The 287,267-nt window shown below is 43.2% G+C and overlaps 7 protein-coding genes, 1 long non-coding RNA gene and 1 pseudogene across 12 annotated transcripts; 6 read left to right on the top strand and 3 right to left on the bottom strand.

Annotated features, from left to right (window-relative positions):
• Positions 1 to 29,152: 29,152 nt before the first annotated feature.
• Positions 29,153 to 51,467, top strand: THEG (theg spermatid protein). Its single transcript, XM_031948256.1, has 8 exons — positions 29,153 to 29,424; positions 35,590 to 35,772; positions 35,994 to 36,055; positions 36,705 to 36,774; positions 38,209 to 38,326; positions 38,835 to 38,897; positions 44,192 to 44,351; positions 51,047 to 51,467. Exons 1-8 carry the CDS (start codon positions 29,294 to 29,296, stop codon positions 51,283 to 51,285), a joined length of 1,026 nt encoding a protein of 341 aa, XP_031804116.1. The 5' UTR covers positions 29,153 to 29,293; the 3' UTR covers positions 51,286 to 51,467.
• A 4,446-nt stretch (positions 51,468 to 55,913) lies between these two features.
• On the top strand, positions 55,914 to 56,230 carry LOC111719244 (annotated as a pseudogene).
• Positions 56,231 to 95,913: 39,683 nt separating this feature from the next.
• MIER2 (MIER family member 2) lies at positions 95,914 to 144,105 on the top strand. Of its 4 annotated transcripts, none has more exons than XM_031948251.1 (14): positions 95,966 to 96,045; positions 103,007 to 103,094; positions 104,270 to 104,415; positions 105,972 to 106,097; positions 106,633 to 106,756; positions 107,384 to 107,475; positions 107,938 to 108,007; positions 133,503 to 133,654; positions 134,756 to 134,837; positions 134,919 to 135,013; positions 140,661 to 140,764; positions 141,029 to 141,165; positions 141,810 to 142,248; positions 142,498 to 144,105. In XM_031948251.1, exons 1-14 carry the CDS (start codon positions 96,037 to 96,039, stop codon positions 142,517 to 142,519), a joined length of 1,686 nt encoding a protein of 561 aa, XP_031804111.1. In that variant the 5' UTR covers positions 95,966 to 96,036; the 3' UTR covers positions 142,520 to 144,105. The 4 variants fall into 4 exon arrangements, with proteins under 4 accessions (XP_031804112.1, XP_031804111.1, XP_031804110.1 ...); XM_031948250.1 differs by having other exon boundaries at positions 140,661 to 140,785; XM_031948253.1 differs by lacking the exon at positions 95,966 to 96,045 and adding an exon at positions 96,792 to 97,040 and having other exon boundaries at positions 140,661 to 140,785.
• Positions 125,264 to 126,270, bottom strand: LOC100918610 (MOB-like protein phocein). The gene is given in 2 exon segments (XM_012542348.3): positions 125,264 to 125,772; positions 125,774 to 126,270. Coding segments are annotated over 2 exon segments (678 nt in total). The 5' UTR covers positions 126,218 to 126,270; the 3' UTR covers positions 125,264 to 125,538.
• A 2,196-nt stretch (positions 144,106 to 146,301) lies between the features above and the next one.
• Positions 146,302 to 152,439, top strand: PLPP2 (phospholipid phosphatase 2). Its single transcript, XM_031948254.1, has 6 exons — positions 146,302 to 146,592; positions 148,607 to 148,758; positions 148,935 to 149,212; positions 149,439 to 149,496; positions 149,611 to 149,787; positions 149,916 to 152,439. The coding sequence occupies exons 1-6, from the start codon at positions 146,541 to 146,543 to the stop codon at positions 150,057 to 150,059; spliced, it is 861 nt and encodes a 286-aa protein (XP_031804114.1). The 5' UTR covers positions 146,302 to 146,540; the 3' UTR covers positions 150,060 to 152,439.
• Positions 152,440 to 180,417: 27,978 nt separating this feature from the next.
• Positions 180,418 to 191,964, top strand: LOC100919391 (transducin-like enhancer protein 1). The gene is made up of 17 exons (XM_031948318.1): positions 180,418 to 180,675; positions 181,554 to 181,739; positions 182,291 to 182,445; positions 183,009 to 183,072; positions 183,191 to 183,235; positions 185,737 to 185,799; positions 185,906 to 186,007; positions 187,325 to 187,336; positions 187,782 to 187,935; positions 188,130 to 188,320; positions 188,524 to 188,600; positions 188,873 to 189,122; positions 189,307 to 189,554; positions 190,080 to 190,227; positions 190,445 to 190,595; positions 191,436 to 191,512; positions 191,660 to 191,964. The coding sequence occupies exons 2-17, from the start codon at positions 181,713 to 181,715 to the stop codon at positions 191,765 to 191,767; spliced, it is 1,872 nt and encodes a 623-aa protein (XP_031804178.1). The 5' UTR covers positions 180,418 to 180,675; positions 181,554 to 181,712; the 3' UTR covers positions 191,768 to 191,964.
• Positions 191,965 to 192,309: 345 nt separating this feature from the next.
• Positions 192,310 to 207,931, bottom strand: LOC100919656 (transducin-like enhancer protein 2). Its single transcript, XM_031948308.1, has 18 exons — positions 207,430 to 207,931; positions 207,184 to 207,269; positions 206,541 to 206,604; positions 205,308 to 205,352; positions 203,997 to 204,059; positions 203,122 to 203,196; positions 202,697 to 202,880; positions 202,047 to 202,069; positions 200,621 to 200,716; positions 200,147 to 200,191; positions 199,419 to 199,556; positions 197,978 to 198,104; positions 196,503 to 196,678; positions 195,437 to 195,696; positions 194,247 to 194,394; positions 193,330 to 193,480; positions 192,999 to 193,075; positions 192,310 to 192,663 (listed from the first exon to the last, which is right to left on the bottom strand). Exons 1-18 carry the CDS (start codon positions 207,451 to 207,453, stop codon positions 192,556 to 192,558), a joined length of 1,890 nt encoding a protein of 629 aa, XP_031804168.1. The 5' UTR covers positions 207,454 to 207,931; the 3' UTR covers positions 192,310 to 192,555.
• A 6,252-nt stretch (positions 207,932 to 214,183) lies between these two features.
• Positions 214,184 to 216,698, top strand: LOC116420802. The gene is made up of 2 exons (XR_004231254.1): positions 214,184 to 214,402; positions 216,640 to 216,698. It is a non-coding gene; the product is annotated as an uncharacterized LOC116420802 (long non-coding RNA).
• Positions 216,699 to 239,874: 23,176 nt separating this feature from the next.
• On the bottom strand, positions 239,875 to 250,819 carry TLE5 (TLE family member 5, transcriptional modulator). 2 transcript variants are annotated; one of them, XM_031948248.1, is made up of 7 exons: positions 250,708 to 250,819; positions 249,895 to 249,992; positions 248,020 to 248,083; positions 247,039 to 247,083; positions 244,356 to 244,418; positions 242,648 to 242,722; positions 239,875 to 240,919 (listed from the first exon to the last, which is right to left on the bottom strand). In XM_031948248.1, the coding sequence occupies exons 1-7, from the start codon at positions 250,732 to 250,734 to the stop codon at positions 240,698 to 240,700; spliced, it is 594 nt and encodes a 197-aa protein (XP_031804108.1). In that variant the 5' UTR covers positions 250,735 to 250,819; the 3' UTR covers positions 239,875 to 240,697. The 2 variants fall into 2 exon arrangements, with proteins under 2 accessions (XP_031804108.1, XP_031804109.1); XM_031948249.1 differs by having other exon boundaries at positions 239,875 to 240,916.
• Positions 250,820 to 287,267: the final 36,448 nt, after the last annotated feature.

Genomic DNA, 287,267 nt, shown 5'->3' with positions numbered 1-287,267 from the left:
CCTCTGGCTGCTTCTCTCTTTTCCATTATTCCTCTTCCCACCTCCCCCCACTCTATCCCAACTCTTTCCTTTACTTGGCCAATTCTGTAGGCAGGCTCCATCCAACCCTCCCAGCACTGAGTCTGGTGACACATCCCTCCCCTCTGTGAATAGACACACATCTGGCCCTTCTAGACTAGTGTGTTCCCCTCTCTGTTGCACAGGAACCAGCTTGGGCCCCATGGGTTGAGCTGAGCAGAAGAATAGAGGCGTCATTATCTGGAGACAAAAAAAATATGCTGGATTTGGATTCGGGAGACCTGGATTCAAACCCCAGGTAGCTCTGCTACTTTCTCCATTTATAATCTTGGCAAGGTTCCCTCCCTTTGCAGAGCCCAAGTTTCCCCAGCAGCAAAATGGAGATGGTGATAATAATAATGATGCTATAGCAATATAAGATCATCTGTGGGCTTTTAAAGCCCTTTCCATCTGCCCCTTTCTACCTTTCCAGTCTTCTTATACTTCATAGTAATCATAGCCAGCATTTACATAACACTTAAAGGTTTGCAAAGTGCTTTATAAATATTATCTCATTTTCCCCTCACAACCACCCTAATTTACTTGCTGATTTATCACTTATCTCATTTGATGTTCACAACAATTTGGGGAGGTAGATACTTTTATTATCCCTAATTTGCAGATGAGGAAACTGAGGTAAACAGGTTAAGTGATTTGCTTAAGATAACAGTGTCTGAGGTCACATTTGAATTTAGGTCTTTCTGATTCTAAGCCCGGTGTTCTGTCCACTGAAATTGGATGCATGGAAATTTATTTTTAGGAGACTGTTTGTTGCAGTAGGTAACTGGTGCTATCATCTCCATTTTACATATGAGGAAACTGAGGCAGACAGAATGAGTCAGTGTATTCAGATTTTAATTCAGGTCTTCCTGAATCTAGGTCCAGTACCCTATCCACTGTCTCCTAACTGCCCTACTTAGATTTTCTCTGAGTCTTTTATGACCCTACAACATATCTGCCTTCTTATGGTTGACCAGTACCTATGCATTTTCACTGGCTGGTCCCTTTACCTGGAAGTTTCTTCTTCCTGGCTTTCTTCAAGACTCAGCTCAAATTCTCTTATGCAAAAAGCATTTTCTAGTCTTTCCTACTCTTAGTGACTTCACTCTAAGAGCATCTCCCATTATCCTGCATACATCTTGTGAGGGCACAGTTATTTGCATTTTGTCGATACTTTACTTTAGAAAAGGAAATTTTTTTGTCTTTCTTTGTATCCCCAGGACTTAGCACACTACCCGACACACAGCGATATCTTAATATATACTTATCAGCTGACTTATTGACTTTGATGTTTTCAAAATGCTTTCCATTTGACCTCCAGCTGCCTGATCCACATTTTGTAAATGCAAACTGAGGCTCTAAGAGATTAAATGATATGCCCAACATCACAAGAGGGAGAGAAATGAAGGAGTCAGAGGCAGGTGGTCCCAAACAGGGCTTCAAATGTTCAGTATTGCAGGCCAGGTTTGAATAAATCCCTTGTCCAACATTCCAGCCAACACAATATTAGGAAAAGAGGGCTAGGATGGAATCGGTAGGCTTGGATTTGAACCCTGCTTTTCATCCTGCCTTTCAGCCTCAGCTATTAGACAGGGAATTGGATTAAGTGATTTCTAATGTCACTTCCTGCTCTCAGTTCTAGGATCCTCAGAGACAGGTGGGTGGGCAAGTGTCCTGAGCGGTGTCCAAGTGGTCATGTCTTTTTGAGCCTGATTGCCTTGAATCTCCTTGGCAACTGAGCTTATCAGAGAGGTCCTGATGTCCAGGGCTGACCACCCATCCAGCCCCTATCTGAAAGGGAGAAAGGGAGAGAAAAAGGGAAAGTGGAACACACACACACACACACACACACACACACATTATAAAAACAGTCCACCAACTCACATACCATTGTTTAATTGGCTATAAGTCCTTTTGTAGCCATTTTCCAGATACCCCTGGGAGAGAAGATAAACAAGGAATATTCCTTTCTTTTTTTTACAGAAAGGGAAAAATAAGGACAGGGGGCACCAGGATATGCCAGCTTGATTGGCTCCTAGCTACCCAGAATTCCAGAATTTTAGAGTTGGACTTCAGATGCTATGTAGTCTAATCTCTATCCAACAAGAAATCCCCATTACAATATACCCATCAGGTAATCATCTAGCCTGTGCTTTAAAACTTCTAATGAGGGACAATTCCTGTGACAGAATGAGCCACTTCTAGACAGCTCTAATTATTAAGAAATTCTTTCTACCCAAGTCTATCTGTGCCCTTTTGCAACTTCTACTTATTTATCCTGATTCTGGCCTTTGGGTCCAAAAAAATCAAGTCTAATCTCTTATGATCCATGGTTTAGAGCCAACACTCCCTCCTCCAAAGCTCTAGATTGACAAGGATTAGGTCCAATCTTATATCATTTTCTCTTTGGACCTCATAGCTTCCTATAGAATTTACTCTGAGAAAATCTCCCAATATAGTTTAGCTTCTATACAAATATTGAGAAATGCTATTTTTCCAAACCAAATTTTTTGACTGTGGGAAGAACAAAAGCTAGAAACTTTCTTTGAAATGGAGTAAAAATGATAACCAAACTTAAATCTTGCCTAGAGCCTTGCCTTCCCACTCACCTGAAGTAATTGGTGCCATCACCTACCTGGGGATTGTACCTTCTCTTTCAAAATTCAAGCAATCAGTTCTTGATTACAAAAAGGAACTGTTAAGAAGTAGTCCAGGAAGGAACTGCATGATTATTCTTCTAGATTATTAATATAAACTTTAAAAAACATATTATGATCTTTTTGTTATTTAATATTCCTATAAATGTTGCTTTAAATCTTACTGGGGCAGAGTCATGTCAGAAGATGTGGAAGACCATACCAGTTTGGCCATCTCATTCTTTCTTCAAGCTAAAAGTAGTTTGGATATAGTTTATTTATATATTCAAAAGTACTGTTTCTGACAGAATAGCATAGATCACAACATACATTATCTGTCAATATATTTTTTTCTTTAACACAAAGTTTCCAGGTGTGTTATAGGAGCACTGGAGGTAACAAATATATTATCAGCTATAGGATAGCTTTTATTTTATCCCACAGAAAACACAGAAGCTGCAAAGGATACACCAGAACTCCTGAATGACACAAAAATACACAAAACATTCCCAATAGTTATCTTTAGAAGGAACTCAACTCATAGCTGCCAGGGGTTATCATACCATGACATATCTGTGAATCCCTACCTCTTTTATAGAGTCCTACATAGTCCCTTCTAGACTACTAGTGACTCCTGTTTTTAAACTCTCTCAAGAAAGTAAATATATTTTGGAGCTAGTAGGAGGGCAATTCCTTTCTCATCAGATCTTTGCTTTCCAAATAATTCATTATAATAACAGGAGGTGATAAATCCACTGACTTCCAGTCACACAATAGAGAATATTATGCAAATTACTTTCTCCTTCCTTCACATATTATGCCTCTGCTCTCTATTCAGAGGAATCACATAGGGAATAATAATGCTCAGGAAATCTTTTCAAAAGATAGGAACTCCAATTCTTGAACTTCTAGTAAATCTCAAGGCAATCTCTACAGTTAGAGCTGCCCAAGATATCTCTCTTCTCTACCAGAAGACTATAGTCTGAGATCATGCTGTCTAGAAAATTGACATTTTCCCTCCTGTAGGGATTTGGATTTCAGATGCTATTTAGTCTCACCTCTAACCAAAAAGGATTCAGAAACTGTGTCCATGAATTCTCTCATGCAACAAAGAAAGGCAACATCTAAGGGTCGTGTTTTGCTTCAGGAAGTCCATCATTGCCTCAGATGCTGAACTTTCTTAGGCTAGAAAACTCTACAGTTTTCCAAGTAGAGCCAAAGGGCATTTTAAACTACCTATTATATACCAAAACCTTAAAGTAGTTGAGAAAGCTGTGGGAAAGTCCATGGGAAGTCTCATTTTCTCCCAAAATAGCTATTTTTAGTGGGGTGAAGGATGGAAAGAAGATATATAAGCTTCTCTTCTCTTACTGTTCCCGCACCCACCCACTTCAGAATACAGGTACATTCTGCTGTGGGTTGATCAAGAAAAAAGCGAAAAGGAAAAAAAGACAAAAGCAGTTTATTGAGTCTATTTTATAGACTAGTTCCTCTGACCAGAGTTCATCTTCCTGAGTCCCAGTCAACTAATAAACTTGGGGCCATTGCTGGTCACTGAAACTCAATAAAGAGCCCTTCTCTGCAACCTCAACAAAGTACCAAGAGTTACATCCATATTCTTCATGGAAAAATATACTCATCAGTTCAATGACGCAAGCAGACAATCAACAAATGTTTATTAAGTATGCATGATGTGCCAGACATTTTTGTTGTTTGTCCTTCCTTCTCAAAGAGGACCATGACATCAGGGAGATGATACCATGACTTGCAAATGAATTGGATTTGAGTGAGGGAGGGCTGTGCAAAATCACCAATTTCACTTTTTCCTTCAGAACCATCTGGTTCCAGTGGCTAGAAATGGCCCTGAATACCATGGGAAACCTTGGTCTTTTTAAGCTAAAGTCTTTTTTTTACAGGTCTCAGTTTGACTTAGCAACCGTCCATTCAATGATTAAGGCTAGGTAAAAAAGAAATGAAACAAAGCACAGTCTTTTTTATGAAGTTTAAAAAAAAAAAAAGAAATCAATCTGGGAGGAAAAGACCCCCACATAGTTTCTGGTTAAAACAGCAACAACTGCTATTTATATTCACCGAGACAATCAACACCAAAACAAAGACCAAGTGGGTTTGGACTGGCTAATCAATGAGAGCCAGAGTGATTGGGTTTAAGACATTTTCTTAAGAAAGCAAAATCTAGCAAAGGAAGGGAGGGAGGGAGGCAAGGAGGAACGGAGAGAGGGAGGAAGGGAGAAAGGGAAGAAGGGAGGGAGAGAGGTGATGAGGTTCAGCGCAGGGGAGAGAGTTGTGGGAACCTCCCCCCCCTCTGGTCAGTGCAGGTCCTTCGTAAATGAATTTACAAACCCAAAATGTTAGATCGGCAAAAAGAAATTTATTGACACTGAGAAGTCAGCTTTTGCTAGGAGACTGATTTCCTTAGTGGCAAGGTCCCGACAGAGAAGTAAAGGTCTAGCAGAGGCGTCCTGGCAAAGAGAAATAAAGTTCCTAGCAGAGAAATCCAGACAGAGAGGTAAGGAGGGGTGTGGTCCTGTTAGGGAAATAGGTGAGATAAAGAGAGTTAACGCTGAAAAGAGAATGCCTTCTCACCAGGCAAAGGGTCCTCAAAGGCAGCTATGCCAAGGAGAGATAGAAGCTCCTTGGCATGGCACATCCTGCTTTTGGCCCTCTGCAAGGAATGAACCCCAAGTTGCCCCTTTTAATAATTTGAAACTTTAGCTATGGCCTGGGGCAGTTTTGAGTTGAAATCAGACCGAAATCTTCTCAAATTAAACAGAAATTTTCCAATTGAATGAGTGTCCCTGGACTAATTTCCAACTCAACAGAGGTTGATAGAAATCTGGATCTCCAACTGGGCTAAATAGGAGTGGTCCTTGGACTCAACTAGTTCCACAAAGATAACAGAATGAAACCACTTATCTTGATTCCCTAAGGTGGGTCTTTCTCAGGGGAGAACTCAAGGAGTTTCTCAAGTGTTTACCTCATGGTCCCCCCCAAGTCAGAACAGTATTGAGGTTCCCTACATCAGAGGGAAGGAAGGAAGGAGAGAGGGAGGCCTTTAGTGGGGCAACTGCCACTCAACAAATGCTGTGTTTATCTTTTATTCTTGAAGACTACTATGACTTTGCTAAGTCCTGGGATATAATAGCAACAAAAAGCATAAATAGCCCTTGATTTTGAGAGGAGCATGAGGGCAGCTGGGTAGCAGGGCCCATAGAGCACTGGCCTTGGGAATCTGGAAGATTCATCTTTAATGACTTGCCAAAGGTTCCACAATGAGGTAGTCAGCCAACAAGTTCTTTTTAAACTAATATAGCGGCTGTATGAGGTGCTAGGGATGTGATACCAAAGGTAGTAGCAGATAGGTGGTGAAGTGAATAGAGCATTGAACTTGGGCATCAGGAAGACTCATCTTTGTTCAAATCTGACCTCTTACTAGTTGCATGACTCTGGGCAAGTTACTTAATCCTGTTTGCCTCAGTTTCCTCCTCTGTAAAATAAGATGGAGAAGGAAACAGCAAACCACTCCAGTATCTTTGCCAAGAAAACTGCACGTGGAATCACAGTCAGATGTGATTGAACTGAATCAACAGCAACAAGGAGATTACATTCATATCCAATATATACAGAGTAGAATAAAAGGTAGACTTAAGGAAGCAGGAACGAGCAGCTACAATAATAGGAAAGACCTGCAAGAGATGGCATGTAAACTGAATCTTTAAAAAAATAGAAATATAATATTTTGTTTCCTCCCTCAATTACACATTAAACAAAAATTTTAAGTTTTTTTTTTACAAGTTTTGAGTTTCAAATTCTGTCCCTCCCCCTCCCAAATGGTAAGTAATCAGATATAACTTATATGTGTGCAATCATGTAAAACATTTCTTAGTTATTTTGTACAAGAAGACTCAAATAAAAGGAAAAGAATAAAAGAAAAGAAAGTGAAAATTTCATGCTTTAGTCTGTATTCAAACATTATCAGTTGTTTCTCAGGACATAGTATGTTTTATCATTTTGGAATTGACTTGGATCATTGTATTGCTGAGAATAGCTAAGTTTTTCACAGTTGATCATCATACAATGTTACTATTACTATATAGAGTGTCATCCTGGTTCTGTTCACTTCATTTTGCATCTGTTCGTATATGTCTTTCCAGATTAAACTGAATTTTAAAGGAAGGTAGGGATTCTAAAAAAGCAGAAGTTGAGGGAGAGAGATGGGGGGAAGGGAAACATTCCAGACAAAGGTAAGGAGATAAAGAGCATAGGAATAAGTAGGATAAAATACCTTTCCTATAAGAGCTCAGAGAACTCCCTGGAAGGTGTTTCTAATACTTGAAGAGAGCTTTCATGTTCCCTGAATTTTCTCTCCTCTAGTTCCTTCAAGTCATCTTCATACATCAGTATCTGGAGGACCTTGACCAACCTGGCTGTTTTCCTTGGAGGGATTTCCAGCTTATGAATGTCCTTTCTAACTGTGATTCCCCAGAACCAAACATAATGCTCTAAATGTGGTCTGAGCCGGGCAGACTACAGCAGTCGCCTCCTTATTCCTGGAAGCTGTGCTTCTCTTAATGAAGCCCAAAATCAAATTAACTTTTTGGCTGCATTGTACAGCTTCAATCATTCACTAACTGTATGACCTTAAAGAAATCACTTAATTTCTATTTACCTCAGTTTCCTCAACTATAAAATTAGAATAACAATAGCACCTACTTTCCAAAGTTGTTGTAAAGGTTAAATGAAATATTTTTAAAATGCTTAACACAGGACTTGACACATAGTAGGTGCTATGCAATGCTAGCTATTACTACTGTTGTGAGGATCAAATGAAATATTCGTAAAAAGGCAGTGCCCTAGCACAGTACCTGGTACAGAGAAGGATCGAAATAACCTCTTAGATAATAAGTAAGATAATAAAAATAAGTGGAAAAGAAATTAATCAAACATTCTTATACAGAGTCATCTTTTCCAGCTATCCATTAAAGCACTTCTCAGCATCTCTCACATCTTTGGGTTTGGGGAACCCTGACCAGAGACATTCAGGTCATTTTTGCATCTCCTTATTGAAAGTTAATAGCTCATTCTCAGCAGTACAATGATCCATGACTACTCTGAAAGCCTTATGATGAAAAATCCTAAGCATACTCAGAGAAGGAACTGATTGTGTCTGAATACAGTTTGAAGCATTCTCTTTCTCCCTCTCCCTCTTCTTCTCCTTTTCCCTTTCTCTTTCCCTTTCCCTTCTTCTCCCTTCTTCTTCCCTCCTCTCTGCCTCTGTCTCTGTCTGTCTGTCTGTCTTTGTCTCTGTCTCTCTTCTTTTTAACTTTATTTTTCTTGGGGAGGTTTCCATTAGAGTGGGAGATGTATGTTTTCTTTCACAACATGACTTTTATGGAAATGTTTTGCTGTGGTTTCTAAACCTTCACATGTGGTTTCTAAAACAAATATTAAAAAATTGTTTTAAATGTAACTGGGGGAAAATATCAAATAAAATGTTTTTAAATGCTATTTTAAAAAAAAGTTCATAGCTCTCAGCAGGTGCTTTATTGCATTTGATCCTCACAACAATCCTGTTAGGTACTTATTCTCCCCATTTTACAGATGACTAGACTGAGATGCAGAAATCTTCAGCTTCTTGCTCTAGAGGTGACCTGACTAGTAAACATTTGAGGCAAGATTTGGACTCATGTGTTTTTCCTGACTCCATGCTCAGCAAATTGTGCCCTATGCCCCAGCTTCCCCTCAGTTTCCCCAGAACTCTTTGTTTTCTGCCTCTGCTTCTCAGACACGGAATTTGGACCTTAGAGACCAGAGGTCAGAGGATCTCTCAGAGATCAGGAGGGACTTGTCCAATATCACAGATATTCTAAATAGCAGAGACTAGATTACAACTCAGGCCTTCTGATTCCAAAACCAAACCAATAATAGTAATAATAGTTATTATTAGAATTAGCAGTTTTATGCTACTTTAAGGTTTCCAAAGCACATTTGAATCTCCCTCTGATTCGAAGTGTGGGAAGCCCACAAAAGCTCCTTTCCAATTCAGACTCTTCCAGAGCAGGAGACCTTTCAACCTCAAGCCACACAAAGACCTCTCTCACCTCTGTACGGATACCTGGAGCACCAGGGAGCTTTTTCTGGAGGCAATCAGCTCTTGTTCTCAGGACAGCAAATGACTGAAATCAAACAAACATTTATTAAGTTCTCATCATGTGCCAAATACCATGCTAAGCTTTGGGGAATACAAATTCAAAGGCAGAAGCATCCTGCACTCAAGAAACAAATACGAATGGGAGGAGACAATAAATGTCTGAAAGATTCTGGTCTAGAAAATGACAGCGTTACTGGAACCACAGAACAGGAAATTGGCTTACGTTTCAAGTTAAACCAACACACATTTATTAAGTGCTTGCTGTGTGCCAGGCCCTATACTAGGCATTTTTGTCTAGTATCAGTGTCAGTATCGATTTGAGTTTTGTTACAAAACTGAAAGGGGAGGAAGGTGCTTTGGCTGAGGGTATGCTTGGGGCGGATGAAAACTAATGAAAAAATAGCCAGAAAGTGAAGGAAGCATCCCTGGGCTATCCAGAAGTACCAGGCCCCGGGAGGCCCTCATCAATCACAGCAGCATAAGCCTGAGGGCAGACATACTTGAAAGGGTTAAGCCTGCAGGGCATCAAGGTCTTGTGAGACTGAAGCAGCAGGGAGGCTGCTCAGAGAATAAGAAAAGTCTTTTATTTTGAGTAAAAATCTAGGCAGCAGAGCTTAGAGAGTAAAAAAGGATGGACTTTTAGGAAAACCTGGATTTAAATTTTGTCTCTGTAAGTTAGTCCTGAGGCCTTATATCTGTCTATTACATTAATCAGGACTGAATTTAAGTATTGCCAGTCCTGACTAAGCCCTGCAGATTTTGGTGCTGAGAGACAGAGCGACAGAGAGATAGAGAGACAAAGAAAGAAAGAGATAGAGAGACAGAGAGAGGAGACAAAGATGTAGAGAGACAGAGAGAGGAGACAAAGATGTAGAGAGCCAGAGATAGACTGTCTGTCTGTGACAGAGGCAGACAGATTTAGAAAAAGCAAAGAAACCGAGGGAGAGACAGAGACAGAGAGACAGACAGAAAAACAGGGAGAGAAAAAGGGGAAAAGGAGGAAAGATAAAAAGAAAAAAGTGAAGAAGAGGGAGAAGAGAGAAAGAACAAGACAAAGAGAGGAAGAGAAAGGAGGGGGAGAGAGAGGCAGGAGAAGGAGAAAGAATTACAGAGTAAGAAGAAAGAGAGAAGAAAGGGAGAGAGAAAGGGAGAGACACAGAGAGAATAGAAGAGGGAGGAAAAACAGGGAGTGTTTGAGCAAGGATGCAAAGGCAAAGACAGTATGCTTATCAAATTTGAGATGACATTATAAGTGGGAGTGATAGCCAACATGTTGGAAGATAGTCAGGATCCAAAAAAAGCTCAACAGACTAGAACACTGGGCTGAGTTTAATAAAAGGCAATTTAATAAGGACAAACATATCTTGTCTTACCCTTGGATTCAAAAACTCAGTGGCAAAAGTATGGGGTGGCAAAGGCACGCCTGGCAAGGACAGTGTCCATGGAATAACTATCTGAGGACCCTAGAATTATGGATTTAAGAATGAAAGGGAGATATTCAGGGACCTTCTGGGCCAACCTAGCTCTGAACAAGAATCTCCTCAACAGCAAGTAATGATCCAGATTTTGCTTGAAGACCTTCTGAGGATCCGCCTCTGACCTCTGGAAGGAGTCTGTCCCACTCTGGAATATCTCTAGTAGTCAGTAGTAGCTCTTTCTTACCTCAAACTTAAATTAGCATCTTTGCAGCTTTCACTTATTACTCTGAGCTCTACACTAATGGCCAATGCAATCGAGTTCATTCACTCTTCCACAGGACAGCCCTTCAAACATCCAACATGGAACATCTGTCTTCCTTGAATTTTCTTCTTAATGGGACAAAATTTCTTAGTTTCTACAACTTATCCTTCTGGTAGCTTGATGCAGAGATTTTTATCATCCTGATTATCTTTCTCTGGGCACTCTCCAGAGTACTGATGTATAGCCAAAGGCATGGCTCCTAGAATTGATCACAATTGGGCCTCCAGATGTGATCTGACTAGGGGGCACAGTAAATGGAATTGTCATATATTTATCCCTTAGTGGAATGTGTCTCTTAATGTAACCTAAGTTTAATATTGTATTAACTCTCTCGGCTGTCATATTGATGACTTAGTGGATAGGATATTGAAGCTGGAGTCAGCCTCGGACACTTAATAGCTAGGTGACCCTGGGCAAGCCATTTCACAAATTTCTGATTGTCTCAGTTTCTTCAACTGTAAAAATGGAGATAATAATCACATCTACCTCCCAGAATACATTGATAATATTTGTAAAGCACTTAGCACAGTGCCTGGCACATAATAAGTACTTAATAAATGCTTTTCTTTTTTAAAAAAAATCATAAAATTGACTCATATTAGCTTGCAATCCACTAAAACTTTCAAATCTTTTTCAAAGTATTTTTCAAAAGTGTCTATATTTGTGAATTTAATGTTTGAATACATGTGTAAGATTTAACATTTGTCTTTATCCATATGTGGCTCTGAAACATGATGTGAGCAGAGGCCTTTATCCAAATCATTGATAAAAAATACTAAACCAAGCAGAGGTTTCTGAAGCAATCCATTGGTTTCCTCTTGCCAAGTTACTATCAAATCATAATGACAACTCTATGGGAATGTTTTTGAATCCGGCTAATTCTTTCTCATCTAACACACATATCTCCTCCTTTTCTACAAGAATAGGAAGAATGATTTTTTTCAAATACTTTGCCAAAATTAAGGTAAACTATATGTGAAACCTGATACATTGTCTCTTCCTTTACCTGGGGCCCTTCCCTAAGTCTATGGCAAAGCAGTATGTAACTGCTGGAGTTATCCAGCAAGGGAGTAAAATATCTGAATCATCCACTAGGTGGCACTACTTGAAGCTGATGAACAAGGTATCTTTGTCAGTTCCTTATTGGAGTTGACTTCCTAAAAGGCAGCATCCCTGCTGACCATCAAATGGTACTCAACCTGTTTCTTTTCCCATTCTTTCATACTTTTTGTGTGTGACTCTAAGCAATATGGTCTAATTCCCACTGCTTGGGTCCATGAAATGATAAATTAATTTAGAAGATGAATCAAAATATTAAGATATAACATCTGCTTTCTGTAATCACTCTTGAATCCTATCTTCCTTAACTTCATTTTTTTTTTCTTTTCATGGTCCACTGAATTCAGGAATTCAGAGACATTGAGTACATTTTGATTACATAGTTTATTGCATTTGAAATAAAGTGGAAATAAGTCAAGAATTCCTGTATGGAGGCACTTGTCTCTAACCATATGTTAAAACTCCTCTCTGTTGTCCTTCCAGTTCTTTGGGTTCTGACTACACATAGATTTGTCTTCTAAATAATCCACATCGAATCTTATGATCCCAGATAAGAAACAAAAGAAAAAAGGAAAGTATGAAAGATCAGTCTCCTTGAGCCCCACCCCCAATTCATAAGGGGAATTTATGGTAGTTGGCAATCTTGACACTCAAGGTCTATTCTCCTCCGGTTCTGTTTCACTGATCTCTAGTCAGCTTGTTCTCACAGCACAGAAACTAAAGTACAGCTCTGGTAGAACTCTCCGTTCTTTCCCCATGGGGTCTCGTGGTGGTAGCAATAGATGCCCTAGCTCCAAATGATCTACTCCAAACTCCCTCATGGAAGCCCAGATGTTCTTTTTTTTTTAATCTTCCCTTCCCCTTTATTTCTTTTTTTTAAGCTTTTTATTTTCAAAACATATGCACAGATAATTTGACAGCATTGACCATTGCATAGCTTTGTGTTTCAGATTTTCTCCTCCTTCCCCCCACCCTCTCCCCAGAGAGCAAGCAATTCAATATATATTATACATGTTAAAATACATGTTAAATCCAATATGCATAAACATATTTATACAATTCTCTTGCTGCACAAGAGAAATCAGATTTAAAAAAAAAGAAAGTAAATGAGTAGGAAAACAAAATGCAAATGAACAACAACAAAAAGAGTGAGAATGTTATGTTGTTATCCACATTCAGTTCCCACAGTTCTCTCTCTGGGTATAAATGACTCTCTTCATCACAAGATCATTGGAACTGGTATGGATCATCTCATTATTGAAAAAACACACATTCATCAGAATTGATTGTCATATATTGATGTTGTCGTGTACAATGACCTCCTGGTTCTGCTCCCTTCATTCAATATCAGTTCCTGTAAGTCTCTCCAGGCCTCTCTGAAATCATCCTGTTGCTCGTTTCTGACAGAAAACAATATTCCATTACATTCATATACTATAACTTATTCAGCCATTCTCCAATTGATGGACATCCATTCAGTTTCCAGTTTCTTGCCACTACAAAAAGAAGTCCAGATGTTCTTAAGGAGAAAAGAGAGATCCCTGATGAAGAGGAAGGGTAATCAATTTCTCATGTGCCAAGATGTCTACTCTGCCAATTTCCCTCTATCTAAACAATTACCCTGAGCCAAAAGAAAAAGAATAATTCAAAAAAATGAGAGTGCAAGGCAGGGGTACAGCTTTATATACCAATATTAATAGTTAATATGGCATAGCTTCAAGGCAGGAAATCTGGTCAGTTAATAAGCATTTCTTAGGTACCTATTGTGCCAGGCACTATACTAATCCCTGGGAACATAAAGAAAATCAAATGACAGCCCCTATCCTCAAGGAGCATCCAATTTAACTGGAGAGGCAACATGCATCCTGTCTGGACACAGCCTCCCAAGACTCTTTTTACTCACTCTTTCCTAACTATTAGGAGACAACTTGTTTTCCAGAACTAAGGTCCAGCAAAGGTCCCTGAGCTTAGCATAACAACAATCCTTTGCACTCATCCTCTGAATGAATTCTGTTGCATCTAAATCAGAAAACTGGCTCAAACCAACCTTAGATAGTCTCTGAGCTCATACAAGCATTTGCAGGAACCATGTTCTGGTCACGAAGCGCTGCTATAAATACTTTTTTCCACAAGACAAACTTACCACTACCATGGCCATTCCTCATTTCTTGGTTCTTTGTTTAGTCACAACTATATGTACAAAGGCATAACCTTGCTGCCTTGGGTCTCCTTGTAGAGGCAACCCTAGCACATGTGTCTACTTTCCCCACTCCAAAGGCATAAAAAAGGTTTTTTGCTTCTAACCTCTGTGAGCTCTTTCACTTTATTTTATTTTTCAGAATTAACAGTTGGTATGAAATCTCTGTAATTCTTTGGTCATAATTGACAATTGTAATAACCTCTTTGATTCTTTTTTTTTCCAGAATTAACAGTTGGTATATAACCTCTGTGGCTCTTTAATCATTTATTTTCAGATTTTGACAACACAACTATGTGTATGCATGATAAATAGGAAATAATCAACAGAAGAAAGGCACCAGAATTAAGAGACTGAGAAACACTTCCTGCTGAACATAGGATTTAAGCTGGGACTTGAAGGAAGTCACAAAAGTCAGAAAGTGGGGAAAAAAAGTATTCTAGACATGGGAGACAGTCTTGACTAGATTAAGAGATGGCGTATCTTTTTTTTTAATAATAGCTTTTTATTTTTCAAAATACATGCAAAGATAGTTTTCAACATTCACCCTTTTTTGTCAAAAGCTTTTTCTGCATTTATTGAGATTATCATATTATTTCTGTTGGTTTTGTTGTTGATGTGGTCAATTATGGCAATAGTTTTCCTGATATTGAACCAACCTTACATTCTTGGTATAAATTCCACTTGGTTATAGTGTATTATGCTGCTGATAAGTTGTTGTCATCTCTTTGCTAATATATATATTTTTTAATTTTTGCATTGATTTTCATTAGGGAGAATGGTAATTTTCTTTCTCTGTTTTGGCTCCTCCTGGTTTAAGTATCAGTACCATATTTGTGTCATAGAAGGAGTTTGGCAGGATTCCTTCTTTACATATTTTTCCAAATAGTTTACATAGTATTGGAATTAATTGTTCTTTAAATGTTTGGTAGAATTCATTTGTAAAACCATCTGGCCCTGGAGATTTTTTCTCAGGAAGTTCATTGATGGCTTGTTCAATTTCTTTTTCTAAAATGGGACTATTTAAGTAATTTATTTCCTTTTCCATCAATCTGGGAAATTTATATTTCTGTAAATATTCATCTATTTCGGTTATATTGTCAAGCTTAGTGGCATATGTTGGGCAAAATAGCTCCGAATTATTGCTTTAATTTCTTTTTCATTGATGGTAAATTCACCCTTTTCAGTTTTGATGCTGGTAATTTGTTTTTTTCTTTCCTTTTTCTAATTAAATCAATCACCATTGCCAGCTTCCCTCCGGAGATAACCCAAGAACCTGAATCCAAAGTCTTAGGAATAGTTGTGCCCTCTTGCTTTCGTCCTAGAACTGTAGCCATCATTGAGGGGAATACACTATAGAAAAGGGGATCCATCTTCCCCATTTAACTGTTCAGGTGATTTGAGTTGGTTGGCACCTGAAGGTGACAGCACTTTCCAGACCATCTGTCCTTCATCCCAAGAAACAATTCCCAATTTGAGATGTCTGGAAATTATTTCTGTAAGTGCTACAGAAAGTCCAGGAAGTTTTTGCTGTCAAAGTCCTTGACTCAGTCAAATGGTATATTAACAGAAATAAACATCCTTTTATCAGTAGAAATCACATTAGAGAAAATGCTTTGCTGCTGCACCCTTAGCACATGTCCTAGCACAGGACTTTTCCATTAGACTTCCCCCTGAAAGATATTCTCACCCCTGATTAGAATGTATCCCTAATACACTCAGTGCTTTGTACATAGTATATTTTTAATAGATGGGTTTTTTGATCATTTGCTGATACATTCATTAGTAACCTGTACTTGATGAAACCGTGATTGCTGATTTTAATCACTGCCTCCTTTTCTAGTGTCCACTAATCATTCCTCTGATATTTTGCCAGAAATTGACATTTATCTGCCTAAGCTCATCCGACTCCATTCTCTTCCTCTTTTGAAAATTGGAATATTTGCCTTTTTCCAGTCATCTATCACGGTAGTTCTCAAACTTTTGTTTTCAGTATCTTTACAGCACTAAAAAATATTCATTGTTAAATTAAAAATAAAATTGCTAATTATCAAATAAATTTAAAATTATTAAGGATCTGTTCGAAGACTCTTTGTTTATGCGGGTTACATTTATCATGTAAGAAATAAAAACTAAATGTGGAAATATGTACAGAAGAATAGCACATGTTTAACATTTATTGAATTACTTGCTGTTTAGGGAGGGGGATGGAGAAAAATTTGTAATTATATTCCAAGGTTCTGCAAGAGTGAATGTTGAAAACTATCTTTGTATGTATTTAAAAAATAAAAAGTTATTATTAAAAAAAGAAATAAAAATTAATTTTGAATTGGTAGACTCTCTGAAAGGGTTTCAAAGACCTCCTGGATTCCTGGGACCACACTTGGGACACATCACCACTGCTCTATTCCCTCTCTCATTCTGCATGATCTTTCAACTCATGCCTGCCTGTGGCTCAGAAATCACACCTGCCTGTCCTTTCATTATCCTGGGATGTGGTTTGTTTCAGCTCTTGGATTCAACAGGGCAACCAGGTGATTTCTTACAATCTCCTTATTGACCTTGGATTTCAATTCCTTATATTAGCCTTTGGCTGCCTGTGGCTCAGAAATCACACCTGCCTGTCCTTTCATTGTCCTAGGATGTAGTTTGTTTCAGCTCTTGGATTCAACAAGACAACTGGGTGATTTCTTACACTCTCCTTATTTATCTTGGATCTCAACTCCCTATATTTGCCTATTTTGGTTGGCCCTTTTCCATCCATTTGTCATTCTCCTGAGTGGAAAACCCCCCAGCAAAACCCAAAATCCAGTTGGTTACTATCACACTCATCCTGAAAAGCAATTCTATCCCTTCTTTGATACTCCTCTTTTCCCCAGTATAGCTACTTGACAGGCACAGGAGAAATTATTCTTAACCTTTCTTGATAGTCAACTCATTCTAAGATTTAATATTTAGGACTCGTGTCATGCTTTTTATATCTATCATCCATGACCTTCTCTTGCTTCTATATTCCATAAATTTCTTAGTTGATCAATCTTAGTTTCTTTTTTTAAAAATCAGTCTTAGTTTCTTAGTGAATTCTCCAGTATGTTCATCTCTTCAAGCAACTCCCTCTTTTCAACATCACCAGATCTGTTTCTATTTGCATCTTCACAATTTCCTTCTTGAGAGCTGTCTATCCCTTTTCAGTCAAGTCAACAGGTTAACAAGCATTTAAGTGCTTATTCTGTCACAGACACTATACCGGGGATACAGAAGAAGACAAAAGCAGGGTCCTTATCCTCCCAGAGCTTACATTCCGATGGAGAAATAGCATGTTAATAACTATACACAGATAATATTTTGATGGTTGTAGTGGCGGTGGTAAATAGGTGCAGTATTTATAATAAGGTTGCAAAGTAACCATATGAGAAAGGCACTAGCAGTTAGGGAGACCAGGAAAACTCGGTCAAAAGGTGGCTCTTCTGTCAAATCTTAAGCCTGGGATTAGGAGAGGGAGAGTATTTCAAACAAATGAGACAGCTAATGCTAAGGAACAGAAGTGGGAGATGATGGATTCATGTGTAAGTAATAGCTAGGAGGCAATATGACTGGAACATAGACTGCTTGGAAGGTAAGTGTATAATAAGTCTGGAAAGGAGGTTGGGGTCAGGCTGTAAGAAGGGCTTTAAATGACAAATAGAGGATTTGTATTTGATCCTAGCAGATTTAGGGAGGTTTAAATAATAAACCTAGAGGTTTATTGAAGGGTGGGGTAAGGTCGGGTGTCTGACTCAATCAAACCTACCCTTCAGGAAAATTGTTTTGGTGGCTTGTGGAGGGTAAACTGGAAGGGAGAGACCTAAAGCAGGGAGACCAGCAGGGAGACACTCCAGGTAAGAAAAGGTTATTGAAGGCTTGACTTAGGGGTGTGGTCATTTGAGCAGCGAGACAGTATCTCATGTGAGAGATGCAGAAATAGAAATGATAAGCTTCAGTAAAGCAATGGATATATATGGGGGAGAGGAAATGATGGGGATACTGAAGTTTTGAACCACCCTCAATAGAAACAGGAAGGTTCTGGAGAGGGATTAGTTTGGGAGGAAGAGGGAGAAAATGGTCCAAAACAGAATGGGATTTCCAATTCTAAATGACCCCTCTCCTTTCTTGAACTCCTTTAAGAGGTACTCTTCCAAAATCTGAAGTATGTCAGCTTCTGTCCAGCCTTCTTCCTTTTCTGTGTAATAAATTCTAAGATAAGTGGTCATTCTCTTTAGCAGAAAAAAATGAAGCAAAATGAGAATTGAGTCCATTATGTTTATTTCCATAATTTTCCCTCTTGAAATCCATTTCTACCTTTTAGGGAGAATTACGTCCAGAATAGAATTTCCCCTTTTGGTCCCTCTACCTTTTGAAGGATAAAATTCTCATTAAGTCAAATCAAGAAATTATTAGTAACTCTGCTTTTGGCAGAGAGCTTGCTCAAACAGATGTTTGGATATTTGAAATGCCAGGCATGGGAATTATTTCTTGGACTCCTCCTGTGGTTTTTCTTTCTGCAGAGAGCAACTAGGAAGGGGGTAATAAGGGTTTTACCCAGGCCACTTGATTCTAAGGGCACAGTTCCTTCCATCTGCTACTCCCAAACTGACACTATCCCTCTCATTCACAGTCTGACTACCTCTCTTCCTTCATTTGTTTCTCAAGTGCCACTCCAGTGGTCCTGTCACTGGAGAGAGACCTAGGAGTTGGACCTCTCCTACAGATGTGTACTGCCAGTATCCCTGGGTCAAGGGAGGTGATCACCTCTGGGTTCTGATCCACCATGTTACCCTTTGCTTTCCATCCCCTCTTTCAGCCTATTCCTTGGGGTTTAGACTCAGGGAATATTAATGAGACAAAAGGAATTGTATCTGACCTTCCCCCATCCACTGAATCAATGGCAGGTTTTGAAACCTTTTCAAGAAAGGCTTGTTTTTACCTAAGTAAATCTGAGTTCCTAGCTGGTTTTTTTTTTTTTTTTTTTTTTTTTTTTTTTTTTTGCTACTTTTGTGTTTCTTCCTTGAACACATACTTTTGACCAGTAACCAGCAAGGCTTAGAAATGGACATTTCCAGCCTGGATGGCTACTTCATCTCTGTGAGGGTTCCTGGGGTCTGGGTATGGAGTCTGTGTCAGCTGTTCAGTAGGAGGTACTTTCTGAAACAATGCTGCTTTTTGGAGAATATAACCACCCACAGGAGCATCTGAACCTGAAAGAACTAAGCAGATATGACTGGCTGGCCAGAAGAACTGGATCTTAGCAGTTGTCCTGATCTAATGATGAACAGGAAATATCTGTCCAGCAGTTACACAAAGCGTCTTTATCTTTATGGGAGGCTATAATAGATATGATGCATTATTGTTTGATGTTTCAAGTATTTGTAAATGTGTGCTTATAAGCCTTTTGTATTTTAAGCATTTCTTTTGTAGTTGAAATAAATTCTTATAGAGTTGGATACATTTTATGCCTTTTCTAGAAAAGACCCCACTATTTATAAATGCATTTTATTGATATCTTTGTTTTTATAATATTTAAAATTTCCCCTTGTATTCTCCTTCCCTTCTCAGAGGATTATATCTTACTTATTTTTGTTGTATCTTTATAATAGTTTTTAAGGAAAAATGTTTCTAAACAAAATCAATCAATACATTTAAAAAAATCTGCTATATGTAATGTTCTATATGTGTGCTCCTCCATCCACCCACATCCCTTTCAAAATATATGGAGAAAGAGGTTTTCTCTTATTGAAGAAACCCTATTAATCCCATGAGAAGATCAAGCCATACCCAAGCTTTGGGATGGGATAAAATGAAATGGAGAAAAAAGTGAAAGAAGCATGACAGTTCTTTGGGGACCTGGCTGTCTCAGGATGAATCCTGGCACTGGGTGAGTTCAGAGAAGAGCCTTTGGGGAAGGGGATCTCCTGGGTCATACAAATAAAACTCAAGGTTTCATGGAAGAATCTGGGTCCATAGTACCCAGATACAGGAAAACTGCGCTTGGGGAGGTTTTCCTTCAGGGGATAGAGCAGACAAGATGGAGAAAAACTCACCTGGGGGACAGGGAGGAATAGCTGCTCCTTGACTCTGTAGTCAATAATTTTTGAAGTAACATTTATGTGATGGTATCAGTAGTCTCTGTATCCTATATGATCTTTAGTCAGAAGCCAGAGCCTGTGATCCCCAGAAAGGTACCAATTCATATTACATATGCTTTTCCAACTATCTACTGGATTATTTCAAATCAGATATCCCATCAGCCACTAGGTAATTCAGTGGCTAGAGTGCCAGGCCTGAAGTCTGGAGGATTCATCTTCCTGAATTCAAATCTGACCTCAGATCTTTACTAGTTACTAATTTACTAAGTGGCCAAGTCATTTAACCCTATTTGCCTCAGTTTCCTCATCTGCCAAATTAGCTGGATAAGAAAATGGCAAACCTGTCAAGTGTCTTTTGTCAAGAAAATTCCAAATGGAGTCATGAAGAGTCATACATGACCAAAATGACTGAACAACAAGAAAAAAATCCCATCAGCAACAGAGAACATTATCTTTCCCCCAAATTCACCTTACTTTCAAATTTCTCTATTCTTCTCGTATGGCTAGTGGTGCATTGAATAGAGCACTGAGCTGAGCTCAAACCCCACCTGAAAAACTTACTAGTTATATGACTGTGGACAAGTCACCCTCTTTCTGTCTCAGTTTCTCTAACGGTACAATTGAAATAATAATAGCACCTTCCTCTTAGGATTGTTCTGAGAATCAAATAAGATATTGGTAAAAGGCACAAAGTAGGCACTATATAAATGCTTATTCTCTCCTACCTTCTTTCCAGCCACCCAGTTTTTGAACCTCATATCATCCTCTCCTCACTCTTCCTCATCTCATATACCCCAAAAGTTGCCAAATCTGGTTTTCTTACTTAAACAACATTCTGTAATTTATTCTCTTCTCTCTGTTCACACCAGTATCACCCTTCAGAACCTCATCACTCCCCACCAGCCTTTTTCAATAGTCTCCTAAACATCTCCCTAGCTCCAACTCATACTCCACACAACTGCCAAAGAGATTTTTCTCAAGCACAAATCTAATAGTTTCACTCCCCTACTGCTTTAGAGGCAGCTCAGTGGTATAGGGAGGAGTGGAGTTCAAATCCATCTCAGACACTAGTTGTGTGATCTTAGGCAGGCAAGTTTATTCAATTGTAACATGGGGATAATGTAAATCCTTCCTTGAAAGGTTCTGGTGAGGATCAAATGAGATAACATTGGTAAAAGTTTAATATAGTATCTGGCATACAGTAAGTGCTTAATAAATGTTTTTTCTTTCCCTCCTATAAATTGTATTTGCCTTGAGGATCAAATATAAATTCTTTCTGGTATTGAAAGCCCTTTACAATGTGGCTCCAACTTTTTCAGTCTTGTTATGTTTATGTATCATTTCCTTTCCTGAACTCTACAATTCAACCAGTCTAGCTTTCTCAAACACAACACTTCATCCCATCCCTCCTGCGTTTGCACTGGCTTTTCCATATACTGGAAGGCCCTCCCTTTTCTCTTCTATTTCTGAGAATCCCCTATTCTCTTCAAAACTCAGTTCAAATACTGTCTTCAACATGAAGTATTTTTATGCCCCTATTTAGAGGGGATTGCTGTCCCCTCCCCCCTTAAAAATAACTTCGACTTTATCTTGTATATGTTCATTTATGCATATTTTGTCCTCCTTGAATATAATATCATTGAAGGCAGGGGCTATTTCATTATTTTCTTTGTTTCTCAGCCCCTAGCACAGAGCCTAGCACTGGAGTGGCTACATTCTGAGGAGGTCTCCCACCTCCCTGATCTTGCCCCAGGTACCGCATTCACTGTCTCTGGTGCTGAATTTCTGTCTAGGGTCCAAGGAGGTGGGAAGCTCTCCATGAATTTCCTTCACAGGGCAGCCACAAGAGACAAAAGTTGTTGCTACCTAAAAGAAGACTTCTTTGGTAAACCCATCCATCATTCCTGAGCCATCTTTTATAAAGCTATATTGAAGGAGAGAGGGCCAGGATCATTGCTTGAAATAAATGGGATGATGATGACTGATATCAAAGAGTGATATCAAGATGCCTATTTCTTATTTTGAGTCTGTTTTCTTTACCAGCAAGTGGAAAGGGCAGAATTGAGAATTTTAACAGGAGGGGATATCCAAGATAAATAGAGCAAAGGTTGAAGAACACTGAGATGCCCTTGATAGCTATCATTTATTATGTGCTAAGCATGGTATGAAGTATTTTACCAAAATTATCTCGTTTGATCCTCACAACAACCCTGGAAGGTAGGTTTTATTGTTATCCCTATTTTACAGTTGGGGAAACCGAAGTAGAAGGTGGTTAAGTAGCTTGACTAAGATCATAGAGCTAGGACCTGTTGGACACTGGATTTGCTCGGTGTTTTAGCCACTGTGCTGCCTAGATGCCTCCTAGGGAGTTTAAACTACCTGGTCCAAATGAACTGCATCCCAGAGTACTGAGCGGTCAGATATGATTGCTGAGTCATTGTTATTGATTTTTGAAATGCAGTGAAAAACAAGAGAGGTACTGCAGAATAGCAGAGACTTGCTAATGTCATCCTAATTTTCAAAAAGGAAAGAAAGCAGAGTTTATGAAATTCTAAGTATGAAATCCTGACTTTAATTATGGAAGAAATCATTAAAGTGATGACTAGTGAGCCATCTAGCAAGGGAACTGGTGATCACAAATGAAGAGGGAGCATGAATTCATTAAGGCAGGGCATTCCAGAAGAGCCTTCTGTCCTTTCGTGAGTTGAGTTACTCAACTATTGAATCAGGGGAGTGCTACAGAGGCAATTTGCCTTGATGCAAACAGAGCACTTGCCTAACAGCTCATAATAATCTCATGGAAAAAGTGGAGAGATGTGAACTAGGTAAATCTGATGAATATAGAGCTTGCTAAATGACTGATTCAAAAAGTAAACATTAAGGGGCAGTTAGGTGACTCAGTGGATAGAGCACCAGCCCTGAAGTCAGGAGGACCTGAGTTCAAATATGGTCTCAGACACTTAACACTTCCTGGCTGTGGGACCCTGGGCAAGTCACTTAATCCCAATTGCCTCAGGGAAAAAAAAAAGTAAACATTAAGACTTCAATATCAGAGAGACAGGAGTTATTTAGTGGAGTTAGTAGTCAGGGAGTGAGATCTGTGCCTTTCTCTGTTTAACATTTTTCACTAGTTACATAGATAAAGGTTCACATGATGGACTCATTAGATTTATAGAGGACCTCAGCATTTTAGCCCAGTGTCTGACATATAGTAGGAACTTAAGCAATGTTTATTGCTTGATCAAGCTGGTCAGAAAACCTAACACATTCTGTGACAATCGGATTCAAAAAATTCTTGAATTGTGCATATCCTTTGATCCACAGTACCACTGCTAATCTGTAATCCCAAAGAGATTTAAAAGGTGGGGGAAGGACCTACTTGTATAAAAAATATTTATAGCTGCTCTTTTTGTGGTGGCAAAGACTTGGAAATCAAGGGAATATCCATTAACTGAGGAATGGCTGAAGAAGTTGTAGCATATAATTGTGATTGATGGGATACTTATGCTATAAGAAATGTGGAGGAGGAGGATTTTTAGAAAAACCTGGAAAGACTTGCATGAATTGATACAAAGTAAAATGAGCAGAATCTGGAGAACATTGTAATAGCAATATTATATGATCAAAGAACTGTGAATGATTTAGCTATTCTCAGCAATATAATAATCCAAGACAATCCCAAAGTACTAATGATGAAAAATGCTATTCGCCTCCAGAGAAAGAACTGATAACAGTTTCTGAAAACAGGCTGAAGCATAATGTTTTTTCTTCCTTCCTCCCTCCTTTTCTCCCTCCCTTCTTTTCTTCTAGTCTTCTTGCACAAAATGACTAATTTGGAAATGCATATGTATATGTATAACCTATATCAAATTGCTTACTGTCTTAGAGAGGGGGGAGAAATGGAATTTGGAACTCAAAACTTAAAACCAATATTTAAAATTGTTGTCATATGTAATTGGGGGGAAATGAAATGTTATTTTTCTAAACTAAAATCTTTTTTTACAGATTTCTTGGGCAAGTGAATATCATGGGCTGAATCTAACAAGATTAAATTCAGTAAGGTTAAATGTCAAGCCTTATATATCGACTCAAGAAATCAGTGTCCCAGTGGGAAAGCACGCTTAGCTAATGGTTTTTCTGGAAAAAAATCTGGAATTTTAAAAACACTCTAGGCTCACCATATGATAGCCCAAAGAGTTGGTGTGAATGCAAATTAAGAGGGTCATCTCTAGAAATGAGGAGGTTATAATCCCTCTGTATTCTGAAGTATTCGATTCAATTCTTGACACCACAGTAGAAGAAGGACATTGGTAATTTGGCAAGCATCCAAAGGAAAACAACCAGGAAAGTGAATGACCTTGAGTCCATGTCATGTCACAATTGATGAACAGAACAACAGAAAAAAGGATACAAGGGGGACTTGATACTTGCATTCAATTTTGTAAAGGGTTATTGTATAGAAAATGATTTAGATTTATTCTGTTTGGCTCCAGAGGGTAGAACCTAGAAGCAATGGGGAGAAGTAGTAAGAAGACAATTTAAATTTGATATCAAGAAAATTTGCACGTAACTATACCTGTCCAAAGTAGAAGGTCTGGTTACAAGAGCCAGGGGTTCCCCTTTTTGGAGGTTTTCAATCAAAGGCTGGATAACTACTTATCACTTATGTCACAATGGGGTTTCCCTTTACAAAAGGGTTGGTTTGGGGGCCCTCCTGAGCTCCCATTCAGCTCTCATATTCTATGATTCTGTAATAAGAAGAGATTTTCTAGTAATCAGAGCTGTCCAAATGGGCTACTTTGGAGGTAATGATGATAATAATAAATAATATATGAGGCACTTTACATATACTCTCTCATTCGGTTCTTACCACAACCCTACAAGCCAGGTAATATAAGTATTAATATCTCCATTTTATAGATGAGGAAACAGTCTCAGAGGGTTTAAAATGCCTATTGGCACAAACTAGCCAGATGGAATACTAGCCAAGTCCAGAGCTATTTCATCTGTATCACCATATCTCTCTAGTGGATTTCTCCTTCAGTGGGGGTTTGCAGCCAGAGGGCAGAGGACCACTTGTGGATGTCACAAATAGAACTATTGCTCAGATGCTGCTTAGGGGAAATGTTCTCTAAGGTTCCTTCCAACCCTGAGATTCTGCAACCCTCTGAAGGGCAGGAAGCTAGCGAAGCCACTGACAGACAAAGCAACAAGACTGAGATGGCCTCTTTCCTTTATTCCTTCCTCCCCTCCTCAGCCTCCCTGGTTCCCTTGAGACTTTGAACTTGGAAAAGCCAGACTTGTCTCCATGGATACCAGCTGAGCAAAGTTTCTCTTGCCTTCAAGCCTGGGAGAGGAGGGGCTAAGAGCAAGGGTGGGGACAAATGGAGGGGTACTAGTCCTGTTCCTAGATCCAGCCCCCTCTCTCCCAAAGGCACACTGCCCCCCCCCCCCAGATTAAGGGGATTCCCAGAGGTAGCTTGCTTGCAAGGAGCAGAGGCCCAGAGCTGGAGTACAGACGGGGTGTCTGATCCCAGCACTTTCTGCAATATGCTCTGTAGGCTTGGGGCACATTTTTTCCCTCTCTAGGTCTCAGTTTCCTCACTATAAAATTAGGGTAGTAAATTAGATGCTCCCCGAAGTCCCTTCCAGTTATGAAATTCTAGGACTTTGAGACTGAAGCAGAATATTCCACCTTTATCTTCACCCTCTCATGGTGAGTCCTCAATCTACAGACTCCATGGGGAGGTCCGTCAGCTGGATGACCTAAGTAGCCATTTAATAAACATCTATGAAGCACCAACTGTGTACTGGGCCCTGGTCTGCACTGGGTCATCCTGAAGTGGAGGTAGACATATATAAGATCCATGGAGTCTAGAAGATTTGACCCAGGTACACAAAAGTACAATTCTAGACAGGATGCCCCAGGAGAAGGACAAACAAAAGGTTGGGGGCACTATAAAGGGGAGAGAGAGACATAAAGAGATGAAACAGAAAGAGAGGCAGATTTCTGGGGAGGGTGGAAGAGAAGCAAATCAAGAAGGCTTCTTGGGGAAAAAAAAAAGCTTTTCCTAGAATGCTCAATTGGATTTCAACAGGAGGAGATAGAAGTGGGTATGGGGAAGGTATGTTAGAACCTCTTCTAGCCCCCAGTAACTGCATGATGGCCTATCATATAGAAGGAAGAAACCCTAATATAGAAAATACTGAACAAATGGCTCTAAGTGGATGTCTTCCTGTTTATTTGCACCCTTTGTTTCCAGGTACTGACCAGCAGTGGATGGAGTGCTAGACTTAAACTCAGGGACCCGAGTTCAGATTTTACTTCAGACACTTAATATTTGTGTAGTCTTGAGCAAATCATTTAATTTTGATTCAATTTCCTCAATTGTAAAATGAAAATAATAGCACTTACTTCCCAGAATTGTTGTGAGGATTAAATGAGATAATAGTTGTAAAAAGTCTTTAGTACAGTATATATAGCAGTCATCCTATAAAGGAAGTCATACAAGGCACTAGAGCATGAAATGACCAACACTGGATTATGGTAAGATGTCTCTAGTGATTTTGCAGGAAGAATTAAAAGGGAAAAAATGGATGTTTTGAAGTATTTCAATAGTCAACAAATAGCAGAGGGAATCCTGGGAGAAGAAAAGAAGGACTAGGGAAAGGAGATGGTGGGAGAGAGAAAGAAGACAGGAAGAAGAGGAAGAAAGAAGGGGAGAAGAGATGGCTAGAAATAGAAAAAAAAGTGGTGGGGTAATAATGGGAGAGAGAAGAGAAGTGAAAAGAAGAGAGAAAAAGAAGAGGAGGTGGAGAAAATGAAAGGAGAAAAGAGAAGAGAATTGAGAGGATAGGAGAAAAGGAAAAAGAAAGAGGAGAAAGGAGGGAGAAAGGAAAAGGGGAGAGGAGATCTAAGGAGAAAGAGGGAGAAAGGATGGAGATGTGGGAGAGGGAAAAAAGACATGGGAAAAGGAAAGGGGAAGAGGGGAGAAAAAGAGAGAAGAGAGGAGTGGAGGAAAGGGGAAAAATAGAATTGAAGGGAGTGAGAAGAAAGGAGAGAGATGAGGACAAAAGTGGAGGAAGAAGTCGGAATAGGAGCTGGGACAGAGGGAGAGGAAAAAAGTGAAAGAGGAGATAGAAGAGAACAAAAATAAAGTGGAAAAATGAAATGAAATGAGAGGGAAAAAGAGAAGGGACAAAGAAAGAAGATGAGAAACAAGGACAGGAAAAGAGAAAGAAGGAGGATTGGAGACAAGAGTGGGAAAAGATACTGGTGGAGGAAAGAAGGGAGCAGAATAAAAGGAGAGCTCTTCTTTGAGAGGAAAAGAAGGGAGGGAGAAAAATAGGAGGGAGACAGGAAACACAGGACAAAACTAGAAGGGAAAAGGGCTAGAATTTCCTTCCTGGAGCCAGAAACACAGAATTATACATATACTGCTGATTGGAACTACCTATTTAATTATCTCCAATATATCCTGTAGACATCTCATTTGCACATTGTATCTCCCATTATATCTTTTTGCCTGTCTTTGTGTTCCCAGTACTTAGCAGAATACCAAGCACTTTATAGGTGCTTAATTAATGTTTGTTGACTTTTTCGAGGAAGTGGCTGTCCAATAGTAAATGATTAAGCCAGAGTCAAGATTTGAATCCAACTCCTGATTATCAGTGCACCCCGTTGTCTACAATGTCACAATATGATGGGGTGTTGGGGGATTGGAAAGGGAAGGGATGCTCATAAGACAAACTTTAGCTCTAGGAAGGAAGCTGCCCCACATTCCATTCCACCATGGATTATAGGAACTTAGAATACTGTAGCTTTAATAAAAAAAAAAAAAAAGAAAAAAAAAAAAAAAGGTGATTTTCAAAAATCACCTTGTCCACTCTGTCTCTCCACCCGTTGATATTTTACAGCTAAAGAAATTAGACCCAGAGGAGAAGATAAAGGAAAAAGCCTGGCTAGATTTGTCCAGAGTCTGTGATCCCAGTGGGTAAGGAGTATTTCAAAAGCTTTGGGAACCAAATCTTTCCTCAGTTTCCCCTATCTTTTCCCAAGTCCTGTTTTTTCCTCCCCCTCTTCCTTCCTTCCTCTTCCTCTTTTTTTCCTTCTCCCTTCCTTTCCTCTCCCCACCCCTTTCCTCTTCTTCCTCCTCCCTCCTTCTTCCATGTCATTGTGCTGGGCGACATCTTGTGGGAAGATTTTGCCACTGCCCTGCCCTTTCCAGGCTGGAAGGATGATGAAGCTGAGAATATGGGGAGGAGCCAAACTGTAATGGGGTCTTGAAAGCCAATTGCAAAATTTTTAGCGTGAGTATTTACACTTCTGAAATCGGCAAATGCTACAAATCAGGGCTGCATTGATTATTTTATTGATTGATTAGACCTTAGAAAGTGATGGAGAAAATATGAATGACGCAGATTTAAGTGAAATGCGTCCCTCTTTGCAGAAAGCCAGCTGTTAACCATTTACCAGCATAATTGTGGTTGTGGGGGAGACTGGTTCAGATATAGGCTGGACTAATTGGCATCTGAGGTTCCTTTCCACTCAAATGCTGTGATTTTGCAACTGTCCTCCTTCCTCCCCTTCCAGGGATAGGAAGAGGAAAGCCCTGGAGAAATGGGAGGAGGGAGGAGAAGGATGATTACTGATATGGTTCATTAGAGAAAAGTCCAAGAATAAAATAAATCCTGTTTCAGGAAAAGCATTTACTGGAAGCAGTGATTGTGACTCGGAATTAACTGCAGTAGTCCAAGCAGGAGTCCATCAAGAGCTACAATATAAGGGAGAAACTATTACGGGCTACTGGCTGCTGAACTGGAGTGGGTGACCACCTTACTGATTGAAAAAAGTGTTAGTTGGAGCTCAGAACAATAGAAGGAAGACTGGATTTTAGAGACCTCAGTTTTCCTCTTTGTAAAAGTGAATGGGTCAGACTCAATGATCTCTTAAGTTCCTTCCAACTAAATTCATTGGTTGGGGGGAAGGCAAGGAACTGAGAAGTAAATTATTTGAAACCTAAACCATTTTTAAACGATTTACCCTAAATTCCTCTTGAGCCTACTCTAACCCATTCTGGCTCCCAACCTCTTACTCTTGTCCATAGAAGATGAGACAGCTACCAGGGTTTCCATGGTAACCAGTTTAGTGTTCCTTGTTTCCACGGTGACCAAATGCTTCCACTGGGGCCTTAGGACTTGTGGCCAGTGCCTAAGGGGGGGGTGGGTAGGGAAAGACGGAAGAAAAAGAGGAAGGAGTGATTAAAAAAAAGAGGTTCTTTAAAGAAGAGAATAAGCACTTCAGGGAGAGAAAATGGAAGGGATCCATCAAGATAATTTGTCCAACCTCCCATGCCATGGGTCCTTAGTAGGGGATATTGAGCTGGAAGACTATCCTTTGGAAGACAGGCTCCCCTTGGAGGATATGATAAATGACGCAGAAAGGTATGGATGGGGAAGGGTGAAAGGAAGATGAATGAACAACCTCATCCCTTCCCTTTCCAATAAGGGATAAGGGAGGAGAAAAGAGATGTAGACTTCATCTTCATCCACATTGTCTTAAATATCTGGATAAAAATGAAAAGAATGGGGAGGGGAGGATGAAAGAGGATAAAAAAATATTCAGCTTTAAAATCCAAATATTTGGATGATCCAAATGGCCCTATCCCTGATCATAAATTTGAGGAAGTGTCTGCTTCCTTCTTTTCATCCAGCTTTTAGGATGAAGCCCCATTAGTGGAATAATAGGAGGCAACTTGGTATAATGGAAATAACATTAATCTTAAGTCAAGAAGTCATAGGTTCAAATCCTGGCTCAGCCACTTATCTACTATATATATGACCTTGTGCAAACCATTTCATATTTCTGGGTCTCTGTAAAATGGAGTCATTGAACCAGATAATTTCTAAAAACTGTCAGCTTTAAAGCAATGACTCTAATCCTATCATCTGGATTTGAACTCCAGTTCTGATACAGATTGGTTTCAAACTAGAAAGGAGTTTGCGTCTACCCATCAAGGCAGATATCACAGAGAATAACTACAATGTAGAATGAAGAATCATTCTTAAAACACCCAAAGGTCCACAGGAAACAAAATCCAGGAAAACACAGCAATAACACTCATGGTTTCAAATCTCTGCAGACAAATATGTGGATAAACAAGATGCAAAATTAATTAGATATCCTTATGTAAGGAGGCAAATTTGATCTCACAGGCATCGGTGAGACTTGGTGGGATGAGACCCATGACTGCAGTATGACTCTGGATAATCTCTCATAGCTCCAGTCCATTCTATACACACAAGCTACATGATTTTGTGCAGATCTGACTGTATCACTTACCTATGCAATCATTTCCAGTAACTCTCTATTACCTCTCAGATAAAATACAATCTCTTCTGTTTGACTTTTAAGGCCTTTTATAGACTTTTAAGGCTCTGATAGATATATCATATTCAAAGAAACAAGACTAATAAAAGGCAAGGTGGGATTTGCATTTTATATTGAGAATATGAGAAAATACAGGAATTTAGAGTGGTGAAACATAGTGGAAGAGAATTGGATAGAGAGACAAAGGTTTTGGGGCACCGAATTATACTATAGATCCCTTGAGCAGAAAGAAGCAATCATAAATTTGGGAAGGGCACAGCTGAGTAATGAAGAGGAATGACGAGGGGCTTTTATTGTCTGGACATTTGCTATTACTGTCCTTTTACCCAAATGCAGAGAAGCTACAAGTGTCTTGATTTGACTTAATGCTCATTTTGTCAAGGAAAGCTTCATTTCTGGATGTGATCTTCACTGGTAGGGAGGAACTGGTTACTAGGGTGATAATGACAGAATCTTTGGAGCAATGTGAATTTGTCATAGGGAAAGAGCAAAAAGAAGGGCAGGCTTCCATGCAACCCAGATTTGAGAAGAACAGTTTCCAAAGAGTTCAGAGACAAAATAGGCAGGATCGAAAGGATTTATGTTCTACAGAGGTAGTCAATCTGCTCAAAAGAATTCTGTAAGATAGAGAAGCATGTTACAGCAATGCATCACAGCTGACACATAGTAGGTGTTTAATAAATATTTCTTAATTATGATTATTAAGGCATCTGCTAAAATTTTTTCCACTAAAAGCAAAGTAGCTAATAACTTCTTGACTTTTTTGAATGATAATTTAATCATGAAGCTATTCTCTCCAAAATCATCAATGATTCTTAAGTGGCAGATCTGATGGTCTTTGTTTAGTCTTCATCCTTCCTGATCTCTCTATAGCCTCTGACACTATTGCCCACTTTTTTTTTAACTCAGAGCTTTTGTGACACTGCTCTCTGTCTGGCTTCTCCTCCCAATCTTTCTCAAAAACTCCAATCCTAACTAACTTACCGATTAGACATTTCATTGTATATTTTCTATGGTATATACCCTGTAAGCATCTTAAATTCAAAGTGCCCAAAATAGAACTCAATATTTTCCTCCCCAAACTCTCCTGGATTCCAAACTTCTCTATTACTGTAGAGGTCATCTCCTGTCCCATTTCCCCAGGTTTGAAGCCTCAGGGTACTTCCTGACTCATTGTTCTCTCCATCTTACTTTCCCAATCAGTTGTCAAATCTTATTTCTACTTTTGGGAGATGGAAACAAGATCTCTTCTATTATACCAGTCTCTCCACTCACAGTCACCTGCTAGAGAAGACTTTCATCATCTCTTCAGGACAGCGCCTGAGTGTCCCCAATCTTCCTCTAAGTTACCTTTCTTTTATTCTGTATTTTGTATATACCTATTTGTTTATATGCTATCTCTCTCATTAGAAAGTCTAAACATTTATATAACACCTAGTATATGCCAAATACTTTACAAATATCATCTCATTTGAGCTTTGTAACAACTCCTCAGAGTATATATATTATATATATGTATATATGTGTGTGTATATATATGCATATTTTATTTATATGTGTATGTATATGTCATATCCTCACTTTACAGTTGAAGAAACTGAGGTAAGTAAAGTGAAGTGACTTTCCCAGGCTCACAGAGATGGTAAATGTCTGAGGCTGGATTTGAATTCAGGCCATCCTGACTTCAGAACCAACCCTCTTAACCACTGTGACATTTGGCAAGCTATTAGTATGTAAGGTCCTTGAGAATAAAGATGATCACTCTGATGGACATGACTCTTTTCAACAATGAACTGATTTAGGCCAGTTCCAATGTTCTTGTGATGGAGACAAACATCTGCATCCAGAGAGAGGGTTATGGGGACTGAATATAGATCACAACATAGAATTTTCACCTTTTTGTTGTTGTGGGGTTTTTTTGCTGTTTTTTCTTTCTCATTTTTTCTTTTTTGATCTGATTTTTCTTGTCCAGCATGATAAATATGGAAATAGAGTAGAAGAATTGCATAAGTTTAACACATAAGATATTACTTGCTATCTATGAGGGGTGGGGGTAGGGAAGGAGAAAAATATGGAACACAAGGTTTTTCAAGGGTAAATGTTGAAAACCATCTTTGCATATATTTTGAAAATAAAAATATATTATTTAAAACTTTTTTATTTAAAAATTTAAAAACAGAATGAAAAAAGAAAACCCCCAAAAGGAGGTCATAAAAGAAAACATAAAGGAAAAAAAGAGAATTAGGATGATCTTATTATTATTTTAGTGTGATTGTATCCTCAGCTCAGCGAAGTGCCTGACACATACTAAGCCCTTAATATTTTATCTATTTATCGATTTATCTATCTACCTACTTCTCCATTCTCATCAGCTCCCATGGATTCAGTTATCATCTCTGTACAAATGAATCCCATATCTATTTATTTAGCTTTACTCTCTTTTAAGCCCTGTATTCTTAACTATCTATTGGATAGTTTGAACCAGATGTGCATTAAACATCAACATGTCCAAAACAGAACTCATCATTTCCCCAAAACTCACTCCTCTTCCATACTTCCCTGTTTCTCTCAAAGGCATCAACATTTTTCCAGTATCCCAAATGTATAAATCTGAGGATTTATGTTTATCCCTTCACTCCATATACCCAACTGTTTGTCATATTTTTTCATTTCTACCTTTATAACATATTTTACATCTGACCCCTTCTCTATTCACACAGACAATCACCTTAATTAAGACTATCATCACCTCTTGCCTGATGAACAATAATAACTTCAACCAGTTCTTGCCTACATTTTTGCAGCAGCTTCCTGAAGGATCATTCTGCCTCAAGGCTCTCATACCTCCAGTCCACTGTGTACATCAAGCTACCAATGTAATTACATGCAGATCTGACTGTGTCACCTACTCAATCACCTCCAAATGCTCCCTATTACCTCTGGGATAAAATACAATCTTTTAGCTCTTAAGGCTCTTTACAAACTGAGCCCAACTAATCTTTCTAGCCTCACTATGAATTATTCCCCCTCCCCAATCCAAAATTCAGCCAAACTGACCTTTTTTCTGTTCCTCACACAAAAGTCCATCTCCCAACTCTCTGTCTTCCTTCTTTTTTTGAGGAAAATCCAGCCTGCTTTTTGAAATGCACTTATTGCTCATCAGCTTGGAATTGATGCATGGTATGATAAGTAGGGGCAGTGAGATGACACAGTGGATAGAGCACTGAGCTCAGAGTTGGGAAGACTCATTTTCCTGAGTTCAAACCTTGTTGTGTGACTCTGGGTCACTCACTTCACTCTGTTTGCCTTAGTTTACTCATGTGGAAAATGATTTGGGGAAGGAAATGTCAGACCACTTCAGTGTCTTCATCAAGAAAATCCCATGCGAGTTCATGAGGAATTGGACACGACTGAATAACAAAGAGTAGGGCCACTTTTGAATGTGGCTAAGATGGGGTGGGGGAGTAGGTTCAGGGAAATAAGAAATAGGTTAGAACGTTTGAGAGAGTATCAATATGTATGTTGAAATTCCCAAGTATGAGAGTAGGAGTTAAGGAAGAAATTCTGTGTTCGAGGAAGAAGAGTATCCAGTAGGTAGATAACAGCTACAGAATTTTGATTGGGTAGTTGTTATTGTTTGTTCTTCTTTCTCTAAAAAGGACCAATGACATTCAAGGGTAGTGATCTGAAGAAGAAGGGAAAGAATAGGAGAGGCTGATAAGAGAGAAGAAAAGAGAAGGAAGTAGATGTGGAAGAAGAAAGAGGAAGGTAGAGAAGAAAAAGAGGAAGAAGAGAAGGCAGAAGAGAAGAAGAGAGAGGAGAAGGTGGTAGTAGAAAAGGGGGAGAGAAAGGGGGAAGAAGAGGAAGGTAAACTGTAAAAGTAGGGACAATTGTATCCCTATCACCTAGCACGGTGCCTGGCACATGATTGTTTAATAGATGTTTTGAGAGGAGAAGGTGGAGAAAGTAGGAGACAGATTTTGGTGGGGATACATTCTGAAGGTTATAGTTGAAAGACAAAGGCCCTCAAGTGAGAAGATGTACAGAAAAGCAAAGGAAGCAGTTAGGTGGCTCAGTGGATAAGAGCACTAGTCCTAAGACCAGGAAGACCTGAGTTCAATGACCTAAGCTAAATGATTTTGGGCAAGTTACTTAATCTGTTTGCCTCAGTTTCCTCATCTGTAAAGTGTGCTGAGGAAGGAAATGGCAAGCCATGCCAGTATCTTTGCCAAAAAAAAAAAAACCAAACCAACAAATAAACAATATGATCCATGGGGTCATCAAGAGTTGAAAACTACTGAACAACAGCACAGATAGGTGTAAAGGCTATCAATCATTATTGATTTTGATATTAATTGATCAATTAATTACATATTATGTAATCATATGTAATTATAACTATATTAATTATTATATTGTAATTATAATTAATATAAAATTAATAATTAATAATATTGATAATTATTGTTGATTAATGTTAATGATCTTAAGTAATATGTATATTATATAACTTATATAATCAGTTATAATTAATTATAACTATGTGTAGTTAATCAATTTAATTTAATTAATCAATTAATAATATTAATACTTATTGATTAATGTTAATGATCTTTATTATTAATAAAATGGAAAATATTAATTAATAGATTCATTGATTATTATTCATAGAAACTTTCCCTGAAACTTTGCCCTGGAGCAAACTAGGACAGCTCAATCCATGTTGGGCATTTTACAGCTTCATAGAGTAGCAAAGGCTATTAGAATAGCATTAAAGCACGAAGGGCATCTGAGTACAAAGCAGGAACTTTAGCCCACAGAATGTCAGAAGCTAGAAAGAGACCTTTGTCCACAGAACCCAAAAAAATCCTAGAATCTCAGAGATGGTTGAGATCTCAGAATCCATACTCTATAACTCTGAAGGTTTTACAAACTGAATAAAACTCAGACTATGTGACTCCAAAGGATCCTTAGAGACCATCTAGTTCAATACCTTCACCTTAAAATGGAGTGCCCCCCCCCATGGGAATTGAGTCCCAAAGGAAAAGTTCAAGGTCACAAAAGGTAACAAAATGGCAGCATTGGGTTTTGAGCCCAAGGTTCTCAGACTCCAAATTTAGGGACCTTTCCATGACTCCCCCTTCTGGGTTTGTGTCCCTAATTTTGCACCCTCTACAGCCTTCTTCTGCCCTCAATCCTAATACCAAGTTCTTCCCAAGGGAGCTCCTCTCACATCCTTCCCTACAAGATGATGAAATGCCAGACGTCATCGTCACTGAGCTTCAGACATGGAAGAAGAGTAATCATCATTCTCACCATGGCTCTCGACAGCGCAGAATATGCCATCACAGGATCAATGAACTGGCCAAGCCCAAAGTCAACCATCAGATCGTAGTAGACAGGTATGGACTTGACCAGGAGTGTCACTGAGGAATAGGGAGAAGGATGGAAAGATCTCAGCCTCTAGTCACTTAATTTCTTCCATCTGTAAAATGGGGACAGTTCAGGCTTCTGGGTCTTGGTTTCCTCATATATAAAATAGGAAGGAATGGGCTAGATTAGATCTGAGGTTGTTTTCAGCTATAGATCCTTTAAATCCATGAAATCCCTTGATTTCTTCCAGGCCTTCAGTATATTGGACAGATAAGATACAACCAGATACTACTCTCAGTGTGACTTCTCCTAGTAAGTCGAGTCTATGTTCTGTGCCCCACTTCTTTACCCATTATCTCCTCCGATACCCATTTTTCTTCTTCCATCTGTGCACTTGGTCTCTTTTCTCCCCTGCCCACTGGACAGCCATGTGGACCCAGGAAAAGCCCAGTGACCACAATGGGTTACAGAAGTAAATGTATCCCAGGACATAATGTCAAACTACTTTATGGGCTGAATGTCCTCTTCCCTTTCCCACCCATAAAATGAAGTGTTTGGCTTTGGTGATTTATGTCTAAGATTCCTTATCTGGGTTCTAATGTCTGTCCATGTTCTGACTCTTGTGTCCCATGTTCTAAAGTCCCTCTCAGACCTGATAGTCTGTTTTAAGGACCTACCTATGTGTTCTGAGGCATTCTGTGCTAGGGTCCCTCCTTTCTCTGACATTCTATATCCTAGGGTCTAAGTTCTGACGTTCTGTAGTCTTTATTTAGAGGTCCCTCCCATTCCATGATTCCACATTTCCTGCCTATGTTTTGAATTGGATTTGATTTAAAGGCAGCTTTTTCAGGAAGGTGCCTCTTGTGCAAGACAAGGGGCCATTTAAGAGCTGTCACTTCCTACTTGTCAGATGGATGTAGGATTAATTCATGAACTGTTTGTTTTTTAATTTTATTTGTAGTTGTGACGCCAAGACTTGAAGAGCTCTCTAGACCCAAACGGTTCTATTCAACCTACTACAATGAAAGCAGGTAAGAGGGCTGAAAAGGGGCAGTATCGACGACGACAGAAGATAAAGGCAGACTGCCCACCCCTCCACTCTCCCCCCCTCCCCCCAGCACTGCTCCTCCCGGCTTCATCTGGAATCCTAGGCAAAGCTGGAAAAAATCTGAAGGGACAAAAAGACGGCTTCTGAGGTCCCTCTCAGCTCTGACATTCTCAGTGCTACAGACTAGTCTCATAGAGTATTAGAAATAGAAAGCACCTTATAGAATATTTGGTATAATCCCCCTAATTTTAGAGATGAGAAGTCGTAAGGACCAATGTCCCAGGTCCTCCCAATTATCCCATTCTGTGTTCTAAGATCCTTCCCACCTCTGACACTCTGGATTCTAAGGCCCTCCTAACTCTAACATCCTGTGTTCCAAAGCCCCTATCAACTTTGATTTCTGCTGTGACACTCTGTTTTAAAATCCCTCCCATCTCTAACATTCTGTGTTCTAGGGCCTTCCCAGCCCTGAAATGCTGGGTTCTAAGGGCCCTGCCAGCACTGACCTCCTGGATTCTAAGATCCTTCCCAGCCTTGACATTTCAAGTTCTTTGGACCCTCACAATTCTGATGATATCCTGGGTTCCAAAGGCCCTTCCAACCCTAATATCCCATGTTCTAAGGACCTTCCACCCCTGACATTCTATGTTCTAAGGGCCCTCCCAGCTCTAACCTCTTACGTTCTAAGGACCTCCCAGCCCTGACATCCCCTGTTCTAAGGGCCCTCCCAGCCCTGACCTCCTGGGTTCTAAGGGCCCTCCCAGCCTTGACACTCTTTATTCTAAGCCCCACTCCTGCTCCAGCACTGACCATCCTTGTAGTATGATTCTAGCCAGCATCTAAATTCTAGTCTGGGAGCCCTGTGATTGTTGATGTGCTCAGGCCCTTGAAAGGAAGCACTCAAGACTCAGCCTCTTCCGGCCGGTAATTAATTGAGGATAACTGGAGCCAGGGCTTTCCTTAGAGTCCAGTCAACATATCAGAAGGGGGAGGGTGAAGCTGGAGATCCCACTGCTTCCTCTTGGAGCCTTTCTAAGATAACCTTTTGGAGATGTCCTTAGCCACCCAGAGCCTATCACCTGCTCTTACCCATAAGCACCAGAAAAGGACTGACACTTCATCATTTCCCAAACTTAAAGTTATTTGCCCCGAAAGTGGGAGATGCCGCACTGGCCTCAGCCCCGAGCCCCCTCCCAGCTCCACCCTACAGTGTGTGTATGGAGTATGGCGGTCTGTGCCCCGGCACACCTCCAAGAGAAATGCCTGGTCCATGTCCCAAACTGAGAATGGACAGCTGACCCTGCTGGGGAGGAGGGAAGGGAGGCAGATCTCAGCCAGGCAGATGCACCCAGGAGCACTGAGAGGAGGAAGGCTCTCTGTTGTGATGTTCCCTGGGGGCTGATCCTCCCTGTCTCAGGTCCACACCCATTTGGCCCATTTCTCGAGCATCCCTGGAGGCCAAAGCTTCTCCTCGTCTGAAAGTGCTTGCGTATCCAAAGATTCGGAACAACATCTGGGTTGTGGATTCTTCTGAGGTACATGTCTCCTCACTGCCCTCTCCCTGCCGGGCCCTTCTGGGATGGTCACCATCTCCTTCCATTCCCGATCATCACACCATGGGAGGGAGGATGCCAGAGGATATTACAAGCTCCTAGTACCCAGGTTCTATTCCTGGAGTTATACTGAATGATGGCAGAGCCTCATTCTATGTAATTACCCATTATGTATTGGATCCCCAATGACTGGGGAGGGAAGAAACAAAATTTGGATAAGACTCGGTCCCTTCCCTCATGGAGCTCCCAGTTTACTAGGACAATAAGACACGAATACAGAAAACTGTTAATAATATGGAATGTTTCAGAGGAGCTTGTTAGAGATATACAACCCATTATGTGAGTCCTGAGGATATAAGGTCATTACTGAGTGGAGAGTTCTCTAGGGGAACTACTTCTAAGAACAATAAGGGACAGACTTTCTCATTTCCAGAAAGTATGAAGAGCAGATATCTGTGTAGAGTGTGAAATATTTGTATTTCTGTTACAGACAGGGGATTGGTATCCAAACCCAAACCCAAAAGGAAAGGAGATGCCCCTACCTGAAGAGAAGGTAAATGAGCCAGGAAAATAAATGCCTCTGATATTTTCTTAATTACAAAAAAGAATAAAGTTTTCCTTTTTTAAGTGTGTGTAGATACATATTTGTGAATACATATAAATATACATAAGCACATATATGGAAAGAGAAAGGGGAAGAGAAAAAGGAAGAGAGGGAAGGAGAGGAGAAGATGAGAAACAGAAAGACAGAGGCTGAGAAAGACAGACAGAGACAAAAAGGCAGAGAGAGAGAGAGAGAGAGAGAGAGAGAGAGAGAGAGAGAGAGAGAGAGAAGGACAACAGAGACAGAGATGAGAAAAGGAGAAAGATGAAGGATAGAGATGAGAGAAGCAAAAAGAGGAGAGAAAGAAGAGAGGAAAAGAAAGAAGAGAGAAGAGAAAAGAGAGGAAAGGAAAAGAAAAAAGGAGAGAAGAAGAGGAGAAACAGAAAGTCCCAAAATTCTTAGGGCAGTTATAACACTATATAGGAACAGCTTTGCTGTGATAGCCAACAAGAAGTTGTTAGGTCATGAAAGTAATAGGAGTAAAGAAAGAAGGAGGATTGCTGTACATTTATGTTTAAAACACAGATAAGAAACTCTTCCTGAAGAAAAAGAACTGCACCCTCTGGGGAGGAAGCAACTTTTTCACCTTCAAGCAGTGATGATTGGGTTTGAAATGCTTCCAGGAAAGAGCTCACCCAATATAAGTCGGAAGAAGAGAAGAGGAGAGGTACTTGTACAGACCTGAAAATGATTCACATCTTGATTTAAAAAGAAAAAAAAAGGAAAAGAACAGAACAGACACTGCAAACAATATGTCAGTGAGCTAGACTTCAGTTCTTGGTGAAATCTGAGAATGTATCTCTAAAATGTGTTTCCATAGAAGATATGTGTGGCACTTAACACCGTATACCAAGATAAGATCAAAATGGGTCCATGATTTAGACATAAAGAACGAGATTATAAACAAATTGGAGGAACATAGGATAGTTTATCTCTCAGACTTGTGGAAGAGGAAGAAATTTGTGACTAAAGACGAACTGGAGACCATTATTGATCACAAAATAGAAAATTTTGATTACATCAAATTAAAAAGCTTCTATACAAACAAAACTAATGTAAACAAGATTAGAAGGGAAGCAACAAACTGGGAAAACATCTTCACAGTTAAAGGTTCTGATAAAGGCCTCATTTCCAAAATATATAGAGAACTGACTCTAATTTATAAGAAACCAAGCCATTCTCCAATTGACAAATGGTCAAAGGATATGAACAGACAATTTTCAGATGATGAAATTGAAATTATTACCACTCATATGAAAGAGTGTTCCAAATCATTATTAATCAGAGAAATGCAAATTAAGACAACTCTGAGATACTTACACACACCTGTCAGATTGGCTAAGATGACAGGAAAAAATAATGATGATTGTTGGAGGGGATGCGGAAAACTGGGACATTGGTACATTGTTGGTGGAGCTGTGAACGAATCCAACCATTCTGGAGAGCAATCTGGAATTATGCCCAAAAAGTTATCAAACTGTGCATACCCTTTGATCCAGCAGTGTTTCTACTGGGCTTATACCCCAAAGAGATACTAAAGAAGGGAAAGGGACCTGTATGTGCATGAATGTTTGTGGCAGCCCTGTTTGTAGTGGCTAGAAGCTGGAAACTGAGTGGATGCCCATCAATTGGAGAATGGTTGGGTAAATTGTGGTATATGAATGTTATGGAATATTATTGTTCTGTAAGAAATGACCAGCAGGATGAATACAGAGAGGCTTGGAGAGAATTACATGAACTGATGCTAAGTGAAATGAGCAGAACCAAAAGATCATTATATACGTCAACAACGATACTGTATGAAGATGTAATCTGATGGAAGTGGATTTCTTTGACAAAGAGACCTCATTCAGTTTCAATTGATCAATGATGGACAGAAGCAGCTACACCCAAAGAAAACACTGGAAATGAATGTAAACTGTTTGCATTTTTGTTTTTCTTCCCGGTTATTTCTACCTTCTGAATCCAATTCTCCTGTGCAACAAGAAAACTGTTTGATCTGACACATACATTGTATCTAGGATATACTAGGACATATTCAATATATATAGGACTGCTTGCCATCTAGGGGAGGGGGTGGAGGGTGGGAGGGAAAAATCGGAACAGAAGTGAATGCAAGGGATAATGTTGTAAAAAAATTACCCTGGCATGGATTCTGTCAATAAAAAGTTACTATAATAATAATAAAAAAAAGAAGATATGTGTGGGTTACCTAGCTTGTCTATCCACATGGGTTAACAAAATGTGGCTCATGGGAAGCAGAAGATGAACTCTGAACCACTTCTGAAGAAAGGAGGAGAGCCAGCATGACAGCTGGTAATGGAAGGGCAGGCAAGCCCCTAGAGTGCCGACAGGCTGGACATTCTCATTTTGTCTCCAAGAGGGACCAGACCAACCATATTTATCTATCCTTTCTAAATATTGTTTGTCTAGAAGTACAAAAGTTCAAAAAAAATTTGTTTCCCTTAACAGTTGCCCTTGAAGAGGGAGAGTTACAAAAACTTATGTCAGCGCTTAATTCTTCCAACCAAGATTTAGATTAAAAAAAAAAAAAGCAAACCTGTCCCAAATAGTGAAGAACAAGTAAATTCATTTCTCCAAGAAACAGCAAACAAAAACTGAAGTTGTACCAATGAGAACGTATCAGAAAATATCCAAGAATGAATGAGTTGTTTAGATGGAAATGAGATGAAATGTCATCTCAACCAAGAGAAATCCACTACTCACTCAATCAGGGAGAAATTTTCCCTTAGTCTTTAGCTGGAAATCAGAGACTCATTGAGGAAGCAGCTACCTCTGTATGTCTAAAACTTTCAAAGACTGACTTTCAGCTATGTATGTAGTCAGTGCCAAAGAGATGCTAGAGGTCCAGATGATTCCTTTCTCAAAGAAGAATTTCTGTCTTTTACGAAGCTCTCGCAAACACTCAGCCTTCATGCAAACGTTCCACCAATCCAGAATTTCTTCCTGTATATTTAGCAGTATGCAAAATGCCCCATGCTATATTAAAAAGATGATTAATGAATAGCATAGAGCCCTAGAACTGGAGTCAGGCTGACTCCATCTGAATCGGGCCGATTTCATCTTCCTGAGTTCGAATCTAGCCTCAGACACACACTAGTTGTGTGACTCTGGACAAGTCACTTAATTCTGCCTCAATTTCCTCATCTGTAAAATGAACTGGAGAAGGAAATGGCAAACTATTCCAGTATCTTTGTCAAGAAAACCCCAAATGGGATCATGACGAATCAGACAACATAAGAAAAGGAAATCAAAATCCAAATTCCATCAAAATTAGTTTAGACTTGTAGATCATAAGAATAGTATAGATATATTTTAGGAAAGTTTTTGACAAAGTCACATATTTATGTAGGAGAAAAGATAGTTGTAGAACTGCAGAACTATTTGATGGCTAGGCCCATTGTTGTTATTAATGATGCAAAGGCATTTCAGAGGGAGGGATACGATGCCTCATTAGCTGGTTTTTGGTCCTGTGTTAACATTTTCATCAAGGATTGAATGAAAGCTTATCAAATATACAAATGACATCGAGCTTATAAGCAAGATCTAAACAGAGAGACAGAGCAGCAAAGTAGCCCTATAGTGCACAGAAGGCTGAGTCTGGATTCAGGAAGATCAGAGTTCAAATTTGGCCTTATGAATTTACTAGCTGTGTGACTCTGGGCAAGTCACTTAACTGTTTGCCTCAATTTACTCAACTGTAAAATAGCAATAATGCTAGCACCTGCTTCCCAGTGCTTGTGAGAAACAGATGAGGCAATAACTGCAAAATGTTTAACCACATGCCTGGTATATAATGTTACATAAATGTTAGTTATTAGTATTATTAGAGTCAAAAGGAACTTTAGAAATCATCTAATCCAACCTCCCTCAGACAATGGGGATTCAGAATATAAATAGCTCTGGACAAGCAAGAATGCATTGGGTTGAATCCAATAAAATGAAATTTAATAGTCATAAATAGAAAGTCACATAATTGAATTAAAAAACATTTAACTTAATGTGATCAAGAGGGAAGGGAAAAGCATGGGTAGACAGGAGTTATTGAGAAAAAGAGTGGGCTTTTTTGAGGGGGAGGTAATTCCCCAGTCAGCACAATACCTGGAACATAGTAGATATTAAATGTTTGTTGATTTGACCTGACTTGATTTACTTTTGCTGACAAAAGACGCAGGACATAAGAACAACAAAAATCAACACGATGTAATAGCCAAAAAGAGCTAATGAAATCTTGGGCTAATCTCCAAAAATGAGAAGGTCACTGTTTTCTTTTTCTCTGCCCCAGTCATAACATCTGAAATAGGCTATCCCATTCTGGCTGAACATTTTAGCTAGGACATAGACAAACTGGATAATTTCCAATGTAGTTATGTAGGATGATAATAAAGGATTTTGTCCCATGATGATTAGCTGAAATTAGCTTGGAAAACAATGATTTAGGAGTAACAGAATAGTCATCTTCAAGTATTGGGAGGGCTGTCATATGGAAAACATTTCTCCTCTTAGTTTTGGGATTTTTTTCCTGACTTGTTCAGCTTGGTCACAGAGGGCAGAAACAGGAACAATGATGGAGATGGATTTAGACGTCAGGAAAAATATGTCCCAATAGTTAGATCTGTCTAAAAGTAACAGGTGGAAGCCTGGCACTTAAGTGACTTATTTGAGGTAACATGGGCAGGATGTGGCAAAGCCAGGTTCAGTTTATATCTGGGATCTCCAAGTTCAAATGGGCCAGAAAGAGATTGTATCCATCTCTGGATCTGCAGACAAGCTCCCTCCTTAAATAATCCTAGTTATTTCTTATCTAATTCTAACTGGGAAAACCCTTCCCCCTTACCTTGTGGCTTCCCCAGCTTCCTTCAGGTCTCAGCTCAAGAGCCACCTTCTGCAAGAAGTCTTTCCTAGTCCTCAATTTTAGTGACTGCCTCTGAGACTAAGCCCAATATATCCCATAACTATCTGGTTTGCACAGCGGTTTGTATGGTGACTCCCCTATGAGGAGAGCTCCTTGAGGGGAGGGGACTGGTTTTTGCCTTTCTTTGTAACCCAGGCATCTGTTAAGAATAACTGCTGTAAGTGTATGATGTTTATTGCCTGAATGATGTTCTAGATCTGCGCGTTAAAGTGAGCAGACGGGAGGGAGAGAGAGGGATGGAACGAGTCAGCCCCTTCCCCACATCACATATTTGCTTTCCTCCTCCTTCCTTCCTTCCCTTCCCTAGATCCAGGTATCAAAGGCAACACAGGTACCCCAAGCCAAATCTCGGACCCTGGAGCTGGCAACCCCCAAAAGCAAAAGCCTGTCGAATACTGATTGGTTCCTTGATCCAAAGGCTGCTAATAAGCGTTCTCCAGACTTCAACCGGATCTACAACTTGGCTAGTAGGTTGCCTACATTGGAAATGTTTCCAGTTACTAGCAACTCTGTTTCACTTCCCCTCTAATTCTAGGGGAGAGAAGAAGCTGAGACTTGGGAGGGAAAAAATGGAGAAAGCTTATATTGTCCACCAGCCTTTCTAGTAGGAACTAACCTTCTTCCTCATGTCACCCCTTTCCACTGACCTTACTTAGTGCCTCAGACTCCACCATCAGGAATTAATTCTTTCCTTCACAATAGTATTTTGTTGTTGTTGTCTTATATCATGCTTTATAACCCCATTTGTGGTTTTCTTTGCAAAGATGCTAGAGTGGTTTTCCATTTCATTTCCTAGCTCATTTTGCCAGTGGGGAAACTGAGGCAAACAGAGTCCACCCTGCCCAAATCACACAGCTAGTAAGTGTCTGAAGCCACGTTTGAATTCAGGTTTTCCCAACTCCAGACCTAGCATTCTATCCACTGTGCTACCTAGCAGCCCCGAATAATATGATATATTATTATATAATATTTCATAAACACATAGAAATGTAAGTTATTATTGTCATTTCTGTTCTTCTTATAAATAGGCCCAGAAAGTTCAATTCTAAAGCTTTATCATGTCAAAGAGGTGACCTGGATTCTTAAAGGATATGCTAGCCAAATGTAATTTTTGACAGATTCTACCATCATAGGAAGGGTCTGTTTTTCCTCCTACCTTATATTATTTTGTTTTATAATTAACACACATTTATTTTCTCTCCCTGTCACTTCCCCTAATTTAAAAAGGGGTAAAGGAACAGATATACATAGTCACATAAAATAAATTCTCACATTGTCTATGTCCAGAAGCATTATCTTTTTCTGCACCTTGAGTTTAGCATTCCTCTATCAAAAGGTGGGCAGCATATTTCATCAAAAGTTCTCTGGAATTGTGATTGATAATTGTAGTGAACAGAGTTCTTAGTCCTTCAGAGTTGTTTGTCTTTACAATGTTGTGATTACTATATAAATTGTTCTTCTGGTTCTACTCAATTCACTCTGCATCAATTCATACAAATCTTCCCAGGTTTCTCTGAACCTATCTTGTACCTCATCTCTTATGACACAATCTCATTCCACTATATTTATACAAAATAAATTTAACCAGCCATTACCCAATTGATGGGCATCCCCTTAATAGCCAAAAAGGTTTTGATTATGGTTCCCATAATAGACCCTATCTGTTTTCCAAAGACCAGCCTACTTTTGTACAAAATAGACTATTACCACTACTCTGGACATTTGGTAATAAACGTAATATAACCCATGAAAAAAAGAAAAATACAAAACAGCTTCTATTTGTGCATCCCCCTTCCACTTCGGCAATGTTGAGAAAAGGAGGCAGCAGACACTTAAGAATCACATAAGTTTTGGACAATCTATAAACATTAACAGCTGTTGAGACTCTGAATAAGAGCTCTTTATCCAGTGATGGAGTGACTAAACCATGGAGAGACTGAATCATATCAGTGTTGACATTCTTGCTATAAATGAAAACAGAAGACAGAAAAAAGTTGCCACTAAATGGAAGGATGGTTCGCAAATTCTCTTTGAAAAGATGAACGATGAGAACACCAAAAAAAGTTGGAAAATTACCTCAGCCAGCAAACATTTGATCGACTTACCAAGTTGAGAGATGTGGATGTCAAAGAAACATTGGTTTAAAATAAAAGCTCAGAAGCAGTATGAAAACTTTATAGGGAATATGGAGAGAGACTAAGCCAAATCATTCTGGAAGCATTTAAGGATAAAATTGGAAGGAGAACAACAGACCCTGTAAAATGGAAAAGAGTGGTAAAAAGAAAAAAATTAGAATTATTTTTAAAGGACAGAGGCTTTTTACTTCAAAGAAGGACCTCACCAGAGATTGAAGCAAAGAAAGAGAAAATGGGGGAGATCTTGTCAAGTGTTTCTTAGGTATGGAACTGGGAACTAAGAGTCTTTGAGCTGAGATTTGAAGGAAGTCAGGAAAATCAGGAATGAGAGGTGAGAAGGGAGAGCATTCCAGGTATGAGGGATAGGCAGGGCAAATGCCTGGAGTCTGGAGATGGAGTGTACTGTGAGGAAAACAGTAAGAAAATCAGTGCATGGCAGAAAATAGGAGAGGATACTGGGTGTGGACAGGGCAGGTAGAGTTTGAATAAGGTGTAAGAACATTTTAAAGATGGAGAGGGACAGGCTGTGAAGAGCATTAAGAGTCAAATAGAATGGCCTGGAGTCAAGAAGACCTGAGTTCACATCTCAGTGTCAGAAATTAACCTCTGCTTGCCTCAGTTTCATCAGCTATAAAATGGAATAATAGCATCTCTCTCTCAGGATTTTTGTGAGGACCAAATGAAATAATAGTTGCGAAGTGCACAGTGCCTGACACATAGTAAGTGCTGTATAAATGTTAGCTATTGTTACTGTTGTTTGTGGTGGTGATACTGGAAGCAATAAAAAACCATTGGAGTTTAGAGTAGTGAAGTGAGATGCTCAAACTTACACACAAGGTTAGATCACTTTAGCAGCAGAGTGAAGGATGGAGTAAAAAAAAGATTTAAGGCAGGAAGACTCAGCAGAATATTCCAAGAGGGAGGTGATGAGGGCTTGCACCAATCACTGAATTAGTGAGCATTTATACAGTGCCTTCTGTGTGCTGGGCCAAGCACTGGATAGATAAAGAAAGGCAAAAGATACCTTGGGGAGGTAACAATCTAATGGGGAGACAACAAGCAAACACACACACACACAAATAGAACAAATAGGAGATAACAAGAGAGGAAAGTCAGTGAATTTAAGGAGGATTAAAAAAGGCTTTTTGTACACAGAAAGTGGGATTTTAGTTCAGACTTGTAGGAAACCAGGGAAGCCAGGAGGGGGAGATGAGGAGGAAGAGAATTCTAAGCGTGGGAGACAGCCAAAGAAAATGTCTGGAGCTAAAAGATGCAATCTTAATGGAAGGATTAGTGAGATGATATTTTTGCTGAATTAAAGAACACCTGTAGGAGAGTAAGCTGTAAAAAGACTGGAAAGGTGAGAGATGGGGGAAGGTTATTAAAGTCTTTGAATGGAAATAGAAGATTTTATATAATCTTGAAGCTGTTTGGAAGCCATCGGAATTGGTTGAGTACAGAAGACAAATGGTCAGATCTGAACTTTTTAGGAAACTCAGGTTGGCATTTGAATGAAGATCGAATTGGAATGGAGAGAGATTTGTGGGAGAATAGTTTTGCCCTCAACAGTAACAGAAGAGTTTAGAAGGGGGAGGATTTGGGTGTAAAAATAAAAATTCAATTTTTACTCATGTTGGGTTGAAGATGTCTAGAGGTTATCTATTTTGAGATCTTTATAATGTGAAATTGTAAGTTAGTAGAAAGCTTAGAGCTAGATAGATTTGAGAATCATAACCATAGAGATGATAATTGAATCCATCGGAGCTAATCACCAAGTGAACAAGTATAAAGGAGAAAAGAATAAGACATGGAAAAGAACTCTGTGGGATATCCATGGTTGGCAGTCATAACTTGGATGAGTATCCAGCAAAAGAAACTAAGAAGGGATGGTCAGACTAGTAGGAGGAGAATTAAGAGATCCATTTCTCAAAAACCTAGAAGAAAGCATCAAGAAGGAGATGGTGGTCAGCAGTGTCAAATACTGCACAAAGGAAAGTGAGAATGAGGACAGAGAAAAGGCCATTGGATCTGGCAATTAAGGCATCATAGGTAATTTTGAAGAAAGTGGTATTGGTGGAATAATAAAATCAGAAACCAGATTGTAAGGGGTTAACACAGAAGAGGGAAAGTTCTGGCCTCATAGGGATTAGCCACCAAAGGGAAGAGAGATAAGGGATGTTAGCTATGAGGAATGGAAAAATCAAGGGAGTGTTTTCTGAGGATGAGGGAGATATGGACATTTTGGGTTTGTTTTTAAATTTCTTAATAGTATTTTTTCTAATTATACATAAAAATAGTTTTCAATGCTAATTTTTATTAGATTTTTTTTGAGTTCTAAATTTTTCTTCTTCCTTTCTGTCTCTCCCCCCTCCCCAAGACAGCAAGTGAACTGATAAAAATTATACATATACAAATATATTTAAAATATATTAGTCATGTGGTAAAAGAAAAATCAAAAAAGGGGAAAATCACGAGAAAGGGAAAAAAGTAAAAATAGTATGATTTGATCTGCATTTAGACTCCACTGTTTTTTCTCTGGATGTGGATGGTATTTTCCATCACAAGTCTATTGGAATTGTCTTAGATCACTGCACTGCTGAGAAGAGAGAAATCTATCATAACTGATCATAACACAATGTTGTGGTTATTGTGAACAATTTTCTTCAGGTTCTGCTCACTTCATTTGATATGGACATTTTTGTAGGTAGTAGGGAAGCAGCTATTAGGGAGAAATTGAGGATGAAAAGAATAGTGGATGTGATAGAGATGGCAATTTCTTGGAAGAGACGGCATGAAATAGAATCATTTGAGCATTTGGAGGGATTAGCCCTGCTAAAGAGAAGGGCTTCCTGTGAGATAAGCATTGAGACTGAGAGGGTGGCAGAAAACATCTGGGTGATGTGAGATGAGGAGGGGGAGAAGAGGGAGCTATGGCAAATAGCCTTATTTTTTTCTTTAGTAAAATGTGAGGCAAAGTTCTTACCTGAAAGGGTCAGGAAAGGGGAGCCAGGGAAGATTTCATGAAAAATGAAAAAGATTTGGAAGAACCACTATAGAATGTGAGATAGTGAATTAGGAGAGTGTAGCCGGATTGCCCAGCAGCAGGGAGGGCCCAATTGAGGTTATGTGCAATCTAAATTTATAGAAGACCCACTCACAAAAGTTTTATGATTTTTTCCATGTCTATTTAGCAGCATATGTGGAGAAATGAAAACAATGGATGGTGGGAGTTATCCAAGGCATGTCATAATGGGTAATATGAATAGGGGGTCAAAGACTGGGAGAAGAGGACATGTAAAGTTTATTTAGTTCACGAAGGATTCAAAATGGGGATAAGAGGAGAGAGTGGTTAGTGAAGGGTTGATGGCCTGGGAGAAAACTAAGAATCTGGGGGATTGGATCCTTGTATGAACGTAGAGCAAGGGAGATGAAAAGGTAGAAAGCGAATAGACTGTGATCTAATAAGGGAACTTTCACTACCAGAGTGGTGACTGAATGAATGGACATAAGGGGATAGATGTGAGATAGACATATTGTGAAGACAGAAATAAAACAAGACTTGGCATGAGAGTGGATATGTGGGATGAGTGTGAGTTTTTGAGCCTAACTAACATGAAAGACGATGGTGCCCTCTACTATTAAAGGAAATAAGGAAAGAAATCAGGGTCTGGTGGGGGAAGAGTGAAGAGAAAGTTCATGATGGATGATCTCTCTTTTCTTGTTAAAATAGGACAAGATCCTCTGCTGAAAAGGAGGGGGAAGGGGGTGACATAAATGATTTGTGAAGAAAAGAATATTTAGAATAGTCTCAGAAGGGAAAAAAAACAGGGTTGGTCAGGAAGAGTAGGAGAATGCCTAACAGCAAGAAAGGCCCAATGGATTTTAGATAATAAACTTGTGGTGGATCCATTAATGGAATTGTGCAACTTCTTACATCTGTCAAGGATACCAGCAGCCCCTCACCCAGATTCAAAACTGCAGCGTCATCCCTGATATCTCACTCCCACTCACCCTATTGGTTCCGTTACCAAATCTTGTTGTTTCTGCTTCCCCTCCCTGACGTCTTCTCACATGTATCCCTCCTCTTCACTCATATGGGCACCTTGGTAGTTCAGGCCCTTACTATGACTACCTGCACCATGGCAATCACCGTCCAATTGATATCCTTGCCTCAAGTCCATCCCTTTTGGAATACATCCCAAGTGGTTTTTGCTAAAGTTTAAGTCTAAGGCAGGTAAGTGCACAGTGGATAGAGTGCTGTTTTATAATCAGGAAGACTCTTCCTTGAATTCAAATCCAGCCTCAGACATTTACTACTAGGGTAATTCTGGGCAGTCTGTTATCACCAACTCAAGAAAGTCTAATAACTTCCTTTTATCTTCTTGATAGAGTTGATAAACTCTTCTGCTTAGCTTCTAATCTACCTTTCTAATTTCATCATGATTTTTTTTTGGCAAGACAATTGGGGTTAAGTGATTTATCCAGGGACACACAGCTAGGAAGTGTTATGTCTAAGACCAGATTTGAACTCAGGTCCTCCTGACTCCAGGGCCAGTGCTTTATCCACTGCACCATACAGTTGCCCCACACTTACCTTCTTGCTGTTCCTCACACTGCATGATACTCCATCACTTGTCTCCCTATTGTTGCACTAGCTATTCCTCATTTTTTAAACACTCTCCTTCCTCACCTTCATTTCCTCCAGTCTTAAGTCAGACAATCTGGGTCGGAGTTGCTGCTTTGCTTATTACTCATTTGACCTTAGAAAATCAAATCATGTAGTTCAACCCCTCCATTTTACAGATGAAGAAACTGAGACCTTGGTCAATCCCTCAACTCCTCCCCCCATCAATTTCTCCATCTGAAAAATGAAAGAGTTGGACAAATCAAGTATCAAAGTCCCTCCCAACTGATTCAACAATATAGCTCGAAATTCTACATTCCAAAATGCACACTTCCTTAAATCTTCCTCCTTTAGTCTACCCAGTTATGCCCCAAACTAACCCAATTCTTGTCTGCTTTTGCAGTGCCCAAGATACTTGCCAATAACTACACCTATGACAAGCCTTGCTCCTGGGTGATCTCACATGGAACCAAGAATGCTGTGGCCAGTAAGCGGATTCTGTATTTGGCCAAGCCTAAAGAGAGGAAAGATTACAACGAAGGCCATGATCCCTACTATATCTCAATGGCTGCTATGAGGGCAGAGCCATCTCCCCGAATCTATGAGCTTGCCGCCCCCAAAAGGGTAGCCAAAAAAATCTAAGAGCCTCATGAACTTCATCATCTCACCCCTCTCATACTCCTGAATGGCAGCAACCCAACCTCTTCTTCCAAGGAAACAACTCTACTATAATTTCCCTGTGCAATCTATTTAGAATGAGGAGGAGCAAATGGGGGGAAGGTGCATAATGATAATACTATTAATTATAAGTGCTATAACAGTTACTATTTTTGTACAGTGTTTGTTTTACAGCCATTTTATGCTTCTTTCAGGGAAGGGAAATAGCACAGAGATTTTGATCTCTACTTTACAGAGCCAAAGAGAAAGGAAAGAAATTTGCTTGAAGTTTCACCAGAAAGTAAGGGTTAGAGTTAGAATTAGAATTAGAATCCGGGTCTTCCAGCCCAGGCCTTTTTTCATTAGTGGATCTTACTGGGCCATGAGGTTGGGAAGAGAATCCAGACTGACTACTCTGAACGCAGTCCCTGGCACGAGAGCCAAACATGAGGATAGCCCTGAATTAATAGATGATGAGCAGCAATTGACTTCATGCTCACAAATGGGGCTCCAAAAAAATGAAACCAGGTTCTCATCATTTAAGTAGGTCTGCTCCTCCTTCAGACAGAAGGGTGAAGCAAATGGCCTCCATTCGCCCTCTAGTGGCAGCATCCTGCTTGTTCTCTGCCGGTGCACACTCTTTGATGAGTTCCTGCTCAGTTTTTGCACCTGCCAGGGTCCCAGGTCTGAAGAGCTCGTGCTCACATACTCTTTCAGGTGGGAGTGACAGACCCCAGCTGGACGCGTGTTTCTGTAATTAGGCATTTGACTCAACTTTGTGATTAGAACTTTTTATCCTGCTGTGACTCTTATTTGAACCTCTCTGCTGGCTCTTCCCCAAATTGTATTCATGTGTTTTCCCCTCTGGAAGAAAATAAACAAGCATTTATTTAGCATAGGCTCTAAACACTGTGTAAAACACTGTTAAAATATTGTCTCATTTGATCTTCCCAATACCCAGAGGAAGTAGGTGCTTTTATGATGTATATATTATCATTGAGGAAACTCAGGCAGAAGGATGCTACAGAGTCACACGGTTAGTGTCTAAGGTTGGATTTGAATTCAGGTTTTCCTGAACTCAGGTCTAATATTCTAATCACTAAGTTATCTCTAGAAGAAAAACTAAGGCATGTTTTTAGAAATTCCATTCATTTGCCCCCATAATAATAATAACCAACACTTATGTAACACTTTAAAAATATTTCATTTGATCCCTGCAACAACACTGGAAGGTGAGATTTATAGATGAAAAACTGAGACAGAGAATATTTAATCACATGCCTAAAGTCACACAGCTAGTGAGTTCATCAGGCCAGATTTGAACTCGGACTCAACAATCACACTCTGCTGTCCCAACTCTATGCTCATTATCAAATAGAATTGATTAGATTTTTTTAAAGGTATTTACTAATGTAAGACATTACAATCAAGACATTCCCCAGAAAGCTTTAGTATATTCTCCTCCTGCCAAAAAAATCAAGCCCAAGTAATCTCAAACTGAGAGAACATAGGTAGTGAGACTCATGAGTCTCAGAGAACACAGGTAACATATCATGACATCTGGTTACTATGAGCCTTTTGCTCTTAAAGTTCTCATGAATTTCCCCTTATGTATTTGTTGATCTCTGCTGGGCTCTGAGAGTTGCTGTCTTTATAAAGTCCATATAAGACCTTTCTCTTTGCCTTTTGGAGTCAGACCCCTCAAAGCTTCCTTTCCTTAGCATATCTAATTTGTTCTTGGAATGTCAGGACCCAAAAGAGTTGATTGAAAAAGTTAACTTGTTTCAATGAAATTGAAGATTATTAAATAAATACATATAAATCAATATTTATATTGACCAATCAAATCAAACAGGAAGAGAGAAAGAAATTTCATTATATATGTGTATGAATGTATGTATGCATTATGTATGTAAAACATGAGATAGACTTAAGGAGCTGTAGAAATATTAAAGATAGACCAAGCCAATATAGTTAAAAAAAAAAAAAAAAGACTGAAATAGAAGTTTAATAAAAACTTGTTTTCTTCCTTCTTTCCTAATACTATCTAAATTATTTTACTTTCAATGTCATACCAATCAAACTACCCAATTTCCAAAGGATTATTTTCTTATACTAGAAAAAAAAAAAGAATTGTGAAATCTGCAGGACCAAAAGGTAAAAAAAAAAAAAAAAAAAAAAAAAAAAAAAAAAAAAAAAACAAAAAAACAAAAAAAAAAAACTCAAGAAAAATCATGAGAATAAAAGAGACCTAGCAGTGAAAAATCTCAAATTATACAACATACAGTAAAAATCAAAGCAGTTTGGTACCAATTAAAAAAAAATACATGACTCACTGGAATAAATTAGGTGTATAACACATAAAAGCAAACACAGTATCGTAATGTTAAGTCAGAGACCCAAGTAAAGACTATTTGGAAGGAATGCAGAAAATTGGAGAAAAACTTTCATAGACAATTTCTCAGAATGTGATAGGATTGGAATGTTGCTATGTGTAGGAAATGATTAGATAATTGATTTAGAAAAACATGGAAAAATGTAGACCTAGGAAGGAAGATGCTATCCACTTCAGAGAAATAGAAAATAGGTGGAAATAAACATTATGCGGTCTTGCAGACATGTATGAATGTGTATGTTTATGAACATCTATTTATATATATACATATATATATCCACACTTAATCATAAGTTTTCTTTAGGATAGGGGGAGAAGAAAAGAGTGCAGAAAAGAGTACACAGAGGAAAACCAATAAGGCAGCAAAGAAAAGGTGGGCAGCTTTGAAAACTCTGTAATATTTATTATGTAGGCTTTCTTGAAATGAAAATTTATTTGATATTGAATTCTCTCTTATGATCTGATGTGTACATGGCAATTTTTTCCCTTTTCTTAATTTGTATTTAACTTTAAATTTTTTAAATTACCCAAAAAAAAAAAAAAAGACTAATATTCTCTTTAAAATGTAATGTTCTCTGTCGAGGTTTTCTTGGGGTCTCTGGGAGCAGCCTTCGTTTCAGTTCAGTATTCACCATAAGTACAGCCAGGGGTTAAAGTCCAAATCCTTTATTGTCTCCTTCAAAGTCTTATCTCCTTCACTTAGGGCTTGGCTAGTTTTTCTGGGTGCCTATCTCTCTCCTTGGTTCCGAGAACTTGAGCTCCCGCCTGCCTTTTCTGGCTTCTGAATTTCCCCGACTTCCAAGGGTTTGTGCTTGAGCCTCCAGCCACCACAAAGGTGGATGATGGAAAGAATCTGTCTCAGCCTCTGAGAGCTTCTAGTGCACTTGTCCTCTCTGGCCCTGAGAGCTTCTCCCTTATGTACCCTACACTGAGTACAAACCAATCATTATATCACTAGGAAACCATTATTTGTTGTAGGATTAAATCAGTGCTAAACTAGATTTAACCACTGTCTCCTCAATTCCATTTAGTACCTTGTTTCAAGTTCTGGCCCATAACATCTCCTTGTAGGATTAAATCAATCATACTAAACCATGCTAAATTAGATAACTATTGTCTCTATCAATTCCACTGACTTAGTACCTTGTAAGAATCCTTTGTTTCAAGTTCAGAGTTCTGGCCCATAACAAAAGACTATGGAAAACATATTTTATGAAAACTAGAAAGAAAGCTGGCAGACATCTTCCACCATATAATATAATCTCTAAATGGATGATGACTTAGATTAAGAAAAGTAACATCATCAACAAATTAGAAAAGAAAGGAAGAAAATACCCTTCACAACTATGGGCAAGGAAAAAGTTCATGACCAAACAAAAGCTAGCGAAGATTAAAGAAAATAAAAAATGAACAATTTTGATTTCACAAAATTAGGATTATTTTTATGCAAAATCAAAGCAGTTGAAATTAGAAGGCAAAGAGTGGGGAAAAAAAATCCATGTAGCAAGTTGCTCTGATAAAGGTCCCATATTAAAGATATATAAGGAACTGATTCAAATTTGTGAGAACAAAAAAACAAAAAGTTACTAAATACATAATTGGGGAAAGGATACCAGAAGGCAGTTTTCAAAGGAAGAAATACAAACTATTGACCATATGGAGGAGGGAGGAAGTCCCAAATCACTAATAACTAGGGAACTGAAAATTAAGCAATTATTTCCATGTCACATCCAACATATTGGCAAAGATGAGCAAAAAAGTGAAAATATTCATTGTCAGAGGAGCTATGGGAAAACATGCACATGAATGTATTATTGGAGAAACTGTAAATTGGTTCAGCAATTCTAGAAAGCTATGTCCCCCCAAGGGCAGTAAAGTGCTCAAGACCTTTAATCCAACAATACCACTGTCAGGCTTATGCCCCCAGAGAGATCAAAGAAAGAGGAAAAGGACTAATATGTACATATATAAATAGACATAAATAGTTTAACACTACACAAAATGTGTGTGTGTATATATGTGTGTGTGTGTGTGTGTGTGTGTGCACATATACCCATATATTTCAGCTTTTTTGTAGTGGCAGAATACTAAGGAAGTATATATCATTTGAGGAATGAATGAAAAAATGAGAGCATACAATCTCAGTGGAAGCCTCTCAAACAACATAGTGGAGTATTTTTTCTTTTCTGTTCTTCTTGGTCTCAGTAGATGGAGGAAGATGATGAAGGGAACATCTTCATTTGGTAACTACTGAAATAACATACACTTTGTGCTATAAATGTGGTTCTAAGGCATATCATCTTCAGATGTTAACATGTGGCAAATGTGGATATCCTGCTAAACACAAAAGAAAGAGTAATTGGAGTGCAAAAGCTAAGCAATGCGACACAACTGGTACTGGTCAAATGAGGCACCTAAAAATTATCTATTGTGGATTCAGGAATGGATTCTATGAAGTAGTAACACCTAAATTCAAGAGAGTAGCTGTTGCAGCATCTAGTTCATCTTAAGTATTCAACTGTGTTGAAATAAATGTCCTGAACCAAAAAAGTAAAAAAAAAAAAAAAAAAATTATAGCATATAAATATAATGGAATAGTATTGTGTGTTGAAAATGATGAAAGATAATAAATAATCAATTTAATAATCAATAATCAAGTTAATAATCAATAAATTGGTGATCAGGGTTTCAGTTTCTCTCAGTATTCAGACTTCTAATTAAGATACTGAATGCATTAACTACTTTTGTAAAAGGGAATGTCCCTGATAAGTGAAAATTAATCTTGATTAGTGGACCTTTAATGAGGTGAGCTGGAAGTCTTCAATTCCTCCTGCTGAGAATGTGAATTGAATATGAGATTCAGCCACCTCTAGCAATATAGACAGAGAAATCCATTTCCTTCTAGACCACACTGATTGGTTTTCTGTTTTATGAGTATGACAAGGAAGCCTTAGAATCATAACTGGAATAAATATCATACTCTGGGTCCCTCTTTACCTTCAGATCAAATTTTTCAGTTTACCCTCAATTTCTTCCAAATTTCTCTTCCTTCAGATTTAATCTTTGAATTTCATAATTTGAAATCCTTCAAAATAATGTTTATAAATTTTTCCTACACTGTCAGTTGAAGACCCTTTCTTCTTTCTTGAGCTTTCTCCTACCACATTTTGTGGTAGGAGAATTTGGAAATAGAATGGGGAAGTTTAGAGTTTAGAGAAGAACTATCTTATTGAAACTTTTCTCATTGATTGTTCTTTTTTCTTTGTTTGCTTTGTATTCAAACAATTTATTGGGGCTTTTAGGATTTTTACTGAGCTTTTAAAATTCTGATCTTAATACCAAATAAATGAACAGTTTCATACAAAAAGTTAGAACAGAAAATAAGGATTGTATACAAAGCTGTGAATATGTGTTATGAGCAATTTACCTTTGTTTGTAATGAATTCAACATACTCTTTTCAAAGCTGTCCAGTATCTGAGTTTTCTACTGTCCTTCATTGTCTTCTCTGATATACATTAGTAGATGCTTCAATGATATCTTTTCTTACTTTCCTTTTCCCTTACTTTCTTTTTAAAATTTTGATCATTCCATTTCTAACTTTCATACTCTCCTTCCCCCAAAGAAACTGAATGTTAGAAAAATGAAATTCTTATTTCAGATATGAATAGTCAAAAAAAACACAACTTTTTAACTAGCTATTACTGAAAATGTATGTCTCTTTAAAATTGGGTTAAACGAATCCAACCATTTTGGAGAGTAGTTTGGAACTATGCTCAAAAAGTTATCAAACTGTGCATACCCTTTGATCCAGCAGTGTTACTACTGGGATTATATCCCAAAGATAAAGAAGGGAAAGGGACCTGTATGTGCACGAATGTTTGTGGCAGCCCTTTTTGTAGTGGCTAGAAACTGGAAACTGAATGGATGTCCATCAGTTGGAGAATGGCTGAATAAATTGTGGTATATGAAAATTATGGAATATTACTGTTCTGTAAGAAATGACCAACAGGATGATTTCAGAAAGGCCTGGAGAGACTTACACGAACTGATGCTGAGTGAAATGAGCAGGACCAGGAGATCATTATATACTTCAACAACAATACTAGATGATGACCAGTTCTGATGGATCAGGCCATCCTCAGCAACGAGATCAACCAAATCATTTCTAATGGAGCAGTAATGAACTGAACTAGCTATGCCCAGAAAAGAACTCTGGGAGATGACTAAAACCATTACATTAAATTCCTAATCCCTATATTTATGCACACATGCATTTTTGATTTCCTTCACAAGCTAATTGTACAATAATTCAGAGCCTGATTCTTTTTGTACAGCAAAATAATGTTTTGGTCATGTATACTTATTGTGTATCTAAGTTATATTTTAATATATTTAACATCTACTGGTCATCCTGCCATTTAGGGAGGTGGGGGTAAGAGGTGAAAAATTGGAACAAGAGGTTTGGCAATTGTTAATGCTGTAAAGTTACCCATGTATATATCCTGTAAATAAAAGGCTATTAAAAAAAAAAAGAAAAAAAAAAAAGAAATGACCAACAGGATAATTTCAGAAAGGCCTGGAGAGACTTACACGAACTGATGCTGAGTGAAATGAGCAGGACCAGGAGATCATTATATACTTCAACAACAATACTATATGATGACCAGTTCTGATGGACCAGGCCATCCTCAGCAACGAGATCAACCAAATCATTTCCAAAGGAGCAGTAATGAACTGAACCAGCTATGCCCAGAAAAAGAACTCTGGGAGATGACTAAAACCATTACATTGAATTCTAATCCCTATATTTTTGCCCACCTGCATTTTTGATTTCCTTCACAAGCTAATTGTACAATATTTCAGAGTCTGATTCTTTTTGTACAGCAAAATAACATTTTGGTCATGTATACTTATTGTGTATCTAATTTATATTTTAATATATTTAACATCTACTGGTCATCCTGCCATCTAGGGGAGGGGGTAGGGGGGTAAGAGGTGAAAAATTGGAACAAGAGGTTTGGCAATTGTTAATGCTGTAAAGTTACCCATGCATATATCCTGTAAACAAAAGGCTATTAAAAAAAATAAAAAATAAAAAATAAAAAATAAAAAAAATAAAATTGGGTTAAAAAGGGAATGACATATATGTTTAGTAAAGTAAAAAAATCTTCTTAATTTACAGAGAAATAAAAGGATAGGATAGGATAAAGTAGAGATTCTTGGAAGAGTGTATGGATTAAGAAATAGGAGGGCAGTAGATGCTCATTAATTAATGGGCTGAACAAGTTGTGGTATATGAAGATAATGGTATATTATTGTTCTATAAAAAAATATGAACAAGCCAATTTTAGAAAGACCTGGAAAGATTTACATAACTGATGCTGAGTGAAATAAGCAGAATCAGGAATACATTGTACACAATAATAGCAAGATTCTGTGATGATCAACTACAAAAAAGACTTGGTTCTTCTCAGTGGTTCAGTGATCCAAAGCAATTCCAATATACTTTGGAAAGAAAATGCCATCTGCAAACAGAAAAAGAATTGAGACTGAATGTAAATCAACACATGCTATGTTCACTTCATTTTTCTCTTGGGTTTTTTTTTTCTCTCCCATGGTTTTTTTTCCTTTTTGCTCTGATTTTTCTCTCCCAACTTGATTCATAAAGTAATGTGTATTAAAAATAAATAAATTTACTAGAAAAAAAAAGAAACAGGAGGACAAAGGGTTAGAGTAAGGGGTGTAGTGGTCAGAAGTAAATCAGATTTCTGAAGAGGATTAAGGTAAAAAAAAAAAGAGAAAGAGAAGGAGAAACAATGAGAAAAAATAGATGGAGTGAAATAAGATAACTAGTAATTATAACATGTGAACGGGATGAATTCACCCATAAAGCAGAAATGCATAGCAGAATAGATCAAAAACAAGAAGCTGGGGGAAGCAAAGTGGTACTGTGGATAGAGCACTAGTGCTGAAGTCAGGAGGACCTGATTTCAAATCTGTCTTCAGACATTTAACACATCCTAGCTCTGTTACCCTAAGCAAGTCTCTTGACCCCAATTGCCTCAGTGAAAAACAAACAACCAAACACATCCAAGAAGCTGACAATATGTTGTTTACAAGAATCACATTTTAAAATGAGAGACACACATAGAGTAAAAAATAAAGAACTACAATAGAATTTATTGTGCTTTAGCTAATATTAAAAAAAAAAAAAAGCAGGGATAGCAACTATGATCTTAGAAAAAGTTAAAGCTAAAATAGATTTAATCAAAAGAGATAAGCAGGGAAATGATATTATGTTAAAAGCTACCATAGATGATGAAGTAATATCAATACTAAACATATATGTACTAAATGTTATTGCATTTAAATTTTTATAGAAAAAGATAAATGAATTACAAGTGGAGATAGCAAAACTATAATAGTCAAGGATTTCAACCTACTCCTCTCAGAACTAGAAAAATATAACCAGAAAACAAATAATGAAGTCAAGAAGTATAAAGGGCTGAAAGAGGTGCACTTGAATCAGACAACCAAGCACTTAAAGCTAATTACCTATTTGAAATAAGACAATGACTCTATTAGTATATGTTTGGGAAAATGGCCTTTCTCACCACTGATGCTGGCTCAATGTTTGGTATAAAGATAATCGTAGGCAAGGATTAGAGGGTGGGGTGACAGAGACCAGAATTCACTTGGCACAGGATGAGGAGGAGAAAGGTAGAGATTCTGGACACAAGAATTGAGGAGAGGTCCTTGCCAAAACTCCTAGCAGTTTGGTCCATCTCATTCATTTCTCCCTGTAAAGACCAAGGACTTTTGCCTATCCTGACTCTGGCTGATCATGAGGTTGGCACCCAACATGGACTAAGGACCCTAATTTCATTGAAGAAGTCCCTGGTGACCAGGAAATAGGGTGAGTATTTTAATAGACAAACAGGCAACTTACTTTGTTAAAAGCTAAACTAGTAATTCACATTTCCTAGCTGAAATGGGGCAGATATTAGGAAAAGATTCTCCCTTACCCCAATCCCCAAACTCAACCCCAACCCCACCCTGAGGGAGATCTACAGGAAGCATACTCAGACTGATAAAGAGACAGGGTTTGATTGTAGCTTGGGAGCAGATTGATGGACTCATGGATACATTAGAATGCATATCCCCTTGGTTCTTCAAGGAAGATGAAATAGAGGCAGATAATTGGAAACTAGTAGGAGATCAACTCTGTGAATATTACAATGATAATGGCCTTGATTCAATATCCAAAGAAACATTCTATATGTACAATTTAATACAGTTGGCCTTAAAGAATCCTGCAAGTTATAGGAAAAAGAAAAGTTTTAAGAAAAGCCAGATGAGGAAGTGTGAGGAAAAAGAGGACGAAACTGGAGAGGGAAATAAATATATCGCCAAAGGATATGTGGAACTTAACCAATGTGATTCTCACTCTCACAGCCCAGCTTCAACTCTACCTACACCTGAGCAGGTCCTTGACCCTCCCCCATCAACTTCACCTTCCCGAGTGAAGGGAGAAGGAGTGGGAGGGGCAGTGATATCACCAGCACCTCCCTTCCAGCAGTCACCCCCTCCTATGATTAGATTGCAAAAGGCACTACTTAAAGCCAAAGAGAAAGGGCAGAATACAGCTGATTTGAGAATAGAAATGTATCCTGTGATTGAACAGCTTGACTGGTCAAAAAAGTAGAAGATATACTCCTTTTGATCTAGAAATCATCAAAGACCTGAAAAAGGCTTGCACTCTTTATGGGACTACATCATCTTATGTTAAGATGTTATTAGAGAATTTGGCTTATGAAATTTTAACCCCTAGTGACTGGAAATCTATAGCAAGAACATGCTTAGAACCTGAACAAAACTTGTTGTGGCTTTCTGAATATAGTGTACTCTGTAGGATACAAGCCCAACAAAATAGTCTAAGTGGAGTTAATACTCCAATCATCTGTGACATTTCAGGACAGATTAATTTCCTCATAGCAGCATATGAACAAATTGCTGCTGCTGCTATCAAAGCATGGGATTTATCCCAGGTAAACAGGACAGAGGAGTGACCTTCACAAAAATAGAACAAGTACCAAATGAACCCTTTGCTGATTTTGTGGAATGTCTACAGACAGTTGTCATATGAACTATTGGTGAAAATGCAGCAACAGAAATTATGATAAGGCAATTTGCTAAAGAAAATGCTAATGAGGTTTGTAAAAGAATTATACTAGGACTACACAAGGATGCTCCTTTAGAGGAGATCATAAGACACTGTGCCACAGTGGGCACAAATACCTTTTATAGCCAGGCTATGATGCAGACTTCCCAAGATCTGAACATGAGAAGAAGACAGGATCCCTTTTGGCAAGGGACTTCCAGAGAGACTTGTTAATGCCTTCAATGTGGTAAAAAGTAGGGCATCTGAAAGCTCAATGTTGGCATAGAGACAGAGTGAAAAACAAGGTGGGAGAACAAGACCCAATACCCCATGTCCAAAATGCAACAGAGGCTTCCATTGGGCATCAGAATGTAGACCTCATTCAGGGAAATGGGATGAGGGATCCAGCCCCAGGGCCCCAAACAAAAAATACTTGGGGCATAATGATAGCTGATGCTACACCCAGAGAGCCTTTAGAAATTCAATATCCAGACATGACCAATCATCCAGGAAGCCATCTGATGGGAGAAAAGGATTACAATTGGGGAGAATAGAGTTGTATGCAGCTGGAATACTGAGATAGCCCCTGAAGAGGTGAAATCTGTTCCTCTCCAATCTATGGATCTCTTGCCTCCAGGCACAGTAGGCTTGAGCATTTCACCTCCTGAGAGCACTTACAAAACAGTGTTCATCCATACACTGATGGGTGAAACTGGGGAATATGTAGATAATATCCCAGTCACTACTACAGGTAGACAATGAATGACTTATCAGCCAGGAAAAGTAGTAGCATCAGGTTTACTGATACAGACTCCTAATAAGCAATCTGGTAGTAGTCACCCAGATTCTGACTCCAAGCAACTAAATCCAGGAATATACTGGACAGTATCTGTGACAGCTGACCGACCTATGGTCACTATCTATATAAATGGCATACTATTAGAAGGATTGGTAGACACAGGTGCAGATCATATAGTCATTAGAGGTGCCAACTGGCTCAGTCACTGGCCAAAGATTAAGCCAGACACCTACATGTCTGGAGTAGGAGGATCAATAGCAGCTGAAATTAGCGCTACCCCTTTGAGATAGACTTTTGAAGGCAAAACAGTTTTTGCTCCTTATATAGTTGAAAAAATCCCCATTAATCTGTGGGGAAGAGACATTTTACAACAATTAGGATTACAATGAATACTTTGGTTTTTTAGGCAGAGCTGCTGTTGAAGGTCTGCCAAAACTCTCACCAGTTCCTATTCAGTGGAAAACTGATACACCAGTGTGCATAGAACAGTGGCCCTTAGGTAGTGATAAAATTCAGGCCTTATTAGATATTGTACAGGAGCAACTTGACCAAGGACACTTACAATCTTCTCTAAGTTCTTGGAATTCTCCAGTATTTGTTGTAAGAAAGAAATCTGGAAAATAGAGGATGTTGACTGATTTAAGAAAGGTAAATGAACAGATGGAAACTATGGGAACTCTTCAGCCTGGACTTCCATCTCCTACTCATTTGCCTAAAGAATGGCCTCTTTGGGGTATAGACATTAAGGATTGTTTCTATTCTATCCCTCTAGATAAGGAGGATATGAAAAGATTTTCCTTTTCAGTGCCCAGCATTAAGTTAGCTGAGCCTTATAAAAGATATGAATGGACAGTTTTGCCACAGGGAATGAAAAATAGCCCTACTATGTGCCAAATGTATGTTGCTGCTGCTCTTAACTCCAGTAAAAAAAAGCATTTCCAAAAGTTATGTTATTACATTACATGGATGCTATATTGGGATGTGTACCTGAGGAACAAATGTTAGAAGCATGTCTACAAAAGACCATAGAAACACTGAGGAACTACAAATTGCATATAGCTCCAGAAAAAATTCAAAGACATGCTCCATTTCAATATTTAGGATATGAAGTATACCCTAAGGTGCTTATAGTACAAAAACTTTCCTTAAGAACAGAGAAGCTAAACACCTTAAATGACTTTCAGGAATTGATAGGAGATATCCAATGGATGCGTCCAGTGTTAGGCTTGACTACCTATCAATTGCAACCTCTATATGACATTTTAAGGGCGACCATGCTTTAGACTCACCACGCCAGCTTACAAAAGAAGCTCAAAAGGCTTTGAGAGAAGTTGAACGGGCTTTATCTGTGAAGACCGTGTATTTTTAAATCAGCAGGAGTCAGGAATTCAGGTTAGGGGAAAATCGTCAGTCTTTATTCTCAGTGAAGAAGGATCGGAGGTGGAAGAGAATTGGCGATAGCAATGTGTGCAGCTGAGTCAAGAAGCTAGCTCGATCAGCAGCCACACGACCAGCAGCTAGGAGAAAGGAACCCAGGCCCAATCTCTCCCAGGGTCTCTTCCTGTTCCCCTCTCTGCCTCCACCCACCAAAATCGTCATTTCCTCTATAACACATCAGGACTTGCATGGAGAGTGGGCAGGGACCATTCTTTATCCAATCATGTATATTAATAGAGTATAGCCCAATTACTATTTAGCCTCACGTACTTGAGACCTCAGTGCATCAACTCAAACTTCAGCCCATTACATTTATCCAATGTGGTTGAAAGAGTCACTCAAAAAACCCTTGGAAATATCAGCTTTTGCCACAGCAGTCCTTCATCAAGGAGACAGTGTGATAGAGTGAGTGAACCTCCCAGCACAACCAGAACAAAGCCTTACTTCTTACCCAATGCTTGTGGCTAGAATTTTATTAAAGGCCATTAAGTGAGCAGTACAATTATCTGGGACAAGACTTGACAAGATATACACCTTTTATACTAATACACAAATTAATGTGTGCTGTGAAACCATCCCAGAGCGGCAAATTTTATTAGCCATGGCTCCAAATTTTACACACGGGTCTCCATTAAAGATAACCAGACTATTACATAATTGGCAATGGATTCTTGAACAAAAGGTTTCTAGAATTCCTCTTAAAGGATCAACTATCTTTACAGATGCATCCAAACATAATATTTGCACTGTATACTCTCGTGACTTGACTATAAAGAGAATAGTCAGAACTCCTTTTCAATCCACACAGCAGAATGAATTGTATGCAATCATTCTAGCTCTTACTTATTTTCCAGGAGATATAAATATAATATGTGATTCAGCCTATTCAGTAGGTGTGGTACAAAGAATTGCCACCACCCAAATAAAATTTGTAGCCTCTAATATATATCAGCTCTTTAAGGAACTTCAAGAGCAAGTGAGAAAGCATCCAGATAAGATTTATATCTTACATGTCCACTCTCATAGTGAACTTCCAGGTCCTATTTTTGATGGTATTTCAAAGGCAGATAGCCTTCTAACTATGTTAGCCAATATTCCTTTATTTCAAAAAGCCCAAGAATCTCATTCTAAATATCATCAGGATGCTCGAGCTTTACATTTGCAATTTGGGATAACAAAAGAGGAAGCTAGGAGCATAGTAAAAGTCTATACAGCTTGCCTTCCTTTCCACACTCCTATGCTCCCTCCAGAGAAGAACTTATGGTTTCAGACTCAATGAAATCTGGCAAATGGATGTGACCCATTATAAATCTTTTGGTCATCTATCTTTTAACCATGTTGTAGTAGACACCTTTTCAGGATTCACTTTTGCAACACCAGCAGCAAAAGAGACAACTTGAGTTGTCATTGAATTCCTTATACAAGTTTTTGCAATTATGGGTGTGCCACAAGCAATAAAAACAGATAATGGACCTGCATATACTTCTAAACATTTTGCACACTTTTGTGCACAGTATTAGATTTTACACACCACTGGCATACCCTTTAATCCTCAAGGACAGGCAATAGTAGAGAGGAGAAACAGAGACATTAAGACACTCCTCCAAAAACAAAAGAAAGGGGGAGCCATGACCTAGAGAACTTCTAAATCTAGCCCTTTATACTATTACCTTCTTGATTTTTGACAAAGATGCACTGGCTCCGGCAGACAGGTTTTATAACTGACTAGAAGAGTAGTGTTCAGTGTGAGCAGCTCCACTATCTTTAGATAATCACCAGGTGATGTGGAGAGGTCCAGAAAGTGGTGAATGGAAGGGACCAGATAGGTTAACTGCTTGGGGAAGAGGGTTTGCTTGTATCTCTACAGACAGAGAAGAAATCAGATGGGTGCCAATGAGCAACATTCACCTTGTCCATTAAAGAGAGATGGAGCAGACCCTTGAAATGAAGGATAAGACCCAAGAAAGATTGGGTGGTTCCATTGCTGACTGTGCCCACCACTGAAAGAACATGCATGGCAATTATGGCAATTAACTCATGGACATCAAAAATTGTTAATGAGACTGATGCAGGATTTGAAAACTCTCAGGAATCATTGGATTCTCTGAGACATGATAAGACTGCTGTAGGATTTGAAAACCCTCAAAAATCATTGGCTTCTCTGAGACATGATAAGACTGTTGGAGGACTTGAAAACTCTCAGGAATCATTGAATTCTCTGAGACATGATAAGACTGTTGCAAGACTTCAAAATTTGCAGGAATCATTGGATTCTCTAACCCATAAAAAGACTGTTGCAGGACTTCACAAACTTGCAGGGATCATTGGATTCCCTGACACATGAAGTAATGGACAATAGATTGGTTTTGGATTATCTCTTGGCTGCTGAAGGAGGCGTATATGTGATTGTTATTTACATACTATCCTTTTAGGACTTCTGGAAATCTTTTACAATACCATGTTGATTCATATTGTTTGTTATATCTTTACTTGCATGTACAATTCATGTTTGTTACATCACATTGAGCCAGCACCATGGGGAGAGTCATCACTGCTACTCTGTGCTTTATTACTATGTGCTTGTGTGATATTTCCCATGCTTATGGGTTTGTGCATAACTGTTTCTAGTAAGACCCTTCAGCCCAGAAACCCACTAACAATATCTGGCTTGACTCCCCACTTTCCTTTGGTGTTTTTCATCTCTCTTCCTGAGAAGTCAGGGAGGGCGTGATCACCTCCTTTTTAGTGTTTTCACCTCCTTTCCTGAGAAGTCAGAGATGGCGTGACCACCTGTGTTCTAAAACAAAAGAAAGCAGGAGATGTAAAGGGCTGAAACTTTGAATAAGTGCACTTGAATTGGACAACCGAGCACTTAAGGCTAATTATCTATTTGAACTAAGACAGTGACTCTATTAGCATATGTTTGGGGAAATGGCCTTTCTCACCATCAATGCTCACTCAATATTTGGTGTAAAGATAATCATAGGCAAGGATTAGAGGGTGAAATGACAGAGGCCAGAACTCACTTGGCTGCAGGACAAGGAGGAGAAAGGTGGAGATTCTGGACTCAAGAATCAAGGAGAGATCCTTGGCAAAACTCCTAGCAGTTTTGTCTGTCTCCTTCTCTTCTCCCCCTAAAGACCAAGGCCTTTTGCCTATCCTGACTCTGGCTGATTGAGAGGCCTCCAGGAAGCTAGCCCAGACTTTACAAGGATCAACAAAATCTGAGATAAGCTAAATATGATAGACATGAAGAGAATTTAATGGAAATAAAAAGGAATATGCCTTTTTCTCAGAAATATATGGCACTATTCTGGAGAGCAATTTGGAACTATGCCCAAAAAGTTATCAAACTGTGCATACCCTTTGATCCAGCAGTGTCTCTATTGGGCCTATACCCCAAAGAGATACTAAAAAAAGGGAAAGGGACCTGTATGTGCCAAAATGTTTGTGGCAGCCCTGTTTGTAGTGGCCAGAAGCTGGAAAATGAATGGATGCCCATCAATTGGAGAATGGTTGAGTAAATTGTGGTATATGAATGTTATGGAATATTATTGTTCTGTAAGAAATGACCAGCAGGACGAATACAGAGAGGATTGGCGAGACCTACATGAACTGATGCTGAGCGAAATGAGCAGAACCAGGAAATCATTATATACCTCAACAACAATACTGTATGAGGATGTATTCTGATGGAAGTGGATTTCTTCAACAAAGACAAGATCTAACTTAGTTTCAATTGATCAAGGATGGACAGAAGCAGCTACACCCAAAGAAAGAACACTAGGAAATGAATGTAAACTGCTTGCATTTTTGTTATTCCTCCCAGGTTATTTATACCTTCTAAATCCAATCCTCCCTGAGCAACAAGAAAACTGTTCAGTTCTGCACACATATATTGTATCCAAGATCTACTGTAATCTATTTAACATGTATAGGACTGCTTGCCATCTTGGGGAGAGGGTGGAGGGAGGGAGGGGAAAAATAGGAACAGAAGTGAGTGTAAGGGATAATGTTGTAAAAAATTACCCTTGCATGGGTTCTGTCAATAAAAAGTTATTTAATAAAAATAATAATAATAAAAATAATAATAAAGAAATATATGGCACTTTTACAAAAACTGATCATATATTAGGCCCTAAAACATTGCAGAAAAGTAGAAGTATCAAAAGCATCCTTTTCAGATCACAATCCTATAAAATTATAAGTTAAAAATTAGTTGGAGACTAAGTAATCTTAAAGAATGACTAGGTTAAAGAACAAGTTATAGAAACAATAAAAAATTCTGTAAAAGAGAATGTTAAAAATGAGAAAACATATCAAAATTTAGGGGTTTCAGCAAAAGCAATACTTAAGAAAATTTATATTTCTAAATGCTTACATCAGTAAAATAGAGAAAGAGCAGATCAATGAATTGGGTATGCAATTAAAAACCAGAAAAGGAATAAATTAAAAGCCTCAATTAAACACCAAATTAAAAATCCTGAAAATTAAAGATTATCTTAATAAAGTTGAATGTAAGAAAACAATTGAATTAATAAATAAAACGAGGAGTTTGTTTTTAAGAAAAACAACTAATAAAATAGATAAACCATTAGTAAATATGATTTTAAAAGAGAAGAAAACTAAATCACCAATCTCCAAAAAAAAGGGTGAATATACCACTAATGAAAATAAAATTAAAGCAATTGTTGGGTATTATTTTGCTTAATTACATACTAATAAATTTAATAATTTAAATAAAATGGAAGAATACTTACAAAAACATAAATTGCCCAGATAAACAGAAGAGTTAATAAAATATCTAAACAAACCTATCTGATTTTATTTTATTTATTTTTTGCTGAGGCAATTAGGGTTAAGTGACTTGACCAGGGTCACATAGAAGTGTTAAGTGTCTGAGGCCAGATTTGAACTCAGGTACTCCTGACTTCAGGACTGGTATTCTATCCATACACCAACTAGCTGCCCCTAAACAAACCTTAGAAATATTAGAAATTAGAACCTTAGAAACCTTAGAAAAATTAGAAATATTAGAAAAATAATATGAACAAGCCATAAATGGACTTCCTAAGAAAAAAATATTGAGATCATACGGCTTTACAAATGAATTGTACCAAACATTTAAAGATCAAATAATCTCAATATTAAACAAATTATTTGTAATAATAGGAAAAGGAGTCCTATTATCCTGCTTTTATGAAATAAATATGCTACTGATACATAAACCATGAAAAGGAAAACAGAGAAAGAAAATTATAGATCAGTTCCACTAATGAATATTAATGCAAAATTCCTAAATAAAATACTAGGTAGGAGACTATAATATTATATCACAAATAATATACAATATGACCAAGTGAGATCTATTCCAAAAATGTAGGGGTCATTCAATATAAGGAAAATTATTAGCATAATTCACTATATCAATAACAAACATCACATGATTATATCAATAGATGCAGAAAAGGCTTCTGACAAAAAATGAAATCCATTCCTACTAAAAACACTTGAAAGCATAGTTATAAATGATAAGTAACATTTATCTAAAATCATTAGCAAATATTGTCTGTAAGGGGATAAGAAATCTTCCCAATAAAATCAGGAATCAAATAAGAATGCCTATTATCACCAATATTATTCAATATTGTACTGAAAATACTTTTAATAGCAATAAGAAAAACATCAAAATGGGCAATAAAATAACACAACTATCCTTTGTCCAGATGCTATGATGGCATTCTTGGAAAATCTTAGAAATTTAAATAAGGACTTCCGGCCAAAATGGCGGAGATGACACACACATCTATTTAAGCTCCATCTTTGCTCTCAGAATACTTTATTTCATGACAAAGCCTTGGAATTAGTGCTTGACTGAAAAAAAAAAACACAAATAATTACCAACAGAAGATATCCTTGAAATTTGCCAGAAAAGTTTTGCTTGTGGGTGGGGACAGTTAGATTGGGTGCAGACTGAAGGCAGGAAGCAGCAATACAGCAGACAGAGTACAGAGCTGACTGAGGGGGGAGGAGTGTGATCTCAACCATTTCTATGGAAAGAACTTTACCACAGTGTGGCTACTTTGCCCTGGCAGCAAACCAGTAGATCAGCAGAGAAGCTAAAAACACAGGGGTAAAGACTATAACCTTGAAAAGCTAGGGTCTCTCAGGACCTAGCCACACCCACACAGAGTGTCTCAGCATGCTCTCAGAGTCTCAGAGAACAGATCCAGGGCAGCCATTGCTATCCCGCTAGTGCCTCACTGCTGCCTCCCACAGTCTGTAGAGGAAGCTTGGTAATATCCAGTCAAAAAAAAAAAAAAAAAAAAAAAGCAGATTGCTATTTTTTTTTTGTTAGTTTGTTTTCTTTTATTCTTCTTTGACAAAATGAGCAAAAAATTTAAACAGGCTCTAACTATTGATAACTTCTATATGGATAGAGAGCAGACTTAAACCCTGAGGAGATTATAAACAGAGTATCTCTAGATGAATCCCCAAAGGGGGATATGATCTGGTCCTCAACACACAAGACTCTCATAGAAGAAATTTAAAAGGCTCTCACAAGAGAGCTAGAAGAAAAATGGGAAAAGGAAAGGGAAGCTTGGCAAGAGAGTCTGGATAAGTCATGCTACTCATTTAAAGATAGAGTGGATAAAGAAATCAAATCCTTGAAAAACAGAATTAGTGAATTGGAAAAGGTAAACAACTCCAAGGAAAACAGAATTAGTGAATTGAAAAAAGAAAATAGCTCTCTAAAAGATAAAATTGGCGAAATGGAAAAAAATTCCATAGAAGAAAACAACTCACTTAAAAATTCAATTGGACAATTAGAAAAGGATATTTTAAAAAGTGAGTGAAGAAAATAATTCATTAAGAATCAGAATCAAATAAATGGAATTGAATGACTCAAGGACACGCCAAGAATCTGTCAAGCAAAACTACAAAAATGAAACAATGGAAAAAATCTCAAATACGTTCTTGGGAAAACAACAGACCTGGAAAATAGATATAGGAGAGATCTGAAAATTATTGCACTTCCTGAAAAATATGATGAAAAAAAGAGCCTGGACATGATTTTCCAGGAAATTATCAAAGAGAACTGCCTAGAGGTTATAGAAACAGAAAGTAAAAAATTTCATTCCTCATTGAAAGAATTCATTGATCACCTACCCTAAAATCAAAACTCCAAGAAATATTGTGGCTAAATTCCAGAACTATCAGACCAAGGAAAAAATACTACAAGCTGCTAGAAAAAAAATCAATTCAAATATAGAGGAGCCACAATAAGGATTACTCAGGATCTAGCACCATCCACATTAAAGGATCGAAGGGCCTGAAATCTGATATTGCTAAAGGCTAAGGAACTTGGTGCAGCCAAAAATAACTTACCAAGCATTTTTTTTCCAGGGAAGAAGGTGGACATTCAATAAAATAGGTGAATTTCATCTATTTCTGATGAAAAAAACAGAACTAACCAAAAAGTTTGATCTCCAAAAATAGGACTCAAGAGAAACCTAAAAAGGTAAAAAGAAATCTTGGGAACTATATTTCTGTTATAAAGATATATAAAGAACACATGTATAATTTGTTCTAGAAACTGGAGGTGGAAAGGAAATTGTACCAGAAAAAGGGTAAAGTGGGGATACTACATCTCATGGAGAGGCAAAGGAAACCTATTATATCTGAGAGAAAGAGTGGAGGGAGATGAACAGAGAGTGTATCTTACTCTCTCTCCCACCTCATTGAAAACTGGAAAGGGAAAAGGGAAGGATTAAGCTAAGTGGAAGGGAATACAGAAATTGTGAGGAAAAGGGGTAAAATTGGGGAAGGAACTCTAAGGTGGGGAGAGGGATACTAAAAAGGGAGGACTGTGAGAAGCAAGTGGTGTTCACAAGTTTAATACTGGGGAGGAAGGTAAGGAGGAAGGAAAGGAGAAAAGCATAAGCAGTGGTTAACAAGATGGCAAGTAATACAGAATTAGTCATTTTAACCATAAATGTGAATGGGGTAAACTCCTGAATAAAGAGGAAGCAGTTAGCAGACTGCCTGCCATCGAGGGGAGGGGAGGAAGAGAGGGAAGGGAAAAGTCGGAACAGAAGTGAGTGCAAGGGATAATGTTGTAAAAAATTACCCATGCATATGATTTGTCAATAAAAAGTTATAATAATAAAAATATATACCCATTGGAAAAAAAGAAATTTAACTAAAAAAGCTAGTGATAGAAAAAATTAATAATTTTAGCAAAATAGCAGCATATAAAGTAAGTTCATATAAATTATTAGAATTTCTTTATATCAGCAACAAAGCCCTGCAAGAAGAGATAGTAAGAAACAATTCATTTAATACAACTATAGATAATGTAAAATACCTGAGCATACCTGCCAAGACAAGCCCAGAAATTATATGAACATAATTATAAAGCACTTTTTATACAAATAAAGCCAGATTTAAATAATTGGAGAAATTGTACATGGGTAGACTGAGCAATATAAGAAAAATGACAATTCTACCTAAATTAATATACTTATTCAGTGCCATCCTAATTAAATTAACCAAAAATATCTATTAAGATAGAAAAAATAATAACAAAATTAATTTGGAAGAACAAAAGAACTAAGGAAAAAGAAGGAGGTCTAGTAGTACTAGATATGAAACTTTATTATATGGCCATAATTATCAAAAACTGTCTGGTACTGGCTAAGAAATAGAATGGTGGATCAGTGGAATAGAGTAAATACACAGTCATAAATAATTATGGTAATTTTGTGTTTGATAGATGTATGGATTTAAGTTCTCAGAATAAGAATTCACTATTTTGTAAAAAAAAAAAAAAAATTTTGGGGGAAACTTGAAAGCAGTATAGTAGAAATTAAATATAGAACAATTTCTTATGCCATTTACCAAAATAAGATCGACTTGCCTGAGGCTACACAGCTAGTAAGTAAGGCCAGATTTGAACTCAAGAAGACAAAATCTTCCTGACTTCAGGATTGGCACTATGTACACTATATCACCTAGCTGCCTTCATTACTGATAAGAAAAATGCAAATTAAAACAATTTTGAGATACCATCTTAACACCTACCAGATTGGCTTAAATGATAGAAGAGGAAAACAACAAATATTTGAGGTGATATGGAAAAACTAGGACACTGACTGGTGGAACTGTGAACTGATTCAACCATTTTGGAAAACAATCTGGAATTATGCCCAAAGAGTTATAAAATTGTGTGTGTTCTTTAACCCATCAATACCACTATAAGGTCTGTTTCCCAAGATGATCAAGGAAAAAGGAAAATAATTTATATGTTCTAAAATATTTATAGCAGCTCTCTTTGTGTTTAGCAAAGAACTGGAAAATGAAGTGACATCCATTAATTGGAGGATGGATGGATAACTTATGTTTGAGATGGAATACTGCTATATTATAACAAATGATAAGCAGATTGATCTTAAGAAAACATGGAAAGACTTGCATGAAATAATGGAGAATGAAATGAACAGAACCAAGAGAACATTGTATAAAGTATCAGTAATATTGTTTGATGAATAAATATGAATGATTAAACTATTCTGAGTTATATGAATATTCAAATCAACTACAAAGGACCTGTGAAAGAAAATGCTATCTACCTCCAGAGAAAGAATTGACATATGGAACTGTGTGTTATATAGTTTCTCTCTCACACATACATATAAACACATGCACACATACTAGCCTTCTCTGGTGCAAAGCTTCTTAAAACTGTAGGATTTCATATAGAGTCATGTAACTGAATGTGGAGATCACAAAATTATGATTTTATTAGTAAATTTATATTTATATACTTATATACCCCAGGGTCATATAAAAATTTCCTGGGCAAAAAGGATGATAAGCAGGAAAAGTTTAAGTAGCTCTGCTCTAGTGCAGGTTTGGGGAAAAGGGAGAGAAACAGCTTGGAACTCAAATGCAATAATAAATAAATAAATAAATGATTTTTTAAAAAAAGAAAGAAAATATATGTTTTATTTTGTTTCTTGAGTCTATCACTTCTGTGTCCAAGAGGTGTGTAGCATATCTAGTCACTGGTCCTTTAAAGTTGAGGTGTGATGTTGAGGTTGACATTGAGCATGAGTCAAAGTTATTTTTCCTTACAATGTTGTTGCTTACTCTCAGGGTTGTTGATATCTTTATTTTTTTCTAATAGATTTCCCAGTAAGCCCTTCACTCATCCCCTTCACACAGAGCATTCCTTATAATAAAGAATAAAAATGAGAGAAAAAAAATGTTCACTAAATTAACTTTTTGTTCAAATCCATTATTATCAGCAATGTTCCATGTTCCTAGTAACCCATCTCTGCAAAAATAAAAAGAAGGTGCACTTTTAGAGTTTTTAATAATAGGGAGCAAACTGCAGCAGAGAAAAAAGACCACAGAGTCAGAGCAAGAAACAAAGAAGAGGCCCCCATGTTGTCTGCTGACATTTCCAGGAAACATAAGGGTTCATGCTTCAGGTGTCATGAACAGGGCCATTGGACCCAAAACTGTCCTCAGAAACTCCCCAGTCCTTGCCCTGAGTGCAACCAGGAGGTGCATTGGAGGAGAGACTGCCTACAAAGGACAAGCTGCCCCCCCCCAATACCCTGCCCTCCAGCAGGAGTTTAGGGTTTGGTCAAGCTCCCCCTTACTCCAAGTTTTATCATTATAATTTCATTGCATCCAGTTTTAATTGTTTGGTCATGTCCATTTATATTGCATATATTATTTTTCTAAGTTCTATGTACTACATCTGACAGATTCAAATAATACTCTCCAAACTTCTCTGTACAATACAAAAATATTTTCCTATATTATGAATGTTCACCCTGCTCCCCACCACTGAAAGAGAAGCCCCAGAAAAACAAAGATGCTTTAATATATTTTTCTTGGGACTTCTCTTCCTATTAGCCCTTGTAGTAGCAACAACTGCAGAAATCCTCTGCTTTTATAATGTAAATAACTTCATACTAAAATAACCATAAACTCTGTCTTCCTCTGGACTCTCAGAAAAGCTGTCAGAAATTTTTCTGATACTGGGCTCAAAACAAGAAGGTACAAGGATATGTGTGTATCAAATTGTGTTTAGGCAAATGCATCAAAGAAAATTAGTTAAAATAGCAAACTTATAAATGAAGCCATTTTCTAATTGATAAATGGTCAAAAGATATGAACAGACAATTCTCAGACGAAGAAATTGAAACTATTTCTAGCCATATGAAAAGGTGCTCCTAGTCATTATTAATCATACCACTATATACCTGTCAGATTGGCTAGAATGACAGAGAAAGATAATGCAGAATGCTGGAGGGGAGGTGGGAAAACTGGGACACTGATACATTGTTGGTAGAATTGTGAATACATCCAGCCATTCTGGAGAGCAATTTGGAACTATGCTCAAAAAGCTATCAAACTATACATAACCTTTGATCCAGCAGTGTTATTACTGGGCTTATACCCCAAAGAGCTCTTAAAGGAGGGAAAGGGACCCACATGTGCAAGAATGTTTGTGGCAGCCCTCTTTGTAGTGGCCAGAAACTGGACACTGAGTAGATGCTCATTAATTGGAGAATGGCTGAATAAATTGTAGTGTATGAATATTATAGAATATTATTGTTCTGTAAGAAATGACCAACAGCATGATTTCAGAAAGGCCTGGAGAGATTCACATGAACTGATGCTGAGTGAGATGAGCAGGACCAGGAGATCATTATATACTTAAACAACAATACTATATGATGATCAGTTCTGATGGATGTGTCTCTCTTCAGCAATGAGATGAACCAAATCAGTTCCAAGGGAGTAGTAATGAACTGAACCAGCTAAAGAACTCTGGGAGATGACTATGAACCATACATAGAATTCCCAGTCCCTCTATTTTTGTCTGCCTGCATTTTTGATTTCCCTCACAGGCTAATTTTACAATATTTCAAAGTCTGATTCTTTTTGTACAGCAAAATAACTATGTGGACATATACATATGTGGTGTTCTCTTCTTTAAAATATAATGGTTCTCTCTGAGAGCAAGTTTCTCAGGGAGGTTTTCTGGATGCAGCCTTAGTTTCAGTTAAAAGTAATAATCACCTGATCAGTTCTGATGGACCTGGCCATCCTCAGCAACGAGATCAACCAAATCATTTTCAATGGAGCAGTAATGAACTGAACCAGCTACGCCCAGAGAAAGAACTCTGGGTGATGACTAAAAACCACTACATTCAATTCCCAATCCCTATATTTATGCACACCTGCATTTTTGATTTCCTTCACAAACTAATTGTACAATATTTCAGAGTCTGATTCTTTTTGTACAGCAAAATAACGGTTTGGTCATGTATACTTATTTTGTATCTAATTTATATTTTAATATATTTAACATCTACTGGTCATCCTGCCATCTAGGGGAGGGGGTGGGGGGGTAAGAGGTGAAAAATTGGAACAAGAGGTTTGGCAATTGTTAATGCTGTAAAGTTACCCATGCATATAACCTGTAAATAAAAGGCTATTAAATTAAAAAAAAAAAAAAAAAGTAATAATCACCTCAAAATGCAGCCAGGTGCTAAAAGTTCAAATCTTTAATTGTGTCCTTCAATATAGCCCAGTTAGTTTTCTCTGAGGCCTCTCTCCCTTTTTGGTTCCAAGAGCTCTTGCCACTAATCTTTTGCCTCTGCCAGCTTCAGCTTCTCTTCTTCCAAATATCTCCAGCCAGCACCAAGGTAAAAGTTGGAATGGATGTGACTTCACCTCCGAGAGTGAGCTTGGGGGTTCCTCCCAGAGTGCTCTGTGTCTGTCCCAGAGTGCTCTCTGGCCCTGAGAGCTTCTTGCTTATATGAGGTCTCTAAAGGTGTGAACACAAGCATTGTTTCTATCAGTTGTACTTAGTACCTTGTTTCAAGTTCTGGCCCATAACATCTCCTTGTAGGATCAGATCAATCATACTGAACCATGCTAATTAGATTATTATTGTCTCTATCAACTCTAATGAGTTAACACTTTGTAAGGATTCCAACATACATATATTGTATTTAACTTATACTTTAACATATTTAACATGTATTGGTCAAACTGCCATCTAGGGGAGGGGGTGGGGGAAAGGAGGGGGAAAGTAGGAACAAAAGGTTTTGCAATTGTCAATGCTAAAAAATTACCCATGCATATATCTTGTAAATAAAAAGCTATAATAAAAAATTAGCAACTTATTATCTTTTACTGTCTCGTCTCCCCATCCTCCCAGCCCTTAACGTCAGGCTTAAACTGAAGAAAATGTTTTTTGTCTTTTTTAAGATTGAATCCCCCCTTTTCATTCTCAGACCTCAAAGTCATAAATCACAATAAATGAAACCAGTTTTAAGTAATAAAAATTAGCAGCTTTGAATAACAGAAAATCAAATCAGAATCTAAAAGGAACAAGCTTTCAAATAAAGGCTGTCATATTTCAGCTCAGGGAGAGTACTAAGTCTTAACTTGGGATTCATGAGCTTGTTTTGTTTTATTAAATATTTTCAGACTATACTCCTTCGGGTCATCCTGCCACTGGCATTCTGCCTCATGGTGTCTATCCCCTTCCCCTTCCCCCATGACATGTTGTTTCTCTCCTAGCCCCATAATGCTTCTCAACCCCACTTCTCCACTTCATAGCTAACTCACTATTTTAGGGTGTTAAAAACCTTTCAAGATTTAGCCTGTTAAGTTAAGAATTCCTGCCTGTAAGTCTACCTTCAATACAATGCTTATTTTTGCCCTTCAATTCTCAGTTATCTCTGGTGTGACCCTGATCTTCACTCACTGTCACTTTCTCATCTCTTCCCCTCACCTTGGGCCTCAAAATCCTCTCTTCATGGATATTCAGCAAGAGATGGCATTCCATCACTTGCCTGTCCCATCCTCAGTCAGACAATATGGTAGTGTTGTGCCACAATTTCCTTTTATTGTTCTGCCTTAGTTTTCCTAAATTGGTCTGCCTCAGTTTCTTGAATTGTTCTGCCTCAATCCCCCTAGTTGCAAACCCCCTTCCTGACCATTAGGACTGAGATAATTAAGGCTGGGAGCCCTCACCATTAGCATTCCATAGGCAGATAAGTTACTTTGAGATAGGCTTACATATCTCTTGTTTCAGACGTTCTGTCTCTAGTCACTATCCCCTTCACTCCCAATGTATTAGAATTTACGCTCCTACCCTCAAGCTGTCAGAACTGAATTGATGGTCCAGTGTTCGCATTCCACCCCTTGCCTTTGTCTTCCCTGATCTCTAGAGCCATATAAAAATCACTGGAATCTTATGTTTGATTCTGAATTCTTTGAAGAGCCCTGATTTGCCCTCCAGAAAATCTCTCCTTCTCAGAAACTCAAATAAAATATTTAAAACTTTCTAACCTCTATCTTGCCTTAGTTTCTCCGGCATTGCAGGGTCTAGCCAGATTCAGCCACAGCTCTCCTTTGGAAAGTGGTCATTGGCCCAAGCCACTGAGAATCCAAAGAATATATAGCCTATAGCACTTGTATCCTTCAGTCTTTTATAGCTTTCACACCTCACATTCTCATTGTTCTCAACAGAGAAATGGTACATGCATTCATCTACCAAATCAAGTCAGCTAGCTATTGTTAAGGGCCTACTATGTGTAAGGTACTGAATTAAGGGCTAGAGTAATACAAATAAAAGAGAAGAAAACCTCTCTGTTCCCCAGCTTGCAGTATAATGGAGGAGACAACATGCAAATGACATATAAATGATATGGGTAGGATAAAATGGAGATAAACTCAGAGGGAAGACCTTAATATTAAGATGAACTGGGGAAGGACAGAGGTTTAACCTGAAACTAGAAGGAAGTCAAAGATGAGAGAGGCAGAGACAGAAAAAGAGAGAGAAAAAGGCAGAGAAAGAAAAAGAGACAGAAAAAGGAAGAGAAAAAGAAAGAAGAGAAAGAGACAGAAAGAGAGACAGAGGAAGAGAGATAGACAGAAAGAGGCAGAAAGAGAAGAAGAAGAGAGAGAGGGAGAGAGAGAGATATTTTAGGTAATAGGCACAAGAGTTGATTGAATAGGGAAGGCTTGCACTTTGGAAAGATTACACAGTTAAGTGTAGGATGAATTGGAGTGTTAATTAGTTTAGCTCTGTTCTTCAGGTTTTGGAGGCTAGGAGACCAATCAAGAGACTACAACAGTCTAAGGGCAAGATGATTAGGACCTGTACAAGAATGGTGGCAGTGGCAGAAGAGAGAAAGGGACATATAGGAAGGATATCATGAAAATAGAAAAAAGACAGGATCTGCAAAGAAGCAAGAACATTTTGATGCGCCTCAAAGATTCATTATTCTTCCAATTCTTATTTGTGCACATTTCTTTCCTTTTTCCTTAAAAAAATTTTTTTTATCCTGAACCAAAACACCAAAAAAGACATTTTCCATAAACACAGTAGATCACAAAAAGAGAATTCTATATGAAAGTGTAAATCTCCATTCCTCATGCCTTGCTTTAATATATATGCACATAGAAATATAAATTGTATGTATTACTTTACAAACTGTTGTGCTTGTCTGTTTCCTTCTGAACTTCCTTCTGTTCTCCTCTGAGCACTTAAAAAAGGTTTTAATGGCTCTCTCTGTATCTATCCGTCTCTCTCTCTCTCACACACTGATTAACTCTTGCTCTTCCCCATTCCATCCCCCATTAAGCCAGAGAAAGAGGGAAAAATCCTTTGTTAAAAATAAACTTAGTCAAGCAAAACACTAGCACATAATGAATTTGTCCAAAAATGTATGTCTCTGTACCTTATGTTCATCCTTCATCTTTCAGCATAAGTCTTCTGGAAACATGGCTGATCAGTGCTTTGGTCAGAGATTTTAAGTCTTTCACAGTTAGTTTTTCTTATCTTAAGTTGGATTTATTATTATTTTTTTTAATACTATGGTTGTCTCTGTTTAAATTGTTCTCCTGGTTCTGCTCATTTCATTCTGTGACAATTCACATGGTCCACCATTCTGTGAAATTGACTGTCATTTCTTACTGAGTAATAATATTCCATTATGTTCATATACAATTTGTTCAGCCATTCCCCATTGTTAAAGAGGTGAGCTAAAACACTCTCTTAGATGCTAGTTATTTTACTCTGCCCTCCTCCACCTCTTTTTTATCCTCCCTTGATTTTCATGGAACTATTCCCTTCTAGATATTTTTCTCCCTCCCATTCCCTCTTATTTTTCTATTTAGATATTATTTTTATATCAAATTGTTTGCATATGTATTTAATCCTTTGTCCTTTTCAGATAAAAGTGAGGTTCAGTTGATGCTCCCTTTTTCCATATCTTCCTCCATGTCTGTATGCTCTCTTTGTCAAGCACTCCAATAATGAGAAATGGCAAGCTCTATTTTGGTGTTCCTTCTTTCCTCCTTTTCCCTTTCTTCCCTTTTAAAACCTTCAGAATGGAACCAATTCTTCCCCTCCTCAACTAATAATTGGGTATGAGGATCAGAAGCACTGAAGCCCCCAAATATATTGGGTTTCAGGCTTGTCAATGCAAGCTGTCTCAAAAGAATCTGTAGGCTCAGACCATCTCCAAATCAAGAGGCAAAGATTTCATTATTATGTCATTGACTAGTGGGCTAAATTCCAAAGGGGAATTTATCACTTAACAAGGGGAAAGACATGGGCTAAATTCCCTAGTAGAACTAGAACCTAGTGCCAGGGGCTAAATTTCTAATGAATCAGCTATTGTGTTATTTTTTAAGGGTTAAATTTCTAATGGGAGTTAGCTACTGTGATGCTAAGTAAGCAGGCTAACCCTAAAGGGAGTTAGCATAGAAGTGGGGTACAAGTAGGTTCTTTTATGGGAGAAAAACAACCTCAAGGGTTGACAATTGTAATTTGCCCTTCTGATTAGATACAATAACTGTGGGGTCATGATAATTTTGTCACTGCAAGGAAATCACAAGAAATTCAACAGGAGCCCATTGCAACAAAAGCCCACTTAAGCACAACAAAAGGGCCACTTAAGGACAAGATACTCAATGCCCCTCCCTGCTTGCCTCAGGGAGTAGCTCAACAAAGGCCTACTATAACAAAGGCCCATTTAAGTTAAACAAAAGCTTTCCCCAGTCAATTCCCTTCTCCCCCTCCCCCCTACCTAGTTACCTTATTCACCCCATCACTAAGACTTCTGCTGTCCTGTTTGTTTTTTAGATTCCACAATATCCTTTGAAGACATTAAAACTCTGAAGAAACATTTATTTGTCTTTTTAGAATGTTAGTTCTACATTATCACACAGCATCTCTTTTAATTGTTGAAAGAAATTTACCATTCTGGTTTTCTTTTGTTTGTATTTCAACATTCTTATTCAGTTTTTATATTTTCATCAGAAATGCTTCAAAGTAATTTATTCTGTTAAAAATCTATTTTCCCTTTATGATTATATTCAGCTTTTAGTGTAGGTTATTCTCCATTGTAAACTTTTGACTTTTGAAATATTATATTCCAGGATCACCTTTGGTTTTATATGATTCTGACTCTAGTACCTCAAAACTGATGTAAATTGTGAAGGAAGGGAGGTACTGGGTCTCAGACCCTCACGGTTTCTGGGAGGGGCCCCATCCTCCTGTTCATAGAGGGAACTCCCAGATAGTAATCTCCTCCTATTCAATTGGAGATCTTGGCCTAGGGCATTATCACTACCCTCTATTGGTTTGAAAATTAGTCCCTCAAATTGCTCCCTAGTTTGGGACAACAAAAAAACCCAATAACCAAAAACTGTGTCCCCAAATCTTTGCAAAAAGTCCTAACAGGATTTTGCCCGCTGAAAAAATTATTTTCTCAGTGTAATAAAGACTTTTTTTTTTTTTTTTTTTTTTTGCTAAAACCTCCTACCTGTATTCATTCGGGAATGTGAATTCTTTTGCAAAGCCTGCCACTGGCCAGGGGATTTCTCAACCCTCATTACTCACACTTCAACATTTGGTGGCCTATTATGGGGGTCCCTGGAATTCTGGCCAAGGTAAGCCTTCTCTTGCTGCTATTTTATAGCTGGGACACCCAAACACCCAGGAAGGTTTGGGCTGTTGGGAGTGCTCCAGCAGAATTCTTTGACTGAGGACAACCAGACTGGGAATTCCTGCGTTTTTGACAAGAGTCCCCTTAATCAGGGAACTTCTGTCACCTCTCTCCCTCTTCAGGTATGCCTGGGAGAACAGGGCGCTGTAGAATCTGGGAAATCTAAGACTTGTGGCAAAAAAAAAAAAAAAAGACAATCTACCTCTGTCTCTATTCCTAAGGATTCTCCCTTAGGCCTGAACGAGATGAGGTGAGATCTTTCAAGACAGTTGTGAAAATTGAGTAAGGCTTCATCTATTTCAGAGTTGGAGTAGGCCTGAAGGACTTTAAGCATCAAGTTAAGAGAATACTTAAGTCCCCTCCCTGCCATCCCCTAAGGGCATACTTAAGTCCCCTTGTTATCCTCTTATGATATCAGTATCTTTCTGTTTAGGTCAAATATGGGCAACTATGTACTTATTGGTCAAGTTCAATTTCTTGGGTAGTTCCCGAGTTTAGAATGTAAGATCATCAGCCAATAAGGATGAGGGTCAGTGGTGGGAGGGGGTATTTGCGTTAGGGATAAAAAGTGTTGACCCTGCCCCCTACCGCGCCTCCTCCCTTCGATTGTTTGCTCGATGGGTGGGACGCCCAATTCTGGAGAATGTATAATAAACTTTGCTTTGCTTCTAGAGATCTCTCCAGCTTTTTTTTTATTAAATGCTGTCTGACCCACACAGGCTGTTTCTTAAACAGAGACAAATTTGGTTTAAAAGAGCTCAAAACTAAAAAGCATAAATTTAAATAGCACTGCAGGATGCTGCTTAAATTTGCTGGAGGGAAATCAAAATTAGATACTAATCTTTTAAATAACCTCCTCCTTCCTACTCCTCTAAGAGCCACAGGATCCCTCCTCTGCACCTCTAAGGAGTCCTTATCAGGATCCCTCTGAATCCCTTCTAGAACAACCTCTTTACCAAAGACAGGACCTTATGTCCGACAATATTTCCTTAACTCTATCCCCTTTACCTCCTGAACCAGATCTTGAGACTTCCCAATCCCTCCTTCTCAATCCCTCTAATACAAGGAGTGGGACTTCTTTTTCTCCTCCTCAGGATACTGATTTAGCCACCCCTTCTAATCTCTGCCCCCTAAGAGGAGCAGCAGACTCTCAGGGAGAGACACTCAGAGCAGAAGTCCCTCTTTCAATGTCAAATTTCTCCCAGACTAAGGAAAAACTTGGCCATTTCTCTGAGGACCCCACCCAGTTTTTTGAGGAATCCAAGGCCAATGCCCTCTAATTTGATCTATGTTGGGGAGATGTTGATATTAGATATTAAACAATTTGCCCCACATATACAGAGAAAGCTGCAGAAGCCAGCTTTGGGCCCTCAAACTTCTCCAACTCGGCTGTTAGAAACAGCTTTTAGAGTTTTTAATAATAGGGAGCAAACTGCAGCAGAGAAAAAAGACCACAGAGTCAGAGCAAGAAACAAAGAAGAGGCCCACATTTTGTCTGCTGACATTTCCAGGAAACATAAGGGTTCATGCTTCAGGTGTCATGAACAGGGCCATTGGACCCAAAACTGTCCTCAGAAACTCCCCAGTCCTTGCCCTGAGTGCAACCAGGAGGTGCATTGGAGGAGAGACTGCCTACAAAGGACAAGCTGCCCCCCCCCCCCAATACCCTGCCCTCCAGCAGGAGTTTAGGGTTTGGTCAAGCTCCCCCTTACTCCACCATAACAGCCCAACACCCATATATGGCTGATAAAACCATTGAATTTCTTTTTGATATGGGGACTTTCCTTTTCCTCTTGCTCTGGCACTCTGATCTCATTTACCCCTCCTTCTGTAGAATGGGGATTGAAGAAACACTTACGAATTGTTTAAAGACTTTCCCTTTGTCTTTCTAGTTTGGTGACCTAATACTCATTTCTTATGATTCCCTCCTATCCTGCTCCCTTATTGGGACGTGATTTAATGGTGAAATTGGGGACCCAATTTTCTCTTCTCAGACCTCCAGGTGATCTTTTTGTGCTGCTTTCAAAGCCCTCCTATATTCCCTCTGAAATCTGGGAGAAAATAGATTCCTCTTTCTGGGATCAAGGAATCTCTGGGTGAGCCACTCCAGCCTTAGTCAGGATTGAGATATTTCTTAAGCACAAACTTTTAGCATTGGCAAAAGAGTTAAGAGATTTGGAGCCACTTAACTGCAGTCTTATCTTGATCTACAGTCCCACCCTTTCCTAGATGCAGCCATAAAACCCCTTAATTTTACCCTAAAAGTGAAACTGACTTTTGCCCCTGCCCTGACTCTAATTTAGAAAAGCCTTTCACTCTGTATGTAGATGAAAGGTGGGACCAGGCCCTGGGGGGGTCTTGGACCTGATGCCAGACAGGTTGCCTATTTTTCAAAGGAACTGGAAACAGTTTCCCTAGAATGGCTTTCTTAACATTAGAATAGTAGCTACTACAGCCTTAATTGAAGAAGACTCAAAACTTATCCTAGGGCACCAGAGCATCTTAAAAGCCAAAGGGCATCAATAGCTTACTAGTGGGAGGCTTACCCTCAATAGCAGGTAAGCCACTGCTCCTTGGGACTTCTGCCTAGAAAATTGAACTTATTGCCCTAACCAGAGCTTTGGAACTGGGGAAGGGAATGAGAATAAACATCTATATACTGACTCCAAATATGCTTTTCATATTTTGCATACTCATGGAGCTATATGGAAAAAAGGGGGACTTTTGATAGCAAAGACTTTTCCTATTAAATATGGAAAAATTTTACAACTACTACAAGCTGTCCACAAACCCAGAGAGGTTTAGGTCATATTTTGTAAAGGACACCAGAAAGGAGATTTACTTCAAGCCAAGGGGAATAGGGTTGCAGATTTAGCTGCTAAAGCTGCTGCCCATTCACCCCTGACTATAGCATCTTTAATCCCCCAGCTCCCTGATTCTTATATTCCCAGGGGAGGGTTTGAGACCCAGCACTACCCTTCCCCCACAGTTTATATCAAAACTAAAAGCCCTTTTTTGATACTTGTAGTATTTTTTCTTTTTCTTTTTTTTTTTTTTATTAATTTAAAGCTTATTTTTTCAGTTCTGAATTCTCAGATGTTAATCATTCCCCATACCTCCCACTAAAAAAGGAAGAAAAGAAAATATGTTTCAATCTGTACTCTGAGTCTATAAGCTTTTTATTTGGAGGTGGATAGCATGTTTGCATCACTGAATTCTTTGGAATTATGGTTGATCATTATGGGTTTTTTTTTTTTTTTTAACAATATTGTTGCTATATATATCCTTCTCTAAATTTTGTTCATTTTGCATCAATTCATATATGTCTTCCTAGATTTTTTGAAGCCATCCCTTTCATAATTTCTTACAGCACAATTAAATTCCATCACTTTCATTTACTATAACTTATTTAGGCATTTTCCATTTAATGGATATCTCTTAGTTTTCAAATCTTTGACTCCACAAAAAGATAATGTTATAAAAAAAAAGGAGAGAGAGAGAGAGAGATGCTATAAACATTTTAAGGGAGGATTCTACGAAGATGACAGAGTAGGTCAGAAAATTTCTACTCCAGATGTCCCCACAAACAAAATAAAATTTCTCTGGGTTCAGAGGTAGCCTCAGCCCAAACCATGGGAACTTAATACCTTCTCCACAGTGTGGAGAATCATGAATCCAAATCAAGGAAGATTGAGGGAAAAACTGCTGGTAAGGATTTTCAGATCGATATATACTGCTAAAACCTGGGCAAGAAGGAACCAGCATTCCAGGTGAGTGCAGAAGCAGTGTAGCAAGGGAAATGCTAGCTGCAGGCTCTTATAGGAGGGTGGAGTTTTTGGTTTTGGGTTCTAGGCCAGAGGGGAAAATTGAAGGGGAGCCAGAGGCACTGACCCCCAGCCCCAGAACTGGAGGTGATTTCAGTAATAAGTTCTTATTTTTTAAAAATGAGCAGGCAAAGAAGAAATAATTCAACCATAGAAAGTTATTATGGGAATAGGGAAGATCAACATCAGAGAAGAAGACTTAAGCAAAAAAAAAAAAAAAAATCCTCTCCTAGCCCAAACAGTAATGTTTATTGGTTACCTGCCCAGAAAGGATTTATAGAAGAGTTCAAAAGAGACTTTAAAAACAAAATAATAGAGATTGAGGAAAAATTTAAAAAGGAAAAACCCATCCAAAAAAAATGATATTATGAAAAGAAAGTCAACACTAAAAAAGGAGATCCAGAATCTTAAAGAAGAAAATGATTCTTTGAAAACTAGAATTGGGCAAGGGGAAGCCAGTGAAATTATAAAAGACCAAGAAATAACAAAACAAAATATAAGGAATGAAAAAAAATAGAATAAATTTTAACATAATTAAAATATATATATATATATATATATATATATATATATATATAAAATCTGGAGAACAGATGAAGAAGAAAAACATAAAAATAATTGGCTATGACCAAAAAAAGAATCTTAACACAACAATACAAGAATTAAAGAAAATTGTCCTGAAGTGATACAAGAAAGGAAATTAGAAATAGAAAAAAAAAAAAATCCACCAATCATCACCTTGAAGAGATCCTACAAGGAAAACATATAGGAATATCACTGCTAAATTTCAAAAACCCCAGATCAAAGAGAAAAATTTGCAAGCAGCAATATCAAAATGAAACAAAAAAACAATTCACATATGCTGGAGCTACAATTAGAATTTTATAGGACTTATCAGCAACTACAATGAAAGACACGTAAATCCCAGAACACTATATACTGACATTCAAAAGAACTAAGGTTTCCGGCAAAAATATATCTAGCAAAATTAAGTATATTTTTAGGATTTTGTCGCAAACAAACGGGAACTTTATAGAAAATTTAACATATAAGAGCCAACATCAAAGACTAATTTCAAGGGACACATTAAGGACAACTGTTTATATTTTGTATGTGGAAATGTAAACCTTATGTCTAAGATTGACAGTAGTAATTGGGTAGGACAAAAGATAAATTGGAATAGAGTTGAGTATGCTATGACTCCAAAAAGCACAACCATTTAGGAAAAGATGAAAATAGTAATTATACTATACAGATGAAATTCAAGAGCAAGAACCAACATAGAAGAAGGGGAGGAGGTCTTGGTAGTTCTGAAAACCTATTCATATTGGGAATTGGTTAAAGAAGGAAAAACAAATATATATACCAAGAAGGGCATAGCACCCTCCAAAATTTAAAAAAAGAAATAAAGGGGGAAGGAATTAGACGAGATGGGATATAGAAGGGTGTGTGAATTAATGGGAGTGGGATAATGAGGGGAAGAAAGGTGGGAAGAGAATATAACGGGGTGTGGGGGTGAGAAGTTAAGTAATAGTAAGGCTAGTTAAGGAGTAGAACTAAAGTAGAAGAATTAGTAGGGATGGAAAATAAAAGGCACATACACTATAACAATGATCAGGGGTAAAATTTATTTTAAAAAAGGAAGTAATAGTAATTATTGATTATCAAACAAAGTCAAATTTAAAGATTCTATGAGGAGAGAAATTTAAATTATATGTCAGCCATATTAAAACTGTTTTAAGATGTGTTTTTATATATATATGTATATTTATGTGTGTATATGTTGTATGTGTATATGTATGTATATAGATGTGTATATAGATATATGTACATGTGTATATGTGCATGTGTGTGCATATAAAAATATATACACAGAGATACATGTATATGCATATGTATGTGTATACATAAATATATCCATGCTTAACTATAGGTTGCTTGAGTGGGTGGAAGGGAGGAAAGGGGGAAAAAGGAATAAAGTAAAAAGTGCACAGCAGAAAACAAAAGAAAAACTACAAGGAAGCCTTAAAGAAAAAAGATGGACAGTCTTGAATATGATGTCTTCTATTATTATATATGCTTTCTTAAAATGGGAATTTATTACTACATATTTTATCAAATTAGCCAATCTGATAGCTGTGAGGTGATACCTCAGAGTTGTTTTAATTTGCATTTTTTAATCAATAGTGATTTAGAACTTTTTTTATATGACTTAAGATACTTTTAATTTCTTTATCTGAAAATTGCCTGTTCATATCCTTTGATCATTTATCAATTGAGGAATGGATGTCATTATGTCTAAATCATGTACCCGTTGGGGACTTATCTTGGTATATAGTATATTAGACTATACCTAGTTCCTATCAGATTATGTTCCAGTTTTATCAACAATTTTTGTTGATTAGTGAGTTCTTGCCTCAGTAGCTAAAATCTTTGTATTTATCAATACAGTTCTATGATTATTTGCTTTGTATATGTTGTACCTAATCTATTCTACTGATCAATGTTTCTATTTCTTACTCAGTGCTTAGTGGTATAGTTTGATATATGACACTTCTAGGCTCTATTCCTTTACTTTTTTTTTTTTTTTTTTTTTTTTTACTGATTCCTTTGAGCTTCTTGATTTTTTTGTTCATCCAAATGAATTTTTTTTTCCCTGAGTCAATTGGGGTTAAGTGACTTGCCCAGGGTCACAGAGCTAGGGAGTGTTGTGTCTGAGACCAGATTTGAACTCAGGTCATCCTGACTTCAGGGCTAGTACTCTATCCACTACACCACCTATCTGCCCCCTATTATTTTTTGCTAAATCTATTAAAAAATCTTTTGGTAGTTTGATTGATATGGCATTGGATAAATAAGTTAATGTAGGTAGTATTGTCATTTTTATTATATGTGCTTAGTCACCCTACAAGTAATTAATATTTCTCCACTTATATAGATCTGTCTTTATTTGTGTGATATTTTATAATTGTGTCCATATAGTTTCTGTACATGTTTTGGTAAGCAGATTCCCAAGTATTTTATACCATCTGCAGTTATATAAAATGGAATCTTTCTGTTTTTGCTGGATTTTGTTGGTAACATACAGAAATGTTAATGATTTCTGTAGATTTATTTTATATCCTGCAACTTTGCTGAAGTTGATATTTGGGTTTTTTTTTTTTAGTTGACTCTCTAGAGTTCTCTAAATGAACCATCACATCTGCAAAAAATTATAGCTTTGTTTCCTCATTGCACATATTCCTCTAATTTCTTTTTCTTGTCTTTTTGCTATAACTAGAATATCTAATTCAATATTGAATAATAATAGTGGCTGTCAAAAAACCTTTTTTGTGGAAAGATTTTTTTGCATCTAGTGAAATAATTGTGATTTTTGCTGTTTTTGTTATTAATATGGTCAATTACATTTTCCTAACATTAAACCATTTCTGCATTTTAAATTCAGAATGGCCATAGTATATTATCTTTTTGATACATTGCATTAAGTTCCTTTCTAATACTGTATTTAAACATTTTGCATTGATATTCATTAGGGAAATTGATCTATCATTTTCTTTGTTTTGATTCCCGCCATTTAATTATCAAGGTCATATTTGTGTCCTAGAAAGAATTTGACAAGACCTCTTCTCTATGTTTATCCTGAGAGCCATCCCAAATAACAGTATTTTAAAAGATTTTTTAAAAAGAAGAAAACCTCAACATAAATGATAATACATAGAAAAAGTCTTTTTGCAATGTTGTCATGTAGACTTCCCTCTGCAAAGGGATGTAGATGGATATGTTTTATTTTGCAACGTTCACTTTTTGTGTGGTTCTTTCCATTTACATTGCAGTTACTGTGTATCTTGTTTTCTTGGCTCTCTTACTTCACTCTGTATCAGTTATTGTAGATGTTTCTCTATATTCACCACATTCAGCACTTCCAGCATAATGGAATAGTTCTATTCATGTACCAGAATTTGTTTAGACATTCTTCAATCAATGGACATTTATTTTATTTTCAATTCTTTCTTATCACGACACAACTTTTTGATAACACAAATAGTGTGGCTACAAATATTTTATTGTATAAAGTTATAGACATTTTAGTTACTTTGTTTTCATAATTTAAAATTGCCTTCCAAAATGGTTATACAAATTTACTGCTCTATCAATGATTTCTATCTTCCAACCACCCCTCAATATTGACTATAATTATCTTTTTTCGGTTTTCAGAAAATAAGATGAAACCAGAAGATTGTTTTGATTTGCATTTCTCATTGCTTGTGACTTGGAATATTCTTTTATATAGTTAATAGTTTGTAATTCTTCCTTTGAGAATTATTTGTGCATATCTTTTGAACACTTATCTACTGGAGAATAGCTTTTGGTCATATATATGTATATATCTACACATATGTGTTGATCCATTCATAAAGAGAACCATCATTACAGCAAATGAAGACATTCAGGATGATGTGGATAAGTTCCACAGTATAATTTCCAGGGATGTATACATAAATGTAGTTGACACATGCATTGCCAGAGCTAGCTCAGTGTCTGGGAGACTCCAAAGGAAAGCGTGAAAGACTACCAAAGCAAAGGTCTACAGAGATGTTGTGCTAATCTCACTGTGGTATGAAACCTGGACAGTCTACTCACATCCACACCAGGAAATTGAACCATTTCCATTTGAATCGTCTTAGGAAAATTCTGAAGATAAACTGGGAAGATAAGATGCCAGACCCTGAAGTTCTTTCTCTAGCTGAACTGCAAAGCATTTAAACTTTACTTCAGAGAGCACAACACCAATGAGCTGGCCACTGTGTTCAAATACCTAAAGTACACTTGCCTTAAAAACTATTTTATGGAGAATCCACTCAAATCGAGTATTCAGATGGAAGTCAGAGAAGCATTACAAGGACACTCTCAAGGTCTCTCTGAAGTTCAGAATTGTGACTGTCCATCATAGTGTATCTACATCAAAGGCCTATTCTCTACGAGCAAAGGAAAATTGCAGTAGCTCAAAAGAAACATGAGCTATGCAAACTTAGAAACATCTTCATTCCAAATGTTCATGTGAACTATTTGTGCCTATCTGTGATAGTTTTCTAAACTCAAGCTCATATTGGTCTGATCAGCCACAATTAGATACACTGTACCTTGACCCTGACATAAGTGATATCATTTTAGTCTTCCAAAAGGACAACCACTACCAACCACCACATATAATAGACACTAGAGTCTTATCAGAGATTTTTGATATTTCTCTACCCCATTTTACTACTTCCTTTCTTATTCTTGGTGCACTAATTTTGTTTGTGCAGAAGATTTTAAATTTTATGTAATAAAATGATCTACTTTATCTTTTGGAAATGCCTCTATTCTTTGTTTGCATAAAAATTCATCTTCCATTCAACTCTCTGAGGCATATGATTTACTCTTCTAATTTTATTTTATTGTATGATCTTTAACATGAAGGTCATGTATCCATTAAGAATATAAGGTGGAATATCATATAATGTGTTGGTCTAAACATAATTTCTGCTGATCTGCTTCCCCGTTTTTCCAGTAGTTTTTAATTCAAATAGGGAATTCTTTCCTAAGTAATTTATGCTTTTCAGTTTATTAAATATTACTTCATTGTGTTCCATTGTTTCTGAATTTCCTTTGTCTATCCATAGATTTATCAAACTATTTTATTACTTTATAGTATATTTTGAGGTCTAGAAGAGCCTACTTCTATTTTATCTCTTTTCATAATTTCTGTTGGCATCTTGATATTTTATGTCCCTAAAATAATTTTGTCATTTTATTGAATTCTATGAAGTAACTTTTTTGATTATTCGATTTTTATAGCAACAATATTGTAAAGTAACTTTGGTCACACTATCATTTAAAATACATTAGCCTAGCCAAGGCATTAGCAATAAATATTCCTCCAGCTATTTTTTCCTTTTCTTTTTTGGTGAAGTAATTAGAGTTAAGTGACTTGCCCAGGATCATAAAGCTAAGTGTTAAGTATCTGAGGGCTGATTTGAACTCAGGACCTCCTGACTTCAGGGTCAGTGCTCTATCCACTGCACCATCTAGCTGCCTGTTATTCTTTATTATTTTTTGCTGAGTCAATTGGGGTTAAGTGACTTGCCCAGGGTCACACAACTAGGCAGTGTTAAGTGTCTTAAGGCCAGATTTGAATTTAGGTCCTCCTAACTTCAGGGCTGGTACTCTATCAACTGTACCAATTAGCTACCACTATTCTTTATTTCTTTATAGATTATGTAATAGGATCTAAACAAGCATTTTGCATCTTTTGATAGGATGATCCTCAGATATTTTTGCAATTTATAGTTACTTGGAATGGGGTTTTCCTATTGATAAGAAATGCTATCGATTTTTGAAGATTTATATTTCACTCTGCAACTTTGCTGAACTGTTGTTTCAATTGCTATCTTTGGTAATTCCCTAGGACTTTCTAAGTAAACCATCATATCATCAGAAAATAGGGTTATCCCTCTTTTCTTACACCTTTATTTCTCATATCTTATTGCTAATGCTAGCATTTTCAGAACTAAATCAAATAACAGAAAAAATAGACAATCTTGCTTTATCCTTATATTTATTGGAAAAGATTCTATTATGTCCCATTGCATGAAATGTTTGTTTTTGCTTTTACTTTTTTTATGATTTTTAAAGGGTTCTCTAGACTTATCCTTTGTAGAGTTTTAGCATAAATGAGCATTATATTTTGTCAGAGATTTTTTTCTGCATCTGTTGATATAAGTATGTGGTTTTGGTTGGTTTTTGTATAATGATTACACTGATTATATTTTCCTAATGTTGAACTATCCTTGCATCTCTGTTGTAAATTCAAGTTGACCATGAGGAATTATATTTTGAATTACTGGTCTCTTTTATTGAAAAATTAATCTACATCATTGATAACTGGACTATAGCTCTGTGCTTATTATTTTTTTTTTCTGTGTTTAGGTGTTAAGGCTATGTTTATCTCATAAAAGGAATATAATGGGGTTACTTTTACAATTTTGATAATTGTGTAGTATTGATCCTAAGTGTTTGATAGAATTCTTCTATGACTCTTTAACAGGACCAGGGATTGTTTTTCTTTTACAGTTAGCTCTCTTTCTTTTAAGATTGGATCATTTAAAATCTCTATTTGGTCTTCTCTTAATTTGAATTTTTGAAGGTATTCTGTTCTTTTGTATACTGTTTGGTTTTCATAAAGCTGTGAACAGATTCTGACATTTTTATTTCTTCTGATTTTGTTGTGATTTCTCTTTATTAATTTGCTTTTTTGTTGACTTGATCTCCTGACTTCTTATTTTTAAACAGCTTGGCTAAAAGCTTTCAATCTTACTTGTCTTTTAAAAAAAAAAGTTCAAATCCATCCCTAGACACTTAATACTTCCTAGTTGTGTGACCAAGGGCAAGTCAACTCCAATTGCCTCAGCAAAAAAAAAAAAAAAATATATATATATATATATATATATATACACACACACACACATATATGTATATGTATGTGTGTATTGTTTTGCATTAACTTCACATGTGGTTTCTTAATGGTAGGTGCAGATAAGGAAGAGAAGCTAGAACTCAATCTTAAAAACAAATATTTTTTAAATTGTTTTGAATATAACAGGGAAAATATTAATTTAATAATTTCTATTTTATTATCAGTCCAATTTTCCTCTAATTTTAAATATCTCTTCTTTTGTGCTTACTTTAGGCTTATTTGTTGTCCCTATTCTGTCAGGGGACTGGATCTCTTGATTCACTGATATTATTGGGGAATCTTGAGGGAAAAGAGAGATATTTCCTAGAAATTAGGAGTAACTGATCTTTTGAGGAAAATGGATCTATTTCATAAAATCATACCCACAAAGGGGGGGGGGGGCAATGCTTTTTCCCAGATCTCAATTACTTAACTTTTTATGAAGTGCCTATTATGTAGCAGGCACTGGGTTAAATACTCTGGGAATACACAGAAAGGCAAAATCAGTACCTCTCTCAAGGAGCTTAAAATCTACTGGGGAAAAGACAAAGGCAAACAACTATGTACACACCAGATACATAAAGTTGATAAACTGGGGTTAATCAAGAGAGAGAAGACACCAGAATTTAAAAATATAATGGTTTCTGGTAGAAATGAGATTTTTGCTGGGACGCCTTCTTCTCCTCAGACTTTGATGGATTTTCATCTGGGTCATATCCACTGACCATATTCTTCTACAGTGATCTATCTCCTAGGTGTTTGTCTTTTTTTTCCTGCCACACTATTTTATTTGGTGATACCATCAGCTCCCATGGATTTGATTTTTATCTCTTTGTTGATAATTCTTAAATCTACTTATCTACCCCTAACCCCTCTGCTGACCTCCAGTATCATATTTCTACCATTGTCCCCAAAGCCTCCCTTTTCCTATCTTCCCTGTTACTGAGTGTACCACCATCTTCCCAATCATCCAGGTTCCCAGCCTAAGGGTCATCCTCAACTCCTTCCTCACCATCTCATATCTAATCTGTTGCCAAAGTTTTGATTTGACTTTGGAATATTTCTCCTCAACACTTATACTCACACCTGCACTATTACAATAGGCTACAGATTGTTTTCCCTGCCACAACTTTCCAATCCATCTGCCACACAATTGCCAAATTGATTTTCCTAAAGCACAGATCTGGCCATGTCACTGTCCTCAATAGTCTACAGTGACTCCCTTTCACCTCCATGATGAAATATAAAATGTTCTTTGGTGTTCAAAGCTCTTCATAACCTCCCCTGCCTTTCAAGGTCCTGTGATCCAGGAATCAGGAATTTGTTTAGGATCAGTCTAAACAAAACCCTTCACCTCTTGGCTCTGAGTATTTTCACGGTTGTCCTCTACACTTGGAATGGTCCTCCTTTTCATCTTCCCCTCCTGGCTTCTTTCAAGTCTCAGGTAAATTCTCACCTTTCACAAGAATTCTTTCCTGATCCCCTCTTACTCCTAATGTCTTTTCTGTTGATTATTTCCCATTCATTCTCTGTATAATTAGTTCTAAGTATTTGTTTGCATGTTATTTCTCCTATTAAGACTTTGAGTTCCTGGAGAGCAGGGGATGTTTTTCCCTTTCCTTTGTATTCCTATGCTTAGTACAGTGGTTGACAGTGAGCATTTAATAAATATCAATAGACTTACCCCATTGAGATATAAGGTTCAAATAAAATAATATAAAAACGAGAAATAAAGTCTTTTGCACACTTAAAAGTTAGACAATTTGTGGATCATTAAAAAAAATGATAAACCAATAAAGTACTGCCTGGTGGACACTAGTTTGGGAATACGGAAGACCAATGAGGGTAAGCAGTTTCCCCAGATTCAACCAAGCAATAAGTAAAAGCAGGGATTTGAACTCAGGTCTTCTAGACTCCAAGCTCTATGCCCTCTTCATTCTATCAAGCTATCAACCTTTCTCATCAGGTGTACCACAGGTTTTTGTAGCAGAGAATTCAACCTTCTCGGTGTATTAAAAAAAAAAAAATAAACAGACCAAGAAAGAGAAGAACTGGTCCAAAGTCATTTGGTGAATTAGGTACAGTCCAGTTATTTGGGCACTACATAATACGTCTCAAGAAAGGACCCCCACTAGATTTTTAGCCCTCTCTCTAATCTAACTCCAAAGACTCCGCCCCTTTCCCTGTTCGGCCACGCCCTCTTTCTAGCCCCTCCCACTTCCCTTTCTGGCTCTTAGAGTTCTCTTTCTCTGTCCCTAAACTACATTACTTTCTCCCATACTCTTTTTGGCCTCCAAGCCTCTTCTTTCTCTCTCTTCTTGGACAATCCCATCTTATTTTTTTACCCCCACCTCTTCTCCTTGTCCCTCCTCCCTCTTCTCCCAAACACATCTCCTCGGGGCCCCTCCCCTTTTCCTAGCCCCTCCCCCTCTCGCTCCTCCCCCACCCCTCCCTCCTAGTCCCCGCAGCCTCCCCCTGCCTCCAGATGGAGGCGGCGGCAGCCAATGAGAGGGCGGCTTCACATCCGGGGCTCCCGGCGCGGCCGTCGCCTCCCGCTCACACACGGCCATGGCGGAGGTGAGTGAACCGGGGTTGGCCGAGGACCGCCCGCCGCCGCTGCTGTATTCCCCTAGACCTCCATCTCCCGGGGGCCATGGCCCCTCCTGGCCCACACCTGACGAGACACAGATGGGGACAGGAGCGGGACAGGGGAGGTTTATAGCGGGCGCGAGGACCCGAGCCGGGCCGCCTCCTGCCCGGGGCCGCGCAGCTTTCTCTCCCCAACGCCAACCGCCCCCGGCTGCCACATAGCGAGCCTCGGGCCGAGCTCCGCGGCGGCGCAATAGTGAGCCGCGGGCCGGGGTGCGCATGTGCGGCGTCTGGCCTCGACTCTGCTGGACTGGGGGCGGAGGAGCGGGGCGGCTGCGGGCGGCCGAGTGGAGGGGGTGGGGGGTGGAGCGGAGTTGGGGCTGGGAATGGGAGAGGGGCGGGCCGCGCGCTGCGCTACGGAAACTGGAGGGGAAGAGGGGGCGGCATGCACCTCCCCGACGCTTGCAAACTTTGCGGAGCTCGCTAAGGGTACTCTAAGGCTCAGCGTCCCGGTGGAAGAGGAGCTGGTGGGGGGGGCGGGAATCGGAGATCTTCCTCCGCTCTCCGCCCCCCACCTCTCCAGTTCTTGCTCCGCGGCTTTCCAAGAGCCGCTCCATCCATCTTCGCGTCGCGGCGCGTTTGCAAACTTTGCCGAGCGCTCCCCGCGTAGTTTGCGCCGGAGAGGGAGCGCCTGCCCTGGGTCCTGCTAGGCGGTCCATTGGCCGGGTGCGGCGGGGTGGGCGGGGCTCTCCCAGGGTTTTGGGAAGGAGTTGCTCGGGCGGGGAGGGGAGCGGAGGGGAGGGAGGAGAAGGGAATGTTTGCGGCGCTGCGTTGCTCTTTCTGCGCGTTGCGCGAACGCGGCTGCCTGACAGACCTGGGAGCTTTGAGTTTTGCTGCAGCGGAGCGACCTGGGTTCCCCCCCAATCCTCCGGGGGGGCTGAGAAACTTTTGCATAGGCAGTTACGCTTGAACCTGGGACCTAGGTAAGGCGCGGGGGGAGGGAAGAAAGAGGGCTTTGGGATTTGAGATCCCCAAAAAAGATAGCTCTGGACAAAACCTTAAAGGAGGGAGACGATTGCATAAGTTCCCACTGTGAGCCAGAGGCCGAGACCAACACTCGAAGTCAAATCTGCTTATTCCTCTCCTCCCTTTCCCCCCGGTCCTGGACTCTTTCCACTTCGCCTTATTGCTTCTCTCACGCTAGAAAAGTGGGTTTTCTGGGGACCCTGGGGAATGACTGATCAGCAATACAGGTAGCAGTATGATTCGTAAAAACTCGGTGGTTAATATGCTGTGTTGTACGAAAGCAGTCTGGGTAAGGTCCCGCTCACCTTGGCAAGGTAGCATTTAAATATTTCTCATGGCCTGGGTTGCTTTCTTGGTAAAACCTAGAGGATAGATGTCCTTCTGTTGAACGTTTGGTGCTGATTGAAGTCATTAACTTCAGTAGAGGAGAATGTTGGGGCAGGTATTTTGTTGTACCAGAGCCATTGAGGCAATCCTTGACAATTTCTGGTAGCTGCCTGCTCTGCTCCATTATCCCCCACCACATGAATTCATTCAAGTTTCCGTTCATTCAGCAAGCATTAAGCATCTACTATATGCCAGTCACTGGGGATACAAAGTAGCTTCAACACAGCCTTGTCTTGCTCTGTAGAAACTGAAAATGTTATAGACATCACGTTGTTAGTAGACAAAACGGAGTGAAATGGCTACTAAAAAGAGCCAGGTAGATGTGAGAAATTTGAGGAGGGAAAGATTACTTTGAGGGTAGAGAGGATTTCTGAAAAGACAAGCTTTCATCTGAGAGATGATATCTGAAAGAAGGTAAAAGACTAAAGCAGAATGAGATAGGGAGGAGAGGTGAGAAAGTGAAGACCAGGACATAGGATTAAGAATAATTCTGTTTTATTGGAATTCATAGTATGAAGAAGGAAGAATTTGTGTGAGAGAAGCAGGCCTGATCTAGCTTATGGAAGGTCTTGAATATTAACAGGCTTAAAACCAAGCACTCATTACTACTAAAAGTCCTGAGAGAAGGCAGAGTGAAGTAGCCAAAAGAACTCTAGGCTTAGAGTAAAAGCACTTGAGTCTTAGTTCTGACTTGAGCATTGAGAAACTCAGGCTCAGTAGATAAAACATGGCCTAAAATCAAGAAAGCAAGTTCAAATTCAGCTTCAGACACTTACTAGTGGTGTAGCACTGGACAAGTCACTTAACTGCTATCTGCTTCAGTTTCCTCATCTGCAAAAGGGGAATAATAATTAGCATCCTCCCAGAGTTGTTGTGAAGATCAAATAAGGTAAAACACTTTGGAAACCTTAAAGTGCTAAATAAATGCTAGCAGATATTACTGTTATCTTTAACTTCAACCTGAATCTGAGTTTCCTCAACTTTATGATGGGACCCTTCCAAGATCATTATGCAGAAATGGCTAAATAAATTAAAAATATTCAAATGGATTTGTGATCTCATTGATTTAGATGTCCCCTTCAGAGATGCAGATTGCAGCACTTCTATGTTTGTTCATCTCGTTCTTATCCGTGTTCTTCTCTAAGGTTTTTGTCATGCAGGAACTCTTAAACCTTAAGGGGATAGAGACTAGACCTGTGATTTGTTTGATGGAGGGAGTTCCCTCTATTAATAGAAGTTGCACTTTTCCCTCCACTTGAAGTCTTAGAAAGTTACCTAGAGTAACTAGATGGGTTAGATGATGTGCCCAGATTCACACAATCGGTATGTAGCCAAGGCTGAATATTGGCTTTTATTATTGATAGTGTGTTACAAAGTACTGTGGGGATTTAGAGATGGCAAGTTTTCCACTTGGTATACTCAGAGAGGACTTTAAAGAGGAAGTTTCATTTGAGTTGGGCCTTGAAGAATAAATGGTGAGGCTTTTGGCAGGTGATTTAGTGGCCCAGGGAAGACCTTCCAAAAAGAAGAAAGTGTGATAAAAAATAGAGACAAGAAATTAAGGGACATGCCTGGGTACAACGACTAGTACATTGTGCTCCAGCCAAACTGGGACATGAAAGAGAGGAACAAGATAAGCCTAGGAAGGTAGGGTACATTCAGATTGAAGATGGCCATTTGAAGAGTTTAGATTTATTGGTCAGTGGAAAGTACTTGAGGATATTGAATGCTTTTTTTTTCTTTCTCTTCCTACCTATTATACTTGTTCTTCAGTTGAAACTTGGAGCTAAAAGTGCCTAAGTCTTGGCTTAATGGAATGGACCAGCTAGTATAAATCAGTTTCTGAAGAAATTATAACTATACTTTTATCATATCTTGATTTTACTTTATTTTTTAAAAAAAGTGATCAGGTAAGCCCTGATTTTGGCCCAGGGTTACCACTTGATATGTGCATAAAAGAATCTATCAAGAATATTGTCATTTAGTTCCTACAAAGGTTCCTTTTGGATTGTATGTGGGCTTTCTGAAAGTCTAGTTGGCATTTAGATGAAGAGGAATGATCTTTTCAGTAAAGGATTGCTTTACCTAATAGAAGCACAGGAGCGGGGTTGATTCCTAGTCAAAGTTCTGTGAAAGATAGTTTCCACCAGACCCTTCTGCCCAGCATGTCAGAGCAGGTCTTTCTGCCAATGATTCTTTCAGAGTTCAGTTTTTCTAAGAGGGGATCAAGACATTGAGCACCACCAATGTCAAGCATGCATTCCCTGGCTTTCAAGTCCCAAAAATGGGCCATAAATCCATCTATTATTGGTAGCATCTTCATCAGTTTTACTAGCTGGGCAGGGCAGTACTGTCAGCTTCATGGGAAAATTAAAGTGATTTACATCAGAGACTATTCCACCAGGAGCAACAGTTTTGCCCTGTTATTAAAGCATGGTTGAATCGGGGAATGTTCAACCATTTTGAAGTCGAGAATCTTTGTTCTCTGCCAACATTTTGTACCTCTTTACCTTCCTTCCACATTTTTCAGTCAATAAGTGTTTGGGTTCTTTCTTCATTCTGACTTGACTTTACTAAGTCAGTCTTTGGGAAAGCTGGGAAGGACATAGGGATGCAAGACATGACTCCTACTTGTGAATGAACTAAGTCTAATTGGGGAGACAAGCTATGATTAAGATACATAATATAATATGAGATCTGACTTCCCAAGTGCTGTGAATATTTTTGTTTTGTTTTGTTTTTGCTGAGGTAGTTGGGGTTAAGTGACTTGCCCAGGATCACACAGCTAAGAAGTGTGAAGTGTCTGAGACTTCAGGGTGTGAATGGCTTTTAAAACAACTATAGCAAGACTTTTCAGTGTCTTAATTATGTCCAAGTGGTAACTTTTGGAGGCTACATGTGGTCCCCTGGTGTTCCTGAAATGCAAGTTAGTTATAGAGGAATTTATCATTACTATGAGCTCTACTTTCATAAGGTTTGCTACTATATGGATATCCCAGACAGCCTGACTCTTTTACTATTGAGTCACACTAGGTGTTAACATAATATTCATAACAGTGGCTTGTTTAAAAAGCCTGAGTTTACAAAGAGAACAACTTGACTCCAGCCACTGAAAAGAGAAACAGAGGCATTAAAGGGATAGGCCTGCCCTTGGAAAATGAACTGTGGCAGCTACTGCAGAAAGCACAGGATTGCTTAGTAACCCTGTAAGGAAAATCTTGATAAGGTGAGATGGCTCAGAGAAAGAAGGTGCATCCTGAAAGCAGGCTTTGGTTAAACTCTACCAGTATTTAGTGTTTGCTGGGCACATTGAAAAGCTAAATAAATGCCTGTAGAAGGCATTTTATTTTAAGTTGGATTTTTTTTCTTCATTATTTTCATAAAGTCAACCTCCAGGCTGTGGGGACCCTTGGGTTCACAAAGGCAGTTTGTTGTTTCCCAAAGTATGTAGAGATTTCCCATAGATTCAGAATCAAGTAAGAATATTGTTCCCCAGAGATGAGTTGGGCTTTTAGGATCACTGGTACCTTCACATAAGTTATCTTCCGTTACTTAAATCATATCTGGAACAGTTTTCACAGCTAGACTAGAAGCTCCAGGACAATCAGTCTTATGACTCTTATCTAAGATATCAGTTCATCAGCAAGCATTTATTAGGCCCCTTCAGTTTGCTAGGTATTAGCATGCAGAGACAAAAATGAATTCATTCTCAAAGGGCTTGTATATTATAGATAAAAAGAAACATGTGAAGAATAAATTAAATATAAAATTAATGGAGGGGGGGGGGTGTATGTAGAGGAGAACTATTGAGGGCTTTGGGAAAACTTCAAGTAGGAGAAAGCATTGAGCTGAGCTTTTATGAAAATTAGAGATTCTAAGATTATTATAAAGGATCCTGAAATTATTCCTCAAATATTTTATTTTAATGAGGAATGGGAAGGACATGAGGTCTTTATTAATTCCCAGAAACCTAAATGCTTTCATTCTCCTTTTAAATTTTTACAATATTCACCTACTATTTATATTTTACTTTATACAGATAGGTTAAATGATGTGGCCTATAGGTTAAATGATGTGGCCTATAGAGCAAGTCAGTGGTGAAGCTGAGAAGGTCATCTGACTTGTACTTGTCTCTTTTATGGCTTGCCTCCAAGAGAAATATTTTAGAGTAATAATACGGTTCTGGAGTCTGGAAGACCCCATTCATATCTTACTAGTACTGTGAACATGGACAAGCCACTTAACTTTTAAGAACCTTCCAGCTCTTAAATCTATAGCCTTATTTATTTTTATATAATACACATATATTCTTAGCTCTTTCCACTTGTTGTCTAGATTTAGTTCCAAGTGATATTTTTCTAACATTCCTGTCTGGTTACAAAACAAATATTTGCTAGCATTGAAGATGTTCAGAAAACAAAATAGTAGTCCTTGAAAATAGCTCCCAAAGGCAAGTTTTGAGCAATAGCAACATTATGGGAATTAGTTACAAGGTTTTAAAAGATTCTAATTGGGGGCCACTCAGGGAAAGAGTTGGCATGTGTGGAGCCAGGACCACTGCTTTTAAAGCAGAGATTATATAGAAAAAGTTAAGAAGATTAAGTTATCTGATGTTTTGAGATGGGGAGAAAGAAGAGACACCCATGTTCTCTGTGGATAGTGGATGTGACTAATGTTATTTTTCATGCTAGGAGATCAGGTCCTATAGAGGCAGCTAGATGGTACAGTAGATAGGGCACTGAACCTGGAGTTAGGAAAGCCTGAATTAAAATCCATTCTTCAAGGCTTAGTTATGTAATCTATAGCAACTTACTTTTTATTCCATGTGTCTCAGTTTCCTCATCTGTAAAATGGGATAATAATATCTACATCTCAAGTATGTCTGAAAATCAAATGTAGATGATAATTATAAAGTGCTTAGCACTGTTTAGCTCAGTATCTGGTACATAGTAGGTGCTTAATAAATCTTTTCTTCTTTCCTTCTTCCCTTCTTCCCTGTTGGAAGTTGGCTATATAGAAGGGAGTTAAGGCCCAAAAAGTCTTTCCTTTGTTTTACATAGTTTAGCATCTCTTGCCCTTTCTATAGTATGACTTTGGGATAAAAGACAGATTCCATCCTAGGTCCAGTTAGGATAATTTAGTTTCTGATAAACCAAAAAATCTGCATACTAAGGATTAATAGGAGTCATCTCTCCAGTATGATCCCATGGCTAGGGGGAGGTCTTTGTGTTGTAGCTGGGCTGCTAATACATTTGTGGAAATGCATTTTCTTACTTTTGTCCCTTCAATAGCAGAATGACCATTGCAGTTATGTTCCTAAACTTTCACTGACCAAGTCACTGAAGCTGTTAGTTCATTTAGACGTCACAATCCTGCAACAATTTTCCCATAATCCAAAGTAAATGGTGAAAGGGGAAACGAGGGAGGTGGAGTATGACTATCAAGAAGTCTCTGGGCAGGAATGGGACTTGAAGAAATAGGGAACAATTTCTGGCAGACCATCATGTGATCCATTGGTGTCTGTTTCCTTCCATAGGCCTCGGCGGGGAGGCAGAGCCCGCGGGTGGTCTCCTACCCAGCTCACAGCCTATGCCCCGAGGAGCCCGGCCTGCAGACAGCAGCAGGTATTTGCCCTCAAGTTTTCATGGCTTCTCTCTCTGCTTCCAGCCACGGGCTTGGGCACCGGGCACTTGACTGCCAAGGCTGAGGCCAGTCCCTTCCTCCATCTGGCGGCTAGGTTTCTAAGTTCAGTGTTATTTGTTTGATTTGGGACAAGCTGGTGAGTGGAGACTGCCCAGGGCTTAGGCAGGACCCACCCATTCCTTGCTTCTCCCTGCTAGGCCATTGGGAACCCAGGACAGAGAAGAATACTGGGTTCTGTTCCAGATTCTCTGCTCCTTCCTAGCAAACAGCTGTCTTTGGCCTCATGGTTTGCTTGAACAAACAAGGGGATTAAGGGGGGGAGCCTGGTAATGAGGTGTTTTCAACTCGTTAGGAAACATGACGGCAAAAGCAATTGTAGCGCAGTTGACAGCCCTTTATAAGAGTGGTGTCAAGGGAGAAGACTCAAACCTCTTTTATGGGTTAGATCCAGCCCTTAAATGATTGATTTGATTTGTGGTTTATACAAATCTGTGCAGTAGCAAGTGGTATTATAGAGCTTGACTTCAAGATTTCTCCAGCTAAAGTAAGACATTGTGGGCAGGACTGGGGCCTAGATTGGACTTTCTGGAGAGTGCTGTCAGTCAAGGAAGAGGCTGGTGGACAGTCTATCCAAAATGAAATTATTTATAAAAAGTAACTTTTGTGTTATTTTAACAGATTTCTAAGACTCTTTCCCAATTGCCTTAATGGTTTCAATTTTCATCTTTCTCAGTACCTAAACTAGAAAAGCTAGGTATATTTTCTTGGAGTCATTCATATTGTTGATATACTACAGTTGAACACAACAGATATAAATATATATTAAGGACCTCTTATGTGGCTCTAGGAGAACATACCAAAATGAGTAAGACATAGTCCCTTGCTTTAGGGAACTTCATTTTAATAGGACAGATACTAGACATTATTCAGATTAGAACAAGTACATGAGGAGAGTATAAATCACTGTGAAATCGAGTGAAGAAAGAATCACTTCCAACTGAGGGAACAGGGTCTGCTTTATGAAGGGAGTTTGGCCTTTTAAAGATAGGTAGGATGGTAAAAGGCAATGTTGGGGTCAGGGGGAGCAGGAACTTTATTCCATTGAACAGCTGTCCTACAAAGCAGGAGAACTTACTCAGATTGGTGTCCCCCACAGTTGTGTCCATGGGCTCTGATGACCACCGTTTCAACCTATCAGAGATCTTGTCCCAAAACTACGGTATCCGAGAAGAACAGGAAGGTGAAACTCAGGACAAAGAAAAATCATTAGAAGAACTGGAGAAAAGCTTCAACACATCTCAGGTACAGTGAGATCAATCAGACCAGGCAAGGAAAAACTTTTTGGGCACCTTTTTAATACATCCCAAGAACTTCACCACCTCACTGGTGGGGTTGAAAACAGCAAAATCTGATGTGGAATTCCTAGGCTTGTTTTTAGCACCCGGAAATAAGAGTGGAAACTTTCAATAATTGAAATCCTCTATTGGTTCTTGGGGAGACCGGGGGGGGGGGGGGGGGGGGAAGAGGACAACAATGGTTAAGATGTTCTCCTGTGAAAAGAGTTCTGGGGGAGTGAACAGATTTCTAGTATTCTGTCCTAAAGATAAAAGGTTCCTTTCACCCTACCAAAATGTCTTGCTGCAAATAGGCCAATTGATTAGAATCTTAAATCTCTCCAGAGCTGCTTTCTTTTTATGTCTTAATGGACCTTTCTGGAAAGATAGCCTTCTGAGTTGTTGTGGGTGGGGTAGGGGATTGCTCAGGAAGCTGACCCCCTATCCCCTTTCCACAAAGGATGCTAGAATCCATCCCTTGCAGAGATCATGGAACCCAGTTCTGAAATCTTGGAAGTTGACATTATGGGCAATAATCTATGCCTTTCTCCAAACCAACACTTACTGTTATTTTTAAGATCAGCTGCTGGGCTAATAGAGCAATGGAAATGAGCCAAGAGGTTGTATATCCTTTCTCTCCACACCCCAAGGTTTCTTTAAGTTGAGTTCAACAAAACCTTTTTCATTCAGCCTTTCATAACCATTTTGACTTTTTATTCCCCATCCCTCTTATTTTTCTAATCATTTCCAAGGAGGAAACAAGGCCCATGGAAATGTATAAAAAACTGAAGAACTCCATCCCATCATCTCCTGTCACAATGAGCAGTAAAAACACTAGTTTATGTAATATATGTTACAGCTTGTATTTGTGCTCCATTTTACTGTTTTGAAGTGCTCCATTATTTTTCTGCATTTCTGGAGTAAGTAGGATGGAGATTGTTATTCCTATCTGATATATGAGGAAATTAAGCACAGAGCAGTTAAATACTTTGCCCAAATTCATACTATTCATAAGTGACAGAGCAGGATAGAAGCCTAAAGTGGAGGACTTCTGGTCTATTATATCCCTTAACTCAGCCTTATCAAGATGTGGCACTTCCAAGATAGGAAGTACTCGGGAGTGAGAGGGAAAGAAAAATTCAAAAGGTGTTTCTTGAAGGCACAGGAGGTGTCCACTATAGTTTATTGCAGGTTCACTTTCTTAAGGATTTTGGTCTATTTTAAGAGAGAAAGAATATGCTGTAAAACAGCATAACAAAGAACTGAATTATGTGTTATACATAGTACCAATCATTGAGGTTTGCTGTTTTAAGGAATGTTCCCAAAGGAGATGTCCCCTGAAGAATAGGGAAGGTTGAGACAAATATGCTTGATTGTCTGCATGTGTGCAGCTCACCCTAGTAGATTTCTTAATCCTGAGTTTTTCTCTTAATCCCGACTAATGAGTAAGGGTTAAAGTATTCTAAAGGGGTTGCTCTTGAGTCCATGAGTCTTTTGGTGATGTTTTCTCTTCTTCTTTCTTAGAGCAGCGACATGCCGTTTGAAGAGCTGCTTGCACTCTATGGCTATGAAGCGTCAGATCCAATTTCAGAGCAGGAGAGTGAGGGAAATGACATTGCCCCCAACCTCCCAGATATGACCCTGGATAAGGTAAAAGAGAACTGCACAACAGAGGCAGATCATATGAAAAAATTGCAAACTGGTGTGGAAACTAGGTTGACCTTATCCTTCATATCATGGCAGTTTTATGTTTGACTTGACCTTGTAAATCCTGTTCAAAATGTAACAACTTTGTAAAATTAACAAAGTCTGTCTCTTGCCAATATTCTCATCATTGGTTTAGACTGATTAATTGATAAAAAAAAATTTTTCCCTGGTCCTGAGGATGTTAGCTTATTCTAGATAAGAAGTGAGGACAGAAAGAAGATTGGTTAAGGAAGAGGAACACAGAGATTTCTGTAGAACATCATGACCTGTGGATTTCAGGCATTTGGATCTGCCTAGGAATTCAGAGGAAATTTGCTAGGAGGCTCTTTTGTAGGACTGTCTTGAAGGGAATTCCTTGGGGGAGTTAATGAGGTTGGGGGTGGGGTTCTAAGCCTTCTAGTACCTGGGGAAAATTTGCTTCATTCTGAACCTCAAGTTTTAAAACAAAAAAAAATGTTTTTCACTTTCTTGTTAAAAGGAACAAATAGCGAAGGATTTGCTTTCAGGGGAAGAAGAGGAGGAGACACAGTCATCAGCTGATGACCTAACCCCATCTGTCACTTCCCATGATGCATCGGACCTGTTCCCCAACCAGGCCAGCTGTAGGTTTTACTACTAATGTTTGAGAGTTTTGATAGTTGAACTTAAATTTAGTCCCTCTGCCCACTAGATTGAGGCTCTCTTTGTGTAGGGGGCAGTTGGAGAGGACCTCCCTACCCCCCAGAAGAGTCTCTCTGGTCCTCTCTAAGGGATGTTGCTTACATCTCCTGGTTTCCTTTTTCCCCAGGTCCAAATCACATATTTAGAATACGATACAGCCCTTTGTGTAGTGTCTCTATATCTTTTTTTCTCTTCTTTTCCTCTTCCCCTCCTCCCCTTTCCCTTTCTCTACTCCTCTTTCTCCTGCTCTCTCCCTTTGATATAGAGGTTTAGGGTAGAATGGAAAGAGTCTTAGCCACAGAGATTCAGGTCTTCTGAGTCTCCCATTTAGCTTTGTGGTCTTAGGCAAATAATTTGCCATTTCTAAACCTTAGTTCTTGTGAACAACATAAAGAAAAGAATCCTTGTACTTTAAAATTCATAGTGTAGAAAAATATGAATAGTTATTTGTCTCCAGAGGTGTGAGCTGTCATTTTTATTATTCATGGCCCCATCCATAGCATAAAATAAAGCAGTTCTACAAGCCAAGTTTTAACTGCCCCTGTGTTACTGTTTTGCTTTTCCCAAAGCACATTTCCTTGCTGATGAAGACAAAGAGCCTTGTTTTTCTTCCTCATCTGACTCAGAAGAAGACTCTCTGCCCTCCAACGAGTGTAAGAAAGTGAGTGATCTATGGAGGCGCTTTGAGAATAGACACTGAGGTGGGATGGGAACCTAAGAGAACCCCAGGCCTCAACATTTCTGAGAATCACTTTATAGGAGAACATGGGGCTCAGCATAAGGAAAAAAGGATTCTTTCACCTCAGGAAGTCATTTCATTCAACTTCTTTAAAGTCTGTTTTTTCCTCTGTGAAATGGTACAGTGATAGTTGATAGAACATCAAATGTTCTGTTTCCTCTTCCCAAGCTATTTGGGTAGGGTTGGGTGGTAACTAGGGCAGGAACCAATAAAAGTTCCCACCTGGGAGGACACACCAAGGGAACTGACCAGCATGTACTTGTAGAAACAGCAAGCAGGATGCTTGGAAAATAGCTACCCAAACCATCTGCATTCTGGGAGCCCTATGAAGTCCTCATGTGCCTTATTATTGTGAGTAATTCTTCTGGCACATTGGCTTTTCAGGAGATCATGATTGGACCTCAGTACCAGGCTGTGATTCCCACCCTTCACTTAAACAGACACAGTGAAAAAGGTAAGTAGTGAGTGTTTGAGACCTTGGAGCCAGAGCATGTGGGGAGATGGGAAGGGTGGGGCAGAAAGAAGAAATGGTCCCTTGTCTGCTCCATCTGAGGGTGACAGATGTCTCCTAAGTCAGCAAATCCTTCTATTCAACAAATATTTCTAAAGCATGTGTGCTGGCAGTCCCATGATCCTGTCTTTGGGGCTTCCCCAATGTTTAGGGTGCACTCTGAACCCTATCAATGCCTAATGTTTGAAGGAATGCCTTCGGATGCAGACAATCAGATCTTAAAGTGACCCTGAGCAGGTTACTTTCTCTCTGTGAGTGAGCAAGCAGGAAAGTAAGAGGAACAGAACTATGGGTCCCCCCAGGCCAATCTTAGCACAAATATTGGCCAGATTTTTAAGAGTTCCATTTTGTTTTATTGCTCTGTACAGACTCAAGGTAAAATGGGTCATAAAAATGCTGCACAATCTCTCAGACCTTAAAATTTCCCTTACTATTTGTTGTAGGTAATGGGTAACTGTCACTACTAGTAGAAAGAGATACCTTATCCAGTGTAAATTCTTTAAAACACTTCATAATAGCTTCAAGGAAAAGATTCCATTCACAAACTAGCAAACAATTACAAATACTTAATTCAGTGAGCAACCAAGTATCATTAGAAAAACCAGTCTGTAAATTTACATTTCAAATTTGGCCTCAAATACTTACTGGCTGGACAACTTACCTAGCCCTGTTTGCCTTAGTTTTCTCATTGATAAAGTGATGCGTACCAGAAAAGGAAAGGGCAAACCCTTCTACCAAGTAAACCCAATTAAGGTCTAACAAATTTAGACACAACTGAACAAAAAATATGTGCAAGTTTTATGTTTTAGAAGACTTAGGTTTTTTAATTTACTTCACAAGGTAACCTGAATAGCAATACTATTGGGCTTAGAAATTAATGTCCTGAGTGACACAATAGAGAAAGCAGCTGCTCTTGAAGTCAGAAAGATCTGGATTCAAATATGGCCTCAGGACTTAATTAGCAGTTTTACCTTGGACATTTAACACTGCCTCAATTTCCTCACTTGTAAAATGGGGATAATAATAATACCCACCTTTTAAATATGTAATGAGGATGCAGTAAGGTAATATTTGAAAGTGCTTAGTACAGTGACATATAGTAGGTATTATATAAATGCTGGTTTTCATTCTGATTGTACCCTTCTTCCTAGTGCCCTTCCCCCTTTCTACCCTAAAGTATGATGTGTGTCCTTTTTTTTTTTTATGAAAGTTTTTGTTATTTTTATTTTATAGAAGAAATACCTTCAAAGAATACAAGTGACAAAACAGAGGACCTTTAAAATACAGTTTTAAAGTTCAAAGTATAGTTTTGAGGGAAGCATTGGGTAAAGGTACCCTTAAATTGAGACAATTTCTTGGACTGAATCACACTAGTTGATGATCTCTGGTTCACCAGCTATTTTATTTTACTAGCCTTCGTACTCCATCACTTGAATGCTTAAGGAGATCACTTCAGCTCTGGTATGGGCATCATCTGGGAACTGGCTGAAAGCTACTCAGTATGGACTTAGGGAGGCAGTGACCTTGAGACATCTATGCTGAAAGATGGGGATAGTGGTATGTTATAGCATTAGACTTGTACAATTAGAGTCCAAATTGAGGTGTGATGTATAATCTATAGGGTAGGACTCCCTTACCTGTTTTACCCAAGGATTATAATCTGGGAATAATTTTGAACAATCAGTTCATAACTTGATATTGTTAGCAAATAATAGCCAAGGTTATAGTCAAACAGGCAGGAGATTTTATCATTTGAAATGGATGGACAGAAGTGGGAAGATGAGTCAGGGTGTTCTTGGAGCTTGAAAGCTCCTTTGCTATATACTGTTTATTCAAACGTCCCAGCAGCATATATCCATAAGTATTGTTTTAACATAAAATTGTGAAGGTCTAAGTGACAGCTGGCATTTTTCCAAAACTTTACTGATATATGCTGATGTGTCAGCATAAACATTTTAACCTGGATCAACTTGAGATCATAATAAATAAGTCAAATCTGTAGTCCCCAGAGATTCTACCTAACACAATAAGTTCTTCTGCTGATGATTTAGAGCAGGATTTAGTTGGCATTAATAATACAAGACATTTGGATCTATCTCGTCGTCTTGCCTGACTCTCCTTCCCTTCGATTGAGAACTAAAGAAAAACAAAACCTTTTAAAAACATCTATAGACAATCAAAGTAAATCTCTACATTGGCCACATTACACCTCAGTTTGGGGCTTATAAGTTTTTGGTGTTTCCAGAGGGCTGTGATCTGAGGAGAGGTCTGTTCACTGTCCTTGTCAAAGCTCTGTAAGAAAATCTGCTTTATTTTGTGTGTTCTGGGGTTCAGTATATTGCTACTGGACCCAGTCACTATTAGTCTATTGGGAAGGTCTGCAGATTCAGGCACCTGAATTAAACTTGCTCTACTTGGGTCTTCATTTCCTGCTCTGGTTATTCTGTTGTGGGTTTGTATTAAAACTGAGTCTTCACTTTGCTTTAGGGTTTTGAGCTGCACACCCACGTTTTTAGAACTTGTTCCTTGCTATTACACAGATAGAGTCCCTGTAACCTCAACTGTTCCTTTAGTCCCAGAAAACTGTGACCCAGACCTGTGTAGTAGGCAACAGGTTTGCTAGATGGCAGCCATATCTGTTCTCTGTGCAAGAACATAAATTCTCTGGGTCCTTTTTTGACCAGATGTTGATCCCAGACTGTTCATGAGCACTGAGCTGCTCCATGCCACTTCTTCTGCCTTGCTGCTGTACTGCTAAGCCAGCCTCCATCAGTGTTCATAGATCCCTTTGTATCTTCCTAAACTGCCCTGCACTGGAAGAACAACTCCCTCTGACTTGTTTTGGCTTTCCTAATGAGGTTTTGATCTAATCTGCTTTCTAGTTCATTGTGGACTAATTAAAAATGTTACATCCCCCTTGACTATATTACCCCACCTGCCTAAATGTCTCTTATTCTACATTTTGTGTTCTTTATCTCTTCATCAACAGATGGATAGTATGTTTCATCATTAGTCCTCCTGGAATTATGGCTGGTCATTACCCAAATCAGAATTCCCAATTCTATTGAAGTTGTTGTTTGTATTAACTTAATATTAATGTCAGTATAAAAATTATACCTATTTCTGCTCACTTCACTCTGCATCATACAAGTCTTCCCAGGTTTCTCTAGTTTCATTCTCTACCTCATTTCTGACAATATCGTAAATATCATTATTAATATCATAACCTTTCTATACAAGTTGCTTAGCCATTCTACAATTGATGGACACCCTCTAAATTCCTGTTCTTTGCTACTTCAAAAAGGTATATTTTTGTGCATCCTCAGTTTGTTTTGCTTAGGACTAATTCCTCCCTTAATCTATTATCCCTCTAATTACCCTTTCCTTCCTATTTTCCCATTAAGTGAAATGTATTTCTGTACCCAAATATTATATGCATGTGTGTATATTAATATGCATGTGTGTATATTGTTCTTTCTTTTCTTTTTAAACTTGGAGTGTCAGTTACTCCCCTTAGCCCTTTCTCCTGGTTTCTCTAGATGTCTACTTGAACATCATGATTATGTGAGATAACTTTTCTCTATAACCTTCTTTTCCCTTCCTTCCTCCCTCTCCCCAATTATTTTTGTTCATTTGTATCTTTGTTTTCATTCTTAAGATTATCCAGAATATAATAGAACTTGTCTAATAGGATTCCTTTTATAATTCTTGATGAACAATTTATCTTTCTTGAGTTCCTTATCATTGTTCATTCCTATTTACCTTAACTACCTCCTGTATTTGAATTTGAAATTTCCTACCAGCTCTGGTCTCTTCATCAGGAATTCTTAGAAGTCCTTTATCTTATAGAAAGTCAGTCCTTTTCTCTCCTCCCTTCCCCTCCTTAAGACACTTGAGTTTCTTAGGTTTGTTCAGTTTTGCTGAGCAAATTAGTATTTTTAAATAATATTTAATTTAATTTTCCCAAGTACATGTAAAGATAGTTTTCTTATTTTTTTAAATTTATTTTCAAAATATAGGCATAGATAATTTTTAACATTCACTCTTGCAAAACCTTGTGTTCCAAATTTTTTCCCACCCCTTTCCTTAGATGGCAAATAATCGAATATAGGTTAAACATTTGCATTTCTTTTATATATATTTACACAATTATCATGCACAAGAAAAAGGGAAAAAATGAGAAAAAAACAAAATGCAAGCAAACAACAAAAAGAGTGACCGTACTGTGTTGTGATCCACACTCAGTTCCTACAGTCCTCTCTGGATGCAGATTGTTGTTTTTATCACATTGGACCATTGGAACAGGCCTGAATATATCTCATTCTTAAAAAGAGCTACATCCATCAGAATTGATCATCATATAATATTGCTGCTGTGTACAGTGTTCTGGGTCTACTTACTTCACTTAGCATCAGTTCCTATAAGTCTCTCCAGGCCTCTCTGAAATCATCCTGCTGATCATTTCTTTTAGAACAATAATATACCATAACATTCATATACCATAACTTATTCAGCCATTTTCCAGCTGATGGACATCCACTCAGTTTCTAGTTTCTTGCCATTACAAAAAGGGCTGCCACAAACATTCTTGCACATGTGGGTCCTTTTACTTTTTTTTTATGATCTCTTTGGGATACAGACCCAGTAGAGGCATTGCTGGGTCAAAGGGTATGTACAGTTTTATACCCTTTGGGCATAGCTTCATATTGCTTTCCAGAATGGTTGAATTAGTTCACCAACAATGTATTAGTCTCTCAGTTTTCCTACTTTTCCTCCAGCATTCATCATTATTTGTTCTTGTCATCTTAGCCAATCTGAGAGGTATGTGGTGTAGTACTTTTTCATATGACTAGAAATGGTTTCAATTTCTTCATGTGAAAATTGTCTTCATATCCTTTGACCATTTATCAATTGGAGAATGGCTTGAATTCTTATGAATCTGAATCAATTTCTCTATATATTTTAGAAATTAGGTCTTTTTCAAAACGCTTAAATGTAAAAAATTTTTCCCAGTTTGTTGCTTCCCTTCTAATCTTGTCTGCATTGATTTTGTTTATACAAAAGCTTCCTAACTTAATATAACCAAATTCTCCATTTTGCATAAAATAATGTACTCTAGTTCTTTTTTGGCTACAAATTCCTTCCTTCTCCACAGATCTGAGAGCTAAACTATCCTTTGTTCTTCTAATTTGCTTATAATATCACTCTTTATATCTAAATCATGAACCCATTTTGACTTTATCTTAGTATAGGGTGTTAGGTAAGGGTCAATGCCTAGTTTCTGCCATACTAATTTCCAATTTTTCCAGCAATTTTTGTCATATAGTGAGTTCTTATCCCAGAAGCTGGGGTCTTTGGGTTTACACTAGATTACTATAGTCATTGACTATTGTGTCTTATAAACCTAACCTATTCCACTGATCGACTATTCTGTTTCTTAGCCAATATCAAATGGTTTTGAAGACTGCTGCTTTTAATATAGTTTTATATTGGTATAGGCTAGGCCACCTTCAGCATAAATAGTTTTCAACATTCACCTGTGCAAAACCTTGTGTTCCAAATTTTTCTTCCTCCATAAGACAGCAAACATTTCAGTAGAGGTTAAGTTGTAAACATGACCAATTCTTTTAAACATATTTCCATATTTATCATGCTGCGCAACAAAAACAAAAATCAGAACAAAAGGAGAAAATACTATTTTTGATCCACATTTATTCTCCATAGTTCTCTCTCTGGATGCTCTTTCCATCACAAGTCTATTAGAATTGCTTTGAATCACCTCATTGTTGAAAATAGCTGAGTCCATTACTGTTGATCATCACACAATCCTGTTACATGAACTGTCAGTTCATGTAAGTCTTTCCAGGCTTTTTTGAAATCAGTCAGCTCATCATTTCTTGTAGAACAATAATATATTCATATATCATAACTTACTCAGCCATTCCCCAACTGATGAACATCCATCCAATTTTTAGTTCTTTGCCATCACAAAAATTTTTGCATATATGGGTCCTTTTCCTTCTTTTATGACTTCTTTGGGATACAGACCCTATAGAGACATTGTTGGGTAAAAAGGTATGCATGGTTTGATGGCCCTTTGGGCATAGTTCCAAATTGTTCTCCAGAATGGTTGGTTCATTTCACAATTCCACCAGCAATGCATTAGTGTCTCAGTTTCCCGACATTCCCTTCCTACATTTATCATTCTCTTTTCCTGTCATTTTAGTCAATCAAAGAGGTGAGAAGTGATACCTCAGAGTTGTCTTAATTTTCATTTCTCTAAGAGTGATTTAGAACATTTTTTCATATGTTTAGAAATGGCTTTAATTTCTTGATCTGAGAATTATCTGTTCATATCCTTTGACCATTTCTTGAATAGAGAATGGCTTGTATTCTTATAAATTTGAGTTCTCTATATATTTTAGAAATGAACCTTGATCAGAAATCCTGGATGTAAAAATTTTTCCCCAACTTTCTGCTTCCCTTTTAGGCTGCATTTGTTTTGTTTGTGCAAAAACATGATTTTATGTAATGAGAAATATCCATTTTGCATTTCATAATGTTCTCTAGTTCTGATCCCTCCCTTTTCCACAGATCTGAGAGCTAGACTACCCTTTGTATCCTTTGCTTAGTGTCACCATTTATATCTAAATCAATGAACCCATTTTGACCTTATTTTGGTATAGGGTGTTAGATGTTAGTCAGTTTCTGCCATTATTTTCTGGTTTTCCCAGCAGTTTTTGTCAGGTATTGAGTACTTATCCCAGAAGCCAGAGTTGGATTTATCAAACATAATTATAATTATTATTATAATTAATAAATTATAATTATTGACTATTGTGTCTTGTGAACCTAATCTGTTGTGTTCCACTATCTACTACTCTATTTCTTAGCTAGTACCAAATAGTTTTGATGATCACAACTTTATAATGTAGTTTTAGGTCTGCTATAGTCAAGCCACTTTCCTTTGCATTTTTTTTCATTAACTCCCTTGAAATTCTTGGATAAATTATTCTTAGTTTATTATAAACCCCTATATTTTACCTTCTGTAATATCTTTTTTTCAAACTCTTATATTGGTGGCTGCTAAATCATGTGTGATTTTGATTAACTCTGTGTGTGCTACTTGATTTCTTTCTTTATGGTTACTTGCAGTATTTTTTTCCTTTGAAGTCTAGATTTTGGTTATGACATTACTGGGAATTTTTGTTTTGGTATTTATTTCAGGAAGTGACCTATGAATTCTTTCTATTCCTGTTTTGTCCTCTGTTTCTAAGAATTTCCCTGTCTCAATTGACCTCTGCTTTCTTGCTGCCCCTATTATTAGACAAAACTAGAAGCCTTTGTCACTGCATTCAAAAGTAAAGATACATTTGTTGAGTCAGACAATTTTAGAATTATAAAAGTCCTTAATGCATTATACTCTCTTCCAATTAGTATTTTACATTTGAGGAAGTTAAAACACAGTAAAGGGGAGGACAATTTTCTAGGTTTATGTCTTGACCACCTACCCTAACACCATAATATCTCTTTATAATGGGATTTATTTTTTTGTTTATTCATACTTTTAATCTTCTCTCAGAGTTTGGACTCAGTATTAGGTCTATAGCACTTCTGGAGGGAAGGTCTAGTCTGGTTCTGTTGTTCTGTTCTTTAGGTGTTGAGTGTTGTGCTATTCCAGAATCTCTGGGATAGAAAGGGGGCCTACAAGCTTTTATTGCTTCCAGAGTGGTGTGATCAAGAATAAAGTCCAATTGCTACCCCCAATCTGCATGTTCCTAACTTGCATTTGAGTCTGAGCAACAGAATATGCTGCTGGCCTCAGCCACTGCCAACCAACTGAAAAATTCTGTTGATTCTGTGATAGAATTGTAGGTTTTCTTTTGGGCTGGAATGCCTTCCCTACTTATTCCTTTGCAGGCGGGGCTAGAGATTCTGCTGTCCTAGCTGTCGAGTTCTCTGCTATAGCTTACTTCTCAACTTTCTCATTTTCAATAGATAGCACAAGGCCGCCTTTCCTGGGTATGCAACTCCTCAGTCCTCCACATTAGATCTGTACCTAGAACAGGAGAGTAAGTGACCTGCCAGTTGCCAGCTGTACCCATTATGATGCCCTGTGTGATTCTGAGACTTAGTCAGCCATTTCCTTGGGTACTTTGTCCCATACTTTGGCTAGATACCATTCCCAGTGTCAGCAGATCTGTGCCTATTGCTGATCTCGGTGGGATTAATGACTTGCTGGCTTTTTTCTGAATTTCTCCACCAAATTTGGTCTGGTGCATTTTTTAATGTCTTTTTATGTCTGGGAGTTTTGCACTGCTTTCTACTCTGCCATCATCTTGACTTCCCCCTTTCCTCTACTTCGTGTTGTTTTCCACATATAGCACAGTATATGAATAATACAATATCCCATTTATAATATGCTTTGAAACAAACATTGATGATAAATCCAAAAATGAAATAACAATGAAATTTTTAAACAGGAATGATATGGCTTGCTTACAACCGAAAGGCACTTGTTAAGATTAGCAAACAGTGATTCTGAAATTGTAGAGGTCTGCATTGTTTTATATCAGGAGGGAAGAGGTTACCAGAATAATCAATGTGTTCCTCTTTTGTTTTAATATCGATCTTTAGAGAAACAAGGGTGCTTTAAAGTGGGAATCTTATCAAACTGAGGTTGAAGACCTAGATGAACAACAGTGTTGGTAGATGGTTTGCCCAATGAGGTCTTTTTTTCCCAAGTGATCTCTTGCTTCTTAAGAGGCATGGAATAGAGATTCTAAGCCCTGTGGGTGAAAGTCTTTAACACATATTGTTAGGATGTCATAGTAAGTTGAAAACATAGCAGTCATAAAGGTAAGCTGCTGTTTTGTTCTTTTGATCTATTATATGATGAATGGATCAGTCCAGGATTGATAGTGTTGTTGAATTAATTAGTGGAATTGTCTCAGTTCAGTTAAAATGATACCTATTTTCCTGTATATTATGCATAGCATTATAGCAGTGCTATTCATAATACAGAAAAAAACAGCATTTTTAATTTTGCAAAATGCTTTACAATCCCTTGAGGTAAACATTATTGTTATCAATCCCATTTTACAGATGAAGAAACTGATCCTCTTGCTAAATGACTTGCCTAGAATCACACAGCTACAGAGGGGCTGAGGCAAATTTAAATCCAATTGTTTCTAATTCCAAGACCAGTGCTATATTACATCACACTGGCAGTAGGATGAAAAAGGAAGTTGGTAAGAAAATAATTTGAGAGTTTAGTAAGGAAAGGGAAAGAAAGTTAAATATGGCTGGGTAGATTCTTAGTAAGAGATTGATGGATCAGGAGATAAAGCCTTCTACAAACAATTTACCACAGCTTTTTGCCAGGACAATTTCCTTCAAGAATTTTTCAGTGACCAGAGTATTTGTCTTTCTTCCATGACCAGGTAATTGTTAACTACTCAAAGTTAACTGGTCTCCCTCATGGAAGATAAAAGAGAAGGTAAAGAAATTTACTAGGTACTTTAAAACAGAGAAGATTATCAGTGTGGAAATAAAGAACAAAAAAGATATAAGGTGTTGGGGGGAAAATCCCTACCTGTGTTGAGCAGAAGGACCATTAGACACTTTGAGCTAAGGAATGGATTTAATCCTTCAGTCTCAAGGGGAAAGAACTGGAACCTCTTATGAGGAAGTATATGAAATCTGTCCTCCAATGAAGGCATTCTTGTCCATCTAGAGGCACCATGTAGTAAAAGATATAAGTTCTGGGGCAAGTTGGGAGTCTGTGCTGAAAAATAAAAGCAGATCTTTGGTGACCAGATAATGATAGAGAGGTCTGTCTTGTGTCTTTCTAGAGCATGTAACCAGGATGTGATTAAAAACCATACAAGAATGCCAGAGTGATTACCACCATTTTATGGTGATGACCTGGACTTGATTCTCACCAAAAAAGAACTGAGATAGAGATGATGGGAACCTTGCAGTGTACTGACCACTCCAGTCTTAGAATGTGTAGTGGGCAAGACAAAAGTTGGGCACAATCTGATAAGTACTTTAGAGTTTGAAAGAGGATTCAGAGAAGGAATTAAATTTAATTTTGAGAATTTCACCCAGGAGGGAAGAATTATGGAAGAATGAAATTCCAAACAGGCAAAGAGAAACAGTTCTAAGTGAGGGAGAAAGGAAGCTCTAAAGAGAAGCTAGTGAGTGCCCAAGAAATTCTACCAACTTGGAATTTTTTTGTTTGTTTGTTTTTTAATTGTTTTTTTTTTCAGTTCCAAATTATTTCTCCTTTCACTTTCTCTCCAACCATGGAGAAGGCAAGAAATCTAATATCCATTATACATACGAAGTCATGCAAAATATATTTCCACATTAGTGGTGTGGGGAAAAAAAGGTAAGAAAAATAAAGATAGGAGAAAAAAATAGGCTTCTCTATCCAGAGGTACATAGCATAAGTTGTGGTGAATCACCTTATTGGTCAAAGTTACTAAAGTCTTTCACAGTTGCTTATCTTTATAATGTTGTTACTGTATTGATTGTTCTTCTGGCTCTGCTTTCTTCACTTTATGTCAACTCATATAGGGCTAACCAGGGTTTTTCTGAAACCTTTCCATCAGTCATTTACCACTTTGTTCAGCTATTCCCTATTTGATGGACATCCTCTTCAGTTTCCAAATCTTTGCCATCACAAAAAGAATTACTATAATTATTTTTATACATACAAGTGCCCTTCCTTTTTCTTTGGTCTCCTTGGAGTATACATCTTCTATTGGTATTGCTAGACCAAAGGGTATGTGCATAGTTTTCTAACTTTTGGGGGCATACAATGCATTAATATACCTATTTTCTCACATCTCCATCAATATTTATTTTCTTTTTCTGTTATATAATAACTGATGAATATGAGGTGATGCCCCAAAATTGTTTTAATTTGCATTTCTCTAATTAATGGTGATTTTGAACATTTTTTTAATATGATGATAGTTTTGATTTCTTCCTCTGAAAACTGCATGTTTATATCCTTTGACCATTTGTCCATTTGGTGCATAGCTCCTATTTTTATAAATTTGGACTAATTCTCTATATATTTGAAAGTGCTTCTAATTTTGGCTGTGTGCGGTTTTGTTTGTATAAAACCTTTGTAACTTGTAATCAGAATTAGCCATTCTACTTCCCATTAACCTCTCTATTTCTTCTTTGATTATGAACTCTTCCCTTATCCATAGATCTGATAGATAATTTTTTCCATGATTCCCTAATTTACTCATGAAAATCACTCTTTATGTTTAAATTGTGTGGTCATTTTGAGCTTATGTTAGTATGTACAGTGAGATGTTGGTCTGTGCCTGATCCTCCCCCCTGCCCCAGGCAATTGGGGTTAAGTGACTTGCCCAGGATCATAAAGCTAGTCTGTGGTCAGATTTGAACTCAGGTCCTCTGGACTTCAGGGTTGGTGCTCTATCCACTGCACCACCTAGCTCCCCAATGCCTAGGGGAGTTTTTTTTAGCAATTTTTGCCAGATAGTGAGTTTTTGCCCCAATATTTGGGTAGGTTTATTAAATTTGCCTCTGTATTTCATTTACACTATTGATCAACTTCTCTCTTTCCTATATAGCATCAGATGCCTTCCTAATTATTGCTTCAAAATATATTTTGAGATTTAGTACTGTTTTGCAACCTCCTTTCACAGTTTTTTTCACTGATTTCCTTGATTGTCTTGTTCTTGTAGATAAATATTGTTGGAATATTTTTCTAGTTCTATAAACTGAATGAGTAAATTCAAGCAATATTGCCATTTTTATCTTTTTCTTGGGTTTTGTTGATAATGTATAGAGCTACTGATGATTTATGCGGGTTTATATCCTATAACTTTGCTAAAATTGTTCATTTGTTTCAACAAGTTTTTTTAGTTGATTTTGTAGGTTCTAAGTGTATCATGTTATTTGTAAAGAATGATAGTTTTGTTCTTTATTAAACTTATGCTTATTCCTTCAGTTTCTTTTTCTTGTATTTTTGTTATAGCTAGCATTTCTAGTACAGTATTAAGTAATAATGGTAGTAACAGACATCCTTTACCTCTCTTTTTATTGGAAAGATTTTTAGTTTGTCTTCATTACAGATAATATTGCTCTTGGTTTTAAATAGGTGATACTTATTTTAAGAAAAGCTTCATTTATTCCTCTATTGTTTTTAATGGAAATGTGTATTGTATTTTCTTAAGAGCCTTTTCTGCTTCTATTTATATAATTATATGACTGTTATTTTTGTTACTGATATGATTAATTATTCTTATTTTTGTTACTGATATGATTAATTATTCTTATAGTTTTTCTAATAATGAACCATTCCCACATTTCTGGTATAAATACAGTCTATCATAGTGTATAATCTTTGATATCTTCCTATAATCTTGTTAACATTTTATTTAAAATTTTTACATCAGACTCGTTAGGAAAATTAAGCTATAATTTTCTTTCTCTGTCTCTCCTTGTTAGAGGTATCAAAACTATTTTTATGTCATAGAAGGAATTTGGTGTAGGACGCCTTTTAATCTGTTTTTTCAAACTGTTTATACAATAGTAGAATTGATCTTTACATGTTTGATAGAATTCACTTGGAAATCCATGTAATTCTTGGGTTTATGTTTTTTTTGGTTTTTTTTTTTGGGAGGAGGAGCTCATTTGTGACTTTCAATTTTTCTAAAATACGGTTAAGTTTTCTATTTGTTATTTTGTAAATCTGGACAATTGATATTTTTGTAAACTTTCATCCATTTCATTAGGATTGCCTGTTCTGTGTACATATAGTTAAACAAAATAACTCCCAGTAATTGTTTTAATTTCATCTTCATTTTCATTTTTTGATACTGGTGATTTTTTTAAAAAATCAAATTAGCCAATTATTTATTTGTTTGGTTTTGGGTTTGTTTTGTTTTTTTTTTAAGCTCAATTCAGGGAAGATGGCAGAGTAGGTTGGTAAATTTCAAGCTCTTCCAATTTCCCCACAAATAGAACAGATTTGCACTTCAGGGCCAACATAGACTGATGAAAAACCAAGAAGAACTGGGGCAGAACTGGGGGTCTCTGCATAATATTTGACAAGATCTGAAGACTGACTCCAGGCCAGAATTAGCCTGCCTGAAGTACAAACACCTCCAGGCAAGCTCCACAGAAACATCGTGTGGAGATCCCTTGGGCTAGCTGGGTGTGGCTGGAGCCTCAGCAGGAACCATGGACAATTTCACCTCCCAGATTGTTGATCGAATGGGGTTTGAGTACTGGAAGACAGAGTGAGCCTCACCTGATTGGAAAGCCAGGCCCAGCTGTACTGCTGAGATGCAGCCCTGGGCCAGAAGGAATCAGCGCCTGGTGAGTGCAGAAGCAGTGGGACAGGGGCACTTGCAGAAGGGGGGAGCTCTTGGTTTGGGATTCCTGGTAAAAGGGGAGAGCTGAAGGGAAGCTTGAGGCATCATTCTGCCTCATACCCCACAATTAGAGGTACATATACTAACACCTCTTATTTAAAAAAAAAAAAATTAACTGGTAAAGAAGAAAGAACCATTGAAATATATTATGGGAACCAAGAAGACCAGGATTCATCTTCAGAGGAGAACACTTTAGTTTAAAAAAAAAAAAAAGCTTCTGCCCCAAAGAGTAACATAAAATGGCTCCCTGCCCAGAGAGAATTTATAAAAGAATTCAAAAATCAAATAAGAGACATTGAGGAAAAACTAAAGAAAAAATTAAAACCATCTAAGAAAAACAAGAAGATTATGAAAAAAAAGTTAACCAATTAGAAAAGGAGGTGCAATCTCAAAAATGAAAATAGCTTTGAAATTAGAATCAGGCAAGGGGAAGCCAATGACACAATGAGAAACCAAGAAATAACAAAACAGGTTATAAAGAATGAAAAAAAAGAATGTGGAACAACACATCTGAAAAACAGATCAAGAAGAGAAAATATAAGAATAATTGTACTGCCAAAAATTTGTGAGCAAAAAGAGAACTTGGACACAATCATATAGGAAATAATCCTAGAAAATTGTCCTGGAGTGATGGAACATGAGGGGAAAGTAGGAATAGGGGAAGAAAAATTCCCACCAATCACTACCTCAAAGAGATCCTTTGTGTGGAAAACACATAGAAACATTATTACCAATTTTCCAGACCCCCAGATTAAAGTGAAAATTTTGCAAAAAAACAATTCAGATACACTGGAACTACAATTAGAATTGTACAAGACTTATCAGCAACTATAAGATCTCAGGTCTTGGAATCATATCTACAGACAAGCAAAAGAACGTAGGCCTGTGGCCAAAAATATCATAGCCAGCAAAATTATCCATAATTTTCAATGAGAATAAAACAGACGTTCAACAAATTTGCAGATTTTTAGCTATCAACCAAACCCGAACTTAACAGAAAATTTAACAAATAAGACCCAATATCAAAGAGCAGTAAGGAACTTAACATGTTCAGACTGTTGAAACATGGACAGATTGGTTTTTTTAACATGGGAAATGTATACTTTATGTTTAAAATTTACATCAACATTAGGGTAAGCTCAAAAGAAATATTGGCAGGCATGGTGGATAGAGCAATGGCCCTGAAGTCAGGAGGACCTGAGTTCAAATCTTGTCACAGACGTAACACTTACTAGCTGTGTGACCCTGGGCAAGTCACTTAACCACAATTGCCTCATCAAAAAACAGAAATACTGGCAGAGTAAAAGTAAAAATAGTAATTATGTTATACAAATGACATACAAAGGAAGAGTAAACAGAAGGCATTAGATGAGGAGGAGGGCTCCTACTTCTGAAAACCTACTCACATTGGGAATAGGTTCTAGGTTCAATAGGTAACATGATAATATATACCATGAAGGATATAGCACCCTCCACAATTTATAAAGGAATAAGAGTGAATGGGGAAGCAAAAGGTGTGAGGGAAGGAAGGTTGAGTAATAGTAAGACAAGTTATGGAGCAGAATTTAATGAAAGAGTCAGCAGGGATAGGAAAGACATATGTAAGTGTGTGTATGTATATATCCACATATGTATACATAAATATATCTTAACTATAGCTTACTTAGGGTTAGGAGGGATGAAAGGGAAATGTGTGTGTGTGTGTGTGTGTATGTATTTACATAAGTATATGTAAATATATGCTTTCTTTACTATAACCTGCTTGGGGGTAGTGGGAGTAATGAAAGGGGGAAAAGAGAATAAAATAAATAAGGTGCACAGCAGAGAACAAATTTACAAGGAAGTAAAGAAAAGATGGATAATATTCATGAATGTAATTTCTTCTGCTAATATATAAACTTTTGCTATTTGTTGTCAGATAATTTGAATCCTCCCTGATGTTCTGCTAGGCATATACTAATGTTCTCTTTTGTTTTGTATTGCTTTTGTGTTTTTCTTTTTGCTTATTCTGTTTTTTCAAATAAAATAAATTTGGGGGGCTGGGGGATTTAAAAATAAAATAAAATAAACTCAGTTCTAGTTTTACTAGTTCAATATTTTTGGTTTGGTGTTTTGGGTTTTTTTAAGCTTTCAGTTTTACTAATCACTCCTTTGATTTTCAGGATTTTTACTTAATTGGAATTTTTTTTTTTTTTTAATTTGCATGCACACTTCATTGACTTGTTCTTTCTCTCTTTAATTGAGTAAGCATTTAGAGATGTAAAGTTTTCCTTAAGTACTGCTTTGGCTGTGTCCTTCAAATTTTGTTATGTTGTCTCATTGTTATGATCTTTAATGAAATACTGTTTCAATTGTTCTTTGATCTACTCATTCTTCAGAATTAGCAAGAATGTAATTTTTATAACACTATTGTACAAAAAAAATATATTTAGTATTTTTGCTTTTCTACATTTGTGTGATTTTATGCCCTAATACATGGCCAGTTTTTGTGAAAATACTATGTATGGCTGATTTAAATGAAAAAAAAAAAAAAAAAAGGCCTATGCCTATTCCCATTTAATTTTCTCTAGAGGTTTATCATATCTAATTTTTCTAAAATCTTTTTCATCTCCTTCACTTCTTTCTTATTTGTTTTATAGTTACATTTATCTAGGTCTGAGAGAGGTAATTGAGGTTCTCCCTCACTAATCTAGATACTATTTTCTCCTGTAATTCATTACATGTTACTTCAAAAATCTGTATGCTGTATCATTAGGTGCATAGAAGTTCAATGTTGATATTAATTTTTTTTTTATTAAAAAAAAGGAAAATGATATATGTACCAAAAATATTCATAGCAGCTCTTTTCTCAGAGGGAAAAAAAAAGAAATTAAGGGAATGCCCATCAATTGGGGAATTTTTCAATAAGCTATGGTATGTGTTTATGATGGAATATCATTATTCTATGGGAAATGATGAACAGAATGCTCTCAGGGGAAAAAAAAATCTGGAAAGACCTCCATGAACTCAAGCGCAGTAAAATACACTGTATAGAAAGTAATAGCAGTGTTCTGAGATGACCAACTGTAAATGACTTTGCTATTCTCAGTAGTAGAGTCATCTGTGACTATTCTGAAAGACTTATATTGAAAAATCCTATCCTTAACCACAGAAGGAATTGATTGAATACAGTTTGAAGCATTCTCTTTCTCTATCTCTCTTTTTGACTTAATTTTTCTTGAGGGTTTTTATTTTCATTATGGTGAGAGATCCATATTTTCATTCACAACTTGACTTTTATGGAAATGTTTCTTCAACTGTGGTTTCTTTTTTTTTTTTTTTTTTTTTTCATTGGGAGAAACATTTATTTGCCTTAGCATCATTACCATGATGTATGCAAAACTTATAATCCACTATTACAGAAAGGTAAATCTAGAAAAACATACAGCTTTCAAGTATGTTGGCCCAGAATATACTTTGTGTAGCAGAGTAAGGTTAATATTATAGCATTAATAACACTGCACTTGCTTTTACATTTGGATATACACATAATCTTCATAGATGTATGTCAAAATTCATAAGGAGACCATGGAAACAGCTTTTTTAAAAACAGCTACAGTTTAGTCTGAACTGTATTATGTAGAATTTCTTAGAGTATTCTAAATTTAGGACACAAAAACTAAGGGGAAATGTTGCTATTTCATTAGTAAATGGCTTATGTGAAACCTAAAGCTCACTCATCTTTTTCTGATAGATTTGTTTGATGAGGATTGTGATTCAACGATTGTTTAGCAGCAATTTTACAGAATTGTAAATTCTTTTTATTAACAGGCATTATAAACAGATAATACTAATCTTATTTAAAAACCATGAGTGCCACACTGGTGAATATACAGCTCATGAATAACTTAAAGTCTTTCCCATTTTAAAAGGCAACACACAGCATACAAAACTATACTAAACAAAGAAGCTATAATATGAATACATGATTGAAGTGTCTAAAATGATATATACAGTACATAATTAATGTTAATTATGTGTTCAGTACATTTTTATGTATGATTCCCATCATGCTTCACTCTCCCCAGACACTGAATTCTGCACTTCCTCTTCCAAAATTGGTACAATCAGGTTATCCTTAGACATCAAATTATATTTCATCACAAATTTAGTAAATCGATGACACAAAAATGTTTCATTCTCATATTCATCAAATATTTGCCGATGATGAAAATAAGCATGTGAAAATATTCTGTAAATTCTACGGCATACTGATCCTAGTTTGGCTACAGATGACTCCTTATATGCTAACTCTGCTAGGGAAATATTTATTGCTATTCAGAAGACATGCTGCACCATCAAGTGTGTGCCTAGTGTAGTCTATAGCAGGACACTCTTTTGGAGTTTTATGAGCTGCACAAAGAAAAATCCATTGTTCAGTTGCCGTCATCTGAGTACATGTATCTGGATGGCACTCACTCTGAAGTTTGACAGCAAGTCCATTTAGCTCTAGGCAGAATTGCCTTAAATGTTCATATTTCCATACACCTTCATCTTGGCCTTCAGGTGGTTCAAGAATTTTGTCAATATTGGAGCAGTCTGCCCTTATGTTCTGTTGAATATACTGTTGAACAGCTAATGTGCTGTCCATTTCATCAAAGGATTCATCAGGCCAATTATAGAAATCCTGAGCTTTGGTGCCGGGCCTGTTTCTCCTCAGCACTGCCGTCCCCTCCGCCATGACCATAGTGCCAGAATCTGGGCGGCTAGAGCCGGTACCCGGATGTTGGGGGACCCAACTGTGGTTTCTTAATTATGGATAGGGATAAGGGAGAGAACCTAGAACTCAAAAATTTAAAAAAAACAAATGTAGAAACTTTTTTTTTATTTTGAATGTAACTGGGGAAAATATTAAATAAATACAAATAAATGTTAAATTGTTTTGTTCATAATACCTTTAAGCCAGGAAGTAATTTCTCTGATTATCTCTTTTAATTAAGTGCTTTTGCTCTTGCTTTATCTGAGATCATGATTGTAACTCCTGCCTTTTTAATTTCCACTCTAAGCTCTTATTTTTATTAACTGTGTGTATATATTTCAAGTGTGACTCTTGTAAACAGCATATTGTAAGAGTCTGCTTTCTATTCCATTCTGCTATCATCATCCATTTTATGGGCGAAGTTATCCCATTTACATTCACAGTTATGATTGTATCTTATTCTCTTCTATTTATTCTATTTTTATTATTGTCTTCAAAAATCTAACCTTCCTCTTTATCACTGCTTTTCCCCTTCATCCTCTTCTTTTAGACCTTTCCCCTTCAACTTCTCTGTTGGGTAGGATGCATTTCTATATCTGTTTGTATTTTTCTGGTATCTTTATCTTTTTCCCCTCCTTGACCAGTTCAGATGAAAAGCAGGTTCAAATGTTGCCCATACTCCTCTCCTCCACTTACTACCCCCCTCCCCTTATAGAAACTTTTCCTTTCACACTTTTTTTATGTGAGATAATTTCCCCTTCTTTCCTCTCTAAATAGATTCCTCCTAATATCCTAATGATGCTAAAGGAATCACAAGGTATCATCTCCCCATATAGGAATATAAACAACTTAAAATTATTAATTCCCTTATAATTTCTATTCCGCTCTGGTGTTTAAATCAGGAATGCTTGAAAGTTCTCTATGTCATGGAATGTCCACTTTTTCTCTTTTAAAACTTAGTTTTGCTGGGTAATTATTCTTAGTGGTAATCCTAACTCTTTTGCCTTCCAGAATGTAATATCCCATGCCCTGTGCTCCTTTCTAGTGCTAGTTTTTAAATCTTATGTTATCCTTACTGTGGTATTTGAATGGTTTCCTTTCTTGGTGCTTGTAGTATTTTCTCCTTGACCTTTAAGCCATGAAATTTGGCTATATTCCTAGCTATATTATTTGGGAGTTCTTTCAGGAAATTATCAAGTAGGTTCTTTTAATTTCTACTTTATTCTCTGGTTATTAGATATGTAAACAATTTTACATTCTAATCATTTGAAATAGGTCATGGCTTTGATCATGGTTTTCAGATATTCTAATAATTTTTAAACTGTCTCTTTTTGATCTATATTTCAGGTCAGTTATTTTTCTCTGAAATATTTCATGTTTTCTTTTTCTCCCCCCAGTCCTTTGACCTTGTTTTGTTATTTCTTGATGTTTCATATAGTCATTCTCTCCTATTTCATCAATTCTAATTTTTAGGAAATTTAGTTTAATATGGTTTTGTACCTCCTTTGTCATTTGGCCAATTTTGCTTTTTAAGGAGTTATTTTCTTCAGTATTTTTAAATATCTCTTTTATCAAACTATTAATTCTCTTTTCATAATTTTCTGTCATCATTCTCATTAATATTCCCAATTTTTCCTCTACCATGCTTATTTAATTTTTTAATTCCCCCTTTTATCGCTTTCTATACCACTCTAGGAATTTTTGTTGGATTTAGGTTTAGTCTGCAAAGTTTGGGGTTTTTTTGTTTTGTTTTTTTTTTTGAAGCTTTATTTGTAAATACTTTTATATATCATCGTATTTGGAATTTGTGTCTTGAGCTTTCCTGTAACCATAAAAGTTCTTTTTGATCAAGTTCTTTTGTTGTTTGCTGAATTTCTATTTCTTGAAATAATAATAATATATTGTTGGGTTATGTTCACCTCTTAGAAGGGAATGGCTGACAGGTCCAAACTTTTGTCTTATGTAATTCTGCTTTCTTAACTCAGTAAGGGCTTTTTAAACTTTTTGGTGCTTCTTAAAGTGGGGTGAACTGGATACAATCAATGACTCCCTGATCTGGGTTCTGATCTTAATCAGATAGGGCCCCTACTCCTCACCTCTAGGTGTGTGTTGGGTCTCCTCACTGTCCAAAGTGCATTTGGTGTATTCTTGGCCACGCCCCCATCCTAAACTGTCCTGGGCTGGGAAAATGATTTAGAGTGTCTTTTTTTTTTTTTATTGTTTTCTTGCTCAGAAGTTTTTGTTATTTTCTTTGGACATTTTCTGGAAGATTTAGCAGCTGTGACTTTTCACTCTGTCCTCTTTACTTTGGCTCTTCCCTACTTTGGCTTTTAAGAAGCATGTACAGAAGATGCAGGTAAGAGCAGGTAATGGAGAGTGAATCCAAAAACATGGCATAGTTTAATAAGAATAAGTTGAAGTTAGTTGAAAAAGCTAATCCATTAAAATTGTTTTTAAAGCTATTTGTAGGGAAAGAGGGGGATCATAAGAAAAAATAAAAAACTGTTGCTCAGGGTGGATGGGATAAGAGCAGTTGTAGTTGAAGTGAAGAATCTTTCAACTATGGGCATTTTATGCCCATATGTTTTATGCTCTATAATTTTAGAGGCAAGTTAACTTAATTTCTTACTTCCACTCAGACTAAGTAGCAGAGTAGTTATTTCTCTATGTTGAATTACATGGATGACATCACAGGTCCAAAGCAAAAAGAAAGACTGGAGAGGTAGCCTTCATGGGCCAGAGGATGGGGTGTGCATTTTGGTCCTCACCTTCAGTATCGTAGCAACTCTGAGATTCTGAAGTTTTGCAAGATGCTACTCAGCTCCCATCCTTTGATGAACTCACAAATCTAAACTTCCTTTCCTTGGCTCCCTACACTGAAATTCAGAAATTTGCCTTTGTCAGACTCTGGCTTATAATATATACAGATACCTTACCCATCGTGGTGCTCATGAGCACACACATGCTAGACTAGGCCTCTTAAACTTTCTCCACTCAAGACTTTTCAACTTCAGCCCTTAGTAAAATTCTGCAGTTTAATAAAGGGATGTTCAATGAACCTTTACAAAAGAAAGCATTGATCAACATAGTTTAATCAAGAGCAAACCTAAATTTGGATACGAATGTATTGTTGGTGAAATTATGAAGTGGTCCAATCTTTCTTGAAAGCAATTTGGAATTATCCCCAAAGGGCTATGAATATCCTTTAACTCATCAATACTACTCCCAGATCTGTGTCCCAAAGACATCAGAAGAGCAAAGGAAAAAGAAAAGGGCTTCTACATGCAAAAATTTATAGCAGCTATTTTTGTGGTGGTAAAGAATTAGAAATTGGGGGAAATGCCCATCAATTGGGGAATGATTGAGCAAATTGTGATGAATAAATGTGATAGAATCTCATTGTGGTGTAAGAAATGATGAGCAGGAAGACTTCAGAAAAACCTGGAAAGGTACATAAACTGTTGTAAAGTGATCAGAACCAGGAGAATGGCCTACCCAGTAACAATAGTTTAAATATAACAGCTGGAAAAGATTAACTTTTCTGTTCAATACAAAGATCCAAGAGAGTTCTGGAGGACTTGGGAAAAATCATATCCACCTCCAGAGAAAGAACTGATGGACTCTGAATGCAAATTGAAGCATAGTTTTGTTAGTCTGTCAGCAAGTACTTACTAATCTTTTACTATGGGCCAGAAACTACCAAGCACTGGGGATGCAAAGAAAGTCAAAAACACAATCTGGGAACTCATATTCTAATGGAGGAGACAGCCCACAAACAACTCTGCAGCTACAAGATCTATGCAGAGAAATGGGTGATCATCGCAGTAGGAAGGAAAGCATGAGGACAGGCCTGTTGCAGAAGGTGGGATTCACTCAGTCTTGAAGAAAGAAAGCACGTGGAAGTGAGGAGGGAGAGCCTTCCAGGCATGGGGGATAGCTGGTGCAAAGTCCCAGAGCCATTGTAGGGAGGAGTGGACATCACCAAGGTCCATGGACAAGTGTACGGTACATGAAGGGGAATTGGGTGTAAAAGACTGCCCATGAATGTCTGGGAGAGTCTTTACTAGAATCCCTCAGAATGTGTGCTGGGCCCTGTTTTTATCAGTTTATTTGGATGAAGACATAGATAGCATGCTTAGCAAATTTCTTAGTTGACATCGTCAATGACATAAAACACGCTAGAGCTCAGCAGGCACATCTCATAGAATGAAATATAACAAGTGTTATTGAGAGGCAGCATTGGCTAGAAGCTGCAAAGCTGGTGGAGGAATCAGAAAGCCCTGGGTTTGAGTCCCATCTCTGGCAAATGCTAGCTCTATGATTTTAGAGGCAAGTTAACTTAATTTCTTACTTCCACTCAGACTAAGTAGCAGAGTAGTTGTTTCTCTATGTTGAATTACATGGATGACATCACAGGTCCAAAGCAAAAAGAAAGACTGGAGAGGTGGCCTTCATGGGCCAGAGGATGGTATGCATTTTGGTCCTCACCTTCAGTATCGTAGCAACTCTGAGATTCTGAAGTTTTACAAGATGCTACTCAGCTCCCATCCTTTGATGAACTCACAAATCTAAACTTCCTTCCCTTGGCTCCCTATACTGAAATTCAGAAATTTGCCTTTGTCAGACTCTGGCTTAATATATACAGATACCTTACCCATCGTGGTGCTCATGAGCACACACATGCTAGACTAGGCCTCTTAAACTTTCTCCACTCAAGACTTTTTTTTTTTTAGGTGACCCTAGGAATATAAATATATAAAATCAAACATCTAATGATAACAAACCATAAAGAAATTTATTTTATAATAATCTTTGACATGTAATTTTACCACTTGTTAAAGGTGAAAACAAATTTGCATATGAATGAGATGGTGGTTGTTTACTTCTGTATAAAGTATTAAATCTTGGTGGAATATTTGATACCTTTTACTGTTGCCAAATTTTTCGTGACTCCTCACATTGTTATGTGACCTTATCTGAGGTGGAAACCCACAGTTTAAGAAACTTAGCATTATACTGGAATAATGAGAGTAGTGTGAGGGATCCTGGGCCATTTCACAGACATCATGAAAAGCTTCCTGTGCTGGACAGAGAAAAAAGAAGACCCTTCTCACTTTCCCCATGAGATCACATCCAGGACATTTCTGGTTCTAGTTTTCTTCTAGGCACCACACTGAGGAAGGGCCTTACTTAGCTGAAGAGGATTGACTGACTTTAGGCATTTATTAGGCACTGACTGAGTTCCTGCCATGACTCAAGGTTACAAAGACAAAATGAACTATTCCTTTGCCCTCAGACTATTTATATTTTATTGGAGGAAACTACACATAGAACATATAAGTAAATATACAATATAGTCATTCTGGGGGGTGTTATGAAGGGCTACTGGTTGACAACAGAACAGCAGTTCTAAGGGGGTACAATGGAACAATGAAAGGGTGGGGAAGAGTGGGCTAGGGGCCAACTTGCTTGAGTATCTTGGAGCTGGGAGTGGTAATCAGGGAACTTCAGTCTGATCAATCTACAATTCAGAAACACTGATACAGAATGGAGTCCTTGGGCAGCTGGTTGTCACACTCTGTTAGTCGGACTGAAGGTAATGTGGATTTGGTTATCTGGAAGTAATGGGTGGAGATATGTGCTCACCAGCAGAGCCAACTTTCAGTCTCTGGACTGTCTGACTGTAGAGATGGGGCCCATTTATTCCTTGGACCTTGTCCTTAGGGGCATGCTTGAGGCATGTTTGAATTGCTGATACTCTCCTCCCTCTCCTCCCCCCCTGCCAGTTCAACTTAATTCTCTAGTATCAAGGATTATTTCTCTGAAGAAGGATCCAGAAGGTGTGGCATATGAAAATTGATTAGGGATTTTTCACCAGGAAAAGATAAGCTATAGGGGCTACACCATAAGTATGTAAAGTATTGTTTTGTGGAAGGAGTGAATAGACTTATTTTATTTAACTCCAAAGGTATGAACTAGGAGTGGTAGGTGGAAATTATGAAGAGGCAAATTTAAATTTGATGTCCAGAAAGACTTCTTAACAGATCTAAAACTAGACATCCCTGCTCCTGCTCAAGTTAGTGCATTTCCCTCCACTGGCAGTCTTTAAACATAAAGATTGGATGACGACCAGGCTCATTTCTGAGAGGAAAAGAAAGTTCTGAGATAGCCTTCAGTATTCCTTCCTGGGTCAATACCTCTATCATGTCTTTTTTCTGTTTTGGCTTGAACTCACCTTGTAGACTTGGCGTCTGAAAGCCTCACTCTCCTTCTGGGGACCCTTATATTTTGGGTCTAACAGTCACAAAGGAATATGACCTTCCTATTGAAGTTAGGGTTCAAGAGATTTGAAAATAGATTCTCTCCCAGAGTCATTTCTCACACCAAATTGGGTCTGGTCAGATCTTCCTAGAGACTGTGACAATTCTGATTTGCTCTGCAAGCAGCAACATGTCTTATATGGGGAATAGGGTCATCCATCTGCCTACCAACATGAAACTGCAGACGATCAGTAGGGACCATCTCTTTCCAAAACCAACAGTTGGCTGGTGGGATGTGGGTTCCTGAACTCACTTCTTCCCCATTCTGGTGGAGCCTGGCGGAGCCTGAGCAACCAGGCTCTTAAACTGAGACACAGCAGAATGTGGTACTGGGTTCTGATCTGGTTTGCTAACTTTCCTGAGCTGTCAGTTTACCTATCCTCTTTTTCACCAGGTCCCTCATCCCCAATTCTCTGGATCTCTTCAGAAAAGTACATCTTAATATCCTGTAGCATTCAGCTCTCCTTACCTCCTATTTCCTATCTTGTTCCTGTTGAATAAAGTATAAGACCCTTCCAGATCTTTTCTCTTGGATGAGAAGTTGTTCTAAGCAAAGGGAACAACAAGAACAAAATAATGAGGGTAATTAAATTCAGGGTGTGTTTAGCAGGCTTAGTAGATGGCACAACATTTAAATTGCCTGGAGTGTAGTACACCTGAGGCTGAGAAGGGAGGGACATAGCAGGCTGATGGTGGCTTGAGTGTCAGGACGAAAAGTGTAATAAGCCATGGCAAAGTTTTTGGCGTAGCCTAGTAAAATGAAATGTCAAAAAGATTCCTGCTAAATAATGCTAGAAACACCCAGAAGTGATGCTAATCATTAGTAGGCATCTGATTCTTTCTAGCTCAATGCCCTTAGAGACTTAAGTTCTTGTTATGCATTTCGACCCATGGACCCCTGCCTTGTTTGGGGCCGATTGTCAATATGTCCCTTTCCTCTCTTCTCTCCTCAGTCTATGAGAAAGAAGACCAGCTGCTGTGGGATCCTAATGTCCTTCCTGAAGGGGAAGTAGAAGAATTTCTGTACCGGGCAGTGAACAGGCAGTGGGACGAGATGACCACCTCTCAGATCCCTGTTGGGGTAACCGTGAAAGACAATGAACAGGTGAGAGTGAGTGCAAGGGACAGTGCTCCCGCTTCTGGACTGGGTCACCTGATCCTGGTTTAGAACAAGGCATTGTATGTTTAGATATGAGAACCTGGCTTTGGATACTCACTTTTTTACATAGGTGATCTCAGAAAATTCATAGTTTCTTTTTGGACTTTAATTTCTCTAACTTTAAAATGAAGGTGTTGCACTAGATCCCACTTGGCTCTAAAACCTATGATCTTAAGAATTAAGTCTCAACTGTCTTAATTTACTTAGTTGGTAATAAATGAGTAGAGAACTGATTTCTGCCACAAAATTAGAATAGCCTGTAAATGTGAATCAACTCACAAAAGGCTCAATGACTTTCTGGATATGTGACATGTGGTGAGATATAGGAAGGTTGGCATGTGTCCTTCAGTGTCACAAAAGACAGCCAGAGCTTTCTACAAACCAGCATGGCAGCCTGGCATGTGCACAAAGCCCTGACTCTGGTCCATTGCTACAGCCATGTGCTCTTGTCGTTCTAAGCGTCTGAGTCTGGGCCAAGTGAGAGAGGCGTCGGTGGTACTTGAAGCAGAGTATATGCAGCTCTGTCTCTGTAACAAGTCAAAGGAAGATAGTCAAGATTCTCTTTTGACCTATAGCCTAATTGTATAGATAGATTTTCTTCTAGACCTTCGACTTTGGTTTCCTTTTGTGTAGAAGGAAGCAAGAAAGGGGTATTCTAGCTGGTTTGTGGGGTCCCTCCAAGTGTTTGATTCTATAATTCTTCTTGTACCTACCTGGAGGTACTTTATAATACCTGGGGCCCAACCATATAGCTGTACCTGTCAATACTAATAATGAAGTGAGGTACTAGAGTGGAATCCAGGTGCTGGCCAATTAATATTAGTAGGTCATCTCTGCAGTTTGTACCTCCTGGGATTTTCTCCCTGACCATCAAAGGTGAGTTAGGAGGCAGAGGGCAGGCCCCTGAAACACCTCAGTCTACTCCCAGGCCCCTTGTGGCCATAACTCCAGGGATTTATTATTGAGGGTGACGATTTGGTTATTAGCTTGGGGCTCCAGAGGTGTGGGATGTGGGGGACTCAGCCATGGCCTCTCTGCTGTCTCCAGGCCCTGTATGAGCTGGTGAAATGCAACTTCAATGTGGAAGAGGCACTTCGGAGGCTGCGGTTCAATGTGAAAGTGATCCGAGGTGAGAGGGCCTGCCTGTGGCTGCCTGACCTGCTCAGCTCCTTGGAGCCCCACCCCATAGCCTACTCTCTTTTCTTATTAGATGAACTTTGTGCATGGAGTGATGAAGAATGCAGGAATTTTGAACACGGCTTCAGGGTCCATGGGAAAAATTTCCACCTGATACAAGCGAACAAGGTATGGATCCCATAGGTTGGAATTTCACTAATATTTCTTAAGCGCTTGCCTTTTGTTAGGCACTGAGTTGAAAAATAACACAAGCCGAGCCCTAAGAGGGACTTACAGACTAGTGAGGAGAAAAAAGCAACATATGCACAGTTTTGGCCTGAATTGAGAATTCCTCAAATCGGATATTGGGGGGGGGGGGTAATATATTGTGGGTTAGGGCACTGTAGCACAGAAAATGGAGGTGGCAAGGTGAATTCAGGGAATAATCGGTTGGAATTATAGAATACATGAAGGTGCTTAATGCAAAATAAGGCTAGAAAGCTAGATTGGAACCTTGAATGCTGGGGGAAAGAATTTGTGTTTTATAGGTAATGAGGAACAACCACAGTATTTTGAACAGGAAAATGATGAGACCTTTGCCTTAAGATCGTTTTGACAGCTGTGTGTAAAATGGCTTGAACTGAAGACAAGTGGGAGGTAGGGGACACAAAAGGGCAGAAACTGAGATCTCTGAATCAAGTAGGAGGTGTTATAGCAATCCAAACTAAAAGTTACTAGATGTAAGCCTGGGCTTGGTTGGGAGAAATATCAGTAAAGAGGAGGGATATGTTTAGAGAGAAAAATTAGGTCCTCTTTGGGATATGTTGAATATAAAGAGGATATCCAGATAGAGATATCTAGCAGATAATTGGAGAAAGGGGGCTGAAGTTAATTGAGAGATTAGGAAGAAATATCTAGATCTAGGAACTTAAATGTAAAAGTAATAATTGAATTACTAGCATCGGATGAAGTTTCAAAAAGAGAGAAGGTGCAAATAGACGAAGTCATAGAAGATAGACTAGGAGACACACATTCTTAGTGGGGAAAGCAGAAAGCATTGAGCCTCAAAGGAAATAGAAATAGTGAAATAGGTAAGAGAATCAAGAGAGCAGCTTTCCAGAAGAAAAAGCTAGGGGGTCTGGACTGGGGACAGTCTGATGGAAGGAGTGCCTAGGTGAGAGGGGGAAATGAGGGATTTAGTAATTCTGAGATCATTGATGAGCTGGGAGAAAAGAATGGATAAAGCAATTGAGGTCAGGAGTGCTGGCTGATAAGGGATGGGAAGGAGTGAGGAGCAGGTGAGAAAGTAGAGATAACCAGAGTTGAAGCCTCAATCTGGGCTCTTAGGCAAAAGAAAGAGAATGAATGTCTGGATTGTAGCTGGAGCAAATGGCAGGAAAATAAGATTTAAATATGTAGATTAGGTGAGGTCAAAAATAAGCATCTGGGTGTATTATCTAAGTTTCTGGTGACAAGGGTTTGAGGTATTTAGGGGGAGATAAGAGGATCTTGGTAAGTAAAGGGGGAAGTTTCTGTGAAGGATGATACGAAGTCAAGAAAGGGAAGAAATGTTGGGCTCTCAGTCTAAATTGAATAAAAGAATTGTAGTGGGATAAAGACAAGAAAATGTGAATTTATATCAGATTTAATTCACATGGTTCTGTGACTCCCTTAACACAGTTCAGATTCTCCAAAAAAGACAAGGATGATTTAGGTTTGAGGAATTGAGAAATACCAGAGGGCAAGGAATTCAAGGATAGAGGCATTTCTGTGCTGAACTGAGTAGCTTAAAATGTCAAGGCCAGGAAGAGGTGATGACCTGAAAGAACTGGGAGGCTTTGAGGGGCCGGAGGTTATAGCCAGATGGTGGGAGTTCTAAGGCCAGGGAATTACAACCAGAGACCTGGAGAGTTCATAGTCTTGGATTGAAACTAAGTCAGGTGGTGGTGAGGCCTACCAGGTTAAGGGATCCTCAGCACAGGGATGGGAAACAGCGCCCTCTAGTTTGGGTGGTGGAAGTGGAAGAAGAAACTTCAAAGGAAAGGGCTATTGTGTGATGGGGACACCAGGTTTGAGGCTGGCAGGGAGGGATGGGCAAGGAATACTGCCCAGCACTTCCAGGTTACGTGTTTTGGTATCGGAGAAGCAGCGTGCATGGGTGGAAGAAAAGGACATGCTGTCTTCAAGAGAGAGCCGGCGTTGGATGAAAAGACGAAGTGAAGATAATTGGAAAATTGAGAATTTCCTAAGACACAGTGGATGGGGAAGGTGAAGGAGAATAGGGCTTGGAAATGAACCAGCTAAAATGCTAAATGGAATTGTGTAGAGAGCTGGGATTAGAAAGATGAAAGAAACTGATTCTTCCTGAAAGCCTAAGGAGGCTCTTTGGGAGGCAGGCATTTGCTACCTTCATGTAGGTAGAACAAGGACTGAGCTGGTTTTTTCCCTACATGCTGAAAAGACAGAAATGGTTACAGTTTGTCAGTAAGCAGAGCACCCTCTCTGTTACTGTAACATTTTCATCAGCGATTCTAATGATAATCAAAAGTGAGCCTTGGTGTGTTGGAAATAAGAATAGCTAATATTGAGTTATGCAAAGTATAGGGCCCTTCTGAAGCCCTGGGAGTGCTGTTTATATTCCTATTTGGCAGATGACCTAGAAAGAGAGGTGACAACCTTGATGATATCATCAAGCCCTATGTTCAGAACACCACCCAAGAGCAACTTAGGTGACCAGGATGGAGAAGCTAGGAGCTTAGGCTCCATGTCAAAGGAAAAGAAAGGGGGAGAGAGAGAGCTCAAGATATTAGTCCTTTAGCTCCTTTAGCTATTGTGTGAAAGAGATTTGGATTGGATATACTTAGTCTCAGAGGACAAATTTAAAGAGCTGTCCTATGTGCAATGACCTACCTAAGGAAGGTCCCACTTACCGGCTTCAGATACACTGGGTCCACACTTGTGGGGACATTAGAGAGAGACCATCTTTTCAGGTATGGGTTCAGTCAGCCCTCTGGATTCTGAGCTCCTTTCCAAACCTACAATTAAACAGAAAGTTTGGTCTGGGAAAGACCCTAGAAATAGAGTAGCATCAGTTTGGCCTTTCATTAAATGACTGGGTAGAAAATTGAAAGACTTTTTTTTTTAAGTATTTAGTATTTTATTTTTCCCCAGTTATGTAAAAACAATTTTTAACATTAATTTTCAAAACTTATAAGTTCCAGATCTTCCTTTCTCCCTTCCTCCTTTGGAGAATTCAAGCAATATGCTAAAGGCTATACATGTGTAGTCATGTCCATATTTGTAGAAAAGTATAAACAAAATTTTTTTATTTATTTCTTGTTTTTAAAAGACAGCTATTGCATTATAGCTAGAGAATTAGCCTCAAAACAAGGAATATCTTGCCTCATCCTGGCTGTGAGACTTGGGACAAGTTTTGCTGACTCTCAGGGCTCTGGGCAGCTCTGAGACAAGGGTTCTTTACCTTCTGTTTGGTCTGAATCCTTTTAGCAGTGAGTCTGCTAAAAACTATGGGTCCTTACTCAGGAAAATTTTAAATACATAAAATGCAAAGGATGACAAAAGAAACTGAAATAATTATCCAAAAAATATTTTTTGACAGAGTTCAGGTTAAGAACTGCTGCTTCTAAGCTTGAGCTTCAGGAGGAAGCCAGCCCCAGCCAGCTGGAGAGGTTACCTCAGTCTGGACTTCTCAGATTCCCATTCCAATACTGTTCCCAACTTTGGTCTTTATGTCACTTGTTATTCATACTACTTTCCTTCCCACCCCCTGAAATAAAGAATTTTTTTTTACTTTTTTAAAAGGGAGGGGGAAAAAGGCTCAGTAAAACTAATCAGCATGTTGAAAAGGCTATAGTGACATACGGTGGAAGCTGAAAGTGGCAGGGTACAAGGAAAACTATCCTTATATTTCTTTTGTCATTCTAATTTTGTAGTATACAGTTTTGATTTTTATTATTCTCATTCTGCTTACATTTGTCTTTTTTCCTAGTTCTGCTTACTTTATTTTTTTACATCTTTTCCATATTTCTTGGCATTTGTGATATTCTGCATTTCTCACAGTATAATAATATTCTGTTCCACTAATATATCATAATTTGTATAGACTGTCGTGGGCGTCTATCAGTGGACACCCACTTTGTTTCTCATTCTTGTCACCATGAAAGATACTGCTGTTGATATTTTGGCCCTTTCTCTTTTGTTATTGCCTTAGGGCCCACAGTGGAACCCTTGGGCCATCCTTTTCTTTGGATAGTTCCAAGTTGCTTTTCATGGGACATTTTAAGTTCAGATTGACTTAGAATTTTCCAAAAATCCTAGTCAGGCTCTTCCTTCTCTCATAGTGAAGTTAGCTATGCATGATCACATGCTCCTCTTATTCCCTTAAGAACTGGAGATGCTGAACTTTGAGATGTTGTAAAATTATCTCATTAATCTAATAATCCATCTACTTCATAGTTCATAGAGGTACTTGAAGCTATAGAGATGACATGCAAGCTTATCTTCATTTTTGATCTATTCCTTCACCAGAAAAACTAGGAAAGCAAGACAACTCTTGTGACGTTTTTTTCTCTATTCTTTCTGCTAAGTCAGAGGAAGAGGAATCTTTCCTTTTTCAGGCCTCTCTCATTTCTTCCTTTCCCCACTCTCAGAACCAGAGGTTAGACAAGCCTAGGAGAGATATACAGGTCTTAGAGGTTGGAGAACCTGCAACCATTAACTTTCTCTATATGTACCTTCCAGGGACCTATCAAATTGAAAGGGAGAAAAGTAGCAAACTTTAATTATAAATAAGTCTTTGTCTTTGGCTTCATCAGCACGTAATGATAGATTGGAGTGGGCAATCAGTTGTCATGATAAATAACATAGATGAGTCATAGGGTGGATGTAGAAACAGACAGGGTAAGTAAATGCATAAGAAGCCAAGGGCAGAGTCCTAGCTGCCTAGTCAAACCTAAGGAAAGAGACAAGGGATAGAGTCCAAGTTAAAGGAAGGGAGGAGGAAGGAAAACAAGTCTGAATATGTAAGCACGTACTTGCAGTGTTAGTTGGGGCAAGGAGATGAGGCGGAGACTATGGCATTAATAAGCTGAAATACTTCTAGAGAACAAATTGGAACTATGCCCAAAGGGTTCTCAAACGGCATACCCTTTGATCCAGCAGTGCCATGGGTCAGTATCCCAAAGAGATTACAAAAGAGGAAAAGGACCCGTGTGTGCAAAACTATTTGTAGCAGCTCTTTTTGTGTGGTGGCAAGGAGTTAGAAATTCAATGGATGCTCATTAATTGAGGAATGGCTGAATAAGCTGTAACAATATTATTGTTCTATAAGGAATGATGAACAGGCTGATTTCAGAAAGGCCTGGAAATATTTACTTGAACTGACTTTGAGTGAAGCAAGCAGAACCAGGAAAGCATATGTGTTAAAAGCCATTATATACATATACATATATATATATATATATATATATATATGTATATATATGAAAAGAGCTGTCAGGTAAAAGAGATTTAGACTTGTTCTCCTTGCTTCCCAAACCCCAATTGGGCACTTGGAAATTGCAGGGGCAGATTTAGGCTTCATGTGAGAAAATATTTCCTAACCATTGGAGCTGTCTTTAAGTGAAATCACGTGTGTCTTGGAAGGGAGATGGTTAGAGTCTCCTAACTGAAGGTTTTTAATCAGGGGTTGGATGATCTGCCTTGGAGGGTGGGAGGGAGGCAGTTGCCAGAGGCAGAAATGTAGCTTGATTGCTCGCTCAGGTGCGGGTTAGACTGAAGGATCGTCAAGCTCTTGGATGCTGTGATTTCTCCCCAGGTGCGCACACGGTCAGTGGGTGAGTGCGTGGAATACTACTATATGTGGAAGAAGTCTGATCGTTACGATTACTTCACCCAGCAAACCCGCTTCGGCCGGAAGAAGTACGTCCAGCCCGGAGCCACGTGCGTGAAAAGCTTCTCACGATACCACCAGTAACGTCATGAAGGCCCCAGGGAATCACTGGTGCTGGCTCCTGAGTGGAGGCTTCCCAGCCCATCAGGGGAAGGCCAGAGCTTCCCACGGGCAGCCCCCCCAGTGTGTGCCATTGCTGGGAGGGGCTCTCTAGGGAGAAGTGAGGGAGGAGGAAGGGAAAGGCTGCTCAGCTTGCCTTCAGGTTAGGTCATGGTGCCCTCTTTGCTCCGCAGGGACTTTGCGGACAACGACTTGGACAATGGGGAGGTAGAAGGCTCTGGCCGCTCGCGGAGCTCTCCGCCCGTCCCCTCTGCCACAGACTGCCTGGACTCCACATTCCCCCAGGACCACTTGGCAATGGAGAGCACAGGTAGCTCCCAAGGGGAAGTGGAGGCGCAGTGGAGTGGAAGGAGCTTTGCACTGGGAGACAGAGGACCTGGGTTCTAGTCCCAGCTCTGCTGCTTACAAGCCACTGGGTCAGGTGCCCTGAGGTGGCAGGGAGTGAAGCTGACCTCACAGCCGTGCGCCCCAACCCCGGGAAAGGAAGCAAGCAGCTCCCTGCTGCTGCTCTCCTTCCCTGCCCACCGTTTACACCTCACTGGCTAATCTCTCCTCTCACATTCTTCTCTTTCACCTTTCCTCAGTCGGCATTACTGTGGGTACATTTGAAAAGGCAATACTTGATTCACTGCCTCCTATCGGAGGCCTCCTGGTCAGTGGCAGAGGCGGAACTAGAACCTAGGTGTCCCTACTTCTAGCCCTGGGCTCTTTCCTGTCCGCAATGCTGCTGCTCTGGAAATGTGCCAGGGAGAGAAAAAATAGAATGGGCTGCCTCGAGAGGTAGTGAGCACTCCATCACACAAAGTGTTCAAGCCTGGTTGCACCTGGGAATCATTGCCTCAGTGTTGGGGCTGAAGTCTTAGGGGAGGGAGAGTGTCAGGGAGGTCCTGAGCAGCGTATATGGGGAATTTCTCCCCCTTCATCCAATCCCTGTTTCCCCCTCCCTTCCCCCAGAACCTCTCAGTGTGGAGAGTGCAGCCTGCAGCCTGGGCAGCCTGAGCGAGTCCGGCCAATGCAGCACACCCTCAGAGGCCAACTGCTCCTTGGACCCAGCTGAGGAGCCCTCGGGCATCCCTCTGCCCCAACGGTCCCTTACCCCAGCTAACGTAGGCTTCTATCCGCTGCCAGCAGTAGACAAGGCAGAGCTGGAGCCAGCCCCTGCTGGACGGCTGGCAGTGGACTTGGCTTTGCCTGCAGCGCTCCCTGGAGAGGAGCTGCCTCTCATCTCCAGCCATGTGGATTTGGACAGAGACGCGGAAGAAGCTGTGGCCCCTGCCCAGGTGGCTCTGTCGGTCACAGATTTTGGACTTCTTGGCATCGGGGATGTCAATCCTTTCCTGGCCGCCCACCCCGCCTGCCCAGCCCCCGTGCTGCACCCTGAGCCCTTGTCACAGTAAGCATCCTCCAAACAAGGCTCGCTCCTTCCCCGGCCCCTCCATTCTCCAGGACCTAGTGCGCGGAAAGGGGAGGTGTGTGGGCCCTGCTAGAAGCTCAGAGAGACCCACGCCCCGAGAGGAAGGAGGGCTGGCCCTAGTACCCGGGGCCCCACAAATGGGAGGAGAGTCAGCATCTCTCTTGGCAGGTGGGAGGGGGTGGTTCCTGTTAAAATGAAAATAATTCTCTTTCTCTTCTCTTCTGACAGCTGTAACGTGATGACCTGTTGATTTGTTAATCTGGGGGCAGGTGTGTGCACCGAGACTCCTCTCTGTTAACGCGTCACTGTTTTCAGACTATAGGGCTCTGGCTGACTTCTCTTCCCCCTTCTGCCCATGCCAGGCCTGTCCTGCTATCGCCTCTGTCAGAGCCCTCCCACCCCCACTTCCATCCTGCTCCTCCCAGGCCTTGGTCAGCTCCTCCATTCTGGAAGGTGGATCTAAGGGGACGAGGAGCTCTGGGCCTGCCGGGACCTTGATGACTGACCTTTCTAAACACAGCCACATCCCGGGGTTGGGGCAGAGAAAGTTCCCTGAAACAGTGCTCGGTAGGGTCCCAAGCCCAAGCCCCTCAGCTCAACTTGAAACCTGGTAGCGATTCCCAGGGCAGAGTAGAGTGGGTGCGAGGGGTCAGCTGTAGGGGGTGGAAGGAGGAGGGCCTAGGCCTCTCAGCCCCTCCCTGGACTTCCGTTGCTGGCAGCGGACATGACGGCCTGTGGGACAACTCCAGCATTGTAAGGATGAGCCCTCTGGGAAGGGTCTGCTGAGACTGCCAGCCTTGCCCGGAAAAGGGGCCCCCAGCACCTTTACAAAGGTTGGAGCCACTCCCCCAATGGGGGGAGGCGGGCTTTGGGGGACGTGGCAGCTGGCCCAGCCCCTTCCACCAGCAATCTCCCCCAGCCTGATGGCAGCTCCTGACTTCGTCAGCATCAAGGCTTGGGCACAGGGAAAGACATTCCCTTCTGGAGAAGGACCTCCCTCGGGGCATGTGGAGAGAGGACAGCAGGATGGCCAGCTGCTGCTCATGGTGCCAAATAACGTGGGGGGCAAGGGTGGGGCAGGGCCCGGACTCGGAGCCATATACCGCCTGACTGTGTTTGGGCCCTTGGTGACTCCTGTCAGCTCCCCTCCACTTCAGGTCAAGCAGCACTTTACACTCACTCCTTGCTCCTCCCACCATCCCTGTGTCACAGTGGCCACAGGCCCTGGTCAAATGACCTCACTTCCCAGGCCTCCTCTGCTCCCGAGGGCCCAAGGGCCCAGAGATCCCAGTTCTCCACTCTGTGAAACAGAGGGAGAGAGGGCCCTCTTCTGGCTTGGCCCTGGCCGAGCCGCAGGGGTGGAGGCCATATGGGAGTGTGCAGCCTCTTGGCTTGCATAAAGCAAGCAGCAGCCACAGCTTGATTTCAGAATTGCTGAGGGCTCTTGGGAAGGAGGCAACCTCCTCCCCCTGGCAATATAGAGAGGGCACTTGTCCATGCCCATGTTTCCTCCAAGCCTTGATTTTGTTTTCTGCAGAATGGCTGGAGGGCTTTGTTCTTTTTTTTTTTCTCTTCTCTTTCCCCCACCCCTCCTTTCCCATTTATTTATATTTCTGTTGTTTACAAATCAGTGGGCTCCTGAAGGTTAGGCAGGGGCCATGGCTTCTTCTGCCCCCCCCCTCCCCCAAGGTCCATATGTCATGAAGCACATTTGTTTTTCCCCCTGAGCTGTTCCTGAGGGCCAGACTCAAACCCTCCCCTAAGGACCACACTGTGAAGTGAAAACTGCCTTCAATAGCCCTCGCCGTTATTTATTAAATTTGATTTGAAGTCAAAGATGTGTCCTTGTCGTAGCGGAAATTGGGAAACCTTGCTGCCTTACCAAGACACTGACAGCCCGTGCTTCAGCTGTGGTCCAGTTGGGAAATGACTGCATACATTTGAGCATAAATGAGGACCTGTGAGCTCGGCACTTGGTCCCATGACTAGATAGACCTAGGTTGGGATCTAACAAGCCTAGGACTTGACTTTGCCAACATGGTTAAGTCATTGATTATCTTTGGAGAAGTTAGTATGTGGATAGAGTTTTGTTTTGGTGAGAACCACAGACGAAGTTTGTAATCTGGGTCCAGAAGAAGTATTTTCCTATAGTAGCCCTTTGCCATCTGTGAGGATAAGCAGCCACCAAATCCTTTTGCAAGTTACTCCCATTAAAAATTAGAAAAAAGCCAAGAAGGGTGGACGTGGCTGAGAACAGGGTCAATTAGACAAGCATTTGTGACCAGTTGATAGTTTTCTGCTTGCTGGGAATGGCAAAGGGAGCAGGAGACCCAATTGGGACAGTTCTGGTCTATTTCAGGGACCTGATCCTGGCCCAGAGTAGAAAGGTCTTTACAACTCTGAAGTTTAGTGCTTCCAAGGTTCTTGAGAGCTTGCAGATCCTGCCAGGCAGCTGCTGTTGTATAGGCAGCCTGGAATGCCTCAGGGAGGGAGACCATCCAGGGCTGAAATTTAGCATCAACTCTCTTAAGCCATTACCTTCTTGGACTCTTGTCACTATAATGGAATCTTGACTCAGAATAGGCACATTCCACATTTCGAATCTTGGGACGTTCATTTACACAAGTTTTTTCCTGTAGGCCTATAAAACTCTGGGGGGGTCTGTGGATATAAAACCTATCCTGACCTCCCTCCCTCCTTATTTTAGACTTGTACTGGACTAACTCTTATGTGGTCTGGTGAAAACTAAATGGGTCTTTTATCTTCTCTTGTGTGACAGATCCCCACCCTAGATTCTCAAGGATGAGACCAGGTTAAAATTTAATTGTAAATTGAAGGTTTAATTGGCTAATTGGTTATCTAACCATGAATGAAGAAAATAGTCGCCTGTCATAACTACTTCCCGTATTCCAAAGAAAAGTCCCTTCTTGAGGGCAGAGGAAGTTGACTGAAGGAATTAATATTTTCCTTGATGAGTTTGAGCCTTCCCTATTTGAAAGAAGTTTTTCTTCTTGGGATCTATGACTTCATCTTGCTCATTTTTAAATGGGGGTGGAAAAGTTGAAGTTTCTACCCAAAAAGGCAGTGGTTTACAAAAAAAGAAGAAACCATTTAACCCAGGTACCTAGAAGAAAGAGCATGTGGGTGCAAGACAGACCATTTAGGGAAATCTTTGTAAAGAGGTAACACCTAAAGTGTCTGAAGGTTATAGTGGGATGGGTATGAGAGGCTGATGAAGTTTGAGAACCAGAGAGGCCTGTGGGCATTGTTTGCCCAACTAAGAAACATATCCCTTTTCTCCCACTTGTCCTATTACTCCACCCCACTGCCCAATCTGGTCCAAACCCAGTATTTTATAGATGAGAAAATTGAGGCTTAGGGGGATTAGGGGCACAGCTCAGGCCACGGGGCAGTAGGTATTAGAACCAAGAGTGGAATCCTTGACTTCAGGTTCAGGCCTCTTCCACGAGGCGAGGGTGGGCTTCCTGACTCCGGGCCCAGAGTCGGGACCACTTCGTCGCCCAACTTTTACCTCTGATTTAAGGATGAGTCAAAACCGAACTCCACGTTTCCTCCACGAACAAAGGGAAGTCGAGTGAGAGGGGAAGAAAGTCAGACGGGGGGTGGGGGGGGGTGTACTTGGGCTATGAGAGAATACGACCTCTTTAATTTATAAGACTTTGAGGGGGAGGGAAAACACTTGCCCCGAAAATCGGCTCAAACGACCTTAACAAGAAGCCATGGGCCTTAAAAACGCGGACTTTGTCGGGAAACGCGGATCCTTAGTCCCGGCTGTTCCCCGAGGTTTTGGGAATCTCAGGAGTGTCGGTTTCCCCATCTCCAAAATGAGGGGAAAGGAAGCATCGAGGGGGCGAGCCGCCCGACCGAACTCGGTCTCTGACGGAAGACAACTGGACGGGGCGGACCTCCCCGCGCCGAGGTGGGCTCTCCGAGAAGCTGCCGCTTCCTCCTCGCCTCTTTCTTCCTCCTCCGGGGGCGGGACGGGGCCAGAGTCCAGCCTCCCCGCCTGCTCCACGCCTCTCGGGCGCCCGCCCCAGCTCCGCCGCCATGTGACCCTGCTCCCTTTCCCTCTCCTCCCCTTGGCCCAGCCTGCCTGGCCTCCCTCCCTCCCTCCCTCCGCGCCGCTCCGGCCCCCGGCGAAGGACCCGGAGCCCCCGCGGCCCGTCCGCGTCCACCTCCCGAGGCAGCGGAGCCGGGCCTGAGCCGCGTTCCGAGTCAGCCGTCCGGGGCCGGGCTGGGACGGGCCAGGCATGGAGAGGAACAGGGTGTTCGTGGTGCTCGACGTGGTGTGCCTTGTGGTCGGTAAGCCGGGCGTTCCAGCCCCAGCCCTTCCTCCTCTTGCCGGACCCCTCCCCCCCAGTTGTGCCCCCCTCCATCTCCAGATGTGCAGGACCCCGCCATCTGGGGCAGTGGAAGAAAGGGCCTTCCTACTTGGACGTCGGCCTCTAAGAAGGTGCTTCAAGGGCCCAGACCTGGAAAGCCTGGAGCTGGGGAGCTTAAAGCAACGCCCCCCAGGAATGGATCTGAGGAAGGATCCCCTTAAGAAGAGGCCTCTTTGGTGGGGGTGGGGTGAGGGAAAGGAAAACGACCTCGGAAGCACACTACATTCTCCCCTCAGCTTTTCTTCCGAGTTGGGCGTTTAATTAACCCTTTTTTCTTTCTCTGAGCCTCAGTTTCCCCATCTGTAAAACAAGATGTCTTCACAGCTATTATAATCTATGGTTCGAGGAGTGAAGTCCCACCTATAAAGGGGAGTTCCTTTGGGAGAGTAGGAAGTTGGCCCCCCTTCCTCCTGTTTCTCTCCCTGGGGCAATGAATCATCACCGGGAGGGAACCCTGACCTGAGAGAGCTCTGCCCGACCGAGCCCGGCCTGTCCCTGTCAGGAAGGGGAACTAGAATCGATCCGCGGGGAGCCGGGATCTGGGTCCCACACACAGCACACACCCCCGGCCTCAAGCCTGGCCAATGAGTGGAATTTGGGGAGCTGGACGGGTGGGAGTCTTCCCTCCCTTGTCTGCTCCTCTGGCTTCTGCGTCTGGAGGGTCACTCTGGGACTTTTTCTGAGCCGTTCCCAAGTGCAGTCCTAGGAGACTTCCGAATGTCAGGGCTAAAATGGAGGTCGTTACCGCCAGCAATCTCACTCTCCCGACTGGGGACCCAGAGATTAGAGACTGGCCCGCTATCCCACGGGGTTCCCCATTCCCTGGGCAGGGGCCCAGGGCCCCTCTTGCTGCTTCCCAGCAAACCTGAAGCGAATCCCCCCCCATGCACCTGCCCACTGGGACAGGCCCAGAGCTGGTGCAGAGCCGGCCCGGTCCTGCTGGCTCTTGGAGAGACATCGTTGTAGGTCGGGGATGTGGGGCTTTGGGGACAGGTATGGGTTAATCAGAGTCCTGAGTGGCTGGGGAAAGGGGGGCAATCTGAGCTGGGACGCTGGCCCCTGCCTGTCCCAACCAGTCTAACTGGTTGGTTTTCCTGGAGGGGGGGTGTTGCTGGCAGCCCGTGGGTCCCCTCCGATCCCCTCCCCCAGGGCGCAGACAAAGGGCGAGTGTTTACTGTGGGGCCGACAGACAATAGCCTGGGAGGCTGGGAGCTGCGGGAGCCCGGGCTAAAGGTAGCCCTTTAAGGTGGCCTGGGGGAGGGGAATCTTCTAGACCTAATCCTAATCCCTCCCTAATAGAGGAGATGGGGAGGGAGGGGGCCCCTGGATCAGGTTAATACCCTCACACGGTCTCTCCCTGGGGCCACTGCCTCCTTTGGAGGAGTGGCTTTAGTCCGTGTGGTCCAGGAGGTCTTTTCCTGCTTGCTGTTACCTGGTCCCCGAGAAGGATGGGATGCAGGGAGGGAGGGGCAGGGGGAGGGCCCCTGCGTGCCAGGCCCAGTATTCAGGGTCTTGTTGGAGCCATGCCCAGCGCTCACAGGCCGCCCCTTCTCTCTTGCTTTCACACCTATGAAGCTTGAGAACGGCTTCCTTCCCTGGCCCCCTGGGAAAGGGAGCCCTGGGCCTGGGCGAGGCGGCCGGGGAGCCCTGCCCTGTCCCACGCCTGGAACCAGCAGGGAGGGTGCCGGCTGTGGGGCTGAGGGCAAAGGGCAGGCAGGGAGCTGCTGCTGGGAGGGGAGGGAGGAAGCCTTCCTGCTCAGGGATGGATTCGATCTTCCCTTTCACCTTCGGCAGGTCCCACCCTTCTCTGGGCCTGATGGGTAAACGAGAGGGTGGGACCCGCCATCTCTTAGGGGAAAACTTCTCCCCCTGCCCTGACCTCCTGGGCGCCAAGGTTCCTCCCAACCGTGATGCTGTCTGTGTTTGTTGCAAAGCTTCTCTGCCCTTCATCATCCTGACCCTGGTGAACTCTCCCTACAAGAGGGGCTTCTACTGCAGCGACGACACCATCCGCTACCCGTACCGCCCGGACACCATCACGCACGGCCTCCTGGCCGGCGTCACCATCACCGTCAGCGTGATCATCGTAAGGGCGCCGCCAGGCCGGGGGGAGGGGGGGCTTCCCTGCTGGGCGGGGCTGCGCTGGGGCCCGCCCTCCCTTCCATGTGGGGGAGGCAGCCGTGGGGCGCCCAGGGCTCGGCCGGCGGCCTCGCGCCAGCCCCCCTGAGCGCCTCCGCGCCCCTCACCCGCTCTCCTGGGCAGGTCTCGTCGGGCGAGGCCTACCTCGTCTACACAGAGCGCCTCTACTCGCGCTCCGACTTCAACAACTACGTGGCGGCCCTCTACAAGGTCCTGGGCACCTTCCTCTTCGGGGCCGGCGTCAGCCAGTCCCTGACCGACCTGGCCAAGTACATGATTGGCCGCCTTCGCCCCAACTTCCTGGCCGTCTGTGACCCCGACTGGTCTCGCGTCAACTGCTCCCTCTACGTGCAGCCCGAGGCCGTGTGCCGAGGGAGCCCCGCCAACGTCACGGAGTCCAGGTGAGCGCCCCGAGAGGCCTTCCCCCCGCCGGGCACCCCAAGGCAGCCGCCTCTAGGGGCCCCCCTGGCTGCGGCCTCCCGGGCTCCAAGGGCCCTCCCAGCTCCCAAGGGGGCCCTCCCAGCCCCGACCTCCCCGCTCCATCGGGTACATCTCTGAGGAGCGGAGGGGAGGGGTCAGCCCGAGTCAGCCCCGCCCCTCCAGGACACGCTTCCGCTCCTGCCCTAGGTTGTCCTTCTACTCGGGCCACTCCTCCTTCGGCATGTACTGCATGGTCTTCCTGGCGGTGAGTGAGCCCGACGGCCCCCGGGGGGCGGAGCGGCACCCGGTGGGCGGGCCCGGGAGTGGGGGAGGGGCGGGGAGGGCCCTCCCCCGCCCGTAACCCCTCGCGTCCCGGCAGCTGTACGTGCAGGCCCGTCTCTCCTGGCGCTGGGCCCGGCTCCTGAGACCCACCATCCAGTTCTTCCTGGTGGCCTTTGCCCTCTACGTGGGCTACACGCGAGTGTCCGACTACAAGCACCACTGGAGCGACGTGCTGACCGGTCTCCTGCAGGGGGCGCTCGTCGCCGGACTGACGGTGAGCGCGGCCGGGCTCCCCCATCCTGGGCCTTTCCCTCCCGACAGCCTTGGCCTTTCCGGTCCTGGGGCTTCGCGCGGGGCGCGCCCGTGAGGTTTTCCCACAAATTCATTTCTTTCCTCTCCCAGGTGCGCTACGTCTCGGACTTCTTTAAGGTGCGCCCCCCGCAGGCCAGTGCCGCCGAGGAGCTGGACCGGAAGCCCAGCCTGGCCCTGAGCCTGACCCTCGCCGAGAGCGACCGGAATCACTTCAGCTACTCGGGGGGCTCCTGAGCCCCTCCCCCCTCGCCCTCCTGGACGGAGCCCGTGGCCGAGTCCTCGCTGCTCCGTCCCTGGGCTCGGGCCTCCTCGTTAGGGAAGAGCTGCGGAGGGGCCGCGGGGGGTCTCTCCCGCCGCTTCCCATCCGGGACTCTGGGAGCGAGACGGAGACGGAGGCAGGAAGCCGCGAGGGGATGCTCCCTCAGCCTGCGGGGGAGGGAAGGGGGTGGGGTCTGGCGGGTGTGGCCCGCGTGGGGGTTTTACCGAATTAGGACCGCTCCGGGGAAAGGGGGGCTGGTTCCCTTCCTCAGTCCGGGCTGGCCTCGGAGACTGGGAGAAGGAAGGAAGGAAGGGCCCCCTCCCCACCCCAGCGCTTCCCTCCTCTGGAGACCGGCTTCCGCGGCTTCCCGAAAATTGGCTGGAAAGGAGCCCTGGAGCCCCTCCATTCGCTTCTCCCCTGCCCTCGTGTGGTCCGGCCAAGCAGGACCCCCGGGGGGAGCAGCAGGACCCCCAGCTCAGCTCCCCGGGCTGCCCTGAAATTCTTCTCCAAGGTGGCGGGCTGTGGATGGGAAAGGAGGCCCAGGGCGAGGCAGGGCGGCCGAAGCGCGCCAGGGGGTGGGTGCAGAACGGGGATTCCTCTCCTCCGCTCCCTAGCCGGGGCATCCGTCCGCTCAGCGCCCCAGCGCCCTCCTGCCGCCTTCTCTCCGGGGCTGTTCAAGCTTCTTTCTGCTTGGAAAGACAGACTCCCCCAGCCTGAGCCCCTCCAAGGGATGGGGGAGGGGAGCCTGCCCCCTGCCCCGTCCTTGGGCCTCGGGAATGAGCCTGGCGGGGTGGGGGTGGGGGGCGCTCATGCTCCGGAGCTCCCCCCCTTTCCTGCCGGGTCCGCCGGCCTCTGGATGGGGATGAGTTCGGGGAGCTCTGAAAAGCCCGCGTTCTGGGATCCTGGAGATCCCTTTCTAGGGCCAGAACTTTCCCATTCTTCAACTCATTTCCCATCAACTCAGGCCTAGAGGAAATGGTCAGCAAAGCCCCTGAAAAAGACCCAGATTTGGAAGATCAAAGGTCCTCCAAAAGAAATGGTTTTTCTAGACTGGCTTTCCAGTAGGATTCTGGATCCCCATTGGAGCCGCGTGTATCAAACATGTCTGCTGTATCTGCTAGGTAACTTTCCGCCCCGAGATCAGCACAGGGAGAAGAAGGGGATGGGGGGACACAGCGGGAAGAAAAGCCAGTTAGAGTTCAAACCTGGCCCTGGGCAAGACCTTTCACTTCTGTCTGCCTTAAGGGGAGATCTTCTCAGCCTCCATCTTCCATCCTGAGAGGATAACAGAACGTCTGTAGAACACTTTCCAGATTCAAAGGTCCGGAACCCTCCACTCCCTCAGCCAGCCTGAGAGTCTCCCCATCTGACTGTCCCTGAGGCTGTGGTACTGTGGCCGGAGGGCCCCTGCCAAGTGGCCCAGTTGTTTCTGGTCTGTAACAGTTCTGTTGTCACACAGTCAGGACCTAGAAAATGGCTTGGATGGTGTGGCCAGGGGAGTAGGGTTGGTTTGCTGTGTGCTTCCGGGGAGAGCCAAGGAGCTGAGGGAAGCAGGGGCTAACTGGCGGCCCAAGCCAACCTGACTTGGAATCCAAGTACTGGTACCCCGGCTTTCCCCTTCCCAGCTTCAGGTTCCTAAAAACGCCTGAAGCTTCAGGAATTAGAGACCAAAAGAAAGATCAGAGGTGCTTTTCTGGTCCAGGAGCAGGGCATGACGCATTTGACCTCTCTAGGGTAAAAGTTGAGTGTGTCTGTGAGTCAGCCAATCTGACCTCAATGTGATCCATATGACACACCAGCCCTTCCTCTCTACATCCTCAGAACTGACAAGAAGGGATTGTTTAGCCACTGCCTGTAATATTTGAACAAATGCAAAAATGGGAGTGTGGAGCCTCCAAAGTGTATTCCCAGGGAAATTCTACAGTGGACGTTAAATAGATAGCGCTTTGTCAAATATAGCTCTCGCCCAAATAACTGGAGCTGCCCCACCATGGCTATGTGTTGGAAGCAGTTCTTGAATCCAAGGTCTTACTGGCTGATTGAGGTCATTTCTCTTCCACTTCCTACTTGAGTGATTTTATTATTTTTTTTACACATATGAAACAGGCCAGCTTGTGGCTAACACACTGATGGTGATTAGTGTGCCGGACCTGAATTCAAATCCAGACCCTGGTACTTGCTATATGGCACTGGAGCAAATTTGCTAACCTCTGTCTTCCACAGTTTCCTTATCTGTAAAATAGGGATAATAATCGCACCTACCTCTTCCCAGGGTGGTTGTGAGAACAGAATGAAATAATTATTGTAAAGTGCTTAAGAGTTATATAAATCAGCAGTTTTGTTGATGCTTTTATACGTCTGTGTCTCCGTGGAATACAAGTTCCTTGTGGGTACGAATTTTTCCCTCTGTGCTTTGGGTTTTCAGCACCTAGACAGCTCCTGACAGTGGGCACCTAAATGTCTGTGGGTTGGGGAGGGAAGGGGGTCCAGGGCCTGGGAAGAAAGCACCGGCCCCTCCCTGCTGGGAAGAAGGGCGTCTGAACTGACCTGGGGCAGGGTGCCCGGGATGTGCCCCACTGACCCCGGCTGCAGGCCCCGGCAGCTCTCCATCAGCGTGCCCCCGGGGTGATGGGGTGGTCCCTGCCAGGCGGCAGCAGAACCAGGAGGGGGCAGCAAAAGCTCAGCTTTCCTGTCCTCGGGACTCTGTGCTGGGCAGGGCCGGCCGGGCAGGGCTGGGCCACGCTGGGAGCTGCCTCTTCCCTTAGCCCAGTCTTCCGCTTCCTGTGCTCACGCTCCAGAGGGATTGCCTAAAACCGGCTCCAGGCAGTCCTTGTCACGTGACAGAGCCTCACCCTGAGTGGGAAGTCCATGGGCACCCAACCCTGGCCCTCAGAAATCCTGCTCCTGGCTCCAAGCCGGTGGCGGCAGCGGTGGTCAGGGCCCTGCCCACGAGGTCATGCCCCTCCCCCCTCCCCCGCTCGGCAACGTGTTCTGTCCGAGGTGAGGAGCTGCACCCCCCCCCCCAAAGTGGGAGCTCCCTCAGCCCAGGGCTCCCAATCTCCTCCCTTGTTAATAACGCTCATGCACACTGGTGCCCTCCTCCCGGAGCACTCTCCACAGGACTTCATGGAACTCAAAGCTAGGATCCAAGTGGAGGTCGGAAGGGGCCTTGGAAGCCTTCAAGTTCCACTTACCAGTGAGGGATGTGAGGCAGGAAGAGGTCCAGTGACTTGCTCAGGATCCCACGGCTGGGCAACCCCCCAACCTTCCTTTCTGGGGGGCCTGGGACCTGACCTTTCCATCTAACTAGGAACATAGGTGCCCCAGGCTGGGTCTCTCCACCGTCTCCAGCTCCCCTTCTCAGCTCCTTGAGGGCTTTTTTAATGTGTAGCCTTAGTGACTAGCTCATAGTTGGCTCTTAATAAATGTTTAAAAAAAAAAAAAAAAAAAGCCTTTCTGACAATTAGAGCTGTCTCAAAGTCTTATCTGAGACCTCCTCCCCCTCCCCCCAGTCTTTAGGGAAAGTCTTCCAGCAAAGATGAAGTGACCACCCACCAATTAGGTGGTAGATGAATTTCCATTTAGGCTTAAGATGAAATTAATGATCTGTAAGATCTCTTCTAACTCTGAAATTCTATGATTCCAAGAACTGTAATCGGGGCAAGGTCATCAGGAATTCAGTAAAAGGAAATTTGCTTAGCACCTCCCCCTAAAAAATTAATGTTTAAGGGTGGGATTTGAACCCAAACGTTTGGTCATTTCAAATCCAGTGCTCTAGCACACCACACTTGCTTCTTAATAGGGAAATCAAAACCCATTTTGCCTTAAAAGTAGGAAGGAGAATTGTTATTGTCTTTTAGCCCCTCTCTCTACATCTTGGGCTTCTCCAATCAATCAGGAGATGCAAGTACAAAGAATGAACAGGGGTATAACAGAGACTGTCTTTGTACTTCTCCCTCTTGGCAGGGCCCCTTCTGGGGTGTCCTCCCTTGGGGTTTAGGGGAGCAGAAGAGCAATAGGAAGAGGGTATGGAGAGACCGGTGTGCTTTCCCTCCTCGGGAGGGAGGAGCTGGAGTTCCACCTTGTCTCCCCACTCGTTGCCTGTACTGTACAATGGTGATCTCTGAAGAGCTTCCCAGCTTAGACATCTCGGCTCCGGGGCTTGCTTTATTGCCTTTCGGCTCTGCTTGCCTGAGCTTGGGATACTTCCTATCGCCACGGCCGGCTTCCACATGGGGGCAGACAGAGGAAGGGCTTGAGCCTTCCCATGTTGGAGGGGACTTTTTGTCTCCTTATCCTGGTCTTCCCCCCCCCATCTTTGGGTCCTGGGGGCTTCTCTTGGGCACTCCTCCTTAGCAGGGCCTGGCATCCTTTCCCTTGGCCCAGGGCGGGGCCTCCCACCAGGAGGGCAGAGGCGGGAAAGGTTGCCCCTCCAGGCCCTGTTTCCAGTGGGAATCCCAGCCCAGCCCAGGCAGCTGGCCTGCAGCCATTCCCAGAGACTGCCAGGCCCTGTGGCTGCCAGGCCAGCCCTGAGGTCAGTGGCTTCCTGAGGGCCAGTGATTGATGCCTCCTCTGCTCCCCAGGGGAACCGGGGAAGTTTTCCTTCCTCTTCCTGCCCTTAGCTCTCCAGCTCGACCTGACCACAGAGGCCCAGGGCTCCAGAGGGATCATACTTGGGGAAGAGGAAATCTGGGACCTGCCTGGGCTGGGACTGCTGTGGCCTGAGGGGAGCTGGTGACTTCCAGGGCTTCCAAGAACTCAGCCTTCAGAGATGACCTGCCCCCCAAACCAGAGGCTGCGGGATCCGGGAAGGGTCTGGAAGCATAGTGAGGAAATTGTGGGATCAGTGAAAACGGGGGCCCTGTGAGAGGGCTAGGAATGTGAGGTCTCCGTTATCTGGAGGCTCGAGAGTAGGGATGGGGACCCAGGGAGGAGGAAAGAAGTGAGGGTCCGGGAAAGATATGGGAGCTCCGTGAGCAGACCGGCTTCAGTGAGGAGGATGGGGGCTCTGTGAGGACGGAAGTTAGAATTAGATTCAGTGAAGAAGAGAGTCTTAAATGGAAACTCGGGAGGGATGGGAAAATATGGCAGATCAGGTATGGGCTTGGGGACCCAGAAGAGAGGGGAGGGCCTGGAGAGGAAAACAGGGGCCTCTTTTTACAAGCTCCAAGAGAAGATGAAAGCTCGGTGGAATGGATCCTCCCTCTGGGAAAGAAGCTCTGTGGAGGGGAAGGGATGAGACTCAGTGCTAAGGTCAAGGTTCTGTCAAAGGATGAGGGCAGAGAGAGGCCGGGAGGTCAGTGTGGGCTGACAGCTCACTGAAGGGATTAGGGCCTCCAGGGCCTCTCTGAAGGGAGGAGAGGCCCAGGGACAGCCGGAAGGGTCTAAACACCAGGATGCTCCCAGCCTGGCCCTCCAGACCCTCCCCTCCCCCAGGATTGTGAGAAAGTAAAATTAATAAAAAATTAATATCAAATCATCTGACTAGGGCTGAACTTAGAGACTGCAACTGTCTACTCATCTCCTCTACAGGGTGTTTCTGGAATTCTGCTAGGCCGCAGCTGGGGCTGTGGAGAAGAAAATTTCCACAGAACCCCCCCCCTTTTCTAAGTCCAGTGAGCCTTCACGCTATTGCTGGGGCCCTCTGGAACCCCTGTTCTATGGCTTAGCCCCTTCCACACGCCTTCCCCTTCCTTCTCCATTGTTCCTAATTACCACTTCCAATCAATCAATTAATTAGGCATTCAGCAACCTCATTTCCCTTGAGTTTCACTCCATCCATCCAGAGCTTGATTCTTAGTTACTGGGCCTCGGGTCTCAATCCATCAATCAATAAACATTTATTAAGGGCCTACTATGTGCCTGGGCGGCCAGGTGGCTTGTGGACAGAGTGCTGGGCCTGGAGTCAGGAAGACCTGGGTCAAATATGGCCTCAGACATGTGACTCTGGACACTTAACCCTCAGTCTCCTCATCTGTAAAATGAGCTGGAGAAAGAAATGGCAAACTACATCAGTATCTTTGCCAAGAAAATCCCAAATGGGATCAGGAGCAATGTGAAACAACCGAATGAACACACATTCATCCAGATTCCTTCTAGGAGCCCGTCTCTTTAATCATTTATTTTTCTAAATATAATCTTCCATCTTTGTTTATACATTGGCCCTTCCCACTATCTGCAGACATGTCCAAATCTTCCCATCCTTTAAAAAAAAAAAAAAAAAAACAAAACTTCACTTGATTATTCCGTCCCTTCAGGCTATAATCCTATATCTCTCTTTACTTTTTCAAACTTATATATTAAAAAAAAAGCTTCCCTTATTCTGCTTCCATTTACTCCCCACTGCTTCTTAATCCCTTCTTAAGAGGCAGGTAGGTAGTATAGAGCACTGGCCCCGAAATTAGGAAAACCTCAATTCAGACCCTTACTCTATGACCCAGGAGAATCACTTGCCCTCTGTCTACTTCTCTTTCCGCCACAGTAAGACGGGGATAATATGTGGCCCTGATACATAGTAGGTGTTTAATAAATGCTTGTTTCTTTCTTTGTCCTTTCTCGAAATCTTTGTCCCACCCTTTGCCGAAACTGTTTTCTCCAAGGCTACCAAAGATCTCTTCTGCCTTCTCAGTCCTCTTCCTTCTCCTCTCTTTGCAGCATCTGCCACCTGCCATCCCTTCCTCAACTGTCGTTCCTTTCCGGGTTTTCATGGAAATACTGTCTTGGTTCTCCCTCTTTGTCTGACTCCTCACACTCCTTTGCCAGAGCTTCATTCCCATCCTCCCCTCTGTGTAGGTATATCCTAAGGCTGGATCCTTGGCCCCTTTTGCTTCCCCCCCTCCACTCTCTCAGTTTTCTGTGGCCTAAATTATCACCTATATACATATTCAGAGATGACTCCAATACCTCCGTCCCTCCCTCCCTATCTAGATAGATATCTGTATGTATACATCTCCCTAATCCTTAATTAGGATACAATAAACATTTGTTAAGCACCTACTTTGTCAGACTGTAAGCACCGGAGATACACATTAGGAAAAGGAAGATGGTCCCGGTCCACAAAGAGTTTACAATCTAGGGGAAGAAGACAATATACAAAAGGCAGCTAGAAAAGGGAATGCCAGAGGGGAAGGGAAAGAGGGAAGAAGAAGGAGGAGGAGGAGGAGGAGGAGGAGGAGGAGGAGAAAACTGAAGCAAACTCAGGATTGAGTATCTTGCGTAGGTTTACACAACTGGGCTGGATTTGAATTTAGGAAATGGAGCCTTCCAGACTTCAGGTTCAGTGCTCTATCCACTGTGGATCCACCTACCTGGCCTTAATTCATCCAAAAGAGCACTCATCTTTTCTCCAAAACCCAGTCCTCTTCTTAACTTCCCTGTCTCTGTTGGGTTCACCATCCTAACGCTCATCCATGGCTGCAACAACTGGACTCATTCTTCATTCTGCCCATTCCCTGTATCCAATCAGTTGTCAACTCTTGTCCTTTCTTCCTCCCCAACACCTTGAGCATCTTCCTCTTCTTTCTGCTTCCTCAACTACTACTCTATAATCCAAGCCCCCAACCCTTCTAACCTGAATATTACTGTTATAATCTCCAGTTGGTCCCTTTGCTTCCAGCCTCTCCCATGTCCAGACCAACCTCCATGTAATTTCCAGATTGAGTAACTACTGATAGTATAAAATACTTAGGAATCTATCTGCCAAGGGAAAATGAGAAACTTTATGAGCAAAACTACAAACCACTTTTCACACAAATTAAGTCTGATCTAACCAATTGGAAAAATATTAAATGCTCTTGGATAGGGCGAGCAAATATAATAAAGATGACAATACTACCTAAACTAATCTATTTGTTTAGCGCTATACCAATCAGACTCCCAAAAATCTATTTTAATGACCTAGAAAAAATAACAACAAAATTCATATGGAAAAACAAAAGGTCAAGAATTTCAAGGGAATTAATGAAAAATAAATCAAATGAAGATGGCTTAGCTGTACCAGTTCTAAAATTATATTATAGAGCAGCAGTTACCAAAACATTTGGTACTGGCTAAGGAATAGATTAGTTGATCAGTGGAATAGGTTAGGTTCAAAGGACAAAACAGTCAACAACTATAGCAACCTAGTGTTCGACAAACCCAAAGACCCCAGCTTTTGGGATAAGAACTTACTGTTTGACAAAAATTGCTGGGAAAATTGGAAACTTTTTTGGAAACATATGGCAGAAACTAGGCATTGATCCACACTTAACATTGTACACCAAGATAAGGTCAAAATGGGTTCATGACCTACGCATAAAGAATGAGATTATAAATAAATTAGAAGAACACAGGAGAGTTTACCTCTCAGACCTGTGGAAGAGGAAGGAATTTATGACCAAAGAAGAACTAGAGATCATTACTGATCACAAAATAGAAAATTTTGACTATACCAAACTGAAAAGATTTTGTACAAACAAAACTAATGCAGACAAGATTAAAAGGGAAGCAATAAACTGGGAAAATATTTTTACAGTCAAAGGTTCTGATAAAGGCCTCATTTCCAAAATATATAGAGAATTGACTCTAATTTATAAGAAATTAAGCCATTCTCTAATTGACAAATAGTCAAAGGATATGAACAGACAATTCTCAGAAGAAGAAATTGAAACTACTTCTAGCCATATGAAAAGATGCTCCAAGTCATTATTAATCAGAGAAATGCAAATTAAGACAACTCTGAGATACCACTACACACCTGTCAGACTGGCTAGAATGACAGGGAAAGATAATATGGAATGTTGGAGGGGATGTGGGAAAACAGGGACACTAATACATTGGTGGTGGAACTGTGAACAGATCCAACCATTCTGGAGAGTAGTTTGAAACTATGCTCAAAAAGTTATCAAACTGTGCATACCCTTTGATCCAACAGTGCTACTACTGGGCTTACACCCCAAAGAGATCATAAAGAAGGGAAAGGGACCTGTATGTGCACGAATGTTTGTGGCAGCCCTTTTTGTAATGGCTAAAAACTGGAAACTGAATGGATGTCCATCAGTTGGAGAATGGCTGAATAAATTGTGGTATATGAATATTATGGAATATTACTGTTCTGTAAGAAATGACCAACAGGATGATTTCAGAAAGGCCTGGAGAGACTTACACGAACTGATGCTGAGTGAAATGAGCAGGACCAGGAGATCATTATATACTTCAACAACAATACTATATGATGACCAGTTCTGATGGACCTGGCCATCCTCAGCAATGAGATGAACCAAATCAGTTCCAGTGGAGCAGTAATGAACTGAACCAGCTACGCCCAGCGAAGGACTCTGGGAGATGACTAAGAACCATTACATTGAATTCCCAATCCCTATATTTTTGCCTGCCTGCATTTTTGATTTCCGTCACAGGCTAATTGTACAATATTTCAGAGTCCGATTCTTTTTGTACAGCAAAATAACGGTTTGGTCATGTATACTTATTGTGTATCTAATTTATATTTAAATATATTTAACATCTACTGGTCATCCTGCCATCTGGTGGAGGGGGGGAGGAAGGAGGGGAAAAATTGGAACAAGAGGTTTGGCAATTGTCAATGCTGTAAAGTTACCCATACATATAACCTGTAAATAAAAGGCTATTAAAAATAAAATTAAAAAAAAGTAATTTCCAGATTAATATTTCTCATGACCAAGAAGCTCCTGGTTGCCTATTGTAACAAGAATAAAACACAAACCCATATTTTGCATTTAAGGCCTTTCCTCATCTTGAAAATGTATTATATATATCTTTTGGAAGGGATGAGGGCTGGGGGGATGAGGGGGCAACCTGGTTGTTAAATGTCAACAAGCATATTCTTGGCTCAATGAGAATTGAGCAGTTGATGAAGTAGATGAAGATTTTTTTAATAATAGTTTTTATTTCAAGTTATCAAACTGTGCATACCCTTTGATCCAGCAGTGTTACTACTGGGATTATATCCCAAAGAGATTATAAAGAAGGGAAAGGGACCTGTATGTGCACGAATGTTTGTGGCAGCCCTTTTTGTAGTGGCTAAAAACTGGAAACTGAATGGATGTCCATCAGTTGGAGAATGGCTGAATAAATTGTGGTATATGAATATTATGGAATATTACTGTTCTGTAAGAAATGACCAACAGGATGATTTCAGAAAGGCCTGGAGAGACTTACACGAACTGATGCTGAGTGAAATGAGCAGGACCAGGAGATCATTATATACTTCAACAACAATACTATATGATGACCAGTTCTGATGGACCAGGCCATCCTCAGCAACGAGATCAACCAAATCATTTCTAATGGAGCAGTAATGAACTGAACTAGCTATGCCCAGAAAAAGAACTCTGGGAGATGACTAAAAACCATTACATTGAATTCCCAATCCCTATATTTATGCACACCTGCATTTTTGATTTCCTTCACAAGCTAATTGTACAATATTTCAGAGTCTGATTCTTTTTGTACAGCAAAATGACGTTTTGGTCATGTATAGTTATTGTGTATCTAATTTATATTTTAATATATTTAACATCTACTGGTCATCCTGCCATCTAGGGGAGGGAGTGGGGGGTAAGAGGTGAAAAATTGGAACAAGAGGTTTGGCAATTGTTAATGCTGTAAAGTTACCCATGTATATATCCTGTAAATAAAAGGCTATTAAATAAAAAAAATAATAGTTTTTATTTCAATATATATGCAAAGATAGTTTTCAACATCTTTTTAGAAATGTCACATCATCACCCTTCAGGGGCCTACCTACTATTCTCTAGGATATAACATATCACTCCCAAAGAGATCGAAGACCCTATGACACCAAAGAGATCAAAGAAAGAGAGAAAATCCCGTATTACAAAAATATTTATAGCAGCATTTTAAAATTGTTTTTCTTCATTAAAGCTTTTTATTTTTCAAAACATATGCATGGATAATTCTTCAACATTAATCCTTACAGAACCCAGTGTTCCAATTTTTCCCCTCCTTCCCTCCTCCCCCAGGTGGCAAGTAGTCCAATATATGTTAAACATGGTAGAAATATATGTTCAATCCAATATGTACACACATATTTATACATTTATCTTGCTGCACAAGAAAAATCAAATCAATTCAGAAAAAAAGAAAGAAAAGAAAATGTAAGCAAACAACAAAAAGAGTGAAAATGCTAGCAACTGTTTTTAATTGGAAAAGAGCTGGAAATTAAAGGAATGCCTATCAACTGAGGGATGCTGAATATGATATGGTATAGGGATGAAATGGAACGCTTTTATACTGTAAGAAATACCAAAAAGGACAGGAAAGGGTGTAATGGAGCCAGCTCTAATTGGAGAGCCAATTGTCAAATTTTCATTGTGAACTTTTACATGTTAGAAATCAGCAAACTCTACAAATCAGGGCTTGGTTTATTGTTTTGTCGATTGTTGAGACTTAAGAAAGCAAGAGAGAAAATGTTAAAAATGTAAATTGAACTTTAAAATGTGTTATATATACCTTTTAGCAAGAATGGGGGCTGGGAGGATGAGGGGGCCACCTGGTTGTTAAATGTTAACAAGCATACTCTTGGCTCAATGAGAATTGAGCAGTTGATGAAGTAGATGAAGATTTTTTTTTAAATAATAGCTTTTATTTCAAAATATATGCAAAGATAGTTTTCAACATTCACCCTTGTGTTCCAAATTTTCTCCCTCCCTTTCCCTAACCCCTCCCTTAGACAGCAAGTAATCCAATATATGTTAAACAAGTTCAATTCTTCTATACATATTTTCACATTTATCATGCTGCACAAGAAAAATCAATAGATGAGGATTTTTTGGAAGGGAAATCTGTGTTAGTGAAAGGGAAGGTGACTTAATGTACAAATATAGATCCTGGTAAAGGAATAGGAATTTGAGGAGGGAACAGGGGCTCACAAGCATCAAAAACCTAGTCAGGGGAAGGGATCCCATGACTCAAGGAGAGCCTGTACCTGACCAGGAAAAACCTCTACAGCCTCTGAACAAGATGTCAACAGCCTCTGCTTGAAGCTTCCTAATGATGGGAGAAGTCACTGCCTACTCAGGTATAGCATCTTACTTGTTAAGATTTTTCCCTGCCAGGCCTAAAATAACTTCCTCAAAACCTCCACCTATAACTCCTGGGACCCTTCTAAGGCCAAATAGAACAATCCTGTTCCCTCTTCCATGTGGCAGTCCTTCAAATAGTTAAACACAGCTATCATGTCCCCTCCACACACACACAAGTTTTCTCTCTTCCGGGCTTAAAAATACTGGTTTCCTCCAAATGGTCTTAGGAGGACAACTTAAGACCTTTCACCAAAGGGGTTGCCTTCCCCTGGAGGTTCTATAGCTACAGATGCTGCGCCTTGGATGCATGCAGACCACTCCTGGTGTGGCTGGGCCAGGACACGGTACAGTGGGACAATGTCCTCCTGGGTTCAACATACACTACGCCTCTTTCCAGAGCCTAAGATCCTAAATTTAGATTGGAAAGAGACCTTAGAAAGCCATCCAGTACAATGGCATTGAAAAGGATCCCTGCTAAACTGACTTAGAAAAACACAAATTAACATTTATGTTGCATTGTATTTTTCTTAATTTTGTTAAACACTTCCCAATTACATTTAATCTAGTTCCTGCTCACTCTGGGAGTTTTGAGGTATGGATTGCTATTCTGATACCTTGGATCTAATAAAATCCTTCATTTTTTAAATATGTAAACTGAAGCTTGGAGAGGTAGGAGGGTATTGTGGAGATATATATTACAGATAAGAAACATATATAATTTATGTATTGTTCATATATATACCTTGATCTATAATATATATATATATATATAATTATAGATGAGAAATATATTTATATATAATTTGTCTCAGGTATATATATAATATAATATACATATTATATCTATAATATTACAGATGAAAAACATATATAATTTTACAGATGAGAAAACTGATTCACAGCTAGGAACTGTCTGAGGTCCTGTTGGAACTCAAGGCTTCAGGACACCCAATCTCATAGCTCTGTACACTATGGCTATATTATGGCTGTGTGTATAGCACTCTAGCTTTCTGTTGAGGGTGCTTTATATTCAGATCATAAGATCTTTTTTTTTTTTCAAATCAACTTTCCAGCAGGAAAGTTACACCAATCAGTTTGTCCTTGAGAAGTTAATTTTTTTAAAAAAGCTAGTATATTCTATTTAGTTTTATCTTACAGAAATAAATATTCCATCTGCACCAAAATATTCTGAGATTTTTTTTCTTTCTTTTTCTTTCTTTCCTTCCTTCTTTTTTCTTTTTCTTTCTTTCCCTTCTTTTTTTCCTTCTTATTTTGTGGTAAGAAAGATTTGGTAACAAAATAGATGCTATTCTTTGACTGGAAAGCGGCTATACAAACTACAGTATTCAAATATAAGGACATATTTCAGTTTTACAAGAAATGATGTTTGCTATTTGTATGATCTCGGGCAAGTCATTGAATTTCCCTTCAGTTTTCTTATTTGTAGAATGAAGGACGGTCTCTGAGGTTCTAGATCTATTATCCTGTGAAAAATGCAGAGCAACATGGAAGATTTATATGAATGATACAGAATGAAGGGAGCAAAACTCCTAGGAAAGAAACCCCCAGAATGAAACTATATGCCTTATAATTACCCTGACTGATCTTAGCTTCAGAGAAGAGATGAGAAAATCCTCTTCCTTTGTATACACTGCAATTCTCAGCTAATGTGTTCATGTACTACACATTTTTTTCTTTCTGTAATTTCCACCTGGAGGGGGTGGGGGGCATAGAAGAGTGTATAGAAATGAAAGTCATGTAGAGTCAAAAGATATAAATTTAAATGGAAAAATAAAAGAAAATGCACCTTCCTCCCCTATTTCTCAAAGTTGGGCAATTCTATGGGGGTGTTGCTTGTGTTCAGTCCTTTTTCAGTTGTGTCTAACTCTTCATGATCCTATTTGAAGTTTTCTTGTCAGTTTTCCCAAATGGAGTGGTTTGCCATTTCCCTGTCTAGCTCGTTTTTTACAGAGGAGGAAACTGAAGCAAACAGAGTTAAATGACTTGTCCAGGGACACACAGCTACTAAGCATCTGAGGCTAGATTTGAACTCAGGAAAATGACTTTTCCTGACTCCAGGCCTGGCTCTTTAAGCACTATGGTACCAGCTAGCTGCCCTACTTCAGATGTAGTTCATTTTGTATATTTTCAGATCCGTTTGATGCATTGATTAGATTTATTAAACTGCTTTTCCTTCATTCTTTTTAAATCTTTGTTACTAGGGATGGATGGCCCACTGAGTAGAAGAATATATTCAGAAATTAATATGATGTAGCAACAAAAGGCGCCAATATAAACAAGATGAAGGCTGCAAAAAAGGAGAAAAAATGCATTTCATCTTATTAGACTCAAGTCTCTCAGGGGTCCTCAAACTACGGCCCGAGGGTCAGATGCGGCAGCTGAGGACGATTATCCCCCTCACCCAGGGCTATAAAGTTTCTTTATTTAAAAGTTCACAAACAAAGTTTTTGTTTTTACTATAATCCGGCTCTCCAGCAGTCTGTGGGACAGTGAACTGGTCCCGTGTTTAAAAAGTTCGAGGACCCCTGCTAGGCTGTGGAGACTTTTTTGCTTTCCAGAGAACTCTCCATTTTCCATCAGCTTGGTTTCAGTTCCACAAGAATATTGTCCTCCTGGTCGTCTGAAATGTCATCACTATGTAGATTGACTCAGTTTTATATTCAGATCATAAGATCTTTTTTCAAATCAACAGCAGGCAAGCTACACCAATCAGTTTGTCCTTGGAAAGTAAATTTTTTTTTAAGTTAGTATATTCTATTTAGTTTTATCTTACAGAAATTAAGTTTTACTCATCACCTTCTCCTCTTTGGTTGGAGGGCTGGAGCGTGGAGCAATAAATTTCTTCCAAAACTTTCTTTTATAGAAGATTCCTCTCCCTTCTGCCATTAGATTGTAAGCTTCTTGAGGACAGGGATTGTGTTTCTTGGTTTTTTGTATCCCTGGCACTTAGCACAGTACGTGGCACATAGTAAGTGCTTAATACAGGTTTATTCGATTGAATTTAATTGACTATCATACAGGTTGCTAATCAACCCTCCAGCTTTGTGTTGGTTGGAGAATTGATGACATCCCTAAAGCCAAGTCACAGATAAACATATTAAGCCCACAGTAGATCCTTGTGGCGTTCCACTGAAGACCTCCTTCCCAAGTTTGGTTTGGGACTGGGCATTTAGCCAGGTCTGTTTTTACATGATTATTCTATCATCTAGACCTCATCTTTCCATCTTTTCCACAAGAACGTGGGATATATGGGGTGTTCAAGGAGGACTCACACCTTTGTCATGGAAGCTTGCCAAGCCTTTTACAGGGATGCTCATCCACCTTTGGTGTCCACCTGTCACCCAACTCTTACCTGTAGCTCCGAAAAGCACTTACAGCCCACTAAAAGCCTGTTGGTTTACGGGCCAAACGGGTTCAGGATAACCGAAGGGTCTCAAATCCATCACGGGAAGACTTCTTACCAGGAAGAATGGGTGAATAAAAATGATTTGTTCCAGTGGCCAGGAAGACACCTGAAGGCATCATGAATGGATTAGGCCAGACATCAAAGGTGACAGGATTATTCACCAATCATCCTGGCTTTTGCCTTCCCATGGGACCCCAATGAATCTGGAAGAGAGAATGAGACTGAGAACTTTGCCCAAATCTTCCTCACTTAAATCCAATTCACACTTAAGTGAAAATGTCACTTGTGATGTCTTTGACTTCTTTGTGAATTTCCTCTTTGAATACAAAGGATGAAAACTGAATGAAAGACTATCAAGTCACTTAAAACCCAGATAAACCCCATCTGATATAGTAGATAAAGTCAAGAAGACTCATCTTCCTGGGATCAAACCCAGCCTCGACCATTTATCATCTGTGTGGCTCTGGGCAAGTTGCTTAATAACTCTGTTTTCCTCAGTTTTCTCATCTGTAAAATGAACTGGAAAAGGAAAAAGCAAACCACTCCAGTACCTTTGCCAAGAAAACTCCAAGTGATGTCACAAAGCGTCAGACCCACGAACAACAGTGACAAAAACCACATCTACTTTAGCAGGAGTCCTGGACTTAGAATGCAGAAGAGCTGAGTTCAAGTCCTCCTTCAGACACTCTCCAGCTGTATGACCCTAGTCAAATCATTCCTCTCAGCTTCAGCTTTTTCATCCATAACATGAGGATGATATGATAGTATTTATAAAGTTCTTTACAAACTGAAAGCAGTATATGAATAATAGCTATTATTGTTATCACAAACCCTGTCCAAAAAAGGAAATGGGGTCAGTGTGATCTGATCTGTTCATGGTGAAGCTGCCATGCTCTGTAGTCAGCCCCTCTTATTTGAATGTCCTCCCTCCCTGCCTCATAACCTCAGGAATCAGAGTCATCGGCCTAGAGACACCCTTCTCTCTCCCTTTTTTTAGATCAGGACATTTGCCTGATTTTTGTCACTTGGCTCTCTTCCCATCCTTGACTCTCCAGTTGTACCATTTCCCTACTTTCGAATCCCTTTCCCTCCTCCCACCATCCATGTTCCGCCTGTTCTCAATCCTGAGGACACTTCTTCCACTCCTGCTTTCAGGCTGATGAACATCTCTGGGGGACAGCATGTAATAATGCTGCCTGGGTCCATCATAAATCCCCATTATCTAATCTCCGCTGGGTCCTCACGGCTACATGGCAATCCTTTTATTCTTTCCTGATGGACTCTTTATCACACATTAATAGCTGCTATTCCAAGCCTTTTCCTCTTTCCTCCAGCCCTCTCTTCCCTGCCCCCCTCTCTTTCAGCTGATGACCTTGCCACCTACTTTACTGAGAAAACAGAAGCCATCAATTGTGAGCTGCCTCGGCTTCCCCTGTATGCTGCATCTCGACACCCCTCCCACATCTCCAGTCTCTGCTGCTTTCCTGCAGCCCAAAGAAGGAGGGGATAGCCTTTCTCCTCGCTAAGACCTATGCCCTCTTGTCTCCTCCGGGAGCTTACCTCAACTCTCTGCTCTCTTCTCCTCGTCATGTCATCCTCTCTATTTTTACTGGCTCCCTCCTACTCCCCACAAAGGTGCCCAATTCTCTTTCATCCTTCAACTCACTTCAACCCTTCTTAAGGGATTTCTATGTACAAGGCACCGGGCTAGGTCCTGGGGGTACACAAAGATAAAAATAAAACTATTTGCCCTCTAGGAATTTAAAGTCAACAGAGAGAAGTAAATATTGGTTCATTTGAGGAGGGACTGAGCTGGAAGAGTAGAAGTGGGGAGTTGGGGAAAGGTCTCATAGAGGAGGTGACATATAAGTTAAGCCCTAAAAAAAGAGAATTTTTTGAGAAAGACATGATGTAGGGGGGTGTCCCTTCAGAGGAAGATTTAGGAAAGTGTCGGAGAGTGGGTAATGGCAATCTGAGCACCAGTAGGCCACTTTGTTTGAAATACAGAATATAATGAGTGAAAACTAAAAAAAGAGGTTAGAGCCAGATTTTGGCTGAACTACCGTTTAGCTTAAAGAGTTCACATATTATTCCACAGACAGGAAGCCAAGGAAGGCTGGAGTGACAATCTCGCTTTAGGAAGATCACTTTGGCAGCTATGGAGATGATGGATTGGGGATGAGAGGAAAGGAAAACAAAAAGACAATTTAGAAGGTTTGAATAATTTTCCAAGAGATAATGAGGCTTAAAATAGTGAGGCAGTAATGTTTTTAACTGAAACTGCCCTCTCCAAAGTTGCCTATGGTTTTTTTTTTCCCCTGAGGCAATTGAGTGACTTGGCCTGGGTTACACAACTAGGAAGTGTTAAGTGTCTGAGGTCATATTTGAACTCAGGTCCTCCTGACTTCAGTGCTGGTGCTCTATCCACTGCACCACCTAGCTGGTCTCTTAAGCCAAATCTTGTCAAATCTATTAGTCTTTTTCTCAATCCTTAAAACTCGCCTCTTCACAGTCTTTCACTCTGTCCATTACCTTCTCTTATTTTTTAAATTTTATTTATTAATTTAAAAATTAAATACAAAATGAGGAAAGACAAAAAGCATTTTCATGTATATAACAGAACATGAGAGATGATTCAATATAGAACAATAAATTTCCATTTCTCAAAAACCTGTATAATAAATCCCACACATTATTTTCCAAGAAACCTAGCTTTTCTGTGCTTCCTTCAGGATTTTCTTTTCTTCTCTAGTGTGCCTTTCCCTTTTCATTTTATTTTTTTTCCCTCCCTCCCCAACCCTCTTCTTCTAAGTATTGTCTCCACTCTATTTTATGACACTCCTCTCTCTTGGCTTTTCTCCAATTTGAATTATCCTTTTTCAGTCTTCTTTGATGAATATTTGCAAAAAAAAATTAATTAACAAATTTATCTTCTGTTCCCCTATTTCCCCACATAAGACCTTGTATTAATAATGCATATTCTAAAAGAAACTCCTCCACTGAACACATCTAAGAATGCATAACTCATTCTGCACCCTGAGTCCACCACCTCTCAGTCAGGAGGTAGATAGCTTTTTCTTCACATGTTCTCTGAATTTAGGATTCGTTATTGCACTGATCAGAGTCCTTAAGTCTTTCAAAGTTATTTGTCTTTGAATGGAATTGTTATTGTATAAATTGGACTTCTGGTTTGGCTAACTTATTTCTCTGCATCAAAAAGTACACATCTTCCCTGATTTCCCTCAAGCAGTACTTTCTGTCATTTCTTATGACAAACTATTGTCCCATTATGGCCATGGTGATTTCTTCAGCTGTTCCCCGAGTAATGAGCACCTCATTAGTTCCTGCTCTTTATTATTAGGGAAAAAAGCGACTACAAACATTTTTGTGCATAAGGATCCTTTTTCTCTTTCTTGAAACTCTTTGAGATATAGGCCTTATAAGTGATCTCACTACATCAAAGAGTAGATACAGTGTAGTGACTTTGGGGATGTAATTTCAAAATTCGTTCCATAATGACTGGGCCAATTTCTAGTTCTATCAACAGCGTTTTCCTGTAGCTTCTCTCATAGCCCTTCCACTGATAGCTCTTCATCCACACCAAACCCACTAATGTGAGTGTCCCTCGAGGGATTCTGCTGGTTTCTCTTTTCTTCTCCTTCTATATTAGTTTACTTGGTGATCTCATCAGCCCCTATGGGTTCAATTATTATCTCTTTGCCAATGATTTCCAGATCTATATATCTAGCCTCAGTTTCTCAGCAGAGCTGAGCCATCTCTCTCTAACTGGATGTTCCACAGGCTTTTCAAACTCAACTTGTCCAAGTTTTTTCCTACTTAAATTTCCCCCTTTCTGAATTTTTCTTTGCTGCCAAGGGCAATATCATCCACCCAGCCACTAGGCTGGCAACTTTCTCAATTCCTCACTCCACTCACATCACATATATAGACTTTGCCAAGACTTGTTATTTTTTTCTAAACCCCTTACCTCCACTCATTCATCTACTACTTTAGTTCAGGCTCTTATAACTTCTCTGTGGTAATTCCAAAGTGCCTGTCTAACTAACTGGTCTCCCTGCCTCAAGTCTTTTCCCGTTCCAATCTATCTACCATTCGCTGTTAAGGTAATTTTTCTCCAGCATATCACACACTTCTGCTCAATAGGATTCAGTGGCTCCCTATAACCTCCAGAATCAAATACAAAATCTTTTTGACTTTGAACATCCTTCAAAATCTAGTCCCTTCTTGCCTTTCCAAAATTCTTATATCTTTCCCCTTTATTCATTCTAGAATCTGTCTATTTACAGGTCTTCAAATGCAATATTCCATTTCCTAGCTCTATGAATTTGTACTTAGTCTCCCTGGGCCTCTTTAAAAATCCCACTTTTCCCCAGTATCCTTTTCTGGTCTATCTCTATCCTCAAATGCTAATGCCTCCCCTTTTTATTTATTTTGTAACTTTCTTGTATGAACCTAATTATCTGTATGTTGTCTCTCTATCTGACTCATTAGAATATGAGCTCCTTGAAGTCAGGGACTGTGTTTTTGTCTTTTTGTATTTCTAGTATTTTGCATGCTGTTGGCACTTAATAAATGCTTATTGATTGCCTAAGTGCAAACAGGGAGACAGGAATAAATATGAGCCATGTGGAGGTGCTGGAATGAAGATTTACTGCTTTTTACAGTGCCTGAGCCATAGTACATGCTTAGAAAGTGTTTGTTGACGATTGACTGACAGCTGATGTGATCTGTGAGCAAAGAGTGAAGGTTCAGGACTGATTGAGGTTATGAATTCAGGTGACTGTGAGAATGGCAATGTCTTTACCGAATCCTTCATCTTGGAATGGGTGTTGCCTCAGACAAACTGAGGCCTGGGAAAGACCTTCATTTACACAGGCCAGGAGCACCCACTGTATACCAGCTGCTCTGACTTTTGTCCTGCCACTGGACATCAGTGACTCTGGAAGAGAGAGTGAGATTGATGACTTTGTGCAATCCTTCCACGTAAATCACTCTGTGATGTCATTGGTCCTCTTCCAGAATGAAGGATGAACAACAAAAACAAAAGCCTTTGACAGAAATAAGGATGTTTAAAGGAGAGCTGGGTTCTGAGAACAGGGCTGGGAGACAGATGATGAGCAGTTCCATTTTGGACAAATTAAGTTTAAACCAATTAAGTTAAATCCAAGTTTAAACCATAGATCATCTAGTGTGCATCCTGAGCAGGAAGTTGGAGATCTGGGACTGGAATTCAGGAGATGGATTAGAGATGGATTATGTCAATCTGGGAATCATCAATGAAGAGATAATAATCAAACCTTTATGGATACTGATGAAATCATCTCACCAAAGGAAAGAGCAACAAGAGGGTTCAAGATAGAAGTGAATCCAAGGGATAATGTTGTAAAAAATTACCCTGAAATGGGTTCTGTCAATAAAAAGTTATAATTATTTTTTAAAAAAGAGGGTTCAAGATAATGCCTTGGGGAGCACCAACACTTAATGAGTAGGATATATAGAAATGATGATCGTCAAAGGAAATTGAGAAGTAGTCAGACAAATGGAAGGGCCTCTCTCCCACTAGAAGTACCCTCTCCCCTTCCTCTGATTGGCTGGGTCCTCTCAGAATCTCCATTTTTAAGCGTGGCAATCAAACCAGTCTTGTCTGCATTCTTCTCCCAACAGAAGAACTGACTCACTAGACTTTTTCTACCATCTCTCCTTCTGGTTACCTTCTTTTGATAATTGTTTTTCTCCATTAGAATGGAAGTTCCTTGAGGGTACACTATCTCTTTGCTTTCTCCTTGTATGTGTAGTTCAGAGCATGGCACATAATAACTACTTAATAATCTCTTGTTGTCTTGACCAGAAGGGGAGAACCAGGAGAAAGTAATGTCCTAAACCTTGTAAAACCTTCATTTGGTCCTGTTATTCCCCAAGCTATCTCCCTATACTTCCTCTCTCTTTCCTTTCCAAACTCCTACAGATGATCTACCCCCAAAGCCTCCACTTGGGGTCATTAGAGTGAGAATAGATATTAAAGCTCATTAAGTTGGGGCAGTTCCAATGATCTTTCGATGAAGAGAGCCATCTGCACCCAGAGAGAGGAATGTGGGGACTGAGTGTGGATCACAAAACAGCATTTTCTCTCTTTTTGTTGTCATTTGCTTGAATTTTGTTTTCTTTCTCATTTTTTTCCCTTTTTTATCTGATTTTTCTTGTGCAGCATGATAATGGTGGAAATATGTATAAAAGAATTGCACATGTTTAACATATATTGGATTACTTACTATCTAGGGGAGGGAGTAGAGAGAAGGGAGAAAGAAAAAATTAAAACACAAGGTTTTGCAGGGGTGAATTGAAAACTATGCATATGTTTTGTAAATAAAAGGCTTGAAAATTTAAAAAAAATTAATCAAGCTCAACTTCCTAATTTTAATTTATGAGGAACCTTTGTTCCATGGGGGCCCACCTAATGTTTAGTTCAGTACTTGGCACACAGTAGGTGCTTAATGAATATTTACTAAATGAATGAAAAAACTGTGGTGTATAAATATGATGGAACATTGTTATACCATAAAAAATGACAAAAGAGAATTTCATGGCATCCCAATCAGTGTGAACCAGTACAGAGAGAAGGGAGAATAATTTATACATAATAATAATATGGTAAAGTCTTTTTACTTCTGCCTCAGTATTCTCATCTGCAAAATGAGAAAATGACAATCCCTACCCATAGGATTCTTAGGAGGATCAAGCAAGAGTGCTTTGCAAATTATAAAACTCTCTATAAAATTATTATTCATTCTGGGTCTGGAGATATTATTGGTCATTGCTTTAAACAGAATTTTGAAGTCTTTCAAAGTTGCTTTTCTTTACCATATTATTACTTTTGTATATATTATTTATACAAGAAATCTGAATTCAGGCCTTCCATTGTTCTATCCCATGGTGTGATCTAACTACCTGTTGTCTACCTCCAGAAAGGTGATAGACTAATGCAGAAGGTAACAATTAAGTTGAGTCTTGAAGGAAACTAGAAATTCCAAGGAGCCTAAGTGAAGAGGAAGAGCCTTCTAGGTGTGTGTGTGTACACAGTATAAAAATATGGAGACAGGAGATAAAGGAACAGCAAGAAGGCTGATATGGCTGCATGGGGGGGGGGGGGGGTTAAAATATAAGAAGGCTGGGAAGGTGGGATGGGGGCAGGCTGCAAAGAGCTTTAAATGCCAAACAGAAGAATTTATATTTGATCCTGGAGATAATAACAAGCCACTGGTGTTTATTGAGGCGGGGCAACACAGTCAGAACAGAGCTTTGGGAAAATCTCTTTGGTTGCCATGTGGGGGATAAATTGGATTGGGGAGAAACTAGAGGCTGAACAATCAGTAGGTTAGTCAATAAGCATCTTTTAAGAACTTCCTATGTGCCAGACACTGTGCTATATGCTGAAGGTGAAAAAAAAAAAGTGGTAGTAGTAAAACAAAACCCCTGTCCCCCAAGAAATTCATATTCTAATAGTGGAGATAACTTGAAACAATGGCATCCATGCAAGATATATAAAGTGCAGATGGAAAGTAATTAGACAGTTACTACAAGAGTCTAGTCAAGCTAAGACCAAGGTGATTATTGCACATGTGTAACCTGTATCAGATGACTTACCTTCTCAGGGAAAGGGGAACAAGAGGGAGGGTAAGATAGAATTGGGAATTTTTAAAAATCCCTAATGTAAAATGTGAAAAATTGTTTTTACATGTAATATGGGGAATAAAATGTGTTTTTTCTCAATAGCATTTTATATTTCCAAATACATGTAAAATAATTTTCAATATTCATTTTTGTAATTTGTGTTCCAAATTTGTTCTCCTTCCCTCCTTTCCCTCCCTTTCCCCAAGACAGCAAACAATCTGATATAGGTTATACTTGTCTGATCCTTTTAAGCAAAATATTATTTTTTAAAAGATATAATCTACTAAACTAGGGTAGCAGTTGTATGTATAGGGACAGATGAAAGAGATGCCATGGAGCTAGAAATGCCACAATATGGGGAGTGACTGGACATGTGGGGCGAGTGAAAATCTGAAGAGTTGAAATGATGTGAAGAGTGTAGACTTGGGGAAATAGAAGAATGGAAGTGCTCTTGATAGTAATAGGGAAATTAGGAAAAGAGGAAGGTTTGGGAGGGATAAATGAGGACCAAGAAAAGGCTGTCAGATTCAGCAATTAAGAAGTCGCTGATAACTTTGGAAAAGGCAGTTTCCACTGAATGATGAAGCTAGAAGCCAGCATTCCAGTTTAAAAGAATGAGAGGAAGTAGAGGTACCAAGTGAGAAGGGAAAAGGGAAAAGGGATACAGAACAATAACTAGCAGGATTGTAGGGTCCAGTGAGAGTTATTCAGGAATGGGGGCGACATGGGCTTGTTTGTAGGCAGTGGAAAAGGAATCGGGTAGATATGGAGAGATTAAAGACTTGGTGGGTGGGGGGCATTGATAGTAGGAGATAACTGCTAGAGGAACAGAAATCATGAAAGAATACATCAAGGAGCAGCTAGATGGCTCTGTGGATAGAAAGTACCAGCCCTAAAGTCTGGAGAACTTAAGTTCAAATGCAGCCTCAGATATATAACACTAACTATGTGTCCTTGGGCAAGTCATTTAACCCCCTAAAAATCATAAGAAGGGTATATTGAATAGAATCATTTTGCAGAAAATTTGAATTAGATGACTTTTGAAGTCCTTTCCATCTTTAATATTTGGTATGACTCTCTTTTTTTAATAATAAGTTTTTTTTATTTTGTGTTCCATATTTTTCTCCTTCCTTTCTCCCCATCCCTTCCCCTAGGTGGCAAGTAATCCAATACATGTGAAATATGTGCAATTCTTCTATATATATTTCCATATTTATCATGCTTCACAAGAAAAATCAGATAAAAAAGGGGGGAAAAGTAAGAAAGAAAACAAAAAACAAGCAAACAACAACAAAAAAGGTGAAAACACTATGTTATGATCCACATTTTGTCCCCATAGTCCTCTCTCTGGATGCAGATAGCTCTCTCTTCATCACAAGTCTGTTGGAATTGGCTTGAATCACCTCATTGTTGAAAAGAGCCACATCAGTCAAAGTTGATCATTACATAATCTTGTTTTTGCCGTGGTATAATCTTCTCCTAGTTCTGTTCACTTCACTCAGCATCAATTCATGTAAGTCTCTCCAGGCCTCTCTGTATTCATCCTGCTGGTCATTTCTTACAGAACAATAATATTCCATAATATTCATATATCATAACTTATTCAGTCATTCCCCAACAATTGGGCATCCACTCAGTTTGGTATGACTCTCTGAGCAGTAATTAGTAAATCCAGGATTTGAATCCAGATTCACTGATTCCCATTGGAATAATACCCACTATTCCAGACTTCCTTGCCACTCCATCATCTTCTACTCCTTACAATCAACTTTCAAACCCCCTGTGCGCTATTGAAATTGCTCCCTTTCAAGGTTCCCCTTTGTTCAATGCGGTGTCCTTCTCTTAGTCCTTATCTATTTTGATCCCTCTGAGAAATTCTGACACTGTTGATCTCTTCCCACTCCCAGATTTTCTTTCTTCCCTTGACTTCTGCTCCAATGCTGCCTTCTCTCACTTTTCCTCCTACCTATCTGACCAATCCTTCTCCATTTCCATCTTTGGTTCTCCTCTTTCTCCTCCTTTAGTGTATCTCTGCACACCGAGTATTTAATCAGTTGCCAAGTCTTGTGGATTTAACCTTCTTTCATCCAACAGTTTTCCATCTACTCCCAAGGACTAGGGAGATAATATGCCCCTTGTCCTCTGCCCAAGTCAGGCACTTTTAGGGTACGGTGACTTGCAAGTGAATTGTATTGAAGTGAGGAGGGGCTGTGCAAGTCACCAGCCTCACTTTTCCTTTGAGAGACATTTGAATCCAGTGGCAAGCCATCAATCATCCCTGGAGATAATCGGTGAGCTAGAGGCAATAAGGATGGCCTCTAGTTCATGTCATACCAAAATCACAGGAAGGAAATGGTACAATTGGTACAATATTGGTACAATCAAAGCACCACAGATTCAGAGCTGGAATCTCAAGGGCAGGAGAGGAGATCAGCCCCTTTCATTTTACAGATGAGAAAACAAGCCACCAGGCTTGTTAGATCTCTTCCCTGTGACAAGATGTGAAAGAAACTTGATTTTGAACCCAAATCCTAGACATGTTCACAAATCTGAAGAGGCTGTCAACTGGATGTCCACCTTGGAGAGCTAGTGTAGGATTCTATGAGATATGGGCTAATGATCCAAAATGGGATCTCAGAGGCCCTATTGAGTCCAACCCTTACTCTTTAATTTTTGTAAGCAGGAAAGTAGCCTCAGTAGAAAGACTCTTAGCCAAGAACATCTGACTTCAAATCTGGGCTCAGATCTGAGTTAAAATCTCACCCTTAGTAGCTGTGTCATTTTGGGCAAGTCATTTTACCTCTGTTTGCCTGTTTCTTCAACTGCAAAATGGGGATGATAATAGCTTCTACCTCCCAGGGTTGTTGTGAGTGCTTTGTAAAACATTGTAAATATTTGTGATGCATTTAGCACAGAGCTTGACACATAGGAAGTGCTATATAGATATTAGCTAGATACTGAGGCTGAAGGATATGAATTCAGTCTGTCCATTAGCATCTTAGTAAGTGCTTATTATAAATCAGGCACTGTGCTAAGCTCTGGGAATGCAAAGAAAGGCAAAGAAGGGCTCCTGCTTTGAAGAATCTCACATTCTAATGGGGGAGACAGTATGCAAATAACTACCTAAATAGGAGATATATACAATGTAAAGTACCGGAAGGTACTAACTATGATAGGTGGGGAGGGGACTTTTGCCAAAAGACTTTTGGCAAAAGTAGGAATTGAAATTGAATTTTGAAGGAAGCCTGGGAAGCCAGTGAGGAAAGGGACAATCAGTGCAAATTTATCATGGAGGAAGAACAGTAGGAGTATATGAAGGGGAGTAAGGTGTAAGAAGAATGGAAAAATAGGATAGGGCCAGTTGTGAAAAATTTCTAAAGCCAAGAGCATTTTTCATTTGCTCCTGGAGGCAATAGGCAGCAGCCACTGGAGTTGATTGAGTAAGGGACGGCAGAATGGTACTTGAGCTTTAGGAAAATCATTTTAATGGCTGAATGGAGGATGGATGGATGTAGGGAAAGACTTGAAGTGAGCAGAAACACCAGCAGCTACTGTAATAGTCCAAGTACAAAGCCATGAAGGTCTGTACCAGGGTGGTGGCTGTGTGAGAAGTACATGAGCTACGTTGTGAAGGTCAAAACAAGACTTGACACAGATTAGCTATGTGAGATGAATGAGGGTAAAAAGTCAAGGATGACATCTAGATTTCCAGCCTGGGTGACCGAAAAGATAGTTAGTGTTCTTAATAAGGCAGTTCAGAAAGTTCCCTTTGTAGGGAGAGATAATGAGTGTGATTTTGAACCCATTGAGCTTGAGAGCTAGCCAAAAGGCAGTTAGTTGGTTGGTGATGAAAGATTCAGAAGAGAGAGTGGGACTGATATATAGATCTGGGACTATCAACATAGAGATGATAGTTAAATTTATGGAGGCTGATGAGTTCATCAAGTTGAGATGAAGAAAGTACAGGCAGACCTTTGGGAGACATCCAAGGTTAGTAGACGTGACCTGGATGAAGATCCAACAAAGAAAACTAAGGAGGAGTGGAAAGACAGGTAGGAGGAGAACCAGCAGAGAACAATGTTGTGAAAACCTAAGGAGTTTTGAGGAAAAGTGGGTGATCTACAATGTTAAAGGCTTCAGAGAGATCAAAGAGAAGGAAGATTGAGAAAAGACCATTGGATGTCACAGCTCAGAGGAGTCTGGTAACTTTGGAGAGAGAGCAGCTTCAGAAGAATGACGAGACAGCAAAATGACTGTTTGGACATGTATACTTATATTGTATTTAATTTATACTTTAACATATTTAACATGTATTGGTCAATCTGCCATTGCGGGGAGGGAATGAGGGGAATAAGGGGAAAAAGTGGAACAAAAAGTTTGGCGATTGTCAATGCTGGAAAATTACCCATGCATATAACTTGTAAATAAAAAGCTATTAAAAAAAAAGATGAAGGTGAAAGTAAAGGTAAAGGGCATATTCAGTGAGATCACAAAAAAAAGAAGAAGAATGATGAGGTTAGAATCCAGAAATGTTAGGTTTAGAGGAGGAAAGGAAGTGGGGGGCATCCATTGTGGCTGACCCCCTCAAGTAGCTTGGGAGGAGAAATATAAAATAAGTGAGAGCTGAATGGATAGTTGGGTTAGGTTTCGGAATGGGGAAGACAAAACCCATGGATAAGGCAGTAAAAAAGGAACCAGTGAATAAGAAGACGTTGAAGATTACAGAGAAGGGGGTTCTCACACCAATCCAGCAAGAAGTGGGATTTGAACCCAACCCCCCCTTCACCTGAGTTAGCATTCTTTACATTGGACCAAGCCACATTCAAGAGCTGCAACAAGTGAAATGTGTTGTGCTCATTGTTGCTAGTATCTTACTTACCTAGTTCTATCCTGCTTGGCCCAGGTCTGGTGGCTGCTGGTTCAGACTTATTCTGGCTTTGACAAGTCTGCTGTGGGTCGAGGCTGGCGATCAGGGAGCTGGGGTGTAAGGGTTTGGGTTACAGAATAATAATGCTCTGGCAAAGTTGTTGTTTTGTTCTCCGTTCTCGAAGAAGACCAAGACATGAGGGATGTGTTTGGTGGATTAGATCCAGTGAAGGGGAGCTGTCTGTGCAAGGTCACCTGCCTCACTTTCCCCTCCAAAGCCATCTGAGTCCTGTGGCCCGTTATAGATCGGGAGGACTGGATTCAATGGGAGAATTTCCTCACATCAGCCCTGGGAAGGATGGGAGTATGAGGCTCATAGAATCAGAGGTTGGAGAGGTAAGGGCAAGGAGAGGTATTCTTCGGAGAGGGCCATTTGGGTAAAGAGAATTGTTAGGAAGGGGACCCAGGTAGCAATTTTACCCAGAGGTGGAATTGAACCCAAAGTCTTTTAATTCCACCTCCCTCAGCTTTTCCTGAGCTGAGGGAATCACTGTGCTGTGATACCTCGTTGTCACCCTTACTTTCCAGAAAAGGGTCCCCAAAGAGGAAAGTATTGGTCAGAGATCACATCTAGAGTTAATACATCCTAATTAAGCAACCCAGAGAAAGGGAGATGTCATTTACATAGCCAAGGTTTGCAAAGTGCTTTAAATGCATTATTTTATTTGATTAGTGTGAGAACTAGGAATGGAAGCCAGGTCTCCTGACTGTTTGAACTTTGCATCTTTCCCAGAATCTCTGTACCTACTAGGTGATTAATAATTGTCTGTTGTTCTTCATAGGAGCCTGGGTCTGTTAACATTAGGAAAAAAGTCCAAAGCAAAGAGACATGCCGGGAGATAGGGGACTGTGGAGGGCAGTAGGAGGGTACAGGAGCTGTTAGTCTGAACACCCAGATCCAGGGAGTTAGTTTTGACAGCCGGCCCCCTTCAGTGGATGGCTGAGGAGGGGAGATGCTGGGCTGGGTCAGCAAGAGCAAGGGCAGGTGGTACAGTCAGGACTCAGCCCCGATCTCCTCCTGCCCTCCCCATTCCACTCCCGCCTCCCCCCCCCCACCCCATCCATTCTGACCCAGCCCAGTCCCGAAGGGGCAGTAATTATCCAGAGAAGGAGGGAGCCTGGCTTTCGCCCTGGGAAACAGGCCCCTGATGGGACTGACCATCTCTGGGCTAATTCGTTCGGAAACTCAGCTTCTTCTCAACCCCCTCCCATCCCACTCTTCCCCCATGACTCAATAATTGAGCTCAGGGTGAGTTCTTGGGGCAAACCCAGAAGGATGGCCGGGGGATGCAGGAAAAGCTAAGCTGCGGATGAGCCTCTGTCTTTCTCAGAAGAGGGGCAACCTTGGGGTGGGGCCGACTCCCGGTTAGGTGGTGCACTCGGTGACCCGGACCCTGGCACTTCCTTCCTCGCCGCCTCAATTGCCCAATCTGTCAAACGGATTAACCAACCCTGCCCTCGGGACCTCACTGGGCTGCGGGGGAGGATTAAGTGGAGTGGGAACTCCGGGCCCCGAGCCAGAGAGCGGGAGCTCCAGTTCGGATTCTGCGGCTCGGAGGCTGGGCAATCTCTGGCAAATCGCTTGCGGGCTTTGGGCCTCAGTTTCTCCGGAGAGAAAAACAATGGGATGGCTTCTAAGATCCGCGGCTCTAAGGGCCCATCCCGATCTGTCTGAACATTGCCAGTCCTAGGCTGACGCTCCGGCTTCCTCCCACAATTGTCCTACAATCCTCTCCCCTTCCCCCACTCCCCCCTCCTCCCTTTTCCTGGAACAAAACACCTCCATCCCAGACCATCCAGTCAAGGGTTAAAGCCCCAACCCGGCTTGATCGCTCCGCAGGCTCCGGGCTGATTGACACATTCCCGGGGCGGAACTCTGGGGCCGGCCAATAGGCGCGGGCGGTGGTGACAGCGCGAGGACCCCACGTGGGGGCGCGGTGGCCCCCGCAGCGCCCTGATTGGTCGGCCCTGCTCGGCGCTGGCCCGCACGAGCCCCGGCCCACGTGGACCTGGCGCGCGTTCATTGATCAGTTTCCCCGCAGAGCCGCTGCTGCCTCTGCTGCCCGGGGAGGCGGGGGAGGCGGGGCGGGCGGGGGCGGAGCGGAGTGGAGCGGGGAGGGCGGCCAGGAGGAGGAGGAGGAGGAGGAGGAGGAGGAGGAGGAGGAGGAGGAGGAAGAGGAGGAGGAGGAGGAGGAGGAGGCGGCGGCGGCGGCGACAGCGGCGGCCGAGGGGGCGGGGAGGCCGAGACGAGGTTGGGGCCGGACCGGGCCCGGGCGGAGCCGAGTGGGGCCGAGCAGCGCAGGCCAGCTCGGGGGCCTCCAGGCACTCCTGGCCTCGGCCTTCGCCTTCTCCCCTCCCCTTCCTCCGTGGGCGCCAAGCTAAGCGGGCCTGGCCGGACCGGACCCTGCTGGGCTGCGCTGGGGCCGCCGAACCCCCTCCTTCCTGCCCCCGACGTCCCTCCTCCCCCCTCGTGCCCTAGCCTGCCCGGTGAGTCCTGGGGGAGCCAGCGGGGACGGCCGCCTGCTCCCTCCCCTCCCAGCGCTCCTGTCCCCTCCCTTCCCAAAGAGGGAGACAGGAGGCGGGGCCGGGGGGGGCGCCGAGAAGTAGAGGAGGAGGGGGGAGAGAGTGGGGGAACACGGGGGTAAGGGAGACCCGAGAGGGTGAGGACGGGAGAGAACGAGGAGAAGAGTGCACACAGTGGGAGAGGATGGGGAGAAGGAAGGAGAAGAGGGAAGGAGGCAGGAGTAGAGAAGAAGGGGGGAAATACGGGAGAGGAGAGACTGGAGAAGAGAGAATGAGGAAGAGGGCAGTGAGATAGAAGGGAAAAGAGTCAGGGAGAGGGGAAAGGAAGAGAGAAGGGAGAAGTGATGGAAGGAGAGATGGGTGAGGATGACAAGGAAAGAGGGCCGAGGAAGGAAGGCGTGAAAAGGAAAAGGGAAGAAGAAAGGAAGGAAGAAGAGGGGAAAGAGAGAAGGAAAGGGGGGAGGAGGAAGGGAAGAAAAAAAAGAAAGGAGGAGGGCCCATTGTCTGGCTGGAGATGAGGGAGAGGGAGCCAGAGCTGGGTGGGTTGGCACTGGGGAGAGAGTGCTGAGCTGGGGAAGAGGGATGCTGGCCAAAGTGGCCTGCTCGCCCCAGGCTGGCCAGCGCTGGGCTTGTGCCAGGCTGGAGTTGGACAGCAGGTGGAGAGGCTGCTGGCAGGGGCTGGAAGGGCCTGGCCAGGAGGAGGATAAAAAGGGGCCGAGTTGGGAGTGCAGGGGAGGGGGTGGGGGGTGACTGTCCCAGGCTCGGTCCCCAGGCAGCACCTAGGCCCGGCTCTGAGGGTGGCACAGCAGGGGATACCCCCCCTTCCCTCTGTTCTCTTCCAGCCCGGTGCAGCCGGCTGCCTTTCAGAACCCGCTGGCAGCAGCCTTGGCGGTTTCGAGCTGGAGCCTGTCCGAGGGCCTGGGCAGAGGGCCAGAGATTAGATCTAGTAGCCAGAGAGGTGGCTGGTGGATAAGGCGGAGGGCTGCTCCCTCTGGCTGAAGATGTTTCCCCAGAACAGGCCGCCTTTGGTGAGTCCTGCCTGCAGGACCTTCCCAGTGGGTCCCTCTAGGCTAAGTGCCCCCCTCCCAGGGGCCTGCCAGGGTGAGGGCAGTAATGGGGGAGAGAGGGCTAGGACCAGTCAGTAGCCCTTATGCTTAATAAATCCCTACCCTGCCTCTGGGAGTCTCAGTGAAAGAAAGGCATCGGACCCAAGACCCTTTCCTACCTCAGGCAACATGGATTAGAAGGCCTGGTCTGAGTCCCCACTCAGGCACTTCCCAGCATCAAATCCTAAGACTGAGCCCAAGCTACTGGCTCTGGGAGACCTGATTCTCCAAAATTGTCTTGGATTTAATTTAGAGAAATGAGCACCGAGTTCAAATTCTAACTCAGTCACTAAAAGCTTGGTGGTTTTGTCCCATTTCTCCGAGATGTGGGTTGTCTTCTCTTTACCATGGGAAGAGGAGCCTGGCTGCAGATACCACCATTGTGCTCTCTTGCACTTGCACAGAAGGGCTCTCTCTTGGTCTCTTGGGACCTGGGGTGGGTCATGTCTGACCGATGCTTTGCCCCCCCCCAGAGCCACCTCCAAGCCCCCCCAGTGGCCTCGGCGGCGGCCGTGCTCGTGACCACCAATGCTTCGGCCACTACTCCTCAGACCCTGAAACTCACCTACCCGGAGACCTTGGATCGGATCAAGGAAGAGTTCCAGTTCCTTCAGAGTCAGTACCACAGGTAAGGGGTTCCAGAAGAAGGAGAATCCCACCTTGAGATTCGGATAGAGGTCAGAAGACAGGCTGGGGGCTTGAGGAGACCAGCCAGCCCAGGAAGCCTCAGCTCCTCTTGGGCTCCAGGCCCCTGTTTTTGGAGTCATTAGACCTGAGTGGGAATGCTGCCTCTTGGTGCCAGCTTGCGATCTTGGCCAAGACCCCTTCTCCCCTGCGATCCCTTTTAGCTCTGATCCCCAGAATCTCCCTCCAATTCCTCTTCCCGATTCTCATCCGGGACAGCAGAAAACACCCGGGTGGAAACGTCAGGTCCAGTTCTGAAGCTGCCTTTGACTTGCTGGGTGATGGATGGAAAACAGCCTTTCCCTCTCTGGGCCCAGGCTCCTCCATCTTTAGAATGAAGACTTGAGCTAGGTTATCCCACCTCCCTCTGAGACTCCCATCCCTCCTGGCGCTGCTCCCAGCCGGGTGTGAGCCCCATGGGTGCCAAGGGAGGTGAGCATTCCCCTAGGCCCCTTCCAGGCCCGGCGGCCTCTGGGCCCTCACTCAGAACTCGCATGTGGCCCTTAGCTTGAAGGTGGAGTGCGAGAAGCTGGCGTCCGAGAAGACTGAGATTCACAGGCACTATGTCATGGTGAGCCACCCTCGGGTCAGGGGTGAGAGATGCTGGGGGGCAGGGGCTTGGGACCGCTCTGGGGGCGGGGCTGGAGCGCTCCTCTCTTGCCTCCATCTCCCCCTCGCCTCCCCTGCAGTACTACGAGATGTCCTATGGCCTCAACATCGAAATGCACAAACAGGTGAGTGGCCCTGGCGGCCTGGCCCCTGTTCTCTCCTCAGGAAGTCTCCAGGCTCTGGGGGGCGGGGGCCCACCCAGCGGCAGCTCTGGGGGAGGGGGGAGGCAGGGCAGCCTCCCAGCATTCTTGTGGCTTCTCTTCCCAGTGAAGCTGCCACCATTTCCCCCCCCCCCCATTCTCCTCCTCCCCCTGCCTGCCCATCCCTGTCTCATCTGGCCCAGGGGCTCCCAGGCGGCAGCATTTACGGAGATCTGATCCCAGGTGCTGCTGGCCGCCCGCCAGGGCCCTGTCTGTGCTTTTGCTGGGGCCTGGGAGGAGGCTGGGCTGCCAGGCAGTGGCTGCTGGGGGTGGGGGGTGGGGGGCAGCAGAGTTCCGGCCCTTCCCAGTGACCAGGTTCGGGTCCTGCCCAAACATTTGTACCCAAGTCCTCAGGGGAGCCATTTTCAGGACAGAGAGCCCAGCCTGGGGCAGGGGAGGGGAGCAGGGGGATTCTGGCCATCACCTAGTGCTCCCTGCTCTGCTGGAGGGTCTCTGGACTCCTGAATATTCAGGGGGGAAAGGGGGCCAGGAGATAACAGTGATGGGCCAGCCCCTTCCTCTGAATGACAAAGACTAGGACAGGGGAGACCAGAGAAGCTGAGGTGCTTGCCCAGGATCTCTCAGCATAGCCAAGTCTGCCAGCAGCTAGAACTCAATCTGATCCTCCCCACCTGGCACTCTTTGCCTCAGAGAGGGAAACTGCTCTGGGGAAGAGTGAACACGGAATATTTTTGGTCTCCCAGCTCTGACCTCCTGGGTTCTAAAGTCCCTCCCAGCTCTGACCTCCCGGGTTCTAAGGGCCCTCCCAGCCCTGACATCCTGGGTTCTAAAGGCCCTTCTAGCTCTGACCTCCTGGGTTCTAAGGGCCCTCCCACCTCTGACATCCTGGGTTCTAAGGGCCCTCCCACCTCTGACATCCTGGGTTCTAAGGGCCCTCCCAGCCCTGACATCCCGGGTTCTAAGGGCCCTCCCAGTCCTGACACTCTGGGTTCTGAGGGTCCTCACAGCCCTGACATCTTCAGTTTTAAAGGCCCTTCTAGTTCTGACATTCAGTGCTTTATGGGCAGTAGGGGCCAATGCTCTTTAGACCTGTCTCCACCTTGCCCTGCCCCCACTGCTTGTTCTCCTGGCCTTTAAAGAAGGAACAAAAATCCAGCCCCCCTCCCCCACCTCCTGCCTGCCTCCTCCTCAAAGACCTCCTTTGGAGGAGGGGGGGGGGAGCCATTGAGTGCACAGCAGAGGAGAGGGAAAGAACGAGAGGGAGCCTAGAGCAGCAGGATCATTTTTCATGCTGAGAGCGTTAAAGTGCCCGTAAATTGCACATTAACGAGCCCGAGTGAATTGGAGGCTGCCTCCCCCGGGGCCCTGCCCATCAGTGCATCAGGCAGGAGGATCCGTCACTGCCCGCCCCAGGAGACAGCTCCTGCCTGCCCAGAAACCACCCACCCGGGCCCAGAGCCTCAGGCTGAGGGGCTACCCTCGGAAGCCCCCCCCCCCCAGCCCTGCCTTTCACCAGGCCCTTCCCAGGGAACATTTCCCCTGAATCCCCATTCGTTCCTGCCTCGTGGTGGGGCCAGCTGGGGAGCTCCCAGGGGCAGGAGGCTCCTGCCATCTCGTTAGGCTGGGGAGGGCTTCCCAGGGCTGGCTGCCCCCGCCACCCTCCCCTGCAGCTGAGGGCCTCTGGACCCTGCCAGCCTGAAGGCCCCCTGCTTGCGTCTCTTTCCAGCTGTTCTTTTATCCTCCAGCCTAGGCAGGGAGGGAGGAGGTGAGAGCTAATTCTCACACCCTTCATCAGCTAGAAGTATTGATCGAAACACAGCCGGATCCCTTTCCACCCCTCCTCCTCCCCAACCATCCTCGCTGGCAATCGAGGTCCCTGATTGCTTGTGGCACACAAGTGGTACAGGGAAAACCGCAGCTGGAAGGAAGAGGGACCTCTCCAGGGCTTCCTGACAGGCCTTGAGAGCATCAATTAGCACTCAGCACCCAGCCTGGGGGGAGGGGGGCTACTCCTGTCATTGAGACCCTGAACTCTGGCCTGGCAGAGTCCACTATTTAGGTGACCCTGCTGGAACCACAGAACCCGGGAGGTCAGAGCTGGGAGGGCCCTTAGAACCCAGGAGGTCAGGGCTGGGAGGGCCCTTAGAACCCAGGAGGTCAGGGCTGGGAGGGCCCTTAGAACCCAGAACATCAGCTATATGTATTGAAAACAGCCTAGTCCCCAGGAACACTAGGCACCCATCCTGGCTTGACTGCTTGACTCAGTACCACTTTTTGGTCATGGGTTCCTTTCAGAGACCCTTGCTTGCCCCCTTTATACAATGAGTGGATTGTCTTAGGTCCTTGATGTCCCCCTGAGCTTGGATCTCCTGAGTTTAGCCGCTCTGTCCAGGACCTCTCAGTGCCGGGGGGGTGGGGGGGGGGTGGGCCGGCGCCCCCACAGCTGACTCTGGTTCTTCTTCCAGACAGAGATCGCCAAACGGCTGAACGTGATCTGTGCTCAGCTCATCCCCTTCCTCTCCCAGGAGGTAGGCCGCTCAGGGGGCAGCTGTGGGGCAGAGTTTCTGGCCAGCCTTGGGGTTTCTGATGAGGATCCCCAGCCTATGACTCTGCCCCCTTTCCCTCTTTCCCCAGCACCAGCAGCAGGTGGTCCAGGCAGTGGAGAGAGCCAAGCAGGTGACCATGGCAGAGCTGAACGCTGCCATCGGGGTAGGTAGATCCTTGCCTGGGGAGGAGTGAGGCCTGGGAGAAGGCTGGAGCCCATCCCAGGGCAGCCACCGTGTCCTGACCAGCCTTGTCCCTTTGAACCAGGCCCTAAGCTTCTCAAAGCCTCAGCTTCCTCATGTAAAAGGGGCTAAATTACAGTCCTCCAAGGCCCCTCCAGCTGTGCTCCCCTGTTCATGTGGAAGCTACGCTTCCTGCCCCAGGCTCTGGGGACCATTACCATGTCCCACTCCCCCTCAGTCCTTGCCCCCCACCTCTCTGTCCCTGTCTTCCTCTCCTGTCTGTCTTGTCTGTCTGTCTCTCTCTGTCTCTCCTGGCTGTCTCTCTCCTCTCTTTTTCTCGCTCTCTGTCTGTCTCTGTCTGTCTCTTTCTCTCTCTCTCTCTTCCTCTGTCTGTCTCTCTCTCTCCTTTTCTCACTGTCTCTCTGTCTCTGTCTCTCCTGGCTGTCTCTCTTTCCTCTCCTTTTCTCATTTTGTCTCTCCCCATGAACTCCCCCTTTCTTCCCCAGCACCAACTCACCCCCCTACCCCACTCACGCCTCCCATCCCACAACCCCCTCCCTCGGCCCCCCTAAAAGTACTTCAAAACTCCTAGCACTAACAAGGCCTAACCAACAAACTCCCAAAAAATCAAAACTTACAGAACCTAAACCCGAGAAACGATTGTAAACAGAAAACCTTACTATAAACCCCCCCCTCCACCCTCTTTCTCCTTGCTCCCCCTTGCCCCGCTTTCTGTCCTGGCAAAACAAAACCAACAAAAGTTTTTAATTTTATAATCTTGGTAAAGGGTCTCAACCAAGAAGAAAACACAACACTTAAAACCAAAAAAACAAACAAATCCATCTCTTTAAATGCCTCTGGAAAACCCCTCCTCCTCCATTTCCCCTCCATCAAACAAAACTTAAACTTTCTCTCCCAACCCCTCCCAGACCCTTTAAAAGCCCCTAAACCTTTCCCTCCAAACTCCCTGCCCCTCCCCATCTGGCAAGGGGACCTCTCCAATACCAACAGCAGAAAAACCCGAGAAAAAGAACTTTCCGAACTATAAGTTCCCGAAAAGGGAAGCATTGGGCCTACCTCCCCTGTCTTCCCAAACACTCCCAAAACGGAACAACCTGGTTTGGTCCAATGTCAAACCCCTTCCCCCTCAAAACCTTCCCTCCTGTTGGGCCTTTGGCCAATCCTCCCTCTGTCTCTAGGATCCTCATCCCCCATAGTTTCCCTTCTTACTCCCCGGGAAAATGGTTGACAAAACTCCCCCCTCGGGAAACCCCGTCCTGGGCCCCGCCATCCGTGTCCCTCATCCCGGGCCCTCCCTGCCGGCAAGGACCTGACCCCGGTATGTGAGGGAGGGCGTGGGGGGCAGGGGACTTGGGAACCAGCAGGGCTGGGGTGGGGGGGGCCAGGGGCCAGGCCCAGCTCCGGAGGGTCTGCCACTGACTCGGCCTGCACTGTCACCGGCGGGCCGGGCCTCCGTTCTCCCGCCTGGAACGGGGGGCTTCCCTAATGGAGGTTCTGCAACAAACGGGAATAAACAAGGCTGGGGGCCCAGTACAAAATGAGAAATACTAAGAGAAACCTGGGAAAACTGTATCAGCCCCTGCAGGAGGCGGGAAGAGGGGGTGCTGAGCACAGTGACCCCCTCCCATAGGACAGCCCAGGGACAGGGGAGAGCCTGTGCCCCATTTTCTCCGCTTACTGCTCCAAGGGGGCTGTTGCTCAGCACATGGCAGGAAGCCGTAGGCCTCCAACAGCCTCTGAGCTGCCTGACTCTCCTGCTGCAGGTGGAGAAGGCCGGGACCCCAGGCTTGAAGTCCAGCACGCCCACGTCCCAGGGAGACGGGCTGGGGCCCGGAGGCAGCAGCAGCAGCAGTGGAGGCAGCGTTGGGCCACAGCCCTTCCGGCCTGGGCTGGGCAAGGCGGCCGTGGACTCTCTGGGTAACCCTAGTGTGCGGCCCCCTGGGGAGGGAAGCTGGTGGCCAGGTGGGGGCGGCTCAGGCCGGTGTGGAGGGGAGCAGCTCGGGCCAGCAGTTGGGGGGGGGGTAACTCGGGCTGGTGGGGTGGGCAGCTCAGTGGCAGCTGCCTGCCTGCTTGCACGCCCAGCTGGGCACTGAGCTCGCGTCTTCTCCCAGCCCTGAGCCTCAGGAGCCCCCTGGCTGTGGCTGGTTCCTACACGGGCCCCTTCGGGATGGGAATGGTGCACTCGGCCGTGAATGGAGACCTGGCCACCCCCGGGGCCTACACAGGGCTCCATCTGGCGTCTTCACAACTCAATGGGGCCAGCGGCATGGGAGGGACATCCGGCTACGGCCGCCCAGCCCTGGTGAGTGGTTCGGCCTCAGCCCCTCTGGGGTAACTGGGCTCCCCTCCTCCTCGGAGGCTTCTGGGGCTTGTGTGGCTGCCCTCCGGCCCATCTCTGCTGTGGGGCTTCTCTAGGCCTGGGGCCTGGGGCCACGGCTCCCCTGGGGTGGAGAGCAGGGGGTTGTGGGCCGGCCAGGTGTGGAAGGTGCCTCCCACCTTCTCCAGGTCAGCTACGATCCTCACTCCCACATGCGGGTCTCCAGTCTCTCTGCTAACCTGCCCGGCAGCACCTCAGGGAAACCGTGAGTAGGCAGGGGGAAGGGGACCCTGCCCCAGGGCCTTGTGGCCTCCTCTCTCCCCTGGCTGAGGAAGGGCCTGGATGGTCCCAGAGGCCCAGTGATGGAGGGGTCCTGGGGAGGGGCTGCAAAGTGTGGTTAGAGAGAGGCCAGCCCTGGCCTGAGGGGCCTTTGGGGAGGGGCTCCAAGCCAGGCAGCCAAAGCCAGGGCACCCTCCGGGTGGGTGGGAGGTCTCTGCTCCCCAGCACACTCCATCCCAGGCTCCCTCCCCCCCACAGGGCGTACTCCTTCCACGTGTCTGCTGACGGGCAGATGCAGCCGGTGCCCTTCCCTTCCGACGCCCTCCTGGGCACGGGCATCCCCAGGCACGCCCGGCAGCTGCACACCCTCACCCACGGCGAAGTCGTCTGCGCCGTCACCATCAGCAACTCCACCCAGCACGTCTACACGGGGGGCAAGGGCTGCGTGAAGGTCTGGGACGTGGCGCAGCCGGGCACCAAGACCCCCGTGGCCCAGCTGGACTGCCTGGTGAGGAGACGGGCCGGGGGCTGCGCTCCCTGGGGAGGAGACCCGGGCCCGGGGTACTGAGCAAAGCCAGAGTCCCAGCCCCGTCCCCTCCTCCGGGCCTGGGTGGAACGGTCCCCCGGCTCCCTGGCAGGCCCGGGTTCTGGGCCCGAGCCCGCCTCCAGGCCCTTGTCTCCCTCGTACCCAGAACCGGGACAACTACATCCGCTCCTGCAAACTGCTGCCGGACGGACGGAGCCTGATCGTGGGCGGGGAGGCCAGCACCCTCTCCATCTGGGACCTGGCCGCCCCCACCCCCCGCATCAAGGCCGAGCTCACCTCCTCGGCGCCCGCCTGCTACGCCCTGGCCATCAGCCCCGACGCCAAGGTCTGCTTCTCCTGCTGCAGCGACGGCAACATCGTGGTCTGGGACCTGCAGAACCAGGCCATGGTCAGGTGGGGCTGCCTGGGGCCGGGACCGGGGCTGGGCACAGGGGGCTGGGGCAGGGCCAGGGACGGGCCAGGACCAGGTGGGACTGCTCAGGGCAAGGGCCAGGGCTGGGCCAGGAGAGGCTGCCCAGGGGCCGGGGCCGACTGCTCAGGGCCAAGAGCAGGGCCAGGGCCACAGCTGGGCACAGGGGACTGGGGCCGGGGCCAGGGCTGGGCACAGGGGGCTGGGGCCGGGGCCAGGGCTGGGCACAGGGGGCTGGGGCAGGCTGAGGGCCAGGTGAGGCTGCCCAGGACCGGGGCCAGGGCCAGGGCCGACTGCTCAGGGCCGGGGCTGGGCGCACAATGGGCTGGGACAGGCCCGGGCCAGTTGAGGCTGCCTGGGGTTGGGGCCAACTGCTCAGGGCAAGGGCCACAGCTGGGCACAGGGGGCTGGGGCAGGCCAGAGGGACAGGCCAGGGCCAGGTGGGGCTACCCCCAGACGGGCCCAGGCTGAGAACCAGCCAAGACCACGAGTGTTTCCTCTTCCTCCAGGCAGTTCCAAGGCCACACAGACGGGGCCAGCTGCATTGACATCTCTAATGATGGGGCCCGGCTGTGGACGGGGGGCCTGGACAACACAGTTCGCTGTTGGGACCTCCGTGAGGGCCGGCAGCTGCAGCAGCACGACTTTAGCTCCCAGGTGCCGGGACTGGGGGCTGATGGAGTCAGAACCTCAGAGACCCCCCCCAGGGGAAGTGCCTGGAGCTCACTCGGGGAGGGAGGAGCATCAGGCCTGACCCTGACTCTTGTGGCACAGCATGGGTTGGGCCCGGGAGTGCTCCTTGCTGCTTCCTCCCTCCCCCCTCCCACCCCCCCGCCCCGCCTAAGTTCTGATCCCCTCCCCTCTCGGCCTCCAGATTTTCTCCTTGGGCCACTGCCCCACGGGTGACTGGCTGGCCGTGGGCATGGAGAGCAGCACCGTGGAGATCCTGCACGTCAGCAAACCGGACAAGTACCAGCTGCACCTGCACGAGAGCTGCGTCCTCTCCCTCAAGTTTGCCTCATGTGGTAGGCAGGGAGTTGCTGCCCAAGGGGCCCTGCCTGGGGGGGCCCTTACCTTTGGGACCTCCCTCTGGAGCTTCCCCCTCCTGGGGTCTCCAGGCTGCTCCTGTCTTCTCCTCCCTTTTCAGTAGCAGCTTCTGACTTAGCACTACAAGTGCTGACCCTTCCCCACCTGGCACAGGGCCCAGCCCCGCGTCAGCAGAAATTTGTTAAGTGAATGGATGACATCAGTGGGTGAGCTGCTGGAGAAGAGCCTCAACCTTGTCTGTGATTAGCTGTTTTTTCTGTTGCTGTTTATATCAAACCTAGGATGTCAGAGCCAGGAGGGCCCTTAGAATCCAGGAGGTCAGGGCTGGGAGGGCCCTTAGAGAATTTCAGACCATTTATTTTATGCTCAGAGAAGCAGGTTTCATGACTTGCTGGGGATCACACAGAACAGTACAGACAGATTCCAAGTTTCTGGCCACTTCCTGGGCTCTTCCTCCTAGTCCAAAGCTCCTCCCACTGCTAACTGGGTTGTTCTGTGGGCTGAGCTTCCAGTCTTGAGTCAGGAGATCTGAGTTCACATCCTGACTCAGTGGCTTCTAGCCCGGGCCTGGGTAAGTCACTGTTTGCCTCAGTTTCTTCACCTATAAAATGAGCTGGAGAAGAAATGGCGATGGCGAATCCCTCCCTTCTCTGCCAAGAAGACCCCAAAGGGGCCATAGGAGTCAGGCAGGACAGAAGGGGATAAGAAGGGCACCCGCCGGGTGCATGGGAGGATCCAGGCAGATGCCGGATGCCAGGCTAATGGGAGGGCGGCTCTCTTGTGCCCTGTGCCCCTGTGACACCATCTCTTCCCTGAAGGGAGGTGGTTTGTGAGCACTGGCAAGGACAACCTGCTCAATGCCTGGAGGACCCCGTACGGAGCCAGCATCTTCCAGGTGAGAGGTGGCCCTGGGCTCCTGTGGGGAGGGCCTGGCCCCTTTCTAGGCCCCAGTGGAGGCAGGGCTCCCTTGCTCTCCCTTCAGGCCCAGGCCAGCTCCCCCCAATGCCCTGTCCTTCTCTCCCCTGCTTCTCTCGGGCTCCAGTCAAAAGAGTCCTCCTCCGTCCTGAGCTGTGACATCTCCACGGACGACCAGTTCATCGTCACCGGCTCGGGGGATAAGAAGGCCACGGTCTACGAAGTCATCTACTAAGAGGGGCCCCCCGCGGCCAGCCAGCGACGTCCCAAAGAATCCCGGGCCCGGGGAGCCCCACCCCCGCACGGGCCCTGTCGACATTTCGTGTGTTCTTCGGTGTTTATTTTTCTACTTCACGGGTTCTGTTTTTTGGCGGGAGGGTTTGTAGGCCCCCAGCTTTAGGTTGTATTTAATAAAATGCCAGAGGCACCTGTGGGGTTGTGTCTTCTTCAGGGTTTGGACCCCCGGCTCCCTCCTCCCCCAGCCCAGCTGTGGCCCCTTCCCTCTCCCCAGGACTCGGTGTCCCCTCGGGGACCAGGGCTCTGACCTTGAGGCTCACCCCCTGGGTGACCCTGGCTTGTCTCAAAACCCGCTCCCACTCCGAGCCTCCTTATGGATAAAGGGCCGCGGGGACTCAGTCAGCTCCAGCCTGGCCTTCCCTCTGTGCCCAGCACAGTCCGGCCTGTTGGGCAATACAGTGGCCCCCCAGGCCCCTGCCAGGCCCTGACTCTCAGCAGCAGTTTTGGGCTGTCCAAAGATCCTGGGGGGCCTTGGGCGAAGGAGGGGCCTCTGCTGCCTCCCCTTGGCCCCCCCCAGTCTGCTTTTGGCTCCCACCACATCCCTGGCCAGTGCCCCCTCCCCAGCCCCAGGTCAGGTGGCTGGGGGGAAGAGAAGGCCGGCCTCCTGCAGCCCAACATGGACAAACACATGTGACAGAAATGTTTATTTACTCAGAAGATTGGGAGGGGGGGCTGGGGGTGAGAGGACAGGTAGGTGGGAGATCCCAGAGGGGGCCGGGGGCAGCCTCAGTACACCACTTCGTACACTGTGGCCTTCTTGTCCCCCGAGCCTGTCACAATGTACTTGTTGTTGCCGGAAATGTCGCAGCTGAGGACAGAGGATGACTCTTTGGACTGGCCCCGAGGAAGGGGAGGAAAAGGGAGGGAGGAGGGTGAGTTGAGCACGTCAGGAGAGACACTCCTCCCCATCCCCCCGGGCCGAGTGAAGGGGGGCAGCCTGGTGAGGGGCTTCCTTAGCCAGAGCCCATCCTGGAGCCGGACCCTGGGACCCTGCCTGAATGGCCAGCTGGATTGTCCCAGGCAGGGACTGACCCCTCTGTATGTGATGATGGAGTTAGACAAGATGATCTCCGTGGGAGCCCCTCCCAGCTCTGAGACACGCCTATGGCCCCATGCTGGGGGGGGGGGGAGATGCCCCTGGGGGCTGCCCCCATCCCGCCCCCCCTCACCTGGAAGATGCTGGCCCCATAGGGCGACCGCCAGGCATTGAGCAGGTTGTCCTTCCCCGTGCTCACAAGCCACTTCCCTGTGGGGTGGAGGGGACAGGGCTTAGCAGGGGACGGGGCTCGCTTCCATTCTCCCCTCTCCCAGGTCCCAGCGGGAAGATGCCCCCACAGATACAAAGGAGGACCCTGAGGCTCAGGGGCAGAGATGCAGAGCCTGGAGGAAGGGGAGCCTTGGCCAGAAGCCCCCGGCTAATCATGTGGGGATAAGGGGGGTGCGGGCGGGGGGTAAGGGGGAGCAGCGACCACCGGCCCAGAGCCGGGGCCCCTGACCCACCGCACGAGGAGAACTTGAGGGAGAGGACGCAGCTCTCATGCAAGTGAAGCTGGTACTTCTCAGGCTTGCGCACATGCAGGATCTCCACGTGGCTGCTCTCCAGGCCCACGGCCAGCCACTCCTGGCCCGGGCAGTGGCCGAGGGAGAAGATCTGGAGAGAAGGGGATAGAGGGAAGGGTTGGTGTCCCTCAGCGGGGCCGGGATGCGGCTTCCCCACCCCCCTCTCACGGCTGCGCCCCCACCCCCCACTCAGTTCTGATTCCCCCAGCCCACGGGGCATTGGGCCAGCAGAAAAGCTTAGCTGGGGCAGGAGGGAGGGGTCCTTCTCTGCTCTAGTCTGGGATGGGGGGGGCTGGGCAGGCCTGAAGAGCCAGTCACAGAGTGCCAAAGGAGCCCGAGCAGCTTAGCCCAGCAAAGGGGCTTCTCGTGGGTGCCGCGGTCCCCTCTCCCCTAGTAGGGAGGGCTGGCCCCGAGGCCGGACTAAGGGCCTGGGCCGAAGCTTCCATGTAAGGGAAAGCATCCCCAGGCTCAAAGCTGGCTGAAAGGGGGGTGGGCTGCCCCTGAGAAGTGGGGGCTCCCCTGGCTGAGGGTCTCACAGCTGCTCAAAGAATCCTATTCCTAGAATCTCAGGGCTCCCCAACAGCCATTTTACAAATGAGGAAGTGGGCTCAGAGAGCTGGGGATTGGCCCGAGACCATGTTGGAGGCAGCAGCAGCCTCTGAACTCGGTGCTGAGGCTCCCAGTGCAGCTTCCAGGCCCCTCGCTATATGGAGGGGGAGCTCCCCGTGCTCCGAGTCCCCGCTTTTGGATCCTTGGCCCTAATTTTTTCATGCCCCGAGGCTTTGCACCCACCCCTTGGGTCTGAGAATGAGGGAGGTGGGTCAGCCCGGGCCCTCCCCCCTCCCTCCCAGGACCACCTGGGAGCTGAAGTCGTGCTGTTGGAGCTGGCGGCCCTCCCGCAGGTCCCAGCAGCGCACGGTGTTGTCCAGCCCGCCCGTCCACAGCCGCGTCCCGTAGTCGGAGATGTCGATGCAGCTGGCCCCGTCCGTGTGGCCCTGGAACTGCCTGAAGGGAAGGGGGGGCTGCTGAACACCCCTCTTTGCCAGGCAGGCCAGGGAGAGCCCCCTCAGCGTGCAACAGAGGCACAGGGGGGCCAGTGGCCACATGAGGGTCAGGAGCCTGCGCAAAGCCCAGCCCGGAGACAGGAGAGGGACAGAGCCTGGGAGGACAGAGCCTGGGAGGAGAGCGCTCCACATCAGGCACTGGGGGGAGGTTGGGATAGAAAGCTCAGCCTGGGGAGACTGGGTGAGCCGGGCATCTAGCAGGAAGTGGGTTCAAGGAATAGGAGGTGGGATATGGGCTTCAGGCTGCCAACCCCCCGGCCGGGGTCCCCCAGCCACATTCTGTGCCATCCCTCAATTCTAAACCCTGCCCAAGGGCCTCCCCCAACCTCGGGTCTCACACTGGTGCCTCTTCCCTGCCCCAGGGCCCTTTGGCCTTGGGTCCCCCAATCTCTGCATCCCCAGGTACCACACACAGACCCCAAAGTCCCAGCTGCCCTTTTCCACAACATCAGGTCCCAGGCCATGATATGGACCCAGACCCTCTATCTCCAGCTTCAGCTCCATGGCTGCTGGACCTCCCTGTACCCTAGCCTAGTCCTCAGCCCCCTGTGCCCAGCTGTGGCCCCGGCCCTGCCCCTGAGCATTCAGCCCTGGCCCGGGCAGCCTCACCTGGCCCTGACCTGGCCCTGCCCCAGCCCTGGGCAGTCCCACCTGGTCCTGGCCTGTCCCTGGCCCTGCCCCAGCCCCGGCCGTGGCCCCTGAGCAGTCAGCCCTGACCCGGGCAGCCTCACCTGGCCCTGGCCCGGCCCTCAGCCTGTTCCAGCCCTGTGCCCAGCTGTGGCCCTGGTCCTGGCCCTGAGCAGTCGGCCCCAGCCCCAGGCAGCCTCTCATGGCCCCAGTCTAGCCCTCAGCCTGCCCCAGCCCCCCGTGCCCAGCCCTGGCCCTTGCCCTGAGCAGTCCCACCTGGTCCTGGCCCGTCCCTGGCCCTGCCCCAGCCCCCTGTGCCCAGCCCCAGCCCCGGCCCCAGCCCCAGGCAGCCCCACCTGACCATGGCCTGGTTCTGCAGGTCCCAGACCACGATGTTGCCGTCGCTGCAGCAGGAGAAGGACCTGCGCCGGGCGATGGCCAGGGCGAGGGCGGGCGGAGGAAGTGAGTCGGCCCGATGGGGGGTGGGGCGGGCCCAGATGGAGGGGTGTGGCCCCCCCACGATCAGGCCCGTCGCCGGGCAGCAGTTTGCAGGAGGGATGAAGGCCCGGTTCTGGGTGGAGGGGAAGGCCGAGGCGGGCCGGCCCAGAACCCGGGCCTGCCAGGGAGCCCGGGACGCCCACCCAGGCCGAGGGAGGGACGGGCTGGGACCTGGCTTTGCCAGCACCCCAGGCCCGGTCTCTCCCCCAGGGGCCAGCCCCGGGCCCTTGGGGAGTGCTGGCCACGGGGGCTTTGCCCGGGGTGGCCCACGCCCCCTTCCGAGCCCCTGCCCCCAGAGGGGGGAGGAAGGGACCCGCACTTCCCGCGGGGTGAGGGTGCCTGGGGGGGGGAGCCCTGCCCAACCAAGGGGGGGGGGGGGGCCCAGGGGGCTTTGGGGACCCCCACCCCAAGCCAGCAGCCCCCACTCAGTGGTCACTAGGGTCCCTTAGAGAACTTGACCGATGGCCTGGACAAAGGCTCGTCCCACAAACCCCACTGGGGGACACAGCCCTTTTTTCTCCACAACCCCAATGACTGAGGCAAGCCCCTCCTGACAAGCCAGCCTGGGACACGCCACTTTAGGGCCCCCGGACGATCTTTCCAGATATGGCCCCCGGATGCAGGGCCCCTTCCAGGACCCCGCCCCCCTTTGGCCCTTCCCGGACGGGGATATTTCCCAGGACCAAGGTAAGAGGAGAGACGGATTGGGAAGACCACTCATCGTGGTTCAGGGGGGGAGAGAAGAAAGCTCAGGCTCCTGTCTCCCCCCCAGATCCTCCTCACGTTACCCCCTAAGCCAGACAGAACTTGAAGCTCACAAGAGCCTTGTTCTCCTCCTGTTCCTGAAGGACGACTGGTCACTGACCTCTATCCCCTTCACAAAGGGGATAATGTGGAGCACCGGCCCCTCCCCCACCTCGGCACCCAGTGGTCACTCACCATGGGGGAGTGGCCGTACGTCGTGGGGCCGCCGACCTGTGGGGACAGGTGCAGGCTCACGTAGGGGCGCGGCATGGCAAGGTCCCCGCCGAGCAGAGCGTGGGCTCCCACGCCAAGGGACGCAGCAAAGGGGCCGGACAGCGTCAGGGCGCTCCTTAAGGCTGTGGGGGTGGGACAAGATCTTCAGGCATCCCCTCCTTCCTGCAGCCCCCAACCCCCTTAGTGCAGGAGTCTGGGTCCCAGATCTCTGAGTCTGCCAGTCCCTACTGCACCAACAGTGCCGGACCATTCCAAGGAGGAGGAGGGAGCTGAGGACAGGGAGGTTTCCCCAGACTGCCCCTCCTCATCCACATCCCCATTTGTTTCCAAAGCTTCACTTCCCACCAGAGATCCCTGAAGCCCCCAGTTCCCAGCACTCCTTCTCTGGGTCAGCTGCTATTATTTCAAAGTCACCACATCCCCAACACCTAAGTCACCCCCTTCCTCTCCCCCAAGTGACCCTGTGGTCAATGATCCAAGCCAGTTTCCTGGGCCAAGGACATGGCCATTATCTAACTTATCTTGGACCCCAGCATTACGCCTTATGTTCAAACTTCCCCCAAACGATGACAGTCCACCTCCAGCCGTCCTCATGAAATTATGACTACCCTCCATTCCTCCAGCCGCTACCCTCATGTCTTCTTCAAACGACACCCCCCATCTCTTCCCTGCTGCAAAACCTCCCAAGTCACCCCTGTTGTTTAATACGTTAAAAGTCCAAATTCCTGAACCTGACATTCAATGTCCCGTCCCCTCCCTCCTGAATGCCATTGGCACCTTTCCCACCTCCCACTCCCAAACACACAGTCCAGTACAAAATACAGAATTCCTTTGGATCTTCAAGACTTTGAAATTCATATCATTTTCCTTATAAGCTTGGAATTTTGGAACCGTGGAACATAGAATGTCAGAATTAGAAGGGCCCTTAAAATGTCAGAGGATGTCAGGATGTCAGAGCTAGGAGAACACTTGGAACCCAGGAGGTCAGAGATAGAACACTTGGAACCCAGGTCAAAACTGGGAGGGCCCTTAGAACCCAGGAGGTCAGAGCTGGGAGGGCCCTTAGAACCCAGGAGGTCAGAGCTGGGAGGGCCCTTAGAACCCAGGAGGTCAGGGCTGGGAGGGCCCTTAGAACCCAGGAGGTTAGGGCTGGGAGGACCCTTAGAACACAGAACACAAGATATTAGAGCTAGAAGTGACCTCTTAGCCATCTTCTTCATCTCCACATCCACTTCATCTCCTCCCTCCAGAGAGGGAAACATATTTGCACAGATAAGTGAGTTAGGACAGAAGTGATAGCAGAATGCAGGTTTCTGAGTTTTCAGTCCCCCTCGTCACCCCCAGCCCAGGGTCTGTGTTCATCCATCTTTCTCGGGGTGACCCCCAGGGCCCGGGGGCGGATGGCAGGGCAGGTTTCTCACCAGCACTCTCTGGGACAGACAGGAATTTGGTGGCAGGATGCCGCAGGCTGCTGGCAGAGCTGGGGCCAGGGGTGGAGGCATCTGGGGAGGAGGATGGGCTTCTGGGCTTGCTGACAGAAAGCAGCTTCTGTACCGAGAAGGGAAGGGGGGAGGCGGTCAGAGCGGGAGTGGGGGAGCTATGTCTAGGAGTAGCTGGGGTCTTTTGGTGAAAAGCCGGGGAGGCTGATGTAGGAGCGAGCACGTGTGCACTCTCTGGTGTCCATGTGTACGTCTACTCATGTTAGCAACAATGTACCCGTGAGGGAGCCGCTGCGAACATGTGACTGTGAGTACTGAATAAGGCAGACACATTGTCCATGAACCCACCTGCATTTGCCTGCCCAAGTGCCTGGGTTTGTACATGTGAATGCTGTTATGGACACAGGTATAAAGACCAGGTGGACGCCATTCGGGGCTGTGACCCTCTCCTGTGTTCCGGCCCCGGAGCACAAGTCTGGTCATGAGTGGGACAGGCCATTTGGGGGGGGGTCCCCACTGTAACCCAGACACGTCTGCTCCTGCCACGTCCCTGCAGTGAGCAGGTCTCTACCACTTTGTGGGGGAGTCCAGGGATCGCCTGGGACCACCAGTCTCCCCGAGCATCTTTCTCCATCTCACTCCAGCCCCCTCCTCCCTCATCCGTCTGAGCCGTGTGACTCAGATTGATTGGCCCTGAAAGGCAGCTCTCCCAATGATGTTTCAATCCCAGAATCTGACTTAGCCAATCGATCCGGGCTCAGGGAAGCAGTTTAGGCAGCAGCCAGGCAGGAAAGCCTGCAGGGCCAAGGTGCCAGGAACTGCCACCTTAACCCCTTGTATGCAGGATGGGCGTTAAAACCATTTTTAAACTGAATTACTGAATTGAACCCCCTGCTGAGATAAGGATGGGAAAAGGGGGAAGGGGAGTCATGCTGAGGACTCATGATCACAGCCACCTTTGGCCCCTGCAGTCTACAAAGCACTTTTCTCATCACTCACCTGGAGGAAGGGAGTATATGCAGGTTATGTAGGTGCTTATCATTTATGTATATAAGAATTATTCATTTTATAGATGGGAAGACTAAGGCACAGAGAAAGGAAGTCACCTGTCCAGGATCACAGAATTTAGAAGTGAAGGGAGGTCTCAAGTCCAGCTTTTTAATTTTTTTAATTGGGGTTAAGTGACTTGCCCAGCATCACAGTTATTGTCTAGGTTCGGATTCAAACTCAGACCCTAACTCCCGCGTCCTAACCACTATGCCGGCTCATTGCCTCAGGTCAACTTCCTTGCCCTCCTGTGCAGGAATCTTGCATTACACGGGACTGCCTCAAGCCCCTGGAGCTCTGGGCAGCATCAGGGTCAGGGCCGGGCTGGAGAGGTGGTGACAATGGCCATCTAGGGGTGGGCCCTTTGATTCCTTACCAGGCTGGGGTCCTTGCCTTTGGGGGTCGATGCGGTCTGGCTGGAGGACAGAGAAGCTGGACTGTCGGGCCCATCCGGGTGGCTGAGTAGCTTTGGGCTGGGTGTGGGCACCAGGATTGGGGGTTCTGAGACAGGATCCTGGCAACGAGAAGTTGGAGAGCTGGGAGAACCTACGCTAAAGGGGACTTTCTTGCTCCTTACTTAGAAATCCAGGGCAGAAATGTGACAGGCTAGTCCATGATACTACTGATCAGTTATATGATGTTCACTTATAGAGTATCATTTCCCTATAAATAAAATGGGAAAGGGGGAGTGGGACTAGATCTGAGATTTTAAATTTAAAATTAAAAAAAAAAAATCATGGATTGTTTGGTTTAAAAAAAAAAAAAAAACCTAGAGGATCTCTAAAAAATATTCAAGCTCTGGATTTTGTCATCTTAATGTGAACATAAGATAAGATGGGACATTTAAAAGTCCCTGAATTTTTCCTAATCCTTTTGGAGGATGATAGAGAGAAGAGGGGAGGGGAGGACTCCCATCTCTCTTTCCAAGTCCTGTCCTAGGTCCTGTCCAGGAAATCAGGACTTGTGTCTCCCTCCCCAACAAGACTCTCTGAAACGCATCCTTTTTCCCAGAAAAAAAAAGCCTTCCCTTTGATGCTGAAGTCCCTTCTCCTCCCCCAGAGGGAAGAAGTCCCTTCCTTCCCCACCCCCAAGAGCCAGACTCACCTCATCCACCACTAGATTATAATCACTCTTGTCTCCATCACTGTCCTGGCAGAGAGAAAAGGGAGAAGCTAGCTGAGAGCTGTCAGGGAGGGACCCCCTCGTGAGCAGGCCTCTGAGAGAAGAAACCCAAGCTCCTCTTAGCAGCCTCCTCTAACCATAGGAGGCCAGAGCTGGAAGAGCCTCAGAACAGAAGACAAAATGTGAGGGTTTGGATAACCTTCCAAACATAGGATGCAATTGAGTTGAATTTTTTTTCTCTTTCTTTTTTATTCTTTGTTACAAGGGATGGGTCTCTGAGGAGGGAAGGAACATAGTTGAAAATGAAACTGTTGCAATCACAAAATATATCAATAAACTTTTTTTAAAAGAACATAGATATAGAATGTCAGTACTGAAAGGAGTCTTTAGAGACCATTAAAATGCCCTTTTTATGGAAGGGAAAACTGAGGTCTAGAGAGAGAAAACCCCACTCACATAGTTTCCCAGAAGATCCTTCTCTTCCTGTTTGTGTGTCTGACCAATGAGCCATTCTTCTTCCACTGGGCTCCCTGGGGGTGAAGGGGACGGACTCTGCGGGAAAATTTCAGAGCTTTATCAAGCATCCTGGGAGAGGCTATGAAGGCTCAGCTGGTCCTGGGAAGGATGCCCTTCCCCCCTGCCCCAACTCCCTGCATAAGTGTCCCCAGTTCCTAGAAGCTTTCTTCTCCTGATCTTGGTCACTCGGGAAGGGATAATGAGGCACAATTGTAATGGGAAACCCCAGCCCAGCCTCTAGCCCCTTCTCTCTCTGCTTCGTCTCTCTTACTCTGGTCAGAGACTGTCCAAATTAGGAAGCTGCCAGAAGAAAAGAGCCCTTAGCACATGAAATGTCAGCTCGAGGAAGGCACTTGGAAATGACCTCCCCTTACCTCTTTTCCAACCTAGAAAACCATTCCCCACAAGGTGTCTCTGACAGCCTCCATTTCCATACCTTCGATGATGGGGAGCTCACTCCCTGTCTCAGCAGGCCATTCCATTGTGGAACAGCTCTGACTGGAAGGAAGTATTTCCCTGCATCGAATTCAAATCCACATATTGCTCCTTGGGCCCTTCTAAGCCCAGACTAAATCTAATCCCTCTCCCATGTGACATGCCTTTAAATATGGGACCATAGCTTTGAGTCTTCTCCTCCCCAACTAAGTCTGGCTAGTTCCTCCAAATGGACTGTCCTCTTGCTGTCTCCCCATCCCAGCCACCCTCCTTTGGATGAGCTCTGGTTTGCCAACGTCCTTCCTCTAACATGGTCCTTGAACGGGGGGCGGGGAGGGATCACCAAGACAACCCCAGATTTTGCTCAGGGCCCTGGGCTATCCCAATACAGCAGGTGGGGTCATGGAGAGCGGGGAGGGGTGATCATGGGAACCCAGCAGAAGGCGCCCTCTCACCCCACAAAGGCTGCTGAGGCTAGGGGCTGAGAGCAGCTTGGCTGAAGACGAGGGGAGTGGGCTGTCAGCTTATAACTGTTACCTTCAACCCATCCCCAGAGAGACTCTTCGCTTCCCTCCAACTCTGACAGCTGTGTGTGTGTGAGTGTGGTTGTGTGAGTGTGAGTGTGTGTGTGTGTGTGTGTGTGTGTGTGTGTGTGTGTGTGTGTATGTATTGGGGGGCTCAGTAATCTCTTCCATTGCTGTGAGGGTGGGAAAGGGAGAGAGGTCAGCAGAAGGGTTAGTGCTCTGTCTAGGGAAGGCTCGGAGCCCAGAACCAGGAGCCTAACTCCCCACCTTTGCCCAAGATGAAGAAGCCTAAAGGCCAGATGAATGCAGATGAGATGGAAATGCCACAGAAAATTCCCAAGTGATCTCGGCCCAGGGTGGCTCTGGGAAAGGAAAGCGAGAATCCCAGTCCCAGACCCATCACTCACCCGGCTGCTGTGGCCTCTGCCTGCTGCTCCCCAGGCCCAGGGGAGGAAGGGGGGAGAAGGAACAAGAGAAACAGAGAAGGGGGAGGAGGGAGGAATCGAGAAAATAAAGGGGAGAGGAAAAATAGAGAGGAGGAGGAAAGAAAAAGGAAAGGAAAGTGAGTGGGAGAGAGAGAATATAGAAGAGGATGAACAGAGAGAAGGAGAGAAAGAGAGAAGAGAGGGAGGAGGGAAGAGAGAAAGCGAGAGGGAGGGAGGGAGAGAGAGAGAATGAATATTATGACTGAGGACAGCTTCTTTTGCTTCTCATCCCAACATATCCTTTTTCTCCTGTATTTTTGTGTCTCCCTCTTTCTTCTCTCCCCGGTAATGGTCCTTTTCTATCCCTTCCCTAAGTCTGTCTGTTTCTTTCTCTTTCTTTCTCTTTCTCTCTCTCTCTCTCTCTTTTTTGGCTGAGGCAATTGGAGTTAAGTGATTTGCCCACACAGATAGGAAGTGTTAAGTGTCTGAGGCCAGATTTGAACTCAGTTCCTCCTAACTTCAGGGCTGGTGCTCTATCTCCTGCACCAGTTAGCTGCCCCAATGTCTCTTTTTAGCCCTCCTTCCCCAAGCTCTCCCTCCCCTCTCCACCTCAGAGTGAGCCCCTCCCTTACCTGGAGGCTCCCCGGTGCTTGGGCTCCTCTGGTCCTCCTTGGCAGTTGTGTCAGCGGCAGTGATGCTGGCTGCCAGCTGGGCCTGGGTGGCCAGGGCTCCAGACAGGGCTAGCAACCCCGCTGCAGGGTGGGGGGTCAAGGGTACGGGTGGAATATGGTGTGACAGGTGCTGTAACTGCTGCTGCTGAATTGGAGAAGGGTCCAGGTTGGGGAGGGGGGCAACATGCCCAAGGAGGTTTGTGGCCCCATTTCAGAAAAGGGCAAACTGAGGGTGAGGGGGGGATGGCAAGAAGGTGCCCCAGAAAGTCAGGAGTAAAGTAGGGAGCAGGGAGACTTGGAGGCCTCCCAGGTCTGACCTAACCAAATGTCAGCTCCTTGGCTCAGCCCCAACGGCACAAACCTCAGCTTGATGGACGCTGACTCACCCCGAGGATGCTGTTCAGCTCCGCTGTGGTCACTTGCTTGGCTCTCTCCACAGCCTGAAGGACTTGCTGCTGATGCTTGAGACAGGAAGCACATGGGGCAGGGACGGGGAGAAGGCGGTGACAGTGGGAGATGGAGCGGTCTTTCCGGGCCATGGAGACGGCCCCTCTTCCCCCCTGGCCATCAGCGGCCATCCTCCCGGCTCAGCCAGAAGTCCAACAGGCCTGGGCTGACCAGCCTAAGCTCCCAGGTAGCCGTTGGGCTCCCCAGGGAATAACTGGCTCTGAAGGACCCCGGGACCAAACCCCAGCTCCGCCTCTTAGGGCCCGGAGGACCTTGAGCTGAACACCCACATTTCCAGGTTGTCAGTTTCCTAATCAATCAGCATTCATTAAGCACCTCCTGTGTACCAGATGCTGAGCTAAGAACTAAAGCTACAACAGGAGGTGGGACAGTCCCTGACTTCAAGGAGCCTGGAGTCTCGTCCATAAAATGGGCAAGTTGAAATGGGTAGTGTCTGGGGTCCCTTCCAACCCCGAATCTAGGAATGTTCTTTGCAGGACCTGTCTCCCCTCCCTCACACTAGTCTAGCCTGGGAGCAAGGGAGATGCTTAATTGTTGAACTGCTGAATTACATGGGGGATAAAGGAACCCAGCCCAGCACCCCCGTACCCCCAAACAGGATGAATGGTGCACTGAACTTATCACCAAGGGATCTGGGTTCAAGTCCCACCCTTGACACATAGCGGTTGTGTGAGGCTCTCTGAGCCTCAGTTTACTTATCTATAAAATGAAGTCGCTGGGCTAGATGGCCTTGAAAGTCCCTTCCAGACCTTGGGATCTGCCCTTCCTCCCTTCTCAGAAGCCCCAAGCTCACCTCCTGCTTCACAAAGGGGATGATCTTGGCACAGATGGTGCTGAGTCTCTTCACAATCTCCGCCTGGCCGAGAGACAGATATGGACAGGGTCAGGCTGGTGGTGGCTCCAGCCCCCCAACAGTCCTTCATGGGGACGCTGGGGGCAGAGGAAGAGGAAACCTGCCCTCCTTAGCAGAGCCGGGTCTGCTCCCTGCCCTTGGGGAGCTCCTGCTCTGCCCTTTCCTCTCCAAGCCTCAGCCACTGCCTCGCAGGGAGGAAGAGGGAGGGAGAAGGGAAAGAAACAGGCCCTCTCTGAGAGAAGGCCAGGGTTGAAGACCTGCAGGGGAGGGAGGGAGGTATGTGTGTTTGTACCCTTGAACATGTCTGTGGATGTCTGTGTGTGTGCACACAAGTGAGTGTGTGTAAGTGTGTGTGTGTGTGTGTGTGTGTCTCACTCCCACGATCATAAAAGGAGCAAACCAGGAGGGAGGCCTCTCCAGCTGGAGAAATATGGCTGTTGGATTCACCACTTGGTCGGGCTCGGCTCCAAACTAATTTCTCTGGCAGGCAGCCCCGTGATGACGGGATTGATGGATCTGAAGAGTGACAGCAAATTACTGCCGGAACAAAGCAAGCAGCCACGAGGAGGAGGACAGGAGGTGGGGGAGAGAGGGGAGGCAGCAGAGGCAGGAGCAGAGAGCCAGTCTGGGCAGGGCATGGGAGGCTCTCGGAGGACGGCGGGCCTGGAGAGCACCTTAGAGATCAATCACTCAGTCCCAGCCTCCCAGTAACCTCTGGCAAGGAACCAACTCCCACTTTCTTCATGTGCAAAATAAGGGGATGGGCCCAACCAATCGCTAAGGTGCCTTCCATGTCTATAAGAACAGCGGTTTCATTGTTGTCAGGGGGTCTTTGAGAGCGGGCACCCCCCCATTTACAAAGTTGTCTCAGTGGGTGGGGAGGGGGGAGAGAAACTGAAACATTATGTGACAGGTTCAGGGTCACACAGGTGACCAAGGTCCAAGGTCGGACCTGTACCTGGGCTTCTTTACTTCTCTCTGTATCCTAAAATCTCTTCTGGAGCTGACAGTCTAACTTCGTTCTCACGTCCCTTCTGGTTTTGATGCTCTATGAGTCTGTGGTCCCCCCTCCTCTTATTTTATATCTGGGAAAACTGAAGCCAAGGTGGGGAAGGTGCCCAGGGTCACACATCAGGCTCAGACAGGACTTGGGTAACCTAAAAACAATGTTTGGCTCTACCCCTGGAACATAGACTCTCTCTTAGTTGTAGCCCTGGAGGGTCTGGCTATAAGTCTCATCTCCCTGCTCACCTGCTTGTGCATCTCCAGGTTGAGGCCATAGGACATCTCATAATACTGAAAGGCAAGGGACAGTTGTCATGATCACCAGGCACAGCCAACGTCCTTCTCTGTCTTCCCTTTGCTTCAACAAGAACATTTGTAACCTCAGGTCATCTCAGAAGCAACCGCTTAGCAGCTGACATTGTCCTCATTCCCTTACCTCCCAAAATACTTATATGCAGACTTGCATTTAGAGAATTCCCTTATCACTTATCCTATAGAAATCTCTCCCAAGAACTACTGATCCCCAAAACTCTCCAATCTATTTGGCCCCCAGGAACCTATGGAACTCCAGTGTATTCCATCTTGACCTCACTGATGGAGCAGATTGCATTGGGGAAACCCCTACCATTCATTACCTCCAAGAGCAGAGGAAGGAAGGTTCCTAAGGCGTTCTGCCTCCACCATTAATAACCTTCTCCCTTCACTGGGATCCGTTGGGACTGGGAAAGAAACATGCCCATGCTTTCCTGGCTTCTGAACTTCCCATTTCTGGCTCCCTCCAACCCTAAGCCCCTATTCCATCAGCCTGGGGAGAACACAATCATCAAAAGGAAGAAACACCTCCCAGAAAACTAAGTAATGGCTGAGATCCTCCACAGAGAGGTCCATTCAGGAGATGGGAGCTCCCTTCTAGAATAATGCAGTCCCAGCTCTCAGAAAGCTTAAGGTCTTCTGTTGGGAGTGGAGAGAAGAGTGTGACAGATGAGGTCATCTGTGCAAAGCATCTTGAAAATTTTAAATCACTGTAAAAATGTCAGGTATTTTATTGATGATAATCTGGTAAAGCCAGCACTGGCAGGCAGTTAGGTGCAGAGGAAAGCATCCTGCATCTAGGATGAGAGAACATCCTGCTCCAGTCACTATAAGAGTCTGGCCTTTTCCTTCCTTCCCAGAGCTTGTTTGTTTTGTTTGTGAAATGGGTAGCTGGGTGAGTGGGAAGGGTATGTTGGATTATATTCTTTCTAAGGTCCCTTTCAGATTGAATATTTTGTGATTTTTTTTTTTTTAGATTTTTTTTAGAGTCTTGACTCATTTTAGAAATAGTGAAAAGGGTTCAGGGAAGAAAGGACCTTCACTAGAACCTTGTCATAACCCCAAGGCAGGGTCAGGGATTGGAATTCAGGTCTTTAGACAAAACAATTAGTAGAAATTAGGGCTGGAGGTTCCAGGAGGAGGCTCAGTGTGCCCCCCCCCCCTCACCATGACGTAATGACGCTGCATCTCAGTCTTCTCACTGGCCAGTTTTTCACACTCCAGTTTGAGGCTGGGGAGATCAAAGAGAGGGCAGACCCAGCATCAGGAACTGCCCCGCCCCAGTCCCTTCCTCAACTAAACCAGAAACTGCCTTAGTCCCCCAGTCCCCATTTCACTGAAGGATACCTCCCACTTTTAAGTCAATTCTTAAAATGTTCCTAGCTCTTCTTCCCTCACCTGGCCCTGCCCCCATTCTTCATTATTGGTCCTTTGAGTCCTGTGGTTCCGCCTTCTTACCCTCCCCATTGGATCCTCCCACCCTCACCTGGTCTTAAACTCCACTCCGGCACTCTCTGCTAGACTATGCTTTCCTCCCCAGCCCGCTCACCTGGCCGCTCCCACTCCTAGGCCACGCCCCCAGTCTCTCCCGGCCTATTGGCCCTTAGCTCTCCAAGGCTCCGCCCTCACCTGACATCTCCCACTCTCTACCCCATTGGGCCTTTGCGTTCGGAGACATCGCCCTCACCTGGATGCCCCTTCCCTCCCACTCAAAGTCTTAGGCTCCCAGACTGGGTGAATGTTGGGGGGGAGAGGGGGGAGAAGAGGGAAAGGGACCGCCCTCCAGCCTGACTCTCCTGGGCCGACTCACCTATGGTACTGAGCTTGCAGGAATTGAAATTCCTCCTTCATGCGGTCGCAGATCTCTAAGATAGAGAACTTGAAGGTCTGTCCGGCCTGGAGTAGAGCGTAGCGGGGGGAGGGGAGAATGAGGAAAGGGGCACGGAGAAGGGCAGGAGGTGGGGAGAGAATAAATAAGGAGACGCTAGGTCTCCGGACCAGAATAGCCTGACCCTCTGATCCCCGACATTCCTACACGCCCCGTGAAGCCACTCACCGGAGGCCTGCTTTGGGGGTACATCCTGCGGGGCCCCACCTGCTCCAGCCGGTACCCAAGGGCACCCCCGGCCCCGGGCCCCCAGCAGACGCTGGGCCAAATGTTGAGCAGAGCCGAAGGAATAAGGGAAGACGGGAGGGAGGGGAAAGAAAGCAGGACTGAGGATAAAAACCTAAGGAGGGACAATGAGAAGGGGATGCCGCAGAGGGACCCAGGAGTCCAAGTCTCCCTGCGGAACGAGGCTAAAGAGGGAGGAGGAAAGGAAGGAAAGTGGCGGGGAGGTGGGCAGGAGCTGGAAAAAGATGGGGGGAGAGGAGAGTCAGGCAAAGGATCCTAGAACCTAGGAGTTCCCGGCTCCCAGGGGCCGTCTGGAGCTGGAGAGAGATAAGAGAGCGCCCCGGGGCTCCCGCTCGGGAGGAAGAGTGAGCTCAGCTGCTTCCTTTCCGAATGTGCCAGAGGAACTGGGCAAGAGAAAGGGGAGGGGAGAGAAAAAAAGGAGCGGGAGGAGAAAAGCGCTGCGGGCGGGGGCGGCGGGGGAAGGAGGGGGGGAAGGTCAGGAGCGAGGTGTGGATCTCGGGTGGTGGTGGCAGCCGCAGGGCCAGCGGCCGAGCTCCATCCCACTCAAGCCGCCTCGGGGCTCAGCTCTAGCGGAGATGCCGCTAGCACGGCGGCCTTAAGGTGGCCCGCCTCCCCAATCCTCCCATCCCGAGCCTAACCACCCCCCCCCCCCCCGGCCATTCTACTCACCCAGACCTGGCCAGCCTCCACCTGCCAACAGCCAGACTGAGAATGCGTGCCTGAGCATTGGAGCCTCCTCCAAACTTCATCTGCGGGCGCTCCAGAGGGGCTGGGGGGGGGGGGGGGCGGCGGTGGCAACTGATCCAAAAGGGCTGAGGACCCTATTTGGGCATCTGGGAATGTAGACTTGGTTGAGTCCAGAAAACTGAGGCCTAACAGATCCGGTTTCTTGGCAATGTATTTTCCTTTGCAAAAGACTGGAGCCCAATTTCACCTTCAGGAAGACTTCCCTCATTCTTAGGGGGGTTTATCATATCGTGTAGACTTCATCTTTACCAGTGGGATATGTATGACCCTAGAATAAGAATAGAATGCCACAGAGTATCAGAACTGATAGCTTCTTTAGACAAGAGGGTATGAGAGCAGGGAGGATCCTTAGAACTCACAATGTCAGATCTGGAAGGGTCTTTAGAACACATAATGTCAGAACTAGAAAGAGCAGAGAGGGCTTTTAGAACACAAATAATCAGAGCAGGTAGGGACCTTAAAACCTGAATGTTGGAGCAGGTAGAGACTTTAGAATACAGAAGATCAGAGCAATGAGGGATTTTACACCACAGAATGTTGGAACTGGGGAGGAACTTAAAAGTTAGGCGTATTTAATTAAGAAGTTTTTATTAAAATCTATATAATGTCAGACCTGGAAGACTCTTGGAACAGAGGGATGACCAAGCTGGGAAAGATGTTAAAACATGTTAGCATTGGAAAGGACCATGGAACCAACAAATGTCAGAGCTGGCAGGAAGCTTAGAGAACAGAACAGACTTCCCACTAAATCCTAGGGTCATCCCAGAGTTCCCTGTTCACAAAGATAGAAATGAGGAAAAGAAGGGAGAAAAGAAAAAAGTTGATTGGCCTTGCCCATTTTAGATGGTAGCAGAAAGGGATGTAACATCAGAAGATGCTAATTCCTGCTCTACTGCATTTTATTCATTCAACCTTGGACTAGTCACTAACTTGTATGTTCTAAAGCTGAATTCATTATCCCCTAGACCTGTCCTTCCTCCCCAACTTTCATATTTCCATTGGAGACACCAATGGACTTGAAACCTCAGGAGAGAGACTGTTAGATATGGCTCACGTCCCCCCATCCGGGCCCAGTTCCAGATCTGACAATCCTCCCTCACCAAAGGCAGCCAATCATTGACCAAGTTCTATTCATCATACCAGTCCTTTCATCTACCTCTGCCATCTCCTTGGTTCAGTCTTTCTGTGTCAACTAGAGAGAATGGGGTGTGGAAGAAATAAAAAGACTCTAACCAGAGTTAGAATCAGAAGACGTGGCTTTTCAAACTATCATGCTAGTTGTTGTTCAGTCATGTCTAAAATTATTTAAGGTTGTCTTGGCAGAGATACCAAAGTGAGTTTGTCATTTCCTTCTTCAGCTCACTTTGCAGAGGAAGAAACTGAGACAAACAAGATGAAGTGACTTGCCTAGGATCACACAGCTACTGAATGTCTTGAGGTCAGATTTGAACTCATGAAGATGAGTCTTTCTGATTCCAAGTCTAGAACTGCCCATGGTGCTACCTAATACCCAATACCTTTAGTCTTTGTATAGCTAGCATTTAGTACAATGTTATAGTAATCCTTGCCAGGGTAATTTTTTTTTTTTTACAACATTATCCCTTGCACTCACTTCTGTTCTGATTTTTCCCTCCCATCCTCCACCCCCTCCCCTAGATGGCAAGCAGTCCTATATATGTTGAATATGTCACAGTAGATCCTAGATACAATGTATGTGTGCAGATCCAAACAGTTTTCTTGTTGCACAGGGAGAATTGGATTCAGAAGGTAGAAATAACCCGGGAAGAAAAACAAAAATGCAAACAGTTTACATTCATTTCCCAGTGTTTTTTCTTTGGGTGTAGCTGCTTCTGTCCATCATTGATCAATTGAAACTGAATTAGGTCTCTTTGTCAAAGAAATCCACTTCCATCAGAATGCATCCTCACACAGTATCGTTGTTGACGTATATAATGATCTCTTGGTTCTGCTCATTTCACTTAGCATCAGTTCATGTAATTCTCTCCAAGCTTCTCTGTATTCATCTTGCTGGTCATTTCTTACAGAACAATAATATTCCATAACATTCATATACCACAATTTACCCAACCATTCTCCAATTGATGGGCATCCACTCAGTTTCCAGCTTCTAGCCACTACAATGTGTTATAGTAGTTTAACAAAGCTTGTCCACCTGATTACAGAATCTTTGACAAATCACTGAATTTCAGGGCTTCCGATAGAGTATAACCTCCTTGAAGGTAGTCAGTTTTTCATTTTGTTATTGCATCTAAACCCAATCTAATAGAAAACCTTGCAATTAGAAGATGGTTAATATGCTTAATTTGGATTTGATTAGATTTAATTTCCTGATCTATAAAATGAGGGAGGAAGGTCCTTTCCAGCTATACAGCCTATATGAGATAACTAAGCCACCGGCTTTCTACTTGATCTCCTTGTCCCTAATCTCTCTCCTTCCAAAACTTCTTCCACAGGCTGTCAAAAACAAATTTTTTGACATAATACTGTGACTGGTCCCTTCTCAGCTCAAGAGCCTTCAGAGGCTCCCCATTTCCTACTGAATAAAGGAAACACTCCTTTATCTTGTATTCAACCATACAATTTGTCTCCAATACTTTTATTTATTTAGTTTTGTTTTGGTCTGGACCTGTGGCTTTGTTGGAGCTGGGAGATCCTAGTAAGAAAACTCTCTGTTTATGAGAATTAGCAATTGTTTGACAATTTATAGGCTCAGAGAGCTGCCAAGGAGGAACTGAGAGGTTAAGTGACTGGCTGGCGAAAGGTCACTACAACCCAATTTTTTCCAGCTTTATCTAGTACTCTTTTCTTGTGCTATGCTCCAGGCAAGCTATTTCTCCATCCCTCATTCTCTTCCTAACCCATCTTTGCCTGCCTTGGATCAAACTCTTATGTCCTAAGTAGATTCCTCTCCCTACTTTTCCTTCTATTGAAGTTCCCTCCTTTCCTTCAAGGCCCAAGTCAGGGGCCCCCTCCTCCATGCAGCCTTTCTTGAACCCCTACTTGAAAAATCAGCTCTCCTCCATGTAAGCAGGACCTTGGCCACTTCTTGCACTTCTCCACTCTCCCTTCCCCTTCCCATTCAATTATAAGCTTTTTTAGAGCAAGACCTACATCAAATCTACCCCCCCACCCCAAACAACTTGGAATTCTCTCTACTCATCCAGTTAGCAATAGAGTTCCCACTTTGATCATCTGTGTCTTCTAGGACAGTCTTCCAATTGGTCTTCCTTCTTCCAATCTCTCTCCATTCTTCTCCCCACCCATCCCTTACATGACTGCCAAAATAATCTTCTTAAGAACAACTGTCACCATCTGACCACATCATTGCCCTCCTTAAAGATCCTCTGCGACTCCTCCTACATTCCCTCATTAGACTGGGAGTTATTTTGAAGGCAGGCACTGTTTTTTACCTTTTTTGGTATTCCCAGTGCTTATCACAGTGTGTGGCACACAATAGGTGCTTAATAAATGTTTCTGACCTGACTGATATAGGAAAACAGAAGTACAGAGAGTTAAAATTACACCAATTCACAGGTTCACACAGTTGTGTCACTTCCTCCGGGAAGCCTCTGATAACCCTAGTTGTACTGGTTTCTTCCTCCTCAAACTGTCTTATCTATTTACATGTGGCAACCTCATAGAAGGTAAGCTCCTAGACAGCAGGGACAGCTTTGTTCTTAATCTTTGTATTTCCTGAGCCAAATATAATTGCTGGCTCGTAATGAACAATCAATAAATCTTTGTTGAATTATTTGAAATGTTCTTTAGTATTGAGAATAAGACATTTGAATTCTGTAGGTGATTAATAAATGTATGGTCACTTGGAGGTCTTCAAGCAGAGCCCAAATGAATCATCTGTCCAAAATGTTGCCCAGGAGAAGCTGATGCAAGTAGAGATTGGATAAGGAGGTCTCCGAGGTTCCTTTCCATCTCCAGATGTTATGATTCTATGAATTAAATTCATTTCAATGCAACCAGAAATTGAATTACTTTCTGTGGATTAAATTGCATTGCACTGAATGACACAATGTCTGAGCTGGGGGGAACCTTAGAACACCAAACACAGAGTCTCAGAGCTGGAAGGAACTTTAGGGCTGTAGTGGGATTGGATGCTGGATTTGGAATCAGGGGGAATCAGCCCTGTCTCTGGCACTTGTTAACTAGGTGATGTTGTGAAAATAATTTCACCTAAGTCTCCATTTTCTCATCTGAAAAATGGGGTAAGGGCAGCTAGATGGTGCCGTGGATATAGAGCCAGCCCTGAAGTCAAATCTGGTCCCGGATACTAATACTAACTGTGTGACCCTGGGCAAGTCACTTAATCCCAATTGCCTCAGCAAAATAAATAAATAAATAAATGAATAAATAAATGATGAGGTGAGTATCTGTAATACTTATTTCACAGGATTGTTGTGAGGATGAAAAGAAACAATGCACAGATAAAGTACTTTGCAAACCTAAAAGCATAATAACACACAAATGTCAGCTGTTATTAGAAGGAAGTCTCTCTGAGAAGAGATGAGAATTTGCACCTCCCTTTTTCCAGAAATGGGTGACAAAGGGAATGAAGCATTTCATATACTATCAGACTTGATCAGTTTTGCTAAATTGCCTTTCCTCCCTCTTTCTTTTAAAATCTTTGTTACAAGGAATGGTTAGGGGATTGTATATGGAAATGGAAGTGATGTGAAATAACAAAAATGAAAAAAATTTTTAAAGTGTCAGAGCAAGAAGGAGTCATAAAATATAGAAAGTCAGGGCTGGCAGGGATCTTTGAAGTTCTATTCCTCTGCTAGATAATATTTTGTATCTTCAGAGACATGGTGTTCCCTGCACACTATAGGTGCTATCAACCAGAGGACTTTATAATCTTACCCTTGCAAGCTACTATCCTAGGTGTTGACCTATAAGAGTTTAATATTTAGAATATAGGACATAGCATTTCAAATTCTGAAGGGACTTTCTAATGGAACACAACACAATGGAGCTGGATGGGACTTGGGTGGATAGGACTTAGTACACAGTTATTGGGAAAAGATAGTATCCCATGGAACACAAAGTTGGAAAAGAGACTAGAAATCATCTAGTCTAACTCCCTGGTTTTACAGATGCAAACACTGAAACCCGGGAAGCCTTGCAAAATGTCCAAACTTCAGGGGAGAGGGGCGCACAGAACCTGTCGTAACAAGAGAATCTGAAAGATCAGAGCACGCAAGTTATCCAGTCCAGTCTGCAGCTGAACGGGAATCCTCTGGAGCTACATGTCCGGCAGAGGGTCACCCACACTCCGTCCCTCCATCCTGTGATGGGGAGCTCACTACCTTTGAGGCAGCCCATTTCACTGGGTTCTAATTGTTAGGAAGTTTTCCCTCACATTGAGTTTGTCTAGACAGGCTTTCAGATCGCTCTAGCCTTTCTCGCCCGGCGACTCCTTTTATCTGACAGAGGAGGTAAAACCCAGAGAGGGGAAGGGGCCTTGCCCCCAAGTAGGCGTGTGACCCTCAGAGAGTCACCCATCCTCCTCGGGCCTTCCATCTGGCAGCTCCCCGCTGGCCCGAAAGCCCTCCAGTACATTGGGCTGTCGGCTTCCTCCTGGCTCCATACCCAGACTTTATTATGTGGATTCAGTTTTAAAGAGAAGAAGAAAAAAAAAAAAGGAGGGGGAAGAAAGAAGGAACCCAGGAGACGGATTGAGGGACCACCTTAAAAGAGCTTTGCAACCCTGGCTACTGTGGAAATTCCATCTCTGGGCTGCGGTTGGCCAATCGCGCCAACCAATCGGCTGGCGGCGATCCCACATGGGTCTCTGACGTCACGTTCGCAGTTGACCAATGGGAGGTCGGACCCGGCCAGCCAATGATAGGCTAAGTATGGGGCCTTCTGGGCCAATCTGCTGGGACTTCAGAATTGAAGCATGTGACCCTAGGGGAGCCGGGGGCGGGGGAGGAGTCTCTCTAAACTGCCTTGGCTTCACTGAGGTTTGCAGGCAAAGAGAATGAATGCCAGAGATCAGGGAGCAGAAAGGGCCCATTCATGGAGGGCTCAACAAGGCGAAGCGACGCCCTGCCTTGCTAAACTCCCGAGACTCAAGAGTCCTGGGCTCCCAGCTCGCCTGCAGCCACGCAGGGTGAGCCAGAAGGGAGGGGAGGGGGGAGAGGGAGAAAGCGTGGGCGCTGCTCTTCCCGGACTAGGACTGAAGCACTACAAGCCCCACAAGGCCCTGCGAACGGCCCCTCCCGGGCTGTCAATCAAAGTAACGTGGGTCCCTGGTTCTCTTCCCCCAAACCACCCCCGCCCCCCGCCCCGAGCCGAGTGGCTGCACAGTATAATTACCGCACATTGATCTAACTGGGCCCGGCTTTGCTGCTGCTGCTGCTGCTGCTGCTGCTGCTGCTGCTGCTGTCCTGGGGAGCAGCTCGGCCCGGAGCTAGGAGCCACGGCCCTTCTTCCACCTTAGACCCAGCCAGGCGACCCGGCGGGACCTCCCCTGCCCCTCCCAAACACGCAACAATTAAAATCAGGCCTGAGGCCCGAGGGTTGGCAAAGAACTCCCTGCCCCGCGAGAGCCCCGCCCGGCCCTCTTCCCCCCGGTGGAGAGACTCGCTTCCCCATACTCAGTCTCCCCATCTGTAAAAGGGACCGACTGCGGGTCTCCCAGCTCCGCGGCATCTTCCTTCAAGTCTTCCAGGCACAAACAGCCACAGCTAGTGCAGACATAAGGCTTTAAAGGTTTGCAAAGGCTCGTTCCCCTGTCCCGTCCTCCGCTTCTCACAGTAACCCTTGGAGATGAGGTTCTAAGCAGAGGTGAAGCGGCTGGCCCACAGTCATGCGGCCGGGAAGTTTCTGAGGCTGGTTCTGAATCCCAGTCTCCGGACTCGGACACCTTAGGCTGCGCAGCGGCTCACCTAGGAACCCGGGAGGGAGTCCTCGGGGCAGGTGGGGAGGAATCCCGCCCACTGAGGCTGGAGGGGCGCTCCTGGTTTGTGCTTGTGTTTCTAGGTAGCTCCTAGTACCGGCAGTCCATCAGGGTCCTCAAGCTTTTTAAACAGGGGGCCAGTTCACTGTCCCTCGGACCGTTGGAGGGCCGGACTCTAGTAAAAACAAAACTTTGTTTTGTGGGCCTTTAAATAAAGAAACCTCCTAGCCCTGGGGGAGGGGGAGAATCGTCCTCAGCTGCCGCATCTGGCCCGAGGGCCGTAGTTTGAGGACCCCTGAAAGGTCTTTCCCAACCCTGATGTTCTAGGTTTTGAGATAACTCCCCGCTCTGACATTCTGTCCTATGTTCACACACATATACACACGCTCTAACTCTGATGTAAATTTTGAGCTATCTCCCAGCCCTGACATTCTCTGTCCTATGTGCACACACACAACTCTGATGTTCTGTTCTGATACCTCCCAGCTCTGACATTCTGTTTTATGTTCACACACACACACACACACAATTCTGATATTATAAATTTTGAGATACCTCCCAGCTCTGACACTTTGTCCTATGTTCACACACACACACACACACACACACACACCTTGATGTGTGTGCTTTCTATTTCTATTACTCTGATTTAGGGTGTAAGATAGAGAGTTCTGAGAAGTCTGTTGCCTTGAAAAGCGAGATCAGGCTGCTAAGAGCAGGGTTAGAGTGTGGAGGGTTGAGGAGTTCAAACTTTCTCCTTCCAGCCACGGGAAGTCATGTCAGATGCCTAAGTAGGGCCAGGTTATGGGCAGGTTTATGGCCAGAGCCAGACACTAGGGTTATCCCATGCAGAAGTGATGGAAAGGGGAGGAGCGGAAAGCAGAGAAGCCAAACAGCAAACTAGATAGTTCAACAGAAAGAATCAGCTGTTGGCAGATGGGGTTTGTGAGTGAGGAGAGGTTAGGAGGCCAGATGACTCAAAGTTTCAAATCTGGGTAACAGCGGTGCCATTTAAAAAAAAAAAAAAAAAAAAAAAAAGGAAGTCAGTCTATGAGCATCAGAAATGAAAATACAGATTCCTGGGACCTAACACGAATTCATCAGGAACAATTCAAACCAAACTCATCTTTTCTTGATGGGATTCATTTAGATTTAATTCAACAAAAGTGTTTTGGGCATCTATTCTGTGCAAGAAAATCAGTCAATCAATCAACATACGTTTATTAAGTGTTTATTACCTACCAGCCCTGGGCTAGATGTTGGGGAAACAGAGAGAAAAGTAAAAACTGTCCCTACCAGCCAGGAGCCAACAGCAGGGGAGACCGTGTGTGTGTGTGTGTGTGTGTGTGTGTGTGTAAAATATATGTGTGTATATATGTGTCTCTATGCACACATATATATATATGTAATACATATTCACATGTGTGTGTTTGTATGCTGTCTTTCAGGGTCTTCATGCCTCCGTATGGATTTCCTTTGGCAGAGATATTAAAGCAGTTTACCACTTCCTTCTCTAACTCATTTTGCAGATGAGGAACCTGAGCAAACTTGGTTAAGGGACTTGCCCAGGGTCACACAGCTAGGAAGTGTCCGAGGTCGTACCTGAACTCGGGAAACTGAGTCTTCCTGCCTCCAGGCCTGGCATTCTGGGCCCTGTGCGGCCCAGCTGCTCCTCTACCCACATAGAAAAGATAAACAAACACAAGATCATTCAGAGGGGCACCAGCATCTGGGGAGGAAGCGGAGGCAAGAAAGATCTCCTGCAGGAAGCTGAATCTGGAGTGAGCTTGGAAGAAGGTTGCTAGGGATTCTCCGAATCAAAGGCAGAGAGGGGAAGCGTTCCCAAGCACGGGGAACTGGGCTTAGCTCTGGGAAGGCTTCAGTGTCTCTGTGGCTTCCTGATCTCACTGAAATGGGTACGCCTTTCATTGGCACAGATCAAAACCCGTCCCTGTCTCTCATCCTGACCAATGAGATGTAAGTACAAAGGGAAGACTCTGTGGATGAGGGGGAGAGCACTTTGCTTAGAGAAGAGAACACTTTGGGGGACATGATCCCTGTCTTCAAACATCTGAAAGGCTGGCTGGTAGAAAAGGTTCACATTTGACTCAGTCAGCTTGGCCCCAGAGGGCAGGATGGGGAGCTAAGAGTAATTAGAGTAAAGGGAGCTTTAGTCCTGACATCAGGAAGAAGGTAGATAGAGGTGATTTTGGGAAAGCAGGAAACAGACATTTGTAAAGCCCCTACTATGTGCTAGGCACTTTACAAAAATTACTTTATTTGATTTTTATTCTGCTCTAGGTTACACAGAGGTTAAGTGACTTGGCCAGGATCCCACAGCCACTAGTAAGGGTCTGAGGACAGGTCTTCCTGACTCCATTAATCTGGCCACTGCTGTTCTAAATAAAGGCTGAAATCCCTTGGATCTCTAGGATTCTGGGATTCTTACCTTTATTCTCCAGGAAATGTTCAATAGAAGTCTCTCCCACAGAACTACCTTCCTAGAATGACTCTGGCCCCGTTCTCAAGGTGCTTGTAGTTTGCCCTTCATTCTCAAAGAGGTCCAAGATATATCAGGGAGGTGACGCAGTGACTCCCAAGGGAATTGGATTTCAGTGAGGCAGGACTGGGGGAAGTCACCTACCTCACTTTCCCCTCCAGAGTGGACTGGGTCCAGTGGCCACAATGGAGACCAGGATCCTGGAAATGGCCCTGGATGCAGTAGGAGACCCTGGCCTTTTTAAGCTAAGGTCTTTAGCATCAGGTTTTAATTTGACTGAGGCAATTCCCATTCAGTGATTAAGGTTAGGTAAAAAATGAGACCAAGGGGAAAAAAAGGCTTCTTTTATCAAAAAAAAGTTTGATCTGGGAAGAGAAGGGCCTTTTGGAAAGGAAGGGAAGGTGGGGATTTCTGACAGATACACAAATGAGTATAATGCAAGACAATTATCACTAGCATTTCCAGGACACTGTAAGGTTTTCGAACTATAAATTTCTTTCATCTCATTTCATCCAAGGTAGAGTGTGATAGGGGCAAAAGGCAAAATCAGACAAAGGTTACATAAAAAATCTTAGGGAAGGGAAGAACATTTTCGGGGGGGGGGGGGGGAGAAGGAGAAGACAAAGACTTCATGGAGGAGTTGTCAGCTCGAACCTAAACTTAACCGAGGAATCTTCAAATCTCAGATGAAGTCATTGAGTCTAGTTTGTCGCCAAGCAATAATCTCCTCGACTCACACCCAGCCAATGGGCTTCTGGCCTCTGATTTTGAAGGCCCTTGGTGAGGGAGCCCACCTTCTCTAAAGGCAACTTCTTCTACAAAGGGACAACTCCATTTGTTCAAAAGCTTTTCATGATGTTGAACTGAAATCCCAACTTCCCCTCACCTTCTTCCCCTCCTCCCCCATTGTTTCCCTGACTGCCAATTGTTCATAAATCTGCCCTCTGGGACCAAGTGGAAGACTGGGAGACATTATAGTGCTGGGGGAAAAGTCCCAAATTTGGAACCTCAAACCCTCTGTCTGAATCCTGGCCAGATGCATGACACCTGTGTGACCTTAATAGAGGCACTGAAATGCCTAACCTCACCTGTCAAAATGAAGGCCTGAAGGCTTCCAGCTCCAGCAGAGAAATTGTAGGTGAGCTGTTGATTTGTTTTTCTGAAGGGAATTTCCCCCACACTGATGAAGCGTCTCCATCCCTAAAAACTAATTTATGAAGACCTAGTATGGAGAAGTTGCCCTCTGTCAATGGAGGCAATACTCTCAAAAATAAAATGACATTATTTAATTGGACAGGTAGAATTTTTATCCCTGGATTGCAGCAGAAATCCTGGTTAGGAGGAACTTTGCCAAATCTTCTGCTGAAATCCCTTCTGATTGTTCTGCCCATAAAAGGGTTCAGAGGGGACTGAATGGTCAAACCCAACCCATGTCAATGTGGAAGAAGGTGTCCGATGGAGTGGCCCAGGATTTGATAGAAAATGTCAGAGTTGAGAAGCTCTTTGAACACAGGTCAGAGCTGGGAGGTCCCTTAGAACCCAGGAGGTCAGAGCTGGGAGGGCCCTTAGAACCCAGGAGGTCAGAGCTGGGAGGGCCCTTAGACTAGAGAATGTCAGAGTTAAGAGGCCCTTAGAACCCAGGGTCTGAGAACTGGGAAGGACATTAGGGCATAAAAGAAGAGTGTCTAGGACTCAGGAAATAACAGACCACACTCCACGTCCTGCCCTGGTCAGATTGTATCAGCTCCTGGGGTTTCATTTTAGAAATTTCACTGACAGTCTGGAGGGACATTCCCAGAGGAAGGTGGGTGAGCAGGTCATAAGACAGACTGAAAGAACTGAGGATGTTCAGCCTGGACAAGAGGCAAGAGTGGACAAAAACAACCATTACCTTCAGTGGCCTTAAAAGGCATCAGGAAGGTGGCAGAGGGAGCACTAGAAGCGGGGAGGAGAAATCAGAGGAAGGCCGATTTTCACTCGGTAGAAGGAGGACCTTTCTAATGAAGGGGCTACCACAAGAGCCAGGCCTGGCTCGGGATGCGCTTCCTCCCGGGAGAGCTCCGAGGGGAGGCTGGCAGCCGGACAGGTGGCGTCAGAAAGGATTCTGCAGGAGGAGGAAGTTGGATCGAAGAACCTCCGAGGTCTTGATCAGCTCTAAGAGAACGGGCTTCTTGGAGGCAAGGGCAGATGGAGGATTTGAACTCCAAACCCTTAATGATGAGCTCCAGGGCTCTGTCTGCTCTTGGCAGCTTCCCCGCCTCAGAGGATGAAGTTACAGGCTCCTTTCAGGACAGAGGGAGGGAGGGAGAAGCTGTAACCAGAGACCACCCTCGGTTTCCAGCCTGGAGCAAAGCTGGTTTTAAGCCCAGCCAGGACAACCTCCCTCAGGCCTGGCAGGCTCGTGTCTCCAGGAACCAGGGTTATAGGGCCTTGGATGGGAGGCTTGGCAAGCCCGGCTGTCTGATCCCGACACAGTCCTCCTGGTGTGACTGGCAATGGGGAAGAGAGGAGGAGGGGAGCGGTGAAATTTATAAGCCCAGAAGAGTGGCCCGAGCCCAGGCACTAAGGCTCCAAGCAGAAAAGGTGGATAGCCCAGAAACAGGGGAAAGAGAAACACTGGGAGGGCCCTTAGAACCCGGGATATCAGAGCTGAGAGGGCCCTTAGAACCCAGGAGGTCAGAGCTGGGAGGGCCCTTAGAACCCAGGGTGTCAGAGCTGGGAGGACCCTTAGAACCCAGGAGGTCAGGGCTGGGAGGGCCCCAAACCCGGATGTCAGAGCTATTTTTTTCATAAAGGTCCAGTGAAATTAATTACAAATTAGTTTCTAGGCTGAGTATTAGTAAGTGGCTTTTCGGATTTACCCTGGGTATGGGTGTGATGGGACAAGGAATGTCTGTCCAAAAAATAACTTGGTCTCAGTTTCTTCTATAGAATGAGAAAAACATTGCTAGCCAAGGCTCTCTTCCACCAGGGCTGCTGAGCGTACACGAGGGGATCCCTCCAGCCCTTCCAGACAGAATCATGTTGTTGTAGCCCTTTGGACTGTCATCCTGTCTCTGTCGGTGGCAGGGCTGCCCGGGGAGGGGGTATCGGGGAGGGCAGAGGGGAGCTGAGCCGGGCTGCCTGCCCTCAGCCGGGGAGCAAAAAACATGGTGAAAAAGAGATGAGGTTGGAATGTGACATGTTAAATATTTAGCCCGAGAGAGGGCCAGGTACAGCTGCCGCCTGAAATATTTACAGGCCTTTTGTGCTTCTTCCTCAGTTCTGATTCTGAGCTGAGCAGGGCCTCCGTGCATTAGAGCTGGTGGGAGGTGGGGCTGCCTCTGGCTTTCACTCAGGGTTTTAACAGTTAAAAGACATTATCTGGCCACTTCTCAACTGTCCACAGAAAAGGAAGATAAATCAGGAATTCAAATCCAACCCAGTCCAGGAATCTGTCTTGCAATCTTTGGGAAACCCAGGCCTTCACTCGGTCCCAGGCCCCCATTCCAGCTCTCTAAGAGCTTCCTGTCTGGATTAGGAGAAACAACATGGCCCTAGGAACCATACCCAGCAAATCCAAGACAGCACAAGTGGAGAGAGGCCGTGCTGAGAACCACAAGACTTGGGTTCTAGGGTTTTGGACATTGATTTGCTTGTTTATTCATTTGATTGTTTGCTTATTTATTTGCTATGATTCCCCTAGTTACCTCAGTCAGATCTACCTGTAAAATGAGGGGTTTCTACTAGGTAATCCCCATATTCCTCCTCCTGCTTCAGATATTCCCTCTTGAAAGGTCCTTCCATTGTAGAGTTCTTCCCAGCTCTGACATCCCGGGTTCTAAGGGTCCCCCCAGCCCTGACATCCTGGGTTCTAAGGGCCCTCCCTGCTCTGACATCCTGGGTTCTAAGACCCAGCTTGTTAAACTTGTTCTCAACTCCATTTGGGGGTCTCCTAACTGAATGTGGGGGTTGTGAAATTCTGATTTATTATCAGTAAATACCTATTTTGCTATATCTATATGTGACACAGGGTCACATAAAAATTTCCCAGGTGAAAAAGGGGAAAGAGTGGAAAAAGATTAAGAAGCCCTAAGAGGTTTCTGTGTTATTATTGGTCTCCCCCTACTCCAGACCCTGGCAGCCCCCCCCCTTCCCCAGAGCCTGGCTGCCTCCCCCAGAGCCCGGCTGTCCACCCCAGGCCTTCCTCCGAGGGATGGCTCTGTTCTCTGTCTCCACTCCAGTTCCGGCTCAGAATCCTCACCATCAGCCCCACAGTCTCCCCTTTATCCTCCTCTGTCTCACAGGCTCACCCCCGGCCTTTCCTTTGGGAACACACCTAGTCTCCCAGGTAGACAGTGAGCCCCCCCAAGGGAAGCCACTCTAGGAGCCTTCTTCCATCTCCCTGGGGCAGAGCCAGAGCTGGGCAGCCTGGGGAAGTGCAAGGTGTCCCTCTCTCATTCTGTCTGTGTCCCTTCCCCTTCCAGGCTCGGATCTGGGGGCCTGTGGCCCGAGGGAGCAGGATCTGAATGGCTTGGATGTGTTGGGAGCACCCTTGGGGCCCTAGGTAAGGGCTGAGGGGCAGCGGGGAGGGAGGAGAGGTTAGGGGAGGACTCACAGGAAGGGGACTCTGCCCCACCCACCCTCCCAGCTCCCACACACTTCAGCCTGGGCCTGTGGCCAGAGTAAATATTTCACTGGAGAGATATTTATTACCTGGATTTATCTGGCTCCCAAACAAAGCTCGGGGGGCTGAGCTTTTAGCTCGGGTCAGGAGGAAGGGGGAGAAAGTGGAGCCGGACAGCTTGGCTCAGATCTGAGCCCTTGATCCTGACCCCACTGGTCCCTGACCTGGTCCTAGACAGAACCGGTCCAAGACCCAGCTTCAGTTTAACTTGGCTTGGTTACAAAAGAAACCATTGGGGGGAGTTAGGAGAGGGGATTGTGACCAGGACTGGAGAGAAAACCAGAGGCTTCATCCTGAGTTAGGAGGAAGGAGGATTGTCCCATCCCCCGAGGGTGGAGGGGCCTGGACCTTTTCCTTCCTTAATATTGGGGCAAAGGAGGACTTTTGTTACAAAATGGGAAACTGAGGCCCACAGAAAGGAAGTCCATTGCACATTTGTAGCAGGACAATGGTTAACAGCCAAACTTCCCGGCTCTTTTGAATACCTCCTTTTTGTTGTTGATTTCTCCCTATGCCCTTGCCCCATATAACAAAGACTTTTAAAAAGACAAAATATTTCATCACTGATCAATAACTGATCAATAATTCAAAAACTCTGTCATTATGTGCACCGTGGAACCTGCCACTATCACCTCTGCAAAGGAGTGAGGGAATGAATTTTCTCTCCTCCTAGGCCATCCTGTTTTACCACCTTCATGTTTGATCATTTGGGCAACTGTTGTTGGGTTGTTGTTCTTTCTGCTCCCACTGTTATGGACGATGCTGTCTCTACTTCTCCTGGCTCTGCTGACCCAACTGCTAAGATTATAAAAGTTTTTTCTGTGCATCTCCCTAGCCAGGTAGATGGAATGGCTCATCCTGGATTCATAGAGACTCAGATCTGTACCCTGTTTCAAACTTATGAGCTGGGTACCTTTGGCTAAATCATTTAATCGCTCTCAACTTCAGTTTTCTTACCTTTAAAATGGGAATGATAATAATAGCATCTCTCAGGGTCAGGTGGGTGGTGCAGTGGATAGATCACCAGCCCCGAAATCAGGAGGACTTAAGTTCAAATCTGACTCAGACACTTAACACTTCCTGGCTCTGTGACCCTGGGCAAGTCACTTAACCCCAACTGCCTCAGCAATAATAATAATAATAATAGCACCTATCTCACAGAGTTGTTGTGAGGATACAACTGGGATTATATGTGTAGAACTCTTTACCATCAAAGGTTGATATATTCACTATTATTGTTCATCATTTCTTTGAATCAGGTAATATTCCGTTACATCCATATACCAGAATTTGTTTGGCCGTTCCCCAGCTAATGGCTATCTGCTTTATTTCCAGGTCTTTGCTGCAATGATTATTTTGGTGTATGAGGCTGGAGGAAGGAATGTGTGTGAAGTGCAGGAAGGGACCTTTCTTTTTTATCATTAACTTTCTTGGTCACCCAAATGCCTCTGAGTACACTCAGTCCCCTCTTGGCTTCTTTCTTTATCCCCCTCCCCCATCAGAACTCTGATGCTCCTAGAGTCTTTTAGGAGAGGGTTGTAGAGCACTGGATTTTAAGTCCAGAAGCTTAGGGTCCAAATTTGAGCTCTGGAATTGGAATGGACCTTAGAGATTCTTAAACAGCTGAGGAAACGGAGACCTTGGAGGCAATATGATGTACTGGGTGAAGAGCTTAAATTCATTTGCCAATTTTATTTTCAGAAAACATCAGTCAGTCAGTCAATAAGCATTGATTTAGTACACATATATAGAAAGGCAAAAAACAGTCCTTGTTCCCAAAAACTTCATAGTCTAATTGGGAGAAGGAGAAGAAGGGAGCAAATATTTTTATGCCAGACATTATACGAAGAACTTTTTTTCCCTTACAAATATTATCTCATTTGACCCAGATGTGCACAAATGTTTGTAGCAGCTCTTTTTGTGGTGGCAAGGAATTGGAAATTGAGGGGATTCCTATCAACGGCTGAATAAATTGTGGTATATGAATGCAATGGAATACTATTGTTCTGTAAGAAATATTGAGCGGGTTGATTTCAGAAAAGCTTGGAAAGACTTACATAAACTGATGCTGAGTGAGATGAGCAGAACCAAGAAAAGACTACATAGTAACAGTAACATTGTATAGGGGATCAGCTATGATAAACTTAGTTCTTCTCAGCAATACAATGATCCAAGAAAACTCCAATAGAGTTGAGATGGAGAATGCCATCTGCATCCCGAGAAGGAACTGGGAGTCTGAAGACAGATTGAAGTTGATTCTTTTCACTTATTTTTATTTCTTTCTTTTCCTTTTTATGCTAATTCTTTCACAACATGAGGAACGTGGAAATATGTTTAAAAGATTGCACATGTATAACCTCTGTCAGATTGCTTGGAGGAAGGAGGTAAGAGAGGGAGAAAAAAATTGGAACTCAAAATCTTGCAAAAACGAATGTTGAAAAAACTATCTTTACACATAATAGGAAAAAAATAAATTACTATTAAGTGGAAAAATATTATCCCATTTGATCCTCATAACAATCCTCAAACGTAGGTGTTATTAATATTCCCGTTTTTCAATTGAGAAAACTAAGGTAAAGTTTAAGTGATTTTCCCAGGGTTACAAAGCTAGTAAAGGTCTACTTCTAGATTACAACTCAGATCTTTTTGATTCCAGACCCAGTGCTCTAGCCACTTTCCCATCAGATCCTCTAATGGCAATGCAAGCAACACTGGAGATGTATCTGAGATAAACTGAGGGAAGGCACTAACATTAAGAAGGCTGGAAAGACCTTGAATGAATGATCAAGCACACTTCTCTCTTCTTGGCAGAATGTTGCATCTACTGTCAGGGGTGGGTTTCGGTTCTTTTCTTACAAGTCAAAGCAGTGGAGAAGAAAGCAAATGTGGTTTTAAAAGCAAAAATGCATCAAGAAAACTTCAAAAAAAAGTTTTCAATGGTTGGCTACCAGAGCTGATTGGCACATATATTCTTTGTAAGCTCTGTGTGTGTGTGTGTGTGTGTGTGTGTGTGTTAGATAATCTGCATATCACCCATAAACTTTATACAGCAAGGGTTCTGAATGTGGAATGAAATGCTTAACACAGTACTTGACACATAGTAGGTGTTTTATAAATGCTAACTGATTGACGGGGTCCACAGAACTCTTCCCACAAAGGGTACATGGGTAGATTTCAGGGGATCCTTGAACTGAATGGGGGAAAAAAATCTTTATTTTCACTAGTTTCAGATTGATATTTAGCATTTTCTTCAATTATTCATGAAAGGGAACACAGACTTCATCAGATCCTCCAGAGGATTCCATGTGCCACGTGATTATGACACACAGAAAGTCAAGAACCCTGGGCTACAATTACTCTAAGAGTGTGTGGCTGCATTTCTGTTCCACAATATAATGATTCTAATTAAAACATTTTGTCCTGATCTTCCCCTTGACCACAAGCACTCACTCTCCTAATCTATTGAACTGGCAGAGATGGGCTTGTATAGGCTCAGAAGAGCTGGTTGTTAAATTTTCAGGATGAGCATTTATACCCTGGAACTCAACAAATGCTATAAATCAGAGTTTGACTTGTTATTTGATTGCTAGACTTGAGAAAATGATTTTTTAAAAAATATTAACAATGGAGCAGCTAGGAGGCACAGGGAAACATTGGCCCTGGAATCAGGAGGATTTGAGTTCACATTCAGCCTCAAACGCAACTGTGGGGCCTTAGGCAAGTCACTTCACTTGTTTACCTCCAAAAAATAAATAAAAATTGTTCATGATACAGATTAAATGTAAAAGTGTGTTCATGTCTACATTTCTACCTTGCCCTGCCTCCCAAGATCTGGTTGTTTCATCTTTACCAGCTCACCCTTTTGTTCGTGAATATTTAATTGTTTTTAGCCAAGTTTTCTTGTCAGAGATTCTAGAGTAGTTTGCCATTTTTTTTTTCCAGCTCATTTTACAGGTGACAAATAGTGTTAAGAGACTTGCCCAGTGTCGGGAAGCTAGTATCTGTCTGAGACTGGGTTTGAACTTAGCCTTCCTCCAGACCTGACACTCTATTCGCTGTGGACATTCCAGATTTTCCCAGGATAAGTAAGCTTCTGGAGGGCAAAGACTGTGCCTTTTTTCCCCCTGTGTCCAGGGCTCAATTGCTTGAGCTTCCCTTCAACCTAACATCTCCATCTGTCTCAGGAACCAGAGGCATTCTGGCAGGACTTAGTCCCAAGAGTCATGACAGTCCCACTACATTGCAAGAAGCTCAGTATAGAAAGCTATGATCCTTGTCCTGGTCCACCAGGAGAAGCTCCCTTGGAGTCCCTGGGAGAACATGCTAAAAGGGAAATGCAAGAGCCAGCAGGAGATCAAGATGGGGAAAGCCAGGAGCCTTAACGGCAAATGGAAATCAAAGGAGTAGTTTCTATGGAACAATTAAGTGATATCTGACCCAAAGAGAAAGGTGTTTGAATTGGATGAATGGCTTACAGGAATTGAGGAGTTTAGAAATGATGAATATCCTGGGATTGGTCTAAAACGAATGGGAGGTATCACAGAATAATGGTTAGAGTCCTGAGTCAGGAAGAATCACATTCCACCTTAGATACTTATAACCCTGGATCAGTCACATAACCACTGTGCCTCCGTTCTTTCTTCTATAAAATGAGTAGATTGTTGTCTGGGTCAATGTGGAAAGCAGTGGAACTATGCTCCCAAAGTCACTGATTCATGTATACTCTTAAAACCAATGAAATCCAAAGGAATCAAAGAAAAAGGAAAAGGACTCATTTGTACAAAAATATTTAGAACAGCTCATTTTGTGGTGGTAAGCCATTCTTCTCATTATTTCTTATGGCACAATAATATTCTATTTGATTCATGTACCATAATTTGCTCAACCATTCCAAATGTTATTTTGTTTTGAGGTCTCATTTCACTCCCTCCCAATTGAAAAAAAAAGAAAGACAAAAACCCATTACAAACATGTATAGTCAAGTAAAAGAAATTCCCATAATAGCCATGCCCCTAGCCTAGAAAAAAAAAAAAAATATATATATATATATATATATATATATATATATATATATATACACACACACACATATATTCTTTAGTCTGCACTGGATTCCTCAGCTCTCAGTCTGGAGATGGACATTATGTTTCATCTGGAATTGTGTTGATTAACATTTCAAAGTCCTTCAAAGGTGTTGTCTTTACAATATTACTGTCATTGTCTAAATTGTTCTCCCAGTTCTGCTTTGTATCAGTTCATAAAAGTCTTCTCAGGTTTCTCTAAAACCATCTTTCATTATTTTTTACCGCATGATAGTATTCCATCACAATCATCTACCCTATCTTGTTCAATCCTTCCCCAGGTGATGGACTCCCCCTTTGTTTCTAGTTCTTTGCCAATACAAAAAAAAAAAAAAAAAAAACCCTCTATAAATATTCTTGTACAAATGAATCTCTTTCCTCTCTTTGATCTCTTTGAAGTTTGAGCTTAGTAATGGTATTACTGAGGTAAAGAATATGCACAATTTAATAGCTTTGGGTGTGTAACTCCCTTGTATATACCTGCTTGTGTACATATTGTCTCTCCTGATAGAATAAAATCTTCTTGAAGAAAGGCTGTTTTATTTTTGCTGGGTATTGACAGTAGAACAAAGGAAGTGTTTAATAAATGCTTGTTTCCCTGACTTGGCTTATTTAATAAATGTTGATTGATTGATTGGTTTAGTGAAAGATACTTTACATTTATTTGCAATATACAGAATGCCTGGACCTGAGTAGACTAAGGTTACTGGAGTTAGGTTGGGGTGAGCTTGGAACTCTCCGGGGTGTCTCGGAGATGATAGACACATCATGGCCCTGATATATCCAGACCTCAGAGACTTCTTGGGTGCGTCAGTGGGGACTGGGATGGACTCTATTTGATTCAGAGTCCTGGACAAATATTTTAGACAGCTAACTGGGGCTTGATACCTGGACACCACAATGATTTGTGTCTTTTTTCCTGAGACCTATGAGGAGATTGGAGGCAAAGTGGGAGCTATTTGAAGAAAAGGGTCCAAAAGGTATAACTTTGGAAACTCTCTATGTCCCAGAGTATCATCTGAAGGAGAAAATCACCTTGAGCACCTAGCTGTCATTGTCCGAATGGGGATGGGGCTGTGTCCCTAAAGCAGTGACCAATACCCACACTAGTGACATTGAGCTTTCTGGAGAAGTCTCCAAAAGTTGGCCGTTTCTGAAAGGGAAACTCTCAGTAATCCCATCAGGGTCATGATCCATTGGGCTCCCCACACAATAGCAGCACCCAAAGAAACCAGGGTTGTCCTGTTCTGGTTAGCTCTCTGTAGGTCTTGGGACCAGCCTTCATTTCAGCTGAGTAATCACCACGAGAATAGCCAGGGATAAAGTCCAAATTCTTTCCTTCACAGTCTGTCTCCTTGCCTGGTTGTATCTCTATAGATATGCATAGATCACCAGCCCTTGAACAAGAACTCTTGGGAGGGGTCAGTATACTATGCCCAAGATCTTGCAAGAGACCCTGGGGGTTTGCTAAGCAGCCAGTAGGTTCCAATGTTAAATCTTTGAAGTGGATTATTAGATTATCAAACTGGACTTTGTACTTCACTTAGTTCAACCCCTCAATTTATAGATGAGGAACCTGAGATCTCAGGGAAGGTCATTGATTTGCTCATGGTCATACAAGTAGTAAGTATCAAAAGTAGGATTTGAACTCAATTCTTCTAACTTCAAAGCCAAGGTTCTAACCACTGCACTATACACTCTGCTCCAAAACCCTTCCTATTTTCTTTATTTCCATTTTTTCTATCGAAACTGCTATTTTCTTTCAGTCATCTTGAGTTCTCAGCCTTGGAGTCGCCATCACCTTTTCCCTCACCAATCAGTGGCCAGATCTTATTGGTTTTTCCTCTACAATACAGGTTCTTAATCTGGGATCCACGAACTTGGTGATGTATTATTGTTTTTTAATTTTAAGTATTTTGATAATTATTTCAATACAGTTGGTTTTCTCTGCAATCCTATTTGTTTCATTTTATGTATTTAAAACATTATTCCAGAGTCCACGAACATATTTTGGACAATCAGACTTTGTAGGACAATCAGAACTAAATGACTCACCCAGGATCACATAATGTCAAATATCTGAGGCCATATTTTCACTCAGGTCCTCCTGACTTCAGGGTCTGTGCTCTCTCTACCCCACTACCCAGCTGCCCCTGAATACAACCAAGCTCCTTTGTAATCTTATTTATTTTAATTTGTGCATTTCTAAAGATTCTTCTGAGGATTTTATAGGTATCAGACTGACCACTAAAGGAATCCAAGCCACATTAAAAAAAAAAAAAAAAAAAAAAAAAGGAATCACTAGCTCACACTCATCCCTTCTGACCAATCACATTGCCAGCATTCTCGCTTCCAAACCTATCACTTGGACTACTTTGATAGCCTATAGAAGCCTCCCTGCATCAGTCCAATCTCTCTTTTTTCCAGTCCATAATCCTTTCTAACTCTATATTAAAATTTGTTTATTTTTAATTTATGGAATAAAACAAGAATTTTCACAAAAAAAGATGATTAATTGCAAATCCAGTATGCACTATTTGTTATTCCTTTTATTTTTTTGGTTATTCCCTTTAAATCTATAATAAAGTTATATTTTAAAAGCATAAGTCTGTGTCACTAACCTGCTCAAGAAACTCCAATGACTCCCTCTTGCTGTTGAGAAAAAACTCCTCTGTCTTTTACAATCCGTTCAAGTCTGGCTCCAGCCTATTTTGCTCCCCTTTGTGCATCATGGCCTACTTGCGATCCCCTGAAAACTATATATATCCCTCGCCCTAGATCCATGCCCTTGTAAAGACTGACCCCCCAGGCCAGGAACGTTCTCCCTCCTCAACGGGGCCTTGAAGAATTCCTGGCTTTCTTCTAGGCTTAGCTCCCGTGTCGGCTCTGGCAGGAAAGCATCTGAATCTCCTACCTCCTGCTTGCTAGCACCTCCTCCCAAAATTCATTCTGCATCAGTTTTCCATTTAATTATCCGTACATGCTGACTTTTTCCTCCCAGAGAGGGAGGGGCCCTGAGGCAGGGTCTTAGATGTATCCCCACCCCTTACCCCAGTGCTCCGAACATAGCAGGCCCTTAATAGATGCTTATTAAATAAGTTGTGAATCCTTAGTGGCAGAGGAAGCTAAGGAAAAGACAATTTCCATCTGATTGGGAGAATTCAATCAGCTGGAAGTCCCCGGAAATATCTGGGGGCCCCCGAGTCACTTTTCAGGGTGTCGGGGAGTGGTAAGAATTCCTTGGAAACATTGAGAGATGCTCTTATCGTATTTGGAGAGGAACAGCATGGGATGTGGATGGGGCATTGGACTTGGGAATCAGGAAGGCCTGAGTTCAAATAGCAGCTTTATTTATCCCTATGATGCTGGGCAGCTGATTTGACCTCTCTGGGCCTCAGTTTCCCTTTCTGTAAAGCAAGAGGATTGGATTTGATGATTTCTAAAGGCCTATCCAGCTCTAAGTCTGTGAGTGTAGGAGGTGCTGGGGAGCGCTGGGAAGGATGGACAAACGTGTGGGATTGGTTGGAGGCCACAGTTTGGAACTTTCAGTCGATGCCCAGGGGCTCCATCTGTGGATCACATGGCATCTTGGTGGAGGACACACACACACTGACCCAGAAAAACAGAAGGAAATGCTTGTCACCTGGACACATCCAAGGAATTTTCAAAAAAAAAAAAAAAAAACTTTGCTGGAATTTGGTGGCTACTTTAGGAATGTGGAAAGAATTATGGAGTCATCGTGGACATCTAAGCTGCCCAGTGGATGGAGCTCAGAACCTGTAGTCAGCAAAACCTGACCTTGGACACATACCAGCTGTATCACCCTGGGCAAGTCACCTAATGTTAACTCTGTTATCAGATGAGCTACTATTTGTAAAAGAGCTAAGCTCGGTGCCTGCCACATAGTAGATGCTATATAAATGCTTGTTCCCTTTCCTCTGCTGCCTCAGTTTCTTTGGCTGTAAAATGGACCAATAAAAACACCTACTTCCCAGGGTTGTAAGAATCAAATGGGATAATATTTGTAAAGAGCTTAGCATAACATCTGGCAACTTGCAGTTGCTTCATGATGCTTATTTCCTTCCTTGTTCTGGAGCATCTCATAGATCTCACCTGTGGGTACAAAACTGTCAGGAACAGAATCAGGAATAATATCAGTCAGTCAGTGAGTATTTATTCAGCACTTATGTGCCAGACACTGTGCTAGGGTCTGTGTTGAGAAAGACAGAGACAGAGAGAGAAGGATAGAGGAAAGAAGGAAGGAAAGAAGGAAGGAAGGAAGGAAGGAAGGAAGGAAGGAAGGAAGGAAGGAAGGAAGAAAGGAAGGGAGGAAGGGAAGGAGGGAGGAAGAGAGGGAGGAAGGAAGGAAGCAAGGAAGGGAAAGAAAGGAAGGAGGGAAGGCAGGAAGGAAGGCAAGAAAGAAGGAAGGCAGACAGGAAGGAAGAAAGGAAGGAAGGAGAGAAGGAAGTTAAAAAAAAAAAAAAAAAAAAAAAGGAGGGAGGAGAGAAGCAATGCCTGTTCCCAAGGAGTTTACATCTAAGGGCAAAAGCGGACATTCTGGCCTGAATCCTCTGGCATCATTTGCTGGTGGCCAGGCTGAGAGATGTGAGTGAGGATGAAGGCCTTAGCCAAGTACCTCACATACGGACCGGTGCTCTTTGGGGGCCTGCTCAGGCCCTTTGTGTGGCACAGCACACCTGGGAGAAGTTTTAGGCCAAAAAAGTGTCGCCGTGGGCAGCCACCTCTTCCTCAGAGGCCCCAGGTTTGGGATACTGAGGGCACTGTCAGGTGGTTCCCCTGGCCTTGAGAGCCCTTCCCCTTTCCCCCTTTCTTTGTTAGCTGAGGGGAGGGAGTCTTTGGAAAGGAGGGTGCTATAAAAACCTGACGTGGGGAACAAGAAGCTAGGAAGCGAGCCTTGGACTTTCTCGGCAGAGCAGCTGCTCGCCAGCGGAGACCCATCGGCCCTCCCCATATCCGTGTTTCCGGGCGCCGTGGGCTGGCTCTGTGGTCCTGAGAGGATGGGATGGCGCCCGCTTCTAACCCCCTGGTGCAGTTTGGCGTTTGCCACGTCCCCAGGGCCACGAAGCACCAGGCGTGCCCACAGATGGGGAGGAGGGCAAGCTACGAGCCAGAGAGGGCTGGGCCCCTGGCAGATAGAGGGCCGCTACTGGAGGGAACCGAGTCTGGAAGCCCTGGGCCAATCAGCCCTCTCTGATCCATCTGACCTTGGGAAAGCAACCCTGGAAACAAAGGAAGCCCAGGAGAAGTGGTAATTTTTAATAATATCTAACATTGATAAAGAACCAAGAGGAGAATCTGTTCCATTACAAGGGCCCTGGGAATGGAAACATCCATCAAGTTATTAGAAAACCAGAGAAAGTACCAAGAGAACAAAAAGTGAACCATTGCCTTCCCTCTCTCCTAACGAGCAGGGAGGGGGTCTACAGGGCAGAATGGTGAATACACTATTATTTCTGAGATCAGGTGGTGCTGTCTTATTTTTTGGGGGGGAGGGGGCTTGTTTATTTGTATTTGTTTTGTTGTTATTGTTGCTTAATTGGTTTTCTTTTGCACAAGGAAAGATTTAAGAGTTCTTACCAAAAAAACAAAAAACCAAAATCCTTCTGACTCTTAGTGCTTTTCCCTCCCATCTAGTGTCCACATCTGATTTTCCCTGAGTTGTTTGCACGTTGTCTTCCTGTCCCCCACCCTACCCCATCCCTACATTTTAGACTGTGAACTCCTCGAGGGCAGGAACTGTCCTTTAAATCCCCTGCCCTTAGTACAATGCCAGGCTCCTAGTAGGTGCTTAATAAATGCTTTGTAACAAATGGATTTAACTTGAGCAGGGTGATAGCATTCTTTTTATTTTCCAGAAACGACCATGATACAATATTAAAGACAAAAGGCATCCACAGAACATTTTTAAATAGAAATTATTTTTCTTAAACAAGATCTGTGATTTCATTGATATAGGATATTGGTGTCCAGTTCAAATAGAAATAAGGCTGCTAAACTTTAAATAAAAATCCCTGAAGCTACAGATTGACTTAGAAAACCATATATTAACATTGCCCATGTGCTGCTGCTGTGTTTTTATTTATTTTGTTAACTATTTCCCAATCACATTGTACTCCGGTTGGACAAGAGGGAGGGTTGTGGATGAGCCCCAGCAGACCAGCGTTTAACACCTCTTGGGTAAGGAACTCACACTAAAACCACTCCCTCCTTCAAAGCAGATCAACGATTCTTTTTCATCTTAGAAAACTGGAGTCTGGAGGTCCTGAATTCAAATTCAACCTCAGACACTTAACTGTGTGACCCTGCACAAGTCACTTAATTTCAATGAGGGAAAAAGAAAAGGGGAAGGGGAGAAGGGAAAGAGGAACAGGGGAAGGGGAACAGGGGGATGTGACCAAGGGAAGGGGACACCTGGGTCAAGAAAGAAATTTGGAACTGGTTGGGAGTTGAATCTACTCATCCAAGATGGCAGCAGTAAGAGACGTGGTCAAAGGTAAATGGTACCAACTCATCCATTTCCCTGTGAAGCAGGACTACCATAAACCCCCTTGAAACTGTATTCACTGTGCAGAGACTTACCTTTGGAAGAATATGTAGTAGTGGCATTATATTAGCAAATCAGAAAGCTTCTCCAGTGGTCAAGGGAGAGAGAAATGTTTCTCAGTCCTTGGCTCCTTCATCAGCAATGGAAAGAGGACGGTAAAATGTTGTTGTTCTTGTTTTTCCAAGAGGAACTTCGAAACAGGAGGCTGTTGACTTGCGGGTGAATTAGTTTTGAATGGAGCAGAACTATGCAAAGCCATCAGGATCACTCTTTTCTCCAGCCATCAAAGTCCAGGGGCAGATCAAAAGTTAGGACAACTCTCTATGGCTTGGGATTTAGCAGATAACCTTGGTCTTTCTCAATGAAGGTTCCCTTAATTTAATTTAATGTAATTCCCAATTCTCGGTCTGAGGCAGAGTTCAGACTTCTACGGGATGCCTTTCCGATGGCTTTTCCAGTGTTATTTCCCATTTATCCTGAATATAGTTCTCATAGTCATTTGCTTGCTATCTCCCTCATTACACACTGGGAGGTGCTAGAGAAGAGAGACTGTCTTTTTGCCCTTTTTTAGCCCAGTTTTGAGCACAGTGCTTGATCTATAGTAGGCCACTTAGTAAATGCTTATAGGACCTACTGACCTGGGTTCAAATATCACTTGTGGTAAGAGACATCCTAAAGCCCTACACCATTCAAATCAGGGTTTTTTTTTTTTTAAGACACTGAAACCATCTTTAAGATTTAATTATTGGGAGGACTAAGACTTGGGTCATTAGGCTAACAAAAAGGGAGCCATTCCAGCCCCTTACCTCCCACTTGTGACCTCAGACAGGGCACCAGCATTAGATCAGCTGAACATCTTTCACCCTTGCTGTCAAAAATTAAAAGAAAAGGAAATTGCAAATTTTATGCTCTTTTAAAGGTAACTATATGTAAAAAGTGCAAATGTGGAGTCTGGAAATTCTGAGTTCAAATTCTGCCTTTAACATTCACTAGCTGTGTGACCCTGGACAAATCATTCAACCTCTTAGCCTCAGTTCCCCCATTTGTAAAATAGAGATAATAGCATTTGCGAAGGGTTTGTAAGGCTCTAAACAGGCAGCATCTGTAATATGCTTCGCAAATCTCAAAACACTATAAAAATGCTATTACTGATGTTATTGTTTCTCTTCTTATAATTAGTCATAGAAGAAGAATTAGCCCAGAAGCGCCTGAGCCTGGAGCATCCATGAGTTTCAGATTGAGATTGAGACAGATAAGGGGGTTTAAGGAAGCCAAAGACACATAAATGACCAGACATCTCTATATAAGTGCCAGGCTTATCTTGCCACTGTCCAGGTTGACTTATAATAGTCCAGGAAAGAAGATTATCTAGGTGGCAGAGCAGATAAATCTGCCCTGGGTCAAATCCTGCCTTAAACATTTCCTTCCGCTGCTCAATCTGGGCAAGTCACTTTGCTTCCCTTGGTCTCAGTTTCCCTGACTGGAAAATACAGGCTTTTAACTCAATGACCTTTTTCCATCCCTAAATACAGCCAGACTTGGAGAGTTCCTTTCAATTCAAGAAACATTTATTAAAATCCTACTGTATACAAGATTGCAAGGCACTGGGGATAGAAGGAAAGAAATGAAAACCAGGTCCTGCCCTCGAGGAGTTGACAGTCAATATATGGAACATACTTTTTGGTTGTTGAGTCATTTCAGTTGTGTCCAACTCTTCTTGACCCTATTTGGGATTTTCTTGGCAAAGATACTGGTTTGGCCATTTCCTTCTCCAGTTCATTTTACAGATGAAGAAACTGAGGTAAATGGAATTAAGTGACTTACCCAGGGTCATACAGCTAGTAAGGGATGGAGATTTGAAGATTGAGAAGATGTCTGGCTTCTTGACTCAAACCTAGCACTCTATCTACTGCGGCACCTAATTATTATTATTATTATTGCACAATAGTTTGTCCTACATACTCAATGAGGACCTTGACATCGTGAAGGTACAAATGAATAAGTGAGGGAGCACCCGGCAAAGTCCCCAGCCTTTCTACATCAGTAACCTATACCTGTAGCTTCCCATCTCTGCCACAAAGGGGAGATGCATTTTCACAACTTTTCTGGGACTGAGGTGGGTCATGATCATCACATATTATTCTTGTCCTTTGCATCATAGTCATCATGTTTATTGTTTTCCTGATTCTCCTATTTAGCTCACTTGCTATAAAGGGATCTTCTAGTTCTCTGAATCCTTCCTATTTGCCACTTCTTATGGGACAATAATATTCCATTCCATCTGCATGTCACAGTTTTCTAACCAGGCTCCAGGTAATAGTTATCTTCTCTTGATTTTCCTGTTCTTTGTCCCCACAAAAAGCCTGCGAGAGGCTACCTGTGCAAGCTGGTCCAAGGGAGAGGAGATAAAGGAAAATGGCAGCCATTTCTAAACAATGTCAAGGGGGCAGAAGTGACCGCGGTACCCAGGGAGGTCAACGGGCCCTTGGTTGTGGGAGGCTGGGAGCAGTCGGCACAATCGAAGCTTCGGTGATTGAAAAGGGCAAGTCAACACTCAATTGCAGCCCAGAGCCAGAAGAAATCGGCAGTGAACTCGAAGATATTCTGTGGTTTCTGCCAGCATCCCCAAGGCTGTTGCTATGGTGAGACCCTATGTGTCCTTCCTTAGGAAACAAAGGGGTTAAACTGGGAGTCAGCGAGCATTCCCATTGGAGAATGACTTCCAAGAATATAAAATGTCTTTGCTTTGAATTCATGTCATCTGGCTTGGTGTGGTATGAGCAGACACGTTAATGGGGGCTCCAAGTGATGAATCCGAAGCTGTATCAGTTATAAGGAGGTCCTGGGGTTACTCCGGCTTCTAGTCCCTGCTTGGTCGCACCCAGTGTTGTTGGACCTGCCTGTTCCCCTGCTTGGGATCTGCTTTCTCCATTAACAGAATGAGAGGATTGGATTACATATTATCGTTAAGGTTCCTTCTTGTTCTGATATTCTAAGATTCTCGTCAACTTTATGTAGAGGGCCCGGCCTCTGGAGAAGGACACTTGAAACAAGGTGTTAACTTCCATGTGATCGAGGAGATGATGGTTCTCTGGTTCACAGAAATGCTTAGTACTTAGTGAGGTGATGTAATGGATCTCCAAGCTCATATATAATCAGTGTGCTGTGATGATGTAAATTACAATAAGGCATATAACTAAGGCCTGAGAGGGCCTGGAAATGAGACATTCTATCGGACCATCCTGGCGGCTCCTCCTGCACTAAGACCAAGGACTCAGGTTTGTTCTGAGATCCTCCAGAAAGCTAGCCCGAACATTACAACTTTCTGTTCCAAGATTCTTTTTGGTGCTAATATTCGTTACCCTAAAATTATTTTCCAGCCCTGACCTCCTGGGTTCTAAGGGCCCTCCCAGCTCTGACCTCCTGGGTTCCAGGGGCCCTCCAGCTGATACTCCCTATTCTAAGGGCAGGCCTAGAGCCAACAATGTTTTTCTCTTAGTCTCTCCCTCCCCTGCTTTTCTGCCTCTTAGTTCTTACATCTTCTCTTTTCTCTTTACTCCTTTCCCATAATTCCTGGCAAAACCCACATCCCTCAGGGGATTTAAATTCCCACTGTCTTCCCAGAGAGGATTTTGGGGTTGATCTCCACCAGCTCTTCTGATTGGAGATCTTCCTCTCAAATGTACCCACCTCCTGGCTCAGGGCTGGGGACGAGGGTTCATGGAGGGAATGGGAGCTTGGGTGGGAGAAGGCTGAGCGTAGGAAGCTTTGTGTAGGATGGGGACTCACTGAGGGAGCAGAAAGCTGATTGAGGCCCTGGGAGCCTCGGTGAGGGGCATGATCGCTTAATGAGTGGATGGATCAGTGAAAGTAATGGGGGAGCTCAGTGAGAGGATGGGGCTCTGGGTTTTTTTTGGGGGGGTCCTTCATTAACAGAACGTGACCTAAGTGGAAGGAGAATATGGGCTCCATGAGCAAACTGCAGAAGGTCTGATAGAAAGCTGGGATCCAGAAGAGGGCTGGGATTTCACTAAAGGAGCTGGGGTGGGGCTCCCCGAGCAGATGGGGGGCTCAGCAAAGGGAGGAGGCCGCATGGGAGGGAGCCTGGGCGCTCCCACTGTCACGGGGCTGAGCTTGCCACCCCTTCCTCTGATCTCTCCCTCCCCATCCCCCGCTCAGCCCAGGCGGGGCCTGTTGCTGAGTGCAGATGAATTATTGATGCCTCCTGGGCTCAGTGGGGTGATGGATGGCGAAGCCGCCGCTGTCTGACCCCCCCTCCGCCCCTCTCCCTCCCTCCGGCAGCTCAGCCCCGGCTGAGAGCCCTTGGGAGCTGCCCCGCTGGGCCCGAGCTGCCTCCGAGATGTCCCCCCTCCCCTCACCAGACTCATTAACGGCAGGCCCTGCGGAAGGGAAGCCGATTAGCGGCTCAATTAGCCACGTTCCGCCTGGGAGCTGAGCACCAGCCTCCCGCAGCCACAGCCAGGAGGGGTCAGCCAGGGATGGCGGGCCAGGCCCCAGGCCTCGGCCAGCCCCAAATTTTAGAACAGAGACTCAATTAGGAGGGGCCCAGGAGGTCGGGCAGGACCCATCAGGGCTGGGGGGGGGCCCTTAGACCACAGGTCAGAGCTGGGAGGGTCCCTAGAACACCAGATGTCAGGGCTGGGATGGTCCTTAGAGACCAGGATGTCAGAGCTGGGAGGGCCCTTAGAACCCAGGTCAGGGCTGGGGGGGGGGGGGCCCTTAGAACCCAGGTGGTCAGAGCTGGGAGGGCCCTTGGAATCCAGGAGCTCAGGGCTGGGAGGGCCCTTAGAACATGTCATAGCTAGCAGAGACTTTTGAGAAAATGTGTCCAATGCTCTCTTTTCAGAAATAGGTCCACTGAGGGGCCAGGATTTCCTGAGTTCCATGAGCAAACCAGTGTAAGAGCCAATTCCAAAATCTCTCCATCCAGGCAAGGATTCTTCCTCCCATACCAATCTGTCCTATCCAAAAACGCTGAGGCGTTTGCCGTGTTCTCTGCACCCCTTCCTGGGCTTCCTCCTCCTCCCAGGCTCCCAGCCCCACCACCTTCCTGGATGGATCTGGCTCATAAAGCTCCGGTCTGGAAAATGCAGGGCTGGATGATGGAGATTGGGACGGAGAGCTTCGAGCACCAAGGTCAAAGCATCTGCTGAAACCAGCCTCTAGGAAAGAATGACCTGTCAGCTGACCAGGGAGAGGAAGGCAGAGGTGGGGAGAACCATAGACCCAAGGGAGAAGTTGGAGAGGGGTACCCAGAAATTTCAGACACAGGAAGGGAAAGCACTTTCGAGCCCTTGGTTTATTGGCAAAGGGCTCCCCACATCCTGGGATTGGGCCTGTCAGCTTGCCCCTATACTTCTGAACCCTGACAGCCATCCAAGGGAGGTTAAGGGTGGGAAACAAAGGGAAAGAAGGACCTAGGGAAAGAACCCATTTCTGAAAGTGACAACATGAAATCCTCACTGCACCAAGACTCTCCAAGAAGCGCTGGGGTAAACAGAGAACCCAAGAGCTCTGAAGGAACCCTGGCAACACAGAGCCGGGACCTGGTGGCACTCAGGAGCATCACCGGGCCCAGCCTGCTTTTTTGAGGTGTACACAGAGGCCCAGACTTCTCCAAGGAGTCCAGAGCACTCAAGGCAAGAATCCGGAGGCCTGAGGGCAGAGACCAGGCCTCCTCTTCCTGCTTTCCCAGGGAGCTCGGGGTCACCAGACAGGAGATGGAGGCCAGGCTGGGGCCCGAGGGGGAGTTCCCCGAGCAGAGCTTTCAGTCAGGCCGTGGTCAGAGGCCCCGCAGAGGCAAGGGGGAGCAGGCAGCAGATCCCAGGGATGACAGCAGGAGGCGGGTGCTTTAAACCAACCGTCTCACATCTTTATTTGAAAGGCACAGCTAGTACAAGCTTAGTACAGTGTCTCCATTCCTCCTCTGTAATAGGTTAATGAACACCAGAAGCCGACAAGTTTATCTAAAGGACTATATACAAACACGAATCTGGGGGGAAGGAAAGGGGAACTTTTTTTTGGTGAATTTTTCCTTTTTTGTTTCTTTTAAAAGACAGACTAGCAGACTGAAAGAAAACCAGACAAATGCGGTACCCTCATCTTTATTTGTGGGCATGGGGTGGGGGAGGAAGCAGGTCCCCCAGACCCTCTCCATCCAGCCTCCCCTCCCCCAGATACCTGCTGCTGAGCTCTCTCCCAGAACCTGGCCCCAATCAAAGGGGACTCAGGTCCCAGGCTGGGTGGGTGATGTAGCAGAGCCTGGGGAGCAGAGTCAGGCAGGCAACTGGATAGAGGGAAAAAAGGAGGAAGGGGACAGGGTAGAGCCTCTACATGGGGGAGGGGGCGGAGGGGAGGAACCCGGGGCCGGCTGGCATCCGTGATTGCATGCAGTACCAGGAGGGGACTGGGGAACTGCTGTGCTGGGTGCGCAGCAAACAGGCCGAACGGGGGGGGAGCGGTTACATATGTGCACAGGGAAGGGGGGAGGCGCTTGGAGCTAAGGTGGGTCCATTCTTTTATTCCCTTCCGCCCCAGTCCGGTCCCATTCACACCCCAAAGGATTTAGGGGAAGGGGGAGGGGCTGGCAGGGGGCAGGGGAGTGGTCAAAGCTATGGGGCGCCAGCAGCCACCAAAAACACCAAGCCCTTCCCCCACCCCCAGGGCTGTGCCTCTAATCTGACTTGTCCCCATCATCGTCCTGGTGGGCGTCCCCGTCGTGCCCGTTCTTGTCCTCCTTAGAGAGGTGGGCCTGAGAGCCCAGGGCAGAGAGGGAGAGGAGGCCGGTGCCGGCGCTGACGGCGGGCAGCGACGGAGGCTGCAGGCCCACAGGCAGTGGGGTCAGCGGCAAGGCCAGAGCCTGGAGCTGGGACAGCTGGTGAGCCTGGAGCTGCTGCTACAGGAGAGAAGGGAAGAGGTGAGGGAGGAAAAAAGCAGCCAGAAAGAGCAGTCCTTGTAGACCACCCGAGACACAGAACTGCGTGTGCACATGTACATGTAAATGCCTGCCTGCATGTGTGTACATAAGCGGCTGTGCATGTACACAAATTGCGGTGTATTTACATGCATGTGTGCGTGTGCACACACATATGTGTACATTGTGTGGGCGTGTGCCCGTTTCTGCGGTATGTCTGCCTGCATGTACATAAGCTGCAGTGGGTGCATATGCGTGTGTGTGCACGTGTGCCCCTGCTGCTGGAGTTCCCCAGCTCTAAGATGAGAGCGCTCAATAAGAGTCTCTTTGGGTCCCCTCCATCCAGAACATTTCAAGGTGACCTACTGTATTTAGGAACCACCAACTCGTGGAAGGACAGGCAGGCAGACGCCTCCTTCACATCACCTGTCCCACCCACAGAAGCCAGACTAGACTCTAGACAACTAACCTGTGGCCTGGGCCCATGAAAGTCTCCCCCTCCTACTGAGCCTCCCAGATGCCCCTCCTGGAAGAAGCCTTTCCGAAATCCCATCCCTAAAAAGATCCGTTTCCTCTGCACCCCAAAAACCTCTGGCTTGCTTGGTGTGCCCTCAGGATCCACCTGGTAATTCTGAGTCTGTTTTATCCCCCTACCACACGGAGAGAGCAGAGGGTCACAGACTGGAAACTGGTCATTCAGTCTCATCCTCATTTTTCAGAGGCCCAGAGGACCAGGGGTTTGCCTGAGGTCCCTTGGAGGACCTGGACCCAAGTCCAACAACTCCAAATACTGCCCCCCTTCCAGCACATGGTCTCTCAGGGTGAGCCCTCAACACCCACTGAATGAATGGATGGAGGTGTGGAGTTCCCTGTAATTTGCTACAAGGAGACTTGGCTGGGGCCAGGGCCAACTTTTCAGTTTAGTCTGTCAGCAGTAAAGCATCTTCCCCTGAACAGTTCCCTTCACAGATCAGCAAACTGAGGTTTGGTCACACAGAGAAAGAGCAGCAGCACAGCTGGGGACTCAGACTTGGGGCTTTGGTCTCAGAGCTGGAACCTCTGGAGGTTGAAATGAAATGCTTCCGGGATTTTAGTCCAACCTCTGGATTTTTTCAGACAGGGAAACTGAGGCCCAGAAGGGGTAAAGGGATTTGTACCAATTCATTGCTCTCTGAGGCAGACTTGTGCTTTCTGGGGGGAAATGTCTTCATAATACTTTAAAGTTAACAAAGTAATTTTACATCCATCATCTCAACCCTCATCCCATCAAACCACCCTCCACAGTGGGTATTGTTTCCATTTTGCCATCAAAGAAGCTGCAGTCCAGACAAGTTATTAGTCTAGTCCCATACTCATGTGTAGGAGGGAGAAGCCAAGGTCAGCATCCCACCCCAAGTACCTACCCCCTCTGCCCAACGGCTGCTTCATGTGTCACAGGACAAAAGAACAACTCTCTCTGCAGGTGCTTTGGGCCCACAAGGCCCTTACACAACAGGGAATCAATACCCCAATTTTGCAAACAGAGAAACTGGACGCAGACTGAAGCAGGGATCTATGTGCCCACAGCCACCCTGTGGCAGAGCTGAGGCTCGGAGCCTCCTCAGGCCCACCTCTCCCCAGGCCTGCCTCGGTAGGTGCTGCTAGTACAGGTTTCTGGAGCCCCCCAACTCTTTCTTAGGGGATAAGATTCATGCTAATCAAGACACATACCCGGATGATAGAGTTCAGCTCCGGAGCAGTTACCTGCTTGGCTCGCTCAATTGCCCCCAAGACTTGTTGTTGATGCTAAGGAGAGAGAGGAGAAAGAATTGCTGACTTGTTTCCATCGGCCCCAAGCCTCAGTCGCAGCAATGCTGGCCCCAGGGGCACCAGCCAGTTCCCTGGACAATAAGGGGATTCTCCACAGCCGCCAACATTGGGGCTCCTCCTCCCCAGAGCTCACGTTTCTATGGCTGGCGCCTTAAGGTTTATAAAAAATCTTTCTTCATCATCCTGCCGGGAAGCACCGGGAAGGCTCAGAATGGGCATGTGACTTGCCTACTATCACACAATTCACCATTCTTTTATCTCCTGTCTAAGTCCTGGGGAAGGATGATCTCAGGCCCCACAGCTGGCAGGCTGCCCACGAAATGCAAGAGAACCAGAAGAATTCATGGCAGGGACCAGTCTGAGGCTCCCACTTATTAGAGAAAGAAGTTTAAGAACAGTCCCTAATTATCATGCTCTACTTTGCAGGAGTTTGATAAGGTGGAAAGGAAAAAAAAAAATTCCGCAGCATCTGATGTTTCTAAGTGACTGACTGGCATTTATATCGTGCCCCTATGAGGCAGGTACTAGTCTCCCATTTTACAGGTGAGAAGACTGAGATCAATGATATGTAGAGCCTGGTGCAGGGAGACAAAGCTAGCAGGTAAGGGAGGCTAGATCTGAACCCAGCCCTCAGTCCCCACGCCAGGAAGAAATCTCTAATTACCAATGCCAGTGCCTCCAACGGGGTTGGCACAGAGAAGGCACTTCATAAAAGCCTTCATGTTTGTTGATTCCTACTGTCTGGGGCTGGGAAAACAAAGCTCTTGCTGACCCCAAAGCTAGACCAGTGTGGCCTACAGGTGTCCCAGCCAAGGGGCCACCTGGCTCCCAAGCGTCTCTGCCAGGAACCTCCATCACTGACATCCTCAGGGGCCCAGATTGGGTGAGCCTCTCTCAGATGTCTTTGGAAGGCCAAGAGACCCCAGGGGCACCATAACCCCTAGGCTGGATGGACCAGACACTTGTTGGGGTCAGCCGGACCAGGGGCCGCCTGCTATTTCCCTAGTCCCATTTCCACAGTGCCTAAGAATTACAACCGTGTCCTGGGAGGGGGTGAATATTTGCTCCATTTTATAGACAAGGATGTGAGGTTCAAGGAGCAGCAGCGCCTAAAGTCACAAACATTGAACAAAAAGAGCAGTTCTTCCTAACGCCGTGTCAATGTTCCTAAATGTTCTTTCCTCCCAGCAGAGCCAGTGCCCACGTTACCATCCACATGAGCGAGGAGGGTGGGAGGCACAAAGCCCCCGCTCAGGATCACCCAATAAGGGCGGGCACCTATGTGACAATCCACCTTCACGAGGATCCTGGGAGTCTATGAACCTCATTTTACAGATGAGGATACTGAGGCAGAGATTAGGTGACTGGTCCAGCTACCAAGTGTGGGGGGCAGGATTCCTGACAGAGGCCTGACCAGAGAGGGGCGGCAGGCCGGGCCCACTCCCAAGGCCTCTGCAGCTGGCCGGCTCTCAGCTGCCCACCCTTTCCCCCAGCCCCTCCCCAGTCCTGTCAGCCTGTGTCCAGGGGGAAGATCAGGATGCTGCAATGTGGGGTTTGGCTGCCCCCTGCTGGCCAAAGTCCAGGAATTCGGGGGGGGGGCTCCCCTTACCTCTTGTGAAAGGTAGGGCAAGACTTGAGCACAAATGCCATTGAGCCTCTTGACGATTTCGGCCTGAAACACAGAAGGAGGTCTATGATGATGGGAGAGGAGTGTCCAAGCTTGGAGGAGTCAAGGTTGGGGGTCAGAGGATCAGAGAATCTTCAAATCTGGAGAAAACCACCTGACTAGGGTTCAGGCTTCCCTCCGGGAGTGAGGAGGAGCCTGAGGCCCAAAGCCGGGTCACAGAGGGGCTGGGGATAGAGCATCTCAGACTCAAACTTCAGAGGTCACTGGACCCCTCTCCCCCCGGAGGGCGGGCCTTCCTGACCCTGAGCTGGCCTGGCTTTCTGGGTCTCCTGGAGCTGCTCTTGGGGAACAAGGACCCCACGGTGGCTCTTCAGGTACCAGTGACTGCCACCTGCGGTGGGGAACCCCGAGTCAGGCCTGGAGATGGGGGAAGGCACGGACAGGGACATTTAGCCCGGGAAGAGAAAGCTTAAGGAGGGACACAGCAGCTAACTGGGCACCAGCACTTTCAGGGGGAGGATCAGCTTTGCTCTGCTCGGCCTGGAATGGCAGGGCTGGAAGGGGCTGCCAGGAGAGCTTCCTCCCAACCAGAGGGGCTCAGCCGAGGAACGGGCTGTCCCACTCTAAAGGTCTTTAAGGGAGCAACGAGGACGTGCTGGGGGTGTCTCAGGTGTCCCTTTCCACGATGGACTTGGCTGAGGTCCCTTCCACCTTAGAATTGCTGTCCTGAGGAGGGGAATCCATCCTCTATTGACCTGTTCTCACAAACTTTCCCATCACTCCACATCCTGCCAAATAGAAAGCTAGCACAGGTGTTTCCCTGGCCTTGGGGCTTGAAACAGAACCCTCCTGGAGAGTTGGGGGAGATCCTCCCCAAACTGGACCCATCAAGCCTGGATCACAGGGGGCCCAAGGAACAGCCCATGTCCTAGTCCCTTCAGCTCTGTAAGAAGTTGAGTCCTCAGAGCATTTAAGTAAAACTGTGTGCAGGGGACTGTACTGTGCTAAGGACTGGGGATACAAGAAAAAGCAAAAAGCACAAACCCTGTTCAGTCTAACATAACATGGGAGATGATTTGCAATTAATCAATTCTTTGTAAGATCTAGATAAACTGTAGGGAGGTGATCTCAGATGGAAGGTGCAGGGGAACGTCTCCAAGAACAGAGTAGGTAAGAAACCTTTGGGAAGACATGCTTTTGACACCCTTCTGGGGGAGCTCGGACATTCATTTAATAATGGAGAGATCTTCCCCAAAGCCCTTCCCTCCTCTAAGGTCTTCCTGTGGCTGGGGAGTGACACTGAGACAAGCAATTGTGATTCATGGGGACATGGAAGCATTCTGCGGCTGGCAATCCATTTACTCCATTCTTTTAGTTGGATTTCACAAGCACCCATCCTATGACACAGAGGCTATCACCATGCCTACTGCACAGATGAGTAAACTGAGGCTCACAGAGGTGGAGTGAATTGTTCTGTGGTCAGGCAGCTCTAAGAAGCAAATCAGAGGGATTCAAATCCAAGACTTTCCTAACTGACCGCCATCTGAAGAGCTAGAGAGCCAGACACCTCCTTCCCCTCCCCAGGACACCAAAAGGCCCTGAAACAATGGAAGAAGTCAAGGGCAAGGGAACTACACTGCCTGAAATGGACCAGAAGGTTGACCTGGAGCCACCCACCCAGGAAGTGCTGGGTCAGAGACAAAGATCCTCTGCATCCAAACCACGTGGGGGGCTCAGAGCATTTGTCCCATCAGGATGGGGCTGGTCCAAAGTGATGGGGTTAGTGAAGTCTGCCTGAGAACTGGGACTCAAGCACAAGGTTCCCGAGCTCAAAACGAGGATTCCCTCGGGCCTAATTTCTTTACTGGGCCTTTTTCCCCCATCTGTAAGCAAGGTGGGGGAAGAGTCACATTTACAACAAATGGGGATTTAGAACATGGAATGTCAGGGGAGAAACGAAAGGAAATAGATTGCCCAAATCTTTTTTGGGGAGAGAGGGAAACAAGTATAAGAAACAAAAAGCCAGGGTGAAGGGGGGACAGAATGTAGAAAGCTTAAGGGGGAGGGGAAGCGGTTTAACAGGGCACGGGGGAGGGGAAGCAGGTAACAGATCGTGCATTGCTGACACTGAGACCTTAGCAGCAGCCACCTAGTCTGGTTCCTGGAGAGCCGGGCCTGAGGAGGGGAGGCCTCAGCAACTCTAGAGCCCAGGCCCGGGGAAGTCGCAGCCTCCAAGCAGGAACAGTGAGCAGAGGAAGGGGGGGAGGGGAATCCGGTGCCCTCATGCCCAGCAGAACGAGCTGGGCCCCTCAGAACTTTGTTCCAGATCAGCCGACACCCCAAGGGCAGGGAGAGCCCCCACCCCCATCGCCAGGTGTGTTCAAACAAGGGGTGCTTTGTCAGAGTCAGATTCTGAGGCCGCTTGGCCACTGTCCCTGGAGAGACGCCTCGTGTCTCCCTCCCCCTTTCTATTGAGGGAAACTTCTCCAGGGGTGGCCAGAGAACAAGCCCTAGGGGGCCCCAGTAACAGGGTGGAGGTGGTAACTAGAGCAGGGCTAGGGTGGCTGCCAAGGTGAGTGAGTGGTTCCTACCTGGAGGGAGGCAGGTGGGAGGGGAGAGAAGGGAGGGGGAGGACTGAGGGAGGGGGCTGTAAAGCAGATCTTACCTGTTTGTGCATTTCAATGTTGAGGCCATAGGACATCTCATAGTACTGCAGCAGAGATGGGGAGAGAAGCAGGCAACAGTTCAGGGCTGGCTCTGCCCCAGCCCCAAGAGCTCTGTCCAACAATCACAGACCACGGGAACCCCAAGGGGCCTGGGGACCAGGCGGGTCCAGTCCTCTCCTCTCAGAGAGGGGCCCCAGCGCCCAGAGGTTCCACACGGCTAGCTCGCAGCATGCCGGGCCTCATTTCAAAAGTAGGCAAGCAGAGGCTCAGAGAGGGACCAGATTTGCCCAAAGTGACACAGTGAGACGGGCAGGGGCAGAGCTGGGACAGGGATCCAAGTCTCCCGCCTGCAGGGTTCTTTCCCCCAACACGGGGCATTCCTTACCACTGTCTGGCACCAAGGGGTTAAACAACTGGTGAGGGCAGGGGGTGGAGGGAGTGTGCACAGAAAGCAAGGCCTGAATTATTCATGTCCAAGTGCCGGTGAGCTCACCCCACCCCATCTCCGTGGTAGGCGGGCAGACGGCCCAGCCTCCCAGGCAGCAGGGCCCGGGGTGAGCTGGCAGGCCTGCTCCCAAGCCGGGCCCAGCCTGCCACGCCGTGGTTTGGCACTTGGGCCCGGGGCCCTACCCTGCTGCGCCAAGCCAGCCGGCGTGCCTGGGCCTGAGGCCAGGGAGTGAAGGCCTGGGGTTTGGCTGGGGCCGTCTACTCCGACTCCTTCAGCAGCTACTCCCGAACACTTCCCAGCGACCCCTCAGCCAAGCCCCCTCTGGCTTTCGGGGGACAGCGGGAGGCTCAGGCGCTGAAGCCTGAATCCCCCAAAGCTGCCCTTTGTTGTGCTGGGCCGGGCCTCTGAAATCTTCCCCTGGAAGCTCCGATTTAAAATCAGAAACACATGTTCCCACCCCTGCCGCCGCCACGAGTGTGGGCCTCCACTGCCGCCCTGCTCCTGACCTCACCTGAGGGGGGCGGGGGCTTACCATGACGTAGTGACGCTGCATCTCCGACTTCTCACTGGCCAGCTTGTCACACTCCAGCTTCAAGCTTGGGAAAGAGACACACAGGAGGAGGCCTGGCGGTGGGCGCCACTCACAAAGCCCTCCCGGCCCGCCACGGCCTGCAGAGCAGGCCCCCCGTTTATAACATGTCTCGCTGCTTTACAAAGCAGTTCACAGACTCTGGGGAAACTCAGAGTGAATTCAGAATTGGGGGGAGGGAGAAGGGGAAATTCTCCCCACAGGCTTCCAGGTCAGTGGGGCCCCTGCCAAGGATCTATGGGGTCTTCAGCGGGGGGGACAACAGCAAGCCGAGCCTCTGAAGATCTTCCTGGCATCAGAAATGGGTTCCTGAGCTCAAAAGCACCTGATGCTCAAGTAGGTGGGAGGGAGGCAGCCACTCCTTCTACAGGGGTACCTCCTCCTGCCTCAGGGGACCCTCACTCTTCAACCCAGGTCCTCCCATTTCTTTATTTAGACATCCAAAAAAGCCTCATTTCCATGTTATCCGGTGCAATAAACAAGCCAGTTGTCTCAGGGGGCCCCTCCCAGACTCTACTGGGCCATAATTCCTGGCGTGGGGGGGGGCGGGGGGGGGGAGGGGATGAGCAGGCAGACCGCTATTGCTGCTGGGAAAGCCACGTGCTACCCCCCAAAAAAATTTTTAATAGAAGGAAGAAAAGATATTCTATTACCCTTCTGGAAAATAACAACCCCTCATCAATTTCCTGGTAACCAAAGGGGGAGTGGGGAGCCTTCTATCTGCTAATCTATTTAAATTCAATAAGCCAGGTGATTCTAGAAGCCAGCAGGGAGACATCTTCAACTCTGGCACGACCCAATTTGGCATAAGCTGGGAGTAGGGAGGGGGGGAGGGAAGGGGAAGTATGGTTAATCATAATAACTTCATTTCTCTAATGCTTCGAGGTCTCCAAAATGCTTTTCTTCAACCTCAAAATGAGGGAGTATAAGGATTATTATTCCATCTGTCTGAAAGACGGGGAATAAAAGGCCCAGCGAGGGGGGAAAACTTGTCCAAAGTCAGACTTTGAACTGCAAACCTCCTGGAAAAGGGAAACTGAATATAACCTACCAGGCCCCCTTTTCCCATCTCAGAGACTCATGCCATTTTCTACCTGGTACATGCCACAGCTGACTGTCTCTACTTTCCTCCCCTAAGGTCTGATGACCCCGGGCTCAGGAGCAAGTGCTGGAGAAAAGAGGGCAGAAGACACAGCCGGGCCCAGGAAGGAAAGTCCCAAGCTGCACTGAGGAACAGGCCTGAGAATAGGAGCCCCGGGCCCTAGCAGGCCGGGCAGGGCCTGCAGAGGAAAGATCTGCCCTAAGCCCTGCGGGGCAGAAGGGGGCGAAAATGAGAGGCTGGCGCAAGAGGGCCTTTCCCCCCTCCGCTCAGCTCTGGAAGGCCGGGGTCAGACAGGAGTGTCCCACCCAGGGCGTCGGATCTAAGAATAGCAGCCTTTCTTATTTACATAACACTCTATACCCCGCAGAGGAGGCCCTGGGCAGTGCAGGTTCGGGTCCCCACTTTTTAAATCTGCCTGACTGTTGGCAGGTCATCTATTCACAGGTTTCATGTCAGTAAAAATGGGAGGGGGTGGGACAAGGTAGCTTCCAGGTCTTTCCTGGCTCTAAATCCACTGATGGAGACAAGCGGCCGGGGAGGAAGCAACCCACCAAGGTCACACACAAAGGGAGAGATTGTCGGGACCCGGGGGGAAGTGCCAGAATCTTGCAAGGTTTCTGGGGGCCGCGGGGGGCCCCAACCTCGAGCTGGGCCTCCGCCCGGGTCACACTCACGGCTCGGCCCCAAAGCGGGCCCGGCCCCCAAAGCGGGCTCACCTGTGATACTGGGCCTGCAGGAGCTGAAACTCATCTTTGATGCGGTCGCAGGAATCTGAGGTTGTGAACTTGAGCTGCTGGGGCAGGTGTGAGGAGCCCTTGGGAGGGACAGGGAAGGTTAGCGGCGCCGACCCCCCCCCCCAGCCCCTTTGGCCGTGGGGGAGGGGAAGGCCGGAACCAAGGTTCAGGGTCAGAGACTTTGGCTTTCACCGCAGAAGCTTAAAAGGGGGGGTTGGGATCGGCTGGGGGGTGACACAAGCAGGCTGCTCGGAGGAGGGCGGCGCAGCGCTTCTCTGCCCCTGGGCCGGGCTCCTTCCAGGCAGAAGCTCCCACCGCCGCCTCCTCCCCCAGGCACTTCCTGGGCCCGGCCGCCAGCCCGCCTGCCCAGCGCTGCCCCGGCAGAGCCCGTGTTTACATACTCGGCTCCCGCCGCCCCCATTTCCTGCTCCCCGTCTGGCCTTCACCTCCCCCCCACAAGGCCGCGCACATGGGGGGGGGTTGCTGCAGGGCGCCCTCCCAGGGGCCGCCCTCCCCTGCTTTTAAATGAAGACCTAGGGCTTTTCCCCGACGCTCCCTCCCTCCATCCCTTTGCCCCCCGTTTCCTCGCGGACGCCTCAAGGGAGGGTTGGAGGCCAGAAGGGGCCGGGGGCCGTCACCGGGGGGGGGGTTGCGCCACTGCAGGGGCAGGGAGGGGGAGTCGCGCGGCGGGGGCCGAGGAGGCAGCGGGAGGGGGAGCGCTCTAGCCGGGCCCGAGGGGCGGCCCCACCCAGCCCCCCCGCCGCGCCGATCGCGCCCGATCCCCCGCCCCCTTACCGAGTGCCTGCTTTGTGGAAACATCATGTCACTCGTGGGGGGTGGGGAGAGAGGGAGGGCTGCGGGCCGCGGGAAGGCCGAGGCCGCCGCAGCCGCGACGCCGCCCCCGCCGCCGCCTCCTCCCCGCCGCCGCCTCCGCGGGGCCGGCCCGGCCCGGCCGCCCCGCTCGCTGCCCGCCGCGGCCCGCCGCCTTTGTCCCCGCCCGGCCGCCGCCGCCCAGCGCCGCCGCCGCGCGCCCCGGCCTCCCGCCGCCGCCCGCCCTCCGCCGCCGGGCCCGCTCCCGCTCCGGGCCGCCGCCGCTTCCTGCCTCGCACGGCCCTCCCGGGCTGCCGCTCCTATTGTCTGATGGCGGCCGCGGCGGCGGGGGCGGGGGCGGGGGCTGCAGCAGCGACAGCGGCGGCAGCGGCGGCTCCGGCCTCGGCTCCGTCGGTCCGGCTCCGGCCTCTGCTGAGCACCAGCAGCACCACCTGCTGCCGCCGAGCCCGCGGCCTGCACTGGGACGCGCGCGGGGGAGGGGGCGCGTGCGCGAGAGGGGCGCGTGCGCGTGCGCGGCGCTGGGCGCGCCCCCGCCGCCGCGATCCGCGATCCCGCCGCCCGGCGCTCGGGCTCCGGCCTCGCCTCCCGCCCCGGTCCCGGTGCTCGAGCCGCCTCCGCCTCCGCCTCCCTAGCCCCGGGACGCCGGGCTCTCGCCTCCCCAACGCGCCCCCCGCGGCCTCGGACGCCCAGGCCTCGTTCTCACCCCGCCCCCACCCTCCTGCCGACACTCGCCGCGTTCTCCCCGCCTCCCTCCCCTCCCCTTCCCTGACCTCATTCGGAGCCGCTTCCCCTCCCCCTTCCCTCCTCCTCCTCCCTCCCTCCGTTCTCCCTCTCTCCTTGTCCTCCTCTCCTCTGCTGTCTCTTTCTCTTCTTCCCCTTCTGTCCCCGTCCCCTCTCCTTCCCTTCCTCACTACCCCCTTCCCTTCTGCTTCCTTCCCCGCTTTCCCCCTCTCTCCTTTTCCTCTCCCCTCCCTTCCCATTATCCCTTTCTCTATCTTTTCCCTCTCTCCTTTTCCTCTCCCTCCTCCCTTCCCATTATCCCTTTCTCTATCTTTTCCCTCTCTCCTTTTCCTCTCCTCCTCCCTTCCATTATCCCTTTCTCTATCTTTTCCCTCTCTCTTTTCCTCTCCTCCTCCTTCCCATTATCCTTTCTCTATCTTTTCCCTCTCTCCTTCTTTTCCTCTCCCTCCTCCCTTCCCATTATCCCTTTCTCTATCTTTTCCCTCTCTCCTTCTTTTCCTCTCCCTCCTCCTTCCCATTATCCCTTTCTCTATCTTTCCCTCTCTCCTTTCCTCCTCCTCCCTTCCATTATCCCTTTCTCTATCTTTTCCCTCTCACCTTCTTTTCTCTCTCCTCCCTTCCCATTATCCCTTTCTCTATCTTTTCCTCTCTCCTTCTTTTCCTCTCCCTCCTCCCTTCCCATTATCCCTTTCTCTATCTTTTCCCTCTTGCCCTTCTTTTCCTCTCCCTCCTCCCTTCCCATTATCCCTTTCTCTATCTTTTCCCTCTCCTTCTTTTCCTCTCCCTCCTCCCTTCCCATTATCCCTTTCTCTATCTTTTCCCTCTCTCCTTCTTTTCCTCTCCCTCCTCCCTTCCCATTATCCCTTTCTCTGTCTTTTCCCTCTCCTTTTCCTCTCCCTCCTCCCTTCCCATTATCCCTTTCTCTATCTTTTCCCTCTCTCCTTTTCCTCTCCCTCCTCCCTTCCCATTATCCCTTTCTCTATCTTTTCCCTCTCTCCTTTTCCTCTCCCTCCTCCCTTCCCATTATCCCTTTCTCTATCTTTTCCCTCTCACCCTTCTTTTCCTCTCCCTCCTCCCTTCCCATTATCCCTTTCTCTATCTTTTCCCTCTCACCCTTCTTTTCCTCTCCCTCCTCCTTTCCCATTATCCCTTTCTCTATCTTTTCCCTCTCTCCTTTTCCTCTCCCTCCTCCCTTCCCATTATCCCTTTCTCTATCTTTTCCCTCTTGTCCTTCTTTTCCTCTCCTTTCTTCCCTCCCTCTTTCTCCTTACCCTTGTCTCTCTTCTTCTCTTCCTCCCCTCCATCTCCTGACTGGGGCAGATTTCAGTCACTCCAACGCTTTACTTCATAGAAAATCAGACCTTTTTCTTGTATTCCATTTTCAGAACACAGAGAGAGTCATGAGGAGAGGGAAAGACTTGTCCACATTCACAGTAAGAGTTAGCGATAGGGGAACGTGGGGAAAAGCTTGCTCTCCAGACTCCCGGTTCCTTCCCCTAACCCCTGTTTTCCTAGATGAGGCAGCTCCCTAAATTATACCCCATCCATTATATCATCCTTATTCCATCTCAACTGGCTGCCAGCCCCTTCTTCCTGTAAAAAAAAAACTTGAAACATTTCCCTATGTTGCAGTTTTTATCTCCCATTGTTGATATAAAGAATATAGCAGGCTCTCAGAGCTGCAAGAGACCTTAGCTTGTGGAATGTGAGAACTGGGAGGGAACTTTGACACACAAGGTTAGTAAGACTGATAAAGCCCTGAGAACATAGAGCAGGGAGGCAGTCAACCCCCTCATTTCACAGAAAGGGTCCCAGGGGAGGGAAAGGATCATCATAATAATAACTCATATTTAGGCAACATGAACACGTCTATTATCTCCTTTGATCTTCAGTGGCAACCATGTGAGAAAAAGCTACCGTGGGCTTCCTTCCCATTTTATAGATGAAGTCAGTGAGATCTAGAAGGGCAAAGTGATCTGCTCGCAGTCACACAGTGAGCATCAGACTGAGGTGCTTCTGTTGGCAGGTCCAGCACTGGCTGCCTGAGAGATTTGCACAAGTTCCCAGAGTTAGACAGGGATAGATCTGGGAAGCTTACCTTGCCCCTTACTCTAGACAATTTCCCTCCCTACAATTTAAGCGTGGGGCTCATTCTCAGAAGCTGTCCTTCTCTGCGTCCCTAGTGATGGATTTCTTAAGAGACAAGAACATTGGCCTATGGTTAAGGAAACCAAGACCTCCCCCTCAGGCCTTTGTCAGATTTTTTCCGTCTGCCTGGGCCCACGGTTACAAATTAAATTGGCTTCCTGGCAGCAGCTCCCTGACACCACTATGGCTGCTAATAGATGGGGCCCAGGCTGGCTCAGAGCAGAGCAGACCCTTTAATCAGAAATTAGCAAATGTGCCTTAAGGCCGAGAACAACTCCCAGAGCCCCCCCCTCAAGGAGTCTGACATTGGAGGGGTATCTAGCTTCCCAAGGACCACTTCTTTTCTGAACATCTTTGAACCTTGACCTCCAGCTGAAGGACCCTGGACCTCCTTCCCAGAGCTAAGAGATCTTCCCAAGCAGATTCCGTGTTCCCCTTCCCCTAAGTCTGCTGGCCCTCCAGGAATTAGGGCCTCCAGACCCCACCAGGGAGCTCCTCTCCAACCCCCACCTCTTCCTTTTCTGACTATCTCTAGTTTTTACTAACTCCACGTAGCAAGAGGAAGATTTTTCCTGTACTTTACACAAAACATCCATTAAAAGTCATACTGGGTGAGAATTGCGTTTTGAGTGAGAGTCCCTGCCCTTTGGGGTCTCACCTGCAGAGCCTTTTTTCGTGGCCTAGATTTCAGTGAAACCGAGGGAGTTCCTCTCAGAGCAATTTTTTAAGTGCATAAAACAAAATATTCAAGATTACAAAGAAACCAATTATAATGAAACAGTTATCCAACCATTAAGAAAGCAACATTTTCATGGACTCCAAGTTAAGAACCTCTGATCTAGTGGGAGGATTTGACATTCAGATGATAAGAATTCAGAGGGGTTGATGAGAAATCCCCTGGAGCTGGGCTGTTAACCCTTTTTTGAGGGTCTTAGACCCTGCTGGCATTCTGGTGAAGCCCCACGGACCTCTTTTCAGAAGAAATTCTCTAAATAATTGGAGGAAATGATACATTTCAGTTAGAGCTCAGTGATGATAAAGATTAATTTCTTTCCCATCCAAGTTCACAGACCTCCTGAAATCTATCCAGGTCCATGGACTTCTTCCTGCCTTTGAAAGTTACAGTGTTCTCCGCAGAATAATGGGGGAAGTCCCTGGCCTCAGACACTTATTAGCAGTGTGATGCTAGGCAACTCAATGCTCATTGCCTCAAAAAAAGGGGGTAGGGGGTTAGGCCGCCGAAGATTTTTGAAGGGAGGAGTGACATCTATACATAAGGAGAAGGATAGCAATAGACTTGTGATGGAGGGAGCCATCTTCATCCAGAGGGGACAGTGGGGATAAAGTGTGCATCACAACTTAGCATTTTCATCTTTTTTTTATTATTGTTTGCCTGCATTTTATTTTCTTTCTCATTTCTTTTTCCTTTTTGATCTGATTTTTCTTGTGCAGCATGATGAGTGTGGAGGTATGTGAAGAAAAATTGCACATGTTTAACGTATTGCTTGCCATTTAGGGGGTAGGGTGGGGAGAAAGGAGGGAGAAAAAAATTGGAACATAAGTTTCTGCAAGGGTGAACGTTGAAAATTATCTTTGAATGTATTTGAAAAGACAAAGCTATTATTTAAAAAAATTAAGGAGAGGAATGGAGTGAAATAGACATTAAGCACCTACTATGTGCTTTACAAATATCTCATTTGAGAAGAAAAATTATTCTAGCAGTAGTATTAAATGGGAGAAAAGAAAGTGAGGAAACTTGGAAGGGTGGGGAGCGAAGTGGGAAGCTTCACAACTTCACTGTTCTTCCCCCCCATCCAGTCTCTAGTTTCTTGGTCCCAGCAGCAGCAACAGAGAGAAGAGTTCCTAGAGGGTAAATAAATAACTTACATTTATACAGTTCTTTAAGGTTTGTAATTCTCTCTCTCTCTCCCTGTCTTTATATATATTTGTATATATACATATATACATAAATGTTTGAATATCTATATGTAATTATATATAAAATCTCATTTGATCTTCACAGTTACACCTGTAATCCCATTTTTACTGATGAGAAAACTGAAGCTGAGAGAGGTTAAATAATTTGCCTAGTCACATCTGATTCCTAAGTCCAAATCTGGAGCTCTGTCTGCCCTACCTCATCACCCTGCTCCTGAAAGGGCAAATCACAAGAAGAGGGAACCCCCTGATCCCAGGATTAGAAATGAAAAGGCGGTGAGAACTCCTGGATCTCCCTTACCTGGAGTTCCAGAGTACTCTAATTTCCTAAATCAAGCCAAAGGGGACAGCCTCAGCAGGGAAGGGAGACAGCAGGCTCTGCCTCCCAGTAGGTCTGTGAGTCATTAGGGATTTATTAAGTCCCCACTATGTGCTAGGCACTGTGCTAAGTGATGAGCGTACAGCAACCTGTGATTTTCTGGGCCAATGCAAGGCTCCCTGGAGGCAATAGGAGTTTAATCAGCTTGCCCTAGCTATGTGTCAGAAGCTGTGCTTGGACCCAAGGTTCCGTAGCCTCCCCTAGGTCACACCTAAATCTGGAGCATCTTCTGGGACCCTGGAGGTGGCAAACTTCACTGGAGGCTGAGGCTACATTGCTCTTCGTCTTTTCCCTTTTAAGGAAAGCCTCAGATGTAGTGTTATAACTCCGGAGTAATGTACCAGTCCCTGAGAGAATAGGGCTCACCAGAGAGGGAAGGAGAGTTGTTTTGACTGTTTATAAACTCAGGTAGGAGGGTTTTGTAAAAATAATTTTTATTGTTGCTTTTTGTTCTCAAACTGAAGTCATTTTCCCTCATGCTCCCTCCTCCCTTCTTGAATTTTTTCTTCTAGCAAAACAAAAAACAAAAAAAATTTAAGCAAGATAAACTTACATTTTGACTGAGTATATATATGGATGTCTTTATGTTTTGCATTTTCTCTTATGGAAAATTAAGTCTGCCCCTATACTTAATGTTAGCTGGGAACTAAGTGCCCTTTTTTACCGTTCCTGTAGAGACCTGGACACCAGCTATATTCTGAGATTCCCAAGAGGAGACACCTTGGGCTGTAGCATAGGTCAAAAGAAATATTTGTGAAAGGTACCCCAAGGTTATAGAAATTACCCAGTCTGTATAGACGGGCAAGGACTCTGCGTCATGGATCACAAAAATCCAATCCTTGGGGTTTAAACTCCAAACCTAATACAACCCAGATTATAAACTCCACAAGAGGTAGAATTTTTATATCACCAGTCAATAACTGGGCACACAATAGGACCCTGACAAATATTTGTGAATTTTGTTGTTACTGATGACCATCTGTTTCTGCATCCTTGAGTACTTAGCACAGTACCTGGAGCACAGTGGACCCTTAATAAATTTTCATTGACTGACTGGAGTCTAGAGACAAGAAGGACTCCCTCAACTCTTCAATCCACCACAATTTGAGGAACTAGATCAAATTTACTGATCCATTCTACCATCTTGGATTCATTCTTGGTCAATTAGGAAACCTCTTGATGGCCCGAAATACTTTTGGTGTGGGGAACCCCATGACTACTGCATCATAAGGTTCAGTTAACACCAATTAAAGATTTAATTGGAAGCAGATGTGGGGTTAAGGTTTCCCTCCCACCCCAATCCCAAGCACTCAACTTTCAGGGCGTCTCAGAATGCTCTGTCATTGTCTTCACACCAATTGGTTTATAGCCAATCAGTTGCTAAATGATACATAACCATTCTACCCAAGTTGCCCCTCCCCTCCATTCCCAAGGCCAAACAGAATCCCCTCCTGCACTGTTATACTAGTTTCCCAGCTGACCTACCCTCCCCCACTTCTCTCCTTTTTATCCTTTCTGTACCAGTTTCATTTTCTAAAAATTTACCTTTCCAAAGGCTGCCCAAGGATCTCAACCAGCATTCTACCAACTAGCCCCAAACTTCCTCTTCAGATTCATTTCCTACTATTCCTTAAACGTAATTCGATTTTTTCCAGTCAAATTCCTTGCCCTCTCTTGACCCCTGAGGGAGAGATAAATCTAAGGCAGAATTCATATAGACTGAGGATGCTTATTACTCCTAGGGTTGATTGAGATTGAAAATGAAAACAGCTCCCAAGGGAGTCAGGAAAATTGTAGAATAACAAAGCTGCAGATGGTTATCTCAGGGAATCTGGACTCCACCTCACTTTTAGAACTCAAAAAGGTGAGGGAAGATAGGCAGATTCTGAAATCATTCAACTGCTGGTCGAAATGGGGATAGGCCACTTCCAGGTCCTCTGTTTCTTTTTAAGTTCACTCAGAAGAGGAATTTAGAATTTTGTAGGATGCCAGAGCTTAGAAAATCAAACATCAGGATTTAAAATGGACCTTAAAACTACGGGGACTGAATGTGGATCACAATATAGTATTTTCACCTTTTTTGTTGTTGTTTGCTTTTTTTTTCTTTTTCTTTTTCCTTTTTGATGTGATTTTTCTTGTGCAGCATAATAAATGTGGGAAATCGAGGAATTGCACATGTTTAACATATATTGAACTACTTGTCTAGGGGAAGGATGGGGAGAAAGGAAGGAGAAAAATTTGGAACATAAGTTTGTAATGTTGAAAACTACATTTGCATGTATTTTGAAAGTAAAAAACTATTATTTTTTAAAAATGATCCTTAGAACATTAAATGTCAGAGCTGGGAGGGACCTTAGAAGGAGAAGGGCCCCAAATAAGCAATTATATAGTGTTTACTAATGTGCCAGGAACTCTGCTAAACACTATTTACAAATATCTCATTTGGGATAATGCACATAAAATGTCAGAGCTGGTGGGGAGAGGAGGAAGAAACTCAGAACAAAGACTATTGCTGCTTGCCTGTGTGGTGGGAAAACCTTAAAACCAGATTGTCATTATGGAGGAATGAACTGGCTTAGGTTCAAAACAGTGGATTAATGCTACTAGATTGGCTGGATAGGGAAGACCCAATCTAAAAAAAAAAAAAAAAAAAAAAAAGAGTAGATGTAAGAGGAAAATTCTTTGTCAACCTTAAAACTGATAAGGAAATGGAAGCTGCTGTAATTATTTGTAAATAGTCCCAGCGGAAGATCCAGAGCCAGTGATGAAGTGTTTTTACAACTCTATGGTTAGCCCCTGTTGGTCTTCACTGCCCCCTTAGATGTCTCCTGTATTCTTATATAATATCCTTAATTCTGTTTGCCTCAGTTTCCTCATCTGTAAAATAAGTTGAAGAAGGAAATAATAAACTACTCCAGTATTTTTGCCAAGAAAATTCCAAATGAGGTCACAAATAGGTAAAACTGGAATGACTGAACAACAAATTGATCTCATTTATTGTCTTCTCAATGGGGTGAGATTTGGGAGAATTTGAAATCCCTCTGATGGGACTAGATTCCCTCTCTCACAGTGGGCTGTCCCCAGCCATTCAGTCCTGTGGCTCTCCCAAAACTGGATCCCAGCACTCCAGCTCTGTTTATTGGGCGCCCAACCTAACTGGTCTTGTGGCCTGTGGTCCAAGAGGAGCATCTTCCTCGAGGAACCCTTCCCAAGCACTCTGTGTCAAGGACCGTGGTCTTCCCCTCTCTCCCCCTCTCCTTCCCCTCCCTCTCCCTCCCCTTCCCCTCCCTTTCACTTCCCCTCCCCTCCTTCTCCCTCCCTTTCTCCTTTCCTCCCCTCCCGGCAGATGCTCAGGCCACAGGCATTTCCCAGTTTTCTGCAGTCTGCTGGGCTGAATAGAGCAGCTTTAGGCCCAGGGGGAGTGATTAGGAAAAGGGGGGAGGCGGGGAGGATTAGAGCGCTGAAAGCAATTGTTCTCCGCTCCATTCCTGGAGGCCAGCTCAGCCCAGCTTGGAGGAGGTGGCCGGGCAGGCTGACAGGCGGGCAACCACACCCAGAAGCCTCCTCTCCCGCCAGTTCCCGGAGGTCAGCCAAGGACATCGGGCGAGTTCAGCCCAGCCCCAGCCTCCCATCCTGCTGGCCCCCAGGTCCCGCAGCAAACCTGGAGACAGTTTCTGCTAGAAGGACCCAAGTGTTCCCAAGGGGACAGGGGGCGTGGGGGGGCTAGATGGGCTCCAACTCCAAGGCCCAGGGCCAAGGTCATAACTGCAAAGGTCATAGCTGCAAAGGTCGAGGCAGGGGAATAAAAGCAACAGCTCACATTCCCATTCCCTGTAAGGGCTTCTAAAGCTCTTTAGCCAGGAGCCCAAGCCTGGGTGGTAGTGCCCCAATCTGTTCCCGTTTGTTTGATCGGATCCTGCTCAATCTGTCCCTTAATCTATGATTTGAGACAATGTCTGGGGCATTGAGAGGTTAAATAATCCCAGCTCCTTAGGGGCCAGAGCATCTGCTGGGCAGGTGGAGGGTGCCCTAGACCCACAGTCAGGAAGAACTGGTCTGTCCCTCTTAGCTGCTGTAAACTGGTTTAGAAAGAAAAGAACCAACGTTATTATTGTTGTTGTGTCATTTTCAGTCCTTACAGACTCCTTGGGAGCCCCTGGCAGGTTTCCTGGAAGAGGTACTGGACCAGTTTGTCCGTTCCTTCTCCAGTTCATTTTACAGTGAAGGAAACTGAGGCAATCACGGTGTGGAAACTAAGGCCCAGAAATAGGAAATGACTCATTCACCATCAGATTAGCTAGTGTCAATTTGGAGCCATGCCCACAGGGCTATAAAGCTGTGCCCACCCTGCAATCCCGCAGTCTCACTACCGGCATTCCAAAGAGAGCATAAAAAAGGGAAAAGGGCCCACGGGCAGAGAAATATTTATAGCAGCTCTCTCCTGGCGGCAAAGAATGTGAGGAAATGTCCTTCTTTGGGAAGTGGCTGCACAAGTGGTATGTAAATGGAATGCAATGCTATTGTTCTGTGAAAAATGATGAGCGGAAAGATTTCAGAAAAACCTGGAAGGATTTACATGAACCGATGCTAAGGGAAGTGAGCAGAACCAGGAGGACATTGTGCACAGTAACAGCAAGATTGTGTGATGTTCCACTGTGAGGGATTTAGCTCTGCTCAGCAATGTGGTGATCCAAGACAATTCCAATAAACTTGGGATGGAAAATGCCATCTGCCTCCAGAGAGAGAACCGTGGAGATTGAATGTGGATCAAAGCATATTATTTTCAACTTTTATTTATTCGTTTGCTTTTTCTGATTTTTCTTTCACAACATGACTAATATGGAAATATGTGTGATATGATTGTACATGTATAACTCATATCAGATTGATTGCCATCTTGGGGAGGGAGGAAAAAAAAGGAGACCAAAATATCATAAAAGAAAATGTTGAAAACTAATAAATAAATTTTAAAAGAAGAAAAAAAAAGATTAACTGATGTCAGAAATAGAATTTATATCTAGGTCTTCTACCTCTAAGAACAGGGATTTGGAGTTTGTTTTAATTTAGCATCATTTAACACTTCCCAGATACAAAAGGTTTTCTATCCACTGAAAACAGTATCCACTACTGTTTGAACCTTTCAATTTTCTCAGACAGCAGCAATATCCTACACCGTGATCTTTGGGACAAATTCAACAAATATTTATTATTGTGCTTCCTGTTAGATACTATGGATACCAAAAAAAAGAAAGAAAGAAAGAAAAATCAGGCCTGTCCTCAAGGAGCTTACATTAAGGTTTGGTTTTTAACATATTTTGTTTGCTAAGACTAGCCAAGTGTCACAATACTTTAAGAGAGTTGGGCCTGTAATCAGGGAGACCTGAGTTTAAACCTTACTTCAGACATTTAGAATCTGTGTGACAAGTCTTTCAACTTCTGTCTGCCTCAGTTTCCTCAACTGTAAAATGGGGATAATAATAGGATTTACTTTTTAGAACTGTTGTGAAGATCAAGGAGATGATATTTGTAAACCTGACATGTAATAGGTGCATAATAAGTGCTTGTTATTCCAGTTGTTCTGTGGATCATTTGGCAGAAGCCTATGGACTCTTGGAATTTTAAAATAAAATAAGCATTTTTTAAAAATAAAATAAGAGATATATAATTACAAAGGAAACCAATTATATTGCAAGATTGCTAATGAGATATTTCTAAAAATAAATTCACAGACTGAAAAATCATATCTATGTTAAGTGGACAACTCAGTCCTTCTATTCCTCCCAGAGAGAACAATACAGAATAGGGTGTGACAAGGGAAAAGATTTAGATGAAGCAGAATAGGAAAATTGAAGAGGGAGGGAATCCTTTTAGCTGAGAATCTGGGAAGGCTTTGTGGAGGAAGAAGCCTTGCATAAGAAGATAAGATCCTGCAAAGAAAAAATGCAAAGGAAATGTTTTCCGGAGTACTAGAGATAGCCCTGGGAGAAAATATAGAGTGATTGGAGACAAGATATTGGGAAATAGCTGGTTTGAGGAGAAAATAGGAGGGCGTGTGTGTGTGTGTGTGTGTGTGTGTGTGTGTGTGTCTGAGAGAGAAAAAAAGAGAGAGAGAATAATTTTTTAATTCAATAAATATTTATTAAAAATGTACTATGTGCCAAAGTGCTGGAGATAACAAAAAGAGGCAAAAGTCAGTCCCTGCAGGCTTTTTTGTAGTGGCTAGAAACTGGAAATTGAATGGATGCCCATCAGTTGGAGAATGGCTGAATAAATTATGGTATATGAATATTATGAAATATTATGTTTTGTAAGAAATGACCAGCAGGATGATTTCAGAAAGGCCTAGAGAGACTTACAGGAACTGATGCTGAGTGAAATGAGCAGGACCAGGAGATCATTATATATTTCAACAACAATACTATATGATGATCAATTCTGATGGTCGTGGCTCTCTTCAGCAATGAGATGAACCAAATCAGTTCCAACTGATCAGTGATGAACAGAACCAGCTACGCCCAGAGAAAGAACGTTAGGAAATGAGTGTGGATCACAACATAGCATTTCCATTCCTGTTTTTGTCCACTTGCATTTTAGTTTTCCTTTTCGGGTTATTTTTACCTTATTTCTAAATCCGATCTTTTTGTACAACAAAATAATTGTATGGACATGTTTACATATATTGTATTTAACTTATACTTTAACATATTTAACATGTATTGGTCTACCTGCCATCTTGGGGAGAGGGTGGGGGGAAGAAGGGAAAAAGTTGGAACAGAAGGTTTTGAAATTGTCAGTGCTGAAAAATTACTCATGCAGATATCTTGTAAATAAAAAGCTATAATTTAAAAAAAGAAAAGAAAAAAGAAAAAAAAATTGGAGAGTTGAAGAAGTATTTAAAAAAAAAAATCAGTCCCTGCCCTCAAGGAGCTTATAATCTAATGGGGGAGACAACATGCTAACAAAAATATAAAAGCAAATTATAGATAGGATAAATTAGAATAATTTATAAAGAGAAGGCACTGGAATTAAGAGGGGTTGGGGAAGGCTTCCTGCAGAAGGTAGGATTTTAGTTGAGACTCAAAGCAAACCAAGAAAATCAGTAGTTAAAGCAGAGGGAGAACATTCCAGACATGGGGGACAATCAGAGGAAATGCTCAGAGAAAGAGATGGAGGGTCTTGTTTCTGGGAGAGGCAGCAAGGCTGTGTATCACAATGTATGTGTTAGGGAATAAGACTGAAAAGATAGGAGGGAGTTAAATTCTGAAGGATATTTGAATACCAAATAGTAACTTGTAGTTTTAACTTTGAACAATAGGAATATGAGATAAAACTGAAAAAGAAGATTGAAGGGCAGGCTTTGTATTTCATCAGAGGCAATGACGACTGGTTTGAAGCTGGGAAATAAGTCAGGCTTTTGCCTTAGGAAGACACTTTTTACAATACCGTACATAGAGTTTGGAGAGGTCAGAGCCTGAAGACCAAGAAATCATCTCAGAGGCTCTGATAATGGTTCAGGAAAGAGGTACTGACGCTGACCAACCATAGTTCCAAAGGACACACCATAAAATGTGCTATCCTTTTTCAAATAGAGAAGTGATGAACACAGAGTACAGATTGAGGCACATTTTCTTCTATTTCTTTCTTTTTCCTTTCTCTTCCCTTTTCTTCCTTTTTCTTCCCTTCCTCACCTTTCCCTTTCCTTCCCTTTTCCCTTTCTTCTTCCCTTTCCTTTCCCTTTTTTTCTTAAATGTGACAAAGGAGGAATTTGTTTTGCATTACTATACATATTTGTAATGGGTGGGTCCTGTTTTTTTTTAACTTCTCAATGACTGGGGAGAAGGAAAGGGAAAAAGAGAAAACTTGGTACCAAAATAAAATATAGTTGAGATTTTAAAAAAGAAAGTAAGAAAAAAAGATGATGAGGGGCTAGACTGAAAGCCCATACATTGTATGAATAACGTGGCACAACCCTTGACACATAATAGGCATTTATTAAGTATTTTTTGAATCTAACTGAATCTATCCTGTTGGAGATAGGATATAGATGCTGTCATAACTCTATGACCTCTGTGATTCTGAACTCTGAAATTTCCCTTTCTGATCATAAGCTGCACATGACCCTCAAACCCTCTATTCTTTACCAGTTCATCAAACCCTGTTCCGGCCTTATTTTTATCTCAAGATAATCTTGTCTTGTTTCCCCTCCTATCTTGCCAAGCCCCATCCCTGGGTTACCATCGAAATCTTCCTTCTTTGCTTATATTTGAATTCTGTCAATCAACAATGGAAGAGATTATTTATCTGTGTCAATTAGGAACACTAAAACTTTATGTTCTCCCACACCCAAAGGGCTATAAAATTGGGCATGCCCTTTGACCCAGCAATATCACTACTAGGTTTGTGTTCCAAGGAAATCCAACAAAAAGGTAAAGGACCTATTTGTACAGAATATTTGTAGCAATTCTTGGAAATCAAGGGGAAGTTTATTAATTGGGGAATGATTGACCAAGTTGTGATATATATGATGGGATAGAGTATAATTTTTCTATAAGGAATGACAAAGGAGAGCAGTTTCAGAAAAACCTAGGACGACTCATTAACTTAGGCCAAATGAAATTAGGCACAGAAACAGAACATTGTACCTAGTAAGAGTAATATTGTATGTTGATCAACTATAAATGACTTAGTTACTCTAATCAATACAATGATCCAAGATAATTCCAAAGGATCCATGATGTAAAATGCTATCTACCTGTAGAGAAAGAACTGATGAACTCTGAGTGCAGACTGCAGCATACTTTTCTAATATTTATTTTTATTTTATTTTGTTTGTGCTTTCTTTTACAACATGGGTAATATGGAAATATCTTTTGTATAACTTCACATGTACAATCAATATCAAATTGCTTACCTTCTCAAAGAGGAGAAAGGGGTAGAACAGAGGGAGAGAAATTAAAACTCAAAATTTAAAAGAAAAAGTAAGAATTTAAAAATTTTACATAGAACTGGGAAATATTTAAACTAATTGAGAAATAAATAAAAATAATTTTAAAAGCCCTCTGATCTCAAATGAGCCCTCACTGCTGCATGGCAATCCTTTATTTTTGAATTGACTCATATTGTTCCAACCTTTTCTCTCAAGTTTTTTAGACTATCCTCTTCCCTTCTCTCTTTCCTTAATTTTTAATTAATTTTAATTTAATTAATAATTTAACTGTCCTTAACTTTGCCTTAATTTTCTAAGAAAACAGAAGTTATCAACTGTAAGTTCCCATAGAATATAGTCTTTAGTAGAGAATAAGTTCTTTGAGGGCAGAAAATGCTTTCATTTTTGTCTTGACATCACTGCTGCCTTACACAAGTGCTCAGCACCTAGTAGGTCACTCAGTCAATAAATATTGATTAAGCACTTACTGTGTGCCAGGTACTGTGCTTAACAGATGTTTGTTGAATTGCAAGTGATAATGTGGATATACTATTGGCAGGACTAGGAAAGTGGCTTGACGTGGAAGGTGAGGGAGAAGGGAAAAATGAATCAAAGATGACATTGCGATTTTAAGACTGAGTGTTGTTTTCAGCAGAAAGAGAATTTGATCCAAGACAATTCCAATATACTTGGGATAGAAGCCATCTGCACCCAGAGAGAGAACTATGGAAACAATGCAGACTGAAGCATATTATTTTCACCTTTATTTGTTTTGTTTTGTTTTTCTTTTCATAGTTTTCCCCCTTTGTTCTGATTTTTCTATTACAACATGACTCATATAGAAATATGTTAAAAATGCACACCCATAACCTGTCTTGTCTGCTGTCTTAGGGAGAGGGGAGGAAAGAGAGAAGGAGAAAAAAATTTGGAACTCAAAATCTTACAAATAATGAATGTTGAAACAGGATTATGTGATGATCAACTCGCTCTTTTCAACAGCCAATTCCAATAGACTTGTGATGGAGAGAGCCATCTGCACCCAGAGAGAGAATTGTGGAGACTGAATGGGGATCACAACAAAGAATTTTCATATTTTGTTGTTCTTGTGTGCTTGGTTTTTTTTTTTTTTCTAATTTTTTTTCCCTTTTTGATCTGATTTTTCTTGTGTAGCATGATAAATGTGGAAATATGCTTAAAAGAACTGCTTATGTTAACCTATGTTGGATTATTTGCTATCCAGGGGAGGGCAAAGGGGGAAGAGAGAGAGAAAAAATTGATTTTTCAAGGGTGAATGTTGAGTCTTATCTTTGCATGTATTTTGAAAATAAAAAATTATTATTATAAATTATAAATATTATAAATTATAAGTAAAATATATAAAAATGAATATTGAAAACTATATATATAATTTAAAAAATAAAGCACTATTAAATTTTTTTAAAAAAGAGAATCTGAGAAGGTCAATAGAGCAGAATCAGATTAATCCCTCTTCTCTGATTTGAGAAGACAGCAACATCAGTTCCCCTAAGTTTGTTCATCTCCAATTCTTCCAGACAATGCCGACCTCTGCTTCCTCCCTGCTCTTATCACATAGACCAGTTTGCCAATCTTCCCTAAAGGATCTATTTGTATGTTCAAAGACAAGGGTGGAGGTATATTTGCCTAAATTGGTAGGGTGATCCTAGGAACGTGAGACTAGACCCTGATGCCTGGATTCTTGTGCTGTTCTTCAGGGGCCTTTGGTAGCCCTACCAGCCTGCCTGTAGCCATTGGCAGAAAAAGGTGATTATATCCCCAAAGTGTGAGCAGGCCATGAGGGGAACAGGGCACGCGTTGGGGATACAGCTCAGACTGCATAGAAGTGAATATTTGTGAGAAGAAATGAATGATTTTTCCCATTTCCAAATAGACATTAATAATAATAATAAGCCCAAAGGCATAAAAATGAAGAGGAAATTAAGATGAGGAAGGGACTAGAAAACAGTTCATATATAGATTTAGTATCTAAGGAGACAGCCTGGCTTGGAAAAATAAAATCTTGGGGGAAGACTAGGATAAGTGTCTGCAAGTATTTGATCTGATTTTTCTTGTGTAGCATGATAAATGTGGAAATATGCTTAAAATAATTGCTTATGTTTAACCTATACTGGATTATTTGCTGTCCAGGGGAGGGCAGAGGGAGAAAAATTTGGTTTTGCAAGGATGAATGTTGAGTGAAAGTTGGCATCTTTGGGGATAGGGGCAATAGACATGTTCTGCTTGGTCTTCTCAGAGGAAGAGAATTCAGACCAATGTGTAGAGGTGCAGAGTTCTATTTTTTGGAAGAAAAATGGAAACAAAATCTTCCTAACCAGCACAACCTTCCCCAAGTAGGAAGGGCCTTTTCTACAGGTAGTGAACTAAAAAGTTTCTGAGGCAGAAACTTGCTCTTCCTAACTGTGAAATCCAGTGCTCTATCAGCTGTGAATTGTTGCTTTCAATCTGGGAGTCAGAGACTCAACCAATTTAACTTAGTGTTCATATAACTCTGATCTCTTGATGGTTCCAAATGTCTGACTCAGCTCAAATGCTGCCTCCTCCACGAAGTCTTTCCTGATTTCCCCAAGCTGAAAGTGATCTCCTTTCTTAGAATTCATCAGCCACCATGGCAGGCATTTCTCTTTTGCCACCATCACAATTTATTTTGGGGGGGAGAGTTCAGTGCTTCTAAAAGACTGCTTGAGAACAGGGATGATTTTGATGTTACAAGTTAATAAAATTCAGTTCAAGTCATTGAATTGAATCAAATTATTGGATTGTCAGTATGAACTATCTCTCTGAACCCTAGTTTTTTTTTTTTTTAATATTTTACATTTATCATACGGTCCAAGAAAAATCTGATCAAAAGGAGGGAAAAGTGAGAAAGAAAACAAAAAACAAGCAAACAACAACAAAAAAAGTGAAAATGTTGTGATCCTCACTCAGTCCCCATGACTCTCTGGGTGCAGACGGCTCTCTCCATCATCAGTCTATTAGAACTGGCCTGTTGAAAAGAGCCCGTCCATCAGAGTGGACCATTTTATAGTCTTGCTATTGCCAGGTACAATATTGTCCCGGTTCTGCTCCTTTCCCTCAGCATCAGTTCATGTCAGTCTCTCCAGGCCTCTCTGAACTCATCCTGCTGGTCGTTTCTTACAGAACAATAATATTCCATCACCTTCATATCCCATAACTCATTCAGCCGTCCCCGACCTGATGGGCACCCGCTCAGTGCCCAGTCCCTGGCTTTCACAAGCCTTTGGGTCCTTTTCCCTCTTTTATGATCTCTTTGGGACCATTCCCTGCAGAGCCTGCCGGGCCACGTTTCTACAGCCATGAACCATCCCTTCTCTCCCCAGGGCAGACAGGTCAGGGATGGGCCCACATGCCTTCCCCCGGCTCCTCCTTCAGTCCCGGGGGGTGGTCCTTTAGCCCCAACCTTACTGGTTTTGGCTACTTTCTCCTCTGAGCCCTCCCCGGGTGTGTGGCCCCGGGGCCTGCGACCACAAGGCAGGGAGCTGGGAGAGTGGAAGGAAGAGCAGAGCCCAGCTTTACTAAATGACGCCTTGTTGTGGTATTTAAGGCCCTTTAACTCTCCCCATCCCCCATCATTTACTGCTCTGCTGAGTAATTAGATGCAGCAATTGGAATGGCTGCGTGATTAGCCTGCCCTTCTCCTGGGAGGGCTGGGGAGGCAGCCCTGCCTGCAGCTCAGGCTGGGAAACAGCTGCTTCTCCTGCTCAGCTCCCCGAACCCGCCTGCAGCTGCCCGCCGCCTCCTTCCTGCGCAAGCCTGCCAGCCTTCCCTGAGCCAAAACGCTCCGATGGAAGGTCTAATCCCCTCTGGCAAAGAGCGAGAAAGCCCTGGGCCCCAGTCAGGAGGGCTCTCGGCCCCCGGGGGAGATCCGGGATGCTCGCCTTCCTCTCACTGGGCCTCCATTTGCCCTTCTTTAAATCCAGGAGCCAGAGAGAGAAGATGGGAAAAATTTAGTTCCCTCTCTTCTTTGTAAAAGCGAGGGGACCATGGGTACAGAATATTGAATATGCTGCCAGATACAGATTTTTCGCCTTCTTTTCTTTTTGCTGAGGCAGCTGGGATTAAGTGACTTGCCCGGGAAGCTTTAAGTGTCTGAGGTCAAATTTGAATTCAGGTCCTCCTGACTTCAGAGCTGGGTTCCTCCCTCTTTTAAAAATACTTTGTTAGCAAAATAACAGTTTGGTCATGTATACTTATTGTGTATCTAATTTATATTTTAATATATTTAACATCTACTGGTCATCCTGCCATCTGGGGGAGGTGGTGGGGGGAAGGAGGGGAAAAATTGGAACAAGAGATTTGGCAATTGTCAATGCTGTAAAGTTACCCATGCATATATCCTGTAAATAAAAGGCTATTAAAATAAAAATAAATAAATAAAAATACTTTGTAAGAAAGAGTGCTATTGGGGAAATATATTCAGATGTGGTAATTATGGAAAAACAAAAGTTAATTTTAAAAAAGATTAAAAGCAACCTCCAAAGGGAGCTAGACCATTGTTGAATAACAATGTTCATTGAACTATGTAGTTAGTGACCCCATTTGGGGTTTTCTTGTCAAAGATACTGAGTAGCATGCTATTTCTTTCTCTAGCTCATTTTACCATTCAGGAAACTGAGGCAAACAAGGTTAAATGATAGCTAGTAAGTGTCTGAGGCTCCATTTGAACGGGGGTCTTCCTGACTTCAGGACAGGTACTCTCACACCTAGATGACCTTAAAAGGACCTTCCAGCTTTGATGGGTCATGATGATATGAAAGCTGTTCTGGTGTATTATATCAGCTTGGTCTAGGGCTGAATTAACCAAATTTCATAGATAACTTTGATTCTAGTTGGCAGCTACTTTATTTTGTTGTTGTAAGTGAAATTAATATTTTTTCAGTTAACAAAAATTATTCTCCCCTCCCCCCATCTTCCCTCCACTCTATCAGTGGATGGATAGGGAAACCCTTATAATTAATATTCACAGTCAAGCAAAACAAATTCTGTTGCTGGTAATGTCCAAAAATATGTCTCGTTCCATAGCCCTAGAAGATCAGAAACCCTAGATATGAGCATATGCATAACAGACCCACAAAGGGCTCCACTGATGAGTGGATGAGAGTTGGTTAGGTCCACCAAGAGACACTTCCAAGGCTGGAAGGAATCTGGAGCTTTCCAGTCTTAAATGGGTCTTATCCAAGGTATGATCTTAATGGGTCAAAGGCAGAAGGTCTGGAGAGAGCAGGGGTTAAGAATTAGGTGCAATACATGTTTAACTTACAGTGGATTGTTTACTGTCTATAGGTAGAGGTGAGGGAGGAGAAAGGGAGAAAAATTTTGAACACAAGGCTTTGCAAAGGTAAAAGTTGAAAACTATTTTTGCATGTATTTGGAAAAATAAAAAGCTGTTATTAAGAAAAAAGAGTTAGGTGCAATAGAGAGGATGGAGATTGAGAGAGGGTAGGGAAAGGGGAGGAGGAAGACTAGGAGAAAGACCAAGAAGAAGCAGTTATGACGTTGTCTAAGCCCTTTTTATTTCTTGGGCCTCAGTATCTCCATCTGTATAATGAGAAGTAATTTCCTAGTCTTTATTTTTATTCTAGCATTATTCCCTACTCCTCTCAGTGCTCTCTCTTTTCCAGTTAAACTGGCCAGCTAGTTAATAGTTCCCCAGACACAAGAATCCTATTCCCTTCCTTTGTGTAGATACTCTCTGTATATGCAGTGGGCTTGTGTTCCCTCTCTGATCCTTGGAATTGAGGGCTGCCTTTTTCACAGGAATCTTTTTTCCATCCTCCATGTTATTAAAGTTTGCTCTGACTCTTCCCTAAAAGTCGTCCATGCTTCTCTGTTCATCCCCTCAATAGAAAAAGAGCTCCTTGAGACCAGGATCTATTTCTTCTAGGCAAACTTTTTTGCTGTGGGCACATTCCTTTCCCTTCCCTTCCCATTTCCCTCCTTACTTCCTTTCCCTGCCTACCCTTTTCCTCCCCTTGCCTCACTTCCTTTCCTTTGCCTTCCCTTCCTACTTCCCACCTCATTTTCCTTCCTACCCTTATTTCCTCCCTTGCCTTGTCTTCCCATTTTCCTTTTCTTCCTTTTCCTTGTCTTCCCTTCCCATTTTCCATCCTACCCTTGTCTCCTCCCTTGCCCTCCTACTTCCCTTTGGGTTCATCTCTTTACTTCTCTCTTCCTTTTCTCCTCTCCCTCCCCCACTACACCTGTTTTCATTGCTTTAGGTAATTACCAATGAGGAAACTCCCTGCCCAGTGCTCTGCCCCTGAATTAGTCCTTGTTCTACTCTTGTAAACTTAGAGAATCCTCTGGTCCACCCAGAAGTGATGACGGCCTGACCAGGACTATGTGGCCAGGAAACATTTGAGGGAAGTCTAGGACCTTAAAACTCCATCTCCCTGACTCCCAAGTCATGAACAGATAGGAAATATTCAGTAAATCCTTGATGAATGGAATTGAATGAAAATTTGGATTATGTGATTTCTCGAGTCCTTCCCAGATTTCATCTTCCATGTTCCAAGCTCAGAAATTCTGCTTTCTTGGTTAAGAAGCAGAGGAATGAAACAGATGGAAGAATGGTTTGGAGTACTGAAGATAAATTCATCTTAGTCAATAAAATCTGTGGAAGAGGCAGCGAGGTGGTATAGTGGATAGAGCACCTCTCCATAGTCAGGAGGACCATAGATCTGGAGGACCTCAGATACTGGCTGAGTGACCCTGGGAAAGTCACTTAACCCAGATTGCCTCCCAAATAAATATATTTGGTGGGAAGAATGGTCCAAGGTGAGTGAGACACACAGGGAACATATTTAGCTAAGACAGCTCTGGGACTATTGGGCTCATGATGCATTCCTTTCCTGTGGCCCTCATCTCACTTGGGGCCTGCTGGGTCTGCACTTCCTCAAATGTCAGCTCTCATCTTGGAGGAGTTATTTTCTCTCAAATCCATGGTCTGCTCTCTTCTCTGTTGTCAGAGGTCACTTTTCACACTCCTTTAATCGCTTCCTTCCTTGAGTGACTGTATGACAGGAGAGTTCAGGTTGACTCTGCTGGAGGCTTCTCAAGTGTGCCTGGAACTCTCCTGAGCTGACTAGCTCGTAAACTGCTGCATGCTAGACACTGTGCTTATGGGGGAAGAGGGGAGAGTTGAGGAATGGGAAATCCCCTCCTCCCCAACTGTGTCCTCTGGGAGGCACAGAGCTGCTCTGAGTCTGGACTCTCTGATTTTTGAACTGAAGCAATCTGATTGTAGGGCTGCCTGGCTTAGAAATTTATTCCCTTATGCATACATTCATTCATGTGTTTATTTCTTTATTATTTCTAGATGTTTATGTTTTATACAAGTTTTATCGTTTTTTATACTTTTTTGTTTTACCTTTTATTTTTCAAAATAAAGACATTTAAAGATATATTGAACTCTTCAATCGGCATACCCTTTTTTTTAGTTTTTTTTTTTTTAATTAAAGCTTTTTATTTCCAAAACATATGCATGGATAATTTTCAACAATGACCCTTACAAAACCTTGTGTTCCAAATTTTCCCCTTCTTTCCTCCTTATATAATATACATTATATATATAAATACTTATATACAGATACAGATAAATATATATTTGTAATATATATTATATATATATAATGTTACATATATAAAATATGTTAAATCCAATATATGTATACATATCTATACAATAATCTTGCTGCACAAGAAAAATCAGATCAAAGAGGGAAAAAATGAAAAAGAAAACAAAATGCAAGCAAACAACAACAAAAAGAGTTATTTTATTTTTCCAAATATATACAAAGATAGTTTTCAACATTCACTTTTGCAAAACCTTGTGTTCTAAAATTTTTTTCTCCCTCTCTCCCCACTTTTCCCCTCCCCTAGACAGCAGCAACTTGATATGGGTTAACCATCTGCAATTTTTCTAAACATTTTTCCATATTCATCATGCTGCACAAGAAGAATTGAATGAAAAAGGGGAAAAAACATGAGAAAAAAAGAAAAACAAACAAACAGACAATAATAATTTTTAAAAGTGTGAAAATACTTTTTTGATACACATTCAGTCTCCATAGTCCTCTCTCTGGATGCAGATGGCTCTCTCCATCACAGTATTGGAATGTCCTTGAATCACCGCATTGTTGAAAAGAGCCCAGTCCATCACAGTTGATCATCACATAATCTTGTTGTTGCTGTGGACAATGATCTCCTGGTTCTGCTCACTTCATTTAGCACCAGTTCATATAAGTTCTCTGTTCCTCTCTGAAATCATCTTGCTCATTGTTGCTTATAGAACAATAATATTCCTATTGTTCGGTAAGAAATGACCAACAGGATGATTTCCGAAAGGCCTGGAGAGACTTACACGAACTGATGCTGAGTGAAACAAGCAGGGCCAGGAGATCATTATATACTTCAACAACAATACTATATGATGACCAGTTCTGATGGATCTGGCCATCCTCAGCAACGAGATGAATCAAATCATTTCCAATGGAGCAGTAATGAACTGAACCAGCTACGCTCAGAGAAAGAACTCTGGGAGATGACTAAAAACCATTACATTGAATTCCCAATCCCTATATTTATGCACACCTGCATTTTTGATTTCCTTCACAGGCTAATTGTACAATATTTCAGAGTCTGATTCTTTTTGTACAGCAAAATAACGGTTTGGTCATATATATTTATTGTGTATCTAATTTATATTTTAATATATTTAACATCTACTGGTCATCCTGCCATCTGGGGGAGGGGGTGGGGGGAAGGAGGGGAAAGATTGGAACAAGAGGTTTGGCAATTGTCAATGCTGTAAAGTTACCCATACATATAACCTGTAAATAAAAAGCTATTAAAAAGAAAAAAAAAAATCAGCCAACTTCAAAAAAAAAAAACAACAATAATATTCCATAACATTCATATACCATAATTTATTCAGCCATTCTCCAACTGATGGACATCCACTCAGTTTCCAGTTTCTAGCCACTACAAAGAGGGTTGCCCCAAACATTTTTGCACATGTGGGTCTTTTCCCCTTTTTTATGATCTCTTTGGGATACAAACTAGTAAAACCTGCAGGATTAAAGGGTAGGCACAGTTTGATAGCCCTTTGGTCATAGTTCCAAATTGCTCTTCAGAATGGTTGGATCAGTTCACAACTGCATCAACAAAACATTAGCATTTCAGTTTCCTTACATCCTCTCCAATATTTATTATCATTATCTTCTGTCATTTTAGCCAATCTAAGAGATGTGAAGTGGTGGACATATCCTTTAAAAAAAGGATATACAATTAAGCAAAACTTACCAATAAGATGAGCCCACATTGTATGCAACATTCTTTACTTATGTTTGCCTAATTTTTTCTAACTATAAATTTATTTTTTTAATGACTATAAATGAATTTCTCTATCAAAAATGATTTCCCCACTGGAGGGAAACAAACAAACAAAAAAGAAAATCCAAACCCTTGTAGCAAATTATTCATAGTCGAGCAAAATAAATTCCCACATTGACCATGTCCAAAAGTAAATGTTTCAATTTGTATCTTAAATCCATCAAGTCTCTGTTAAGAGGTTGGTACAGACTAGGCCATCTGAAGACCTCTGAAGTTTTGGATAATTTTCATCCAGCCAATGCCAAGATTTCTTTTCAATTCAATCAGAGACGCATTTTCACTCTTCCAAGGAAACACGGGAAGTCAGAAAGACTGGAGTTCAAATTCACCCTGAGCAAGATACTTAACCCACGATTTCCTGACAAAATATATCCACTAAAGAAGGACATGGCTTCACAGCAATCCCAAAAGATTTTGGATAGAAAATGCCATCTGCATCCAGAAAAAGAATAATGGAGATTGAATGTAAATCAATACATGCTATGTTCACCTTTTTTTTCTGTTTTTTCCCCCTCTTCCATGATTGTTTCCTTTTGTTCTGATTTTTCTCTCCCAACATGATTCATAAAGCAATGCATATTAAAAACAAACAAATAAATAAAATGAGTGGGGGAAAAAAAAAGGACATGGCAAACTATTCCAGTTTCTTTGCGATAAAAATCCTGAAAGGGGTTGGGGAAATGGTCAGATATAGAATGACAGAAGAACAAGGAAACACAAGGTACTGTTAGACTGTTAGCTCCTTGAGGGCAAGTAATAACTGTTAGCTCCTTGAGGGCAAGTAATACTATTTTGTCTTTAACTCAAGGGCTTAGCATAGTGCCTGGTAAAGTAAGTTCTTAATAAATACTGCCTAAATAATGTTTTGGTCATGTATACTTATTGTGTATCTAAGTTATATTTTAATATATTTAACATCTACTGGTCATCCTGCCATCTAGGGGAGGGGGTGGGGGGGGGGTAAGAGGTGAAAAATTGGAACAAGAGGTTTGGCAATTGTTAATGCTGTAAAGTTACCCATGTATATATCCTGTAAATTAAAGGCTATTAAATAAAAAATAAATAAATAAATAAATAAATACTGCCTGATTTGACTTTCTTGATCTATTAGTGCCTAATTACCTCTTCAATTTGTCCTGTGCCTTCTTATCTATTCCTTTCTTTTTTTTTTTTTAAAACTGGGGAGAGGGGATGGAATAAAGAAATCAATTGGTCAAAAGCAAATTATGCCTTTTTATAAGTAAATAGAAGGCAAGGTCTTCAGCTGGGAAATAGGAAAGTTTAGTTTAATAGTTTAAGAAGAACAGAGAAGGTTTGGAATTTAGAGAGTGGGATAGAGTGATAGCATGACCTGAAACCAATTGAAGTCATTTTTCACTTTGGTGGTGCTAGCCAATCAAGGGGTCAGTTTCCATCAGTCTACTGGTGCCTGGGTAAATTCCTCTTGTAATCCTTGACCCCAGATCACCCTGTGGCTCTGACAAGCGGTCCATAGAAAGTTAGTTTTGTGCTTGAGAGCAGTGATTAGGGAAAAAGAACCCCACTCTGCCTCTCCCTACTCCTCTTTTTAAAAATTTCGGTGGTTAAAGTGGTTCACACAGGATAGATAACAAGATCTCAGTATATTATTTTTTCCTTACTCACCTTCAAACTTCCCTGTAACTGTCAGGGACAAGCCCATCCTTCTAAGGTACCTAGGTTTTCATGACCCCAGTGTCATCTTCCACTCCTCACTCCTTCTCACCCCACATCCACATTAGTTCCCAAATACTGTTGATTCTACCTCCAAATCTCTCACATCAACCCCTTCTGCCTACATACACAGCCACAGGGTAGACTCTATTCCATTGGCTTCTTAATTAATTACTTTGTATCCCTGCCTCTTCTCTCCCCTTTCAGAGGCCAAAGCGATTTTCCTACAGAATAAATCTGACCACTACTTGATAAATACTTGAATGGTTCCTCATTCACTCTAGGTCAAAAACAAGATGACCCCAAAGTCTTAGTTCAGTCTTACATTTTAATAACTTCAGAAGTATAAATTCTATAAATTTACAAAATACACAATTTAAAAGTTTTATTATATAAATTTCTTTTGTACTTATTTGATTTTTTTAGATTTTGACTATTTGAATATTTAAATTTTTATTTTATAATTTTTTTACAAGATGGGGCACCCTGTAATTATATATTGCACATGAGATAGTTTCTGGATGACATTTTCTTGGACCAGTGGGTCAGTAAAGGGGATCATCTTGCTTAGCCACCTAGGTCACCTGATCTATCATCATTCGATTTCTTCTTGTAGGGTCACATCAAATTTGTCATATATGCACCAAACTTCATTCTTTGGATTATCCTAATGCTAGGGTCACAAACATAATCCTTTCAATCACTGAGAAAGCTGATGAAAGTTTTTACAACATTTGAAAATTGACTGAAGCACAAGACAGTGCTTACATTGAATTTTATTTTATTTTGGGGGAAATTTAATCATTTTATTAACAAGATTAGCAAATTATTAAATTTATAAGGATGATCATTTGACCATCTCTTTTACATCAAAGACAATCAGATCAAAGACAAATGCTTCATCAAGGATTTCTAACCATGGAGCTTATGAGGGGAGACAATGTGAAAGGAAAAAAAAAGGGATAATCCCCTTTGACATATGTTTAATTTTTAATAAGAAACATATCAATATTTTAAAAACTTAGTTAACTTTTCAAATGATATTTTTTGTAAGTGCAGCATTTATGCTTCTCAAATTATTAAAGCTTAAAACTGTCCTAGGGATTTCTCAAACTCCAAATATAATTGTAGCTCGATTTCAATCTTTTAAGATGATTTTTTTGGTGTAAGTTTCATAAGGTACATGATTATACAGTCATTCATATATATAATGTTTGAATAGATAAATATGTAAATATTGAAAGTTCATGCTCTAAAATGTTTTGCATGTAGAAGTACTTGGTCAAAAGAACATAGCAACTATTAGAATGTATAATACTCAGGTACAAATTTATACACAGACACACATGTATAGACACCACAAATAAATGCAGAGACATCCATGTTCCCAGAAATACACATATGGACAGATACTCACATACATGACCACAATCACATGTAAGCAGGCACAAACAAAACTATATATTACCCCTACATGTGAACACACACATACACATATGCTCCTTTAGTCTGCACAAAAACCCAACTTCTCAGCCCAACAACCAAAGGGTTTCCAGGGTCCCCAGTCCTGGGCCAGGGGCGTTTCCAGAGGCAGTGGTATGGAGTGTGTCCACTGGGAGGCAGAGTCTTCCTAAGAACAAGCAGCCAGGGATGAAGTCTATAATCCTTCCTCTCTCCCTCCCTCCTTCCGTTTCTTCCTTCCTTCCTTTCCTCCCTCTCTGTTCCTTCCTGTCTCCCTCCCTCCCTCTGTTCTTTCTTTCCTTCCTTTCTTTTTTTTCCATTGTGGACACATGCCTTCCCTCTCCTCCATGTTCTTTCTCCAAGGCCCAAATAGAGATGGGATTAACAACAGAAGTCCAGCATTTTCGGGCCTGAGGCTTGGACCTCAGTTTCCTCCATCCAACCTTTTCACTGCTCAGAGACAAGTTTGCCTCTTCCAAGTAGCCGTTATGGATTAAACAGAAAGGATGGGGAAGCACCTTTCCCATTACTAACTACCCATAATATCTCTGCCATCATCCGAACGTCAGACACACCTTGCGATGTTCACCTCCCCATACAGGAAGGAACATTTCTGCTTAATGTAAGAAATACCAGACTCTTCATGATTCCATTTGTTGTTTTCTGAGTAAAGATACTAAAGTGGTTTATCATTTCCCTCTAGCTCATTTTACAGATGAGAACAGAGCTAAAGTTACTTGGCCAGTCAAACAATAAGCTGAGGTTGGATTTGAACTTGGGTTTTCCTGATGCAGGCCCTGTGTTCCATGGACTGTGCCACCTAATGACCCGAAAAAGAGCTTATTACAACATATCTCATATGTACCTAGAGCTGGAAGAAACCTCAGAAGCTACCTAGTCTAATCCCTTTATTATTATTATTATTTTTGGCTGAGGCAATTGGGGTTAAGTGACTTGTCCAAGTCACACAGCTAGGAAATTAAGTGTCTGAGACCAGATTTGAACTCAAGTTCTCCTGATTTTAGGGCTGGTGCTCTGACCATTGTGCAACCTTTATTTTTTACATAATTGTCCCCCCAATACCTTTATTTATTTATTTATTTATTTATTTTTTTACAAATAAAAGGTATTCATTAATGAAACTGGGTTCATAAAAACTTGTACAGATTCCTGGGAAGTGTATGTGTATCTGTGTGGTGTGGTAAGACAGATAAAAATTAGAGAGGTGATGCCATGGAATGTAAATGAATTGGATTTCAGTGAGGGAGAACTGTCCTCCCGAGACACTGGGGCCCGGTGGCCAGATATAGATCAGGACAACTGTCTGTGGCCTTGGGATGCTCTGGGAGAATTTGGCCTTCTTAAGCTAAAGTCTTTAACAGGTCTTAGACTGACTGAAGCATTCCCAATCAGTGATTAAAACTAGGTGAGAAATGAGACAGAGAATGGCCTCCTTTACCTAATCAAGGGGAAAAAAATGTTATATATGATAAGTATATAATAATATGTTATATGTATGTATATGTAATATATATATATATATATATAATATGTATAATATACACATATATTTCTCAATCTGGGATGAGGCATTAAAAAACAGAATGGAGTTCCAAGTTCACAGCTGATTCATCACATAGCAGCATCTCTTCTACCTTTCCTCTCTTCTCTCAAGAAGTTATCTGTCCTAAGGTCATAGCCAGGTCTTCTACATCTGTGATCATGATGTAATCTCGTATGATCCAGACACCTGTGTGAGGAGGTATATTACCAACTGCCTTTTTTCAATGGAGCAAAATAAGGCTCAGAGAAGGGAAGGATGTTGAGGAAGCTCCCACAGCTAAGAAGTGGTACCTCTGGTTCCCAATGGCACCTGTCTGTCGTCTTCACATGGGCTTAGACGTGAAGCCTTCAAAGGTAGAGAATGTTGGAGAAAGAAAAGCCTTAAGAGATGACCCATGCCCATCTTGGACCCCCTTTCCTCTCTTACTCTTTTAAGTCTTTTCCTTCAGTTCCTATTTTACCTGAGGACCACTGGCCTGAGGTGGGGAGACTAGGGTTAGAAACCTGGCAATTTCTGTTCCAAAGCCTACTTTCTTCTGCCCAAATGGAGCTGTACCAACCAGGCCAGCTACGGGTAGGAAGCACAATCTAACTCAAGGCTGGCTAGGTGGTTGAGTAAGGGAGTTTTGGGGAGCAAGAAGATATAGGCCCTGAGATATAGGAAGAACTAAGGGGCTAACACCTGAAAGATGCCAGTGAGTTCATTCCAGAGAGGGCAGAAACAAGGGCTTGCCCAATACTCTGGTTTTGGCAAAGGAGTCTGAGGGGTTGCTAATTAGACATATTTTGTTTCTGGCCAGGAAAGCCCAGCTAGGAGAGTTTGGAGAGAAATGCTAAGGATGGTTATAGAGAATGACACAAGAGCTTCAATAGGACATGAATAGCCAGAGAGCTATGAAGACATGAGATCATCTAGCCTAGGGTTTTCTAACTTTTCTTATGTCATGAATTATTATGGCAATCTCTTAGAATATTTTTAAAAGTATAAAATACATAGAACTACAAAAGAAATTCATTCTATTGAAATAAAACTGTCATTTTCTTGTCATATTCATGGAACTTCAAGGAGTTTATGGATCTCAGGTTAAAACACCTGATCTAGTTACCTAAGCCCCTCGCTGGCCCAGGAAGCTCTCTAAAAGACTATTTTATATATAGCATTTCCATTGTTCTATTTTTTTTTTTGATTATACATGTCTATTAACTTCTAAAATACACATTTCTTTATGAATCATGTTGACAGAGAAAAATCAGAACAAAAGGGAAAAAAACCACAGGAGAGAAAAAACAGAAAAAAGATGTGAACATAGCATGTGTTGATTTACATTCAATCTTCACAGTTTTCTTTCTAGGTGCAGATGGCATTTTCTATCCAAATTTTATTGGGATTGCCTTGGATGTAGCACTCCCTTTGGAAGATAACCCCAATTAGTACTTGTGATTAAGTTTCCCGGAGTGACAAAGGCAGTGTGTGTCAGTGGCAGAACTGGAACCTGGATCTTCTTTTTTTTATTTTTTGTTATTATTATAGTTTTTTATTTACAAGATATATGCATAGGTAATTTTTCAGCATTGACAGTTGCAAATCCTTTTGTTCCAACTTTTTCCCTCCTTCCCCCCACTTCTTCTCCCCACTCCTTCCCCCAGATAGCAGGTTGACCAATATATGTTAAATATGTTAAAGTATAAGTTAAATACTATATCTATCTATCTATCTATACACATATACATGTCCAAACAGCTATTTTGCTGTATAAAGAGAGTTGGACTTTGAAATAGTGTACAATTAGCCTGTGAAGGAAATCAAAAACGCAGGCGGACAAAAATAGAGGGATTGGGAATTCTATGTAGTGGTTCATAGTCATCTCCCAGAGTTCTTTCCCTGGGTGTAGAGTTCAGTTCATTACTGCTCTATTGGGAACTGATTTGAGCCTGGATCTTCTTGACTGGGGCAACTCGGCCTCTCTATTACGGTAATTCATTTTCTATTTGTACCTTATGTCCACACCCAGGTCACATTTCTAGAGCTAGCACTGATGGGCATGAAAGCCAGATGTCAAGAGTTCTTTGACCCTCCCTGGGACTGCCTGGGGCTCTACTAGGGCAGAAATCTTCAAGTCGCTCATCTTCCCTATCTCCTTCCTCCTGACTCATAAACTGTGAACTTTGCTCTTCAATAACCCCTACTTTATCTAAAGATAGCAGGGCACACTGCATATCGGCTGGTCCAAAGGTGACTGACTGGTTAGAGAAAATGGAACCTCAGTAGGGAGAGGTAGGTGCCCCAGAACTGGAGGACAGGACTCTATTGTCTTGAGCATACTGGGATGGGAGAGGATAGAGAATGGGGAACACATGAAACACTGGGACAGGCAGGGGAAAGGAAATTATGATAATTGCTAGATCTGTATGTGACTTTGTAAAGAGATTTTGATTTGGTATCTTTTTATTCCAAAACATCAGTTTCCTCATCAGTACAATGAGGAACTGGATTGGGCCAGAAGTAGTTTTTTTCTAAAACACTTTTTGTAACCCTTATATCCTTAGTAAACTGGCAAAGAAGAGGATCCCTTTCCAAAACAGTTTTTAATTGCATAAACCAAAACACATAGGATAACAAAGGAAACCAATTTAGGTGGATGGATATACTTTTACATGTTTTTTAATATAGTTTTATATATATATATATAAATATATATACACATCTACGCATATACATGTGTATGTACATGCACACACACACACATATATAAAACATTACATATCCTTTTTCCTTTTTTTTTTTTTTTTTTAATTTCCAGAGCCCTGGGGTTACGAATCTCTAGACAAATTTTTTCAAAGACCATTTGCAGCTCTGCTTTATGAAGATTGGTTACAAGAACTGAGGCTGTTGAGCCTGCAGGAGACAAGATTTAGGAAAGATGTAATCATTGCACTCAAATATTGGAAAGGCAATCAGGCAGAAGAATGTGACTTGTTTAGCTTGGCCTCAAAGGGCAGACATACTTCAGGAGTAAGGATTGCAGAAAGGCAGACAGAGGTGCTTGGCAGGAAAAGCTTTCTCCATAATGACAGCTGTCGAAGTGTGGAGCTGCTGGGCTCCTCTGCACCTGAGCTCTTCACACAAAGGCTGAACCACAAGATCTAAAATGATTCAGGTCAGAAAGAGGTGAAGTGAAGATGGCTGAGCAGCCACAAGAGGTAGAGCCAGCTCTTCCCTGGATAGGGAGTGTCCATGAGTCCTTGGCTGTTGTTCAAAGAGTAAATTCAGAAATAAGCAGCTGCTTTATGTCTTCAATCCCAGAAGCAGGGCACGGTCTCAGTTCCAGTTTCTGGCCCAATCTGAAGCCTGCAGAAGGATAACCAGGGAGAAATCCTAGACCAAAAGGAAGCCTCCAGTTGTGTCCTTGTGAGCCAGCAGAGCTTCCCAGCTGGCTGCTGAGTCCAGCAGGGGCAGACCCAAACAAAGGTCAGGAAGGTGCAGAGCTCACATCAGGGGAACTCAGTGGTTACACTTTGCTCCTAATCAGACCACTGTGGGAGCATTAAAACCTTTCAGGTCCCCAGACTAAGATGTACTTCAGATCCTAGAATAACCCAGCACTCTATAATGCGAGAAAGCAACAACAGAACCAACTCACACCTTTCCCTTCAGAAGTGCACAGAGTTCAGCTTTAACATGGAGACCAAAGTCAAGAAGTAGGCTGAAAGAATGAGCAAATAAACAAACAAAAGAATCCCACCATAAAGAGCTATTGGGGTGACTGGAATGCCCAAGACACACACCCAGAATATGAAAACAACTTCAAAACATTTTCATACAAAGCCTAAAAGAAAAACATAACTTAAATAGAATTGTTAGAAGAGATGACTCAAGAGTTTAAAAAGTTTTTATAAATGTAATGAGAAAAAATTGGAAAAGAAATGAGAGCTATACAAGAAAGAACTGGAAAGTAAATTAATAGGTTGGCACAAAAAGTTTGGCCAAGCAACAAACTGAAAATAAGAATACAACAAATTGAAGCCAATGACTCTATGAGACCATAAGAAATATTAAAATAAAGTCAAAAGACTGAAAAAGTAGAGGGAATTTTATAACAAAAACACTCCTGTGGTAAACAGATCAAGGAGCAAGAACTTAAGAATCAATGGACTACTTGAATGCCACAATTAAAAAAATAGCCTACATCTCTTATTTCAAAAACTCTTCAGAGAACACTGCCTTGATCTCTTAGAACCAGAGGGCAAAATGGGAAACAGAAAGAATCCACCAATCACCTCCTCAAAGTGACTTCAAAATGAAACATGATAGCAACATGATAACCAAAATTCAGAGCTTCAAGGTCAAGGAAAAATTATTGCAAGCAGCTAGAAAGAGGAAATTCAAGGAACTAGTAATCATGTGTCATGATCACACATGTTTTAGAGTCATTTTTATAAAGGGGTGAAAAGCGTAAAACAATGATTTCCTAGAAGGCAAAAGATAAGAGTTTATATCCAAGACTAACTTATCCAGTTAAGCTAAATACAATGCCATAGTGGGAAAAATGGATCTTTAATAGAATAGAGGACTTCCAAGCATTCCTGGTGAAAAGACCAGAGCTGCAGGAAAATGTTGAAATTGAAACACCGGAGTTAAGAGAAACATAAAAAGTAAACACAGCATACCCAAACAAGGGTAAACTTTACATTCTAAGGGGATATATGTACTCTGATCTCTATCATTCAACTCATATAGGGAATCCACTCAAATAAGACCTGGAAATTGTTCTGTTATATTTTGATGATCTTAGGAATGTTAAAAGAGGGAAAGAGCAATAAGTTATGGGGGAAAGGGAAAGGAAGATGAGGGAAAATTATCTCATATAATGAGGGTGCACAACTAGACATATATACAAACAAGAAGAGGGTGGGAGTGAGTAAATGATATTTGAGCCTTATTCTCATCATAATGAAAAGGACAAGGATAGAAAAGACATATACACACAAAGTTAGTTACAGAGATACATTTCACTAAACAGGGAAATAGGAGGTAAAAGAAAGGACAATTAGAAATAGGATATATTAAGGATTAACACAATGACAAAAATATGATAAAAGACAAAAATGAAAGAATTAGGGGTTCTCAGTGTAATGATCAACCATGATTTCAGAGGCTAATTATAACATTACTACTTCCTGATAGAAAAATGAAGGATTCAGAGTGCAGAATATGTATAATTTTTTTACAAGTATAGCTAATGGAAAAATTTGTCTTGCTTGATTATACATATTTATTATCCAGTTTCTTTCTTTCTTTCTTTCTTTCTTTTTTTTTTTGAATTGGGGAATGAAGTTGAGGTTCAAGGAATAAAAAGTAGATTTTTGATGACTAGAAAAAAAAAATCACTTTTTTTTTCCCCAGATAAATATGGAGGGAAGTCAATACCCCCATCCCATGAAAGCTCTGATGCTCAGAAGATGTGAGTTCTCCAGGGGCAGGGGTTATTTTTGAACTGCTCAAAGTGAGCAAAACTTCCCTCTCCAATTTGTTACTGTTCTACCCTGAAATTATTCCATATTTATTTTGCATAATATTTCCAGTTAAATCTAAGCCTAAAACCCATACAAACCTTTTGGGACTTTATTTTTTAATATACTTATTTAGTGCCGTTTGTCCTTCATTCTTGTAGAGGACTATGACACCAGGGAGATGATGCTGTGACATACAAAGGAATTGGATTAAGTAGGGGAGGTGAGCATAGTCACTTGTCTCACTTTCTCCTCCAGAGCCTTCTGGATCCAGTGGCAAAATACACATTTAGACAACTGGAGATAGCCCTGGATGCTGTGGGAACAATTTACTTATCTGAGTACTTGATGAGCATTATCAAGTGGCAGAAAATAAAGTCCCTGAGAGCAGGAGTTGGCTTGCTGGCTTCCTTCCTTCTTCTTATCTTTATATTCCCAAGGACTAGTACAACACTAGGCAGAGAACAATTATTTAATAAAATGCTCTTTGACTGATTGATCTTAAATCTGGGAGGGGTTGTAAAAGTAAGAAAAGATGGGAGGGAGAGAAGCAAATCTGGGAAAGTATTTTTGTTTCTAAGTCAGGGATTTGACAGCCTATCCTTGATATCTTAAAACAGTGGTTCTCAAACTTTTGTTTTCAGTATCTTTATCCTATTAAAAATTATCGAGGATCTCGCCAAAGTGTTTTTTGTTTATCTGGATTATATTTATAGACATTTACCATATTGGAAATAAAAACTATTTTTGAATTTGTAGACCCTCTAAACCCTCTAAAAGGGTTTCAGAGATCCCCAGGATTCTCTAGCCCATACTTTGAGAACCACTGTCTTAAAATCATAGAATTTTTTTTTTTAAAAGTATTATCTTTTTTTTTTTGTCACTTTCATTTTCAATATGAATGAATGATAATACATTTATTAAGTGCTTGTTGTTTAGTCCTATATGACTCATGACCTCATTTGAGGTTTTCTAGGCAAAGATCCTGGAGTAGTTTGCCATTTCCTTCTCCAGTTCATTTTACATATGAGGAAGCCGAGAGGTTAAGTGATTTGCCCACACTGATACAAGTAGTTCATACTGGGAATGGATTTGCACTCAGGTCTTTCTGAAAATTTCCCTTCATTTTAGACCTCTTACTACTCTTTAGTTATGGATGACACTGCCTCCCTGGCTACCCCTTCCATTACCTTCTCTCATACACCCAACTAACCAAAGATGCCTTAAGCTAGGGGGTACAATGGATAGAGCATTATTGGGCTTGGAGCCTGGAAGATCTGAGTTCAAATTTGGCCTCAGACATTTACTAGCTGTGTGACCCTGGGAAAGTCACTTAACCCTTATTTGCCTCAGTTCTGGACAGTGACAATATCAAAATTTATGGCTCAATTTAAATTCCAGTAGCCATTATCTACCAAATCCCAGGATATCCTCCCTTCTTTTTTGTTTGTTTAGACATATAAAACAAATTCTTGCACTAGTCAAGTCCAAAGAAAGAAAGAAATTTAAATAACATAGGTTTTAATTTGTAGATTGGGTTCATCATCTCTCCAGAGGAAAGCAGTATATTTCATCATGAGACCTTTGGAATCCTGGTTGGTCGGTCATTGTGTTGATCAGAGTTCCTAAGTCTTTCACAGTTGATTTTCCTTGCAATATTGTTATTAAGAATGTTCTCTTGGTTTGTTCACTTCACTTTGCATCAGTTCTTACATGTTTTCCCAGGTTTCTCTGAAATCTTTTTCTTCCTTTCATATCGCACACTAATATTCCATGACATTGATATAGCACAATTTATTCCCTAACTGATAGGTATCCCACAGTTTCCTATTCTTTGCCATCACAAAGAGTACGTTTTCTATATATGGGTCCTTTTCTTTTTGATCTGTCTCTGTGTTCAGTTCCTGCCTCACATTTTCCCTCTCCACCCTAACTTCTGCCTTTTTATTAGATTTCAACATATTTGAAGTCTCTTCAAATATTTCAACTTCCTACTTCTTCAATTTACTCAGCTCTCACCTTTTTGTTTTGTTTTTCTCTTAATTTTTTTTCCAATTACATGTAAAGATAGTTTTCAATATTCACTTTTGTAAGATTTCAAGTTCCAATTTTTTCCCTCCTTCTCTTCCCCAAGATGGCAAGCAATTTGACAGGGATTGTATATGTACAATCAGATTAAATATGTCTAAGAAAAATCATATTAAAAGGGAAAAAGCAAGAGAAAGGGGAAAAAAATTAAAATAGTATGCTTTGATCTGCATTCAGTCTCCATAGTTCTTTCTCTGAATGTTTTTCTCTGGATGGTATTTTCCATCACAAGTCATGACCTATTTTTCTACTCTGCCTCTGGGAGTGGATGGTCACTATTGATCTCTGATCATAAATTTTTTTTTTTTTTTATCATTCCAGCTTTCTGTCTATCCTTCTTCTCCCTTTAACATCTTGTAGAACAGATAATGACCTCGGCAACTTTGGAAGTCATGAGAGCTGGTGTTCCCAGTGGCTTCTGCAGGTTGAAGCACTGCTCTTGGAACTTCAGTCATTTAAAGCAGGGAGAGGCTAAGAGACATCTGAGCAAAGGCAACTACAGGAATGATTGCCATCCTTGGAGCTCTGCAGAGATCTATATCTAAGACAAAGCTTCTTAAACTATAGTTTGTGACTCCATATAAGAACATGTAACTGAAGGTGGGGGTCATGGAATTATGATTTATT

This window comes from Sarcophilus harrisii, chromosome 1 (assembly GCF_902635505.1).
Source record: "Sarcophilus harrisii chromosome 1, mSarHar1.11, whole genome shotgun sequence".
NCBI classification, from domain to species: Eukaryota; Metazoa; Chordata; class Mammalia; order Dasyuromorphia; family Dasyuridae; genus Sarcophilus; species Sarcophilus harrisii.
This window is presented reverse-complemented; position numbering and strand designations above follow the sequence as displayed.

What these genes read in the sequence shown, in the direction of transcription:
- THEG (XM_031948256.1), top strand. Translation starts at nt 29,294, where the DNA reads ATGGAAGGGATCCATCAAGATAATTTGTCCAACCTCCCATGCCATGGG. An exon ending in ACCTACTACAATGAAAGCAG is followed by an intron (nt 36,775 to 38,208) that starts GTAAGAGGGCTG and finishes TCCCTGTCTCAG; the next exon opens with GTCCACACCCATTTGGCCCA. An exon ending in GGGTTGTGGATTCTTCTGAG is followed by an intron (nt 38,327 to 38,834) that starts GTACATGTCTCC and finishes TTTCTGTTACAG; the next exon opens with ACAGGGGATTGGTATCCAAA.
- MIER2 (XM_031948250.1), top strand. An exon ending in CAGATATGACCCTGGATAAG is followed by an intron (nt 106,098 to 106,632) that starts GTAAAAGAGAAC and finishes TCTTGTTAAAAG; the next exon opens with GAACAAATAGCGAAGGATTT. An exon ending in CAATGTGAAAGTGATCCGAG is followed by an intron (nt 134,838 to 134,918) that starts GTGAGAGGGCCT and finishes TTTTCTTATTAG; the next exon opens with ATGAACTTTGTGCATGGAGT.
- PLPP2 (XM_031948254.1), top strand. Translation starts at nt 146,541, where the DNA reads ATGGAGAGGAACAGGGTGTTCGTGGTGCTCGACGTGGTGTGCCTTGTG. An exon ending in CGTGGTGTGCCTTGTGGTCG is followed by an intron (nt 146,593 to 148,606) that starts GTAAGCCGGGCG and finishes TTTGTTGCAAAG; the next exon opens with CTTCTCTGCCCTTCATCATC. An exon ending in ACTGCATGGTCTTCCTGGCG is followed by an intron (nt 149,497 to 149,610) that starts GTGAGTGAGCCC and finishes GCGTCCCGGCAG; the next exon opens with CTGTACGTGCAGGCCCGTCT.
- LOC100919391 (XM_031948318.1), top strand. Translation starts at nt 181,713, where the DNA reads ATGTTTCCCCAGAACAGGCCGCCTTTG. An exon ending in CCCAGAACAGGCCGCCTTTG is followed by an intron (nt 181,740 to 182,290) that starts GTGAGTCCTGCC and finishes GCCCCCCCCCAG; the next exon opens with AGCCACCTCCAAGCCCCCCC. An exon ending in TTCACAGGCACTATGTCATG is followed by an intron (nt 183,073 to 183,190) that starts GTGAGCCACCCT and finishes CCTCCCCTGCAG; the next exon opens with TACTACGAGATGTCCTATGG.
- LOC100919656 (XM_031948308.1), bottom strand. Translation starts at nt 207,453, where the DNA reads ATGTACCCCCAAAGCAGGCCTCCG. An exon ending in AAGCACCGGGGAGCCTCCAG is followed by an intron (nt 202,070 to 202,696) that starts GTAAGGGAGGGG and finishes CCTGGGGAGCAG; the next exon opens with CAGGCAGAGGCCACAGCAGC. An exon ending in AAGGCAAGGACCCCAGCCTG is followed by an intron (nt 198,105 to 199,418) that starts GTAAGGAATCAA and finishes TTCTCGGTACAG; the next exon opens with AAGCTGCTTTCTGTCAGCAA.
- TLE5 (XM_031948248.1), bottom strand. Translation starts at nt 250,734, where the DNA reads ATGATGTTTCCACAAAGCAGGCACTCG. An exon ending in ACATTGAAATGCACAAACAG is followed by an intron (nt 244,419 to 247,038) that starts GTAAGATCTGCT and finishes TCTGTGTTTCAG; the next exon opens with GCCGAAATCGTCAAGAGGCT. An exon ending in AGCTGAACTCTATCATCCGG is followed by an intron (nt 240,920 to 242,647) that starts GTATGTGTCTTG and finishes TCTCTCCTGTAG; the next exon opens with CAGCAGCTCCAGGCTCACCA.